At 39.4% G+C, this 288,358-nt stretch overlaps 1 protein-coding gene across 2 annotated transcripts; it reads right to left on the bottom strand.

Moving 5' to 3' along the window:
- Window positions 1-145,699: 145,699 nt before the first annotated feature.
- On the bottom strand, window positions 145,700-236,281 carry Klf7 (KLF transcription factor 7). Of its 2 annotated transcripts, none has more exons than XM_070018514.1 (4): window positions 235,761-236,281; window positions 193,106-193,733; window positions 156,852-156,975; window positions 145,700-149,567 (listed from the first exon to the last, which is right to left on the bottom strand). In XM_070018514.1, the coding sequence occupies exons 1-4, from the start codon at window positions 235,860-235,862 to the stop codon at window positions 149,516-149,518; spliced, it is 906 nt and encodes a 301-aa protein (XP_069874615.1). In that variant the 5' UTR covers window positions 235,863-236,281; the 3' UTR covers window positions 145,700-149,515. The 2 variants fall into 2 exon arrangements, with proteins under 2 accessions (XP_069874615.1, XP_069874624.1); XM_070018523.1 differs by having other exon boundaries at window positions 193,305-193,733.
- Between the last annotated feature and the right edge of the window lie 52,077 nt (window positions 236,282-288,358).

The raw sequence follows: 288,358 nt of genomic DNA, 5'->3' as shown, positions 1-288,358 counted from the left end.
GTAGCCCTAAGTCAAACAGTCCCTAAACACTCTGGCTGCAGAATCTACACGTCCCTGAACTTTGTACTTCCTAAGATTCATTATGACATCTTGTTCAAAGACAAGGAGATTGATAAAATGATTCTTCATTAAGCCATGAATTGAGCTTCTTTGGTTTACAAATATGTAGTTGTGAATTTCACAAAATAATCACTTGTAGATTTTGAGGAAACCAAAGTTTGTATATGGAGAGATTGTATTGGCACTGTTGAAACTTTAGTGATGAGAGCTTTTGAGAGACTTGATAAGCCTTGCCCAAGATAAGAACTATGCTCTAGAAAGAATGTTTATCTTAGGATAAAAATAAAACATAATTATCCATTATTACACATAGTTAAGCACCTAAATTGTCACTTTATAGTAAGTTGTCACCTAATAATAGAGGAGAGAAGAAATGAAAGGCATTTGGATAACATTGGTATTAAAATTTAATTTTCTTCATCAGGAAACTAAGAAATGACAGCCATACAAAGCAGAGAGTAGATTTTTAAAAAATGATGTTAGCTGGGCATGGTGGTGCATGCTTATAATTCTAGCATTCCGATGGTGATCTGGAGTTCAAGCCCATCTTGGAGTCCTTAATAAGACTCTGTCTCTTGAGCAACCAACATAAAAATGTTGTTGCAATAGACATCAGTTAAATTTTAATGCAACTAAAGAAATATTTATTGAGCACATAGTTTGCACTGTTAGATGCTAGAGATAAAGAGATAAAACTCTTGTCTGAAGAGACAGGCTGTAGATAATTTCATGACAATCTGAAAAAGAAATTAATTTTGACAGTGATGATGGTGGTAGGACAGTTTCAAGAGAGAGGGGATGATGGCATGTAGTCTTCTGAGGGATGCATAGACTTTTTTTTTGCACAGATGGATGAAAGAATAGCATACAGAGCAGCATACACGGGCAAGTCCAAGGTGATTGGGAAAACAATGAGTGATTTTAGGAACTGAGGGATGAGGCTGGAAAAAAACTTTAGGCCAGGACATAAAAGGTTTGGAACACCATGATCAGGAGTTAGATTTGTTCTGATATTATCATTTTAGTTTCAATGAGTATAACTCTAAATTACAAGGGACTAAACTTTAGTGTTCTTAATAGTGGTGTCCTAAGAACCAAATTGTGTCCTCTCCTAAATTTAGGTACAGAGGCTTTAACCCCAGTGTATTATTACATTTGGAGAAAGGAAGTAATTAAGTTCAAAGGAGATGATAAGGCAGGAAGGGGAAATCTACTCTGATAGGATTATTACTTTTAAAAGAAGAGACAACAGAGGGGTCCTACCTAGCCTACCATGGGAAGACATAATGAGAAGGCTGCCATCCACAGCCAGGAAGAGAGCTTCACCAGAAACTAAACTCTGCCAGATCCTTGCTCTTAGTCTTCCCAGCCTCCAGAACTGTTAGAAAACAACCATTTGTGGATATTTTGTTATGGCATCCCTAATGGATTAAGGCAGATGATTACTGGCATTTTGGTTGGAACATCCTTTATTAGACAATACACGTAGCAATTCTGATCTCTGGCTATGAAATATTAGTATTTTTAGTATGTCATTATGATAATAAATAAAAGTTCTCGTGTATTTAAGGAATAACAGTACTTATTGCCCCAGGATAAAACACAAAACAAGTTCAAGAGAATATTACCATTAAAATAGGATTTATCATAACTTTTCCTGATCTCTTAGTGATCAGAGGGGAGAATTTACTTATCATGAGTAAGACATGTGCAATGACAATAAATATTAACCTGATACTCTTCCTTAGAATCTACAGGAGTGAGATGGGGTCTTTGCCTTGCTACAAAATGACCAATACCAGTATATAAAACAAACCAAAGCAAAAACACAGACGTATAGTAGTGCACAGTTGTCATTTTGGTACTTCGGAAGGCTGACGCAGGAGCATCATGAAGGTGAAGGCAGCTTGGCTACTAAAGTTCAAAGCAATGTAACTATTAGACTGCTTGCTTAGAATGTACAAGTCCTTGGGTTCAATCATAGTATTGAAAAAAATTAAAAAACAAAACCCAGCACTTTGTATCCTAAGGCAAATAAAAATAAAGGGAAAACAAGAAGAGAACATGGTTTGGTGCTAGTCTTCAAAATAAATGATGCTTTGAGCCTTTTTTGAAATTAATAATGTTGCTATTTAGGCAAAAGGACTCCTTGATTTCTGTAATAATGAAGTGGCGGTGAGGTGGTACACATGGAGGTATAATTATGTCAGGACAGTGTTGTCTGTTTCACCCCCAAAAGACCAACTTTAACCACAGTAACCTTGGGGGTTTTTCCTTAAATACTGGTGGTGTTTTTATTTGAACAGTCCAGTTTTTCTGAACTCCATTTAAAGTCCTACAAGCAAAGATACATTAGGATTTTTCAGCCATACAAAAATGTCATCACACTTCTCTACCATCAACAAGAAGCAAATATTTTCAGATTTATATCACTGTAGGTTATTTTCCCCTCTTCTCAGACTTTATATGCTTCATCAAGCACAAGGATTTTTTTATGTCTGGATTTTCCTGTTCAACATGTTTTGGGGACCCATTCATTGTGATGAGCATGTAGTCGTTCATTTATTTTTATGGCTGAAGAGTATTCCAATAACTAGACATACCTCAAATTGTTTACCTATTCCTCGGCTGAGGGATATATGGGTTATTTTCAGTTTGGGGCTAGCCACAGAATTACGGAGGCACAGGGTAAATCTGTGTTTAACTTTAATTGAAAAACAGTATTTAAAGTTTTTATATGATTTTTATGAACCATTGATGATATATGAGAGTTCTAGGAACTCTAAATCCTTGCCTCTAACTCCTTGCCTCCTACTGTTGGTCTTCTTAAATTTTACCTGTTTCAAGTGTGGTGTGACAATAGTTTGAGTTGGTTATTTCCTTGAGAGCTAATGATATTAAGTATCTTTTCATGTGCCTCGTATCCTTTCATAAAAATTTCAAATCTTTTGTATATTTTTGTTGAGCCACTTGTCTTTATCTTACTTATTTAGAAAAGTTTTTTTATATTTATCGATTTGAATTCTTTTTGTATGTATATATGGTTAGTATTCCTAGTCCCTCAGTCTGTGGGTTGCCATTCATTTTCCTGATGGTATCCTCTGAAGATCAGTTATATCTCATTTTTAATAAAAATTTAACTGATCAATATTTCCTCTTACTGACACTGTCATTTTATGTTCTAAGAAATCTTTTCCTAACCCTAAATCATAAAGGTATTCTTCATGAGTTCTTTTGGAAGTTACATTATTTAGCTTTCACATTGAGATCTATAAATTCAAATGATTTCTTTCAATGTAAAGTAGAGGTCAAGTTTATCCTAGATTGAGTTCCTCATGAAACACATTTGTCTACAGAAAATATGTTAAGGTGCCCTACGAGGAAAAATGTTCGTGAAGGGCAAAGGGAGCAGCATTGAGCAGAGAGAGAAGTTGAGCTATGATGCCACAGGGTCTCAGTTAATCATTTGAGGGGTATGATATTTGAGATGGCCCTTGAACACAGTCACTAATGATACCAGAGAGCTGAGCTTTTTGTGCTTCTTCATTGGCCAGTTTTTAGCAGGGAGAACTTACTGGTTCACCAGGACAATTCTGAGAGAGACTCAGCTGTGAGCGATGAACAGCCACCAACATTCCAGTGTCAGAGAAAATGCATCACAGGGCAAAAGCAGAGGGAGGTAGTGAAAGGGGTAAGGGTAAAGGAGGATAAGAAGAAGAGCATTATAGGACTCATGGTTTCTTATCTTTCTAATTTTCTTCCAAATATTTTTTTCTTATTGAATTGTCTTGGTCAAAAGTCAATTGGGTGAGTCAAGACCACTCCTCTAATGCTGTGTCAGTAATGTATTTGTCTATCTTTATCCTTATCAACCTTTCATGATGATTGTAATTTTATGGTAATTTTGATATTGAGTAGAGTATATCCCCCAAATTACTTAATCTGTTCATTAAAAAATGTTTTAGTTGCTCTCAATCATTAGCATGTCAAGAAAAACCTTTTAGGATACCTTAACATTTCCTTAAAAACAAAACAAAACTGCTGAATTTGTTTGGGATCTTGAATCTGTGGATGAATTCAGAGAAAATTAACATGGTGATAATATTGGATCTTTCATTCAATGAACACCATATATATGTATATATATATATATGTATATATATATATACATATTTATATATATATACATATATATATATATCCTAAATGACTTGTGTTTTCTTTAGTTGTTTTCAGCATTGTTTTGTGACTTCCAGTGTGCAGATCTCATGCATCATGTTTTTAGTGTAATTTCTACCTATTTGCTTTTATTTTTATTTTTTTGCTGTGGCTCAAAGTGGTAAAGTGCTATCCTTGAGCAAAAAAAAAATGCTCAGGGACAGTACACAGGCCCTGAGTTCAAGGCCTACAACCAACAAAAAAAATATTCCAGAGTGCTTGGGAAGGTGGTAAGTTCTGAGTTTCCTCTGTTCCCAGAGGGACCTCGGAAAGGAAATGAAGCTTCCTCACAGACTGCATCATGGGCATGGCCATCTTTAGAATTATAATTCTAATGTCCAGGGAAGGCAAAAGAATTAGAGTTCTCTTCCAGTGATATTTACTATGGCTTCAGAAATAAGAGGAAAACACATCCTGAGAAAAGCTGCCGTCTCTGTATTTCATGGGTCCCTGTGTTGTCTACATTGCTTCCACTTCCAAATTATTTTATAATGCATCCACTTTGTCCACATCCCACCTGCCTGGGTGTCGGAGCCCGGATCCTGCCTCCCAACCTGCACCACTTTCAGTCCTGCCCTTGCTCATAGAGCAGATCCTCAATCCACTGTGTTACTCCTGCTTCAAACCATTCCAAAGATTCCCCCCCTCATTTGCATTTTTTAAAGAGGAAAATACAACTAATTTTAAAAAATTGATTACATTTTTATTTGTTTATTGTTATGATAGGATAATACGGTGGATTTGTAAGTTGATCATGTTTGTTAGCATTACTGGTAGCCTTGATAAGGGTGAAGTGCACAATCATGCATGTGATCACATATTCTGCACCTAGTGACTCTTTCCACTTTCCTCTGTTAGAAAGTGCTAAAAGTATGAATTCTTGCCATTTTTCAGATCACAGAGAAGCAACATACACCATCTTATGATATATAAATCTAACTCTAGATTCCCCCTGCCTGACCTTTCGCATATGGAAGAAGTATTTTTAGTCCTCATTTGCTGCATAGACACTGAATTCTGTCAAATCCTTTTTCTGTGCTTTTTAAGATAATTATATTTTAAAACCCTTTATGATTGAAAACCATTAATTTTTTTAAGTAATCAAATAATGAAATTTCTGGTCTAGAATCTACTCGATCATGCTTTTTATGTATTGCTATATTCCATTTGCTAGTATTTTGTGAAGCATATGTGTATATATATGTATATATGTGTTTACATGGGATTTTTCTATTTCTCTTACAGCATTTTGTAAATTGTACTTTTGAAGGAATTGGTCCAGCTGACTGAATTCATATTGAGAGACAACTCTCCCTGGGTCTACCACATTTTTCATGTGTCTTCTGCGCAGAAATCTCTTCTTTTTGCTCCAGACTATCTTTTCAAGACGTTTGTGTGGCAAGTACTCTTGGAAGACAAAGATAGTGACTCTGACTGGAGCAGAAGGCAAGTTTGTTTGCTGTCCAGGATAATAAAAATGATGTCCCCTCTGAAGCAAAGGTCAGGGAGGTTTGTTTGCAGCTCTTATTGAAGAATGGGATTTCCTAGCCTTGGGATTTTTCAACTCTGACATAAACCAACTGCATGCCCAGAATCCACATGAACTTCTTGTGTTACCTCATGGAACTTGAGAGCTCTAGAAGAACTGACTGACACACCAGGCATGGCTAGTATGCTGTGTCATGACTAATAGAGCGGTTGTCTCTAACCCGGGAGTCTTGTGTTTCATGCGTCCATGAAACTGGCAGGAAAACTTGTAAGCTCACAAACAGGGTGAATCTTTGCAGTTCTTGACAGTTCAAGCCCCTTCAAAGTTCCTGGTAATTGGCAAAAGTTACTGAGAGAGCCCCACCCCCATCATCTTTTATGTGTGTAGATCTGTAGTAAAATTGCTCCCTCTCTTTTTTTCTTCTTTTTGCTGATCCTGGGCCTTGAGCCCCAGCACCTGGGCCTGAACACTGTCCCTGAGCTTCTTTTGCTCAAGGCTAGTGCTCTACCACTTGATCCACAGTGCCACTTTTGGTTTTTGGGTGGATAATTGGAGCTAAGAGTCTCCCGAATTCTCCTGCCCCAGCTGGCTTTGAATTGCAGTCCTCAGATCTCATCCTCCTGAGTAGCTAGGATTACAGGCGTGAACCAGTGGCATCCAGCTTTCTCTTCCTTTTTTGATCAGTTTTTCTAGATAACTATTTTATTTTTTAGTGACAGTATTTGGTCTTACTGACTAAACAAAAATTGCACATATTGTCAATCACCAGTGGCTCACACCTGTAATCCTAGCTACTCAGAGGACTGAGATCTAAGGATTGCAGCTGTAAGTCAGTCCAGAAAGGAAAAATCACAAGACTCTTATCGCCATTAATAAGCTTGAAGTGGAACTGTGCCTCAGATGGTAAAGTGACAGCTTTGAGTGAAAGGCTGAGGGACAAATCTCACTCCCTGAATTTAGCCTAGTACTAGCACACACACACAAATAGCATATATGAACTGTACAAAATAATGAGCATCATTATGACTTCTTCATGAATTTATATAACAATGCTTTGAGTATATGCACCCTTCTGTTTTCCTCTCTTGTTCCCCTTTTTCCTCCTACTGCTCTTCTTCTCCCCAAATAATCCATTTCCCAGAACATATATAGTAACATAATTAATGTTTCTCCTGAGGATATGTGTATATGCGTGTGATATTGCACAGAACTTTGTTTGAGGTATAAGTTTTTTAAAAATAGAATGGCTGGATTCAAGGATATCCACATTTAAAATTTTTATATAATTGTACAAGTTGCCTTCTAAACAGGTTGTATTGTTTATTAATATTGCATAGAAAAAATTTTCAAAGAGTACAAGAAAGAACTTATATTCTCTTTTGAAAATAAGCACTCTCCAAAAATTTCCCTAATGTACAGTAGGTTCAAGGATTTTGAACAAGTCTCAATATGACTCAAGGAATCTTATGGTCTGGTATCTCAGCTGGTTCACACCTAGCTTGAGCGCTTGCTGGCTGTGTGACCTTCACAAAGAAATTTAATCTCCTACACCTTCTATTTCCTTATCTGTGAAAGAGCTTTAGTAGTGTTTATCTTGCAATATCTCTGTGAGAGTAAATAAATTCAACTGCACTACCACTGATTAGACAATAAGTAAATGGCAACTGCTGCTCCTCCCAGCTGCTAGTTGCAGCTCTCAAAACATTCAAGACCTCTGGGTTGGACTTGTTACCATCACAAGTGACGTGTGATGCCCATGTGATAAGCTGCCCCAGTCTGATATAGATAAAGTAGATTTTAAGATCAAGAACAATACCAGTGAAAAAGGGACATTACTTAATGATAAGAGGTTATCACTGATAAGCTGTAATAATCCTCTAATGGACATGCCAAGTCCCATGGACTTTTTTTTTTTCCCAGGCTGGCTTCAAACTGTGATCCTTATATCTCTGCCTCCTGAGTAGTTAAGATTACAGGTGTGAACCACTCTACTGCTGAATTAGCTCTAGAATTGTCCTTGGGAGAAACTCCAAGGACTTTTGGCAAGGTGCCTAGGATACCCTATGCTGAAGACTTGATTGCTATTGGGCTTTTTAGTGAAGAGTAAGGCAGAGGGCCATTACTTACCTTCACTTCTGTGTGCTCATCTCAGTTGTCCAGAAACCAAGAGGAAGATCAGTGGACCTATACAATTAGTAGATGGAGGATATTGGTGTACATAGCCTTAACAGGACTCTACAGTCTAACATGGAACCCTATGCCAGCTGAAGTGGGGCCGATCATGAAGACTACCACTAACTCACCTGGGATCTTCAGGAGCAGCTATGCCAGTAGCTCTCTAGTGGATGATGACATCTCAATGCTGTGCACAGAGAAACTGAGGGTGGCCTGGGGGAAGCAGACCAATAGTGAGGCAGCAGCAGTCAGTAATGAATCAGCTCTTACATAAACATATGGCCCCTTCCACTTTGATAATCCCAGATATATCTGGAGACAGGCGTGGTTGAAGGTTGGTTAGAATAATGTGCAAGATTTTGTGAATGTTTGTAAAGTTGCTAAGTTTGCCTTTTGTTGTTGGTTTTCAGATGGTTCAATTTGGATTTAATCTGGAAGCAGATGAAGCCCGAAAACATTTGAATTGCTTTAATTATTCATATTCTGTTTTTAGTTTAAGGGAATCTTATATATGTTTATTAGTTGGAAGCTGAGTGGGTAAGAAGTACTTGAATATAAGAAATGTAAAGGGACAAAGGAAATAAACAAATTTGTTAAAGTCCTGGTCCCAAAAGAAATGGAGAGAGATGGTAGGAAGATAGGATCTCTTTCTCTTCTAATATAGGAGGAAAGGAACTGGAAGTGAAGTCAAATTTTTTAGTATGGGCAGGACTTCCTCAGGAGGCTGTGTTACCTCCTGAGACCGGGATAAAGTAAGAAAAAAAAAAGAGAGTAGGGTCTTGGAGTAAAGCAAGGAAGGTTTTACCATTTCTTATGGGGAGTGAGTTATAACTACACTATTGCAAAACAATTGCTGAAGAGTGCCAAAGCCCCTTTGAAGTTGAAGACCATAAGTTTGAAGTGGCAAAGTCTTCTCTACACCCGAAAGTGTTAGATTTAGAAACACGGTACTGAATTTTCATGGTATTCAGTGTGCTAATTGTTAGGTATTTAAAAAGAGGTATCCGAGTAAGAACAGCAGCACGCACGTGGTATTCAGGTAAGGGGTAGGTTTATTCAGTAGACCTGCTGGGACCAGGCAAGGTTGGCACTCCACGTGGCTGGGAAAGGCCTGGGAATGAGAGAGAGCTGGGAAAGAGAGGAAAGAGCTAGAAAAGAGCAGAGAGAGAGAGCAGAGAGGAACAGAGAGAGGGCGTCTGGGCCTGGGCTAGGCCTTATCTAGGGTATGGGCAGAGAAAGGTGTGGCCACATCAAATTCAGAGGTGACCTCAGCGGATGCAGATGTGACCTCTTCCAGGTGTCCCAGTTGCCTAGGTAATGCAGGTACTGGGTGGAGACTTTGCTGCAAGGAGAGTGGAGTCTGCTAGCCATGCAGGAGCAGACCTTACACTAATCTTCGCACACTGTGTTCTATATACCCTTTCCTCAACCAATTAAGCTTTATTTTGTAAACAGAGATCGTAGCTCTTTTTAACTATTGCGTTCTTCGGAATCTAACACAGTGTCTTCTATTATGTCTACTGCACAGTGAGTGTTTAATAAATACTGTTTAGACACACATCAGTAATGTGGCAGTTGTCAGATTTCTACCATAGCTCTGAGGATCCAGGGTGGTGTATGAAGGAGGCTAATGCCATAAATGATGTAAGTTGATTATGGGATTTGCAGAGTGGGTCTAACATGGGGTAAAGATATTAAAGATGTTGGCAAAAGCCTTGTTGACAGGAAGCTCTAGGAGGGCTGCGTTGGTTAAGATTCAAAAGGCCTATGTCCAGGTAAGTAGGTTCAGGGTGAGGCCTTGGGAGTGGAGTGCTGAAGTGAAGTACTAAAGTTGAAGCCAGGTTGGAATGTGACCTTGGCAAGTCCAAGTAGTTCCTGGTCTCTAAGTTCTACTTTTCAGTGAATTCCTTGCAATCCAGTGGGACCCTCCCATCACCAAGGGCAAGGAGGGAGAAAAATTTAAATAGAAAGAGATCCTACTTGTAGGATGTTTTTGTAACTGAGAGAAGATAAACAGACTTTAGAACACAGCTCTTAAACTACAATATTGATGCTAAACTTTCTGCAGAAAATCTTGTTTTAAAAAATAGTAGAAATAGCATTTATGTATTGTATGTTAACCTTTGTAATTCCTGTAGCTTTTGGCCACTATTTTTGTATTGGTTTTGCAGTCAGGAATCATACCTAAGTAATCTTTTTGACCTTAGGTCCCGTATATGGGGGTAGAATCTAGCAGGAAACAATCCTAAGTCTTGAGCTCATTAGTTTTGTGGTAATTAGAACCTATTTCCTCTGACATCTCCATCAGTGAAATTTACATGTCTGTTCTAATGGTTTTACCATGGGTTGCTGCAGGTATTTAGACATGCTATTAGCTGAATTAATGTCATTGAAATTCTAGAGATTTCTTACTTGGTTTTCACTTAACCCTTCTATCTATCCTAATGAGACTCTACTGATAGACCACAGTAATACTGAGTGCTACTAAGAAAAATTATGAAAGGCTATGGAATGGACCACAAAATTATAGAGTATCAATGATGATGTGGATATTGTTCTTCCATTAGCTTTGACCTATTTTACAATTCCGTACATGGTAGAAAATGAACAATAGTCCAAATGATTCTTTTTCCATAGAGATACAAATGAATAGTGCTCAGAGGAATGTAGTGAACTAATTTTTTTCTATCTATTTGTAAATTCACTTCCAATTTTCCTGTTGCCTGTTTATCTGTGGTTCTTTGATTTCTCCTTCGAAGTGTTTGTAACATCCTGAGTCTCTCATTAATTGATGCATTAAATAAGATCTTTCATCCATGTCAATTTTATATGAGAGTATTGATTTTACATTTTGAACAAAGATCCTGTCATAGAGTGTAGTTTGAGCTACACCTGACACCAGATTGGAAGCCTGGGAAATATGTTGATTGTTCACACAGGAAACTATGGCAAATGACACACAAAAGAACAGAGTCAGTAAGTAGATTTTATAAAAGACTTCAGGTTGCCATTGGATTTGAGAGAGGAATAAGGTTGGAACAACCAAGAAAGATTCCCAAGAGAAGCTATGCCTTTATTGTTACAATTTCAGAAAACCTGAAGGAGGTGGAGAGGAAATTTGTGTTGGTGTGAGGGGAGAATCCATCAGTAGATAAATTATGCTGGAAATCAGCATGGATCGTTCAGAGATTTACTGTCTGACAAGGCCTGGATAGAATAAAAAAAGAGCAAGAAAGATTACTCATTACTCACTGATTTATTTTGGTGCCAGTACTGGGGCTTGAATTCAGGACCTGGGCACTGTCCCTGAGCTTTTTTGCTCAAGGCTGGCACTCTTCTACCTGAGCAACAGTTCCACTTCCAGCTTCTTGGTAATTAATTGGAAACAAGAGTCACATAGAATTTCCTCCATGAGCTGGCTTCAATCTGTGATCCTTAGGTCTCAGCCTTCTGAGTAGAGAGCATTACAGGCATATGCCACCAGTGCTTAGTTGAGAGATTCAATTTTATTTGATAGCCACAGCATACAACCAATGGGTGCTAGATAGTCTCACACTTGATTACCTACTAGAGTTTAGAGTCCAGAGTCCAGATCTCAGGAAATGGAAACAAACAAACAAAACCTATGATTGGTCTGAGGAAAGGAGCCAGAGAAAATTCCCCAGGTGGTTTTGAAATGTGAACTCCTGAGCTCCAAATTTTACCTGTGCATTGTGGTTTAATCTCCTCCTGATAACCCTGTAAGAAAGAAGTTTTTATCTAATTTATAGATGAGGACACAAAGGGTTAGGAGACTAAAAAAATGATTATAGGGCCTTCAGGGAAGAGTTGGTGAGAAAATACAAAAAACATGAAAGTTGGACTAGGGGTGGCAGTTTGTAGGTCAATTCTTGAACAATTATACATTGTATAATTATAGAAATAGGATTCACTTACATACCAAATGTTTGCCAAGTTACTACTGTGCCAGACTGTTCCAGGAGCTAAGAATTTAGAAGGTTTCTGTTAAAACAAAGTCTCTAGCTTCTTTGTGACAATGAGAGAGTAGACACTTTTACTACCTCAAAGAGCAGATTGAGAGCTGGGGATGAAGTTAAGGGGTAGAACACTTGCCTAGCATACACAAGGTTCTGGGGTTGATCTCCAGTACTGAAAACCAGAAGGAGCTGGAGGGAGCTTTACTGTGAGAGAAGAGTGATAGCAACCTGGTATCCCCTAGGATATTCAGGAAATACTATTCAACAGGACCCACAGAAGAAACAAATGAATCTGAAAGGGAAAAAGTTAAGAATCACCAGGGAAGTCCAAGATCAGAACACTAGTAGACACCATGTCTAACAAATGCTCCACAGATGGCACATTTGTGCTGAGCCCTCACATGGTAAAGAAGTCAACACATTCCTTGAAGCTGTTTTAGAAGGAAACAAATCCCATTCAGGAGGGGTATTCCCATAATGTAATCATCACCCAGACACCTCTACAGTTTGAAAATATTGACTAGGGGAAGGGAAAGACACAGATCATAGCAGATTGATGAAGATCTGTCTGTGACTCAGTTTGCTTTTCTGTAATAGAGTCAGTGAATAGGAAAGTTAAGGGAGAAGATGCGCTCTTCTCACAGGTAATTTTTCCAGGTATAAAAGTAATGTAGGAATCTTGTAAAATCTGTGCAGGCTTCATGTGCTAGGGTGGAATTGAACATTGTGAATGTATTTGCATTGATTAAAATCCATAAGATTTTAGTAGCAGTTACTTTTTTGTGTATAAAATTAATCCTCAATTTATAAAATAAAGTAGGAGTCTCATTTCTCTCCTTTTATAGAAATTATTTTAGAGAGAGTAAATTCACAGGAATAGGAATATATGAATTACATTAGGTTAAGGATTTTTATAGGGAAATTCAGCTACACTGGAAAGTGTTATTACATTATAAACAGAGCGAGCATGAAGTAGATGATATAGAACTGATTTTAGTAGCTAAGATGTAGCTCCTTCCAAACACATGCTGCATCTCAAAAAAATCTGTTTTTCCAACATATAAAAAGCTGAAAGACTCTACGCACTCCTCCCCCTTTTTAGGAAGATACTGTGATGAATTGTACAATAAAGTCTTTCATTGTGAATGCAAAAACAGGTTCACATTTTCTGTTCAGGGAGTTTTGTTTTGCTCTTGTGTGTTATATGGTCTCATGTTGGAATAACCCTGTGTGAAACTATAATCTGCTTAAAGATAATTGTTATTAATGTCAACGATAATTACACCATATATTTTGATGGTTTAAACTCTTCAGATAGCTTTTCCATATAACATGCTCCACAAGTCTCAGTGGGAAGCAAGACAGGTATAATTGTTTTTTTAAACAAAGAAAGACAGGTTAGGTTTGCTCAAAATTGCATGACTAATTAACAAGAACCCATCACTATTGATTTCTAGGATTTTTAAAATATAATCACTTGTATATATTAGTCACATAAAGGAATTTCATTGTGATACTTCAATGCATTCAATGTCCCCCAATCAAATTTCCACCTCTAACACCTCTCTTCATTCTTCTTTCCACCTTTCTTAAAACAATTTCAATATTGTTCTATTTTCGTGTGTATAAAGTACTTTAGCTATATTTCACTCTGCGTCTCTCTCCTCTCACTGATCCTCACCTACAAAAAGGATCTTACGTTCCTGCCACTTATTTTTAAGAACTGGAGTCTGAATATGAGATAAAATATGGCATATTTGAATGTATCAATCTGGCTGCCCTCCTTTAAAAATATTTTATTTCAGAATTAGCATTTATTAATAATATGAGCAGACTTTTTACAACAATTCCATACATGCATATAGTGTATTTGAATAGGTTCTCATATCTATGTCCTATTATTGTTGTTATTATTATGGTTGTCATTTTCACTTTTAATCTAGGTTTCAAAAATAAGTGAGAACATGTGATATTTGCTTTTATGAGCTTAACTTGCTCAACATAATCGTCTTCTAGTTCTATCCATTTTGCTAAAAGTGATGTAATTTCATTTTTCTTTATGGCTGAGTAATATTCCATCACACACACACACACACACACACACACACACACACACACACACACACACACACACACACACACACACACACATGTAGATACCCTTCCTGCATATAGATTTACACTCCTTAGGATATATGTCTAAGTGTGGCATGGTAGGGTTGTAAGGTAGGGCTATTTGGCTTCTTTGGGAACCTCTATACCAATTTTCACAATGGTTGTACTAGTTAATATTCCTCACAACACAATATGTGAGTTCCTATTTTAACTGAATCCTTCCCAGAATTTGTTGTTTGACTATTGTTTGACTATTTGTTCTTTTTTTGACTATTGCTAGTCAAGAAAACAAGCTGGGTTATTCCAACATGAGACCACATAATACAGATTGGGATGAGATGGAATCTTAATGTAGTTATGATTTGCATTTCCTTTATGGCTAAGGATGTTAATCTTTTTTTTCAAGCATTTATTAGTCGTTTGTACAGGTCTGTCTGAGCTTTTATGTTAGTAGTGTTTTATGAAACCAGGTATGTTGGCTTCAGTATATATGTATAAATATATATGTATTTATTTAACTCTCCTGATAGATTGTTTCCTTTATCAATATGAAATAATCTTCTTTGTATCTTCTCACTAATTTTGGTGTGAAGTCTGCTTTATCAGATATGAGCATGGATACTCTGGCTTGCTTTCAAGCTATATGAACTTAGAAAAGACTTTTCTATCCTTTCACTTTAAGCTTCTCTCAGGAAGGTGCATTTCATATGCAACAAATGGATGAGCTTTGTTTTTTGATTTAGTCCACCACTTTGTGTCATTATTGGATAATTGAGACCATTAACATTCAGAGGTATTGTTAAGTGGCACATTGTAATGCCTACCATTTTGTTGTTTTATGGTTTTTGAATCTTCTCTACTCATTTTACAGTCTACTCATTTGATGAGATACATTTTCCTCATTTTTTTCTTGTTAAAGTCTGTTTTCCTTTTGTCTAAAATTCCCTTGAGTATCTTTTATTGTGGCAAATTTGTGATCATTAATGTCTTTACCTTTTGTGTATTATGCAACATCATTGATTTCTTCTTTAATGATCAATGATAGCTTTGTTGGATATAGTAATGTAGGCTGGCAGCCTTTTTTAAAGCTTAACATACATGGTTAGATGCCCTCTTTGATTTTTAAAGTTTCTGTTGAGAAAACTGCTGTTATTTTGATGGGTCTACATTTATAGGTAATTTGGTTCTTCATTCAGTTTTCAATATTCTTTTCTTGTTCTCTATATATATGTTGTAACTATAATATGCCATAGAGAGGTTCTATTCTGGTGTTGTCAGTTTGAAATCCTGATGGCCTCTGAACCTTGATAGATTTCCCATTCTCAAGAATTTTGATGTTTTCTGCTAATTATCTTCGTGAATACCTAAGGTCTTCTAGTTGATTTCTCTGTGTTTTGGTGTAATGGGACAGTGGCAGTGACAATGTGTCATTTCTTACCGCTGGCCTGAAGTATAATTCAGCAATAACAACTTCATCTGCTCACTACCAAACAATAATTTTTTCCAAACAAGATTTTATACATGAAATAAACAACTTTGGCAACATTATTTACACAAACAATCATTTTGTATATGAAAAAGAATGCCATTTCTATATTGTATAGTATGGACTAGGGAAAAATATTTATGTAGGAGTAAAAAGAATTGGATAGTATAAATAATGGAGATTGAGAGAGGAAATGTGGAAAAAGAAAGATGAGAAGGAGGTAAAGTGTATGAGCTGAAGGTATGTAAAATAATGCACAAGACTCCAGTTTAATTATTGTTGAGAAGAATGCTCCACAACAGTCAGGCATTGCCAGGGGATAGAAAATTCAAGAATAGTTTTTTTTTTTTTTAAGGAGGAAGAATAAATTATCAATAAAAACTTTTTAAAAGAGGAGGAAAACCCCCAGCATTTCTTCATGTTCTTCCTTGTCGAGAAGAGTATATACCTCTGAGCTCAGTGGATGTTCTACTCCAGCATCTGCATTTCCCTTATTATGTTTTCTCATGTATCCCCTATGGGCCCCTGTTTGTCCAAGGGAGCCTGCTGTGGCATATCATGACCAGTGAAAGCTCTGGACTGGGGGAAGCAATGGGAGTGAATGGGGTCCTGTGCAATAGCACCGGCTCTTAGGGTCTGGGCTCTGCTGGGTATTTTGTGTGTGGGTGTGTGGCAGTTCCTAGTATGTGAAGTAGCAGTCAGGAGGAAGCTCTGAGCACTGCTAGTGGGTCAGGGAGCACTCTGCTAGATAATATCACTCTTGAATCTGTACAAAATAGCCAGCTTATTTACAATGAGTTCCTCCCCCTTTCTACTTTTTCCTTTATTTTTCTAGTTTTTTTCTCCATCTAGACCTCCTGTTTCATATTTTGTTTACCAGATGAAGGGCAACAACTCTTGTCATTGTTTGTGCACACCTGATTACACGGTGGGTTTGAGAGCTTAAGCAAGACAGCTTACTTATTCTCAAGACCATCCTTTGCCTGTGAATAGTTGGTGACTCAGTGTCATTACCTGAGCACTGAACCAGAGCCAAATAGGAGAGTCTTTGGTCAACTGCTTTGCCAAAGGTCTCTTGTGGCCAGTTGTATTTACCTGTACTTCACAGATTGGGCGGTGTTCTTAGTGCCCAGTGACAGGGAAGTATGCCCAGCAGCTTGCTCACACTGGAGCCAGAGGCCCAGTCAGTAAACGTATTATCTGATGACTAGATTGGATTCAGCTTTGGGGCCTTAGGTCAGGCCACTTTGGGCCATTGTATTTACATCTACATGCTGATCTGGGCAGTCATCTTAGAGATGTAGCTGTTTATAGGCAAATCTGCCTTGCTTACTTGCTCCCACACCTATCTCTTGCCTCAGATGGGAGGGACAGAGTCACTGTTGGCTTTTGTCCAGGCTTACTGACCTGCACTTTGTCCTCCATGCAGTTTTTATTTTATTTGTTGAATAGTACTGATGGCTTTACCCAGAACCAACAAAACAAAAGAAATGACAACAAAATGCTGAAATACAATGGTCAAAGGATGAAGCAGACCAAATTCTGCTTCTCTAGAGTTGTTTTGGACTCCACCTGAACCAAGCTTTTGTTTCTTTTATAGACCAAAGTTCAGAACTTTGGGCTTTTCTCTACTTACAATCTCCCTGCCCTTTTAATGGTACCCTCCATTGGCTTATTAACTTACCTGTTTTTTTCTTAGAGCCATGTACCTGAAATTTCATTTCTGGTTGGTGGACACACAGAAATGTGATACATGACTGCAGTCTGCCATCTTTTAAGGCCTCTGATTTCTAAGACAGTGTTCCACACAGGTCTACCTAATACTGTACTGAGACTCTGACAATAGATGTCAGAACTTCTATTATCTATACTGACTGTGTTGTATATATTCAATAGAAGTGAGAAGCAATAGGGCAACAAACATTGGACAACTATCAAAGAATGGGAGGAAGCCTATTCTAATTGGGATATCTCTCGTTTAAGTACATAAACAATAGACTGAGCCAGAGCTCCAGAAAGATAACCTTTATTGAGTTTTCCAGGTTGAGAATCTTTTTTTTTTTAATTGTGAAAATGCCATATGGAGGGGTTACAATCACATGAGCAAGGTAATGAGTACATTTCTTATCAAGCATTGTTGCCTCCTCCTCCTCCTTTGTTTCCCCTTACCATCCTTTCCCATCTCCACCCTTCCCCTGCCCGCCTCATCCCCCCCCACATCCCCTCCCTCCTGCCAAAGTTGTAAACTTGGTTTTTCAACATAATGTCTTATACATCTCATTGTTGCAATGGGTTCATCTGTATCCCTATTTAAGCAATTTGTTTTTTCTCTTCCCCTCCACCCATTATATCAACATCAAATACAGTGAAAACAGGGGTTACACCACAGGGGAGGGACATACAAAGCAACAAAGAAATATCTTATAAATAGGTTAGAAACAATAGCAAGAAAGAAAAACCATTTGAGTCCTTATCTTGGGGTTCATTTCGCTAACATCAACTTATCTGACCGTTTCTGCTTGTCTCAGACAAATACTAGTTATTGCACATAAGGGAAACCATGGGACCTATGTTTCTTTGTCCTGGCTTACTTCATTTAATATAATTTTTTTCCAAGCCTTTCCATTTCCTAACAAATTGGGCAATGTCATTCTTTCTGATGGAGGCATAGAATTCTATTGTGTATATATACCACATTTTCTTGATCCATTCATCTACTGAAGGGCATCTAGGTTGGTTCCATATCTTAGCTATAGTAAATAATGCTGCAATAAACATAGTCGTGTTGGTAGCTTTAGTATGGTCTTGTTTGTGGTCATTTGGGTAAATGCCCAAAAGTGGGATTGCTGGGTCATAGGGGAGCTCTATGTGGAGTCTTTTGAGGAACCTCCATACTGCTTTCCAAAGTGGTTGAACAAGTTTACACTCCCACCAACAATGCAGTAAGGTTCCCTTCTATCCACATCCCCTCCAGCATCTATTGTTATTAGATTTCTTGATTATAGCCATTTTAACTGGGGTGAGGTGGTATCTCAGTGTTGTCTTGGTTTGCATTTCTTTTATGGCTATGGAGGTTGAACATTTCTTCATGTGTCTATTGGCCATCCTTCTTTCCTCCTCAGAGAAGTTTCTCTGTAAGTCTTTAGCCCACTTATTTATTGAGCAGTTGTTTCTTTGAGGATTTGTTGTTGGAGGATTTAATTTTTTGAATTCCAGGTATATTTTAGATATGAGACCCAGGTTGAGAATCTTGAGTGATGGATTTGAAGAGTTCTCTTTCAAAACTTGTTGGTAGCTGATACTAATATTGTCCAGCTGAGGAAGAGACGGAAATGTGTCCAGTGATTAATGGACCATGTGGCTCCTCAGTTCTATCTCCCTTTCAGGAACAGGTAGGTTTCTAGGGGGCCTATGAGAAACCAAGCTCGTTTCTCAGGAGTATTGGTTCTCTACCTCTCTACTCTTGGCTCTTGAGAGCATGTGCTTATATCCTGCTCATCTTCCTTCCTCCAATGATCTAAGTAGAAGATATTTTAATACCAGGGAAGGAGAAAATGTATCTTTATAAAAATGTTTATCTTTGCTACAAAGTAACTGTGACCTTGGGATGCAATCAGTGAGACAGAAAGCATTTCTGTTCTGTGCCTTACTTTTCTCTTGAAAGCCAACTAGTCTGCTGTCTTACTTGTGTGACTTTCTTGCTTTTTGCCTGTATTCTGAAATGCCTGGCCATGTGGGATTATCCTTGTTGTTTCCAAATCTCAGTTTTGTTTCTGCATCTAATTAGGAAGTCAGGAAGTCCAGAAAGATCCCTTTGACTCAAGATGGATTGTATTCATTCATTTACATTTGTCTTGGAGTTTTGCTGGTCTGTTGGCTAGAATATCTGAGAAGCAGACATCAAAACAGAGTTAGAAATGAAAGAGATTTGGGGAATATAATCCTTGTGAAAAGTACATAGGACAGGAAGCAGATGAAAGCAAGGAAATCCTTCCATCCATGATGTGGATTTGTCAGCTGTAAAAAGAGAAGGGGAAGAAAGGATTGAGTGGTAAGGGCTCAGATGATGGTGCAGTCCAAGAAGATTACTCCAGAATCATCCATCATTGGTTAGTACGACGGTGAGTCCTGTAACCACTTTGTGCTGTCGCCAATTGGGGATGACCAAGTAGTAAATATTCTGGACTAGAATATGAATCAAACTCTGAAGGTAAACCACATAGCCAGAGACTGGCAGCCATTTCTTTCATGAAGGTAGCTCTAAGTTGTGTGTTTACTTAGTTGCCATAGCTTATACAAAGGGAAAAAGATGATCATGGCAAGCTAAGTACCTACCTATATGTGTACATGGCTACAGAAAGCCAGAGGGTCTATGCCATTTATTATGGGCATAGATAAAGAATCATCCATGCATCTATCCATGTATCCATCCATCCATTCATCTAGTCATTAGTCCATTCATCTATTCATTTACTGCTTTAGATGATAGGAACAATCTGTTAAAGCTTCTGCCAGAACAAGACTCTGTTTTTAGTGTTGCCTCAGAAATAAAACCTAGAATTTTTTTCCCTCTTGTACAACTAAGGCCATAATCTCTGAACACCAACAAGACTGTACTCCATTCAATCTTCATACTTAGTTGTGACGATAAATCAATCTATCATCCAAGACCAAGCCCTTAACCACACCTGAATTACTGCTAGTCATCTTGCTTGAATCTTACTAGTACTTTGCTCCACTGGCTGGATTATAATTCATGTTCTAGTCCCTGTGATTCAGTGGTCCAGGCATAAAAGGCACATGGCAAGTGATGAGGTTTATTGCAGTGTCCTTGTGTTCAGGGTCAATGACAGCAACTAAGGAATAGCAAAGGTAGTGAGCTGACTTGGCAGTGTGCCTTTCAATTCTCAAGTCACTGAAGCTGTTTACCTTCAAAATGACCCTGGCCTTTGGTAATAATATTTTATAGCAACCTCATTCCAACTTATGTGGCAACCAGCCATGCAGCTCTGAGTCCAGAGAGATCATGAACGTTGGTTTTAAGCATAGTATGTTGGAGGATAAAGATTGTGGAAATGATAGGGCTTGGAGGTAATTAAAAGAGGTTTGTTTGTTTTGAAACAAACATTTCTCCAATTAGCATTTACTCCTCTTTTTAAATCATCATTCTGTAAGGTCCTTTTGTCTCTTTCATTCTCCTACTTAGTCTACCAAAAAACATGAGTCACCACAATAGGAACAACACAGCTTTTTTTTTTCCCCCCTAGTACAATGTTTATATTTTGGCAAGCTTTCTCGTGTGGCTTTAAGAACCACATGTGTTTTCAGGCATTCTATCAAGTAGTTTAAAGAGCATAAAACTTGCAGTAATATTTTTGGGAGTAAATTTTATTGTTATAGCTTTAAAACACAATCAAATAAAAACAAGAATTCCATTAGTAGTTGAATATCGTAATAATAGAGTTGAGAATAAATTTTACTGTTATAGGAACTATAAAACAGCAACAATAAAAACACTATTATTGTGAGTAGATCGTATTGAGATGACAAACTAGAAAGCTATAAAACACAATGATAAGGAATAATCTAATCACCAGAAAAGATGTGATAATAATTCACCCTTGTTAGTGAGGAGCCCATGGTTCTGGTTCACTGGCCCTAAGTGCTCTGGGTTACTGCCTGTGTGCCATAAGGTTTTAGAAAGATAATCTTTGGCCAGTGGAGTTGGCAGGAGACCACATATTACAGTGCAACTGGACATTGGGATTGATGAAATCCAATTATCAGTGACTCTTATGAGAACCCTGTGCAATAAATGCCAAATGTCTTTATAACACATTAAAAAATTATTTGTGAGTTTCTAACAACAAATTGTATGTATTATTTGACTGTGAGTTTTCATGTTTTTTATTATGTCTTTTTTCATGCTTTTAAGTTTTTATGTTTTTCCATGTTTTTTTTGTTATTTATGTTCTTTTATTTCAGAGTAACTGCATGGAATTACATTTTTTGGTGAAGAAGTGGAATCACATTTATAACCTTGTCTTTTTATTTTGACTGCCTGGGTTATTATTTTGATGCTCCGAGTCCATCTTGTTCCATACCAGTGAATGGGAAATGAGATACCTTCAACTACTAGGTCCCCTTCCCCATCTCTGCAGCTCAGAGCTCCAATGGAACCCTGGCTCCAGAATTAGCACTGCCCAGAACCTCCCTTTCCCCATCCCTCCCTAGTGTGAGGGGAAGAAGGCTCTGGGTGTCGCGTTTTATCCTGTACTCTGAACATCATAATTCAAATTCCAGATTTCTGAGTTAACTCTATCCCCAGGAGATGGTGCACAGTGTAGTGTCCTGCACGGTGCCTTGTTCTCAGATGAGCCTTCCTGACAGTTCCACATTCGCTGTCTCTCACTTCTCTTTCTTTCTGTAACCAACCCCCCCAGTCAGACTTTAATTACTGACCATAGAGCACCAGGAGCCTTCACCTGGCTGGCACTTAGGGATTCGTTTCCATTGGTTTCACTTTTTAATATTTGACCCAATGAGTAACTCCTGCCTTCTTAAAATGCTTTCCTTGTTTTATTCTTGAGGTATAGTTAGGCTCCCTAGAGGCCATGTCTTTGTTTAAATCCTCTACCTGCTCTGCAGTGTTATGTTTGCCTTGGTAAATTAGAACTGTAGCAGTCGGGGCTGGGAAGGTGGCTCAGTGGTAGAGCGCTTGCCTTGCAAGCCTGAGGCCCTGGGTTCGATTCCTCAGCACCATATAAGCAAAAAGAAAAAAGCCGGAAGTGGCGCTGTGGCTCAAGTGGTAGAGCGCTAGCCTTGAGCTGAAGAGCTGAGGGGCAGTACCCAGGCCCAGAGTTCAGGCCCCACAACCGGACCCAAAAAAATAAAAAAATATATAAAAAAAAAAGAACTGTAGCAGTCACTTTGAATTTACTGATCACTGAGATTCAGACATGTCTTTGTTAATTTGTTTTTCCAGTGCTGGTGATTGAACCCAGCTAGGCAAGCACTCTGCCACTGAGCCACATTCCTATCCCTTTGATGGAACCCTTTATGTGAGATCTGGAGGGACATGAGTATGTTTAAGAAGCAGGCGATGTGGTCCATCAGAACAAGAGAGGCATTAACCCCAAATGTTGAGGTGGGAAGGTAGCGTGGAGATTCTGAATGGAAAACAAGAATGGAAGATACCCACTTATGTCCATCAGGCCTGTGTGAAAGGAAGTTTTGGCGGTGTCTATGTACAGATGATAGAGGTTCCTAGAAACACTCCTAAGGGACTTTGTGTCAGGGGAAAATGTTTTTCTGGAGCTGGTAGGGTGGTCAAGAGCTTCCTTTTAGTAGAGAAATGAAAAACCATAATGTTCTCCACTATTTTTTAACGAGGTGTTTGAGGACATGATGAGATTAATGAAGCAATAGCTTCTGTCTATTTCTGCTGAGACATCCCCTGGCTTATCTTATCTTGACTTTGGGAGCCAATATCTTGAAGTAGTCTCAGAGACAACAATTTACCTACCAGCAAGAGAGGCCTAGGGATTCTTAGCATTCTGCAGAAGAAGAAAGCCTTTACTTGGGATCTTTTACTTATTGACTGTGCTGCCCTAGTGTGTGTGTGTGTGTGTGTGTGTGTGTGTGTGTGTGTGTGTGTGTGTGTGTGTGTGTGTGTGTGTGTTGTGTGTGTGTGTGTAATATAATAGGTGAGTGGGAAGTGAGAAGATGGGATGGATTTTTTATGATCTAATGGAAATGCTTTTTTCAAAGTCAGTACATCTGGGTTCTTTCCCCTTCCTATTCATACATGCCACCATGGGCCAAGAATGGTAAAGATCATTGAAGTTTTATTATTGAACACTACCCTTATAATCTTGAAATAAATATGAAAAACATTTCCTAGTCCAAACTAAGACTGGTATTTAATAGATATGTTATATTCTATGATTGGAAAAAGGAAATTATATGAAATTTGCATATCCTTTATTTTCATAGTTTAATTAGTAAATGGCATTACTCTATTAAGAAAAATGTTTAAAATGATCAAATAATTCCACCAAAGATAATTATTGTTAATATTTTTGATAGATAAATAGCTAATTATCTTTTGAGTTCTATTAGAATTTTTCAGTTAATTGCAGCAATTTTCTTATGGCATTCATAATTCATTTAAAACATATTATAATTGCTAATAATATTCTATCATTTAATTAATTTCTACTTTCTTAGTTTTAGAAATAATGCCAGGATGAACAACTACTTAAAAATCCAATTTACGAATCTTTATGTTATTAAAAAAGTAGAATTATTAAATCAGAGGCTAAAATATTTTTAGAATCTTGCTACAAAGTTCACATTTCCCTGTAGAGAGTTTGTGTATCTGTTTATACTTCCAACCACAGTGTATTAAAGCTCTTTCTGTCTGTCAGCTTAACAAGTAAACAATGCCCACTGCTAACTTCCTTTTTTTGTTGATTTATAATAAGGTTAAATATTTTGTCATAGTTATTATTTACTTTATTATTATCTAAATTGCCTTTTGGTGTTATTTACCAAAATTGTTGTTACTCTCTGTTCTTTAGGAATAATAATTTCTCTACATGTCTATGCTCATGTTATGTAAAATATAATAGGAGTGGAATTTACTTGGTTGTATATTTGTGTATAGTTTCCTTATGAAGTATATTTCCCTTGTTCATACTTAACTTATTTTCCCCTCACCCTTCTTTGGTATATTTCATAACGTATGTGTGGTTTCAATTGCTGTTTCCTTTTTTGCTTCATGGTTAAAGTAATTTTACAGGAAACTTGCTCTTGCAGAACCGAGAAAAAACCCACTCTAAGGTTTGTTCCAGTGAATTTATGCCACTTGCGCTGTCCCTTGTCTTTATGAGCAGTATGATTTTAGTTATATAAAGGGAATCCAGGAGCTATGTGATACTGAAAACCTGTTTAGGCATTTCTTTCTTATTTCTCCTATTAGTTTACTTGCTTTCTTGTAGAAGGTGCATTTATCTTCCTTTCTGAGATTCTTCATCCATAAATTACAGACAAAGACTCATATATTTCACAAGAAAAATATGGAAAAAAGATTGCTTTAAAATATCAAGGGCCTTAAATTTTACACATCTTTTTGACTTAGTGTCCTTAATTCTGGAAATCTATACTGAGAAAAGAAAGAAATAAGTCATAGAGATCAAGATGCAAGCTGGGCACTGGTGACTCACACCTGTAATCCTAGCTACTCAGGAGGCTGAGATCTGAGGCTCACAGTTCAAAGTCAGCCAGAGCAAGAAAGTCCATGAGATTCTTATCTACAATTAACCACCAGAAAACCAGAATATGAAGCTGTGGATCATAGTGGTACAGCCCTAGCCTTGAGCAGAAAAGCTCAGGAACAACATCCAGGCCCTAAATTCAAGCCCCAGGACAAAAAAAAAGAAATAAATATCTAGCTTTGCTTATAATATAAATATTATAATATTTTGAAATGACCTAAATGACCCATATTAGTTTATATAGATGTGGTATGTAATATAAGGCAATTGGATATAATTTATCTGTTAGAAAAATACTTAAAAAAATTTAATAGGGTAGGAAAAACTGTAGAATGTGAAATATAATGAAATACTTACAAAAGGAAAAGGAAAAAATCATACCAAAATGGTAATTATATTTTGTTGATGACTGTTTTTCCTTCTGCCAACTATTTCTTCATCTTGGAAAAAAAAGTACATATTCTACAATATGTATGCATAACACTTCTACTTGAAGAACTCCATCACCAGGTTCAATTATGAAGTAACTAGCACAAGGTAGAAGGGCTCAGATGAAGCTATCCATTTGGTGGATTCTCATAACTGCTTTTGAAAGAAATGCTTCAGCTGGGCACCTGTGGCTCACACCTGTAATCCTAGCTACTCAGGAGGCTGAGATCTGGGATCATGGTTCAAAGACAACCGAAGCAGAAAAGTCCATGAGATTCTCATCTCCAATTCATCACCAGAAAACTGGAAGTGGCACTGTGGCTCAAGTGGTAGAACACTTGCTTTGAGCTGAAGAGCTCAGGGACAGCACCCAGGCCCACAGTTCAAGCCCTACAACCATCACCAACAACAACAAAAGAAACTCTTCAAATCTGTACCGGATACTTTTATTTTCACTATGATTTGCTGAAACAAATAACCTTTAAATGATGTAAACCTGTGTAATCCTAGCACTTGGGTGCCTGAGGTATGAGGATCTCAAATTCAAGGCCTGTCTCAACTATATAGTAAAACCTTGTTTCAAAAACTAAAATATCAGTATTTATTTTTATATGACTCTCAACAACTCAAAACATAAGTTAACTCCAAGTTTTGAGACTATTTATTACAAAAACAGAAATTTTGACAATTTAAGAGAGTGGTCTCATACTTCCCTCAGAAGTGTATGTTTATTAAAGTCATTAAGATTTTGCAATATTAAGTTAAATGGCTTGAAAATTTTTGTTCATCTAATCATTCTTCTTAGAATAAAGACCAAGGAAAGAATCAGAAATGAGAATAAAAATTTATGTAAAAAGTTACTTCACACAGAATTATTTACAATGGTTCCCCCTATACACTCCACCCCACCCCCCCAAAAGCAACACTAGCTAACCTAAAAGAAAGTATTTATCCTGGTGCTGGTGGCTCCCACCTGTAAATCCTAGTTACTCAGAAGGCTGAAATCTGAGGATCATGGTTCAAAGCCAGCCAGGGCAGGAAAGTCCGTGAGACTCTTATCTCCAATAAACCACCAGAAAACTGGAAGTGGCACTGTGGCTCAAGTGGTAGAGCACTTGCCTTGAGCTGAAGAGCTGAGGGACAGCACCCAGGCCCAGAGTTCAAGCCCCACAAAGACGTTATGTCAAAAAACGAATTTGGTTGGAGGGTGGGGGGTGGGGTGGGGGGGTGGGGGAGATGGGAAGGGATGGGAAGGGGAAACAAAGGAGGAGGCAACAATGCTTGATAAGAAATGTACTCATTACCTTGCCCATGTACTTGTAACCCCACTGTATGGTATTTTCACAATAAAAAAAGGAAAATATTTAAATAAATGATACTATATGTTAGATTCTTATCTTCAAATATTAATCAGTTATCCAAACTGAGTTTAAAAGAAGTTTTTTGGCTTGACAAAAGGAATAAAATATCAATACCTCTTGTAGAATATAGAATACAAACGAATGAGTATATAATTATATATAAATCAAACTTGCTGTCAATGCATGCATGAATAACAATTCAAAAGATAATATGCCTAAACACAAAGTATCAACACTAGTTAACTCAGGGAGGTGAGATTATTGAGGATTATTCCTTCCTAATCTCTTTTGCCTACTGTTTTCTCCCCTCTCTGTGCTTTCTAAAGTATTCACTTTAATATATGTTAATTTTGGAAGCAACAACATAAAAACTGAAAATATATTATTGCATGGAATTTTCATGGGACTGTTCACTGAGTATTTAAAATACAAATTTGTCTTGATATTCCTTATTTTGCCTCTTTATACATTCCAGTCAAAATTCTATCAGACAGTCTTTGATCTGTAGCATTTATTAATAATGCACCTCAAAGGATCATTTTCTCTGTTAAACATTTTATGAATTTCTGTTCAGAAAGAATACACAAAGTACAATAATCTTTTCATTTACTTGGTGAGATGAGAGCGGTGATAATTTGGGGGATTAACCAGCCTTTTCTTTCCCTGTCTACATGTATTATGCATCACCCAAGAAATGCGTAGAAACTGGGAATAGCCATTCTGAGAATATAATTAAACCCTTCTTCCATTACATTATTGGAATTCGTGAGGTTTAACTACTGTGTTTTAGTTTCATATAAAATCATTAGTACTATTAATATCAATGGCTTTGACTCAAACCCCAGACTGTTCACTTTTTGGAATGTTAGATGGACTCAGTTATTCAATTCAATATCTATCTATCTATCTATCTATCTATCTATCTATCTATCTATCTATCACTTCCTGATATCTATCTTCCTGATACACCGATATGTACATATAAGCACACATGCATATATATATATATATACACACAGAAAAGTATATATATTTATATATCTTCCTAATGTCTATATCTATATTTATCTGTCTATCTGCATATGTATATATTACACACATATGCGCACGCACGCACACACATGCACATATCATAGACCTTAGCTAGGGAAAAGGAAAAGTCAACTGTTAAGATTCTTGAAGGTGTTCAGGTGTCTTTGGTTTATTCACCTCTAGGTAGTGAAATTTCAAGGACATCCCAGCCTGTCTTGAACAAAACTCCATGTTACAAGACCTGATTTTTAGTGTACAATCGGCCCTCTGTAGCTGCAGATGTAGCCAATACAGATTTAGCCAAATTTGGACTTAAAATATCCAGAAATAATTGCCACTGTGTCAAACATGCATTGATTTTTTTCTTGCTGTTATTCCTTAAAAAGTAAAGCATAAAAACTATTTATTTTTCTTTTTGTATCAGTACTGAGGTTTGATCTTGGGGCCTTGCACTCACTTTGTTTCTTTTCCCACAATGCTGGTACTCTACTACTTGAGCCCCACCTCCACTTCTGTTTTTTTTGTTTATTGTTTTTTTTTGCTGGTTAATTGAAGATAGGAATTGCACATACTTCTACCAGGGCTGGCTTCAAGCCCTGATTCTCAGATCTCAACCACCACTGTTTGATAAAAAAAAAAAAAAAAAAATTAGCCGGGCGCTGGTGGCTCACGCCTGTAATCCTAGCTACTCAGGAGGCTGAGATCTGAGGATCGCAGTTCAAAGCCAGCCCGGGCAGGAGAGACCGTGAGACTCCTATCTCCAATAAACCACCAGAAAAACCGGAAGTGGCGCTGTAGCTCAAGTGGTAGAGCGCTCGCCTTGAGCTGAAGAGCTGAGGGACAGCGCCCAAGCCCAGAGTTCAAGCCCCACGACCGACAAAAATAAAATTATGCAGCATTTCTATTCCAACAGATATTATAAGCAATCTAGAAATCATTTAAAACATACAGAAGGATGTCCACAGTTGCATCTAAATATTATATCATTTTCCATGATGGACCTGGACCTCCAAGAGGGTCCAATTACCTTCTAAACTGAGGAGATAATGTGAAGAAAAGCCCAAACCTTTGTTAAACTACATGAAGGAAGAACAGCCACTACTCTTGTTTCTAATGCTAGTGTGAAAACTCTTCAGTAGACTCCTTTCCTGGCAGGGCTCAACCAACAGAAAAATCAATAGAGCAAATAACAGTTATGGAAGGCAGGAATGATATCTTCTTTATTTGTTTCACTCCCTCTCTTCTTCCCATTCTGAAAAGAGTTAAAGTACTTTTCTAATGATCTTAATACTAATTGTTATTTTCTTATTTGTTCAAATCAAAGGTAGGTAATCAATATTTTTAACTTATTTTATTGCCTAATTAAAAATAGCTTCTGGAGGAGTTCCGGGAAGATGGCGGAGGAGAAGCTGGAATCTGAACAAGCTCTCGCATAGAAAGCAGTTTTAGAGTTCCAGTGAACAGTCCTAAGCCAGAGAATCACACCAAGTGTGCCATCACAGGACAGAGAGTTAGGCCAGAGAGGGGAAGCCAAGACAAGGAGACACATCTGAGCGCCTGCCAGCAGCTGCCGCGGCGGCGGCGGCAGGGTCGCGGCGGAGAACGCAGCCATTGCCATAACTGAGCGCTCACACAGAGAGTCCAGGACGAAAGAGCCAGATGCAGCAGATTCTACTCAAAACCAGCAAGAACCGACAAGGAGCGGACATCTTCATCCTGCAGTGTGCAAACCAGAGACGACCCAGGATCCAAGACTCGACGTGAGTAGAAGCCCGACGTCTTCACTCCTTCTCAGGAAGCAGAGGAGGGAAGGCCACCCCTCCCCCCCCCCCAGCACCGGTGATCTCCATCTTGGATACCAACAAAGCTCAGAGGAGCTGCTAGCTCCAACTCAGGCCTTGGAATAAAACGAGTCATTTAGCAGGTCACAAGAACTTAACGGTGAAGTGACCTGCCAGACTCAGCTCCATCCAGGGAAAAGTCACCCAGCTCAGGCACCAGCCATTGGAGTGGCTTTCCTCACTGGGTAACCAGAGCCAGAGGCTGCCCCTCCCTCTAGCAGCCTCCACAATCAATTGAAAAACAGAAACCCTGAGAAGGGCTCCAGGCTGGGCTCTGTGAGCTTTATCACAAAATAGCCCCAGGGAAAAGCTACTGTTTGTTGAAAGGCCTCAACTCTACCAGAACCTAGCCTCATTCACCCCTCTTTTGTGATTCTCAAAGCAGATCACCCTCCCATTAAACTAACCTGGGAGGGGGATCTCAAAATCTTGGGTAAAGCAGAGCATTTTTCTGCCTGTTCGAACAAACTGACTTAAGAAACCAAGCAAGCCACAGGACCTCAAGCTGACCAGAGACTCCAACAAGAGGCTGGTTACAGACAAAAGGGAGATACAGGATTCTTCCCACCCCTCCCAAAAAAATAAAAAAAAAAAATCAAAGAACTTTTTTTTCTTCTTCTTCTTTTCTTTTTTTTTTTTTTTTTTTTGGTACCTTATATATATAAATTTTTTTTTCCTTTTCTAAAACTTTTATTAATCTTTAATTTTTGCCTTTTTTGAAAAAATAATTGTTTTCCAGTAACTTTTTTTCCCTCTTATAATTTTTATTTTAGGAATTTGTGAATGTACGTTTTCCTTTCTTTTCTTGTCTTCTTTCTCTTTTTCTTTCTTAATTATCTTTTTGTTTTTTGTCTAGCTCTACTGAACTTCTGATCTTTTTTTTTTCTCCCTTTCTTATACTTTTCACCTTTTCCTCTCTTTTGTTCTTCTGTATGTGACTTAACTCTTGTCCTGCACATCCTCAGATAAACCCATAGTTAACTAGTAGACCCTATCCCCCATTGTGTACACACTTAATCCACAAATTTAATACTCAATCCAAAACCTCTGAGACTTAAATTCCTTAATAGCAGTACTACCTCTTTATACCTATATAATATTTTAAGCATTTTTTAAAGTTTTTCACATCTCCTCTATCTCCCTCCTGTTTTCTCAATATATTCACATTCCTCTCTAAATAGATGGTCTTTCAATCTCCACAACTATATTAATTTTTACGTTTCTATTTTTTTTCTGGTCTCTTTTCATTTCCCTTTCCCTTTCTTCTTTTTCTCTCTCTCTCTACTTGCATCCTACCCAACCTATTTCCTGCATTGAGATTAGGACATAGTTAACTCTCCCTGTGCCTCCCCACACCAATCTATTCCTATTTTTTACCCACATCTCTCCCTAACCCTAAAAATTTCTGGTTTTCCAAATTCTTCTCTGCGGTTCGAAGCCCATTAACATATAGTTGTTTGATGTTGAATAGATGTATCTGTTGAATTAGATTGTATCTGTAGACTATTGACTGTATAAATGCAAACGTTGGTTGATGGTGGCCTTAAGATAGTGTTCTAGCACAAAACTGGTGCTATTTTCATCTCAAATGGGCAGAGTAAGCTGGAAAAACACAAGAAAAATGGCAAATCCGGGTATCTCAATTCCCAATCTTGATAATCAGGGGTCAGATCAGATAATGAACAATCCAGAGGAGAGTTCCCAAATAGCTCTACAAACACTGGTGGCAAACATGATAAATGAGAAGTTTGACAACTTACAAAGGACTCTGTATGAGCGTGATAGGGAGAGAGAGGAGGCATCCCAAAAGTTTATACAGGAATATCATAAGCGTGAGGAAGCTACTCAAAAACTGATACAGGATTTGCGTGAACAACTTGAGAATACTCAAAGAGAAAAGGAGGAATGGCGCGAGCAGGCTGAGAACACTCAAAGAGAACTGCAGGAATCCCAGGAACGGGAGGAAAGAGAACTGCAGGAATCCCACAAACGGGAGGAAGCTAATCAAAGTGTAATACAGGAATTGAGAGACCAGGTAGAGAATACACAAAGATCACTAAAGGCATTCATGGAATCCATTAACAAAGAGCTGAAGGAAGTCAGGGAGACCACAAAGGGAATGCTGAATGGAACCCAACAGAAGGAATGGGAGTCCAAAGAAACCATAACCAATCAACTAAGTGATTTGAGAACAAACACTGAACACCAAATTAAGGAAGTAAAGAAATTCATACAAGACCTAAAACAGAGCTTCAACAAAGAACTTGAAGCCATCAAAGCTGACCAATTAGAAGGAAAAGAGATAAAAAACAAAGTAGAGAGTCTTGACAGCAGGTTAGACCATGCAGAAGATCGAATTCAGGGATTGAAGACAGCCTAGATATTATAGAGAAAGAACATACAACCATCCAAGACAAGTCCAAGAAATATGATAGATCTATCCAACACCTGGAAGACACCATCAGAAGGCCTAATCTAAGGATAATGGGTGTAGAGGAGCACCTAGAAGCAGAATTTAATGTTCTAGGAAATTTGTTTAACAGGATCCTAGCAGAGAACTTCCCAAACATACAAAAAGATAGGCCTATTCAGATACAAGAAGCTTTTAGAACCCCAAATAGACCAGACCAGAATAGAACATCCCACCATCACATTATAATCCACACAGGATCAACTCAGACCAAGGAAAAGATCCTTAAAGCTGTCAAGGAGAAAAGGTTAATCACCTATAAAGGGAAACCAATTAGAATCACCTCAGATTTCTCAGCAGAGACAATCAAAGCAAGAAGAGCCTGGAATGATGTATGCCATGCCCTAAAAACAAACAACTATCAACCAAGAATACTGTACCCAGCTAAACTCTCCTTCATAACTGAAGGCCAAATAAAAACCTTCCATAGCAAAGAAAAATTGAAACAATACATCTCCACCAAACCAGCCCTACAAAAGATTCTTAAAGATGTCCTACACATAAAAAACCAACAAGACCGCAACAAAGGCCAAGAAACTGCACCCAAACTGAGAATACAAGAACCATAGGAAGAACACAGTTTTCGCAGCCCCCAAGAAGGTGGATAACATGGCAGGAACTCCCAAATACCTCTCAGTCCTATCTCTTAACGTTAACGGACTGAACTCTCCAATTAAGCGACATAGACTGTCTAGTTGGATTAAAAAACAAGACCCTTCTATCTGCTGCCTGCAGGAGTCACATCTTGCCAGTAAAAACAAACACATTTTCAATGTTAAAGGCTGGAACAAAATCTACCAAGCAAACGGCCCCCATAAACAGGCGGGAGTTGCAATCCTAATATCAGATAAAATAGACTTCAAACTAAAATTCGTGAGAAGAGATAAAGAAGGTGGCTACATACTAATTAAAGGATCTCTCCTTCAGGAGGATATTACAATTCTAAATATCTATTCGCCAAACAATGGAGCACCCAAATTTATCAAAGAAACACTACTTTCCCTCAAATCCCATATAGATCCAAAGACATTAATTGTTGGGGATTTTAACACACCACTCTCCCCACTAGATAGATCAACTTGGCAAAAACTCAACAGAGAAACCGCAGATCTAAACAGCTGTATAGATCAACTAGACTTAACAGACATCTACCGAACATTTCACCCAGCAGCATCAGAATACACATTTTTCTCAGCAGCACATGGAACGTTTTCTAAAATAGACCACATTTTAGGCCACAAAGCAAACTTGTCTAAATTCAGAAACATTGACGTTATACCTTGCATTCTCTCTGACCACAAGGGAATAAAATTAGAACTCAACACCAAAAGCCACCAAAGAAAGTCCGGTAACACATGGAGGCTGAACAACACACTGCTGAATCAAGAGTGGGTCATGGAAGAGATTAGAAAGGAAATTCAAATATTCATGCTATTCAACAAAAATGAACACACAAATTACCAGCTCCTCTGGGACACAGCAAAGGCAGTACTCAGAGGCAAGTTTATAGCTCTGAGCTCCTACATCAACAAATTGGAAAGATCTGAAACTAGCAATTTAATGACACATCTAAACCTCCTTGAAAAAGAGCAGCAAGATAAACCCCAATCCAGTAGAAGGAAAGAAATAATCAAAATTAAATCAGAATTAAATGAATTAGAATCCAAAAAAACTATAGAAAGAATCAACAAAACAAAGAGTTGGTTCTTTGAAAAACTTAACAAAATTGACAGACCCTTAGCAAATCTTATCAGAAAAAGAAGAGAACACACCCAAATTAATAAACTCAGAGATGAGAATGGAAACATCACCACGGAAACAACCAAGATTCAGAACATTATAAGGGAATACTTCTCAAAACTTTATGCTAATAAGTTTGAGAACTTGACAGAAATGGACCTTTTCCTAGCAAATATTGACATGCCAAAACTAAACCAAGATGAGTTAAACCAGCTTAACAGGCCCATATCAAGCATTGAAATAGAAACAGCAATAAGAGACGTACCAGCTAAGAAAAGTCCAGGACCAGATGGTTTTACAGCGGAATTTTACAAGGCCTTCAAAGCAGAGCTCACACCAATACTCCTCCAACTCTTCAATGAAATTGAAAGAGAAAGCTCACTACCGAACACATTCTATGAAGCCATCATAACCCTCATCCCAAAACCAGGCAGGGACTCATCAAAGAAAGAGAACTATAGACCCATTTCTTTGATGAACATTGATGCAAAACTTCTCAACAAAATTTTGGCCAATCGACTTCAACAATTCATCCAAAAAATCATACACCATGATCAAACAGGATTCAGTTCAGGGATGCAAAGCTGGTTCAATATACACAAATCAATTAATATTATTCATCACATCAACAGGAGCAAGAATAAGAACCACATGGTTATCTCAATAGATGCAGAAAAAGCATTCGACAAGGTCCAACACCCCTTTATGATGAAGGCTCTGGAAGAATTCGGAATCCATGGAACATTCCTCAATACAACAAAGGCTGTATATGACAAACCTACAGCCAGCATTATACTCAATGGTGAAAAACTAAAGCCATTTCCTCTTAACTCAGGAACAAGACAAGGATGCCCACTCTCTCCACTTCTCTTCAATCTAGTATTAGAATGCCTAGCTACAGCAATAAGACAAGATGCAGACATAAAGGGGATCCAAATAGGGAAAGAAGAAATAAAACTCTCCCTCTTTGCAGATGACATGATCTTGTATTTAAAGAATCCCATAGACTCCACTCCCAAATTACTCAAGCTGATTCAAAACTTTGGCAAAGTAGCAGGTTATAAAATTAACCCCCCAAAATCAATGGCTTTTGTGTATGCCAACAATGAGAAAAGTGTGGCTGAAATTAGGAAAGCAACTGCATTTGTAATAGCCCCACAAAAAATAAAATACCTAGGAATTAACTAAAGAAGTGAAGGACCTCTATGATGAAAACTTTAAAATCTTAAAAAAGGAAATCAACACAGAACTTAAAAAATGGCAAAACCTCCCATGCTCCTGGATTGGAAAGATTAACATCGTGAAAATGGCAATACTTCCCAAGGCTATCTACAAATTCAACGCAATACCTATCAAAATTCCAACCTCATTCTTCAAGGAAATAGAAGAGGCAATCCAAAAATTCATATGGAACAATAAAAGACCCTGAATAGCAAAAACACTCCTCAATGGAAAGAACACTGCTGGAGGAATATCAATACCAAACTTCAAACTCTACTATAAAGCCATAGTAATCAAAACAGCTTGGTATTGGCATAAGAACAGACCTCAGGACCAATGGAATAGAATTGAAAACCCAGAAATGAACCTACAGACCTATAGCCATCTAATCTTCGATAAGGGACCTAAAACAATAGAATGGAAGAAAGACAACCTCTTCAGTAAATGGTGCTGGCAAAATTGGTTAACTACATGTAGAAAACTTAAGCTAGATCCTTATATATCACCCTGCACCAGAATCAACTCCAAATGGATCAAAGACCTTGAACTCAAAGCAGACACTCTGAAAACATTACAGGATGGAATAGGAGAAACCCTAGGTCTCCTTGGCTCAGGCCGAAATTTTCTGAATAGAGACCCGGAAACACAACAAATCAAAGAAAGGTTGGACAAATGGGATTGCATAAAGTTGCAGAGCTTCTGCAGGGCAAATGACATAGCTAGCAAGATCAATAGAAAGCCCACAGATTGGGAGAAGATCTTTACTAGCCATACAACGGACAAGGGTCTCATATCTTGGAACTCAAAAAATTAACCCCCCCCAACAACAAATCCTCAAAGAAACAACTGCCCAATAAATAAGTGGGCGAAAGACTTAAAGAGAAACTTCTCTGAAGAAGAAAGAAGGATGGCCAATAGACACATGAAGAAATGTTCAACATCCCTAGCCATAAAAGAAATGCAAATCAAAACAACATTGAGATATCACCTCACTCCAGTTAGAACGGCAAAAATCAAGAACTCTAACAACAACAGATGCTGGAGGGGATGTGGACAGAAAGGAACATTACTTCATTGTTGGTGGGAATGTAAACTTGTTCAACCACTTTGGAAAGCAGTATGGAGGTTCCTCAAAAGACTTCACATAGAACTCCCCTATGACCCAGCAATCCCACTTTTGGGCATTTACCCAAATGTTTACAAACAAGACCACACTAAAGCTACCATCACAACTATGTTTATTGCAGCATTATTTACCATAGCTAAGATATGGAACCAACCCAGATGCCCCTCAGTAGATGAATGGATCAAGAAAATGTGGTATATATACACAATGGAATTCTATGCCTCCATCAGAAAGAATGACATTGCCCCATTTGTTAGGAAATGGAAAAACTTGGAAAAAATTATATAAAGTGAAGTAAGCCAGGCCCAAAGAAACATAGGTCCCATGTTTTCCCTTATTTGTAATATCTAGTATATGTATGAGTCAAGCGGAAAAGGTCAGATAATGTGATGTCAGGAAAATGAACCCTTAGATGTGTATTTTAATGTTTTTTTCTTTCATGCATGTGTTTCTAATGCATTTATAAGATTATCTCTTTGTTGCTTTGTATGTCCCTCCCCCACAGTATAACCCCTGCTTTCACTATATTTGATGTCAGTATAACTTGTGGAGGAGATGGGGAAAAACCAGTTGTTTAAGGATACAGGTGGACCTGTTGCAACAATGAGAAGTACAAGTTGTCATGTCCAAAACGAGCTTTACAATATCGGTGGGGGGGGGGAAGAGGGGGAAGGAGAAGGATTGGGATTGGGGGGGAGGGGGGAGGCTGGGAAGGGATGTGAAGGGTAAACAAAGGAGGAGGCTGCAATGCTTGGTAAGAAATGTACGCATTATCCTGCCCACGTAATTGTAATTCCTCTGTACAGTATGTTCACAAATTAAATTAAATTAAATTTAAAAAAAAATAGCTTCCATGCAATGAAGTCTTTAGAAAACAAAAGAGAGCAAACTAATATTTAGTGTAAGGATTGTTGTCTATAAATTGACAACAATTTTAGAACAGTTCTGGTATGTGTACTTGCTAGTACAATGTTATTTTGGGGTATGCTTGACTTTGAAATTCTCTCTTTCCTCACATCAATATTTTAGAGCATCATTTTATTGGTAGTTGATGAAGAATTAGTTATTATTTCCCATACATTGTTGTTTAATAGACAAGTTATTTAGTTTTTCATTTGTTTGGGTCATATTATGATGTTCAACTTCAAGAAGTAAATCATTTCGATTACTATTACTACCAATTATTACTATTTTTTATATAGTAACTTGCGTATATGGCTGCTGGGGAGTTTAGTATATAAATAAAAGCAGAGAGTAAGAGCTTTGACTATTACTAGTGTTATTAGAATATGTATTTTCTGATTAGTTAATAAATGTGCTTTTGAAAATTTATATGTAGATTGAATTTTATGAATTTTAAACACTAGAGAATGTGTGTATTTGTCTTTATAAAAAGATAATATCTTCCACAGAGCAATAGTCTCAAAATATTACTTGTACATATATATATATATATATATATACTTAATAATGAAATTGCTAACTCTGAAGCCCTATTGCTTACTAAAAATACAATGACTGGTAAACTCTAGAGATGAATCCATAAATAAAATGAAGAAATCTTCCTCCTCAACTGTTACAATTTAAATAACATTTGTTTCTTTTAATCTCCTTTGAAAATCCATTTCCATTGGTTTAGGTAATTATTTAAACAATTCTATTTTGTGAGTTTTCATTTGAACAAGCCAAATAGAATAAATTTCCTGAAAGAATATAGCAAAATATTTACAATTTTGAGGACAAATAGATTGGATTTAATTCAAATGAGTAAGTTCAAATACAAATTGCCAAGTTACGTGATTCCGCTTGGTCTCATTTTCCTTATTTATGGAATACAGATAAAAATGCTTCACAGGGTTATAGTGAGAATTAAATTAAAAACTGTGAAATGAATATGTTTTCTTAGGTACTAGCAAATATCTAGTACAGAGGAGACACTAAATAGTACTATAAACTCTTCAATAAAAATGTCATAAGTAGACAGTTGGAACAAGCCTGGATGTATTGAAGGAATTAAATGCATAATTAGCAACCTAAAACAGCACTAGGCCCAGCTGGACTCACTGCTGAATTCTATTAACATGTAAGGAAGCAATTATGCTAATTATTTATAGTACCTTCTCGAAGCTAAAAATAGAGATTATACTTTCGAACCCCTTTTATGATGCCAGCATTATCCTAAAACTAAAGTCAGACTGACTTAACAAGGAAAGAAAATGTAGAGGGGAGTAGCTCTTGACATTAGCAAATTCAACCTAGCTATGTACAGAAAAATTATGCACCTTGACTAGATGGGATTTATCTCAGTTATGTAAGACTAGCTCAACATTCAAAAAATCAAATGTTATCTATCCAACATAGCCACATACTAAAAAAAAAAAAAGGAAAATCATATAGGTTTGTCAATAGAGAGAAAAGGCGTTTGACAGAGCTAGCACTGTTTATAGTATAAAAAGGAAAACATCCTCAACTTTATGAAGAAAAATCCCCAGAAAACTTGCAGCTAGGATCAGTGAGGGATTAAAAGCTTTCATATTTCGAGTATCCAAGACAAGGGTTTCTGCTTTCAAGCTTTTTCAACATTTTTCTTGAAGGCCTAGCTAATGCAGTAAGACAAGAAAATTAAGTAAGTGATAAACAATTTAGGAAGGAAAAAATAAAACTATCCTTCTTTGCAGGTGACATGATTATATGTATACATATATAAAATCTTCCTGTAACTAATAAACAACTAGAGAAAAGTGTCAGAATACAAAAATCAATCTAAGAAATGTATTTCCTATGTATTAGCAATGAATTGGAATTTATTATATTTTAGCAAGAAGGGAAATTTGAATTTTAAAAAATTAGCACATAACATAAATACTTAGGTATGTAACAAAATTTGTACAATATCTGCATGGAGACATTCTAATGAAAGATTTCAGAGTACTAAATAAATGAAGATGGCCTCTTTCCTAGCTGTATCTGTGGGTGCAACGAAATCCCGATCAAAACACTAGTAAGTTACTTTTTGGCTACTCACAATTTGATTCTAAAGTTTTTATTAAACTAGTAAAAGACACAGAATAGATAACACAATATTGAAAGAACAAAGTCAGAGGGCTGACCCATGCTTATTTCAAGGCTTAATAAAGATGCAAACAAAACAGTATGGTATTGGTAGAAGAATGAACACATTCATCAATTTAAAAAGGGGGGAAATTTCAGAAATAGACCTCCATAAATACAGTGAACTGATTTTTGACAAAGAAACAAAGAGAATAAAAGAGAATAAAAATGTGCTTTGCAACCAAGAGTGCTAGTAGCAGATATCCATATCCAAAAGTAAACCACAACATTAAATCAGAAATATATTACACACTTGGTGTCAACTACAAAACTACAAAACCCTAGAAGATATCTTAAGGGAAAGCCTAGGTGACTATATGTGGTGATGACTTTTTAGTACATGAAAGAACTGATAAACTTCATTGAAATTAATACTTTCTACTTTGTGAAAGAATATACCAAAAAATGGGAAGACAAGTGATGAACTGAGATAAAATATTTACCAAAAGCACATATGCTAAAAGGTTGTAACCCAACATACATGTATATGTATATGTATATGTATATGTATATGTATATGTATATGTATATGTGTATGTGTATGTATATGTATATGTATATGTATATATAAACTTTTATAACTCATCAGTTTGTGAATGAGAGAACAACTAAGGTATGGGCAAGATACCTTAACAGATACCTCACAAAGAAGATATAGAGATAGTGAAGAAGTACGTGAAAGAAAAAGATATTTCACATTAAATTAAAGCACTGAGATAGCACTACACACCAATTTACATGGCTCAAACATCACTGACAATATCAAATGCTAATGGGAATATGGAGCACCCAGAACTCTCATTCACTGCTGGTGGGAGTTCAAAACTGGGACTACTATTCTAGACGACAGTTTGCCAGTTTCTTTTTTTTTTATTCTATTTATTTTTTTATTGTGGAAATACTGTACAGAGGGGTTGCAATTACATGGGCAAGATAATGAGTACATTTCTTATCAAGCATTGTAGCCTCCTCTTTTGTTTCCCCTTCCCATCCCTTCCCATTCTCCCCCTTGCCCTCCCACCCAATCCTTCTCCCCCCGCCCCCCGCAGTTTGCTAGTTTCTTACCAAACTAAATCTACTTTTACCATATAATTCAGCAATTACACTCTTTAGTATTTATCCAAATAAACTAAAACATGCCTACACAAAACATGCACATGGATGTTTACAAATATTTTATTCATAATTTCTGAAACTTGGAAGCAAATGATATGTTCTTCAATATGTAAGTAGGTAAACTGCAACACATTAAAAAAAAACTATTGCACAGCACTGGGAAAGAAATGTACTATCAATGTGGGAAATGACATAGAAGAAACTTAATTCCCATTTACAAGTGAAAGAAGCCAATTTTAAAAGGCTATATGCTGTGATTCCCGCTCTATGACATTCTGAAAAAGGTGAAACTATGAGAACAAAAAAAATGGTTACCCAGAGATGGTAAAGGGAGGGATGAATTAACAAAGAGCAGGATTTTTAGAGCACTAAAATTATTTTATATAATACTATAACATATATGTGTCATTTGTCAATCTATAGAATACATACCACCAAAAATGAACCTTAATATAAACTAAGGGCTTGGGTGATGGACAGTAAAGGTTCACTGGTTGTAAGCAATGTACCACTGTATGGAATATCCCTGTGATGGAGGTTTTATGTGTGAGAGGATATGGCTGTAGGGAACTGTCTATACTTTCCACTAAATTTTGTCAGGAACCTAAAAATGCTCTAAATATAATGTTTATAGGAGTCAGGCAATGGTGGCTCACACCTGTAATCCTAGCTACTCAGGAGCTGAGATCTGAGGATTAACATCTTCACTAGCCATACAACAGACAAGGGTCTCATATCTAAAATATACGTGGAACTCAAAAAATTAAATCCCCCAACAACAAATCCTCAAAGAAACAACTGTCTGATAAATAAGTGGGCTAAAGATTTAAAGAGCAACTTCTCTGAAGAGGAAATAAGAATGACCAATAGACACATGAAGAAATGCTCAACTTCTCTAGCCATAAAAGAAATGCAACTCAAAACTACATTGAAGCTTGGTAAGAAATGTATGCATTATCCTGCCCATGTAATTGTAGCCCCTCTGTACAGTATGTTCTCAAATAAAATAAAATAATATTAAAAAAAAACTACATTGAAATACCACCTCACCCCAGTTAGAATGGCTATAATCAAGAACTCTAATAACAACAGATGCTGGAGGGGATGTGGATAGAAGGGAACCCTACTGCATTGTTGGTGGGAATGTAAACTTTTTCAACCACTTTGGAAAGTAGTATGGAGGTTCCTCAAAAGACTCCATAGAAAGCTCCCCTATGACCCAGCAATCCCACTTTTGGGCATTTACCCAAATGACCACAAACAAGACCATACTAAAGCTACCAGCACACCTATGTTTATCGCAGCATTATTTACCATAGGTAAGATATGGAACCAACCCAGATGCCCCTCAGTAGATGAACAGATTGAGAAAATGTGGTATATATATACAATGGAATTCTATGCCACCATCAGAAAGAATGCCACTGCCCCATTTGTTAGGAAATGGAAAGGCTTGGAAAAAATTATATTAAGTGAAGTAAGCCAGCCCAAAGAAACATAGAACCCATGGTTTCCTTTATCTGCTTCTCTAGGACAAGCAGAAAAGGTCAAAAGCTTTGTACATATGACCATATAAGATGATAAGCAAAATGAACCCCAAGAGAGGGACACAAGTGGTTCTTTTCTTTCTTGCTATTGTTTTTAATGCACTTATATTGTACTATGTGATTTTTTTGTTTCTTTTGTATGTTCTTCCCCCATGGTATAACCCCCATTTTCAATGTATTTGATTTTGGTGCCCGGCATCTTGTATATACACTTTTCTAATTTTGGGAGGGGAAGGGAAAAAATGCTTAAATAGGGATACAGGTTGACCCATTGTAATAATGAGATGTACAAGACACTATGTTGAAAATGAACTTTACCACCTGTTGGGGGGAGAGGGAGGGAGGAGTTGGGGAGGTAGGGAGGGATGGGATGGTAGGGGAAAAACAAAGGAGGAAGTTAACAATGCTCGATAGGAAATGTACTCATTACCTTACTCTGTAACTGTAACCCCTCTGTACACTATTTTTACAATAAAAAATGTATTTAAAAAAAAGCTAGCCTGGGGCAGGACAGTTTGTGAAACTGTTATCTCAATTGACCACCAAAAGAAGCTGGAAGTGGAGCTCTGGGCCAAGTGGTAGAATGCTAGCCTTGGTCACAAAAGCTCAAGAGCAGTGCCCAAACTCTGAGTTCAAGTCCCAGGTCATGTGCGCATGCATGCACATACATGCATAGAAATAATAATAATAATAATAGTAGTAATTTTTATGTAAGTTAAAGATAACCACTGTTAAAGATTTGTTCTCACTATCATTTCCATCACAGGCACCAACGTTAGATGCTCTTTAGACTTCCAGGATTTAGATCCCAGTAATACTTACCCTATGGTTCAGTTTCTCTGAAATAGAGATACTGTAATAAGAATATCTATTTCAGAGGTTTAGAGAGAAGTAAATGAGATTTAAATTGCTTAGAACAGAGCATGTCTCATAAAAAGTTTTAGTTCAATACATCTTGACTATTGCTCTTTTTATAGATTTAAAAGTGTTTTTTTTTTTTTTTTACATCTACAGCATCTTATTGAATTGTTCAAACCTGACTGCAGGATCAAAATGATGGTCTCCACTGTATAAAGAAATTGCAACACAGAATGGCTACATGCTCAGGAACTCACAGTAATCCATACAGCCCAGTCTCTTAACACTGGCTTATGCACTTGGAGTACTCTGTGTGCTGCTTAGAGTTACCTTTCCATCTGCCCTCTAACTTTCAGGATGTCCTGGTTTCAACAGTTCTTTTTTGTGTGTCTTATTTTCTTCTCATTTCTGTTTCTTAACACATCATAGACAAGAGGTTGTGAGTCTATGAAGGAACCTGGAGACCTATTTATATAACAAAAACCATTCCATTCCATGGAGGAGGTGAGCAAGAACACATGGGCAGACCTGCTATGCATGGGGAGGAGTTGTTGCTAATTACCCGGGATAGGAGAGGTTCAAAATGTGTATTGAACTGAAAGAATTCCCAAGTATCTCCTCTTTCAGCATTACCACCATCTTAATCTCCTTCACCACCACTGAAACTACAAAATTCTGTGATATGAAATAGACACATTAACAACAAACAGGGAGCAGATAGAATAAGGAAAGCATCCAGCAAGCTTACTAATGTGATCATGAACTGGAATTAACACTTTTGCAGGCTCCAAATTTGAGAATACTCTATAATTAATTATTAGCTCAGAAGTAAAATTTATTCAGAGACAGAAATTGGTGATATGTGAAGCATAGGCTTTTTGATAGACCCTCAGACTCTGAGCTGAATCTACCAAGATGATAACTAACCATCTTATGCTTGGCATATTATTTTTTAAAAAGTAAAATGAGCAACATAATAAAGAGTCCAAAATGTAAACATATAGTTAATATATGTGTACAAATAAAAGGAATGATTATAAGAGAAAATTGAGGTAAGCTATGTTTTAGGAATGGTACTGGAAAGCTTTTGAAAACTAGGTGGAGCTAAAAGGAGAAAATTCCTTAAATATGGTTAGTCCAACAACATATTTCTGCTTATAAACAGCTTAAAGAGGCTTCATCAGCCCAGCTCCCAATGGCTTTTAGCAAATAGTGCTGGTCTAGGACATTTACAAATCTGAAACAGATATGACCACTACAAGCATGGACATTTGCAGTCTCCTCTCTACCACAGATATTCCAGAACTGTCAGCTTAATTCCATTTGCCCTTCTTTGAAGAAGGACGGCATATTTCTTACTGGGAAGGATTGGGATGACTCATGATGGAAGTCTCAGAGAGAGGTGGAATTTACTAGGTGTTGCTGGAGATTGTGGATGTTGATCTAGTCAGTTTCAAGTAGTTTAAGTGAACATTGGAATTCTTTTTTTTTAATATCTTTGATTCTGGAACATTACTTGTTGTACTCTTTGCCACTAGGAGTGAACTCAATGTGTAAAGTCTTTATAGTGCTTATATAGATTTAACCTCAGCCTCTGTAGCTTAAGAGTTGATATCCTTATTCATAGTTGGGAAATAATTTAGGGTATAGGGAGATAATTTGGGAGGGGACATGGGAGGAAGTACATTGTCCTGAGAACAGCCATCAAAGTAACTGGCAGGCAATCAAGAGCAGCAGAAGAAAGGGTCATTGGTGAGTGTCTCCACCAGCATCTTACTTAAACTATAATGGAGTAAGGAAAGAAGCTCTAGGATAATGACAGACTTGTAACTCTGTACAATGGCTTAAAATAATAATTTGGTAATAGAGCATGGATGTTGAGCTTCTCCCTGTACTCAGATCAGCCAAACATCAGATAATCCCAAAATGATTATCAGAGAATGAATTGCCCCTACTTTTTTGCCAACGGTTTGTAAAATGAAGTGTTTTTAGCTTCCTCACATTGGTAAACTCTCTCATAGAGATATCTTTCACTTTTTGGTTACTTAGAATATAATCTTCTTTCACCAGGTAGCAACCTTTTTCTTTTTAGGAGATAAAATCCAGTTCTATGCATGCTAGACAAGAACTCCTCAGAACAAAACTCCTTACTGAACAATTCTTTTACCTCAGATGAAATGGTAATAATGAATCATTTTGAAGAAAACTGAGTTAGTATACTGATCCTTCCCTAATGCATCCTAAAGCATTTGTATTTGAAGGTAAACATATCTAAGAAGATTCATCTTGGGAATCAAAGATGGGTCTGCATCCTGGGTTTGCTTATTGCCAACAGCATTAGGCAAAATTTTAAATGCTGGAAACCCTATTTTTTGTTCATCAGTGTAAGGTGTGAGTACTTTATGGGACTTCTGTATAAAATAGAAGAGTTAGTGTATGCAAATACCTAGCACAGTAAATTTTTGTGCATTACTTATATGAAAGTAATATGAGATATTTTGGGGAGGAATTAAGTCTTTTCAAAAACTAAATATAAAAAATAACCCACAAAGAGTAATTCTCAGAATGTGGTCCACAGACCAAAAGCATCAAAATTAACTAGGAACTTACTAGAAATACAAATTCGTCACTCCATTTCAAACCTAGTTAATTAGAAACTCTCAGGGAGGGGGAAGGAGGAGAAGGACAGTATAACTGGACAATCTCTTGTATCAGGTTCTCCAGGTGGTTTGTAAGCATGAGAAAGTTTGAGAGCCTACTATTATAAAAAATAACAATACTAAAGTAAAAGGAAGTGGCACTGTGACTCAAGTGGTAGAGTGCTATCCTTGAGCTGAAAAGCTGAGAGATAGTGCTCAGGCCCAGAGTTCAAGCCCCATGACTGACAATAAATAAATAAATAAGAAAGTGAGGAAGGGCTGGTGGCTGAGGGTAAAGGTGTGGCATGTAGTCAGTTCTTACAATTTAGATGAAATTTATAGAAAATTAAGAGGGAAAAGATATTTTCCTAGAACCATTCCAAATGTTTCTCTCTGAAATTTCCATATTCTATAAAACTAGAAAGGCAGTTGAAGAATAAGCTCTTTAGAAGCCTGGATTTCTACTGCTTCCAGTTATTAACATAGATGTCTATGTCTGCACTTGGACACCTGTGAGAACACTGGTTTTGGTCTTAGGATATGTTTATAGTCTTAAGCTCCACTCAGATTTATTCCATCTTGTACCTAGTGCATCTGTAAAAATATTTTGTAGGGGCTGGGAAGGTGGCTCAATGGTAGAGTGTTTGTCTTGCATTCATGAGGCTCTGGGTTCCATTCCTTAGCACCACATAAGCAGAAGAAAAGCCAGAAGTGGAGCTATGGCTCTAGTGGTAGTGTGCTAGCCTTGAGCTGAAGAGCTGAGGGACAGCGCTCAGGCCAGAGTTTAAGCCCCATGACCAACAACAACAAAAAAATTGTACCCATGTAAAAGAAGCAAAACCCAGTTTGGGTAAAAGTCAGTGTGACCTCTTAAAATCAAACAACAGGGTCGGGTGCAGGTGGCTCAAGCCTGTAATCCTACCTATTCAGGAGGCTGAGATCTGAGGATCAAAGCCAGCCCGGAGCAGGAAAGTCCATGAGACTCTTATCTCCAATAAACCACCAGAAAACTGGAAGTGGTGCTATGGCTCAAGTGGTAGAGCTCTAGTCTTGAGCTGAAGAGCTGAGGAACAGTGCCCAGGCCCAGAGTTCAAGCCCTATGACCGACAAAAAAAAAAAAATCAAACAGTAGAGATCAATTTTAAAGTGAGGAAGCCTAAGGCCTTCTTAGAGTTGAAGCCCAACGTGGGTGTTTTGTTTATGACATTGTCTCAATTTTCCAGTCAGATTTAATTTTTCTCTGCCACCATCTTCTTATATTTGTGCGTTGCCTCTTATTCAACCAGGATTATATTGATGATTATATACCAACCTTTATCCAACTCACATCAGTTTTAGAAGCATGAAGAGAATAAATGATGTATAAATATTACATTTTTCTATGTGATCTTTCACACAGGGCTAGATATCTCATGTAGTCTTCTTATATACTAAATAGTAGATACTTTATAATGTTTCCAAAGAGTATTCAAAAAAGTATTCATTTATCCTTCCTTCCATCACTCCCCCAAATGCCCTTTCTGGGGCCTCTTTCTGGGACAGCCTTTCTTGCCTTAGATGGGAATTATGGACCTCCCTTGGAGCTTGGATACTAAAACTTATCTTTACCCCCATCTCTACTCAGCATTCTTCCACTTCTAGAAATGTGTGGAGGACCATCTTTGAGATACCTGGGGCAGCTTTTTCCCATTGGTCAGTCCCTTTCTCTTTTATATCCTATCAGCTCTAAAAGAATTACTCTGAGGCTTACTTTGAGTAAGCAGATAATGTCCACAGGCATCGCTAGTTTGCTCATGAACAAAAAGCCAAACCGTCTCCTCCAATTTCCTTTACACAGTTGTATACCTTTGGTTGTATTCTTGGGAGTTGCTACAAGACTAAAAATTACATGCACAAGTTTCACAATGGTAAAACAAAGGATCTACCCCAGATATTCCTAGGAAATATTTTTCATATTCAAGGGCCAATTAACATGGCTAACTCTGATTTATAAAGTCTTAGAATGGTACCTCTCTAAGTTCTTCTGTTATAGTATTGTCTTTGCAGGAAATGCCATTCATCCAATGATAATGGCACAAGTTTTGGCTTGGATTGCAGTTGAAATTTCAATGTATCCTGGTGTGGTAAGTACATGTTCAGTAGATAAATCGATGAACAATTTAAAAAAAGAGCTGAGAAGCCAGGGAAGAAGCGAATTGCTAAATATATAAATTTTTGAAATTTTTGTACAGCTCTTTGTACTTTCTGACCAGCTTTATTCCCTCTAAAGAGATTTTTGACATTATCTGTACAGGAAGAGCCCTCAACACTCAAGTATAGGATTTAAAAGGCTGACTAAACATGAACAAAGTCCACATAGACCAGTGTATATTTGAGTATATTTGAAATCTATCAATTTGTTTAAGAATGCACAGGTTATCATTAAAAAGGGAAAATCGTAGCATTATTTTTGGAGTTTATTTTGCAGAAGGGAGGTGAGCAGAAAGCAAAGCAAACATTTTATTCTCCTTATGGCACTTCTATGTTTCCAAATCTCAATATGCCCAAAGAATTGGAAGGAAATAGAGAAGCAGGAATGGTTAGAACATTGCCATTCTCCAGATGGCAAGGGTTAAAATTTAGACTTGGCAGCTGCATGGTCTTGGAAAATATGTTTCATCTTTTCTGCTTAAGTTTTCTCCTACGTAAAATGTGGATCGCAATAATCCCACCTTATCAGCAGGCCTTCATGAACATTAAATAATATGCCACAAGGAGGAGTCTAGGCACAGACCTAGCATATAAAAGCTGCTCAAGTGATGAGTTTTATTTTTGATAATGAGGAGGTCAAATTGCTTCTGTCTTTGCAAAATAGCTCCAATAGGATATAAGCCAGTAAGACACCGAAGGACAGACCAGGCTCAGTAAGGCTAGCAGAGCCCATCTTAGACACTTGAGAACAGATTCCCAATCATTTGTTTTCCAGTTCATCAAAGGTTTAAGTAGAAGATTACAGAAATTCCATTTCATTCTGCATTCGCCTGAGCCATTCTAAATCCTAACTAACATTAGCCTTCTTGCCTTTCTTGGGTTCCTCATTGAATGAATATCTTCCGAGGTTATCTACATTGACTCATTTAGCTAGGACTCAAACAACTAAACCAAGTCCAGATACCACTCATCCATACCCTGAGTGGGAATTACTCTTCACCCCCAGCCTTTCTGAACTGAGAGCCTGAAGCTTTATTTGTGGTTGCCTGTATTGTCTAGGTATCGGTGCATCCAGAAACTACCAAGACTTAATTTTCTGTGTAACAGGATCAGAATCTGAACCAAGGACTAAAGTTGTCTCCAACATTTTAGAGGACAAGAAGGACATTTTATGATTCCTGACCATATACTTTTATGGTCAACCAATTCTCACACCATATGGCTACCCCAAAAATAAATGATAATAAAAAAACATGAATAACTGGTGAATCTACAACACTAAAGAAAACTCTGTAGGAACTAGGCCTTTTATCTTTAGCTTCCATTTCCTAGACTTCGGCTTTAACCTCTTTTTATTTCCTCCTGTTCATCCTTATTTTCTTTTTCTTGCTTTTGGATCTTGCCAGATGCCTGCTGGGAAGGCTTCAGGTTAAAATGCTGCTTTACCTATGTTAATTAACTACCTGTTCCATAAAATGTCAAGTTGGGAGACATCTTAGGCATTCGGCTACAATATAAATGAGATGATTATGTTAATACTCTTCAGGAATGCACTTTCATTTCTGTAAAATTTCTCTAAGCTCCATTCAGCAATTATGGCTTTTGAACTATGCTTTAAAGAACTTGCCAGCTGTTAGTGGAATATGGCATATCTAAAATAACATGGCTAAATAATATCTGCTCTCTTTTCTGCTAAACACAATGCTCTATTTTCTTCTAAACTCTTCCTCTAGCACTTGCCTAGTGATATTTGTAAGGGGAAGTGGCAGCAAAATGCAAGCTGAGGTAGGGAAATTGTGCTTGGTTTTATCTAGCATTTGTTGCATTCACCCACGTACTGCTAGGCAGAATTGCTAGCAGTTGTGGACTGAGAAAGATAATCCCAATCAAAAGGAGAGTAAAGATATCAAGTATACTTGGTATCTTTATTTTTTAACTGATTTGTTTTCATTTTTAATTGTGGTAAAATGTACCCAACATAAAATTACTGTCTTATCATTGTTGATCATATAGAGAGTTCAGAATATTTAGAATATAGTATAACCAATTGCAACAATAATTCATCTTGCATCGCTGAGGCTTGATACCCATTAAATAACAACTCTCCATTTCTTTCTACCTCCAGCTTAGCAGTCTTTATTCTACTCACTCTTTCTATGAGTTTGACCATCGTAGATACTGCATATAAATGGAGACATACAGTAATTATCTTTTTATGGTAGGCTTATTTCACTTAACATAATGTCCTGTTATTGAACATGTCAGATTTTCCTTAAGGTGAAGGAATACTCCATTGTGCATGTGTATATACATATATATATATATATATATATATATATATATATACATATACATACACACACACACACACACACACACACACACACACACACACACACACACACACACACACATATATATATATATACTGTGCTTTGTTTTTCATTAATCTATCAGGGCTCACAGGTTGCTTCCACTTTTCAGGGATTGTAAATAATACTCCTGTGACTATGAGAGTACAAACAGTTCTTTAAGTCCTTGCTTTCAATGCCTTTGGATCTATCTAGAGATGTATTTGGTGAATCTGACAGCATCTCTAAGTGTGCATTTTGAGAACATACCATATTTGTTTTCCGTAGTGGTTGTACAATTTCATATATGTACCAAAGGTGCACAAGAGTTTGCTTTTCTCTATAGTTTTGCTGGTGTTTGTTATTTGTCATATCTTTTAATTTTAGAGGAAGTTCCTCATTATGCACAAATGCTGGGGTTAATGGGGCTTAGGCTTATCTTTATATTGCAGAGGTCAAGTGATGAACTTCTGTTGTGTCTCCCATTCCTTTCCCACAACAGCATGACCCACAAAACATACAGCCTAGATTTCAAAAGAAAACCAACTATAGATCTTTCTTAGAAGAAGCCCTGCCCCTACTGCAGCAGTCAAAACTTCTACAAATACCCAAGGACCTTTCTTGAAATTATTTCTCTTCACTTGATGTAGAAAATGTTGTAATATGTGATCATCTTATGAGATGTGAAAGTAATTAACATTTGCCTAGATCCTTACAACTTACAAAAGGACTTTTATAGCCACTATCTTATTTGATCTTCATGATAACATTGCAGAGACTGAAACCTTGAGTTAACTCCATTCCCAGGATCCTTATAGACACGAAATGGTGGACCATGGATGGGTCTTTGCACTTTGTAGGCACCTGAATCATGTTACTCCAAATGTCTCTCTGTTCACAAAGATTTGCAATTTTAAGGAACAAGTCATTATCAGTTTAGATTCCTAGTCTACTATGAATTGTTTCATCTGCATTTGTAAGCGCTGGGAGTTCTATTTATTAATTTTTTTTTCTGGTCCTGGGGTCTTGAACTCAGGGCCTGGGCTCTGTCCCTGAACCTCTCTGTGCTCAAGGCTATTTATTGCTCTACCACTTGAGCCACAGTGCCACTGACAGCTTTTTCTGAGTATGTGGTATTGAGGAATTGAACCCAGGACTTCATGCACACAAGACAAGCACTCTACCGCTATGCCACGCTTATAGCCCTCTGAAAGTTCTATTTATTAAATAAATACGTAGAAACAGATATTTCCATAAAGAAGCCTAGAAACCTTATCCCCAGTTTCTGTGGCATTAATTCTACTTTCAACATCCAAGGAAGTCTCTGGCAAAGCCAAATGAAATCTAGAAATACATTATAGACCTTTAAAAGCAAGGAGCACTCCACCAACAGAAAGATCTCCAACGGCAGAAGTCTTCTATCAGCACTTGTACACACCAGCATTTTTCTGGGAACTTCATTCTTTTTTTGGTTCCAGAAAACAGATATGACATGACCATTTTGCAAAGTTTGTATTTAAAAGTTAGAGGGTGTTGTGTTGCTGACTTTCTGTCTAGTTAGAGTCTGGAGGCCAGAGGTTAGAACCAACAGTAAACAGGAGGGATTTAGGGCAATGATAGTACTGAAAGTTAACCCTTAAGATAAATACGTTAGCAATTCCTTGGTATTCCATGTACAGAGACTGGTAAGTTTTTCTATGTCTTCTATTGTCACAAGTGCTAAAGAGTTAATATAAGCATTTTTTCCAAGGCTTTTCCATAATAGAATGTTATGACAATTTTGTTACTGTGTGACAGTGATTTCAGAATAGTGGTGATAATTTTTGCCATGGTGCCCCAAAACACAAAACTAAACTCATTGCCCCAGTGAGATTTCCAGTTCTAACACTATTTGCAACCACCAGAGACCAGTAATTCATCTCTCTACATTGATAAAAGCAAAAAATTAGCATAACTAAAGAATTCTTATATTTTATTTTTATGTTTATTATTTCCATTTCAACTTTTTTTTTTTTGTCAGTTGTGGGACTTGAACTCAAAGGTCTGGGTGTAAATAAGAGCCTCATGGGGATTTTCTGCCCAGGCTGGCTTTGAACCATGATTTTCAGATCTCAGCCTTTTGAGTATCTGGGATTACAGGTGTGAACCACCAGCATCAGTCTTCAACTATTTTCATATCAACCTCTATACTTCATCCCAAGCTTCATTTTTCTATACATGCCAGCACCTTACTCAAAGTTTTTACATATTTTATGCTTTTATGAATACATAATTAAGACCAACAGAAAGAGATTTTGAGCAAACTAAAGGTCTTAGCAATGTATGTCATGCTTGATAGGCAAAGGACTTTTTATCACTCTTACCTGGATGTATGTTTGAGTTGAGGAGAGGGGCTGCAAAGATGGTATAATGTCAAGAGAGAGAGATACATGCAGGCGCTCCATGACAGAGAAACAGAGCTAGAAGGCAGAAATCTGAAAGATTTCTAATTTATCTTCTCAGAAAGGTCCAATCTATACGTTGAGGATCATAGCTCTATATTTCTCAAATACATTTTGTATTCTTATCTCAGAAGTAATTTTTAATGGAAAATCCTTAAAAAATAAAGTCCAAAGGTTCTTTTGTTACCAAAGAGGAGGAGAATGGGAGGAATATTTCCCACATCACAGCCAAGAATTAAGAAAAAAACAACTCTAAGGCATAAACTAAAAGCTGATGTTGGAAAGAAGAAATAATTGCATGGGGTGAGCTGAGTAACTCTGATGAATCATTTAGATGGAAAAAATATACCTCATGGCTAAATTTTCAGGAATCCAGCTATCCCAGATAAAAGGTAGGGCCTCTCTACAGACTAGTTATCATGGAGTTGCATTCCAAGAAACAGAAGAACATCAGTGAATTATAAATAATTAAAAACAATTTATATCTCTAGTAGATGGATCTCAAAGAACTTCAAAAGAGAAAACAGTTGGTAAATCACATCGCTTAATTTCATCACCATAACAGCTTTCAATCCACCCTTCACTCTCATTTCCTTACCAGAATTTTCTTGTCCAGGAATCTTCTTTTTAACTCTCCCCTTCCTTCCTATAATGTTTCATTTTTTCCCCCTACAAATAGCTCTTGTGCTTTTGCCAGTATAAATGATTAAACTAGCTTCATTCCTTGTACTTGTTGAGCATTTCTATCCATTATTTCAGTTCAGAGCAAAACAAACCAGGAATTGAGACAGACTTAGAATCTTCTTTCAGGAAGAGGAGAAAGCAGGTGAATGGCCAAAGATAGAATTCTCAGTAGTGAGTGGAGAGAAGCAAAAGTTTGAAAATGTTTAGTTTCATGTATTTTAAACAGTTTTATCTTTGCCACATGCAGAAAGTTGCAAATGTTTAATGCACAGTGCCCATAACTGCTGCTTCCAACCACCTCCACCTTTTCATCCTTCCTGTGGGTTTCTCTGGGCCTGTCTCCACTCTAGCCAGGTACCACTCTATCACATCTTAGCATTCACCTGAGCAATGCAGAAAGGAGAGATGACATCTAAAACTAAACCCATCACAAGTTGCTAATGCAGAGGGCTGATAAGCTGCCATGTGTAGTCAGTCTGTCCTGGGGCCAAAGCAATGGTGGGTGACAGTAAAGGCAGGAGAAAGGACTTTGGTTATGTTTGTGTAGAGTCTAAGCAGAAGTGGTGGATACTTTGCCTGTTGGCTAGTCTATAGCACTGGGTAGTCCAAAGTGCAAAATACTCAGATTCATCAGAGTCTCAATAATCACAGTGAGTAAACTTGTACTTTGGCTAGTTACTCTAATATCCGGGAAGAGTGTGTAGATGAAACCTTAGAAGTTATCTCCTGAGGTTTTTCCAATGGAGTAAGTAGATATGGTGGATGTCTGTGCCCTCCAACTCTGAAATTCTGTAGGTCTAAGATAGAGATTTATCAAATAACTGTAAGAAAAAAAATAAGAGGAAACTCATAGCAGAAGTATGGACAAAGGACTGCGGGAAATTCTAAGTAGAAGTAGTTTCTCCTAACCTTGGAGTGATTAGGTAAGATCTCATGGAAAGGTTGCATTTGAGAAACTCCTTTGTGGTTGGCCAGAATTCCAAACAGGCAGAGATTAGATGTAGGGGTTCAAGGACAAGGGAATATGGCAGGGGGAGGGGGGGCTCAGGGAAGAAGATAAGAGAGATAGAGGCACAACATGGGGCATGTCTGAGGAGCAGCAGGGAACCTTGAGTTTGATTATAATCTAGAAGAGGTGTGCAGAATCTGGTATTGTAAAGGTGGATTGAGGCCAATTGTAGAAGACCTCGATGTCTACAGTGAGAATTCAACACACAATTGGGGTTACGGGGGTCTTTTCAGCAGGATCATGATCAGAGCTCTACTCATCTGGAAGTCGTGGGATTGATTGGGCCAAAGACTGATGAGAAGAACACTTATTACAAGATGCGACAGACCAGATGATGGGTCCGAAGGGTAAAGATACTAGAAATACAAGTTGATCACTTAGAGAAAAGGACAAAGATGCCTGCAGGATGCCGAGCATGCATGAAACAGCAAAGTCAGACCAGCTTTATTGGTGGGAGGGATAATAAAATTGAATGTTGGTGTGTTTTAGCTAAGGTACTAATGGACTACTGGAGGCTGGAAAGGTAGTCTAGAAGTCTGCAGATAGATCCAGACCCTTGCATTGCCAAATTTATATTTAATACCAAAGTTCTCCCTCCCCTCCCCTGCCCTCCCCTCTCTCTTCCCCTCCTCTTACTTTCCCCTCTCATCTCCTCTCTTCCCCTCTCTTCTCCTCCCTTCTCCTCCCCTCTCCTGTCTCACCCTCTCTCCTTCTTCTCCCCCCTCTCTCTTTATCTCTCCTCTCTGCATTTCCCACCTATAGATTCAAGTTGGACAGAAGGCAGCAAAAACATTGAAAGTAAAGTACAGAACCAATTTTAGAGTTGGATAGGATGAAGATATTTTATCATTTTTTTTCTTTCTTCAATAATATCTAAGGCACAAAGGAAGCCAATGGAGTTTGGGCAGGAAAGGAGCAGAAGAGTTGCTGGGATCCTGTGAGCTGTACAAATCAAAATGGCCAAGGATAAAAGGGAGTCTGTGTAAGTCTAGATTTGTATTCTCTAGAGATAAGGTGTGAGCTCAAAGAAAATACTACTACTACACTGGCTCAGACCAGAACTTCCCCTGGCTTCAGTTATAAAGAGCTGGCAAGTTAGAAGGCACAGGAGTTAACAGGAAGGGCATTGTCCACTAACCTTGGTCAGTTAATTCAATTCCCAGAAGACACATCAGGCCAGGAAGGCAGAACAAGGTGGGGCCTGGAGAAAGAATCTAAAAGAAGAATGTTGTTGAAGCCAGTGCCTCTCCCAGGCCCAGCCACTCCCTCCCTCAGCCTCTAGTGCCCACCTGGATAATATTTGCATAATAATCTTCCCATTAGTAATATTCTTTCTGTTCTATGAGTCTGTTCACCCTTGCCTTGCAATTTAAGGTCATTTTGTTTTTTATTCAGCTGAGAAACTAAACAAATCTCTTCTCCCTGTGACCAGCACAGTGCTAGGGACTATGAGTGAGTGAGGGGCTAAATAAGGAACAATCCTACAGTGTCTCCCTATTAAGAAGCGAGAGAAAACAGCCATCGATGGATGCTAATTCTAAACAGTTTCTTGGTGGTATTGAACTCCCTCAAATAGCTATGGAAATATGTTCTTTCAAAGTTATGCTTTCTACTTCTGCCTTTGTGGTTTTATTTATAGATACCCTGTCAGGGCTTTCAAGAGACTGGGCTGGAGACATCAAGCCCATACACATTTGAGCTGAGGAACAATGATAGTTAAGAGCTTGTTTTGCCTGAAGCTCACATTTCAGCCCCTGTGAGGAGACCATGGAAGCCATGCTCTCCCTCCTAGAAGATGTGCATGCAAAATAAAACACTGGCCATCTAACCATGCCAGGAAGATAACAACTGTGGTCCTGAGCCTGCTGAGTAGCTCTTCATTTCTCTCTAAGTGCTTCCTACCTTGACTTTCTCAACCCCAGTGATGTCAATATGGTGGGAAGAAAGGTGTATGCATTTGTAGAGAAATCAAACTAGGGTAATAAAAATACTTTCTACTCTAATAAGAAAGACTCATGTTTACATTTTAAATATTGGTGTTGCTGTAATTGTTATTATTTTATAAAAGTAGAGTATTCATCAGCTATTGCACCAATAACCCTTCAAACTAAACCCTTCTAAAACTTGTACGTCACAGTCTATAGTGGCAGCAAGGAAATCCTTCAGATCTTGACTATGTTCTATACAAGTCTGTGGTCAGCATCAGGCAATTATTCCATCTTTGTCATGCTGAGTTTTTTAAATAGTCTAGGACACTCTCAGCAGAGAAGACAAGCCATTACTGTGTACCTGATATCTTTAGGTTAAGCCTAAAGAGAAGAAAGAGCACACTGTGGGAAAGTCCCTATATGCCGACACTTTTCAAACCTCTTCTTGACATATTTGCTAACATCTCATTGGCCAAAGGAGTTCACATGGCTGAGCTCAGCTTCAGGGGGTAGGACAAAGGACTATGTGAAGAATGAAAGATTAAGATCATCAATGAAATTATTGCACTTGATAGAGCTAATGTCTCACCTTGAGCTTCATTGGTTTATAGCTTTATAGTTGAGATAGGCCAGTTATGTTGTTATTACTCCATCTAGCTTTTAGCCTTGAGAAGACTGTGGTTTCCATTGGAGCTCTACTGTGCTTCACATCTATGAAAATCCATGCAATAAGACACTTTTAGGGGTACCATTTTTCTTCTGATTAGTGGTCTCAACATTCACTAAGAAAAATGATGTAGAAATAGGGTTTCTTATTATAGATTTTTTTGGTTGGTTGCTTTTGGGGGGGTCAATACTGGGGTTTGAACTCAAGGCTTTGTGTTTCTTAGGAAAGGGCTTCAATGGTGCCTCCCATCCTTTTTACTCTGGTTATTTTTGAGACAAGGTCTTGCATTTTTCCCAGGTGAAACTGAACCATGATCCTCCTATTTATATTCCTACCTGCAGCAGGGATGGCAGCCATATACCCCAAGATGAGATCTTATTAATTTTTTTCCCTAGACTGGCCTACTATTGTTATCCTCCCAATCTAAGTCTCCTACATAGCTGATAAATGATGTGAGCTACTAGCAACCAGCCTGGATTTTTTTTCCTTCATCTAAATTCTTTATAAAGTTTGTTTTTACCTTTGACTGAAGTTCTCCCTTAGTTTTGCATTAATGGGTAAGTAACTGCACTAGCTAGATAAATTAGCCAAGCCTAATGGTGGTTACTGGTTTGGGGTATTTGTTTAATTTTTTTTCCGCTTCTTTATTTAAAATTTTTCTTTGTTTTTTTTTTTTCCTTTTTTCCTTTTTTTTTTTTTTTTTGAGAAACTGCTAGGTACATTTCGCCTGGCTAGGAGGTTACAATGGTGAGTAAGACAGACATTGTCCCTGTCTATTTGTAATTTATATTCCAGAGGGCAAGATTCAGAGTAGCAACCATAAATAATTGGAATGGACACACTGTCTCATACCGGGCAAATCCCAGCTTAGGGCAAACCATACTTGGCAAGAAAACAATAAATAAACTAAACATTGCAGGCTGTGACACATGCTATGAAAGAAATAGAGAGTACAGAGAGAGGTGAGCAAAGACCAGATTGTATGTTTATGGCTACATAAGCATTTAATTGTGCTATCTCACCTATGAAAATTTAAGTGCTCTTAAAGTAGCATCTAAGACTGTCATTTCCTATGTATCTGTAGGTGACACCTTGAAATGGTGCTAAGCACTTGACAGGCTTTGAACAAATGTAGCAATGACTGGCTGACAGGGCATCCCTGGTGTTCAGTCACCCATTTCCAAATTTCCTTGTTGGTCACAGTCACAATACACTTCTCAGTTGTAACCCTTTTATTGCCTTTCTTTGTCCTCTTCATTTCTTCATGTTTTGCTTGCATGTAGCTGATAAGGGTCAGAAAGGAAAATGTCAGGGGCAATGGGGTTTAATGAATCAGAGGACAGCTATTTACATAAAAATGCCAACTGCACAATTGTGGCAGAGCCAGGGAAACTGGGTAGGTTTCAGCAATGGTCAGCCTAGAAAAGAGGAAAACTAGTGTTGCCCCCCAGTGGGGAGAGCCCAGGAGCAAGCAGAGGAGCTGTGCCCAGAGTGTCAGGTCATCCTGGTCTGTTTTAGCTTCTGGGACTAGAATAAAAGAATATGGATCTCTGAGGAGCTATTGACTAGTTTATTTGATATCTTAGGCTAGAGCATGTGGACTAATAAAGTTGGAAGGCAAGCTAGAGAAACATGACCCATCAGCTCACCAAAAACATCCCACACGTCTAAATTTGATGATATCATCGTTGCTTCATTAAGGGGGTTTCCTTCAGGGCTGTCATACACTATGAGGGCAGATGGTCCTGGGGCCCACACTTCATTTTTGCTGCTTCTAGAAATCTTCTGCTTCCTGTGAAAGGATCTTAAGAACAAGGATAGAAAGATGATGAACAGCTATTCTGGTCGTCCTTCAGGATCTTTTCAGCTTCCTGGTTTAAAAGGATAAATTGTTTTGGAATTTTTCACAGCTAGTGCAACTAATGTCAACCTGTATGGTGCACTTGTTGGATCTATGATTGGATTTTTTAAAGACCAACTTTAAAGGTAAGAAGTTAGCTTGTTACTGTTTCATGCATATTGGTTAAAGGTATGAAACTCCTCGATCAGAGTCAATGCAAATTATATCTCAATAGTACATTAAGCAGCACAAATATCAGCATGTTGACTTTGGTTCCTTTTGCCATCACGTTTCAAGAGCATGATAGAAAGGGCCCTGGTGTCATGCACACGTGAAGAGAATGTGTTATAGGAGAGAAACATTGGGCTTGGGAATGCACTGCTTCTGTGTTTAAGCAGAAAGCAAGCCTGATCTTCATCCCGAAGAAGACATTTCCTTGTTGTTCATGGCTGCTGGCTTGCAGCAAATACAAAACTCTTGGAAATAACCCAGGGAGGAAGTGATCAATACTTCACATTCTTGGCACAGGCAGCAAGGTGTGGAGGAGAAAGAGGGCCATCAAGGACTATCTTCAAACAGGCTTTATATATCAGGTTGAATTATACAAAGTTGCAGTTTTCCTAGATACAAAATTTTTAAATATAATGATTTTACTTGCTCAACCTAATATTATCTCCATGCTAATGAAAGTGTTTCTATAATGCATAGTTTATTATTTTAGGCAGTTTGACTATACTGTATTTTCTGTTACTACTTCTTTCCTTATAGCAAATTCTATCAATACTTTTCCTTCCATAGCTGTCCCACTGAAGAGTCTGGGTCTTTTTGACTTACAGAATTTGGAGTTTAAAATTATATAAATGATAGATTTAGATGTAAGTCAAGCTTCTAGCTCTTTCACAAGTCCAAAACAAGCTACAGTTTTGTTTTGATTATGTATAAATGTGCCTTTTCTTAGATAATGATAATCCTTCTTACATTTCTAAAAAATATATTTGTATCACCCTAGTGATATTTTTATTTTATGTATACAACTTGAATCTGGCATGGATTTATTATGACACTAAGAGAAACCCATTGCCTAATTTTAAGATGGTGATACTAAATACAAAAGAATTGTAAAACACCTAGAATTAATAAGTATTCATTTGTTGTACAAGGTGCTGTGATTGAAATGCTTTATTCCTCTATATTACACTCATAAATATCCTGAGTTATTTATTTGATGCAAAGACTGAACGAGACAGAGCTATTAGGTGACAGGCTTATTGTCACAGCAGTCTTAATAAGTTGTTGACTGGCCTATGGGCAGAAATTTTTGTTGCTAGGTTATCAGGAATTATCTATTGTAAAGATACTATACAGAGGGGTTACAGTTACATGAATAAGGTAATGAGTACGTTTCCTATCAAGCATTATTACCCCCTCCTTTTTTTTCCCCCTACCATTCGTTCCCTCCCCGCCTCCCCAACTCTTCCCACACCATCCCCAAGTTGTAAAGTTTGTTTTCAACTCAGTGTCTTGTACATCTTATTGTTACAATGAGTCAACCTGTATCCTTGTTGGACATCAGAAATTCTTACAGTGGATGCTTTTTGTGCTTTGCCAAAGACCGTTCCAGATTCTTTCAGTATCCCTCTTTATCCGTGAAGTCAGTTTTTACTCCCACAAATCACAGGTGAGCCTCTTCCCAATGGATATTGCATGTGCTTTGCTTGTAGTACAGGAAGTTAGAAATGTGAGGGAGTTACACCCACCACCAAAAGTCCCAGCCCCCATCTGGATGGTAGTTCCTTCAGCAGAAGCCTAGGTCCCTGGCTATAGGAGATGGAACTTAACATTCCAGAGATAGGGAGGGATAAGGTCAAGGTCTTTCTCCAAAGAACTTTCCCAGAGTTTACATCTTTTCATGGCTTCCTTTCTTCCCTCGGCCTGCTTTCTGGCTCCCTTTACCAGTTTATCTTGACAGCACCCCCTTAGTAAGCTACTTGAACATAAATCATCACTTTAAACCCTGCTTCTGGGAAACATGCAACTTATCCCCCTTTGGATATTACCAAAACATTTTTTAACTTCCTGAATAATGCTTAATACAAACGTTGCTGTTGTAAAACAAGCATATATTTATACAGTAATGCAAGGATATGTCTACAGATTATGAATGTTGAATAGACAGGCATATTTCTATGTTGAAGATGTTATTGTAGATCATGAGGTGTCTTGTTCCAGATAAAATTTCTACTTCTAGAAAACAAATGTATTTCAAGTTGGAGGGCTCTTATGGAAGACACAGATTTTTTTTTAAAGATTATTCTTTATGGTCTGGAATATTTTAAATTATTGGTATTATGATAAGATTTTATGAGAAGTTAATAGCCACTTGTTACAGCTTTCTACTGTGCTGTAATCGAGATTGTATAGTCTTCCTTAGATACTCTGAAAAGGGAATTTTATTGAAAAGATTAACTCATTTAAAATAATAAATACGAGAAAATAAATAAAGCTTGAAAGAGCTTTAACAGAGAGTGTGTTAACTCCCACCCCATTGGACCATTCCTCTTTAACAGAGAGTGTGTTAACTCCCACCCCATTGGACCATTCCTCTTTAACAGAGAGTGTGTTAACTCCCACCCCATTGGACCATTCCTCTTTAACAGAGAGTGTGTTAACTCCCACCCCATTGGACCATTCCTCTTTAACAAAGAGTGTGTTAACTCCCACCCCCATTGGACCATTCCTTTCCCATAGAGTTCTCACCATGACTTCACTCACCCCTTGGCTCTTCTTTTTTAACTTGAGGAAATAAGCTAAACTCAATGCTTCCAATAAGGAAAATGGTTAGTATCCTTTTGCTTTACATAGGTGATATAAGGAGACCTATATTAACGGAAGAGGTGGAGTGTAATGGGCCTGAACCACAGAAATCCAGTTGGATTGAAAGAGAATTCTGAGGAGGTTAAAGCAAGTAGTTTGCAATCAGGTAGCTGAAGGTCTTAAATGCCAGATGGGAGTCTAGCTTTGGAGAGGGGTTGAGGTGGTGCGTGTGTTGTGGAAAGGCAGTACATGTGTTGTGCAAAGATGAACTAGAATGAGACAATTGAAGGGGAGAAGGAAGACAAATGAGCTAATTCTTATGCTTTGCACACATAAACTGAATCAGACTGAAGGAGAGTTGATAACCATAGAAATGAAACAAAGAAAGAAACAGAGAAGTTTTAAAAAGTGATGCGGGATACATTTGAATACGAAGACATAAAGAAGGGTTGAAAATATTGGGAGGGTCTGATTCAAAAAATACCAGTGGTTGCTATTAGAAGATTGTGAGAATTTGTCAGCCACCTTTGTTTCATCTCTACCTTTGTTTCATCCAAATGGACTCATGAATCCATCCAGGGAAGCCACCAGAAAAGAAGATGAAAACAAGGAGCCATCTGGTTTCAGACAAGGAAGTAGGACGTACAGAACTGTCACACTGGAGTGTCAGTTGAAAGTTGGTTTTCCTTCTGTAAACTTATGTGTTGCATCACAAGAAGCTTTCGTTTCAATCTCGTATTCCAAATTTCGTTCCATGTGGAAACTGGGTAGAAGCTTTTCAAAAAGCTAAGAACTCTCACCAGCACTAGTTTCCTTTTGCACATACGCTGATGTACCCTATGACATTTGCTTTATAATTAGGTTTGCAAGTCTATCACTTTAAAGGTTGACTATTTTCTCTAAGGCTGTTGCTTAAAAGGTTTGTTTTGCAGCAGAATTCTTATTTCAAATAAAAATTTCACCTTGAGGCAAGGTATATGAATCAGATAAAAACCCAACTGTGCCTGATTTAGGGAAGAGACGTGGACAGTGGGGCTGGGGATGCTCCTTCCCAGCCAATGGCCCTGCAGTCTTGAAGCACTTACTACTCCATGGACCAGTAGCATTGGTTTTTAGCATGGAGCTTGTTAGAAATTCAAATCCTCAGACATTTAGAGCATTAAAAAATCACTAGGAAATTTGATACTCTTGAAAATTTAGATTACACTATTTCAAGGTATAAAAATCACCTGCACGAGTATGGAGGTTCCTCAAAAGACTCCACATAGAGCTCCCCTATGACCCAGCAATCCCACTTTTGGGCATTTACCCAAATGTTTACAAACAAGACCACACTAAAGCTACCAGCACGACTATGTTTATTGCAGCATTATTTACTATAGCTAAGATATGGAACCAACCCAGATGCCCCTCAGTAGATGAATGGATCAAGAAAATGTGGTATATATACACAATGGAATTCTATGCCTCCATCAGAAAGAATGACATTGCACCATTTGTTAGGAAATGGAAAGCCTTGGAAAAAATTATATTAAGTGAAGTAAGCCAGGCCCAAAGAAACATAGGTGCCATGGTTTCCCTTATTTGCAATAATTAGTATATGTCTGAGTCAAGCAGAAAAGGTCAGATAAGTAGTTGATGTTAGGGAAATGAACCCTAAGATATGTATTCAAATTTTTTTCTTTCATGAGATTGTTTCTAACACATTTATAAGATTATTTCTTTGTTGCTTTGTATGTCCCTCTCCCACAGTATAACCCCTGCTTTCACTGTATTTGATGTCGGTATAATTTGTAGAGGGGAAGGGGGAAAACAAATCGTTTAAACAGGGATACAGGTGGACCCATTGCAACAATGAGATGTACAAGTTGTTATGTGGAGAAGGAACTTTACAACTTTGGTGTGGGGGGGGCGGGGAGGGTTGGGTGGGGGGGGACACGGGGAGGATGGGAAGGAATGGAAAGGGGAAACAAAGGAGGAGGCAACAATGCTTGATAAGAAATGTACTCATTATTTTGCCCGTGTAATTGTAACCCCTCTGTACAGTATTTTCACAATAAAAAAAGAAAAGAAAAAAGATCACCTGCAGGGCTGGGAAGGTCGCTCAGTGGTAGAGCGCTTGCCTTGAATGCATGAGGCCCTGGGTTCGATTCCTCAGCACCACATAAGCAGTAAAAGTCAGAAATGGCGCTATGGCTCAAGTGGTAGAGCACTAGCCTTGAGCTGAAGAGCTGAGGGACGGTGCCCAGGCCCAGAGTTCAGGCCCGATGACTGGCCAAAACAAATAAAAAAAAATCACCTGCAACACTGGTTAGGACACAGATTTGATGCCATATCCATAGATTGGTCGAGGACATGAAGTTTCCCACATTTAACAAACTCCTAAGGGATGTTGATACTGTGGGCGCAGAACTCCTGATATATTGAGTTGCAGTGATTTGGTTTTCCAACAGTAGAGAACATCAGACTCACCTGAAAGGTTTGTTCAGATCTGGACTACTGTGGCCCACTTCAGTTTCAGATTCAGTAGAGAGGGCCTAAGAATTTGGATATCTAACAGGTTCCCAGGTGAGCTGAGGCTGTTCCTCCAGGGAGCATGCTGTGGGAAATACTAAACTAGAATATTTGACTGGTAATTAGGAGAAAGTTGTCACTGGGTATGCAGGAATACCTTGATTTATTTTTAATAAAAGAGGATAAAACTCAAGTTAAGTCTCTTTGAACTACATCCTAGGATGTAGTTCAAAATACATACAAGCAAATAAGAAGTTCACATAATGATAAATACTAAGATAAAGACTGGGTGTGTGGATCTAAGAGGAGCCATTATCTTCATCCTTGCTGAGTAGGCATGGGGGTTTAGGAAGCAGTCATTTCATTGCTTTAAAACTTGAACAGCATGTGGAAGAGGTCTGCTTATGATCAATGAGTTGCCTACCTATAACCTACAATCCATGCAAGACACATTCTTTAATTGGTGGTTCTAATAACACCAATGGATTTTTCTATCAACAATGCTTTTGTAATTATAAATAATCCTCAATGAGTTTTATGAGGCAGAATGGGGTAGAATAGGGTGGGAGAGACGGGTTCAGATTCATAAGCATGGCAGGGGAGCAATAGAGAAGAGGATAACTCTGAACTCACATTCCCCCAAGCTGGAGAAGAACAATCTGGAAATACAGCTCAGTCAAGTAATATACCGTATAGACAGGTGTAGTGACACATGCCTGTAATGCCAGCTACATATATATATATATATATATATATATATATATATATATATACATATATGACAGAGGTAGAGAATAACAAGTTCAAGACCAACCCAAGACAAGTTAGTGAGGACCTTGATCAGAAACAAAATAAAAAATAAGAATGCCGGGTGCCAGTGGCTGGCATCTGTAATCCTAGCTACCTAGGAGGCTGAGCTCTAAGGATCATTGTTTGAAGCCAGCCTGGCAGAAAAGTCTGTTAGACTCTTTTATCTCCAATTAATCACTCATAAAATCAAGAAGTTGAGTTGTGGTTCAAGTGGTGGAGTGCTAGCTTTGAGGGAAAATAAAAAAAGAACTAGAGACAGCCCTCAGTTCAAGACTTAGGACTTACACACACACACACACACACACACACACACACACACACACACACACACACACACACACACACACACACACACCCTACAGGGACTAGGGACATATTCTAAGTGATAGAGTACTTGCCTAGCATGTAAGAGGCCTGGAGTTCAGTTCTCCTACGCCTCAAAAACAAACCTGCTGTTGCTGGCTCTTCTCTGGAGACAAACAACTGCCATTCCCAACTACAGGAAGAAATTTTTATTCTTGAAGGAAAGACTTCTTTAGTCCCAGGATTGAGGTATATGCCATCTTCCAAGGACCCACAGGAATAATTGGGTACATGGTTATTGGCTACAAGGGACTGGAACCCCAGACAACCTAGTTTGAGCAGAAGCAGAGGTATGGATGGATTGCTACTTGTTGGTTCATTTAGTGAAAACTTTTAGACAAAGTTCCAGAACAGAAGGACCCATGCATCCCCAAAATGTTTTTAAAGTTTGTGAGTTTCTATATTTAATTTAGCATCTAAATTTTCTCTCTTGGCTTTTATCAAAGCAGGGTCTTACTTTATGGAAACAGGGTGATATGCCCTTGAGCCGCTCTGGGCCTTAATCCCATCCTTGTCACTATTCTGGAGAAAAAGTGCTGCTTTTTTCCAATGAGCTCTTCACAAATCTCAAACTCCATGCTATCAGAATCAACATATTACATTTTCAAAAAGAAAGTGAAATTAATGTATGTCTCAACTATATGCTGGGCGTAATCTAAAATTAGATTCCAAGTCCTCTGAAGAAAAGTCATAGTCTTCTACTCAGATAATACCCTTACACAAATTCTTCAGGTCCATTACTAAGTTTCATGTGAGGGAGAGACACTTTCAAGATATGTCCAAGAGTAAACATTTTAAAGCAAAGTTGCCCAAGTTCAAAGCTCTCCACCAACACTTCAAGGAGAAATCACTGAACCTTTTGGGTCACAACTGCTTCACTAATGCCATAGAAATAACAAAAGGGTTTGCCTTGAACAATTCTAAGTGAGTTAATGTGCTTTGCCTTTCTAGGGTAGTGTCTCTTATGCACCCTGGATTACCTTCCCTAGTCACAGAGTAAGTGCTCAGTATATATTGAGAGCCTAAAACTAACTGGGATTCTTGTTACCACAGCCTCAGCCTCCCATGGGAAATGCTGTGATACAGGCAGAAAAGTCTCATCTCGGAGAAACAGTGAAAAGGACAGTGCTGGACTATTAGCACTGGGCTGCTTACCATCCACCCCTGTGTTGTGTTGCCTTACCTACAGGATTCTGAGGTGGTTGTTAAGAGCCACGTGTTCCCAAGGTTCCCTCTTTTAGTTCCCGATTCCCTAGAGCTCTGGAATTCTGGAATCCATTTAGTTGTCTCCTGGTGGTAACACCGAAGATCATTCGGCCTCTCAATATCGATACTTGCCAGGAAAGGCTGGGTTAGGCCAGGTGGTCGAGTACAGAGAAAGGGATATTCTCAAATAGGCCAGGGGGCCTCTGCATTGTCTGTCTGCTGAATCTCCACACTCCTCTTGAGAACATATTCATTTGTGTCACCAGGAAGAGATGACTTGTCTCCTTCCTCTTGTAAGAACCTTCTATTGTCTTTTTTTCTTGGCTCGCTCACATACACTCTTCTCTTCCATAAGCTGTCTTAAGACTTCTTTCAATGAGATAGGTTTCTGGATCACAGCCATAAAGCACACAGGAATCCATTTAGGAGTAATGAGCAGATCATCAGTAGATCTTTAAATATTAATTAAAGTTAGGGGGGAAAAGAGGCAGAGAAAGTAGGATCATTGTTAGAGATTATCCAAATAAATTGTTTCCGAAAGGAGGAGAAAGGGAGAATGCCATAACCCAGTGGGAAAGTTCTGGATGGCGGGAGAGTTAGTTACCTCTCTTGCAATGACCTCTTCTTCATGTCTTTACTGACTTCTTGCTAAAAGAAGACACTTGAATGACTAATCTTGACAAAGGTCACTATCAACAAAATTATCTCTGGCTGAAACCTGGAATCTTGCTCCAGGTTGAGGGCCAGCATTACAGAAAGTCGATTTTTCGTCCACTGGTGGGAAGGTTCTTGTGTGTTCACTTATATGCTTTTTATCCATTGCCATGGTTATTTTGCTTCAATTCCATTTGTCCTCAGAGGCCCTTTTACAACATTACTCCATTCCCTTCAGCTTGCCTTCCTCTGCGTTGTGAGGCTGCCTTGTCTCTTGTGGCCCCTGAGGGGTTTGGAAGCTGGTGTTTCTGACTCTGCCTTTTCTAAGAGAGTAGTGTCCCAGGTATCTGAAGTTAGGCATGATAATACAAGAGGACGTAACTTCCCAAATTGCTACTTAAAAGTGAATCTGTGTCTGAATACTTTTCAGACATGCAACATAGACTTTCCAGAAGATGAAATGGGCTTTCCTGTGCATTCTCTGTGGCTCTGCTCTCTCTCGTGTCCCATTCTTATTCCCTCATTTCTTACTCACTGATTTCTTTACCCACTCATCTTTATTTGTCTGCACTAATCAAAGTAAAATTTGTTACGTCAGTTTGATATAATACAGTGGATAAAATTTTGAGTTTGAAGCCAGGTAGCATTAGTTCAAAGTACACCTCCACCCTTAAGTTAGCTTGGGTTCTTCTTCTTCACCCTTTCCTAGATCTACTTTATCCTAGGTATACTTCCCCATTCTTTAACTTCAGGCTCATCATGTGAATTTTGTTCTGGCTATGTTTCGATAGGCATGAATGTCTATGTAACTAGTTCTGGGCCTAATGGCCTCTTGTGTTCCATTTTGCATCTTTCATCTCTATAATCAACAGGGAAAGAACATACCCTCAGTGTGCCCACTGGTCCAAGCAGGAGGAAAAGGGCATGGAATAGACACACTGCAGCTCAGTCCAGCATAGGGTAGCCAACCTTCAAGAAACCCATACACTTAAGGCCTTGATAAATGTGTCTGTTGTATGCCTCTGAACGTTTGGATAATTTGTTACACAGCATTATTGCAACAGTACTTGATTGAACTACCTTTTACAATTCCCACTTTGTAAAGGATCATGATAGGTGTGCTTTTCAAAGGGTTTTGGGGAAATGTGAGACCATGCATTTGAAACGCTAAGTACAACACCTAATATACAAGAACCAGGAGTTTATGTTCATTATTCATCTGTCTGTGCTTCACTTTTCCCATCTGCTACATGACAAGAGAAGAGGTTTAAATAGGAGAAACTCCTATTGTATGAATATAGACTTCTATCCATTTCAAGTGAGGCAGCAAGTGACTTCAAAGTTCTGCTGATGTGACTTAGGGAGTAGAGAAGTTACAGAAGACTGCTAATTCTCCTGTAACCATATGGCTTCTGCCAACAGATTAGCCCAGCTTCCCTTTAGGACTTGATGATAAAGATGCAAACCATGAGCCAAAGATAAGAACACTTGGTTAGAAGCCTGGATCCAAAAAGAAAAGATCTTCACACCTGGACTTAATTCTGTTTGTCAGTATTTAGCTGTTATTTAAATGCAGTTCTTGGAATTCATCTCTCACTTTTTTGGTTGCTAGAGGTCTCTTGGAGGCTGTGGTCTCACCATGACATTGTTAGAAAAGGTAGTGTCTGCTCGTGCCACAACGAGAAAGGCTGTATTCCCATATCTTTTTCATGAGGTGTCTCTCTAGGGGTGAAGACAAAGGATATGTCCAAACAGGTGCCAGGGCAGAACCCTGATTTAGCTTTGTTTTCCTGGAACCAGACTGAAGCCAGTTGTTATCAGAGCTCTTCAGATGTGTGCCTCTGAAAACCTGGGACTTTTAAAGGATGAACATTTAACTCTCGTTTCAATATGAGGCTAAGGGAATAAAAGAGAAGTGGAAATTCCCCCTGGCTATTCTTTGTGGGTGCCAAAACCAGAGTTCTGTTCATTTGAAAGATTCCAGTGACCTCTCTCTTTCCTCTCAAGTAACTAGAATGCCCACACTTGCAAAGAAAGTCTAACTGCAAAGGGCATATTTAATTAGATGCTGTTAAGATCAGATTGGTTTTGGGAAGATGGTGCTGGGATTCCATGGATATTTTTAGTTAACAAAAAAAGTGTGTATGCATTTTTCTAAGGAAAGAATATATACATATTCAGGTTTTTGTAATTTTTAAAATGGCCCATAACCACCCTTCCAAAAGACAAAAACAATTCAGAGACACAGTTTCAGCTAAATTAGTGAATTGAAGTAATCAACTCATTAATGGCAATTAGTTCCATTAATAAGAATATTTTATTTGTCTTAATGCAAATAATGATTTTTTTTCAGGGAAAGCTGTTGATAGAGAAATCTGTTCTCCAAATTATCTTTCAGGATGAGGACTCTGATATCTTCTCAAGTGATTTGCTCTTATGGTCTATACCCCACAAGTAACCTGCTCTAATCTATATAGCCGTACCTGACATGCAGTCGCGGTTCTTCAGGTGTTGAGTTGAAACGAAATCTCTTAGGACTTCATTACTTTCTTAAAATAGCTATTTTGATAATCTGCCTGTAAGGTGTAACACGATTCGACAATTGCTATGGGGCAGAGGGCCAATGAACTCGGGGCTGTCTTCACTCCTGAGTCTGCCTCTGCATGTGACTCCTGCTTGATGTCCTCCATCCTTTCCCAGAGATTCCCAAGGACAGGGCTTTCCTGATGTCAAGCACGTATTTCCAGTAAGCAGCATCTGTTACCAGCCTTGGGAGAAAAAGAGAGGAGTCATGATGGCAGGTTTCCACATCAGTGGCCTCCCTGCCCTAGTTACGTGGCTTAAATTAAGATGTCAATGCAACACCTTCTCATTCCTGTTGGGGATTTGGTATTTAAATCTGAAGGGGCCAGAGATTCTGACTCTGTGCATCTAGATCTTTGGCTCTGAAGATAAAAGACCATGCCCAAGTCCTCATGTTCAGATTGGTAGCAATGGACACCTGAGAGCCAGTGTCTTAAGGCACAGAGGGTTTTCCAGGAGGTGGCAGTGCACTCTAAGGCTGGATTTGGGCTGTGCCTGCTTTCTGTATCAACCAAAGAATATTGTAATTGAGACATAACATTATAATGCATTCCAGACCATGCAGCTGCCAGTGTCACCTCAGAATGCTTCTTACCAGTTTCAAAGTCACTGTCACCACGGTAGGGAGATGGAAGTGAGGGGCAGGAGGGGAGAGATGGGAGGGAGCTGCAGGAGACAAATCAGACAGCGACACTTGGCTTGGCTGTGAGTGGAGTTTCAATACCAGAAGCCCAGGAGCTAGCTACCTAATACATATTTACGACGGTTCCTGGGTTCACCTCTGAAGACCAATAAAAGGAAACTGAAGGACTCATGTATTGTCTGCATTTTAATTCCTAGGTTTACAAGAAATCTTTCATTATTGTAATTCAGAGAGAAATAAAGCATCTTTCCCTTTTCAATGAAAGATCTCCTTGTCCAGGGTGAAGAAGGCATCAAATGAATCTCTCCCCTGAAGGGCAGGGCCAGCCCTAGATTCTAGGCAGGGAAGAAAATGGCTGATGAGAGGAGTAGGAGATTCCTGGCAGTGTGAGACATGGCAGAAGCTACATCTTCATGCTGAGTGTATTAGAGGTGGGGCAGCCTGACATTGTAATTCCAGTACCCACCAATGACATCTCAAGACTGCCAAGGGAAAGAAGAATTTGAGGAGGAGGGTAGGCAGTGATGTTTCCCCTGAAAGGTGCTATTCTGGTTTCTCAAGGCGTATTTGCAGGGCTGGATCAGCCTGGTAAGATGGGGACAAGGGTCTCTCTCTGCAATCATGTGTCAGTAGAGCCACAGAATACAAGATGTGTTCATAGCTAGGGAAGTAGGTCTTACTCTATCAGATATAGCCATTTGGGCTTTCCCAGAGATCCTCATGTAGATGAAAGAATGGTGGGATCATCCAGATAAGCTAGGTGTGCAAGGAAAAGAAGCAAGCCTTTAAACATCTTTGAATGTATCCAGAGACAGAGTGTGGTTTCTCTTTATTTCATGTAGAGAATGAGTTGCTGTTTGTCTCCCTGAGCCTTCTCCCCCTGAAACTGAAGCCTCCCATGAACCTCCTCTCATTCCACACTCACACCTCTCAGTCTGCACCTAGAATGCACAGAGTCGTGCTTGTGTGCTTTGCTGATTGCCCTTGAAATACGCTTGTCTTTGCCAGGGCCAAGAAGTACTTTGAAAGGTGGAAATCAAAGCAAAGTAATAATTAATAGAAAAAAGTTAAGCTTGAATGATAGGTAATGTTCTTTACCCAGTCCTTCCTCGCAGTAACTATGCTGCTTTCTGGGCAAATAGGAAGGAATGTGCTTTTTCAGACAGAGATAATACAATTCTCGGAGTGTAAAATTGGACTGTTGAATGGGGGTAGAGGCAGAGGCAGAACATTGGTAATTCAGTGAGGGAAGCAAGAATTGCTGAAACAGGTGGTCATGCTGAGTGGAGATGCAGCAGAAAGCAGGAGCAAAATGAGTACTCTTTGGGGGTAGTGTGAGACATATAATGTTTAGATATCAGAAAAGAATAATGTATAAGAGAAGCGCAGTAAAGACAACAGAGATAATGAAAATGATCTGACTAATCCTCAAAACAGTTATGGAGACGCATCCAGATCCTAGAACCCGGGTAGATCACAGAGGAAATGCACACTATCTGCAACCTACATATTATTAGGAGTCCCAAAAAGAGCAAACAAGGAGGGAGAGAGCTCTTAGACACAAGCCAGCCCTACCAGGATACCAATTAGTAAGAAGAAGGTATGGTCCACCTTCAGGTTTCTCATTTCATTCATCTGTGTTGTCCACTTACGTTTACTTCTTTTGATGTTTATGAATCACTAGTATTAAATTAGCTTCTAAAAATGCCTTTATATGAGCCCTAATTCAAGGAAATTCAACATTTGCCTGATGCTCAAATATTTCCCAGGTAGTTCCCACTGGCCATCTGGCAGGCATGTTATATCATTAGCCACATTTAAACTCATAAATACCAGCCAGAAAGATTGAGGAGGTGGTGCCAGAATGACACAAATTATTCATAGAAAATGGTGACACCATTGTCCAGAAAGGAAACGAAAAAGCACTTCATTCCCCACCAGTGAGTACATGAGACAATGGTATTTCTCTCCATCTCAGAGAAACAGAGAGAAACAGAGAATGAGGCTCAAGAGCCCCAGGTTACCTGGCTTCAGCATAGAGAGCAATCGGGCAGCTTTTGAATGCTTGGAATATCAAGAAAGAGTTAAATTTCATAGGCTAGTGCAGGAAGACTGGTGATGGAAATTGAGATATCTTTAAGCAAGCTATATTACTGACCCAGGTTGCTTTGTGCTTCCTGTTAGTGGTGACATTTGCATTGAGTCAGCTGCCAGTTCTACAAAACAAAACAAAACAAAAAACCCACTTTCTTGCTGAGTTTTAAGCTTAAAAGCAAAGGACTAGGAGAAACATCTGAAATTATCTGGTACAAATTTTAATGATTTTTAGGAGTAGAACTCTTTGCTTAAAAACAATAGTACAAAACAAACATAGATCTTAGTGAAATTTTTAACAGTTAAGAGTTATTTGATTGTAGGCAAGAGAAACCGAACACTAAACTAAAACACAAGGGAAATACCTGGCAAGACATTAGTGTTTCTGTGTGATGGAAGGAAGAAGGTATCATAGGGTTTGGAATATACAGGTAGCAACAATTCAAGTGACAATGAATGAACTCATGCTATTTCTTTTGTCCTTGTAGTGAGGGTTCTAAGTGTAAAAACAGAAGGAGAGGGAGAGGGACAGGAAGAGAGAGATCTGGTAGCAGAAAGCAGGAGCTTGTGTAGGTGGTAGTTAGGACAGCTGAGGTTGCATTCAATATGGAGGAAGTAATTCTCTAAATGGAAACTAGAATGCAATTAGAAAGGAGGAGTGGTTGCTGAGAAGTCAGACACCAAACACACACACACACACACACACACACACACACACACACACACACACACACACACACACACACACACACACACACACACACACACACACACTCCACACACCCCATACACCATATAAAACAGATGAAAGAAATTGAGGAAGGAAAAGGAGGGCGGCCCATAGCCACAATCCTTATTCCTTATATAGGTGTCTGAGACATCTCATGACATCGAATGAAAACCACTCATCTGACTCATCTTTTGGCAATTTGTGTGATGAGATCAACGGGAATTTATTATACCCCTGATTTGTGGGAATGAATCTTATAGTGTTTTTTCACAACTTCCTTCAGGAATTCTTAATGATTGCAGTTATAAATGTAATTATAAGCTGTGAATTGTTACTGTTATCAAAATCCTATTGTGAAAGACATTAGTCTAGGCCCAAATCAATGTGACTTTTCACCCCGGGGCTTGTGATATGATTGTTTTCATCTTTGTAAAGTTAGGTAGGTGTGTGAAGTTAGCAATTGTATGGAAGGGATATGTATCTCCTTCAGGGAGAAGGTGTAACACATAGTAAACATTTGTTCATGCTTTCTATTTGGGTACTTACTAGGATCATGCGCCTTGGTAGCACAATAAAGCTTCCATCTACTTTAGTCAGTGTCTAAGTATGGTAGGACCACTCCTTGGCTGGCTCTGCTGGAGTTACTGAGTTAGGCCACTGTGATTTGGAGACTGCTCATATCTACAGCCTAACCTGGCCTATCCTGATATATCTATTTTTTTTTATTCCAGTCTTGTAGAGAAGGAATATCTGCTCTATTTCCCTTACCCAAAGTCCATAGAATCATGATATGCTATGTTTGGCACAGATCTCAGAAATCATGGACCATATGCTAGGAAGACATTGAGACTCAGTAAATTAAAAAAAATAGTAAAATTAGTATATTAATCCTTAATAGTAACTTCCTACAGTCTCCTAAAGCAGGAATCTACTTGAGTACATCTTTACTCTGGAATTAAACAGATAACCATTCAAATTGAGACACTTCCACTTACACGTAATGAGATCCTAAGTAAGGTCTTCAGGCCTCAGGGCATCCATGTGTAATACAGAAGTAGTTTGTATTATACAAGTAATATTTTTCATGTCTTACCAGATTACTGTGATGGCTTGAGATCTTGCATCTGATATGGAACTTGTCTAAAACACAGAACTTGATGTGTAGGGAGTGTTCAATCAATGGTAGCTATTATTGTCACTAACCTCTTGTCACTTCTTGGACACTCCCAGAGACTATAGGCTTATTACTTAGAGAGCGAACCTATTGTATCACAAAGAACATATTGAATCATTGGCAAATCTTTCTTAGCACAAATCTGTCCCATTTTCTCTCCTAGGCACCTGGTATGCTGTGTTTACTGTCTTATATAACAGCGATCGACCTTATTTCTTCTTCTACATGACAATTTATGGAATATCAAAACATAGTTACTCTGTTCCTCCCCAGCCTTCCCTCTTATTATAGTTTCCCAGTTCATTTCCTCATAAGATTGCATTTCCATACAACCCACACAACCTGTGAGCTATACTCTCAAATCTCTGTTTGTCTTTAGTGTCTGGCAATGAGCAGGTCTACATTCTTTTACTTCCTAAAGTTAGGTTTCTATGGTTTTTAAAGTACAGTGCCTGGAATGGAATATAACAATAGTCTAGAATATGAATAATGCAAAAGGATTGATCCTGACTACACAGCCTGCTTCCTGCTTGGATTTGGACCCCTTATTCTTTTTTTTTTCTCTCTCTCTCTTTTTTTTTTATTGTAAAAATACTGTACAGAGGGGTTACAATTACATGGGCAAGATAACGAGTATATTTCTTATCAAGCATTGTAGCCTCCTCCTTTGTTTCCCCTTCCCATCCCTTCCCAGCCTCCCCCTGCCTCACCCAATCCTCCCCGCTCCTCCCCTCCCCCCACCAAAGTTGTAAAGTTGGTTTTTGACATAACGACTTGTACATCTCATTGTTGCAACGGGTCCACCTGTATCCCTATTTAAACAATTTGTTTTTCCCCTTCCCCTCCACAAATTATACCGACATCAAATACAGTGAAAGCAGGGGTTATACCGTGGGGGAGGGACATACAAAGCAACAAAGAAATAATCTTATAAATGTGTTAGAAACAATCGCATGAAACAAAAAAAAATATTTGAATACATATCTTAGGGTTCATTTTCCTAACATCACATTATCTGACCTTTCCTGCTTGACTCATACATATACTAGATCTTGCAAATAAGGGAAACCATGGGACCTATGTTTCTTTGGGCCTGGCTTACTTCACTTAATATAATTTTTTTCCAAGCCTTTCCATTTCCTAACAAATGGGGCAATGTCATTCTTTCTGATGGAGGCATAGAATTCCATTGTGTATATATACCACATTTTCTTGATCCATTCATCTACTGAGGGGCATCTGGGTTGGTTCCATATCTTACCTATGGTAAATAATACTGCAATAAACATAGTCGTGCTGGTAGCTTTAGTGTGGTCTTGTTTGTAAACATTTGGGTAAGTGCCCAAAAGTGTGATTGCTGGGTCATAGAGGAGCTCTATGTGGAATCTTCTGAGGAACCTCCATACTGCTTTCCAAAGTGGTTGAACAAATTTACACTTCCACCAACAATGCAGTAAAGTTCCCTTCTGTCCACATCCCTTCCAGCATCTGTTGTTATTGGAGTTCTTGATTTTAGCCATTCTAACTGGGGTGAGGTGGTATCTCAATGTTGTTTTGATTTGCATTTCTTTTATGGCTAGGGAGGTTGAGCATTTTATGTGTCTATTGGCCATCCTTCTTTCCTCTTCAGAGAAGTTTCTCTTTAAGTCTTTAGCCCACTTATTTATTGGGCAGTTGTTTCTTTGAAGATTTGTTGTTGGGGAATTTAATTTTTTGAGTTCCAGGTATATTTTAGATATGAGACCCTTGTCCGATGTATGGCTAGTGAAAATCTTCTCCCAATCCATAGGCTTTCTATTGATATTGCTAGCTATGTCCTTTGCCATGCAGAGCTCTGTAATTTCATGCAATCCCATTTGTCCAACCTTTCTTTGATTTGTTGTGTTTCTGGGTCTCTATTAAGACAATTTTGGCCTGTGCCAAGGAGACTTAGGGTTTCTCCTATTCCATACTGTAATGTTTTCAGAATGTCAGCTTTGACTCCGAGGTCTTTGATCCATTTGGAGTTGATTCTGGTGCAGGATGATAGATAAGGATCTAGCTGTAGTTTTCTACAAGTAGTTAACCAATTTTGCCAGCACCATTTATTGAAGAAGCTGTCTTTCTTCCATTCTATTTTTTAGCTCCCTTATAGAAGATTAGATGACTATAGGTCTATAGGTTCATTTCTGGGTTTTCAATTCTATTCCATTGGTCCTGAGGTCTGTTCTTGTGCCAGTACCAAGCTGTTTTGCTTACTATGGCTTTATAGTAGAGTTTGACATTTGGTATTGATATTCCTCCAGCAGTGTTCTTTCTGTTGAGAATCGTTTTTGCTATTTGGGGTTTGGACCCCTTATTCTTGAGTGTAGCCTGCAATGGGAAAACCTTCCTTAGAAGCCAAGTCTTGTCACAACCAGCTCATGAACTTTTTAGTTAACCAACTGATAAAATTCTTAGATATAACTAGACATTATCATGTCAAATTTCTTTTACCCTATTATTACCAAATATTTACCAAATTATTAACCTAATTAAAGAGTCTTCATTAGGGGGCTGGGAAGGTGGCTCAGTGGTAGAGCACTTGCCTTGCATGCCTGAGGCCCTGGGTTCGATTCCTCAGCACCACATAAGCAAAAAGAAAAAAGCTGGAAGTGGCACTGTGGCTCAAATGGTAGAGCGCTAACCTTGAGCTGAAGAGCTGAGGAACAGCGCCCAGGCCCAGAGTTCAGGCCCCACGACCGGACCCCCCCTAAAGAGTCTTCATTAATCTTATTCAATGTAATTTAATTGTTTGGGGCACTGAATCTACCAAAATATTTCAGTATCCCTGTTCTGTCATCTAGCATATTAACTTACAGTCAAAATGATAACGCCCATCATTAATAACTGGGTTGATGGTCACAATAAAACCCTTTGTGCAAGTATGAGAAAAAGCAACTGGTTTGATGAGGGGAAAGATGGAGATCACCCTCAGGGAAATAGTCATGACACTCTCATTAGTGTGATGGGTGATTATAATGTATCAGGCAATGACCTTTCTTGGAGAACTATGTCTTGACCTTCAAATGGCCTCAGGGACAGGCTTCTGGTATGTGGTTGTACAATCCTACCTGAACCCTTCCCTTATTTTTTGAAACATAACTTCCTTTTTATATTAAGTAACTTTAGCGAGAAATGACTGTGACCCACAAACAATGAGGCCCTACCTAATTCATTTAAGTACTCTGTAATTTTCATAACCCCTTCCTTCATCAAACCCACCTTGAACCCACCTTGATTCACCAAGGTGAATTCCATTCCATCTGTTTGTTCGCTTGTGCTTTGTTTGTTTGTTTCTCCTCTATATCAAGTAGATTCTGATTTAAGTCAGATGCTTCTACAGGCAGAGCCCATGTACAGATTCAGTGACATACTTTATTGAGGAGGTATTTTTTCAAGAAGAAACTATTAGGGAGTGAGCAAATGAAAAGGAAAGGGAAAGAGTCTAACAAGAATGTAAATCCAGATCTAAAGTTGGTCTGAGGCACAGAAAGCTTTAGAGACAAACTATTATCACAGATTGGTCCCAACGTGTGGAAAGGATCTGTACCCCATCCATCAGTGGTTGGCTGAGACAGAGGATACCAGGCAAGGCAGGTCATGGCAGCCAATAGTAAATCCTTGGAGAAGAACAGGGACTTGAATCCACTAGCAGCAAATAGTCCTGGCAGATGGGGAAGGACTAGAACCATGTTCATTACTGTAATTACAAATCCATCTTTCTTGTTGTAACACCCTATTTCAAGGACAGTTCCTATGAAACTTTGTAGGACACAAAGGACCTGAAGAACACTGGTTTCCCTCCTTGCCTTTTGTTGTTAAGTCTATCCTTTTCATATTCTGCAAAATAGCCTAAAATTGGCATAGAGAGTAGGAGCTGCAGATGGAAGGGGCCCGCTGAGTGCCTGGGTGGGTGGTGGTAACCTGTGGTGGTTCTGCACATTGAAGCAGGTGCCTGTGACTTCGCTGCTTGTGTCACTTCCCTCTCTTTCCTGATGACAACTGCCCAGATCGCTCTTGGGAAAACTCCTACTCCCCAAGGAGAGGTACTTTTCAGCTGCAGGAATGAACTCTGATCAACTCAAAATGGACTTCCTTGCTTTGGGGAGGAGCACATGATCCATGATCTATAAAATGACAGAAGGATTTTCTTCACAGGTTTCAGGGGAAAATGTTTCCTTGATCTTATTAAAGACTAAAACTCCCTTTCTCTTCTATCATTTCTTCCTCCTCCTCCCTCTCCTGTTCCTCCTCCTCTTCTTCCTCTTTGTCCTCCTTGCCCTCCTCCTCCTTTTCTTCCCTCTCTTCTTTCTCCTTCTACTTCTCTCTCTCTCTCTCTCCTCTCTCTCTCTCTCTGTGTCTCTGTCTCTGTCTCTCCTCTCCTCTTTTCTCTTCTCCTTCTTCCCCTTCTTCTCTCTCCTGACATTCAGAGATGTGAAATTATTTCTGGAATCTGAGCCTAGGACCAGCCTGAAGAAAACACCTGACACCCCAAGTAGACAAAAGGCTCTCATCTCTATGGAGTCCTTGAGAATACTGTGAGTCTCTGCCTCAGACCACACCTGAAGCCACACACCCAGCAATCCCTTCGTGTGTAACGCAACAAATGCCATTATTTGCTTCAGTCATTTCAAATGGGTTTTTGTGGTGTTTTTTTTTTTTTTTGAAACATAAAATATCCTAAGTGATAGACTGCAAGGAGTGGGAGGGGAAATAGATTACAGCCGGGAATGTCACCACCCACTTGTTTTTGGCAAACTTTCATGTGCAAACCCTCCCTTTGAGTTCCAGAGTTTGTTCACATTTAAAAGCAGGAACAGACGACTCAGCATCCCTGACAACCCCTCATGCAGCATCCTGACCTGGCAGCGAGGCGCCCGCCTACGACTACAGGCATCTGAGTCGAGAATGTGCTTTCAGCTACACTAAACTGTTGCTTTCACAACAGCTTCATTTGGAAAACCTCCAATTGTCGGCAGAGCTTTGTAGAAACATCCCCCTAAAACGAGCAGAAAACGACCTCTTCTGTGGGGGGGGTCTTTCAAAGTTTAGTAATAAAACAATTGATTGAAATCATGTACTCATGTCCTTCTGAAACTCTTTTGGAAATATTCACAGCCCTCGGGATAGCTTGGGAGTCTCACGTGCCGCTTACTACTGTGCCTCATGATGTCCTGGGGCTGATTGGAGAAATGGGCTGGGAGCAAGGGTACACTCTGAGCCATGCAGGAGACACAAGGAATCCTGATTCAGTCCATTTATCTTCATCTTTCTTCCTCTCCACAATCTCTCTAGAGTTATCTCCTGAGAGCTGTGGAATTTGTCTCCGTGTGGAGGTTACAATGCCCCTAGATGATTTTTAAAAAAAAATAATAATCTCAGTTATTATCATGGCTAGATAGCTCTTTGTTTCTTTCCTTCATTTACTGTGCCTAATGCCATCTTTGACCAGATGGAGAATGCAATTAAAATAAATATAATGTAATATAAAAATAAAACAGAACATATTGCTTTTGCAGGGCAATCTGGGCCTAAGATTTTTGTGCAGTGGAAATTACTGGCTAAATAAACCCATCTCCTCATTGACACAAAGCTGAGAAGAGAGATTGGTTACAACAAAAAAGAAAAAGAAATGTGATTATTTTCTAAATCAAGGCCAAGAGAAGTTTTGCCCAAATGGAAAATTATTGAAGTAGAACGGCTTCTTTTTTTTTTCCTTTCTTCTTTTTACATATACATCTAAAAATTCAATAATACCACAATACAGGTATGACAGTGGGTGAAAAGATGGATAAAGAGAACCACCTTTTTGAAGAAGCCTCTGGTTTAGTTGGGAAGAATTCCTGTGCATGAAGGGAAAATGAAATTTCATGGCAGGTGAACTTGAATAAAAAAGTCATTGTAACTATATTCTGACCAAAGCTCTGCTCCCTTGTATTGATGGGGAAGTTATCCTTCCCAAAGATGCCTCCAACACCCAGTGACTGGATAGTAACCACAAACACATCAACCACACTGCCTCAGTAAAAAGACTTTTTTTTTAAATACAAGGAGCACACAGATTCAGATGTGTGAAAATGAGAATTTGTTGGAAGGATCTATCTGTCTCTCACAGAACTCCACAACCCTTGGGCTCTAAAAAAGTAGGAAATAGCAACTGGAAAATCAGTAAAATCCAAGGGAGCTACAGACACTCTTCTATGGCTGTGGGTCATTGATTTCTATTCCTCTCCAATTACCAACTGTGTTTTTCTCTTATTCATAATACCACTTGCCACATGGTGGTTCATTACTGGCCCAGTCCAAAGATCAGGTCATCTTTCAACAACGAGACTCTTACATTAACTAATTACCATCTTAGTTCCAAACTCTCAAAAGAAAGTCTCATTAGCTCAGATTAGGGAGGTCTCCATTTCTGTTCCAATCAGCTATGGGCAGTAAAGGAGCCATTCGTTACAAGAGCTCATCCATGTGTGTGAATGGATAGTGCTCAGAGTAGGGGCTGGGCTGGCACACAAAAATTCCTCCCTGGCAAAAGTGGTTCCAATTCATTACATTCAGCCTTGGCAATTTACTAAATTCTTTCATTTAGGATCATTTCTTTCTTTATGCAAGCCATAAAAGATATCTTTATCCTTATCTTTATGCAATATCTGTTTCCCATTTCTAAAACTCAAGAGCATGATTGATAAAGGTGATCCTCAAATCTACATATTCAGAAAAAAGGCCTACTGATAAGCTTTTCAACTCTTCTCTCTTTAAAACCCACATACCCACATATATGTACACATTGACCCCCCCCCCACACACACACCACAGCATTTCAAAATTAGTAGAGGCAAAGCTATACCTGAAGAATTTTCAATTCCGGATAAGCAGGGAGACTTGGGGAAAGTAAAGAGCCATATTGTGCCTTATTATTTGCCAAAATGAGTATATGAAAGTCATAAAAGGGGAACAAATGATAATGCCATGGAGAAGTTTGATCAAAGAACAGAGTATAGTCATGTTTAGGGATTTTTGTTGATATCACAATTAGTCCTCATCAATTATAGATCCTTTTGTTAATATTTTGAGTGTCCACACAGGGAATTAGAGGAAACAAGTCCTAACATTTTCCAAACAACGATTACATGCAAACCATTTTTTATCATGGAAGGATAATCATTTAATCCATCTATTAGTACCACCAGACAAATATCACTATTTTATTGATGAGGAAATTAAACCCTTGGGAAGATACATGGACAGACACAGTACACTGCCAGTAAACCTATATTTGTCTGTGGATAAAATAACCCATCTTCCCTTCAGTGCTCAGAACTTACCTCCCCATACTGACAGATCTATTAAACTGAGATATGAGGTATTTGAATTGTGGTTGAAGCTCCACAGACAGAATGACAAACTACACAGAAGCCTTAGGTCCTACCTCTGAAATGAGAAAATCTGCCATCTTAGGAAAAATCAGAACCATTTTTTCCATTTATGATAATGAAGAGCTATACATAAAAGTGATTCTGGCTATGGGTGCTATGTCACAGTCCTGAAACAGTGAGGTGTCAAATAGACCTGGAAGTGAGGCTTCCTCAGGACCCTCCTATTTAATTACCTTCTGTTATTAGTCATTAAAGAAGGTATCAATAGAGTAAACTATCTTCTGTTTCCCTTGATGTCCAATCCCTGAAGACAGCTTGGAAATGTCTGTGAAAGTTTGGGTGGCATTGAAGGAAAAAGTTAGCTCTATTTTTAATAACTTGGTATTTTGGCTCATGATTGAGTCATCACTGTTCTCCCACTGCCAGCTCCTACTTCCTGTAGGCATTGCTACTCCCAGCTTCTGCAGCCAAAGCGAGAGTGGGGTCACCTTCTAAGCAGACCCTGATGTCCTGCCCGCTTAAGACACCTGGTGCTGTACAAAGCGCACGATTGCGGAATTTTGAGTCTTGGACTCTGGTCTTGACTCTGCTATCACCAACTTAGTAGCTGGAGATTAGACGCCACCTCTGGTCATCAGCTGGTTTGTCTGTAAATATGAGAGGGATGGAGAAGTATACAGGGTCCTTTTCAATTTGAATGTTCATCACCCTAGGTGAGAAGAGAGAACACTCTTCAAGGTTTACCTGGTGTCTTCAGTCGGGTTTTTCCAAAGCTCTTTGGCACTGAGAACACTAAAAATGTTTCCTTACAGCTTCAATCCCCTCCTCGTTCTGAAGCTAACAGATGTGAGGTCAATGCGGAGAGCTGCAAAGGCAGTGTCGAAAACAGCTGCTGATATTCACTTCCCACATGCTTCACACATTTTATTGTGACATTTTGTGGTTTATTCTTCATGACTTGTGCTCTAAAATGACATGTGCTTTAAGAGGGCTTTTTTTTTTTAATAGAAAAAGATGTGAGCAGAGTCCCTAGGCTACTGAGTCTTGAGAAGACAGGATGGGGCATTTTACAAAAGACTCTGATACTGTTGCTGTCCAGATTATGCCTAAGGAACCAGAGAACACAACCTGGCCAGCACATGGGTCAGAAAATTTCACTTCAGATATTTGAAATTCCAAGTTCACAACTTACTTGCCATTTGATCTTATGCAATGTGTATAATCTCTCTGGCATTCTCATCTTTAAAAATGGAAGATACCATGTATTTCTATGCCATAGGATTGTTAAAGATAAAAATGATACTTATATCAAATGCATCACAGTGTATTTAGTACAGAGCACACATCTGAAATATGGTAGTTTTTTTTATCATTCCTCCAAACACAATCACGCACACACAGAGCCATACACATGGACACATGTACATACACACACAAAACTGAAAAACAACTTTTTTGATTGTAAAATACAAGAGCCAATTTCTCTAAAACATAATGAAGACAACTATGATTTTTTATTTCTTTGAGTATAAAATATGATTTTTTTATTTCTTTGGGTATAAAATTCAAAGCAAGGCCAAACTGAATTTCCAAGGAAGCAATATTGTAGAAACTTTTAAGCAAGAGTGAGGTTTGTTGGCTGAAAGGCATAAACACTTCTTAACCTTGGAATCAAAATGGGAGTGGACAGCATGGCTGGCCTCTGACCACTCATTAATGAACTTCCACCTGCATGAAGACCAGGGTATATTGGTCAAATTTAACTTCATTCCATACCTCTGTCACTTGTGTTATTATTTCTTTTTCTTTTTTGTCAGTCATGGAGCTTTGAACTCTGGGCCTGGCGCTGTCCCTAAGCTCTTCAGCTCAAGGCGAGCGCTCTACCACTTGAGCTACAGTGCCACTTCTGGTTTTCTAGTGGTTTATTTTGGAGATAGGAGTCTCACAGTCTTTCCTGCCGGGTCTGGCTTTGAACCCCGATCCTCAGATCTCAGCCTCCTGAGTAGCTAGGATTATAGGCGTGAGCCACCGGTGTCCGGCCCTACTATTTCTTTTTCTTTGTGAGATATTTGCATCCTCATAAAGAGCTTAGGAAAATTGGGTGCTTTCATATAATCATGATATCACAGGAAATGTGGCTGGGTCATTTTGGATATTGTGGACATGCTTGGCTATGTGTGAGATTTCTGTTTATGTGCTGGAGTTTCACAATACAAGGTGTAATAGAGCTCTGACCAGCAACACAACTGAGCAAAATGAAGTAGCTTGGGTCTGTAGCAGACCAGAAAACACATCTTCATCTAAAGAAAACACTGCTACTCTGCTTTCTGACCACCATTTTATGAAAGAAGTACAAACTCTGGATTTTTACAATAAATTCTTAACTTTTTAATTAATGGATATTCATTTTAAAAAAGAATTACAACACCAAGAAAATCCAAGTCTCATCCACAGTCTTAGCCATATGAAAACACTTAGGAATACTCAGAGCTCAGAATTTATGGATGATTGGTTGGGAGGCAGGGACCACAGTGGTGGCTGTGGCAGACTTCAGCTAATGCATTGTTTTCACCAAACACACTGTGGTTAATGGGAACATTTAGACAGTACAAACAACTTTCAAACTTCTGCTTTCAGACCTAAGGGAATAACTGATACTGGACTTTCCTTCTCACCATCAACAAGCCTACTGATGATTAAATATATAAGAGGTATCTGCTTTCAAATTTTGGTAGTGAAGACTGATCCCAAAGGAAAGGGAAATATGGGGCTGGGAAGGTGGCTCAGTGGTAGAGTGCTTGCCTTGCATGCATGAGACCCTGGGTTCGATTCCTCAACACCACATAAACAAAAAAGAAAAAAGCTAGAAGTGGCGCTGTGGCTCAAGTGGTAGAGCACTAGTCTTGAGCTGAAGAGCTGAGGGACAGAACCAAGGCCCAGAGTTCAGGCCCCACGACCGGACCACCTCCTCCCCCCCCCCAAAAAAAAAATCCCTTAAGCAAAAAAAGAAAATCCCAAAGGAAAGGAAAATATGGTAGGCTTTTTTGCTTAGGGCTTTACACAGTGTAGAAAATTGGATAGGCACTTTTAAATTATTTTTATTTTTATTTTGCTAGCCCTAGGCTTGGACTGAGAGTTTGGGCACTGTCCCTGAGCCTTTCTGTGCTCAAGTCTAAAACTGTACCACTTGAGCCACAGAGACACTTCTGGTTTTTACTGTTTATGTGGTACTGAGGAATTGAACCCAGGGCTTCATGCATGCTAAGCAAGCACTCTACCGCTAAACCACATTCTCAGCCCCAATGTAGGAAATTGGAATGCAGTGGCAGACTTGCTGGGTTGAAGAGGCAGAGAACTGAATTCCAGGATGGGGAAGTATCTAGAATTTACAGGGCAAGATGTCAGAAGAAAAAAAAAAGAGGCTGCCAAAAGAGGTGCTTCAGAAATCTGTGAAGGATTCGTGAAAAGATTCTTGGCTGAAAGTTGGGCTGGACTTTTTCAAGGCAGAATTCAAGGGGACTGGTGGAGGCACAGCTTCTGTGAGACTGAGAGTTGAAAGAGAAATAGGTTGTTATTTGCTACTAAGAGGTGTCTAGCACATCCAGACAGACAGACAGACAGACAGACAGACAGACAGACAGACAGACAGACAGACAGACAGACGGAGAACTTTGTGGGTATTTGGGACATTCAGTTAAGAACCCTAAAAAGCATGCGTCAGAATAAGTATCAGAAACTAGAGAAAGAACGACATCACAAGATTGAGGTCATAACCAAAATAGAAAAACAGACCTGACATAAATAAATAAGTAAATAAGTAAGTAAATAAATACATAAGCCTAATGGTACTTAAAGTCTTCTTTAGTTATTTAACTATTTTAGGGGACAAAACTTAATACTCATTCAAAGAAGATTCATAATTCTAGCCTATGCATTATTTCACTCACCATGTCCATCATACAAAACAAAATTAATAGATATTGGAAGAGGCAAGAAAATGTGACTCATATTCAAGAGCAAAAGCAATAGTAAGCCTAGACAAGACAGAAAACAGAAAAACAACTACTATGAACAAGTTAAGAAGCTTAAAAGAAACTGTGGTCATAATGATTAAATTGATGGAAAATGTCAGCAGGAAACTGAAAACTACATAAAGAATTAATAAAATTTTGCAACTTAAAAATACAATTATCTAAAGTAAAGAAAACGTTTGGACAAGCTTAACAACACGTTGAAGGCTACAAAAGAAGGCAGAAGGAACAAAAAGACATATTCAGATAAATTATCCAATCTGAAAAAAAACAGCAGCTAAAGATAAGCAAGAGTTCAGGACTTACAGGGCAATGTTTGTTAGTATTATCCTCACCTCTGGTCCTCAGCTCCACCCAGACCCCAGCTCCTCCCGGCCCTAGAGTTCCGCCACACAGCTGGCCCCTGGCCCCCCCCTCTCTCTGCCCAAGCAGGCGCTTACCTCCCTTCTGCCCTCACTTCTTCCCACCCAGACCTACCGCCACTTGGATAGGGGCAGATGCCATGTGCTCCCTCTCCCAGGGAGATATGGCACCTCTAATAAACCTTATAATAATCTTTCTCCTGTGCCTGCCTGTCTCCCTGCTATGGTTGTAAAGGAATTCTACAATATTATGTAGTCTAATGTCTTATAATATGTATGTTAAGTGGAAAGTGAAAAGAGAAGGAAAGAATAGGGAATATATATATATATATATATATTATATGTGTGTGTATATACATATATCCATATGTGTATATATATATATATACATATATATGTATATATATGTGTGTTTATATATATATATATAAAACTAATACTGAGAGGCACTCCAATTTGGAGAAATAAACCAATAGATAAATATAATAAATTTGACAAGCTCAAGAAAGACAAATGCCATAGGATCTTGCTTTTTGAAGTGAAATATTAAAAGTAGTTGATGACACAGTAGTTGGGAGCAGAATGGTATTTACCAGAGACTACAGACACTGGGGAAACATAGAGAGCAGAGGGGAGGGATCAACCAATGATTAAAATAGCATTTTTGAGAAAAATAAATTCTGCTGTACAATAGTGTGAAAATAATTAACTATAATGCATTACAAACTCAGAATCATGAAAGGAATTTGAAAATACTCTCCACAAGGAAATGATAAAATTTTACGGTGACAGATATGCTAATTACTGAGTTGATCACTATCCAATATACACATGAATCAAAACATCACATTGTACCTCATAAATATGTACAATTATTGTATGTCAATCAAAATTAATAATTACACCTAAGCACAGCATAGCAAAATACTGAAACCATAGATAAAGAGAAAATCTTAAAAGCAGTGAGAGGAAAAATGAATACATCTTACTTTTAAGAGAACAATAAAGTGAGAAAAAAGGCTATTGCTCACCTGAAACAATTGAGATGAAAAGACAATGGAATGCCATCTTTACTGTGCTCAAAGCATCAGAACAACTCTTAACCCAAGGGCTGTATGCTGAAAGTTTATATGTAAAAAATCTATATGTGATTTATTCTGTATGTGATTTAATTTGTATTCTTTGAAATACAAATGAACTAAAGACTATCAGATCAATGAAAGTGGAGAAGAATTCAGCATATACATGCATTATAGGAAATGATAAAGAGAATTTTTTTCTGAGGCCAGGCAAGTTGGTGAACTGAAAATATTTGCTTCATAAATGAGAAGTATCCACTGACCCAAATCCCAGCAGACTTCTCAGAAAAGGAGAAAGGAAGACAGGAGAAAACTCCAAGGCCTTCGTGGGGACCCAGGAAATGGTGGAGAACCAATCAGAGGGGAACAGTAGCCAATAGTTTGGAACTGGTGCTCTCCCTTCTCTCTGAGAGGTAAGCAGGTAAAACCAGGGATTGCCAAACTCCCACGCAAAACGAAGAACCCAGTCCAGGGACTTGGGAGGCAGGGCTGATTGACTGGACTGAGGCTGGACTACGGGAACTGAGATGGGAGCTGGGACGTCCTGTGTTCCCTCTGTCCTGGGAAGTCGCAGAGAGTCCACCCTCTTGAAAGGGACTCCAGGGCCCTGAAGCAGTCCCGATATGGCAGCACACAGGCCACTTTGCCATAGAACTTAGGTTTAAACCAGTTCTGAGAGGCTTGGGAAAGAAGGGTGAGCTCTAGGTAGCAGGGCAACAAAAGTTTAAGCTTCAGGGAGCCAGAGGTTGAAAACGCCTGCCAGGCTATTCAGAAGGCTCTTGAGGATGCTATTCAGTATGTGATTGGGAACACGGCCATGGAAGGGGCTGGGGTGCTCTAGAAGCCTTGGAGAGGCCTGGAGTATGAGTGGGATGAGCAGCCATACTTGGCATTAGTCAGCACCCAAACCTGGCAACCTTGCCCCTAAGCAGCCTCGAGACTCCCTACTGAGCCAAACAACCCAGGCATCAGCTCTCAGCCCTCAGCCAGTAGCCTGAACTGACATTGCTTCCCCCATGTAAACTCTTCGGTGGGAAACAAAGATTCCACACTGGGTCTAAAACGGCTGCAGCCTGCAGATGTCTCTATATAAATACATAGCGACATATAAGAACACCCCGAAACTTGTAACTGCGGTGTATAAATCTGTTTGTGCCTTTTTTGTTTTGAAAAACAGTTCAATTGTTCTGAGAGTTGTATTTATCTAAGTCTCTGGTTTCTCTCAGCTAGAAATCAGAAAATGGCCATTTACTTTTCAATTCCAACATTCTCACACCCCCATTTAATTTTGGAATTTGCTTCATTTCCGGCCTTTTATCCCAAACTACTGTTACTTGTCTTTTAGTCTTCTCTTTTGAATCATTGTTTCAGTCCCTTCCCATAGCACCTGCCTGCCTAACCCTACCCACCTATATGAGTGAAACTTTCTCTCTTGCCTATCCGTCTCCTTATCCCTTACCCTCCTTCAGTGTCTAATATAAGCTAATACAGCTAACTAATATAAGCTAATACAGCATAAACAAATAAAGATCAGACATAAATCATTAAGTCTGAATAAAGTGATACTGGTTCAAAATTGACATCCGTGAGGGAGAGGAGAATCTAAAATGTTAAATATGGGATCAAACAATTTACTTTTTTTCTTAAAGTCAGTTCCTCCTTTAATAATAAAATGATATTTAATCCTTACTACTTAAGTATATATACTAGACACTGCAGCAAGAGCACAAAAGAGCGGTTAAAATGTGTGACGTTCATACATCTTATGTGAAGAGACAAAATATGAATACTAAGTAGTTTACCAATTAAAGATAAATGCTTTAATCACTGGCAAAGTAGCACTAAAGGTTTGGTTCACAGATAGAAAGTATCAGTATGACCCAATATCCTGCTAAAAATGCAAATTGATTGTGTCTGCTCAGATTTATTTAATCAGAGACTCAAGAAAGAGGCTTGGCCCCACAAAAAATAAAATACCTAGGAGTTAATTAACTAAGTGAAGGATCTCTGTGATGAAAACTTTAAAAACCTGTAAAAGGAAATTAAAACAGAACTGAGGAAGTGGAAAAACCTCCCATGCTTCTGGATTGGGAGGATTAACATTGAGAAAATGGCAGTACTGCCTCTATGTACAAATTCAATGTGACACCCATCAATATCCCAACCTCATTCTTCAAGGAAATAGAAGAAGCAATCCAAAAATTCATATGGAACAATAAAAGACCCCAAATAGCAAAAACAACCCTTAGCAGAAAGAACAGTGCTGGAGGAATATCAATACCAAATTTCAAACTCTACTACAAAGCCATAGTCATCAAAACAGCTTGGTACTGGCACAAGAACAGACCTGAGGTCCAATGGAATAGAACTGAACCCACAGACCTACAGCCACCTAATCTTCAATAAGGGAGCCAAAAAAAAATGGAAGGACAGCTTCTTCAGTAAATGGTGCTGGCAAAATTGATTAATCACCAGTAGAAAACTAAAGCTAGATCCATATATATATATATATATATATATACATATATATATGTTTATATATATACATCCTTATATATCACCCTGCACCAGAATCAACTCCAAAGACCTCAAAGTCAAAGCAGACACAGTGAAAACTTATAGGAAGGAATAGGAGAAACTCTAGGGCTCCTTGGCACAGGCTGAAATTTTCTTAATAAAGACCAGAAACACAACAAATCAAAGAAAGGTTGGACAAATGGGACTGTATGAAACTGCAGAGTTTCTACATGGCAAAAGACATAGCTAGCAAGATCAATAGGAAACCGACAGATTGGAAGAAGATCTTCACTAGTCATACAACGGACAAGGGTCTCATACCTAAAATATACTTATAACTCAAAAGACTAAATACCCCAACAACAAATCCTCAAAGAAACAACTGCCTGATAAATAAGTGGGGTAAAGACTTAAAGAGAAACTTCTCTGAAGAGGAAATAAGAATGGCCAATAGACACATGAAGAAATGCTCAACTACTCTAGCCATGAAAGAAATGCTCATCAAAACAACATTGAGATTCCACCTCATCCCAGTTAGAATGGCTACAATCAAGAAATCTAATAACAACAGATTCTGGATGGGATGTGGACAGAAGGGAACCCTACTGCATTGTTGGTGGGAGTGTAAACTTGTTCAGCCACTTTGGAAAGCAGTATGGAGGTTCCTCAAAAGACTCCACATAGAGCTCCCTATGACCCAGCAATCTCACTTTTGGGCATTTACTCAAAGGATAACAAAGCTATACTAAAGCTACCAGCACAACTCTGTTTATCACAGCATTATTCACCATAGCTAAGACAGGGAAGCAACCCAGATGCCCCTCAGTAGATGAATGGATCAAGAAAATTTGGTGTGTGTGTGTGTGTGTGTGTGTGTGTGCGTGCGTGTGTGTGTGTGTGCGTGTGTGTGTATAATGGAATTCAATGCCTCCATCAGAAAGAATGCCACTTCCCCATTTGTTAGAAAATGGAAAGACTTGGAAAAAATTACATTAAGTGAAGTAAGCCAGGACCAAAGAAACATAGGTCCCATAGTTTCCCTTATTTGCAATAACTAGTATAGGTCTAGGATAATCTTACCAGACAAGCAGAAAAGGTCAAAAGCTGTATATATATGACCATATAAGATGATACTAAGCAAAATCAACCCCAAGATAGGGATACCAGAGGTTTTATATTTGTTGCTGTTATTTTTAATGCACTTATAATGTACTATGTGATTTTTTTGGTTTCTTTTATATGTTCTTCCCCCTGATATAACCCCTGTTTTCACTGGATTTGATTCCGCTGCCCTACATCATTTTTCTAATTTGGGGAGGGGAAGGGAAATAACAAAATGCTGAAACAAGGATACAGGTTGACACACTGTAACAATGAGATGTACAAGACACTATGTTGAAAATGAACTTTATAATTTGGCGGGTCAGGAGGGAGGAGCTGAGGAGGGAAAGGATGGTAGGGGACAAACAAAGGAGGAAGTAACAATGCTGGATAGGAAATGTACTGATTACCTTACTCATGAAACTGTAACCCCTCTGTACAGTATCTTTACAATAAAATATATATATATATATATTGCTGGGTGCTGGTGGCTCACACCTGTAATCCCAGTTACACAGGAGGCTGAGATCTGAGGATCACAATTCAAAGCCAGCCCAGGCAGGAAAGTCCTTGAGACTTTTATCTTCAACAAACCACTCAGAAAACCTGAAGTGGTAATGTGGCTCAAGTGGTAGAGCACTAGCCTTGAGCTGAAGTGCTGAGGGACAGCGCCAGGCCCAGAGTTCAAGCCCCATCACTGACAAAAAATAAATAAAAATAAAAAATATATATGTGTGTATATGTATATGTATATATATGTTTTTTAAATAAAAGAAGAAGCATGCTGACATTTGTTTTAATAAGGATTCAGGTGGTTTGAAAATCACTACCTTAGACTACCAAACAACAAACTAAAAATATTTATAAAAACCTGGTTTTTATAGTTTGTTTTTGTGTCAGTGCCATGTTTTAAAGACAATAGAAAAAGCAATAAAGAATGAGACAAATACTCAACTCATTTTGTGACATCAACATATCCTTGATATGAAAACCTATCAAAGGACATTATTTATATCAAGACAATTATAGATCAATATTGCTAATTACCATGGATGCAAAAAACCTTAATAAAATATTATCAAATTAAATTTAGTGAAATATGAAAAAATGAATTACAAGGGTAAGTGAGGTTGAGCTTAGAAATATAGGGCTTGATTAATATTGAAAAAAGCAATCAAGATAATTCACTATGACAAAAGGAAAAAAAGAATAATTGTATGATAATCTTAATAGAAGTAGCAAAAAATTTGGCATAGTTTATTTGTGATAAAAAAATGTTTTCAGTAGACTAAAACTTAAAGGGAATTTTCTCATCCCAAAGCAGAAGCTATAAAAGCTGAAATGTACCATGATTCTCAAAGGTGAATCACTGGATTTTTTCTCCCCAAAATTAGGCATAATAGAAATTATCACCATTTAAGTTGTACTAGAAGTCTTGGGTATGAAAAATAAAGAGCACAAAAAGTTGAAGGGAAGAAAAGTGAAACTGAGTCTATCTGATAGTGAAGTATAAAATTCTAATTCTATTTCTACATACTATAGCAACAAACAAAACAATGAAAAAGTTAAAGCTAACATTTAAAATGGCATAAAATATTCAAATATTTAAGAATAAGTCTAATGAAAGGTATGTAAGACTTCCATCTACAGGAAAATTAATGAATTCTAAATAAATGGAGACATATACCATGCTCATGGGTTAGAAATACCACTAATGTTAATTGTCAAAATTTCAGTTGGTTTTACTTTGTGAAAATTGACAGAATAAATGATAAAATTATAGGAAACTCAAAGGATATGGAATAGATAAAACAGTTTTGAGAAGTTGGGGTACTTATTATTACCTGCTTTCAAAACTTATTATAAACCTTTAATAATCAACAGTTGGTATCAGGATAGAGTAAAAGGAAAGTAGCACAGAATAGGTTCCCAAAGTGTATACATAAAAAAAAAAAAATCATTTTCAACAAAAGTACAAGGCCATTCAGTAGAGAAGAAGAAATCTCTTCAACAAATGGTGCTGAAAAAAAAAACTAACAGTGTTCTCTCACCATGCACAAAATTAATTTAAAAATATGCCTAGCTGGGTGCCGGTGTTTCATACCTGTAATCCTAGCTACTCAGGGAGCTGAGATCTGAGGATCGTGGTTCAAAGCCAGCCCGGGTAGGAAAAGTCCTTAAGATTCTTACTTCCAATAAACCACCAGAAAACCGGAAATGGTACAGTAACTCAAGTTGTAGAGCGCTAGCCTTGAGCTGAAGGGCGGAGGGTCAGCGCCCAGGCCCACAGTTCAAACCCCACAACTGACATAAAAATATGCCTATCTCTATACTAACAGTCTTTTACATATTTTCTCAAAGAAAATCAAAGAAAATTACTAAATCTTGGGTTTGATAAAGACTTCTTAGATGAGACTCAAAAATTCTATTCATAAACAAGAAAATCTACACAATGAAAACCATTAAATTTAAATTTCTTTCCTTCTCAGAAAATATAATATAGGGCTTATACTTAACCATATTCTTTATTTGTACTCAAGAGTTTATTTGTCCTTCAATTGATTATCCTTTGGTCATTTATTTTGCCATTTATTGATTTATTAACTTATTCAGGACTTAACTGTGTACTAGGTTTTGGCTTTTAGAAAAACTAACTTGCCATCAATTTAATTATGACTAAAGGGAGCATGGAAGGATGAGAAACAGTGTGGTTAATTCAGTTTAGGAGATCAGTGCAGTAATACAGTGGAAAAGTGACTGGGTTACCAACTAAGAGGGCTGATCAGATATTAGGAGCCCAGAGTAAGACACAGTAGAGAGAGGAAATACATAACAGCATTTCTGAGCTCCTGTTGTGACTATAGAAAGGTGCATTGCCTTCCCTTACTCATCTTAAGGTTTACACTGACACTATTAAAACAGAAGAGAGGGTAGCAAGAAGAAGCATAGAAGACTTATTTAACCAAAGTTTTATAGCATAGAATTCTTCAGATTTAAAGACCCCATGATGCAAGAAAAATGAACTACTTTTATGCTGAGGTTCAATGAAGGATGGAGAGCCATGTAGAAAAATGAGTATACAGCAAGAATATGATTAAATGATAATAGACTGAGGGAGGAAATTCAGCAAGGCCTACCTGTTTAGATGCTTTTTGAGCATTTTTCCTTCTGGATACAGAACACCACCTTAGGAATGAGAGCCTTCTGGAAGAAGAAGGAGAAGGAGGAGGAGGAGGAGGAGGAGGAGGAGGAGGAGGAGGAGGAGGAGGAGGAGGAGGAGGAGGAGGAGGAGGAGGAGGAGGAGGAGGAGGAGGAGGAGGAGGAGGAAGAGGAAGAAGAGGAGGAAGAGGAAGAAGAGGAAGAAGAAGAAGGAGAAGAGGAAGGAGAAGAGGAAGGAGAAGAGGAAGGAGAAGAAGAAGGAGAAGAAGAAGGAGAAGAAGAAGGAGAAGAAGAAGGAGAAGAAGAAGGAGAAGAAGGAGAAGAAGAAGAAGAGGAGGAGGAGGAGGAGGAGGAGGAAGAGGAGGAAGAGGAGGAAGAGGAGGGGTGAGATGTCTGGGTCTTATGGCTTGCTTTGAAAAAGGGGAATTCTGGCTTCTAGCATTTTCCTTAGGAAGAGTAATTCCAATTTTATATGACTCTCAGGAGTAAAAGGGTAGGAGACAGGAAATTAGGAGGTAGCCAGAGATTTGACTTCCTCCTACTCCATTCCAGTATCCTTCATTTTTAAAACTTCAGCACGGCAGAGTGCCACACTCTGGAGTGTCCTGTAACAGTATCTCAACACTGTCTTGAAGGAGGAAGCTAAGAGACAGGGTCCATTAATTAGGACAAGATGCACAAGAGGGAATAGATTAAGGCAGGAAAGGGGTACAGGTAATGGGCTGGCACAGATAGTGTTTTGCATAGATTGACTTGGAATGCCTGAAGAAAACCCAGAAGAGGTCAACTAGAGTACAACATCCCAATCACCAAATCCTAATTCTTTTCTCTTGTAAAAACATGTTTGATCCCTGCATATACTTTCTCTTTTTCTAAACTCTCTTCCATCAAATATATTTAGTTCTTCTTTATTACACAGAAATATTTCAAGCTAAGTGTCAACATTTTGACTCGGTTCATAATTGAAAACTAACCTTCCCCAAACTGTAGATGAGGCTCTATTATGAGCCATCACAGGGGGATTTGAAAAGCAGCTGGGATTTGGGGTCAAGCTGAATTTGATTCTAATCCTTGCTCTGCCATTTGAGAACCACATGAATTTGGCTAAATTATTTTACCCATTCCAGCCTCAATATCATCTCCAGCAAAAAAAGGGGTTAAGAGTGCTACGGGGCCCTCCACTAGAGGACCTGAATCTTGGATCCCAACTGGGTTTGATTGTTCACTGTTATCAAGCTTAAGAGGAAATGATATGAAGTATATTAATTGGGGAAATGAATTAATTTACAGTGTGGCTAAAACTGAGGAAATATCTGCCTTCCCTAGAGTAGTGTAGAGCAAAAGCCAAAAGTCTATGGCCAGTGTGTTTCAGGATATCTTCAACTTTAATTTTCAGCATGGGATGGAGAAATAGATTAAAGAGAGGCTAGTGGGGGAGAGGAGAGAAGGGATTTTTAGGAGTGGTGGCATAGCTCTGGTGATAGAGAACTAGTCAGTGAGTGAAAGTGTCAAGTATGGCGTTCAAGTCTGAATCTCAGACTTGAGAAGAGAAGAAAAGAATGGATTTTAAAACTCCTGGTTTCAAGGAGCGTTGTACAAGTCTTAGCTTGCAGAGAGATACCCAGCTCTCAGAAAGATCCTGGGCTATGGTAAACAGTACATAGCCTTCTATTGGTAGCTTGCTTTCCAATGAGGAAATGTCATATTGCAGAGTAAAATCAAGACACATAACAAACTCTGGGCTCTCTTTCCCTCCACATCTCTCTTCAAAGCTCAAGCCTTTCTCTCCAATTTTCATCATCAAAATTAGCTCTCAGGAGAGTATATGACATCAGTCCTTTACCTCTTTGTTAATAAACTTACATCATCTCCAACGTTACCTACCTGCAGGGACTTCACATTCCCAACCTGCTGGGTAGCACCAGAAAGAATGGCTTTATTTCTATTTAAAGGCGCAAGGTGCTGTTTCCTAGGCTGTTGTTTGGCAGGGGTCCATCTTAAAATTCTACCTGTCTATTTCTGAGTTTGTAGTTTCAAGAGAAAGAGAACAATATCTCACCATACCTAGCATCCACAGTTCCAAGTCAGCTCTCCCAAGTTCCCCTCTCTGCCTTTCCCTCATCTAATCACCACCTTGGCTGTGGGGTTTTATTTCAGATTCCAATTATTTTGTTATCAGTAATAGTAATTCTCCATAAGACACAAATAGGGGGAAGGGGAGTATTTGTCTTTTATTTATTACTCTTTAGGCTAAATGACTGCAGGTTAATTAAATTGAAAAGTGTGCCCCCAGGGATAGAGTAGGTCCCTGGTGGTCCAATAAGGTAATAAAACTACGGTGAAACTGGAAGCATTATTGCATGCTGTTTTATTCTCATCAGCAACAGCCTCCAAATACAAATTTAGTTAATTATGGAGTGATTCAGAACAGATTTTCTGGGAATTTAATTATGGAAATGGTCTGTATGGGTACCAAAGTGGCTGTGGGGCAGATGACTTGGAGTTGTCCAAGGGCCAGTGGCCTCATGTCCTGACAGAGCACATTCCCCCAGAAAGTGATGGTCGAACAAAGAATTCTGCTGTGGTTTTAGCAAAGAAAATGTCTATCATGACATCAACTTCTTTTTTAGGGGCGTGAGTATGCATCACCTCATTTTCTTCACCCCTTCAGCCTCCTTTCCATTAATTCCGTAAGTCTTTATAAGCATCTTAGATTTGCCCAAACAATAGGACAGGCATCCTCAGCATTGGAGCAACAAGGAAATCAATAGAAAACTTTAGAGGAGAACAAGAAGAATGGTACGTGGTAATAGCAATTATTCACTGCAAGCAATCTAACCCATTTTTTAATTTAATTTGGAGTGCCATTATTTCAGGATTCTTAATGCTAAGGTCATTTTAATCATGCAAGATCCCATGTCTTATTGAGTTGTGGCAGAGAATTACTTTTTTTTTTCTTTGTGACCCTGAGTTAGCAAGGACACGCTGGGCAAACAGCCAAGGTGCTATGCGTTCAATAATAATAATAATCTATACTTAAAGTTAGTGTGATAGTTATTAGCCATTGGCTAGCCTGTTAGGAAGAGCACCATGCTTCAGACACTAGGGTTTGATTTAGCACTTTCTTTAGTGAATGAGAAACATCATCAAATAAACTGTCTTTCTTGGATGGGAGGAAAGAAGATTTAAAACACAGACTATAGAGCAAAAGCTATGAAGTAACTGAACATACAAAGGAGAGGCAGGTGAGGGGGGCGGCTACCGGGGTTGGGGGGAAAGGGAACGAAAGGAGTCTCATCTTGCCAAGAAGAACAAAAGCTTCTTTCCTGAAGGAAAGGGTTAGGGTGCGTGGTGAAGCAAAGATTTATTTTGCTCATTACCAAAAGGAAAAGAGCTTGGAGCTTCTCTTCCTGGAAAAGAGCAGACAGATACTTTAGACTGCATTCTGTACTCTATTTTCTAATAGTTGTAATTTCTTGAATTCATGTGGTATGCAGGAAAGATCACAAGCCCTTTGAATACATTAACATTATTTATTAAATTATTTATTTATTACCATAAGCAGGAATCATATATTTTCCTCATTGATGAGAAAACAGAAACTTTATGAAGAAATACATAATTTGTCCACAACAAGAGGCAGAGTAGAAAAAAATGTAAATGATTTTACCCAGCCCTTCGCTCTTTATTCTGTATCACCAGGTTCTTTTCAACAGCTCCTAGAAATGTTTTGTTGTTGCTACTATTGGTTTATTTTAATAAAGAATTCAAGCATGGGACTGGGAATGTGGCTTAGTGGTAGAGTGTTTGCCTAGCACGCATGAAGCCCTGGGTTCGATTCCTCAGTACCACATATACAGAAAAAGCCAGATGTGGTGCTATGGCTCAAGTGGTAGAGTGCTAGACTCAAGCAAAAGAAGCTCAGGGACCATACCCAGGCCCTGAGTTCAAGCCCTAGGACTGGCAAAAAAGGGAAAAAAATTAGAGCATGGCTTTCCAAAATACATTTTTTTTTAGGTTCTCAGAAAAATACCCATATATCAACTCATTTACACTCTCCTTTTCAGAATGTTTCAGATGTTGAAGTTCCATTTGAAAGGCACATCTAGTTAAAATGGGTCTTAGAAAGTTTGCTCAGTTGGAAAACAAGATCTCCTGGCTAGTTCTAGCACTGAGTTGTATGGGAATGTAGATGGTTGGCTAACAGACACTGTGTCCATGCTGGGCCAGTTTGTGCTAGAAGTTTCTATCAATACACTGAAATCAGTTTATACTATGACATTAAAAGCCACTTATGTGTTTTCTGACTCTTAAGAAAATACAATTAGTAATTATGACAATTTCACTCAGTAAAACAGCTAAGAATAATTAAAATAGTACTAGCAAAATACTAATTGGTAGAAGGATATAAGCAAGCTGACTTTAAAATAAAACCCTTCTGAAACATGAATTCCTTGAATTTGCCTTATAGGGAAGGAAGACACAAGACAGTAAATAATTCTAGTATCTCAGTAAAATGAGAACATAGTATTGACCTGCAAAAATCATCCCCTGCCACCTGCGATGAGTGGAAGAAAAAAATATTTAAATTCTCATGGGAAAACTATCACCCCTTTCTCCCCACACCGACCTTTCTGTTTGAATATGTGTGCAAGGAAGCCATGTTGGAGAGATGTTTGAGTTATGTTTACTGCATATCCCAAAGCTTGTATATTCTTAGTTTATCCTTAAGCTTTGGAGTTTAAGAGGAGTATTGTCACGCATAGATGAGTACAAGCACATTAGATCAGACAGAATTTCTATAGACCTATTTATTTATTTATTTATTCTTAATGATTTGCAGTGTTGGGCTAACAATGTTGATTATATAATAGGTTAGAAGGGAAGCCCAGAAGGTCAACTTCTTACCATTACAATTGCTATTCTTTATCTCCCCTCTTCAGGGAAATTACTCACATCTTTTCATTCAACCTATAATGACTAAGTCATTTCCTCAAATTATTCTAATAAATCAAATATGCAACAGTTCCAAAGAGTATGCTAAATTTGAGTCATTGGCTTGTTGACATTTGATTTGAGCTTCAATCATGGGCTTGTTAAAAAGCACTTTTGATGTGAAATGTTCCTTAATCTCGATATGCATTTTGGAATGATACACAGTATAGTGGGCAATTATTTATTCTTTTATTGATTACTCAAGTCCATTCTCTGTCTTTTGGTAACAGAATCAAAATTCCCTGTAAGTGAAATGTATCTTCATCCTAGGAATGGATTCTAAAGCCATTTTCCCTTCTCCTAGGTAAATGGCTGAAGCATTATCAGGTCAGTGGGAATCTTCTTCCTTTGTATTTTGAGAGTGGTTCTCACACCCACTTGGCAACAAAGTCTGGTGACATGTATGATTTGTACATTTTTCAACTGAGAATTCTAGGGCAATTGGCTTTCTTTATTTTCCTCCATCAATTCACATTCTCAATGTTTCCTTTTATTCTGTGACCCAGCCATATTTCCCTCCATGCTTTGGAAATTCTTGGTTTGTATATGGTAACCCAAATCCATTTCCTGTTGTTTGCCACTGAGTTCTCTGAAGGGCTGTTTTTCTAATGACACTAAGCTGAGAAGGAAGCAATAATAGCAAAATTAAAATTTAACTGGGCCAGGAATGGAGATGAGTATTTAAAGAGCTCAGGCCTTACTCTAACTGCTTTTTGTGTTAGTTTAAATGTATCTGGCAAAACGTGACAATCGATTCTCTATTAGCTACCAAGTCTTATAAAGAAGAAGCCAATGTCTAACTTTCTCTAGTATTTGGTTTTTAGCATTCTGTACCCTGGATGACAATCTCAGTATCCAAGTCAATTCTAATATTTTAAAAAACACATTAATCATTTAACAAAAAAGTAGGATCAGATTTCCAACTGACATTTCCTATCAGTATCCCTTCAAAGATGACATTGGGAAATTATGAATGAAATATAATTTGAATTCTGCATCAGACCATACCAATACTTTAGCTCTGTGAATTCCAAAACTGTTTCAAAATTAGATATTTCATTAGCTTTAATGTATTTTCTAACCTGATTCAGACTCTAGACTGCATTTCATAATTTGGATTCATACATAATTTAGTCTTCAGGAAATTATTGCATGAATAACAGCTGGGGAAGACCATCCTCTCAGCTCTGCTTAAGAAGAGAGGTTAAAAAAAAACCAGCAGGTGTGTGCAGGCTTTCTTGGAATGTTGCTCAGAAAATTAGATGCTTGAGCCACAGAGTAGATAAAAACGCAGAGGGGTAGGTCCAAAAGGGAACTAATATTCATTGAACATGTACTCTTCACCAAACATTATGCTAGGAATTTATTCTCTCCATTTCTTAAGAGAAAGCAATTCAAGTTAGTTTTGAGATGCTACATCCTTCTGTTCCATACTCATTTATTTGAAATTTACCATATGCCAAAAATTGTGCTAGATATAATAAAGATATAACAAAGGTGACTAAGCTGTCGTAATAAATGGCATTGCCATGAATTAAAACCAAGCTCACGTGTCCCTGAAGCTTAGGTCATAGCTAATATGTCTCTCATGACACATCCCAAGGCCAGGCTTCACCCCTTCCGCCTTGAAAATGAGATCAGGAAATAGAATCCAACAATTCTATAGTGTTTTAGTATTAGAAAATGGATTCAGTGTGTGTGTGTGTGTGTGTGTGTGTGTGTGTGTGTGTATTTGTGTGTGATTATTTTTCAATAATTAAATCTGTCAATCTACCAATAATCAAAAAGAAAATAAAGTAGCAAAGAATTTGATTTACCCATACTTGGTTTAAAAAAAAAATTGGGGCTGGGAAGGTGGCTCAGTAGTAGAGTGCTAGCCTTGTATGCATGAGGCCCTGGGTTCAATTCCTCAGCACCACGTAAGCAAAAAATAGTCAGAAGTGGTGCTGTGGCTCAAGCAGTAGAGTGCTAGTCTTGAGCTGAAGAGCAGAGGGACAGTGCCTTGGCCTAGAGTTCAGGCCTCATGACTGAAAAAATAAAAAATAAAAAATAAAAAGCACAGAAGATATGTAATACAATACCATTGTGTTATCCAGCTTTTAATTACTGTGACAGAGTACCTACGCTAATAGTCTAAAAGAGGAAAAGTTTATTTGGGTTCAAAGTTTTGACCCCATCACTGTGGCCCTGTGGTGCTGTAGAATATTGCAGTGGGAAGATCTTGGCAAACCAAAGCTGGCTGGGAAGGAGGAAGGGAGAGAGCCAAAGAGAGAACACAGAGAAAGAAGAGAAAGACACCGTCCAGAGACAAAACAGACCCTTCAAAGACCCCATGACCTACTTTAATATTTCAAACTCCAACAATTTTCACCGCCTCCTCTACTCAGAGCCACTGATGTTCCAATCACCTTTTAACACTATAGCTTTAGGGACCAACCCATCAACATAAGAATCTTTGGAAGTTAGCCCAAATCTGAATGATGACAATCATCTATAAAAGTGGAAAACAACAAGACACTATGTTAAAAACGAACTTTACAATTTGGGGGGAGGGGGGGAGGGAGGAGTTGGGGAGGTGGGGGTGAAGGGATAGTAGGAGAAAAACAAAGGAGGCAACAACGCTCGATAGGAACTGTACTCATTACCTTAATCATGTAACAATAACCCCTCTGTACAGTATTTTTACAATAAAAATATATATACAAAAATTGAAAATATATGAATATTCCAAAATACATATATCTCAAGAACATTTAGAAGTAGAGAGATACACATAAGAAAGAAACACATCAACATGGCTGGAGGGAAATGGTACAAAAATAAAAATGAATACATAGATAATAGAAAGAAGGAAGGAATGTCCATTGGCTATTATTATAATAGGATTGTGTACTAGTCATTAGAATTTCAGTGCTTTACAAAAGCAAATTTTTATCTCTAACACATCTGTAGGTCACCTGGGAGTTGGCTCATGTAGGCTGAGAACTTGGCTACAAGCCACAAGTGAGGACGAGACTTTCGTATGTTTCTCTCCCCAATTAGACTAGAAGGTTACCTAAGGTATATTCTTGAGAATGGCAGGAACTCAAGTGAATGAACTATTATATACTAATAAAATGACACTAAAACCCTATTGGACAACACAAGTCATATAGTCAAAGCCCAAAGCCAGTCACAGGACAGAAGTACTCCTTTCCACTAAGAGGTTATGACATAGGTATGGAGATATAATATCACTACCGGAGGACCAAGCATGGTGGTGGTACACATCTATAATCCTCGCTACTTGAGAGGTTGATATCAGGAGGACTGAATTTCAAGTCCAGCCTGAGCAAAACAGTTTGTGATACTCCTTCTCAACAAGTAAGCCAAGCATTGTGGTTCACATATGTAATTCCAGCTATGTAGGAGGAAGATCACATTCTGAGGTTAGCCCCTGGCAAAAGCAAACGGTGAGATGATCTCTAAAAATAACAAAAATAAAAGGTTCTGGGGGTGTGGGTCAAGTTGCAGAGTACTTTCCTAGCAATCCCTGAGTTCAAATTTCAGTATGACAGCATCAACAACAAACCTACAGGAAAGTTAACTATTTGGAATCAATAATCTCATCTACAATAATGTTAGGTAAGTAGTTAGGTATGTATATTTTTGTTATATATACACACATATATATATATATTTAGACATGTATTCATTTATAATAAATAAGGAGCCTTGCCCGCACAAATTAGACTACTATAAATCTTAAACTGAGTTAAATTAAGTTTAGAAAATCAAAACAAGAGCTGGGTGCCGGTGGCTCACGGCTGTAATCCTCAGGAGGCTGAGACCTGAAGATCGTGGTTCAAAGCCAGCCTGGGCAGGAAAGTCCGTAAGACTCTTATCTCCAACAAACCACTAGAAAACCAGAAGTGGCACTGTGGCTCAAGTGGTAGAGTACTCGCCTTGAGCTGAAGAGCACAGGGACAGTGCCCAGGCCCAGAGTTCAAGCCCCATGACAGACAAAAAAAAAAAAAAAATCGAAACAAACATCAAACAACACTAGGAAAAGAATGAAGCTGTAGGTAAGTAGTAAATTCAGAGGCAACACTCCTTAATTAGTCATCTCCATGTTTATGAGCAAGAGTACAAATGAATGTATTGCCTTCTTTCTCTATTTGAAACTTGTCAGTATGATGGCCTTTTCTTTTCTTTTGTGCCGGTCCTGGGGCTTGAACTTGGGGCCTGGGCTGCTGTCACTGAACTTTGCATCTCAAAGCTAGTGTTCTACCATTTGCACCACAGTTCCACTTTCAGCATTTTTGTGGTTAATTGGAGACAAAAGTCTCATCGACTTTGCTGCCAGGCTGGCTTCAAACTGTGATTCAGCTCTCAGCCTCCCAAGGAGATAGGATTACAGGCTTGACCACCAGCTTCTTTCACGTTGTCCTTTAAAAAACAAAAAAATGTGTGTGTGTGTGTGTGTGTGTGTGTGTGTGTGTGTGTGTGTGTGTGTGTGTGTGTGTGTGTGTGTGTGTGTGTGTGTGTGTGTGTGTATGTATATCTCAGGCTGGGAAGGTGGCTCAGTGGTAGAGTGCTTGCCTTGCATGCATGAGGCCCTGGGTTCAATTCTTCAGCACCACCTAAGCAGAAAAAGCAGGAAGTAGTGCTGTGGCTCAAGTGGTAGAACATTAACCTTGAAGAGCTGAAGGATAGCTCCCAGGCCCAGAGTTCAGGCCCCACAACCAATATATATATATATATATATATCAAGTGAAACCCACACTAGAGGTATGATGTGCTTCTTTTCTAAGCGTAACCGCAATTTGAAGAAATGTCTAAAGTTTTTAGCTCTAATATAAAGTGACATGAAGTCTATTCTGGCTCTGCTTTATTCTAAAGTCAGTCCTTTGCAACTAGGAGCATAATTAACATACCAGAAGGAAAGTCACACGAGAAATTTACCTGGGAGCTGTTAATGAAAATGTATTAATTTTAAATATTGGTGAATGACAGGACATCTAAATTAACGACTTTCATTTATCCAAAGACAGATTCACAAAGCAGTGGGGAAAGATCTTTGGAAAGCAATGTGGAATTGATACCAAACATATAAGAAACTTTGTAAATAAGCCAAAAAGAAGGTAAGAGAAAAGATGACAGGAAAAAGCCAAAAATGGGCAAAGGACATAAACAGGAAATTGACAAATGAGGAAACTGAAACAGTTATGACAGACATGAATGATAAGCATCTTCATTAGTAATCAGAGAAATGTAAACTTTTTCTTTAAAATGTACTCACCAAATTGGTAAAAACAGGAAACTGCTGGCAGGGATGTTGGAAGTTTCAGCCTCACTTGTGATGAATTCTAAGTTGGTACAAACTTTTTGCCTATCAATCTGGAGAGCACTTAGTGAAATAAAGTATGAGTGTTATAGTGATTTCAGATATACCAGGAAACATGGTCACAGAGGGTAATGGTAGCATTACATATGGTACCAGAAAGTTAGAAGCAATAGGTAGGTATCCACTAAAATATTTAAGTACCATTGTGAGGAAAATGTTCTAGATAGGAGAGTAGAAGATTCTAGATGCTGGTACTAGAATGGTGTGTGGGACTCAGAAAGAGTGTACTGAATTTACATAGACAAAATGCATAGATCTGAAAAGCATGTTAGATTAAAAGGTAAGAAAGAATGAGCTGAGTAGCATATTATCACCTCTAAGATACATAACTGTCACTATACTTTCTTCTAAATAACCATAAACAAACCAAATAAACATATGGAAGGTACACTAGGAAGATCTGAAAAAACACCATGGAGAAGGTTTGTTTCCCTCTTGGGAAACAAAACCCAAAATAAAACCAAAGGGAAACAAAACCCAAAATAAAACCAAAGAGGGCCTTGCAGGAATAATCATGCTCCATGAATTGTCTCAACTCTGTACTGGAGCTGATAATTGAACAGCAGTTGTGTCCTCTTACAGTTCACTGCATTACTTTAAAGAAGTACTGTGATTAGAAAGTTTTCAAATTTTTAAAGAGTCCAGCAACAGTAAGCAGTCAAGAACTGGAGAAAACAAGGTCATTTATAGATTCCCCACCCACCCTCCCGTGCTCCCCCGACCCCCAAACCTTGGCTAATCTTTCATTGATATGCAGAGTGGGACAGTGCTGATCTAGAAGGATATTCTGTTGCACATGAGTGATTGAACAACAGCATTTGTCTAAGTTAAATTGTTTCCTCTTTGTTCTCATTAACTGACCATCATTTGAGGACTAAACACTCTATCAAATAATCCTACATTTCTTACCAAATAGCTGACTGCCAGGAAATGAGCAGGCAGAAAACCTTCCTACATGAGCCAAAGCAAATCTCCCTCAGTCTTCTCTTCAAACAAACGGAGACATTAAGAAGGACATGAACCACATAAGCAAGTAGGAAGTTCAGACTGAGCATCAAAGGTGGCACCTCAAATGATTTTAACGAGTCATCTTCCTGCTCATTACAGGGAACATTAGTGTAATGGGATTACACTTCCCTCTTTATTTGGAACCTGTAAATAGGCTGCTTATTAATAAAGATAAATGGGACTCATTCTTGCAAAATAGTGCTGTGATATGGTTGTCTTCCAAACAGAGCTCAAACACAGGCAAGAGTATCTCATACTCTAGGGTTCTTATTGCATTGAACCCAGGGCCTTGTACATGCCAAGCAAGTGCTCTACTGCTGAGTTAGAAGCCAGTCCTGGGCCCTGGAGGTGAGATGGGGCCCCTTTCCATCTGGCTAGACTGTATTCTTGACTGCTTAATGCACTAGTGCCAGCTCTTTGCCACTAAATATATATTTAGCATATTGGAAGGAAAACAAAAAACAAGGATTTTGCATAGGAGCTAATCTGATAATTATATGGATATCTTGAAAGCCAGACAGTAAGGGATAGCACAAACAGCATAATTAAATAACTTGAATTAGGCAGGAAAACTAGAGGAGAAGAATCTGCCTTTAAGCCTGGATGGTGCACACATTTTATCAAAGAAGAAAGTATGAAAAGTAATTTGACACCAAAGCACATTCACTCTCAGAAGGCTGATTGGAGTTAATGATCTGAAACCTCCCACATTGACCTGTGTTGAATTTCAGAGCACTCAAATTGTGATCCTAACTGCAAATACACAGCAAGGAGTTAACTTCTGACAGACCTCCTTGTCAATTCTTTCAATTCCTGAGGTATAGAAATAAATATGGAATCCCTAAGAATTCTGCAAATACCAATAGAACATTTCATGGTGTCAATGTAGCATTTCCATTTACCAAAGTCTTCTAGGATATTTCTGAAGTCACTCAAATGATGGATCCCAGGAATGGGCCATCATTCCTTCCAGGTCCCAGATGGTGAGGTTGAAGGGTTAAGTGAGGAGGTATCAGATGCTAATCTGGGGTTATCATTCTGTGTCTCTGACTACTCTATACAACAAATAGTTCATTGTAAAACTCATCATATAGCATCTGCTCCTTTTACAACAGGAGAAACTCTCCAGGGCATTGTAGACCTCTTGGGACAAAACGCTTGCCCAGAGAGGTAGCCAGCATATCTTGGACTTCCCATTAAAACATGGGTGTTAGGGGTGTGTGTGTGTGTGTGTGTGTGTGTGTGTGTGTGTGTGTGTGTGTGTGTGTGTGTGTGTGTGTGTGTGTGTGTGTGTGTGTGTGTGTGTGTGTGTGTGTGTGTGTGTTAAACATCATGTTTATTTGGAGCATCTTCTGGAAACCAAGAAGACACCTGGAGAGGAGACCTTGAAATTGGACTTGATTTGATTCTTGTACTTCTCCACTTACTAGCTGAGTGACCTGGCCCTGTTTACCTTATCTGTGAAAGAGAAGAAGTACTAATTGGATAGTGTTCTTCTGTGTGTGGATTCAATTGAGTTTCCTTGCAACCCCACAACACTGCTTCAAGGTCCTCAATGTTCCAGAATTTGATTTGATTTGAAATAACATCTTTGCATATATAATTACATTAAGAAGAAATAAGTAAGATGCTTCTACTCCATTATGACTGATGTCTAATAGAAAGTGAAACTGAGCAAAGGATATAGCTCAGTGAGAAAGGACGTGGGTTTGATCAATAGCACCAATAGTAATGATGACAATGATGATGATGATGATGATGATGACAATGATGATGGTGATGGAGGAAATCAGATACACAAATGATGAGATATAAAGACACGGAGAGAATATCATGTGATGATAGGGACTAAAGGGGCCGAAGAATGCTGAAGACTGCTGGCAGGACACCAAAGGCTAGCAAAGATCCTATCCCTGAAGTTCCAGAGGGAGCAGGGCCCTGCCATAGTCTGGCATTCAAACTTCTAGGGCAGAGCTGATACAATGCATTTCTGTTGTTTTCAGCCACCCAACCACCCAACTAGTGATGCCTTGTTACAGTAGCCCTAAGAAATCAAGGCATTATAAGCACTAAAAGCAATTACCTATATAAACCATATAGCAGCCCTTTAGCCAAGGCAAGTTCTTGTTCTTTAAGAATAGGATTTAGACATCCGCACGCAGACACATCCTGCTAATTTTCTCTCTTGAACTTCACTGTGATCTGCCCATTTGACAGAGGGATCATTGATTGCTGGAGCAGCTTAAATTCTGCAGCTCAGTGAAAGAAATGGTTAAGGCCTCTGGGAATCTCTAGTTAAGACTGAAGACTGAGCCTAAGTTCCAAGGTCTGAACTAAAACAGAGAAAATGCCTGCCTGCAACATAAACTGCTTTTTATTGGCAAGAGAGGTACTTTTTTCCATCCAAAGGGGCACTGAGAGATAGTGTCAGGCCTGGCCTAATCCCTGATCCTAGGTCTCTCCTACGCAGAGCTGGAACCTGCCCATCTCACCTACAGACTCAGCTATGCCCAAGGTTCTGGAAAACAATAGCCATTATATAGAAGGATCTGCTCTGAGAGGTCATCTGACACAAAGGTTGAGAGTAACTCTGGAGCCACATGGGCAAGTTACTCTGTAAGCCTCAGCTTCTCCCTCTGAAAAGTGGACCTGATTACACTGATACTCCACTCACAGGCTTGTTTATAGATTTGTTGAGCTGACTGAGATAAAGCCAAAGTTCATAACTAAAACTATGGGCACCTTACAAATACTTTACATCCCTATTATTCCTCTGCCTGTGATCTCTGGTCCCATCTTTCTAGCAGGGGCAGCTGGCTTCCTAACCAAAGGCATAAAGTTCTTGTCTTGATAGCTTGTCTAATAGTTTCTCTAGAACTTGGGCCAGGATCAAACTTCCTTTGCACTCTTCTCTTTTGTCAGGAGGAAGCCTAGTGTTTGGGGCACCATGACCTTCTCAAAGACACCCTTGATGCTACACTTGTTGGCAGATTCCAATGTTTTGAGCTTTCTACTTAGGATCCTCTGAATAACCACTGTAAGGTCCGCCCTGGGAAGGCCGGGCAGACTCCTGCCTCCTCTTGGTTAAGACTCCGCCCAGTACCTGTGTCACCTAGGCAACTGGCACACCTGGAGGCAGTCTCCTCCCTCTCCTTTGAGGTCACATCCAGGGCCACCCCATATCCGGTGATACCACACCTTCCCTTATCTGGCCTCACCTTCTCCCCACCCCTTTCCCTAGTGAAGGCCACACAAAGCAGCCCTGTGGCCCCTTTCAGCCATGTGCTGTCCACCATGCACAGCGGGGAGCAGCAGTTAGGTAAAACAATAGACTTCTCTTCCTGCTTGTATACTGAGTGGCGTTCTCTTTATCAGCTACCTAATTGAACCCACCTCCAATGATGACATGGTAGGGCTATCACCTATATCAGCCACCCAGAGTGCATCTGCCTCACATTTGACCAGTTGGACTGTCCCTGAAAGATCTGGGATGCATGTAAGCACATAATGGCGCACCCTCCTTACTCCAGCTTCTTGCAGTTCAAGTAGCCACATCTTACTGGGACAGGGGATGGTTCCACACCCCACCGAAATGGACTTTGCTCAATTTGACCAGAAAGTCATGAAAACATTACAACTGTATGGGGACTATATGGGTGCTTGACATTACCTGCTTCATGACAAGTCCAACACCCAGAAGGTGTGACCTTCAATTCTAGTGTAAGATTAAGCAGGATAGGACATTAACATCTGGAAGCAAATTTTCCCATTTTGAATTAGTCATCCTTCCTAACTTCAACGGGCAGTATTTTTAAAAAACAACAACAACTTAATGCCTACTTAAGGAGGCAGAGATTGGGGGATCATAGTTCCAGGGCTGCCCAGACAAAAACCTTGTGAGACTTCCGTCCTCATCATCCTAGGCAGAAAGAGGACAAACCTGATTTGAAAACTAGCAAAAGCAAAAATAATGATTGGAGGCATAACACAAGTGATAGAATACCTGCCTAACAAGGATGAAGTCCTGAATTCAAACCTCAGCATCATCTAAGAGGAAAAAAATCATACAGTTTCTGTTCCTGATTTCTCCACAATACAGTATCTATACAGCATAAATCAAACTCCACAAACTACATAACTGATAGGATAGCTGACACAGGGGATATGTTGGGTAGAAGGCTCTGAGACCACGCTTGAAGTCCTAGTCGTGTTTCAAATTCTCCAAATGTACCACACAAATAACAATCAAATCCTCTCAAGAAACTTGAAAAATAAGCTATTAACCCCATGTTATTTATCCATTTTTACAGATAAAGAAATTGAGGCACACAAAAAGTTAAATAACTTGACCAGGATTCAAAAATCTACAATGCTGAGATTTAAACCTAGATAGATTTGGCTCCCTAAGAAATAAAACTTCTCTACTCATTCTTTCTTTCCAGTTCATTTTGGTACTACAGCATGACAGTGTCCAACTAAGCATGCCCCTTCCGAGTGTATTCAGTGACATTTGCTTCAGAGCCACAGCCAGCACACACTACCCTCATTGTCCTCTGTGTCATGAAAAGTCACCAGGGCTCTGGGCTGCAGAGGCCACCAGTTCCTTTCTTATTTCATTAACTAACCTAAAGATGCTGGAATGAGGAAAACACTAGGCCAGAACCGGTTCTGCCAGCCTGCAGCCAGCCTGGTGAGTGGACAGAGAGAGGTACAATGTGGTAGTTCACCTTGGAAGGAGAGAGGCCCTGAAAGGTGAGCTTGGGGAATTCTTTAATGAAAATGACAGTGTTGGAGGAAATTTGGTGCAAAATTTTAAGGAATGTAGTCAGAAAGTTAGTAACCGAACATGTCTCTGTGCCCACCTCAAAAAAAAAAATCAAAGAAAATGGCTTTAGGAAACTGAGCTTCAAATTCTGTTCCTGTTTCCTCCTCATAAATCTACCCCTAAGTAATCTTCAGGGGATTAGAGCAGTTGCTGTCTCCCTGGCAATAACGGGAATTCCAACTACAGGCCAATTAGAACACACCTCGAACTGCCAGTAAAATGTTTCACTGACTTGACTTTATTGGTTTCATAAAACAAGTGAAGGAAATCAGCGAGCCCAAGATCCTGGCCAGCAAGCAAGTCGCTTCATGAAGGGGAGAGGAAGAAGGTGCTGGGGGCTCCTGACTTCTGATCCTTCTTCCAATGTGCTGTTTCTCTAATGCTATCTGCTCAGGAACACCACCAGCTCACAACTCGCACCCGAGCTACAGTTTCTGGGTCCTTGTCTATTTGATCTGTGTCTGGAGAATTCCTTGAATTCTCCCCAGTCAGTTCTGGGGGTGATGTCCTTTTTATACCTAGCTCAGGAATATATCATTTAAGAACTGACAGGATGGACAAACACTTACATATGCAAAGGATTTCCTTCATTCTTTCCCTCCTCCCTATCCTACATTATTCTTCTGGATCAGTGTTTAAGCTGAAGCATAAATTATCCTTGCTCTGACTAACTCCCTACTGCAAGTGTATGTGTGTGTGTGTGTGTGTGTGTGTGTGTGTGTGTGTGTGTGTGTGTGTGTGTGTGTGTGTGTGTGTGTGTGTGTGTGTGTAAATGTATAAATATGCATACCCAGAATGCTTTTTCAGTCTTTCTTTGTTCCTTCTCAAGGCTTCTGTGAGAGAGGAGTTAATAAAATGAACTGTCCCCACCTGGCCTCTCTCCCCCAGGACAAGGATGGACCACTTACTGCATCCCCTCTTCTTGCCAGCCCTTCCTCCCCCAATCAGTGCCATCAATGAAATGAAAGCTGAAGAAGAATGAATGATTTGATTATTTGCTTGACCTTTCCTGGAGCCAGGGAAAGTCTAGATCCACGTGTTTTTCTTGTGGCTCCATTTGTTTTTTTTTTTCAACCTGTCCTGTTTGAGTCTTCCTGTGGCTTGGTTGAATCAGCCTCAGCAAGGCTGGATGTGGTTCAAAGCCAGAGGACCTGGTCCCCTACCATCCACCTGTCCAAATAAGCCTTTATTCTGCATTGTGCTGGTTACAAAAACTATTACTGACAATAAGTAGCTATGCAGAATAACAGAGCATTGTATTTTGCTCAGCTGTTCTGCAAGCACATACATTTGAAAATCCACTTTAGCACTCTGGAAAATATGGCCCTTGACAGTTAAAAGGATTTAACTTGTATAGCCATTTCCCCTTTATTAAGCTGAATTTTCCTTCTTCCAGTTCAAAAGAGTGAAGAGACAGAAAGCTGGTGTTTAAAAAAAACTACTGTTTTCCCCATATTTTTTGACAGTCCTGTTGCTTGATTCAAAATATTTTTACCACACATTTGCTATCTTATATGCATTTCTTGCCTATAAGAATGTTTCATGTATTGTCAATATTGGATCAAAAGCATTAATAAAATGTTGGTAGCTTGGCACTGATGGCTTATGCCTATAATCCTGGCTATTCCAGAGGTTGAGATCTAAGGATCCCAGTTTGAAGCCAGCTGGGCTAGAAAAGCCCATGAGACTGTCATCTCCAATTAACCAATAAAAGCCAGAAGTGGAGGTGTGGCTCAAATGATAGAGCACCCGCCTTCAATGACAAAGCCAAGTGAGAGCTCTGAATTTAAGCCCTAGTACAGACCCCCCAAACAAACAAACAAACAGGCAAATAAATGCATAAATATAAGACACTTAAAAAAAGGGAAAGGTGGCAAGTTATGACTAAAGCACTAGAGAGGTTAGAAAGCCAACTTACCAAAATAGTAGTATCAAAAAAAAATCTGAAAAACAAATTCACCACCGAACAGTTTCTACTGCTCCATTTATTTCAACTAGTGTGGTATTAATAGAACACTTAACAGCAGGGAGTAGGAAAATAAATGTATTCTCACTCACAAGGGAATGACTAAATGACTCACAAATGCAAAAATAAATAAATGGCTCCCTATAAAAATCTGAAACTATATTACCCCAATTGAAACAACTAAGCTTCTTAACTGTAACCTAACATGTTAAATTCAATCAGTTTTATTTGAGGCCATAGATAGATCAAGCGATCAATCTCTATTACCCTAGGCTTTTTTTTTTTCCTATCGTCATAGTGTGATTTTTTTTTCTTCCTATGAGGCATTTCAGTTCATTTCCTTGAGCCTTCTTCAGTTTAATGGCTGATTTTCAGACAAGAAAAAAATTTTCCCTTCCTCTAGAGGAAACAAAAAAAATAGAGCAGTGAAAAAAAAGGAAGCTTAAGAAAGACCTGTCCCAAGATTTAAATCTATGTAATACAGAAAGGGAAGACACCATGAGAGAAAAAGATAACACATAGATAAACACTTTGTATTTCAACTTGTTTCCAGTGTTATGTAAATGTTAACAGGTGCTGCCTCCTGACACTATAAAAAGATCAATTTTTTTGTCTCCTTTATAATTTGTGAACAGGTAGGCCCTGGAGACCTGAATGAGGTCATGCCAATTAACTCACCAGTTCCTGCAATCAGAGTGATAATGACATCCTTAGCAACCATCCTATCTCTATGGCACCAGCCCACTGCTATAAAAACCCTATTCATTTACACTGGTTGTAGGTTGCCCTGGCCAAGGCTGTGATCAAGAAATCCAGACTGAGAACTGACATTAGTGCTCTTCTATCTCACCCAGGGACATGACATCTTCCGTTCTCAAATGAAAAGAAAAAACAAAAAAAACACCACCACCAAAATTTCCACTAACCCCAAAAGCTGAGGGTTGGGCCTTTCCCCAAATCATTACATATCATACAAATCATTAATTGTGTCTTTAGAATCTTCACCCAATTGAGAAAAGTTTGAGAACTTTATCTTTCAACTTTAGTCAGCATGATTTCGCTGTAATACGCGGTGATAAAACTCCTTGTTTTGGACCAATTTATTTGATAGATGTTAACAGTAACTTTGCAGGATAGGAATTTGGTAATTCAAAGGCTGAACAGAGTGTATCAGTTACATGTAAGGCCAAAAGAACTTGAAAAAAGTGTAATCTCCTGGAGACAAACTGAAATATATATATATATATATATATATATATATATATATATATATATACATGTATACATATATACATAGAGAAAGATCAATAATAGTCAATAATACCCAAAAATTATCTTTGGTTTGCAGTTTTACTTGGGACAACATTGATAATATCAAACCTCTTCTATCTGCCCTTCATTCTATTGGATAATTTGGGACAGCCATAAAAATCTAAGACATTTGAGTGCGTCCTTACTGTCAAAAATGTTAAAATATATTTGGAGAGAGAGAACAGACAGACTGAAAAAGAGAAAAAGAGACAGAGGGAGGGAGACACACACAGCTAGTGTGTGTGTGTGTGTGTGTGTGTGTGTGTACGTATGTGAGAGAGAGAGAAAGAGAGAGAGACAGACAGACAGACTGACAGAAAGACAGCCAAAGACAGAGATAGAGACAGAAAAAAACATCCAAACAAAAAAGCTGAGATATAAATAAATCTATGGCGTAGGGTCTTCATGGTCATACACTTGATTAAAAGAAAGAACAGTATAATTAATAAATAATAAAAGAAAAGAAAGAGGGCTAAGCACCAGTGGATCACACCTGTAATCATAGCTACTCAGGAGGGTGAGATCTGAGTATCATGGTTCAAAGCCATCAGGAAAGTCCGTGAAACTCTTATCTCCAATTAACCACAAGAAATCCAGAAGTGGTGCTGTAGTTCAAGTGGCAGAGCACTCGCCTTCAGCTGAAGAGCTGAATAGCTGAGGGACAGTGCCAAGGCTCAGAGTTCAAGCCCCACGACCGACCAAACAAAACAAACACAAACAACAGAAAAGAAAGAGCAAGGAAGTGGTAGGCAGAAAAGAAAGGAGGAACAATCAGTCGTGGGAGCCAGACAGGAGGAGAAAAGTAAAGAGAGTGTGGTTGATATGCAACAGTTCCCTTTCATCACATGTCACACTGACTTGCCTCATCCCACAGGAATCATGCCCTTGTCTAGCATATTTAATGTTGAATATGCTACTCTTCCCTTAGTTTCTTAGTGGCTGTCAGGTTGTAAGATTGATTGTCCTGTGGATCAGCACTTGTGTTTGACTGACCTAGTACAATGGTAGCAATTTTATTACAGTATATTATTTATTGTATTATTTGTTACTGTTGTTGATCTGTTATGGTGTCTAGTTTATGAATTAACCCTACTTGTGGGTTTGTACATGTAGGAGAGATTTGGATATATGGGACCTGGTACTATCTGTGATTTTGGAAAGTATCCTCAGGTAAGGGAGGACACTTTTGCATTTGTTGATTCCCCTGGGTGCAGTTCCCTTTATCCAAATCTTCACATTCCTCAAGCATTTTTATAGCATTTGTAACCTCCTTTGCTCTAAATCAGGGACTCTGTCTACTCTAAAGTAGTGCCAGCACAAGATAGGTTCTCTACAATGTAGAGGCAGGCAGGCAGGCAGGCAGGCAGGCAGGAAGGAAGGCAGGAAGGAAGGCAGGAAGGAAGGAAGGAAAGAAGGAAGGAAGGAAGGAAGGCACAGGCAGGCAGGCAGGAAGGAAGGAAGGAAAGAAGGAAGGAAGGAAGGCAGGAAGGCAGGAAAGAAGGAAGGAAGGAAGGAAGGAAGGAAGGAATGAAGGAAGGAAGGAAGGAAGGAAGGAAGGAAGGAAAAAAGGAAGGAAGGAAGGCAGGAAGGAAGGAAGGAAGGAAGGAAGGAAGGAAGGAAGGAAGGAAGGAAGGAAGGAAGGAAGGCAGGAAGGCAGGGAGGCAGGGAGGAAGGGAGGAAGGGAGGGAGGGAGGGAGGAAGGGAGGGAGGAAGGGAGGGAGGAAGGAGAGAAAGAAAGAGAGAAAGAGAGAAAGAGAGAAGAACAAAGAGTGGAAGACAGGAGGAGCCAAATGGGAAGAGGAAGGAGGAAGGGAAGAGTAAACAGGAGGCGTGAGCTGCAGAGGACAGACCCACACTGGAGGGCCACAGAGCAGCAGAAAGCAGGCAGCACTGAAGTGGAAGCTGTTTTCTCAGACAGATCCTCTAAGCACCTGCGACATGTTGGCAGGACTGACTTCAGAAATGACTTGCAGAGCCAATGTGATCTGTAATGTCAGCATTTATCGTATATTTCTCATTGGATGATATCAATTCTGTTTTCCTAATTGATTCCAGTAACATAGATACCTGAGTGCTATATACAGCTCACTGATTGCTAGGCAAACATTATTGAAGTGTCAATATTTGCTCTTTTTCCTAGCACATCATTGTCAAAAAGATTGCAATTCATTTGAGGATACGTCTCTTATATGTAATGCGTGCAGAGTGGTGATACAAACTAAATGTTCATTTTGACTATTCCTTATCCTTGCTCCGGTAACTGGGATGGCATCATCTACCAGCCAGCATGAATGTTGGTAGGCAACTGCAGAATGCCCTTGCTAGATGCTATTATTGCCAACTGCTACACAGTGCTAGGTTCACCTGTGTTGATGAGCCCTGAGAAGGAGAATCTAGAGTGACAATGTTCTTGATTCTCTTCTTTTACCGCTGTAAATATGGCAGCTTACTTACTTTCATGTCTGACCATTTAGTTTTCAGCATGTGAGATCAACTTGAACCAAACCTGAACCAAAAGTTGTACCATCACTTGGCTCCCTTATTGCAAAGTTTAATCCATACAATCTATGCTGGGACATTTTCTTCATTCGCAGCAAGCAAATGTGTGGTCAATTTGTGTGGTGTGTGTGTGTGTGTGTGTGTGTGTGTGTGTGTGTGTGTGTGTGTGTGTGTGTGTGTGTGTGTGTGTGTGTGTGTGTGTGTGTGTGTGTGTGTGTGTGTGTGTGTTGCTCTAAAGAGAAGGGACTTTAACTTTGTAGAGAGTCAGTGACCACAAGGCTAGGTCTCATTACTCATCTGGAAGGAATTTTTGATATACTTGTCTCCAGGTACAGAGTCATACTCCAGTACTTACTGTCTATGGGGAAAATTCCTTGCTAGTTCATAAATTACTGTGTTCTAGTCTAGCCCTGAGCAATTCCATTTCTCAGATTACTTTCCTCTTCTTCCCACTAGGTAAGAATTTCAGACTTGGAGACAGAACAAATCCTTGTTATTTACACAGGTCTTAGAAAGCATTTTGTGCTGATGACATAAGACCTCATCTTCTTCAATTCCTTGATTGCTAAGATGAAGATAGTAATAGCTGACTTATTCCTTGCAGCCATATAGATGGTAATCTGGGTGCTCCTGAAAATAAAAACAGCCCTACAATGATCTGGAGATATACTATGATGTGATATGCCAGGCAGTAATATTTCTGATTATTCATGCCTAGGCCACCTAGACCTTCAGTTTACTTCTGATTGTGCTTCAGTTAATGGTATTCCCAGTTAGGCAGATGATCATTGTAATTTCTCATAATGAAATGGCTAGGGAGTCCGTACTGTGCTGGGAAGAAAGCCAGAGTCCGGGACTCTGTAAGAAACCAATGTTATGATTTAGAACAAACAGATGAGGCCAAGGTGCTAGTTGCATACTTACCACATGCATCAAATGAGTCTTGACTAGCTGCCTTTGCTTAGACTTAAGACTGAGATGTATATATATATATATATATATATATATATATATATATATATATATGTACATACATACATATACATATATTCAAAGGGACTTCAATCAGCTTGAAAGCAACTTTAAGAAAGCAAAGGCACCTGCATTTTCTCTCCCCTTTTTTACCTTTGATCATACCAAAGAATCACTATTCATGTTTCATGATGGCCAATAGTAGTTTGTTTGGTCAATAACTTACACAACCAGCATGGATAAATAATATTTATTTTGCTGAGTTATATCAATGATGGTGGGTAATAGAGGAGGAAGAGGAGGAGGGGAGGCTGTCTCCCCAATGTATGGAATTGTCAGCTGTTCCCAGTCTTGCATATATTCTTACATATTACACCTCAGATGAAACAAAAATACAATCATCTAACTTCAAAGTTCCATTTCTTTAGACAGTTCAGCAAAAGCCCATGTCTAAATAGCTTCTTCCCTCTATATGAAGCAGTATATTCATTATATCATTCAACATCATCGTTATGAAGTGCTCAGGCTCCTTCAAGGCAGAAACCCACCTCTGTGGAGTCTGGTGACTCTCCATCTGCTTCCTGGACTTCACCGATACCCAGGCTGCTGGCTCCGTTCCGTGAATGAGGGGCACCTAAGGGGCAGAGGAAAAGGGCCTGTGTTTGGTGTTGGTTTACAAAGGTGGTGGGTGTGTGCTCTGTGGTTCAGGCTGCCTCTGATTGTCGCTCCCTGGCTTTTGCCCTCTGGGCTACTACCTTTCCCTCATATTGCTTCAGATCTCCCGGTGGAAGCAGCTTCCTGCGTAGTTAATCTCTGAGCTGTTTTGCCACTTCCGGTGTGGTTTTTCTTCTCCTATCCCACCGGCCCCAGCAGTTCTTGTATGAAATCCCCCCTCCTTCTCATGGAAGTACTTAGACTGAAAACAGGCTCTGATTTCCTGATTTGACCCTACCAGAACCTATCCTGTTCATTTTTGTTGGCTTCAATTGATGCAAACACAGATTATAATCTTTAATCACATTTCAAGGCCTACCATCAGTCATTAAAATTAATAGTAAGAAGCTGAGCACTGGTAACTCATGCCTGTAATCCTCACTAGTCAAGAGGTTGAGATCTGAGGGTCGTGGTTCAAAGCCAGTCTGGGCAGGAAAGACTGTGAGACTCTTCTTCTTTTTTTGGCTTTAAAATTGTTTTTAATGTATATTTTTATTGTCAAGGTTCTGTACAGAGGGGTTACAGTTACATGAGTAAGGTAATGAGTACATTTCCTATCAAGTATTGTTACCCCTCCAATGTTTTTCTCCTACCATCCCTTCCCTCCCCACCTCCCCAACTCCTCCACAGTGAAAACAGGAGTTAAACCATGGGGGAAGAACATACAAAAGAAACAAAAAACATCACATAGCACATTATAGGTACATTAAAACAACAGCAACAAAGACAAAACCTCTTGTGTCTCTATCTTGGGGTTCATTTTGCTTAGCATCATCTTAGATGGTCATATGTACATAGCTTTTGACCTCTTCTGCTTGTCCTAGACATATACTAGTTATTGCAGATAAGGGAAACCATGGGACCTATGTTTCTTTGGGCCTGGCTTACTTCACTTACCTTCAATTAGCCATCAGAAAACCAGAAGTAGTGCTGTCACTCAAAGTGGCAGAGTGCTAGCTTTGAGCACAAAAGCTCTGGGACAGCACTTAGGCCCTCAGTTCAAGCCCTACAACTGACAACAACAACAAAAACAATTAATAGTAAGGGCAAAATACTAATAGTAATACAAGCACTATGCTAAGCAATTTGCTTGCAATGGCTCATCAAATTCTCTCAAAACCTTCTTGTGAAGTCTTACTATTATCAGTCCCATTTTCTAGATGAGGATACTGAGCCAGAGAAATTTGAAGTAAGCAGATCATAGTCCTAGGAATATGAGAATCAACACAGTGCTTTGAAAGGCCATCATTTTAAGCCCTTTGTGTTTAGCCCTGAATCATACTGGCTTTAAAGATTGTGGTGGCATCCCACAAACCATGCTGGGAAACAAGCAGCTCCAGAGAGGAATCATTAAGGATTCTGAGCAGCTCATTTGCAAATAACACTGCCCACTCTTTTACACTAAACTTTTGAGGTTATTCCCACAGTTGAGAGACATTAAAATGGTTATTTTCTATGTCTCAAGGACACAAGAGAAAGAACAAATGCTGAAAGCTGAGGATGACTGTTTATCTCCCTCGGGATACTTGTGAGGGATGAGCAAACCACCTTCTGCTCAGGGAGGCAGGGACTTGGGTACCTGTGATGCCTGCTGGTCTCTGGGTTGCTGAGCTCCCTGCAGGCTGGGGCTGCCAAGCAGCATCAGCAGCCTGGAGAGAAGGTGGAGACTCTGATCTTTCTTACCTAAGGCTGAGAAATTTGCTCTGGGAAAATTAGTAAAATGGAAGGACTAATCCTGAAAGGAGATGGAGAGGTTTCTGCAATCCAAGAGAGATCAAGAGATCATCTAGACCCAAGTTACACCATTTCTGCTGCCTCCCCCATTTCTCTCTGCCCTTTCCATTTTCCCCTAAGCTTTGTTTCTGGACTATTTTGCCTAAGCATTCCTTTCTTGGCCTTTCTCCTTCCATGTCTAAATATGGGAGGTTGGGAACAAGGACCAAATGAGCTAAAAGATTTACCTTTGGGTCCAAATAATAAAAATAAAAACCCAGTTTCAGTTTTCTGAATAATTTTGATAGTATTGGAAGCATGCAGTATAGCTTACAAGAGGGAAAGCTGGGAAGAGAGGGGTTCAGATTCTAACTCTGTGTTAGAACTCTATTTATGGCATGGATCAAGTTCTTGTTCCTCTCAGAGTCTGGTTTTGAGCAAAAGAAATAATAAGCTACCAAGTATGAAGTCCAAAATGGTTACATAGTGTATTAACATGCTACCTTGGTCTATGAGAAACAGACAGAACTCTGAACCTGCAAACTCCCAGATTGCTTAGAAGTGTACAAAACATCTTCAGACCTAGAGTCAAGCATGTGTCCAGAGAGAAAGAAGAATAGTCAATTTCTATTATCTAAGGGTAGCTGGTAAAATTCTCTGCATATGACAAGTGTATGTCTAGGACAAGCAGAAAAGGTCAAAAGCTATGTACATATAACCATATAAGATGATGTTAAATGAAATGAACCCCAAGGTAGGGGCATAAAAGGTTTTATCTTTCTTGCTGTTGTTTTAAATGTACTTATAATGTACTATGTTATTTTTTTGTTTCTTTTTTTTATAGTGAAAATACCTTACAGAGGGGTTACAATTACATGGGCAAGATAATGAGTACATTTCTTATCAAGTATTTTTGCCTCCTCCTTTGTTTCCCCTTCCCATCTCACCCTCCTGCTCCTCCCCTCCAGCCCCCCCCCCCACATTTGTAAAGTTCGTTTTTTGCCATAATGTCTTGTACATCTCATTGTTGCAATGGGTCCACCTGTATTTCTATTTAAATAATTTGTTTTTTCTCTTCCCCTCCACAAAGTATACCAACATCAAATACAGTGAAAACAGGGGTTATACAGTGGAGGAGGGACATGCAAAGCACAAAGAAATATCTTATAAATATGTTAGAAACAATAGCAAGACAGAAAAAACATTTGAGCCCTTATCTTGGGGTTCATTTTGCCTGACATCAACTTATCTGACCATTTCTGCTTGTCTCAGACATATACTGGCTATTGCAAATAAGGGAAACCATGGGACCTATGTTTCTTTGGGCCTGGCTTACTTCACTTAATATAATTTTTTCCAAGTCTTTCCATTTCCTAACAAACGGGGCAATGTCATTTCTTCTGATGGAGGCATAGAATTCCATTCTTTTGTGTGTTCTTACCCCATGGTTTAACTCCTGTTTTCACTGTATTTGATTCCTGTGCCCTGCAGATTGTATATATATTTTCTGATTTGGGGAGAGGAAGGAAAATAACAAAATGCTGAAATAAGGATACAGAATGGCCCATTGTAGCAATGAGATGTACAAGACACTATGTTAAAAATGAACTTTACCACTTTGGGGGAGGGAGGGGTTAAGGAGGTGGGGAGGGAAGGGATGGTAGGGGAATTACTTACTCATGTATTTGTAACCCCTCTGTACAGTATCTTTACAATGAAAATATATATTTAAAAAATTCTCTGCATTTCCTGTTTCCTTAAATTTGTTGCTATTAGCCTTCAATCCCTTCCAAAGATGTAGACAATGAAAATAAATTCAGAATATTAACAGACTGATCAGTTACTGTTTCACGCTAAGCAACATAGATGTTGCTTTCTCAGCTGCCATTTTATTTCATTATTTTATTTTACTTTATTTTTAATTTATTTTTATACTTTTTTGTTGTTGTTGTTGGTCATGAGGCTGGAACTCTGGGCCTGGGCGCTGTCCCTCAGCTCTTCAGCTCAAGGCTAGTGTTCTATCACATGAGCCACAGCACCAGTTCCGGTTTTCTGACTGGTTTATTGGAGATAAGAATCTCACAGACTTTTGGCTTTGAACCATGATCTTCAGATCTCAGCCTCCTGAGTAGCTAGGACTACAGGCATAAGCCACCAGCACCCGGCTCATTTTATAGTTATATTAATTCATTTTGAGTGTGCACAAAATAAGTTTTGAAGAATCAAAAATTACTATTAACTAGGATTAGAGGCATACATGGGCATTGATGGCTCATGCCTGTAATCCTATCTACTCAGAAGGCTGAGATCTGAGGATAGCTGTTTCAAGCCACTCAGGGCAGAAAAGCTCATGAGACTCTTAACTCCAATTACCTACCAAAAGCCAGAAGTAGAGCTGTGGCTCAAGTGGTAGAATGCTAGTCTTGAGCAAAAAGATTCAGAGACAGCATTCAGGCACTGAGTTCAAACCTCAGGACTGGCACCAACAAAATAAAATAAAATCAAAAGATTTGGTAACCATTTGAGCTAAATTTCAGTTTAGATCTACAGCAGATATTACATCTCAGTTTGACAGTATAATGGGGAAAAGAAGAGAAAGATCTTGTTTACTTCCGTCATAAACTGGTGACAGTCCATGTGTGCTAGTACCAAGAAACCACATGTCTGCAACATCTTTTTGCACCCCTAGCCTAGCCATCAAATGCTGCAGTGTTTTAATACTGCAATCATAAGAACAATTGAAAATGCAGGATTTTTGTGAAGAGGGGCATGTGCATGTAAAGAAAACAATGGAGTGAAAAACAAAAAACAGCAAAGCATCCAAAGATCAGTCCTATGAAAGATAAGTGCCTGCAATTTTAATTGTTATTAAAAAAGAAAAATAGCAGATGGAGAAGACAGAAGGCATGTAGCGTGGTTTGAAAGACAAAGGAAAGAGAAAAATGATGTCTTAACACAGAGCGCTTCACCTGAACAGTAATTATCACTGGCATAGTCGGCCCTGATGAGAGGAGGCATGGGCAGATATAAAAGGGATTTTTTTTCATTTTTGCTTGCTAGAGTTTGTGACAATTACTCTGCTCCCTCCAAACACAATCTTTTTCCTTCCTCCAACCCTCACAGCATGAGCACTTAAGAAATAAAAATCCCACTGGGTCCTCAGCAGCCCTCTCTCTCTCTCTCTCTCTCTCTCTCTCTCTCTCTCTCTCTCTCTCTCTCTCTCTCTCTCTCTGACCTTGGTGGTCTGGAATTTAGAGTTTGGAAATAGGAAAAGAAAGGCTTCAGATAAGAAGGAATAGCCTTTCCAGAGTTGAGTGGCCCTCCAACTTCACCTGGAATTAAAACACAATCCCTTGTCACCTAGCTCTATGAGCCTGTCGATCAAAGGCCCAGACAAAAGACCATGTACTCCTTTAAGCCACTTCCAAGCTGCCAGAGTAAATGACTGTTAGCAGGAGTCCAAGGTGAGAGGAAACTCCTGACCCTCAGAAAGGTGGTGCTGACTTTAGGACTGTCTGTAGGGAGCCTGTGTCTTCCTTTACTTAAAACTCTCTTCTCCAGGGAGCAAGAAATCCTATCAGGACTGATTTGTCACACAAGAAAAGCAACAGGCCATAGTTCTACTTTGGAACAGCCCATGGAGATTTAATTTTATAAAACCTGAGCTAGACCTTTCTTTCTCCTTCCCGAAGAACACTTTTCCTCTTTTAAGTTCCAGTATCATAGGGGAAAATGTCACCATCAATGACAAACACTGCGTTCAAATTATGTTTCTAAGGCATATTGTCAGGACATCCACAGGTTGCTTTTTAGAGATGTTAGAATCATGGAGCAATTGGGGATGAGTGTAAAAGTTACAGAAAATACAGGACACTGTGTCTATGCCAAATGGTTTCTGTAAAGATGGTAGTCGATAATGATTCAGAGCCAGAACGGATCATGGAAAGCCTGTAGTAAGAGGTGGTAGCATTTGAAAAAATCAGAACTGGAAAAAATGTAGTAACCATTCAACTTCTTTAAACCATCACCATTTGGAGACTTTTCTTTGAGTGGGTAATATCCTCTGAGCTACTGCCTTTGAACATGTAATCTGGAATGTACTGGACAAACCACCAGATCTCTCCCTTGTTTCCACGGCTATCTAGTGTCCAGCCCTGCTCTCTTGTCATCCAGTCTAGACAGAGAAGCAGAGATATCTACAACTCCAAATGGCTTCTCATGTGGCTCTTCATTAGTTATTAGGGAAAACCCACTCATACAATTTACAAGATCCAACTCCAACTTTCTTTGTGCTGTCTCTCCCCCTTCCTCTCTACACATACTTTCCCCAACCACAAGCCTGGTTATGTCCTCTGCATTTTTCTAGCCTCAACCTAAAGATCATTTCTTCCAGAAACCTAATCTGACCCCTAGACTAGATTCTTCCTGCTCTGTGTCAGTACTGTTCTGCCCCCCCCCCCGGGGGGAGGGGGAGCAGGGGGACATTGGTGTTACTGCAGGCAAGTGAGTCATTATCCCTGCTCTTGTGTAACAACCAGTTTTGATGAGACCAGACATCAAACCAGCAAACAAGTCTATACCTGTCAGATGGATGTATCAGGGATGGTGATGAAAATAAAACAGGAAAAACATGAGGGCAATGAGAGGGTCAGTAAAAAGGGCAGACATGTATACTATTTAAGCAAACTGGTCAGGGAATTGGGGGCCCTTACCATATGTCTTGTCCTGTACCAGGACTCGGGGCCCATCAGCCACTGGTTCTCACTTAATTTCGAAGCTCTTGTGCACTTTTACCCAGAATCTTGCTTCTCTAGCTCTACATACTTCTGAACTCCAAATCCTATGCCGAATGTCCTCAACTTAGGATGTAAATGGTGCTGAGTCCTCTAAAAAGACATCATTATGAGATGCATAATGCAGAGAAGAAACATATCTCACAGTTGTAATGTGATTCATATGGAGCCTGCTCTGGAAAACACACAATTTCTCTTAATTGCAAATTCTCAACGGCCTGGACCTCCACACTGTCATGGAAATACAAATCTATTTTCTGTCCTTAGCGTAGACCCTTAAAGCACATAGCATATGTTAGAGGCTCTTATTAATATTACTGTTAACAACTTTCCCCTGGGGGAATAAACTAGTCACCTCAGAAACAGTTATTACTAATATTAGGGGGGAAATGGGTCATTGATTAACACAGCTGAAACCCAGGACTTTCGCAGTGAGGCTACTTGGAAATAGAAGGTGGGAAAAAGAGGCAAGACAACCTCTGGGCCTGAACTTCCTGTTAATGATGAGCAACAAATCTGTACTTTAATTATTTTGTCAAAGGAAGTAGTATCTTTGACCTTAGCTATCACCTAACAAGACTGGAAAACTCACTTATAGTATAACCTTAAACTTCGGTTCCATTTTTGGATTCTAAGAATTACTACTTTTCATAAATCTTTTCATTGTCTTGTGAGATTTAATTGCATTGCAATCTTACACTAAGGGTTATCAAGTTCAATATAGACAGCAGTATATACACAAATGGTGTGTACCAAGTTGAGGGATTTTGAAACCTTATTTGAACTTTTGGATTTTTTTTTGTTATATTTTTAGATGAATTTCTCTCTTTTTTTGATTTTTAAAAATAGTATAGAAGTCCCTATACATCATGTACCTCTCATGATGGATGAGCATTCTAGGCTGGAGATTCATTAGCTTAAGTGATTCTTAGCTATAGAAGCACATCTGAGACACCGTAAAGGGTAGAATGTCTTGGGAAACAATACCTGTCCCAGCCCAAGATTGTGATTCAGGGTGCCTGTGTAGCTAGGACCTGTGTCTATTCTGAAATGCCCTGGGGTATTCTGGTGCCAAGTTCTGATTAAGATCCACTGATGTGGCCCAGCTCTCTCTTCTGCCTCACCATCTGGGGCTCTTCCCCTGAGTTCACAGCATGCACGTCATTTGCAAACATATGCCCTGACGTGGAGGGCCTGAGGCAGGTGCATTTGTACTCTTTCAATATCAGCATGTGAGACGTTTGTTTCTTGCCATTCTTATTAAATCAGAGCCCTGAAGCAGGACCACGATGTGGTGCCTCCTAAAAGCCATGTGCATTTGGCTTCAGAAACAATCTTTTCTTTAAAAGAGCCATTTCTTGCTCTCCCTCTCTCATGTGGTATCTGGGGTGAGAGGCACAGAAGATCTCTAAACGTGAATCACTGATTCACAGAGAAGCTTGCTCTATGGATGGGACTTTAGTTCCTCCACCAGCGGGCATAGAAAGGTGGTGTCCACGTAGCACAGCAGCCCCTGGCTTGTACACTCAAGGGCCTCTAGGACCTGTGTGCTCCATCCTCAGGTCACTCCTTCTGAAAAGGAGCTGCAGAAAATCAAATAGTCTGCTCTCCCCTCCAGGACACAGAGGACGGCGGTACAGCTGTGCCTCTGATGGATGCTCCAGGAAAAGTGAGCATTTGTTGATGTGCCATGCACTCCTGTGGGAAGATCCAGGCCACAGATGCTCCCCATAAAGGCCCTGTGTCATCTTTGTGCTTCCAGCGGGTCACGGCATATTACCGTTAGTCTTGGTGTCTCCCTCTCAGTGCAGCGGGACAGCCTGTCTCCAGATTACATTCAAATTCTGGACTTACTGTCTACGCATTTGAAACTAAATCATATGCTGACTTCTAAAATCAATGATCTTGCCTTTCTGTTGTTTCATAACTTTATATGTCAGTATATCTTGTTCTCTCTCGCTGGATTGTAGTTTCTTTGAGCAGAGATGTCCACTGAGCATATATGTGTCCCCTTAGCTTAGTACCCAGGGGTCAGGGCAGTGACTTCAGATCAAATGAACAAAACGATTCAGGGTAGTAGTCTAACTCTATTTTCTAATTACTGGTGCATTAATATTGTCACATCCAAATGTTCACAATGCTTAGGCTTGTTTTCAATTGGTAAAAAGAGAAAGAGTAATAAAGTTCATAACATTGAATGTATTTCTATTGTTAAGTTGGTCTTCTGCCAATTAGTGGATCTGGGCATTATTCATGATCAAGGAGTCGTTTGTAGATTAACATTTCTGAAACTTCCCGTATTGTGGAAATGCCAAGGGAAAAGACAGTAATGATAATGGATTGTACATGAGGTGTATGTTTTTGAGATTGTCTTGAGGTCCAAGTTAGGCTTATGTAGATGGTCTATTCGTTGCTAAGGGCCCGAAGACCTAGGCAATCTCAAACCACTGATGTATGTGTAAATCAGCATGATCTGGTATAAACAGAATTACTTGATTTAATCCAGCAATCCTTTAAACAAATAATTTACCTTTAAAATTGATAAAATCGCATTCTTGCCACATTTAGTACATTATTTTGAAATACATATACAATAATAGAATGGCACATTTAAGTTAATATGACAAGAATGCAAACATATATAAATTTCCTGGAAATCTGAAGCATCCTCTAATGGGGGAATTGCATATTATTCTTTATAAGATGCTTTATTTATTTATTCTGTACAATTAATTTTAGAAAAACAAAACATTGAACAACACTAGGAAAAGGATGAAGCCGTAGGCAAGTAGTAAATTCAAAGGCACCATTGCACTTTTTAATTAGTCATCTCCAAGTTTATGAACAAGAGTACAAAAAGAATGTATTACCTTCTTTATTTGAAACTTGTTGTTATAGTGGCCCTCTTTTTGTGTGTGTGCCAATCCTACGGCTTGACCTCAGGACATGGGTGCTGTCCCTGAGCTTTTCTTCTCAAAGCTCTAAGACTCTATCACTTGAGCCACGATTCTACTTTCGACTTTTGTGTGGTTAAGTGGAGATAAGTCTCATGGACTCCTGCCTGGGATGGCTTCAAACTGTGATTCTTAGATTTCAGCCCTTGAGAAGCTAGGATTATAGGAGTGAGCCTCTGGTGCCCTGCACAAGATGCTTTTTCATTTGTGTAACATTTCTATAAACTAACTACTACTATCTTATAGTCAAAGGAGTCTGCCAGTAATAATCTGCAACAATTTTTCCTTCATCTAAGCAAGTAATCTTAAAATTATAGGCATCAAACAAGTATGGCATATTAATGTTACCATACTTTTAAGTTTAAAAAGCATCCTGCAGTCAGGTACCAGTGACTCATGCCTGTAATCCGAGCTACTCAGGAGGCTGAGATCTGAGGATGGAGGTTCAAAGCCAGACAGGCAGTAAAATCTGTGAGACTTATCTCCAATTAACCATCAAAAGACTGGAGATGGAGCTATTGCTCAGGCAATAGGGCACTAGGCCTGAGCAAACAAACTGAGGGGCAGCACTCCGACCCTGAGTTCAAGCCCACATCCATAGGCAAGATCCCAGTTATGTTCACATACATCTCAATTTCTAGAGACAGATACCATCTAGATTGTCTCTAGACAGGGCTCTAAGAGTTAATTTTCTGTGCAGTCATGTAGTATCAGAAGAAAAAAAAACTTTCAGAAAAATCAGGCATTTCGTTTCTTTTCTTGCCCCCCACTAGGAAGCTGTTATTCAGAGTGAGAATTTCCAGACTTACTACCCATTAAGCAGACCGATGAGCAAAATGTTGCCAAACTCAGGAGCAACATGACCCCAGCCACAAGTCTGTGGTTCTTGACTCTCAGTTTCCCAGCGCAGAAAGCTTTCTGTGATGGGCCCTTGTATGGCTGAGCTACTGCATGCCCTGTTTTAAGATTGTCTATGAGGATTAGGATGAGGAAGAGGAGGACTTGCTGAAGAAGCTGTTTGGTAGGAGGACCTAGGAAAGGATCTGAGGAGAAAAACTGGTTTTCTGATCATGGTAGATTAAGGGATGGGAAAAAAATAACAAAATACTTGGAAGCTAAGTTTGCCCCTTATCTTTTTCTGATCCACCAACTACGTCCATTTGGTAAAAGCATGATCATCAGGAAAATTTTACCTGCACTCAGGGCTACAAGATTGAACTTCAATGCTTACAAAGAGAATGTAGGCCCTGAGAGGGATTGCTTGAAAGTATTGGGCACTTTTCTTTTTTTGGCATTTACTTATATTACATTATTTAAATAACCTTAATTGGATGATAACTGGAGTCATTTAAATTTATTTAATGTGTGATTCTTAAAATTCCTAAGTATTGTGCTGAGTATAATCTTATCCCAATTAAATTAACATTCTTACCATTTTTGCTCTCACTAACTTTTCCATAGTTTTCTATTACTAGTATCTGGGATTTTTGGTAGTAGCTCATCGGTAAAGGCCCGTTGTGGTTGCCGGTCTGTTCCATTAATAATTTCTTAGTTAAATGAAGTGGCATCTGTCCCTCCTTATTCGAACTACTTTGTCACTATGGCTCTTTCTAAAGTAATTTTGTTCTGGTCTTCTTTATTTTTGTTCCTGGGTTTATTTTCCTCCCCACAGACAGGCTTAGCTCTTGGTGTCTTTCACAAATGGAGCTGGAATTTCTTCTCTTAGGCTCACCCCACCCACCCCAATCTGTTCTCGCTCCATCTTCTTGGTTTCAGCTCTGTATTCATTTTCCCCTTGTAAAGGTTCCCCTCCCCACTACACCAACACACACATCTCACCCTTTCGGTGGCTCATCCTTTCAACTATCTTGGGTTGAGAACTCTGCTGAGTTCTCATCCCTTACCCTCATCCCCACACACAATCCAGTCATGTTGTTTTCGTTTTGCTATTCCTCTATAAATTTCTCCTTGCTTAAAAACAAAATTGGTGATACTAAGTATTAAACGTGGGGTTTGAGCTTGCTTAGACAAACACTCTACCAATTAAGCCATGCCTCTAGCCCCTTCTACTCTGGTTACTTTCAAGGTAGGGTCTTGCTTTATAGCAGGACCCTCCTGGATGGGAGCCTCCAGTTTGTGCTTCCTCAATGGTTGGGAATGCTAAGCATGAATTATTGTGCCCAACCATTGGTTGAGATGGAGCCTCACAAACTGATGCCTCAGATGGCTTCAAACAGAGATTCCTCAATCTCTGTACTTCCCCTCCCCCAAGTAACAAGGATTACAGTCTTGAACTATAGTTCTCAACATACATTTTTGTTGCTGTTGTTTTGGGTGTCAATCCAAGGGCTTGAACTCAGGGCCTGTGTGCTCTCCCTGAATTTTTTTTTTTCTTTTCTCAAGGCTAGCTTGAGCCACAGCGCCAGTTCTGGCTTTTTGGTGGTTAATTGGAGGTAAGAGAATTACTGACTTTCCTGCCCAGGTTAGCTTTGAACCATGATCCTCAGATTCCCCCTCCTGAGTAGCTAGGATTATAGGCATTAGCCACTATTGTCAGGATTGGCATACATTCTTAATACTATTTATAGGAACATATAGAAACAAAATTAGTGCCTGTGATATCATGGAAGCCATTTGTGATCACAATACTATTGGCATTATGGAGTAACTTCTACTTGCAGGTACCTCTCAGCTATTCATCTCCAAATATCTCTTCCCTAGCTATTTTTCTTGGTAACAATTACTACTCCATACCATATATCACTCCCAGTATGTGTTTCTTAAGTAGTTCATCTTCCAAGTCTACATTCCAGGCTTGAGAATGTTGTTGATTTGAGGTCTTTCCTCTTACTGATACATAAACCAACTGTGAACTTTTTAAAAAAGTTGTTATTGTAAAGGTGATGTACAGAGGGGTTACAGTTACATAAGTCAGGTAATGAGTACGTTTCTTTTTGAATGGTGTCACTTCTTCTGTCATTTTCTCCCAATTTTTCCCTCCCAACTCCTCTCCCCCACAAGTTGTATAGTTCATTTTCAACATAGTATCTAGCAAGTATCACTGCTGCATTTGTTCAACTGTGAACTTTTTAATAAGATCAAGATGGGTCATTTTCTCCCTAGAGATGACCTGCTTTCAGTCTATTGAAAGCATACTCCTTTGCTAATAAACTGCTTTATCACTTTTATTTTAAAAAAGTCTAAAAATTATAATGTTTGACTCAAGAATTTAAGAAGACGGGCTCAGGAGTCAACACTTACTGTATCTGAACTGGCTTATCTATTCCTTAATTGTGTATATAGAAACATAGTTAGAGCTAGAGAAGATCTTAATGAATCTTGTTTTATTAAAGATGGACCAGAAAAGTAGAGGTTTTGGTCTTGGATTAGTCATTCAGTAACAACTAGCCATGTATGGTAATGTAAATTTAAATTGATTAAAAGTAAAAAGCAACATGTCGTGTTTCTTAGTCACACTGGCCACATTTTAAGTGCACAACTCAATGCCTAGTGACTGCCATATTGGACAGCCCAGATGTACACATTTTCATTGCAGTAGAAAGGTCTATTGTACTGTCATAGTTTGGACCCAATAAGTCTGAGGCTCTAGAATCTTGGACTTCGGCAAGCTAAAGATCACAATAATAAAATGATGTTTATCGAGCTGGGAAGTTGGCTCAGTGGTAGAGTGCATGAGGCCCTGCGTTCAATGTTTTTTATGTTTCTTCACGCTTTTATTTATTTACTCATTTTATTGTAAAGGTGCTGTATAGAGGTGTTACAGTTACATGCGGTAATATTTCTTGTCAAACATTGTTACCCACTCCTTCATTTTTCTCCCACTATCCCCCCCCCATTTTTCCCTCTGTGGATTGTGGAGCTTGAATTCAGGGCCTGAGCACTGTCCCTGAGCCTCCTTGTGTTCAAGGCTAGCGCTCTACCACTTGAGCCACAGTACCATTTCATATAGTCAATCTCTAATGAAAGATGTTTCTCAGCTTACAAAGCATTTTTACTTCTTGTCCAGATATGATGGTATAATAGGAGGACATTTAGCCCCTTCAATCACAGAAAAGGAATTCAGCTCAGAAAAATTACGGTATGTCCAAAAACCCAAGTTTTTTAAACTGGGTAATAAACATAAGTCTCCTGCTCTAAATCCTTTAAAACACACCAGGGAGATGGGAGGCTTATTAAAAAACATGCATTAAGAACATTCTAGAAGCCAGGTGTTGTGGCAAGTATTTATAGGTACTAGTTTATGTAACCCTCAACCTGAGAATCAGTCTTAAATGTTTAAATGCCTACTGACCTATTCTTGAAAATCTAATAAAATCTCCAATTTACAACATTTAAAGCAGTATTTCAACAGTCCAGACAAGAAATGGTAGTCTTTTTTCCTTGTCTTTTCTTTTTTTAGTACTGGGGATGAAACCTAGATGTTGCACTTGCTAGGCAAGTGCTTTGCCTCTGAGATACATTCCAACCCTCTGAGCTACATCTCAGCCCTAAGAAATGGTAACTTAGATGATGGTAGAAGGAAATCGTGGTGCTTGGGATAATGTCTTAGAGAACAAGTTCTCTGGTTTTCACATAAGAAATTGGATAGACGATGATTCTTTTAACAATGGGAGTGTTGTTTCACAAGGAAAATCAGAGAAGTGCACCACTCTGCTTAAATCTCTCAGTGGCTTCCCTTTGTTCTTACAGCAACCTCCTCCCTTGCCCTGTAAGAGACTTGTGACCTGGTCACTGATGCCTTTCTTCTACCAAGTATCCTTCTACTCCCTGTTTGAACTTATTCTCTTAATTGTTTTCCTCCCATATTGTCTGGAGACATTCCAACATCAAGAATTCACATAGGAGATTCTCTATATAATGTGCTTCCTTCATTTCTGGTTCTCATTTGAACCTCGAAGGAGGGAGACAGTTGAAAGTCACTCATTCAGACTGTCTCCTCTTCTCGGCCTCATCCTATTCTTTCTCTATGCTGTGGTTCTAAGCCTCAGAGCCGCTGGACATATTGTTCCATGTGCCTGGAATGTCTTTTCTCACTGATGGTTTTATATTCATATTTCAAGACTTCAGCCGAACTTCACTTTATCTATACAACCTTTCTAGGCTGTGTTTTTGGAGCAATGTAATAGACTTCTTGTGTTAAAATTATAATGTTGTGATCAGTTTAGAGATCACTAGATTGGGAGCTTCACAACTGTAGCAACTGTCCAGCATTTTTGGAGCTGTTTTCCTTTTTTTGTGGTTGTGTGTGTGTGTGTGTGTGTGTGTGTGTGTGTGTGTGTGTGTGTGTGTGTGTGTGTCTGTGTGTGTGGGGGGGGTTTGGTTGTGGGGCTTGAACTCTTGAGCTTTTCAGCTCAAGGCTTGGGCTCTACCACTTAAGCCACAGTGCTACTTCCGATTTTCTGTGGTTTATTGGAGATAAGAGTTTCATGGACTTTTCCTGCCTAGGCTGGCTTTGAACCACAATCCCCAGATCTCAGCCTCCTGAGTAGCTAGTACTATAGGCGTGAGCCACCAGTGCTTGGCAACTGTCTTCATCTTGTCTCACTTCAGTAACACTTCCTTTCTGCCAGAACCCATTGGCTATCACAGGATCCACCACAGTACATACATGCTCCTCAGACTGAAGGTGGGCATCTGACTGAAGCTGATGATCGTGTAGAACAGGCAAGAGGCAATTAAGTGAGCCTCTGCTCCATCCTGAACCAATCAGTGACCTTCCTTGGAAATCTCAGAACTGGACACAGACACTCAGTCTCACTGGTTTGGAAGCAATACATTTTTGAGCTGCTGGTAGCCATGTTTTCTGATGCAAGGGCAAAAGACATGGAACTCTGTAGAAATAGAACAATCAAATAAACAAACTGAAGCTAGGTGTTGGTGGCTCATACCTGGAATCCTAACTACTCAGGAGACAGAGAACTGACGATGGTGGTTCAAAGCCAACCTGGTCAGACAAATCTGTGAGACTTTTAACTCCAATAAACTACTCAGAAAAAAATCCAGAAGGAGCCCTGTGGCTCAAGTAGTAGGGTGCTAGCCTTGAGCAAAAAGCAGCTTGGAACAGAGCCCAGGCCCAGAGTTCAAGCCCCAGGACCATCAGGAAAACAACAACAACAACAACAACAAAATAATGAATGGAGAGGGACCAGGTTGAAATGGAAGCTCCTAGGCATTCACACTCCCAGTTCTAATGGTTCTAGAAATTACATTTCACTCCTGAGGCTTCTACAAAGATACTCTAGCATGCCTAGATGAATTATGTATATGCTAAGATCCTTATAATAAATTCCCCTTTGTGCATAGGACACTTCAAGTTGAGTTTCTGTCACCACCAAAAATAAATGAGTAAATATAAATATACAGCTCTAACTAATATAAATTGCCTTGTGCATCTTTGAGTCCCCAATGTTTAACAGTCTTCAGCTCGTTGTATACTCATTAGCTAAATTAGCAAATTAATTATTTCTGTCCCAATTCCTGTGGCATACAATACCAAACAAAAAAAGCCTGATCTTGTAAAAGAAAAAATTACAACAGTGTAGTTATGTTTTAATTTTTAACACTGGGCTATTGGCTTTAATATGAATACAGAGCAAACTTCCAGAATATTGTTAAGTCAACTATAGGCATACACATAAATTAAGTGAAGCATATATTTGGATACACCATCACAGGAGGGTAAAATGTGCTTAATGATGTGCTGGTTAGCACACAGATGAGAAAGAGTAGCAGAAGAGGGATATTTTCTCCTTGGGTCTCCTACTTATGCTTTTCCTGTACTCCAGAGTCCTCATTCAAAAACTAAAAGGGCTAAGGAGCTAGGCTCAGATTGTATGTTTTTCTACCTCAAAGGTTTGTTGTGAATCCTAAATGTGATAAAATAAGGACTTTGGCTAGCTATTAAAACAGTAACTAATGGGGTATAATTTCTGTTACTATCCTGTTACGTCATTAACTGAGTAACTTGGATAATTTTCTCTGCTTTTTATGAGACCAATTGTTTAAATAGATATATCAAATCAAATTAATATAACCAACTTTACTACCCCCCTTTGATTGATGAGAAAAACCAATACAAAGTTCCTTTCAGAAAGGGGAGGGAGGGAATAGGGAGCGACTCTCAATGTTCTTCTGACACTTTCCTGATGCCTTTCCCCTTCCTCAGCGTCTTTTCTTCACCTCACGGTGAGTGCTACTTTTCACGGCAGAAAACATTTGGAATAATTACAGTATGTTAAACTCACCTGACATTTTAGTTCGAAGGGAAATCCAAATCATTGAACAAGCAGGTGCTTGTTCCCAGAATGCCACACTGTAGGCATGCTAGAGAAGGTGAAGGAAAAGACTGAATATTCCACTCAGGTAATCTAAAAAGCACCAGCAAAGACCATCTCTTCATAAAAGGATCTTTGCACAGGAACTGGCAGTCCTCAGTGGGGAAGGGGAAGGGCAGAGGGGAGCAGAGTCCCCCGCCCTTGCATCGAAGGCCAGTTTCCTCAACCTCTACCTCCCCATGATCTCCAAGAATTCTAGGAAATCAGACCTCCAATACGGAAAACAAAACAAAATCTAGCAAAGAAAATGGCAAACATTCCCAGTTGGGCTTTGTTTTCAGAGAACACACGGATTCATTTTCAGAGATGGAGTCGCTGGGGAAAAGGCAGGAAGGAACCTGAGAAATGCATTCTTCAAGTGTGAATGATCGCACCACTGAAGGCTATCTTGGCTCAGCCCAGAGTGAGGGCCACAGCATTGAGGGGTCTCAGGAGAGCAAGCAAAAGAGAGAGGCCCTGTTCCAAGACTCCATTGTCTTTCCTGCTCTGAGTCCTGAAAAGAAACCAACACGCCAAAGATTGGACGTGGGCTTGTGTACAATGGGACACAGTGAGTATAATTTCTCATAAAGTATGATTAGCGTCACATCTAAGAAATCCTTCCCCAAATGATAAAAAGTTCTGATTAAGAACAACACTTACCAAGCATATGACATGGGCCAGGACACACTCATTGTTTCCCTGTATGAATGCTTATATTCTGACGTCTTCATTTAGTTAATAGAGGCTGGCTCTGTAAATATGGTCGATAATTCATCATTAATGTTTGTTTGAGTTTCCTCATTGTTTTTACAATTTCTCCTGGAATATTTTTGGAAGTTATTCCAAATTGAAAGAGGAAGTCCTGTTTAAAAGGCCTGATACAGAAGAGATGGAGACACTGGCCAGCGCCTCTCTCTAGCCATGTCCACATGTCTCTGTAGCTATAGAATCAGAACAGAAAGAACAAGGCCCCCAAAGCAACTAGAATTACAAGGATCGGACTGGATGTTACCTACACTATGCCAGCTCTCACATAAAGAAATGTATATTTGTCTTTACTGCAAGGGAATTGTGAGAATTTTATACCTCTTGTGCATTTTCCAGAAGCTTTCTTAAAAAGTGCTCTTCTATTTTTTTTCCTTCTAAACCATCTGAAGAAGATGTAGCAGAAGTATGGATGAGGAGGAATGGGTTTCTGCTTAAGTTAATGGTTAATAATGTAAGTGCTTGAGTAAGTCATCAACCATCAACATAATGCAACTGGTTTTAGCAAGGGTATGTGGAATATTCTGAACTAGGTAACTCCAAGATGAAAAAGAAGGCTCATGCCCCTTGCTCTGAGGAAGGTCCCCATTGAGCTAACCATCCTATGTGCCCGGCTTATGGCTTATACTAGCTCTGTAAAGATGAACACATGTGCCTTACTTCTACTCCCTCACAAGAGCTGACTCAGTCAATGATGAGCCAATCAAATTCTTTTTCATGAGAAATTGAATTGGAGACCCAGAGACTATGTCAACTTCGGTGGAGAGTCAGGTGATGGAGCCTATCAAAAATGGAACTGAGGGAGATATTTGAGGGTAATGGTGGTAGGAGCTATAATGTGCCATGGAAGGTAAGACAGAGCAAATATACAAAGAATAGCAGAGAGAGAGAGAGAGAGAGAGAGAGAGAGAGACAGAGAGAGGCCTTGATTAGTCTCACGTTCTCACAGAGACTATTTTTTCCCTGGTAGGGTTTCATAAAAATCTCTCAACATCTTTCTTTTAATGCTTTTATCATGGTAAAATTGCAGTACACTTTTGTTCTTTGCAAAGGGATGTTGACTTCTGATTTATAAGAAGGCAATAGAACATAGGATACTTTCTGCTGGTGTTACAAAGAGAATGAGAGTAAGGGAACAAGACAGGTTGCAGAAGCAGGAAAGGGCAGCAGAGATGAGAAGGCATGAGGAAGCCCCACCGGAGTTAGCCTGGGGAGACTGACTGATTGGGGGAAGATGGCTGCCTTCCAGACACCCATTGACTCCCTGCCCAGCCCAGTTGCATTTTCCATTCCTCAGAGCCAATCAGCTGCTCATCACTGCTGCACAGGGAGAGCATCAAAGAGATTTAATAATGGTTGGCAAATGTCAAATTACATTGAATCGAAACCAAATTCCAGACATTTAGAGCTGCATAGTCATTAGCAATCAATTAGCACACTCACTTTTCAGTCAAAGTGTTTTTATACCCTCTTCTTTCCATTACAAGGAAACACAGGCTTTGCCTCTCGTCCTCCCCCCACCCCCAAGCAGAGCAAGGCAGAGCATCGCTCTAGCTTAGTCAGTGGAGGAACAATCGAGTCCCTGTTCTCATGGTGGTTTCGTTTCCCTGTTTTCTCCCCCCCAGCAACACTTTCAGGAGTAGAAGGAAACACTAGACGATATTTGGACATTCCATCTTGCAAACGTGGCTAAAGAAAGAGAAATCAGTTGTTTTCTTCCTTCTCGGAGTAATTAATGTAATGATGTCCCTAACTGTCCACAGCCTTTTCTGTAGCTGGAAAGTAGTGAATCATGTGGTGCATTGAGGAGTAGTGTATATGAACCACACAGGAGAACAATCTATGAACTCACATCACCTCTAATGGCATGTGATTAGGGCTCGCATTCCAGCAGCAGGGCCAGTAAACATTTACCACAAAACAAGACGTTGCTCTATTGATTGCTGCATATTTACATCATCCTTCTTTTTCCAAATCAGCTCAGCTGTATGGTGATTCCTTTCCCTATCCTGGAGTCATCTCTGGGGCCCTTCTGGTCAGAGGGAGGAGATAAGGGAATGTGTATCTGAATGTTTTCAGGAAGAGCTCTCACAATCATTTTGAACATTCCTCTTTGCTCATGCTTTTCCCCTGTGAGGGCTTCCAGAGATGTTATTTTTAGAATAACTTTCTCAGAATACAGAAATGTCCATGTTCTCCAACTGTGACATGTATTCCTTCCTGAAGAGTAGTTGATGAAATCTGGGCATAAAAGTAGGCTTAGTTCCAAATGTTTTGTCAATCAACACACGTGGGTCCTCCAAACTCTCAGTCCTAGGATACTCCTGCTGGGGAGATAAGTTTCAATGGCATAAAAGTGGCAATTAGGAGAGAGGCAAGTTTTAGAAAGAATAAATAGGACTTGACATTGAGAGGGTATCACTGGCTGATTGGAGGTCAGCCTGTGCTTTTTTTTCCACCTTTCAAGAAGGAGAATCCTTTAGTCTTGGTTCCAGAGTGGCTTCTATCCCTAGGTTAGGACTCTGCCAGAGACTATCTCAGTATAGTACATGAGCTGCGACCAAATTTGAATAAAAGGAGGGAATCAAAATCAACAAAAGGAAATTTGTATCCTCAAAGACTTGTTACCATAGACCTCTATGCTCAAAAAAGCTCCAAGGAAGGCTTATTGCAGCCCACCCCTGAGAGTAGGGGCCTGTAAATTTACCTCTGCATGTCTCTTACTTATCTCCATGCCAATCTGTGCTGAAAAGTGGTGGGTGGTACAGAGGAGGAAGAGAAGAGGAAGAAAGAGAGCCTGGGGCGGATGGGCCCAATGGTACCATTGGACCATACTGTAGAAGGAAGCCCAGTTTCTTTAGGAGGAACCAGTTCCTCATAGTGACTTTTTCAATATGAGGAGGTAGAGAGAAGGGAGAAAGGAAAGTCAGAAAAAGAGGATAAACAGAGAAATTAAGAAACATACACAAATATGAAACAAAACAAGACAAAAAAAAAACCCCACAACAACCCTGCAAGACTGGGAAGAGAAGAAGGTTGAAAATTTCCAGAACCAAAGACCAGTTCTACATTTTGGCTAGCCTTTAATACTGTCATCAGGGACTATGTACTTGAGAGTGAAATGAGATCTTTCTAAGAAAAGATGGAAAATGATTTTTTTAAGTTTGATTTAAAAAAAAATTAACTTAAAAGTTCTGAGTAGCAAATCTTGTGGCGTATGCTTCCTTCTGTGATTCGCCAGAGCATATAAATAATATCAAGCCTTTTTACTTTTTGTAGCTGGGTTTAAAAAAGAAAAAAGAACTTCCATAATCCTAGCTCATGCACTTTTCTGAGCAGTTTGCAGACTTAATCCCAAGAACAAGTACATGGTTGAGCTACAGAAAAGATATCATTGCTTGGGCTCTGATGTTGAGTCCATAAATGATGATCCTTTAAATATACCACTAGTGACTCATCTTTATAAGGGTATTGTTGACATTCTGCTCACAACAAATAGGATGCTGGAAATTGTTGGTTCAAAGAACAGAATCAAGTCCAGCAACTAGTCATATGTAATTGCCATTATTATCTAACAAGAGTGACCAATTTGTGGGAGCAGTTTCCTGTGATAAGTACTGCAGATCCAGGCTCCTGTAGATTCTTCATTGTGATCATGTAGGAGATTTCACAGGCTTCAGCCTCTTTATCAAGTCACTAGGTTGTCCTATGACCACAGTGATGGGCAAAGGATCACCCACTTTCCTGTTTATTGCTCCAAGGCTTCTGTCTTGTTTCTATGTATTTTTCCTTATCCATAATCTCCAGAGCTCATTCTTTTTGCACTTGGAGACCATGAGAAAATATGCAATACAGCCATTCACATTCAGGTACATAGAATAAATAAGGCTTAACTAGTTACCTCTTCTTGGTCAACTGTAGTTCAAAAAGAGGAAAGACTTTAAGCAAATTATACATCTTTACTGGAATATCAAGTATGTCGAAGTTGTTTAGAAAAATACTTGGAAGATTAGTTGTGTTGTATGAATATGAAGGTCTGTTTGCCTAAAGATCCCAGAAACCATGCCATGAAGGTGAATGCATTTTGAAACTGGACATAATATATAGTACAGCATACATTAATTTCCAGGCACTCAGTGATGATTTCAGGGTGTAAATAAAGGAGATGACTTCTTGGTGTGGTCAAAACCTCATGGTCAGAGCATTACCCCAGAATAACATCATGACATAGGCAGAGAATACGCATTTATTTCACTCACAAGCCACAGAGACTACAGATCTCTATGTCCTGAAGTAACTTCCCAGTCATCAAATCAGTCTTTATTAAATTTTCACATGCACTTACTTTTAGATTCAATTTGAAATGTGCTCTAAGGAGCATCATATGGACAAAATAATTAGCTAAAGAGAAATAGTATGGCATAGATTTTTAGACAATGGCACAGAATACTGTTTCTCGAGTACCACCAGGAGTACTTGAGTATCATAATGTAATGTAAAGATGAGTAGTTTATTGAGTTATTCATTTTCATTTATATTTAAAGGGAGAATAGCTGATCAAGTCTGTAGTTCGGGGAATCATTTTGCTTCGGCCAAAGCTAAAACCTGTCTTCATGAGTTTAAAAGTGTATCAATTTAAAGAAAAAAATCTTAAGAAAATAATTAATAATACAAAGATAGCTTAAGACTCTTGGAGGTCACATTCAAGTGGCTCAAGTTTAATGAACACTGCCAGCCAAGAGCAGTAGAGCATTTCTGCATACCAATACCCCTGGGCTGACCCTTGTCCTGTAAAGCACATGCTGTATGACCTTGGGCAAGTTGGAATTCTCTGACCTTAGTTGACTCAAATAATAAGAGACATTGGACAACAACTCCAAGAACCCTTTCAATTCTAGCCTGTGACAATTCTATGTATTTTATGTTACTTTCTGTGATGGAGGTGGGGGAGAACAAAGAGGTAACGTCAGTATTGCCTGCTGTGATGTGAGGTTGGAGGCATGCATGAGCATCAGGCTGCCTCATGGTGTCCCTAAAGGGACAAGGTAGGACACAGATGGCTTGGGAGATAGAGGACATGCAAGGCAGAGCTGCTGCTTGCCATTAGGCCTCAATTGAGTTATCTATCCTCTCAGTCCTTTAAAATTGCTTTAACTGAAATATGATCTATATTCTGTATAACATGATGTTGTTGAAATATTTATGAATGGGGGAATGGCTCAATTATTAATTAGTATACCACTTTTGTGGAGAGACCACTTAAATCTATTCTTTTAGTGATTTTCAAGAATTATAATACAGTGTTATTAACTATGGACAATGTATCATATAATGGGTCTCCTGAACCAATTCCTCCTGCCTAACTGAAATTTGTATCCTTTGGCCACTATTACCCCAAACCATCCCCACCCAGGCCCTGGCAATCACCTTTCTGCTCTCTGCTTCTGTGAGTTCAATATTTAAATGACTTCTCTATATAAACGACATTGTACAGTATTTGTCTTTCTATGCCCCTAGTTTCTCTATTTAAGAGGGTAAATGGTCACAGTCATGAATAATACATATCCAGTGCATGTGGTCTTTATGGACAGCTCAACAGCAGTGCATGGAAATGAAAAAAAAAAGTCTGTGTAATCATAAATCTTGAAATTGCATCCTCTGCTAGCTTTCTTGGTCACCATTATTTCTTGTTTTTTTTTTTTTTTTGTTTTGTTTTGTTTTTTGTTTTTTGTTTTTGGTTCCGGTCGTGGGGCCTGAACTCTGGGCCTGGGCGCTGTCCCTCAGCTCTTCAGCTCAAGGCTAGTGCTCTACCACTTGAGCCACAGCGCCACTTTCCGGCTTTTTTCTTTTTGCTTATGTGGTGCTGAGGAATCGAACCTAGGGCCTCAGGCGTACAAGGCAAGCGCTCTACCACTGAGCCACCTTCCCAGCCCTATTATTTCTTGTTTTAAGGTATACTGTGTAGATACAGCTATATTATGATCAAGTGGAATTTTTAAAAATGGGTTAAATTCAAGCCAGTATTGCTAGATTTAAAAAAAAAAACAGAAAAAATATTTAATACTAAAGAAGAAAGTGTAAATTGGTTCAACATGGATTCAACTAGAACATCATCATACCTATTGGTAACCTCAAAATCTTGTTTCAGTTAAAAGTTTTAACTCTCACTTCTTCTAAACTTACAAGCAGAAGATGGGATAGAAATACTAAATTATTTATCAGCTCAACTGAATTCTGCTTTTTCTGATGCTCCTTTCCAATAGCCTAGCATTCCCAAGTAGACACAGAACCTCAGATGATCTGTCAAAAGTTCACATGCTTTATGCCCCAGGGACACCCAGGTTACACTCTCAGGCTACTGTCTGTTGAATTCCAACTGCAATTACTTTTTTTTTCACTTTGGAATTTCCCAGATTTTGCTTATTTGATCTGTTATTTGACATGGAGATAAATACTGTTAAGTGACTCATAAAACAAAACAACTTCAAAATAAGGTGAACTCCAGAAAGAAAACAGAACTACCCACAAAAAACTGTAGAGTCGTTTAGTGCTGGGTAAGCAATACTCCAGGCCAGAATCATCTCTGAATTGCTATCATATTGCAAAAAGAGGAAAAGGAAGAAGAAGAGGAAGGAGGAGCAGAAAAAGGAAAAGGAGAAAGGAGAGGGAGGAGGAGAGGGAGAAGGAGGAGGGGGAGAAAGAAGAGGGGAAGGAGGAGGAGAAGATGCTCAAAAGGTTATAAAGTGGGTAATGTATCTTTCAATCTATTTTTAGCCAAAATTATGACTCTAAATGAGGAAGCTTCAATCTTGTAGCTTATTTGCTTATGTAAATCATCCCAAGTCTTTTATGCCACATAGATTGTATTTACGACCCTTTCCTTTTGGTTTTTCATCACAGTGCAGGCTGTCAGCTTCTAAAATGTTCTTTCTGATATCCTTTTACCAGTCAGGGAAGTAGAATAACAAGCCTTGTTCTAGGTAATATTACAGAGCTATCTTATTCCTCCTTGCTCTATGTAAATGATTTTGGCTAATTAAATGACTCCCCTGGTAGTGGAGTTACTAAGAGTCAGGGACTCTCAGGCAGATCAGCAGTACCTCTATCTGAGGTGCTGTTTTTCCTCACTAGGTTATGTGGATTCTTGGTCAGCTTCAGCTGCTGTGTCCAGCTCACTTGCAGCGGAGGAGATGTGGCAGCTGATTTTATTTACAGTTTTCAGAAGCATTTCCCTAGGCCCCTGTAGCATCTACCATTTACCAAGCTGAGAACAGCTTTCCCACAAACCCCTCCACTCCTACCTCCACTCCCACTCCCAGTTCAGGAAGCCATGTCAGTGCTTCTACAGCAAAGACACTCCCTGTACCCACCTTTTCTAAGGTGAACAATTGTTGAAAAGTTCCCTGATGGATTCTTGTGATCAAGGTTAGAGCCTTTTCACCATCAGATCTGTTTTGGTAAGTCCAAAGAATGAAAAGAGAGCTTGAATAGTACCATGTCCCTGGGAAAAATGGCCCAGCAAGGGATGCTGGGAGCACACCATGGGTGGGTTCTCCACCTTCCCCTCTGCTCTGCTTTGCTGCTCCTTCCTGGAAGCCATGGGTGGAAGAGGAGATTTTAATAGTAAGCAGTCTTTTCAGTTCTGAGAATTTCCTCTGGCCCTTTAGTCCTTTCTTTTCGTGGTCTTGCAGGCCGCATGTATTTGCATCTAGCTTTTTGTGCTCTGTGGAGTTTCCTGAATTTCTCTGCCACTGGTTACTCATCTCCCCTCTACTCTGTTACCAGCTATCTCCTAATGAAACCCCATCCCATTAACACTTCCCTCCACCCTTTCTCCTTTTCCCTCCTTTACAAACTACTACACATCTTTTCCATCATTTTACATTGGGCTATTTGACATTGACCATCCTAAAGCAAACTACCCCTTCTCTCACCAAATAAACTGCTTTCAATAAGCCTTTCCCAGCCCCCTAAACAAATAACACCCCACCAATCTACCTCATTCTAAAATATTGCTTTTCATAACCTTCAACCATTTGCTCCCTCTCTCTTCTCACAGAGATAAATTGACTTCAGTGTCTGTTATATGGGCACTGAGCTATCTCACTGAAACCATAAAGTGCAAGTACACACACACACACACACACACACACACACAGACACACAAAACCTCCCAAAGAAAAATGACCTAATATCATTTGCTTTTCCTTTTTCCAAGAAAGAAAACTTGTGAAGTATATAAAGACCCGTTTGTTTCTCTTGTACAATTTTCATTCCCCCATGAAATAAGCTAAGGAGAAATACAGTAAGGCTTTCCAAGGCCAAACACATTCTACTGTTTATTACACATATTACATTCTTAAATAAAAATGCGTCACATAACATTTTTTGCATAGATATCTTACAATATACCAATTTAAAAAAGAATTATGAAACAGACCAGTAACAAAAATAAATTTTATCTTCATTAATAATTTTGTAACATTAACATACCACCATCATATAATACAAATAATAGTTTTAAATCTTAAGACTTTTGTACAGCAAAAAAACTTGACAAAGTAATATATTTATATTTATATATATATATAAAAAGCTTAAAAAAAATAAAATGTCAAAAAAAGGCATAACCGAGGGCTATAAGACTGGGTACTTCTGTGATATATTATAAATACCAGAGAAGGCCTGAGAGAATGTGACCGGGGGAGAGGCAGGGGAGGGCGGGAGGGAGCTGAGAGAAGGTCTTTCCAAACACACTTGTTAGACACATCTGGCAAAAAAAAAAAAAAAAAAGGAAAATGTATAGTGCAAAAATAAAATTCTTCAAGCAACTATTAAGAGGAGAATAGAGATTGGAAAGCAAAGTTATGGTGAGTAGGAAATCATGTGATGAGAGCAGGGATGGGGAGAGGGCATCTGGAACGGGGAGAGATAGTGATAAGTGGGAAGGGGAGGCTTCAAAAACAAACATTTATTTTTGCCTCTGTGTTAGCAAGGAAATCTTGGCCGTAATAGGTGTGTTTTGTTTTTCCTCCCTGGAATGAAGCAGAAGTGAAAAATAAGGAAATAAAACTAAGTCTGGGATTGGATAGGAAATGCATGCTGGGAAGCTAAAATATAAAGGTTGAGAACCAGCCAATGAGCCCCAAAGCCTCCAGACAGGACCAGGATTTGCAGAAATTATCCTGCCTCCAGTCTAAAGGCTTAGGATTAAAATGTCCCCTTTCCCCACCCATAGCCCCTCCCCTCAACGTGGAACTAACTCCCCGTGTGTGGTTTTGATATACTGGCAATTGTAAGCATCCATCCCCCCCGCAAAAGATATTAGGCACTGGTGGCTACTCCTCTTAAATGTCAGTAGCCTGTTTTCCTTCTGCGAAGGTACCCTAGGAATATATGCACAGTCCGGTGTGCGCATACATACCACCCTCATTATTCTGATGTGGGTCCTTTTTATGGCAGTAGACAGAAGCTGGAGTCAAAACAATTTACGATTCCAAAGCTCACAGTTGAAAAAAAATTATATAAACAGTCCCCAACCAAGAACGTTATCCACCTTCCCTCGTGACCAGGGAGAGGGAGCCCTGTTTGAGAAGTGTATCTTGTTTGGGATATTTGTGAACTGATGGCCTAGGAGTTCTCTCTCGTTTTTGGAATACCTGTTTCCCGAGGACTTAGACACAAATCCAGAACACCTGAAGAATACAGTACTATATTGGAAGGATGCGCATAAGAAAGTTCATTGTAGCTTTTTTTCCCCTTTGTAGGCTCTATTAGAGGAACCAACAGAGGAGACTGAAGAGTGTTAGAAGGAAGAGAAAACCCTGAAGCCTCAGGCATTCATCATGAGATATCACAGTATTTACAAGCAGTTTGCTTCCTCTGACACATTTCTGTTGTCCTATCTCAACTCTGTCCTAAAATCCTTAAAGAGGAAAAATATGCCATCAAAAGGCATTGATGGGCACAAAGACCAGGCCTCCAGTTCCAAACTGAGATATCACCATGTTTACCGAAACTGAATCCAAACTTCCCCTTCACTCCTGCCACTTGCAAACAAAAACAAAAACAAAACAAAAAACAAAAAAAAAACAAAACAAGGGAAAGCTTCCACAAATAAATTTCAACCAGGTTCTACTTAATAAATTTTGATTTTGTCCATGGTCTGGGTGCAAAATTGTAGCCCCCAAATGCTGGCCCTTCTAAGATTTTTGTTGTTAAGGAAGAAATGAAGAGTCAGATTTTTGTAGCCAAATGGGTTACATCTCTGACTTTCCCTCCTTCTAAAAACAATTCATGCAGAAGAGAAGACAAAAGCACCTCCCATTCTTATTTTAAATTTTATGAAGTGGCTTTCATAGAGGAAATGATCTGGAGTGATCAAAAACAATCACTAGACTTTGTTCTCACAATGTCTCTTTCATTTGACTTTCTCATCAGATGCAGGATGGAAGCTACAGGCAGAAGGCTCTGAACACACTGGATGAGCCACCTGAAAACCCCATATATTTTTTGATACAAATAGACATGGATAATCTGGAAGCTTATCCCAAACTAAAGTTCTTCTAAAAATCTTCTCTGGCTTTATAGAACTTTTAAAAAAAAAAAAAACAACCAAAAACCAAAAAACAAAACCACCTAAGAATCCATTCTGCTCATCATGCAAGAGGTTGACTGTCTTTTACCCTGTTATAATCAGGCAATCAAAGATGTAAAAGGGCACAAGAGGTGCAGGCAAGGAAGAGATGGCATTGAGAGAAAGCGGGTATTTGATGGGCTTCTTGAGGGAACGCACACAGAGAAGGAAATGGTCAGCATGAAGGTCATTGGGGGGAGGTCTCCGATTTTTCACAAAACGCAGCTTTGTCATGTCTCTTTTTCTGGACATAATACTCATCACCACCAGGCATTAAGCTGGACCAGCAAACCAAAAGTGGGGCAGAAGGCCAGTAGCTAGGAGCAGCATTGCAATTTCAGGCTTCCACATCTCTGACTTACAGCCATGTGGTAGGAGAAAGAAGCACACCTTGAAATAAAGAAAACTGTCAGTGGCTTAGAAACACTTCTTCTATATCTCCAACTGTGAACCCTGGAAAAAGTATGCTGGAGAGGACAACTACAAGAAACACCATGCCATGTTTTTCCTGTCAAATTTGGGATCCCCTGGAATGTTAGGAGGTAATGATTTAAATGAGAAAGGAATATATTGTGTTTCCAGTGTCCACTACAGCATTCCTTGAATAACCAGTCCTCTTGGGCACAAAATACACGCTGGGGTCACTTCTTGGAAAATTTGTTCATTCCATAAACTCTTCAGAGTCACCTCTGCCATTTCAGAGATGATGGTGAATTTATCCCAAACTCATTTCCAAATGATTAGGACTGACCCTGCCCCATGCTTAGGACTGGTTACCATTCACAGGTGCCAACCTGGGCTAGAGAAGAATAGTTTCAAAGCCATACACTTAGCACCCACCGAATTCTCAGGCCAATTCTCACAGTCAACAAATGACTCTGAAGCAAGCAAGCACCATCATGGTATCTGCTCTGAGATACATGCACCCTGCTCTGAGAAAGGTCAGGAGCAGATTACAAAGGACCTCACTGATACAAAAGAGAGAGAAATTACCAAACATTTCAGACACTGATGAGGACCATAGGGCCTTTGTTCTGCCACATTCAAATGAGACCACAGATGACAAACGGGAGCAAACAGCAATGATTACTCTTTTTCATTGTGTTTTTTGTTTTGCTTTTTGTTTTTTTTTTTGCTTTTTTAAAATTTTTTTTATCTTTTTTTGTTGCTGTTTTTTTTTTTTTAAACTTTCTTTATAATAGAGCCTTGCATTGGTCAGTTCAAAAATTAAGCATTATAAACCCTTAAGAATAGCATTTTCGAGAGGCAAGAGCAGCTCCAGCCGGGGAGAGAACATTTATAAATCGTGGCAGTCATGGCTCAATGCCATCACTGGTGTGTGCGTGCATTCATGCTGGAGGCTGCTACCAAAAGGAAAAAGAAAAGAATCAACAGAATCTGGGGTGTCTAAAGTTTCATCTAGTGCACTGACTGGAGGTGCTACAGTTTAATACAGCTGAGGTTCAAGGTCCCTCACACATCCTTCATCCAGAAAGGATGCCCCACACATTCAAATTCAAATATAACCCCATGGTACGCCAAGATGGAATGGCCATAAGATGCACTCAAATGCAGAAGAGAACAACAAGATTGTCAGCAAGCAGTGCTCCAGAAATTATTTCTAAGTCATGACTAGTTTTAAATCTTTGGAATAAAACTGATTTTTTCCCTTAATACCCTCCAACTAACATATATATATATATATATATATATATATATATATATAAAATTGCCTCCGGCAAATGGACAGATTTGTTGTGTCTGTGTGTTTGTTTTTTATTTTTTTGTTTTTGTTTTTTTTCATTGTTTTTTTTTTTAATTTTTGGTCTGAATTGAAAAAAGGAAAAAGAAAAATTTCTAAGGGCCAGACCTCAAAATGCCCCAAGTATTCAACTGGCAACTCTAAGTCTGTGATCAGGAGGTTCCTTTACCCTCAGACAAGTAGTTTCAACATTTCAGCGAAAACAAAGGCTGTAGAAAGCTGAGAACCCATATGCCAAGGATCTTGAAGGTTGCTGTCATATAAGTGTTTGTGTTTCTTATGTTATGATTTCCTCTTAAAGACTTCAGTTTTGCATCCCAAATATAGATGGGGTGGCATTTTAACAGTCAATGAGTCAAACAGTCAAAGGAGAGCAGGAGGGGCGCCAGCTGGTATGAAGGAGCAGCAACCATGTGTGGACCAAATGCCATTTTTATTTATTTATTTTTAGACGTGTCTTGAAGGGATGGTCCCAGAATATACAAAATATACAATCTGTCCTAATAACCACCCCGCTTGCTTGCATAGGCCATTTAATGGTCCTAAAGGCAGTCTTTGGAGTTTGAGGCCAGTGCCAGCTAGCTAAGAATGTGGGCAGAGCAAGATCAATATTGGATATGTGTGTCTGGGGGAAGGGGGTGGCAAGTAAGGACCGTAACCCCCTTGGAGACAGCTTGTGGAGTAAATGTGAGGCCTCTGTTGATCCTGGGTACTCTAGATCACAAGTCATGGTGGGCCTAGCCAACACACCCTAGAAATATCACACGAGCAACACCTCTGCCCTTTTCTTAATGGTCAACCCTACATTCATTCCCACAATGGCATTTTGAACTGTGTATTTGAACAAGTGGGTAACATGAGCTCAGTGGGCATGAGAGAGGAGGATAGGGTGATGTTTTGTGAAGCCACTTGACTTGGGAAGCATCCTCAGTTTTCCCTACTCCTGGAAAGAGTGATTATTTTTGGCTTTTTATGACAGGTCCTAACCCAGAGTTAGATTAAATACGCAGCTGCCCTTGGAGACTAGCGACATCTATGGTGTGACTAGGGTAGCAATGACACACAGCGCAGTGGCTGACCACTAGGCGCTGAGGTCACCAGGCCTCAAGGAGGGTGAGAGAACTGTGATGTCCCATCTGATTGGCTGCTTCGAGAGCCAGGTGCTGACAGAGTCCTGGAGAGGTTTAGTCCACGGAGGAAAGATAAAACATTGAAGCTTCCAAATAAGCTTTTCAAGTTTTCATTAGCAAAGAAACCCAACAAACAAAAAAGAGATTAAAAAAGAAAAAAAAATCTAGCACTGGCAATAAGGTGAGGCTCAAGGGATATACTGTGACTTATCATCAAAGACTTTTATTCTCTTGGCCACTTTGCAGTCATGCTAGAAGTTTCCAGAATCCCTAGTGCATATGGTGTGCAAGAGTCAAAAAAAAAGAAAAGAAAAGAAAAGAAAAGAAAACTCCTCCCTTGAGAGTGAAGTCTAGAGAAATGCAGGCCAGAAAGGTGTTTAGGTGGGATTCCAGAGTCTGCCGCCTGTAAGGCCATAAGGCCGTTGGTACTGACTCGAAAGATCTCAATGGTTCCAAGAAGAACCCAAACCAAGCAACAGTTCTGTGAGAAAGTCTGACGCACGAAATAGTAGGACTTTTCACACACAAAGGACAAATAAACCAAGAGTTAATTTTGGCTACCAAACTGCAATTTGGTTTTCTAGGTCATTTTTCCCCCAACTATTTAAAAAGAAACATTAGTGCTACACATATGCAATTGTAAGACGTTGGATTCTCCTATTAAGTTGCACCGAGAAGCAAAATAAGCCCCTCAGATTGCCGTCCACCTGCGGAGACGTCACATCCATTTGCTTTGATTTCCATTGGCAACAGCAGGAAGTAATTCCAAGAGAGCTGAAGTAAGCAGCCGGTCTGCCTTGCTGAGTTCACCAGGCCTCCTTCCTCTTCGCCTTCTACCATCTGGCTAGGGCAAGGCATAAGGAATAGATGTATATAGTTTAAATAGAGTTGAGTGCACGACAGTAGGTGCGTGTGTGCATCTGTGTGTGACAGGGTGTGTGGGTCTGTGTGTGTGCGCGCGTGTGTGTACACAGAGGTTTTAAGTGAGAACTTTCTTCTGCAAGGCAATGGATCCCCCGCCTGAAGTCCAGCCCTCTGCCTCACGGCATTTCCTTCGGACGTTGGCCGACGCCATGACAACTCTGGCCTTTAGGGTTTGTTTTGTTGTTGTTGTTTTTAGATATGTCGCTTCATATGGAGGGCAAGATGGTCAGACCTGGAAAAACACCTAGAACATATAAACAACAACAATAGAATATCAGAGCAGTCCAGGGAAAGAATACTACTAGTTCTATTAACCTCATGGAGAGACAAATGATCAACCTTAACAGAGAGACAGTCTGTGTGAATTGAGAAATGAGCTGCTAGGGAAGTCGGCTAAGGGGTCAGACTGCTTGAATTCAGATCCCAGCACTTTCAAGAGTTGTGTGGCTCATTCACCACTTTGTCCCTTAATTCCTCATCAGTCAAACAGAGATAGTTGTAGTACTGTTCATAGGTTGGCTGTGAGGATTAAATAAGGTGATCTCTGCAAAGCACTCAGAATACTGCCTCATAAATGGGAAGAGGCTAGCCGTTACGGTTGCAATTGTATGAAACGAAGAAGAAACAAATGTGAAAATGCTTTAAACACAAGTGTCATGTTCACATACTGCAAATACAAAAAGGAGAAAAATAATCAGCCTATTTCATCAGCTCGTGGAACAGTGATGTTGCACCACCCAAATTTCAGACCTGAGCTTTACAATGAGAGAGCTTCTTGTGAAGTCTGCAGGCCCATGCATGTGCTCCATATTCAAGTCAAGAAAAAGAAGGCACTGTGCTGGGAGAAGGGTGTTCTGTCTAATATTACCCTCCACAGTGTGTATTTTCATCGTATGTGTGTGTGTGTGTGTGTGTGTGTGTGTGTGTGTGTGTGTGTGTGTGTGTGTGTGTGTGTGTGTGTGTGTGTAAGGAGCTGAGCTATGGCTACATAGCTCAGGGAGGCGCTAGAAGCTAGCTAGAGCAAATCTCTGAGTCTATTCTTTTGGACTAAACAATGACTTGGTACCTAATGTTGTTAACTGAATGATTTACTCAGCAGGAGAACAGTGGTTGTCTTCCTGCCTTTTTCATCTGTGACCAGACACTATTGGGTGGCAATCGTTCTATGTTCTCAGTAGTATCAAAGATGGCCTTCTATGGCCATAGTGACATGCTAAGACACAGTCAAATGACCTATAAAGGGCAATGGAGGAGGCCCAACTGATGGAATTGCTGAAAGAGAAATGTTCTTTGTTTTCCACTGAGACTGCTCAACTACCAAGGTATAAGCCTAGAGCAAATGGTATCCATATTGCCACTATGGGAAGGAGCCTCCTGGAGAGAAAGCCAACAGGCAAAAGGGAATCAGAGCACAGAAAGAGCAAGAAAGAGTCCTGATGACAACATCTGGGAACCTGAAGCCAGCTGAGCCTAGAGGTAAATCAAATTTTCTCTTCTTGCTAGTTACCTGAGCTAATAAACTCTCTGTGATGTTAACACCAGCCTGAGTCAGGATTCTGCACCTTACAACTAATAGTGTGGGTGTTTCCATGTCCCAACAGCTGACGAGCTAAGGTTCTGGCTGGAATCCCAGGAAATGAGCACGTACAACAGTCACGCTTGGCTCTGGCTATGTGTTGTCTCTCTCCATCCCTCTCCTGAAAACTGGCCACTTCCTGACCTATGAGAATGTTCCCAGGCTCCCCTGGACCTGAGACATCCCACCATCTAATACTCTGGCTAGCATGTTCACAGGCTGCTCTGCTTAGGTTAGTGGAGTTTCCTGTTCAGGGCAGGATTTTCCTGTGTGTATTCATTCTTAAAACAAACAAATCCACCTTGCCCTCTGACCCCAACACTCTCCACACCCTCTGTTTGTGTCCATTCCTTAAATAGGTACATGTGCAGGATAGAATCCCAAGGAAATGAAGCTAAACAGGATAGAAGTACAATGAAAAAAAAAAACCCAAAACATATAAAGATGGGGAAATTACAGCAAAAAACAACCCAACCCAATCGCACATTCAATAACAGTAACAATCTCAATTATACCCACTTTAACAGTAACAATCTCAATTATACCCACTTATTTTAGGCCCAAATATGTTATGAGCAAGCTATATGGATTAAATCTTAAGAGTCAGTTCTAAAGGAATTTGATTTAGTATAAAACAGTGCCAAGTTTCTTTGGTACACAGAAAAGGTTATAAAGCCGGCAGGAAATTTAGCATTTAACTTGTATGGCTGAGTGTTGTCTACTGTCTGTTCTCGAATCCTCCTCCTTCTTCCATCCTTTCTTCTCTCTCTTTCCCATTTATTTATTTATTTGTATAATTTATTTATTTTTGCTGGTCCTGGGGCCTGAACTCAGGGTCTGGGTATAGTCCCTGAGCCACTTTATGCTCAAAGCTATCAGTCCATCATTTGAACCACAGCACCACTTCCGGCTTTTTCTTAGTAGTTTATTGAAGATAAGAGTCTCACAGACTTTTCTGCCTGGGCTGGCTTCAAATCGTGATCCTCAGGTCTCAGTGTCCTGAGTAGCTAGGATTACAGGCATGAGCACCAGCACCTAGCTTTCCTTCCCTTTTAATCCCAACTATCTAGAGAAGAAAATTCAGATCCAGATTGGGAAGTTATCATTGTAGGTATTTCTTTGTTTTGTTTTGTTTTGTGTGTGTATATGGGGGGGGTTTGTTTATGGTTCTAGGGCTTGAACTCAAGGCTTACTCAAGGCTGGTGCCCTGCCAAATGAGCCATAGCTCCACTTCCAGGTTTTTGTTAGTTAATTGGAGATAAGGGTTGAACTGCAATATCTTAGCCTCCTGAGAAGCTAGTATTACTGGCACCTGGCTCTTATTTCTTTTTTAAAATAGTCTCACTCACAAAACAACAACAACAAAAAAGATAACATTCTTATCTCCCAGTACTAGATAAGATGTTCATCAGAACATAGCTAAACCATTTCAACCTAGGTAGCCTGACTGTAGAACTACTGTTCTCAGCCATAGTTGTCTGTTAATCTGTGGCGTACAGAGCTGAGTTTATACATTAAAGGAGGTTGTTTTAGGTAGAATAAGGTGCTCTCTACACCAAATATCCACCCATAATCCCCCAACCCTGTGCCTATATTTAGCTGTGCAAAGGAGAGGTTGTGGATGGAACTGATTTACTAATCAGCTGAAGGGAGGTTATCTTGGATTATCTGGGTAGGCCCACCATCATCAGAAGGTCCTTAAAAATGGACGTGGGAATTGAAAGAACACCATACAGATGGGGGCTGGAAAAGTACTGAGCAGCTGTGATGATGGAGGAGTGGGTGATGAGCAGTGAATGTGGGCAGCTGCTCCAAGTTGGACAAGCCAAGGAAAAGACTCTTCCTTTATACCCTCCAGAAAAGAAGCCAGCCTATTGAGACCTTGACTTTAGCCTGGGGAGAACACTGGAGGCATGTTGGACTTTGAAGCCTACGAAATGGCAAGACGACACATTTGTGAAGTACATGAATATGATGCTAATTTGGGGGCACTGGTTACAGTGGTAACTGGAATATTAGAGGGTCAGTGGTCAGGCAGGATTGGGGAGAGAACAAGGCAGAAACCTTGCCTGTCCAAAGGAAAAAGGAATTTGAGCTAGTGAGAAGAAAGCCCTGGCATTGAATGGAATTCCTTTGCTTTCTTTTCTACACCGTTAGAACTTTCAAGAAATAAAGTAACACTCTTGATAGGGAATTTTATGTAAAAGATCCATTCAGTCATTTATGTGTTCAACTTTTACTCTGCCTTTACCAACTGTTGAGTATCTAGCAATATACATTCAAGCTTCTGTTTCCCTTCAATAAATTTTTCAGGAAAAAAATCTCAAATCTTTAAAACAGTGCGAAATATAATTGTACCTCTACTGAATCAAATTAGAATCATCATTTGTTCAAATTTTAGAAAATATATGATGTTCAGGATTAGACAAGGTTCCTCAGTGTTGAGATTTTAATTTCACTTCACACCAGTGATATCCTTAGTCATGATTAATTTCTATTTATTAATTTATACTTAGTGAGTTCCACATAGGAACCATAAAAGGTAGTAGATAAACTCTACATCTAGAAATGCAGAATCGAATTATTTTTAAGGGTAATACAACCCCAGGGGGTGTTTATAATTGTGTAGCAGCCAGATGACCTTAAGCAAGAAGGTCCTTAGAAGGTCCTTAATGACTGAAATGTGTGCATTCCAGAGGACCAGTCAAAGCTCACAGTCATTTCTCTTGCTCATGAATAAGGCACACTGAAAGTCACATGGAGAGTAAGCTAGCAGCAATCCTCTAGGGCTAAAGGGCTAAGATTCTGGCAGGTAGTTTTTAATACATGTAAATGCACTGTCATGAAAATCCAACTGGCCTCCCTCCTCCCAAACTCTTGAGATTTTGGACGCATTACCCGAGTGGCAGTCCCTTTACACTGAACTGTGCTGAGTTAGAAGAATGTATTCTGCACATTGTGTCTAATGGAAGCAGAGCTCTATTCACCACCATCAGCCACCTCACAGTCTATGAGTTTGAAATGACTCAACCCTCTGATAAGTGGTCACTCAGTAAGCTGCATAGTTCAATCTGATGGTAAAGAAATGATACAGTCCTCTCACTATACCCCAAACCTGAAGGGACATAGCCCAGTTTTTTCAGGGGCAGATAAAGCTTCTAAGTGTAATAAGTCAAGTTACAACAAACATATAACACTATCAGGTTATCTCTTTCCAATTCTGATGGAACATGTATACAAAGAAATACTGTTCTTTCTGGTAGGACAAACAACAAAGAAATTAGGTTAATACCTGGCAATGTATGTTTACCACCAGGTTGAAGAGGCAATAGGGAATGGTGGAGAAAGTAGAAAAATAGTCATCTCATGACCATCACAAATGAACAGTGATGGCTATGCAGTTCCAATCAGTGACAGCCATGGGGAATGTGAGCCCACTGTGGCTAGGACTGTTTTTCAGACAAAACCAGAAGTGCATTAAAAAATGTGTGTATGTAATGTTTAACAAGGTGAAATACTAGCTATATAAATAAATAAATACCAAACTACCGTATGGACAAATAAAAGCCTAAATTAGACCTGGCATATACTTAAGGAGAGGGAGATATATCTCATTTAGCTTCTAAATAAGGTAGACTAGTTGCTCAAACTCTAAGAGGCAAGCAGTAGTGCATCTACGTGCAGGGTACTGCTGTGATGCCCTCTGTTTGCAAAGGTGAAAGTCTCCTAAGGAATGCCAGCACCTCGTTCAATCCAGGTCTTCCTTTCTTCTGCTTTGGGGACACTCCAATTCCCCAAAACAGCTCTCAGACCAGTCTATTCTTAGCACATTCACTGCAGTTGAAATGCAAAATTCTGCCTGTTATGAGACACTGATGACACTCTAACTCTCATTTCTGACATCACCAAAAAGGTACTACTGGAATATGCCACAGGACTCTGGTTGACCCCTTCTCCCCCTTTTTCCCACCATGTCCCAGAATTGGCAACGTTCGAACAGCAAATTCTAGCCCCAGAAATCATAGTGTATTTTGATAAAGAACACAAAACAAAACACTAACCAAATTACCCATCACTGGTATCTCCTTCACTGTATTATCTAGTGGGCTTGGATATTTCTCCACGTAAGTCACATCTGTGGGAAGACTGAAGGCTCATAGATGAAAAGCTGGGTAGTTGTACATTCCTCAACCAGTGGATCTGAAGAGAGGAATACCAAGTCTGGCAATTTCCTCCTAAATACATGCTGTCCACTTCCAAGGAAAAATGCTCACATTTTCCCCCCAGTGTAGCCACACCATCCTTCAGAGATGGACAGCTTGTGTGCATGTCTATTGCTGCGACATCATGTCATGACATCATCGTGCCTCATGTCACGACAGCTCACAAACAATGTACCTTCATCTCATGGAGGCAACTGAATGCCCTTGCTCACAGTGAGAAGAGTCATGACCCATAGGTTTCTTAATTAGCCAGAGCAAGTGAAGAGTGTACCAGGGACACTTGAGATGGGAGTCAAAGAAGGATGTCAAATAAGGCGGCACTTTCTACAAAAGACAAGCTGCCGAGTCCTGAATAATCAGGAGGCTTTCTAGGGATCCGGATAGAAACTAAAACAACAGTTGTTCTGCTGGGTAGCAGAACTGAGTTTCAAGGCAGTGGGGAGACAATAGCAGCATGGAGTGTACTTCCCCAGCCCTGGGTGGGAGGTTATCTTTGGGCTCCAGGAGGCATGGAGTCCTTATTTAGTTCTTAGAGGATGAAGATAAGAGGAAAATAGCTTCTTCAGGAAGAAGAAAAAAAGGAGGAAAAACATAATTGCTTCTTTATAAGCATCTTAAAGCAGCGTGGAGCCAACTTGGCCAACCATGAGATTGGGCCATCCCTGGCCTGCTTTCCAAACAAGGGAACTACAGAGGAAGGGCTGGCCAGCGGGAGGCCACGGGCATGGGGACTGGGGGGTGGGCAGGATGCACAAGTGATCACATTTCCTTGCAAGGACAGCCAGGCCCCTGTGGACATCCTGCTCACTCCCTCCTGCCATCCTGAAAGCTGCTGCCCATACCGGGGGAACCCTGAGGCTGTCAGAGGCTTTTATCGTATTAGAAGCATTTTTCTCATCATAACGGAGACCTTTAGTATTGCATTAAAAAGATGGTTAATTTTCTTAAGCTTCCTTTTAAACACAGAAATAGGATTAGAAGGATAACACGCTCAGATGCAAGCCCATTATTTGATTATGTCTAAACCTAATCCTGCCTTCACCTTGGCCTGCAGAGTCTCCATTTTGGGGTTTATTGGTTGATAATGCCAGGGCTGTCAGATTCAATTACTTGGGTAGTATCTGTTGCTACCTGATCCTCCTTCCATATCAAATGCTGAAAGTTTGAAATTGAATCACAACATAGGTTTGTTCTCCAAGTGTTGGCATCTTTTGGACCCCTTTGTCTACCTGCATGGAGGAAAAAATGTTCTAAGGCCTCCAAAGAAAGTTTCATTAGCAAATTCATTTATGATAATGCTTCAGAGCAAAGCTTGCTAGACTAACCTTGCTTCCTTTAAGTAAACTTTATACTTTTCATATCATGAAGGTTCAGAGAAAGCAGTATTGAGAGCAGGTACAGGTGAACATTATCTACTCGATTACTTTTCCTATTAAACTACAATTATTTACTGTATCATCTCTCCAAGGGTAGGAACAACGTCTTGTTGATACCTAGTGACAAATTCAAGGAAACTTCTCAGTAAATGCTTGTAAAACTGAATTTATACCTCAACTACATGGCAAGAAGGCACGCTTTGTCACTGGTCTCCCTAATGGAAAGAGAAAAAGGCATTCCCAGGACCAAGTATCTGTGAGACGGGCTTGTGACAAATCCATGAGCACATGCGCAGAGCAGGCCATCTTCCAACCCGACTTTCCCATCTCTCCCCTTCGGTAAGTCCCCTTACCTGTCGCAGTGGTTGCATTTAAAGGGCTTTGCACCTGTGTGTTTCCTGTAGTGCCTCGTGAGCTCATCACTCCGTGCAAAACGCCACTCACAGCCTTCCCAGGAGCACTTGTAAGGCTTCTCACCTGCAGGAGAGATGGAAGAGCCAAGGTCAGCAACAAACAAACAGCTCACTCCGAATTAGGTTTCTGCTGCCTGGTGGTCAGCCTTGAATAAAAAGGGGCTGCTTCAAGAATTCTGGAAAGACTAGATTTCCTAACAGGGTATGACACTTCTTTGTTTGTAGTATGTCTATGTTGTTTTGTTTTAACCTTCAAATGTTGTTTCACAAGATCTTCAAATGTGGAGCTGTCATTTCAGTTCCCAGAGTCAGAGCATTTCCTTCGACTGGCGAGGGATCAATTTTTATTTATTTTCTATTCCCCTGAGTGATTTGACCCCCCACAGCCCAAGCAGAAAGGAAATGTGCTATTTTCATCTGAACCACAAATGCTTCTAATTCTATTTTTCTCCAGAACCTACAGTAATTTACCATTTCAGGCTTTTTAGTCTCTACTCTCCCCTCCCCTTCTACCACAGACTTTAGCCAGGTAGCTGACTGATAAGAGAAATAGCTTAGAATCACTATTCCTTCCAGTAAATCAGAGTGGATGGGCAGGCAAGACTACAGTTTGAGAGTAAAATAAAAATCGCTTGCAGATTCCTGGAATTTATGGAAAAAGAAAAACTTCACAAAAGTCCTAGTTAGGAAGCCTATAACTTATTGACTACAGCACTTCCTATTAGGGAACACTACCATTTATAACAAAATATTTTAGAAGTCAATTTGTAGAGCGGCTTTCAGCCACAGGGAAGCTGCTGAGAAACATGAAATTTGAGTACTGTATTAAAGTGACCTTTTCATAAGGTAAATACAAATGGAGGAATATGAGGTCTATGTAAGAGAATGTGCAGAACATTCATGGCATTGCCTTAGACTCTGTGTGTGTGTGTGTGTGTGTGTGTGTGTGTGTGTGTGTGTGTGTGTGTATGTGTGTGTGTGTGTGTGTGTGTGTGTGTGTGTGTGTGTGTGTACTGGGTGCTGTGCTGTCGCTTAGCTTTTTTTTTACTCAACGCTGGTGCTCTACCAGTTGAGCTCACCTACTCTTCCAGCTTTTTGGTAGTTAATTGAAGAGTGTCACAGACTTTACTGTCAGAGCTGGTTTTGAATCACAATCCTTAGATCTAGCCTCCTGAGTAGCTGGGATTACAAGTGTAAACTATCATTGCCCAGCTTAGATTTTCTTTTTAAACAAAACAGAACAAAGACTTCAACTCTAACACCAAACATGATAAATATTTACCCTTCCAGCTGTATTGTGAGCTGGTTCTAATTAAGAAAAAGAATCTGTAAAACTCCAGGAAGTCATGAAATTAAGACCCTGCAACTTAAAAGTAGGCCAGAACAGTGGTCAAGAGGTCTACAACTAATCTTCCTAGGCCCAGCTTCTACTTTTAGGCAATAATGTCTAACTCTGGGGAAGGCTGGCTAACCGTGGTCAAGTCAATGAACTTCTCTGCTTGTTTTCTCAGAGAGAGCAACTGTATGTACCTCAAAATGTTTGGGAGGGACAAATCAATATGCATGTAAATTATATTATTGAGTACAACAGTGGATTCATGCCACAGTTGATTCATACCACTGGCAACTATTATAAAGGGGAGAACTCAAAATTTCAGAATACAGAGGTGCCAAAGTACTATGGCTATGCCATTATTTTTCCATTTTTCAATAGCTAAATCTTCACTATGCAGCCCTTAAGAAGACATCACTGTTACTGAACTTGACCTACTTTTTCTTTCCACCTTTCCCTTCCCTTTAAACTTGACTACAAAGCACTCACAATCCTCTATTTGTATCGCCTAGAATCAAACCAAACATGCTTGAAATTTTTATTTCATTAAATCGGTGCCCCAGTGAGCCTCAGCTCTATAAGGCCGATAAAGAAGAGGAATGAGACACACAGGAATTTCTTTTAAAGGGAACCAAGAGGACACGAGGGAGGGCTAGAAGCCCAGGAGGAAATCCATTCATTTTTGGAAGGCAGGGGAAAAAATGTAACACTGAGAAATGTTAAAAGTTCACCTTTTGGTTCCTTCAAACCAAAACCTGTTAAAGAAAAGTTGCTAAGTGCAGGTGTTCCACAAACTTGGGAATCACAGTTGGGACCTTGCTGAAAATTCATTACAGATCCAAGAACTCAGTGTCTTCATCTGTTAAACGGGAACAGGCTTATTAATAAAATCATATTCAAAATCATATGATTTTGAAATAAGTTGTCATGTATAAGACATGTTTCTTGCGCCTGGCACCCAATAGATATTCAAAGAATCCCAATCTGCTTCTCACATCCTCATTGTCTGCAGGGGCTGCTCAAGAGACCTGTGTCATTAGCTGTCAATGGAAACTTCCATAGATCTGAGACTCCAAGGCCGGAGTTACTGTGGTCAGCTTAAATATTTAGAAACACGGAAGCTTTTAAAACTTCAAATGTTTCCTTGATAAACTGATAGAAAATAAAATCTGAAAATCTGATTTCACGTCTATTCAGAATGAATAGGATACTTGAAGGAAGTAAAAGACCCTAGAGACATTGCTGCCATCCTTATTTAATGCCGCTGATCACCTTCCAGGGCTCCTCTGTTCTTCCAAATGGAAATCTGAAACAATAAGTAGGTAAATAAATAGAGAGAGGTACATTTTCAGAAATCTGAAAGTCCTCCACTCCTAAACACACCTTCAGAGCATGTAAGACTGGACTTCTCTGGCCCCATACACTAAATGCAACAAAGCATTCAGGAACTCCCATGATGTTCTGTAGCAATTAGCCCAGGCATCCTTCCATCAAGGGCAGCCCCATTGGGAAGGGCGCAGGAAGGAGATCAAAGTGGCGGTCTCTAAGCGTTTTCTTTTTTTCTTCATTTCAAACTATTTGCTTTTCTTTTGTTGTATTTTTTTAGCTAGGTGCTTTTGACACATAATATCACTTCCCAGAATGTGGGGATACATAATTAACCCCTGACCCACCCCAACTATCCTACCCAGAAATGATTTTCATGCCCTTCTAGTGACTGTCCCCATTGTCAATGGCTAGAGAGAAACCATAGGTAGCTGGATGTGGCCCAGAATCTTATCCTTCAGGCACATAATCATGTGACACCCAGAGGTCAGGTCCCTTTTTGCCCTGGTATTTTAGCCAAGTTATAGTGACTCATCAAACTATCTTTCCCTCTAATCAGTTTATCTTCATGTTACCATTTCAACAAATGCACACTAATAAGAAATTTACAATAAGCAAGCAAGCAAAAAGGAGTCCGGGAGGGGGTTGGGAACCACAGAATCGGGCACATGCCCTCAGACTGAAAGCCTAGGAAGAGGGCCTAATACTATGCTGTCAAATGTCCAGGTCTGCACTCAATTCCCAAGCCAATTTCTACCCAGCAGGCAGGGATTCTTCTTGTTAGTATTTTCAACATGTCCAAGATGGCTTAATGCTAGACCCCAGTACCAAGGGGAAGATTCACTTCTACCAACAGGTGACTAGATTTTCATCCTAACAGCCTCCCTGAATGTGGTTCTACTCACTTCCTAAGAAGTTTGGGTAACTCTCTTTATAAAAGAATTATTTTATGGATAAAAAAATGAAGTATTTTTTTTTTTTTTGGTCATGATGTTCAACAAGAAATGTACTCATTACCTTACTCATGTAACTGTAGCCCCTCTGTACAGCATCTTTACAATAAAATAAAATTTAAAAATAGAGAAAAGAAAGGAACATCTTCCTCCTGTTTCTGTGTGTGTATGAGTATACATGTATGTGCATATTTTGTGAATGTGAAAAAGAGAGAGAGGGGTGAGAGAGAGGCGGGGGAGGGGGAGAGCTAGAGAGGGAGCTGGGCAGTACTAACTTTAGAAAACTTGTTTCCCTGGGGAAACATGCTACCTTAGAGGTGACACTAAGTCTAATTGGGTGTAAATAGATTGACAGCCAGATGAGGGGTCTTAAGGAGAGGTAGGGATGCTTGAGAAACAGCTGACATTTAGCGAGGTTGACTCATGGCAGTAATTCAGCGCTCCCACAAAATGGATCTAAAATGGAGTGTGATCTAAACCAGGGTGGCTTTTTCTTCAGATTCTTACAGTATCAATCTCCTGAAATTATGATCCTCAGATTCCATTGATCAAATAACCATGGCATAAATACATTCTGAGCAGGTGCCTCCAATGTATGTACATATTCATGAGTTATAGAATTTGATTAAAGTCCTAGCATATGATATATTGTGAAACCTACATTCAATAGAGCAGTTAGAAAGAATGAGGGCAAATTAAATATAAATATAAATGGGAATGATACTTTTTCTTTTTTCATTCAAAAGGAGTCTAAATAGAAATAGAAGGGGTATTCACTTTTCTTCTCACTAAAAACAATTAGACAATTGTGCTTCTGAGGCCAGTGCCCTAGAAGATAAATAGAAACAACTTTGCTCATAACACCACCTTGGCTGTCCTGGCATCTCCATTCTTTGCCCACAGTCTATTCACCCCACAGCAGGCAGAGAATCCTTTGAGAATGGAAATCATAACATGTGTCTCCCTTTCAGGGAACTTTGCTACATTATGTATCAATATAGCAGGTTTCTTTGACATTCCCTTGGGTTTTGTGCATTTAAAAACATTACTGTGTAAAAGATACCTGAAGGTGCTATACTAGACTACCAAAAACATTCCCAGCACCCCCAAGGAAGATTAAGATGGAATAAAAATGGAAGTGCTACAATGATTTCCTATTACTCTCAGGATACAAGTCACAAACCGACAGGGTACTACACAATGCAGCAATCTGCGGGCCTGGATCCTGATTACTCAGCTCCTATCCTCCCTCCTTTCCTGGAGCCACCATACTGCCTATCTCCTTCACATTCCCCCACCTTTGGGCCTTAGCACTTGCCAATTCCTCTGCCTGGAAGGCTTTTGCTATCTTGTATCATTCTTAGGTCTCTGCCTAAATGCCTCCTTTCTTGGAAAGCCCTACCCTCATCACCTCTATAAACAGCTGGTGGTAGCAGTACATATCTGTAATCTCAGTACTTGGGAAGCTGAGACTGGAGGATCTGGAGTTCATGACTAGCCTGGAGACCCAATCTCCTGAGACCCAATCTCAAATGAAGAAACCAAACCAAACAACCCCCTCCCCCACCCCCAATTTATTACTGAAGATGCAACTGTGTTGTCTGTATGCTTTTTGTCAGGTTCCCATTATACTCTCAGCTTCAGGCAGACATCCATTTGGTTCATGGTGATGCCAATAGGCCTAACATGGTGCCTGCTTCTGCCCTGTCTATCATATCCTGATGTACAAGAAAGGCCAGAGGACACACAGAGGGGCAGGAAAGCCAGCATGATTGCCAATATCTTTACGTCAGTGAATTGAACTGGCACAGTATAGTAATGACGGCTTGGTTGTATAAATGGGACACTCTTCTAAAATGTGGTTCTCTGCAGGGAATGAAGTTCTCCATCCCATCAAAAGTCACTTCCACTTTTCCTCCATCTCTCAGAGTCTCAGGATGATCCTGAAAACTTGCTGATAGGCCCTCAGTCTCCCAATCCACTCTCCTTTGGGATGCGAAGGGCTTTGTTTTATGAAACTCATCCGCAAAGCTTGTGCCTGAAGTTGTGTTGGAGAGCATATCGATGACATGTGAAATGTACTGGGCTGCAACTTGGCCTTTAAGACACAGCATGAAATCCATCTCTTTTAGACTGATGAAGATGTAGCATAGAACAGGAATGTATGGCAGCCTGGCACGCAAGGTTCAAGGGTCCCCTGGAAACAAATATTGTTAATACATATTTTCTACATTTTTTTTTCCTGAGCTGCACAGCTTCGAGTTTCTAATCTAAGTCCTAAAAATACTAGGACTTTGACATGCATAGATATCCATTCAAACTGAGTTTCCTATTTCTTTTTCTTTTCTAAATGTGGTTACAAGACATCTGGGCATGTCAGGTGCTACTCTAGTCAGCCCTTGAATTAAGAATTTGGAAATGATAGGCTACAGCTTAGAAAGAGTGGACATGGAAATACTGACTGAAAAGGAGGAAGAATACTTTGTGATGGTTTCATATTATCCTTAGGTATATCCAGAGAGACTCAGCGAAGACCCATCCGTTGCTCTTATATTACACTCCGCAGCTCTAGAGAATTTAAGCCATCTGGGGAAAGAAGCCATGGTAGAGGGAAAATGTCACTAAGCTTCCTTAACACTGGATATAGTAACCAGTAAACATCGCTCCATTGCTCAGCAATGCCTGCTCAAGCTGTAGGTGCTACAACTTACAAAAAAATCCCAATATCAAGTTATTGACTAGCTCTGCTTGGGAAAATTGCCTGAGTTTCTCTTTGATTCAAGCTGAATCTTAAATATTTTATTTTTTGTTCTCAAGGTTCTTGCCTTAGTTGACTGATGGAAAATTAGAATAAAGCTGCTTTTTTACTTTTCAAAATTTCAAAACCATTCGCAACAGCTCATATAGAAAATAGAACACGTATTCATTAATTTATGCTCATGTTGATTTTTTTCATTCATCTACTACTTGCTCACCTAAGACCTTCTAGAAGGACCTGATCTACTGCAGCCACAGAGCACCAATCACTTTTCAAGACAGACAGACATTTACCCAATTTTCACAATTCATTCGTAAAACAAGTATAATGACTGGCCCTGGGTTAGGATATCTTCCCATTTCCTGGATCATGATCTGTACAATTTGAGAGGGGACTGGGAGGGAAAAACTGGGAGAGGGTGAGTAAAGGCATAACATTGTCCAAAAGGAAATGTATTCTTTGCCTGACTTATGTAACTTTTACCCATATGTTCTTAGCATTTTCAAATAAAAGTTTAAAAAAAATCTATAATCCAAAAGTCAAGCCATATCCTCAGTGAAGTATAGTTCTATTGTAGAATAAGAAGAGATGCAAAAGAGAATTGGACTTAATCCTCCAATTGTCAATGACTACACTGTCCAACACAGTAGACATTAGCTACCTATCTCTGTTAGCACTTGAAATGTGGCCAAAGAACTGAACTTTTAGTTTACTTTTAACTAAAAATTTTAAAATGGAGTCAATGTAACCATAGTTTGTATTCTTGATAGGATTATATTGAATTTGCACCACCGAAATTTTAGCATACGAACTGACATGTCTTTAAGTGTATTGCACTTAATATAAAAAAAAGAACATAAAATGTATCTCAGTAATAATTTTCTCATATTGATTTTATGTTGAAATGATCATATTTTGCATGATTGGTTTAGGTAAAACATAATTAAAATTAATTTAACTCATTTGTTTTTATTTTTATTTACTTAGTTATTTTTTGTATTGCTGGAGAGTGAACGCAGGGCTGCACACATGATAACGAGTGCTCTCCCCGGCCTTTTTGAAGTTTTTAAAGCAGGTTGTTAGAAAACTTTTAAAATTGTGTATGTGGCTTGCATGTATTTTTCTGCTTAGGAAAACACCAGGTTAAAATATATTCTCTCTGTAGAAGCCAAATACATTTTTTCCTCTCCCATCATCACACGAACTTAAGGGTTCACTCTCCCCATAGTTTTCCAGGCATGAAACATTCCCATTTTCTTGAAGTCGTTCTTAGCCATGAGAGGCTAAGGGAGGAAAGATGGGCAGCCCACCCTGTTCCTCACCCCTGTGGACTCACTTCTGTTCCCCCCTTCCTTCTTACTCTCTTCACTCTCACCTTTCTGTCTGCAAGGCAGATAGGAAGTCTCACTGAAAGCAACAGCATCAGTTAAGGTGTAGACTGATAGCTCCCATATCCAACCTTGTATGCCAGAATCATCTGTAGAGTCTGTGCATGGGATCAGAAACCAAAGAAAGTGCAATTTAAGCAAAGACAGAAAGAAGTTAGTGACTGGATGCAGAAAGAAGAAAACTTTGTAAGTAGAGAGAACGACATGTACAAAGGCCCTGGGAGCAGAAGCAGCTTGAAGCATTTAAGAAATGATCATTAAACCAAGGGTTCCAAAAAGTCCTCTGTGATGGCCGCATCCCTCTTCCAAACTTAATGGATGCTTTGCAAACTCTCTGACCAGGGGGCTCATTTCATGAGTTCATGAGCTATGTATGAGTTGTTCTCCCTTTAACTGAAAAGCTCAAGCTCTCTACATAGTAGATGAGGTCAGGCAGTACACACACACACACACACACACACACACACACACACACACACACACACACACACTCACACACTCACACTCACACACACACACACACACACACACACACACACACACGGACCTTAAAAACCTAGAGTAATTTCTCTCTTAAATAGTCCATATCCTAATAGCTACTTTTCTTGGCACAAGTGGTCCCTTGGGATGGACATTCTCATATTCAGCTTGCATCAGAAGCCCCTGAAGGGCTAAGGAAAAGCTGGACTCACCCTGGGAGTGAAGATCCAGTAGGTTGACTCACTAGGGGAGGACCCAAGAATCTGCATTTACAGCAAATTCCTAAAGGATGCCCAGGCAGTCGGAGCAGAGACCACATTTCAACAATTTTCTCTAGTGGAGAAAAATAGACTAGTCATCAAAACACAGGTTACTCTAGATCTGGTTTTATAGCAGTATGGCCTGCAGAGACAGTTACTGTAAAACTTATAGTTCTTAACTGTGTGGGAAAGAAATAAAAATATCTATCTGTATCTATATCTGTCTGTCTATCTATCTATCTATCCATCCATCCATATCTATCCTACTTCTTTTGTAGTTAACAAAGGTTCACTAGAACTTATATATGAAAGGATGGGTCAGTTATAAAGATGCAAATGAACGACAGGTCCTATCATGATGGTAGAGATATCAAAGAGGAATTTCCAAACACCCAAGAATGTGCAGAGTCCTCTGCCACCTGTATGTGTGCAAGGCCTCTACCATGTGACTTAACACCGGAGTCCAGCACACTGAGCCATTTCTGAAGCCAATTCTGCCTTGAACAGGGTAGCTGGGGCAATGTGCAGAACTAAACCCAAAGAACCATGTTTCCATTTTTAACAACTAAACAGTGCGTGCGGGTGTGTGTGTGTGTGTGTGTGTGTGTGTGTGTGTGTGTGTGTGTGTGTGTGTGTGTGTGTGTGTGTGTGTGTGTGTGTGTGTGTTAATCACAGGGCCTGGATACTCTTATTTAGCTTTTTTGCTCAAGGTTAGCGCTCTGTCATGTGTGACACAGCTCCACTTTTGGGATTTTGCTGATTTTAACTGGAGACAAGAATTTACAGACTTGCCTGACCTGGCTGGCCTCAAACTAGGATCATCAGATCTTAACCTTCCAATTAGCTAAGATTATAGGTGTGAACCATCAGCACCCAGCTGAATTGTTTTAAATGTTCATCTGGAGGCAAAACTAGATTCTTGGTAAATTTGCTTCAAATGTTGAAGGAAGATTGGGTTGGTTGTACAATTAGTAAGCAGCCCAGATGTTGCAATAAATTTAGTTGTTGAAAATTCAAAAGCTTTTGCAATGAGGGACCTACAATTCCAAGCATGAGTTTTTAGATACTGGACTATGTTTCCTCTAAGTCAAAGAAGCCATAGAATCCCCCAAGTCAAATTCCTTCTTCATGTAAAAATGTGTGTAGTACTGTATCATTTTCTAGGTGGCTGAACAAAGAAGAATCCATTAGCTCCATAACCCCAACCAAACAAGACAACAAAACAAACCCTACAACTCTTAAAGTGTACTGTATTGTTATTCCCGCCAAATTGTCAATTTATGAATTTGGGTATCAATAGCACTCAAACCCGAAGCTGTACATTTCAAATTAAGCATGATTTTCATATTTATATTTTTCCCTCTGTTCTGGGGCTTCAACTCAGGGCCTCTTGCTTTCACTTTAGCTTTTTCTTTTTTTGGGGGGGGGTCTGACTGTGGAGCCTGAACTCTGGGCCTGGGCGCTGTCCCTCAGCTCTTTAGCTCAAGGCTAGCGCTCTACCACTTGAGCCACAGCACCACTTCCAGATTTTTTCTTTTTGCTTATGTGGTGCTGAGGAATCGAACCCAGGGCCTCATGCATGCAAGGCAAGCGCTCTACCACTGAGCCACCTTCCCAGCCCTCACTTTAGCTTTTTCACTCAGGCTGGTACTCTACAACTTGAGCCAAACTCCATTTCCAGAATTTTTCTGGTTATTCAGAGGTAAATATTTGTTTTCCTAGGCTGGCTCTGAACCTTAATTCTCAGATGTCAGACACCTGAGTAGCTAGGATAAAAGTGTGAATTACCAGTTCCTAGCTACTCTGATTATTTTTGCCTAGGCCAACTAAGACCATGATACTCCCCAAGTTATACTTCTTACTGAAGTTGGGACACTAGGCATGTGCCACCACACTTAACTACTTGGTTGAGATGGGAGTCTCAGAAACTTTTTCCTTGGTTCTGTCTATGATTGTGGTCTCCACCTTCTGAGTAGCTGGGCTTGTAAGTGTGGGCCACTAATGTCTGTCCAGGATAACTATAAAAATATTTTCTTTTGATTTCTATTTTTGACTGCTGTTCAAGTTTATTTTTTAAATTAGATTTTTTCCCTTTTTGTATATTTTTTATTAACTTTAACTAGTTGCACTAAAGGGTTGCCATTCAACAAAATTGGTTTTTTATCCATTTTTTTTGGAGATTAACTCCATCTAAATTCAAAGTTTGATATTACTTGGAAATTCAAATTTATTTTGGTGATTATCAGTTACAGTAAGGTTAAAAGCCAGTTATCCAAACACTTATCTTTTTCCTTTGAAGATGACAACTGCATTGTTTGAACTTATTTGAAAGTAATTTGTAGGTTGTTTTTGCCACTCAGTCCTAAAAGCGTTATTAGGTTCCTACTATTCAATTTAGCATATTTAAGTAGGAATGTGATAATTATAAACTATGAATTTAAAACTTGCTTGGTCAATCTCTTGTTTTGCTCTTAAATGTAAAGATAGTCATAAGGCAACAAACTACAGGTACATGATAATAACCAAACAATTCATTTTTATATCACTTAAAACTTTAAGAATAAAGAAGCTTAGATGCCCCTCAGCGGAAAAATGGATCAAGAAAAAATGTGTTTTATATACACAATGGAATTTTATTCCTCCATTAGCAAGAATGGTATTTTATCATTTGTAAAGAAATGGGAGACTTGGGGAAACAATATGTTATGTGAAGTAAATCATACCCAGAGAGACAAACGATGCTTGTTTCCCCTCATTTGTGAAAGGAGATTTAGATTCCAAACTCATAAATCAATATGGCAGATTCAAGGGATATCTCAAAGCCAAAATCAAAGTTCAGCAAAATAAAACACCAGGAAGCAGGTACTTGAAAGAGGTGGGGTAAAGGGGAAAGTAGTAGTTGAATGAAAAATGATAAGATGGGGGAAATGCAAGTCTGTGAGACTCTTATCTCCAGTTAACCACCAGAAAACCGGAAGTGGTGCTGTGGCTCAACTGGTAGAGCTCTAGCCTTGAGCTGAAGAGCTGAGGGACCACACCAGGCCCAGAGTTCAAGACCCACAACCACCACCACCAACAACAAGAATAATGAGGATAATGAGGGAAGGAATGGGTAGTAGAGGGATGGGTGAGAATGTTGAAAGGGGTAACATTGATCAAGATATATTGTGTTCATAAATGGCTTTGTTAAATGACAACTCCTCTGTACAACTACCTAAAGATAATAATAATAATTAAAAGAATGAAGAAGAAAAAGATTTTACTTTAGCACCAAACGACATGTGGTAAGCATGGTTAATAGGGCAGGCATCATCAAGCTGCTCTGAATACAACCATATTGCTAAAGCAGACATGTATGCCTTGGAGATAAACCAACACAGAAAAGATCCAATGGATTTCTGAGACTGGCGACTCAGTTGTGTAAATCCAATAGGTATAGGGTGGTGTAAGAGCACTGGGCACTTGGGAATCAGGGAAATGTACAGAGGGGGAGACTAAAACAAGGAGTACTGGCTCAGGATCCATAGTAGCCACTAACTGACTATATATCTAATTTATTGCCTTAGGAATGCTGAGGATTTCTTGTTGGCCAACTAAAAGTTGAATGCCATAAGCCTGGATCATTGACAAGATAAAAATTTCCCTGTATGTTATACATAATCTACATGAAAAGAGAAAGGAAAAAAGGTATAAAAACCCCAAATGAGAAGATAATCTAAACATCATCTAAGATCTGCCCTTGGAAGATATAAAATAACTGGCTCTAACTGAGTTTGTTCTGATTATAAGTGCATAAGAACATTAAGTATTATGCCTTGATTTCACAAAGGTAGATGAAGAAGTAGCCTGAATATTTCAATAGTTTATAAGATAAATTTGTCCCAAAATGAGAAAGAGAGGGAAAGTCAGAGAGGGGGTGAGAGGGAGAGAAGGAGAGGAAGAGATAAGTTTTATGAATCTTGAAGAAGCTCTAGTTGGATAATTTACATGCAGATAATGGAAAACAGCTTCCTTTTCCAGATGAGTTGAATAGGTATGGCAACAGTTCCCTAGAAGTTCTTAGAGGCAAAAATCAAATCATGAAAGGTTTAAAACACCATCTACAAAACTCTCTTCCAAGAACATTAAACATTTTTTTTTCAGAGACGAAATTTCCCCATTGGCTAAAGCAACCCAAATATCTACCTTAACCAGGAACAATGTCTAAGGAAACAGTAATTCAAGAAGAAAGAGAATCTTAGTCCATTTAATTTTATTTTATTTATTTATTTATTTTTTGGTCGGTCGTGGGGCTTGAACTCTGGGCCTGGGCGCTGTCCCTTAGCTCTTCAGCTCAAGGCGAGCGCTCTACCACTTGAGCTACAGCGCCACTTCCAGTTTTCTGGTGGTTTATTGGAGATAGGAGTCTCTCCTGCCTGGGCTGGCTTTGAACCGCGATCCTCAGATCTCAGTCTCCTGAGTAGTTAGGATTACAGGCATGAGCCACCAGCGCCCTGCCCATTTTATTAATTTTAAAGCAAAGTCTCAATACCCAAGGTGATCTCTAACTCATGATTCTCCTATCTCAGACTCCCAAGAGCTAAGATTACCAGGCATGTGCCACCGTGCCTGGCAAGAATCTTACTTTCTCGTTTTAGTAATGGTAACATAGGATAAATACTGTTTATATATCACTGCCTATATAGCAAAAGACATTCACAAAACTATGTCAACTAATTGTCTACACATTGTACCTTATGTAAGCCCTCTACTTTCCATCATCTGTAAACATCTCTTCTATTGTCTATTCACCAGGTGTTATCTTCTACATGTCAGCCTCTCCTAAAGTATTTCACCTTTTTTAGAAAATAATAGCTTTCTCTAAGCTTATGCTCTCTGGCTCCTTATCTACTAATTCCCATAGATATTTATCTTTTCATGCCTTGATCTCCTGCACTGCTTTGCTCCCATCCACATTAGATGAAAAGTGCTTTTAAATTGGGACATCTAATACCTGCAATGCAATAAATACTAAGTAAATTTTGAATGGGTGTGCAGGCACTGGGCTAGATGTTTTCTAATTTGCTGCTGAAATCAATAAGAGTCTAGTACAGGCTTGGGCACACTATATGGATATAGGTGTACACACACACACACACACAAACACACACACACCCCTATGACTAACATGCTAATTAATAGATAAATGATCCATCACAAATCGAAAAAGGATGAACAAATACAGCAGTGATACTCACTAGACACTGCTGAAAATGAACTATATACCTTGTAGGGGAGGGGAGATCAGGAGGGGAAAAAAACGGGAAAAAATGAAGGAAGAGGTGACTGTTCAAAATAAGAAATGTACTTATCACCTGACTCATGTAACAGTGGGCCCTCTGCACATCACTTTTACAGTAACAATTAAAAAGATACAAAATGCTTCCAGATTCATAATCTCTAGCATGTATGATCTCCAGAATAGTTCATTCTGTCCATAGTGAGCTGGTCAAGTCCAACACATAAATTTGGGTCTCAGTGAATGACAGGCAAAATCCAGTCTCTCTATTTGACACATTCCATTCCAACATTCTACTAGCCTTCATGGCTGGTTCTAATATGCACGGGCCAATGACTGTGAAGGATGAAAGTGAGAAGGCCAGCCACAACATCACAGAACTTCCAGGTTGGCGAGTGCCAGGCATGCACAGAAACAACACGGGATAAACATGTGTGTACACATCAAGAGAAAGAATCCCCCACAACCTAGCAGAACCATGAGGTAGATGTCTTAGAGGAAATCAGACTCCCTGAATTGAAGGATGTCCAGAACAAGGGTAAGGGGCCTTTCAGGAGAAGGACTGGCACCTAAGGAGGTCCAATGATAAGTCATCATCATGGAGGTAAATGGTAAGTACATGAAGAGCAGCTGCAAGAACGGACAAGGAGGTGGTAACAGTCAAAGGACCAATTCTATCCTCCACTGACAGTCCTGGGAACAGAGTTCTGATATTTCACATCTGTATATTTGGAGCCTGGCACAATGCAGGGCCCTAGTACTTCCAAAAGCCTATCCTCTAGGCAGTGGTTCTGGCAGAGGTGGGCGCTCCTGCCCTCTGCTTATGTAACTTGGTCTGAAAAAGACTTTCCATATTAAACAATCTGTTTGCATACTGTTCACCGGACAATTAAAGTGCAAAGGCCAGACTTCGTCTAAGAATTTCCAGAATTTAGAATGCCAGAGCACTTCTAAACAGCCTCCACTAACCTGGTTGAAAGACCAAACGCATATACTACTGGTCCATTTCCCAATCCTCCTTCAAGTACCTTATACCATCCTCATCACCTTTCCATCTTCTGGGCTGTCTGGCAGTCATCAGGCAGAAAGCAGGATGACCTGAGCCACCCATGGGATCTACATTAACACACACACGCAATCTTCCCAAGCCTGCAAACAATTCAGCATTAACACAGTGACACCCACATTTGGAGAACCCCGTACCTGAGCCTGCCAGATCATCTAACTTCAATAGCCTGCAGTTTTTGGTGCTATTTCCACAACTATGAAACCCTTTTTTCTTTATTCTTTGACTGAAGAATGAAGGCATCCCGGGAAGAAAATGTCAATGAAATGGAACTTTACAATTTAGAGAGAAAGGTCCAAGAAATATTTAATGTGTGGCTAATTTGTGCCCATTATTATCCTAATAATGTAATATTTTTATGAATTGCAAAAAGTATATAACTTTCCACTCAAAACTTATGCTACTCCATGGGAACCTAGTTGTCATGCACTTGTTTTGATTTCTCAATGCACCGAAACTGGAATGTAACAGAAACTTCCCCCTCATCATGTCATACACTTAATTTCCCAGTGCAAGCATTTTATGTTAAGATGTCTGCATGTCTGGCTAAAAAGAAATATTCTTTTTGTGTTGTGTGCCAGTCCTTGGGCTTGAAATCAGGACAGAAGCATTGACCCTGAGCATTTTTGTTCAAGGCTAGATATCTACCACTTGAGCCACAGCTCTCCTTCTAGATTTTTGGTGGCTAATCGGAGGAGACAAGTGTCACAAGGACTTTTCTGTCCAGACTTACATCCTCACTTCTCAACCTCTTGAGTAGCTAGGATTATAGATGTGAGGTACCAGCTAAGAAGCCATTCTTAAGACTAAAAGCATAGAAGCAACTGCCAGTGTAGCCTCAATTCTTTTCTATGGGAAGAGCATAGCTACCTCTTGTTGAGCTCGTGGTGACCCAGAATAAAACTATTTTTCTCAGCTCCTTTGCAGTTGCTTGCTGACATATGACTAAGTTCTGGCTGATGAGATATGAGTAGAAGTGACAAGTGCAATTTCAAGCTGTACTTTTAAAGGCTGGGGCATCCCCTCCCCTTCCCACTTTCAAAATAGCTGCATGTAAACTAGATTCCTGGAAAGCCAGCTTAGCAGCAGCCATCTTGAAATGAAAAGATACAACAAGCACCTATTTCTTAGGAATGGAAATAGGGGAGGGGAACAAAGGGAGAGAGAGAAGGCAGAGCTTCTGACACAGCCATTTAAGAGTCTGCATGTCATATAAGATCTCACGTCTGTAAGCTTCTGTTAGTTTGGGATTCTGACACAAAAGTTTCACTTATGATCTAATGGATTCTAAGGCCAGTCCAGGGTCCAAATGGCTAGTACCTAAAGTATAAAAATCGACTTCATATCTCAGTCTCATTATTGTTCTTTAGGAAGAATGTCAGGGCATCCAGAAGTGGTTTCTTACATGCCAGTAAGGTTTACTGGAACACATACACACACACACACACACACACACACACACACACACACACACACACACACACACACACACACACACACACACATACACACTCCTCCATCAGGAGGCTCAGGTCCTACCCCAGCGCTTACAATTAACTAAGCATACTAGAAATAGTCTCAGCTTCTTCCATAGCAAAAATGGTGAGCTAATCCCCTTTTTGGCACCAGCCTCACAAGCCTATTGAGAAGTGTGAAGAGAGATGATTTGTGTACAAGTGCTTTATCTATTGTAAAGCACTACATAAGAGATGTGCTAATTAAAAGACTCCACACAAATATCCTTCATGCATCATGGCTCATATCAACACTCAGTATCCAATATGCTATCCTGGTGAATGAAGTGTCTACAATCACATGGTTTTAGGCAACATGCTAGCGACCAGTGAGAAACTATAAAGAGATGACAATCACATCATTTAATGATCAGAGATAGTGCCCCCAACTTTAAATCTTGTATTGTGTCATTGTTCAAAAAGCCAAAGGGTTTGGACCAAGAACTACAAACAACATTGCAGGTAATAAAACACCTTCCTTCCTTCCTTCCTTCCTTCCTTCCTTCCTTCCTTCCTTCCTTTTCTTCTTTCTACCTTCCTTCCTTCTCTTTTCTTTCATCCTTTCTTCTCTTTTGTCTCTCTCTCTATCCTCCCCTGTCTTTTCCTTCTTCACTTCCTTTTTGGTGTTTTTCTGACCTATTGGACTTACAGGGTTTTGCTATGTAGCCCAGGGTAGACTAGAACTTGTGGTCCTTCTGACTCTACTTCACAAATGTTGGGATTGGACATGTATACCACCATACTTTGCTTCAATTGGCTTTTTCTATAGAGTGTATGAATGGCCAAGCTGAACTTTCTCTTTATTCTCCTCAAATAGATACTTGTGGATCATGGGAGAAAGGCATAAAATATTATACATAAACCAATTTGACAATAAATGTTTCTCTTAAATAATCATCTGGAGTTATGACTTGTGGCCCAATTTCACCCCTTAGAAGATAAGATTTCTTTACAAATCCTGAGGAACTGGCTGCAAGCTAATATTTATTAAGCATTTACTACATGCTAGATTCTACAGGACACAAAGGTTTTATATATATTCTGTCCTCTAATCCTCTCCAAACTCCCACTAGACACATGGTATTTCCACCCTGTTTCATAGATGAGGAAACTGAGGTCTGGGAATGAAACCATTTATCAATTCAGTGTGTAAGAGGCATCATTCTTTTTTTTTTTTTTTGGGTCCGATCATGGGGCCTGAACTCTGGGCCTGGGCGCTGTCCTTCAGCTCTTCAGCTCAAGGTTAGCGCTCTACCACTTGAGCCACAGAGCCACTTCCGGCTTTTTTTTTCTGCTTATGTGGTGCTGAGGAATCGAACCCAGGGCCTCATGCATGCAAGGCAAGCGCTCTACCACTGAGCCACCTTCCCAGCCCCAGAGGCATCATTCTTTAAGATGGAAAGCTAGGAACTCTCACCTTCACAGTCCTGGGGCTGAACTATTTCAGTGCACCCCAGTAACAGTAGTTGTAACTTTTAAAGTATAAATAAGTGAAGGAATATAACCTCCACAGTCTTGAGACTCAACCTTAGATACCTGTGCTACCTGACACAGCTCTATATAGAAACTCGTCAAGGAAGGCCACTCAACAAGGAAGGCCTCAGACTCCAATGCCAGGAATCCCTGCTGAAGGTAGAGTGAAGATAGAGCTATATGGGGCTACTTCCTCCAACTCCTTAGCAGGGATGAGATTCTCTCTTCCTTTGCCCACAACCTCTCCCATACCTAGCCTAGAAACTAGGCAAAGAGGAGGGTCAGAACAAGTGCCACCGGAAGTGACACAATGCGGTAGAGAACAGGAAGGGGCCAGACGGTGCCAGACTTACACAGCCCATACCATCTACTCTGGAGTTATTAGCATAAATCGCTTCAGAGCACTTAAAATATGAGCAATCTGAATGGAGGTATGTTACAAGTGAACAGTATACACAGGACATCAAAGTCTGCAAAGATGAAGGAAAAACCACAAAGGAAAGAACACAAAAATAGCACATTACTAATGGTCAGTACTGATCACATAATTCAATAATATTTGGTTAAACAAAATATAGTACTAGAATAAATTAATTAATTTAATTGCTTTTTAAATTGTGACGAGCACAAAATTTAAAACTTTATACATAGCTCATTTCATCTTGCTATCAAAAAACACTTGTACAGGCCTTGCTTTAAAATGTGAACTTTATGGGCTAGGTGTGGTGGTACATGCCTATAAACGCAGCTACGGGAAAGGAGGAGGTAGCAGGATTGCAGTCCCAGATCAGCCAGATTAAAAAGTGTGACACTTTTATCTGAAAAACAAAATAAAAAAAGCTAACAGCAAAAGGGCTGGGAGTGGAGGATGGAGGTCATGGCTCAAATGGTAGGTAGAGTATTTGTCTAGCAAGTATAAGACCTTGAGTTCAAGTACCAGAATCATCCTAAGAACAATGGTAAGCACAGGGAGCTTTAAAGAAGAGGCATAACATGATTAGATTTGTGCTTTGAAAACATGGCTCTATATACAATGAATGAGCGAATGAGACGAGATTCTCTAGGAGGTTCTACAACCATCCAGGAGAAAGAGGACAGCAGCTAGAGGGAAGTAAACAAACATAAAGCATGTAGAAAGAAATGCCCAGGCCTCTATGTGGTGGGGATGGATCAAGGCTGTCTGCAGAATCAGGATCTGGATGCCAAGAGCGGATGGGCTGTTCAGCATCTGACCTCCAGTATTTATGGTTCATCAAGCATCCTGGAGTCACAGTAGCCTGTTTGCATGAGATTTCCCTGCACAGGGTTGGAGCAAGATTATATAGATACCCTAGGGATGTTGGAATTAGTGCATGCTGTTCCAAAGTGCTTTCCTTCTCAACAGCTCCCAGAACAAGTACCTCCAATTCTGCCAAGCCAAGAAACACTTTGGAATGTTGCCGGAAATGATGATAGTAATTGACGCTAAGACTAGGAAATAGGTTGAAAGCACAGTAAATGGGACCCCTGGGTGAAAGGGGGTGGGGTCATTGCTCTGGTGGTGGTGCATCTTTCTTGGTTTCCTCCCTAAAGAATTCTAATACGAAATTGCCAGTAAACAGGCCATGGGGTCAGACTAGTGTTAGTGACTGCAGCATACCACTTATTAGGTGGTTACCCCCAGATCCTTCTAGGCTCCTGTTTTCCCATCCCTAAGAGAAGATAGCCCTGCTTGCCTTATATGGAGCCAATAAAAGAATACAGGTAAGAACTACTAGGCTATTCCATGTGCAGAGAACATTCCAGAAATGGGGGCTGTGATTGCTAGGCATTTTTCTTCTCTACCAGCTTTGTCAATCAATACCAGTTCTTCAGAGAGGGCAGTGGGTGTAAATGAACCTCTCTGGCTCTTCTCACCTCTCCCAGGTGAAACATGACAAATCTCACCAAGAGTGAGGCTGGATCTTATAGTGTCCACCACACAGAACCAAACACCCACCCTAGGCTGCCATACCATCAGGGGCCTGTTCCTTCCAAGACAAGCATTACCATGAATAATTAAAGCATAACTCTGCTTATCAAAATAAATGAACAAAGGATGCCTCTGACACAGCAGTACCTGCCCCCTCCTTTGGGGGGAGGGGTGATTCAGGAGACCATTTTCCCCTCTCACTTCAGCTCCTTTCAGTCTGAGCATCTTCAGAGGCCTCCCTATCAATTGGGGTAAATTAGCAAGCTTCTCTTCCACATGGACCAGAGACCATAAATCATAAATATGAGTGTGTGTAAAATTATATAGCATAGGCACAGTGTAATAATAAACACATTTATATTTTATATCGGCTATTTTCTCCACATCCAAGCTGCCTCTTTGCCTGGGCTCCAGAGATCCCCAAGTGCTCCCCGCTGGCTCATGGGCACTGTAGAGTCTCGCATTGTGTGCAGTTTCCCTCTTGCTTGTCACAGACTGCTATCTGAAAATGCCAGCCAGCAATCCTTTGTCCTGTGGCGGTAAGCAGGGAACCACATTGGCTCTAGGCCTTCTGCAGTAGAACACAGACACAAATAAGCAGGTGACCTTTCAAACTGTGTCAAAATAGGCCCTTGACCCAGAGACCTCAAATTTCAGTGGTTTTGCTAAGTTAAATCACCCTTCTGAAAAGACCTATGTTTGTACAATGTCATTGTGTTTACACAAAGATTTAATGCCTCAGTAGAGCAAAAGCTGTTCAGTTCGTTTTAATTATTGCTTTATTCTTCTCACAACAGGTTTTAAAAAATGTGTAGTGGTGAGTTAGTGATCATTGACCCCACGAGCTTTGTGCCGTTCGTCCTTCTAACTTGTGCAAGAACACAGTAGGAAGGTTGCACAAAATGTTCTCCCCGGCTTTGCTCATTCAACTTTCTTTCTTTCTTTCTTTCTTTCTTTCTTTCTTTCTTTTCTTTCTTTCTTTCTTTCTTTCTTTCTTTCTTTCTTTCTTTCTTTCTTTCTTTCTTTCTTTCTTTCTTTCTTTCCTTCTTTCTTTTCTTTCTCTCTCCTCTCTCTTTCTCTCTGTTCTCTTTCTCTCTTTCTTTTTGTAGAAGGAAACCACTGAAAGTCACAGAAAAACTTCAGCTTCTGACAGTGGGAAGGAAGAAATGATATGCAGATGGGTATGCATTCTAAATGCTTAGCAGCGAATGTCAGGCAAGCAAAGGGCTAACATCAAATTGTAATGACTTACTAGGGCTATTTCCTTGGCAGGCAGAATGGGACAGGGAGTAAGTTTGAAAGTACAGAGATGCACAGGATCACCGAATCATACAAAGAAAAAATCCACAGGCCAACCATCTCCCAATACTGTGAGCCCTCAGGGTCACGTATGCTATATACCTCCTAGGAATTTCCCCTTCGATGAGAAAAATGCCTGCTTTTTCTTTGAATCTCTCAAAGACAGAGAAAATACTCACTATTATTTTCTACTGTATGCTTTTCTGACTGAGGATTGTCCATAGCATATGTTGGCAAAACTGTAATCTGAATTTGAGGTCTTTGCTCTTCAGTGGACTTATGAGCTCCTAAATTCACCAGGGGCTCTTTAAAAACTCAGCTCATCTATAACTATCTTCAAAAAGGGGAGCAAAAAGGATCAGCTGGCACAAAACAGAATTATCCTTTATTCCATTTTTATTTACAAAAACAAAGGCACCGAGATAACTTGTTGAAACCCACCTAGAAAAACTCTGACATGAACCCAACAGGAATATACAACTCAGATGCCAAGCTCTAGCCATTTATTGCATCCTTTGTTTCTTTAAGGCTCCTTCATTTGTATTTTTCAGTTTTATAATAGAAGGAGATTGCTAAAATACTCTTTTAAAGGGTCAGAGAAATTTTTCTACTATTTTTTGGCAGAAAACTCTTACAATATACAAACAGTATATTCATAATCATTTCAAAATATTAATACCTTGTTTTTTTTTTACATCTTTCCAAGTTGCTTGCTTTCTTAAATGGGCGGTGGGGCGGGGGGGTGGGGGAGAACAACTAAACTATTCCAAAGTTTGATCAAAATGGCACATACCAATCATCCAATTTTCTTAGCTACTCTGAAGTAATAGTTATTTTAGATAAGTAAGTAATACCTCATACTTAGCAGATGCCTGAGCTAAGAAAGGGTGGAAATTATTAAGACACTTATTTTCCTAAACCCTAAACACAACCAAACTCATTCAGTATCTGTACTGTCAGGCCCTCTAAATAACTCATCTTTACAGGAAAAAACAAAACAAAACAAGTCCATAGTAGCACAAACTCAACTACAGTTCATCAGTGATGACTTTGAGCCTCAGTTCCCTCATCTATAAAGTGGGTATAATGAAAATATTTATCCCATAGGTAAGTGAGGGTTAAGTGATAGCATATGTATGAAATCACTAAGTATGCCCTATAACAAGTGATATTACTGTGTACTTGGCTAATGCAATAAAGTGCAGCCAGCAATTTTTAGTCTTGGTACCCAATCGCTTTCTTACCTTAAAAGCCAGTCTGAATTAGTGATAGCTTACCCCATCTTTGGCAAATGTGCTCTGAGGAAGTGGCTAAATAATAATTGTACCTTTAGGACATCAAGATAAGTATTTTTAATTCCCCATAGGTACTAAGACTAAGGTTCAATAACAATTGTGATCCAAAACATGGCACTCACCATGACCCTACAAGACCCATTCACTAATAACCACCTCTCCAAGTAGCAAGGGATAAGCTGATCTGTGTGAAAGCCACAGATGTCACGTCCTCCCCTCAGCCACATTCACATGGACGAGAGGAATAATGTCAGCAGTATTATCTCCAAACAGCACGGACAATGCCATACAATTATAACAGCATATTGTCCATTGTTGCTGGGGATGGCATGTCTGACAGTGTTATTTTCTATGCATGTGGATGTAGCTAAAAGGGCCAATGCATAATTCACATCTCCTGACAAAATGCAGGCATAAGAGAATGTGTCCATTAGATAACACCACTTAAATCCCTTCACCAGAAATAGCACCTTTCTCCCTAAGAACTCAAAATGCTTCCCGCATTTTCCTCATGGTGTATTACAAACCAGAACAGTAAAGAACAGGAAATGCAATGCAATCCACTAGCAAATAGCAGTGCAATAGACAGTTTTCCCAATAGAAGTTCTATTTTCTGACAGAAACACATCCCTCTTATTTCTGCCCTGAGAGCTAATCTTCTTTTCGATAACAAGGAAACAAGTGTTATAAATTGGGGTGGCTGCTACACAAGAGGACAGGTAGAGAAAGATGATATCACATGGTGAAGTAGATTGTTAGGGCCTGGTCAGCTAGGCCCATTTCCTGGCAAAACGCCTCACTCCTATATACCAGCCTGTCAGCTCATCAGATTCAAGCCCCTGCCTCAGCAAAATCTCAAATTATTACAGGTTGAGGAGCTTTCCACAAAAGGGAAGGAATGGCACTTGTGAATGTTAAATATAGAAAGCTAAGCATTCGGCAGAGTTGGGGTCATTGTCTTCACACTATAAGAGGAAAGACAGCAGATAGCCATATCTTCTAAAGTTTCAACAGAAGTCAATCAGTTAAAATTTCTATTTGGCCAATATTGTGAAAGATCATGAAAATGGAAAGCAAGACCTTGAGGATAGTCTTAAACAATTAAGGGAATATGTTACACGTTGTCCAAAGCAACTCGGAGGGTTGCTCCACCTCAGCAGCATCAACACTTAAGACTGATGATTCTTTGTTACAGGGCTGCTCTGTGCATTGTGGGATATTTGCAGCATCTTGTCCCCATTCACCAGCTGTCAGTAGCACCCCCACTCCCAGATGTGACAATGAAATAAATACAACTCCAGACTGTGCCAACTGTCCCTAGGGGGAAAAAAACCTCCCCAGGTTGAGACCCACTGCATTAAGCAACTAATGACCAGACATTTGAGAAAATGGTTGGACTAAAAGGTTTGCACTCCTATGCAATGGACTCTTCCATTGGGCAGAGGTCCTAGTACCCACCTTGAACCATCAGGTGTTATTCATACTCCTGCTATACCCTCTTTAGTCTCAAAAGGTTTTTAAAGACCAGGGAAGGTATGTGGGAGTGTTCTGGGGAGCAGGTGCCATGGGGTGTGCAGCTGAAGGGCTGTTGGTTAGATATTGGTTATCTAGGTCTGTCCCTATGCACGGCGTGGTACTGGCCCCTTACCAGGAGTACCTCCTGATTCCCACTAAGTGATATTACAAGTTTGCAGCAGCTCTTCTGGGGAGCAAGCTGCCATCAGATTCTTCTTTCCAGATTTGTCAGCTGATTCACCTGATAAAATAGGGAGTAGCTCTGAGTAGCATGAGTATTAGTAAGCCTATTTTCAGAACTTAGGGAAGTCTACAGGTTGACAGAGCCATATTGAATATCTCTTGGGCTTGAACCCCTGTGCTATCATTACTCTAAAATGAGGACAATCCAAATAATATGTAAAGGAAAGGGAGGGCTGGGCAAGACAAACACCCAGTTCTAACTTGGATTTTTAGGCAAATAAGGATAATTATGTTTTAGAAAAATTGTGAGTGAAGGGGTGGCATTGTTCAAAAAGAAATGTACTCTTGAGTCATGTGACCATAACTGCTCTCTGTACCTCACCTTTACAACAACAATAAATAAACAAAAAAGCCAAAAATAAATAAAAACAAGAAAAAGTGTTATTCTGGTAATCTACCATCAACAAAGACTAAACTATCCTAACAATCCAAACTACCTCCCTAAGTCAGAATGTAAAACTTGTCCAGTGGTAAAGGAATATTCTATTCAAACTTGATAGTTTCTTACAAGAAAATGAATAAGGCTGTTATTAGACAAATATTTATGAGTGATTAACAACTGGCCCTCTTACACGGAGCAGAAATATTACCACAGCTGCTCTGTAATTACCCTCTCATAATAAGGTTTTTCTCTTACTCTTTGAATGCTACCAATGGCTGGTCAATTTCCTTAAAAATCTATGGAACACTTCAACATTCTCTTCTCAGACTAGTTTGAGGTCTTCTATAAATATATATTTAAATATATATTAAGCAGTAATGATTCAACAGAGCCTAATCCTATCTTATAATGGTAGGGCTTGTAGCCCAGAATCAAGTTCTTCCTGCTCCACTTTTGAAAGGAGAGAATGGTAAATCTCATTAGTGTGGGTAACTAGCACTAGCCATTAGTGTCAAATAAGAGTTGCCTTTACTAACTATTTCTGGGCATAGTCACACAACATGCTCTGAGTTTCCTAAATAAAACAGCTCCTTCCCAGGGGGGATAAAGTTTTATTTACATAGACTTTCTCAGCCATTTAAAGTAAAATCTCCTTGGAGCATGACTTCACTTCTGAAGAATCTTCCTTCTCACACTTCTAGTGAGAATTTCAATAATGATGAAATGGAAATTTATACTTAAGCAAGAAGATGACAACTATTTGAAAAGTAATTGCACTTTTAAATGTTTTTAAATCACGAAATTGATTTCAGATACACACACACACACACACACACACACACACACACACACACACACACATATGTTTCCCCCACATTTATTCACTTGTGATAAAAGACTAAATTGTATACAACTTGAATTAATTCCACATCAATCTAATGGTATCATCTTCAAGATTGGTCCCAATCTTGTGCTGTGCATATAACAGAAAGTCTGAAGGGGCTAGAAGCTTCCCATTACAACTTCACAGAGAATAAAACAGTAGGGAGAAATCCTGTAATGCTTTTAGTCCATTTTACTTTGTACTTTGTATTGTGTATATCATGAAGAAGTATTACAAAAGAATTTGATCTATTTAAGAGATAAAGAAGTACTGTCCTTAAGACATTAAAGCTGCTGTGTTGTTATTAAGTTAGTCATTTTAACATCTACTAGGTGACCATATTAAATAAGACTGCATAATATTTTGTCAGCTTTTCTCTTAAGAAGATCAAATCTATTATTTATATGGTAAATCTTCAGTGGCTTATTTCTTTTAAACTACATTCATAAGGTAGGTGAAAAAAAGAAAGACTTCAAGAGTCTAATGTGTTTTCATAGCTAAATGATTTAGTTGAGAAAGCAGGACAAGGAGACGCAGGTGCCAGACATTGTGTAGAATTTGCACTTATGCTCCATTAATTGCCAGCATATCTTCCTTCTCTTTTCCTCCCATCCCCCCATTAAATCCCCCCGGAAAACAGCAGAGCAGCAGGCCCAGACTGGTACCCAGCAGCAACACCAGGAGCAGAAGTAGCCAATTACCCTCCAGAATACAAAGGGGGAGGGGGGTGGAAATGATGCAGTTACCTAGCAACCAGAAAGAGCAGAAACAGCTGTGTAGCAGGCCCAGGCTGGTACCCAGGCAGAAACAGGATAGCCAATTAGCACACTGTATTTAATGCTGATGTGGTTTCCTAGTAACAAGCTGTACAAGTCTGTCTGTTGCATTTTTCTCCCCCATCCTCACATTTTCCTCAATCATGCACAGTATTACTATTTGCCCTAATTACTGTTTCTCCACTGCTTCAAGCAACCATTATTTTGTCCCTAGAGAAACTAGAAGAACTTGGGGGGGGGGGGAGGGTGAAACTTCTGTAATGACAGTATTTAGTTTCAAATTCAGTTTAGTATAAGCCTTGAGACACTAAACAACAACAACAACAATAAAGAATGTAAAAACAAAAAAGCCAATGAAACACTGTCTGCCTAAATAACTTTTGATACCTTTTCTACATATGAAAATACACACATGTGAGTGAAACAAAGGATATTTAACAATATATCTATCATTTTGCTAGACACTACATTTACAAATAGGTTAAATCCACTGTGTGCTTGAATTTATCCATATTGATTTTCTGATGCTCTCTCCTGAACACTAGGCACATAAAACATCTTATTACCTATATCAGAGAAGGGAGATATATCTTTTGTTGCTCTTTCTAAGATACTAGTACTAGTTTCAATAGGCTCATGATCAATTGGGAATTCAATATGAGAAGTCAATATTTCAGGTGAAGGATGCTGTGATATTCTATAATGAGATGAGTTCATAATCAAGCAATGAATTCCACTGAGGTGACATTAAACTACATGCGTACAGAAAATGAAGATGGAAAATTTTAACCACGATGATTATACAGGTATACTGAAATATATTCCCTACATCTTCTGTTTCTATATAGTAGATTTTGTACCAGAGCCAATCTTTTTCTTGTGTTCTCTTCATTAGTAAACAGAGTGTATAATTATACATTTGTTAGGACATCAGTAGACTTCGAGGGTCTCCCACCACTAACTTCAACATCAGAACAATCTATATCCTTCCTTTGGACAGACTTTTATGAAAACAGTAAGGGTTCCAAAGGAAATGTCACATACATAACACCTAATTGGGCAATTCTGTACATAGAAGAAAAGGACTTTTTCACCTCAGGATGGCTTCAGCCCCTGTGCTTGCAAACAAAAGGATTGATAGCTTTCATTATCTTTAGCTTATCTAGATGAACAGAAAATACTATCCCATTCCAATGTGTTGGGAAGTTAAATTTTTTTGTATATTTATCTGAGAAGAGTATATAATACTCTGCTGAATTCCATAGATGAAATAGAAATCGTGGGGGTTGGAGATTTTAGCTCAGTGGAAGAGCACTTAGAAGACCCTAAGTTTAGATCTCAGATACACACACACACACACACACACACACACACACACACACACACACACACACACACACACACACACTACATTGTGAATTGAGGCAATGAAAAAGATAGATTCTGAGAGCAGAAACAATAGAAGAAGCCTAAGTATATGTTTTATGTTCTAGTTGAGTCACTTATATTATAAAGTGTTTGAAATTAGAATTACATCTTATTTTGCAAACAAAAATCAAAGCAAACTTAGGAGAATGCAAATAACATTTTTAAGGGAAGAAAAGACAACACAGAAGGATAGCAAAAAAAGGGGGTCTGCCAGAGAGGACAGGTTCAGTGTAAAGCTGGACTTTTGCTTTGTAAGGAAGTGGCAATGGAGTGCACTCAGATCTTTTATTCCATGAAAGCACATGTGGTCCAATTCTAGATCAGTTCCCAACCCACCTACCTCCACAGGTATAAATGGTAAAGGAGAACATAAGGTAAACAGAAATATGGGACAGATTGTGTCTGTAACTGTAGACATTCTTAAATAATATTGCTGTTTTGAGCTCTATTACATAAGCCAATCAGGTGCCTGACTATTGGACCACTGCTGGAGAGGGGAATAATAATTCCAGCCTCAGCTGACTAAATAGTGATAGCACTAAAATTCGACTGTGTTTTGGTTATCTTGAATGGTCTTGCCTTACCTTGGACACATAGTTGGAAAGAAGTCACTCAGAAAATGCAGAAAAGCCAGTGGCGTACAGCCTGGAGTGGGGGATGGTTTCAGCTATTTCCCTAGTGTGTCTCTTACTTGAAAATTCTTGAAATTCTGTAGTCTCCCATAAGTGAGAATTAAGAAAATTACAAGAAATGCATATGCCATATTCTGACTAACAGACGTATAATACAACAATGTGTTGCTACCTGAGCTTTCTGTGAAAGAGGATGAGGAAGGTCACAAAGGCCAGAAGAGAGGAATAAGGAAGGGTATCAAGAGGAGAATATAGAAGGAAGGATTTGAGATTCTGCAAACTGGCTTGCCCAGAACCACCCAGTTTTCTACCATTAGGGTTGAGACAAGTAGAACTTCCCTAGCTGGTAGGGATCAGGCTTTCTTCATTTAGTATCTGCAGGGCATAGCAGAGCCCAGACAGTTCCATTGCCTCATCAGAACTAACTTCCTTACATGAGAAGCTTGTGTCCTGATCCATTACCAAGTTTTCAACTGTAACTTTTACTGTATTCAAACTGAATAAATTTCAAAGACAGACATCAATTTACAAGTATTATCATTATTATTATTATTATTATTATTATTATTATTATTATTATTATTATTATTATTATTATTATTATTATTGTCGGTAGTGGGGCCTGAACTCTGGGCCTGGATGCTGTCCCTCAGCTCTTCAGCTCAAGGCTAGCGCTCTACCACTTGAGCCACAGTGCCACTTCCAGCTTTTTCTGTGTATGTGGTGCCGAGGAATCAAACCCAAGGCCTCATGCATGCAAGGCAAGCACTCTACCACTGAGCCACCTTCCCAGCCCCTACAAGTATTTTTAAAAAATAGTTTAACTTTTTTAAAAAAAGCAAGGATCATTTCCAAGTTACTTTTTAAAAGGATTTTTATAAATGACACACTACTTTCTTCAACTCTAATTGAAACAGAACCATTCTATTATTGTTTTGACTTTAGGTAATATGTAACAATGATTGCCTAGTACCAATAAGTTCTTACAACATCATCTTAGCCTTCCTTCAATCCTTACAAAGCTCTCTTGAACTTTGCTCGAACCTTCCCATCTGTATACACAGGATACCCATGATTGCTATGATTATTAACACTTATTGGAGCAGATACAGCTTCTCACCCTAATCAATGCTATAGTCTCTTTGGAGAACAAGTTCCAAATCTAATGGTGTTATGAAACTACATTTGAGGCTTCTGTATCGAAAAGCTGAGTTCTCATAGATGGTAGAAGGAAGAGTGTCTTGTCTAGTGCTCAAAAACTAACATTTATGATGAAACACTCATTAATTTCATGCTATTTCTTCCTTCTTGGTTCTTATTTTTAACGTACTTATTTACTGTGACTACCAATTATCCATTAAAAGGACATCTGGAATTGCATCCCATGAAACCTGTATTTATTACCATATTACAATGATAAAATTAATGTGCTTATTGTGTATATGCAGAGTTTAAACCACTGTACCAAATGCGTGTTTACATAAATTTATCTTCATAAATGTTAAGAGTGAATTTCTAAGACTTTTCCTGAATCATAAAATTCTCCTAGCAATTATTCTCCACCACCTCACTTTGACATTCCTTTCCAAACTCCTGTCAAGCTCCTGAATATGTTAAACCCCAAGTATCAAACTTGCCCATTACACTCTCCCCACCTTGGAACTATTTAACCCTTCTTTTAGTTTGTGTCCCATAATCGGGCTCTAATGAGTTTCTGCTTTAACACATGGATAAACTTCATTAGCAGCTATGTATGTGAACATCTGAAAGGCCCTTTAATGTCTTAAAATTGCCCCCAATTTCAGTTGCTATTGTATAAACCCACAGAATTCTCATCTATGGTACTGAGGAAGTTGAAAGTGGGTGATAGGCCCCCTACAGTGTGAGTCTGAAGTATTTAATTTTATCCTGCTGTTACACCTGGCTTCTACTTATATAAATTACTGTATTATCTCATTGGCATCACATAAAGGATGAACAGTATCTATAATCACCCTGTGCAGAAAGAGACAAGTGACTTTTAAATTTCTGAATGTTCCAAGTTGCCTCCTACTAGTGGAAACCTTTACTCTCATTTGATGTGCTCCTCCCCTTAGATTTCCTTTTTTTTTTGGTGGTGGGGGTGGGGAGGTTGGTCTTGGGGCTTGAACTCTGGGCCTGGGCACTGTTCCTCAGCTCTTCAGCTCACGGCTAGAGCTCTACCACTTGAGCCACCATGCCACTTCCAGGTTTCTAGTGGTTTATTGGAGGTAAGAGTCTCATGGACTTTCCTGCTTGGTTTGGCTTTGAACCACAGTCCTCAGATCTAGCCTTCTAAGTAGCTAGGATTATAGGTATGAGCCACTGGTGCCAGCCTCCCCTTAGATTTCTTAGAGTAAGTTGCTTTCTTCTCCCTTGATGGTTGCTCATGACACTGATGGACATTTCAAAACCATTGTGTAATGACTGAAGAACAAATACAGAAAATAAGAAGCAAGGTGACCCATTAAATTAGATGCCAACCTAAAGGACAAAAGACATGGGTCAGAATTTAATTTTGCCAATGGGAATTTGCACATCCTAAGGCTATGGCTTTTTTACATTGCTGGTCCACAGTTTCCCTTATATGTGATAATGCTTGTTTGTCTTATTTCATAGAAATGGAGATTAACATCTATCATTTCAGTGTGTAAACTGAGACTATATATTAGCTCTCTCTTTGACCTCACAGTTAAAAAAGGGTAATAGTAATGGCTATAATAACCATAGCTACAGAAACCAGAACAGTGGATAAGCCTGAAAATGGAAGAATTTTGTTTTGTAATTCCTTATTCCTGTCCTTAGTTATCTGGTGAGGCAATATGTTTAAAGACTCTGCTACTTCTTATCTATTTATTCAGTTTTCATTATCTATTCATGAATTATGAGCTGGGAGCATAGTTTAAATGGTCAAACCTCTGCCTAGGAAGCATAAGGCCTTGTGTTCAAACACCACTATCTCAAAAAAAAAGCTTACAAAAAAATATCACCTGACTTTCTGACTTTCTCTTTATTATTAGTTAGCATGAAAGTTAAGAGCAATATTGTTTAGTCCAGGTCCTTCTCAATCACCTATGAACAAGCTGGGAAAATTACTTGGATCTCTCTTTCTCTCTGGGTTGTCTCTTAAATAAGATAGTACTCATACCATTTAAAAGGCTAATATTTGGAAAAGACGTGAAACAATGCCTAGCACATAGTGCGTGATTTAGTAATAGTGGTTGAACAAGTAAAATTAATTGTGTCTCAAATTTTAAAGGAATTTTCATTATGCATATAACATAACCACTTTTGTTTACTTCCTAAATATAACATTTTTGTTTGGCTTTTTTTTTTTTTTAGCAATCTTTTCCTTTCAAAATAAATGATAAATCCTTATTGAACTTAGAGATAGTGTTCTCTCTTGATTCAACCAGCCCTTCCCAAAAGCAGATACAGAATGCTAAGCAAATGGCACACTTGTGTTTACCATTACGTGAAAAGCATCCCATCAGGGCAAAAAGCTACCAGCCCCTGCCTGTCAGATTCCAGCCATTCACCTATAGAAGGAGTGCCTCAAAGAGACCCAGGAGAATATGGCTTCTTCACATTTCTGAGATTTTACTGCTAGCCTTTGTTCTGACTTTACCAAGATGACTCACTCTTAATAATATAAATGTAGCCACATTTTCATATGAATTTCCAAATTAGCAAAGTCTTAGCACAAAGTACCATTTCAATGTCAAGATATTCTTTCTTCTGAGACGTGACCAAGAAGACAGTTGGAAAATAATTCTTTCTCTTCTTTGCATAGAAACTATTTAACATTTTAACAAATTGTGTTTGGCAGGAAATAGGCATAATAAAAAAGAGATTTTTCAAATATTGGAAATGAAGTTTCTCTGCACATCAAAACAGGACTATTTAGCCTGTCTTCCCCCTCTAAAAAAATAGACATATCTATGATCACAGTGGTTGAATTATGGAGAAAGAAAAATATATTACACAAAAGCCACAGAGCAGAATGGGTGTCCTGGCTACCACTGCTGCTTGCATCCAGTGCTATTCCCAATGAAGAGATCACATGTCTACTTTCATATGCCTCCTTTCACTCAGAATCTGCTGCCTCCGAGCATCCTCACTGTCCCCTTTGCAGTCTATACCTTCTACTTCCAGTCTGGTTACCCATCCTTACTCTTTGGTACCCCAACTACCAACTTGAACATCTGCTATTTTTTTTAAAACACCTTATTGCTTAATACAAAACGTTTGACAGATCCAGCAACTTCAAGAAACAAAAGGAAAAAGAGTGCATATCTTTTCTAGCTCAGTAACTTCTGTCTAAAGATTAAATGAATAACATTTTAAAGAAAATTCTCAATGCAAATAAATCATGTCACCCACAATGTATTTGTCTTTATGCAGAGAAGACTCGCACATTTCATTTTTTTATTTCATTTCATTTTTCCAATGGTGTCTCCTTTAGAACATATTTCCATATAAAAGAGATATGGCACATTGCTATATATATACATATATATGTATATATATATATAAAAACTCTAGAGAACAAAATGCCAATATTTTCCCTCTATCTCTGTCTCTCTCTGGGATAGTTTTCTTATTTCCTTTTTTATTTTCTGTCTCCAAATACCTCTCCAACTGAAAGATAAGAAATATTCCATTGAAATAAAGTAAGTCCTATGCTCACACACCTTGCCAGAATCCATCCCAGGCCATTTTTGAAAACTTCAATGCAACATTTGGTCAGCAGCATTCCTCACCCCAGTCCTGCTCTTTGGTACCCCAATTGCCATCACCATATACCTTTGCCCTCCGGCTCTTACAGCCCACTTCCTTTATATGTTTGCATTTAACTTGACTCCATCCTTCATGCTTTTTTCATTATTCTTAGTTCATTCACACCACATAAATTATCACCTTTGTTTTCAGTTCCCCATGTGCCCCATTCACACCAATTCCAAATAAATACTTCTGATTCTCATCCATTTAATCCAAATTAATTCATAGTCTTGCTCCCATCCTCCACTACCACCCCTATATTTACCTCCCCTCTCCTCCATCTCTCTCTCTTCTATGCTTTTGTGTGAGGAAAGGTTTGCAGGGCAAGTGCTTCTGTAGGATGCACTGCAACTGCTTCCTGTACTGTGGAACTCAATATTACTGCCAGCCTCCATGAATTAGCGCCCCCAGGATCCACTTCAGCCTCCACAACTGATGTGCATGAGCACCATCACTACACACCTCGACGGTCAGCCCTTGGGAGTAAGGAAAGAAACTATGCTGATGTTTTGGAGATAAAGGTTGAGTATCCTTAATCTGAAATGCTTAGGACCATTTTGGAATATTTGAAATATCTTGGGGGTGCAACCTAACTCTAAACACAAAATTCCCTTGTATTTCATATATACTTTATAACATACTTCCCTTGAAAGTTGCTTTATACATTTTTGGTGTACTTGTATTTGAACTGTAACTCATCTCATGAGGTCAGCTGTGGAAGTTTCTATAATTTCTCTCAAAAAGTTTCAGATTTAGAAACGTTTTGGATTTGGAGTTTCCATATTAGAGATACTCAGCTTGCACAGAGATACTCAACTCTGGCCAGCTGGCTTATTTCTAGTTGATATAAAACGTTTTCATTCAGCCATCACTATGCAATGTCAACAACAACAGTAATAATGGAAACAACCCCACTACTATTGCTAATTAGTTCTTACTATTTGTTGAATAATTTGCAAACTCAATCTTCAAAACAATCTATGAAGTAGATATAATTGTCCCCATTTTACAGATGAGGATTCTGAGAATCAGAGAAAATAATTTATACAAATCATAAATGTAGGGAGAAATAGAGCCAGACACAAACCCAAGTTGACCTGAGTTAGCCATTCTACAATACAGACTTTTCAGTCATGTGTGGAGCCCCCTTAAGTATATTCTCTATGGGGAGGAGCATTCCCACTTCAAACCACCATAACAAGTGGTTATAGACACTGAGTACCTTAGTAAACAGCACCTTGGTAATCACTCTGAATAGATACTGTTCAAAAATCAAAGCAGCAAATAATGCAGCAATCATACTGTTTACCCTTCTGACATCTCTGTTGGAGAAAAGGGAGGGAGAAAAGAAAATGTTCTGATCACCGCCCCCTCCCCTCAGCCCCCCAAAGAACTTCTGCTTCCCCACAGCTCTCCAGCTTCCATAGGACGCTTCATGTCCATAATCATGAATTCTAAAGCCCTCGACATTGTTGCCTCACCCTGCTTTCCCTGGCTTCCTGTGGGGACAGGAGATGAGTCATGCACTGAGACCTGGGAGCATGGCAGTGTCTTGTCATTACTCAATGACTTTAGGGAGGAATAGAAATAAAAATTACTTTCAGAACAATACCATAGAGGGAAAAGACTTACAATAGTAGGAAGCATTAGTATGGGTGTATGCGGAGTGGAGAAGGTAAGCAAAGATTCTCATAGGAAGCCACAAATGGAACACAGGATTCAAACATTCTATTGGAGACTAGCCCACGAGCAAAACAGAGCCACTGTAGAAACTAAGTTCAGTCAAAGGAGTACACACAGAGGTTGGTATGTAAGGAATCAATGTCAGTGCTCATCATCCCCTAGAAGTAACACTGAGGTTCAAAACAGTGATTTCTTCTAGTTACACATTATGTATTCTTACTTCAGCAGAGTTCTTCAGTGTTGTACAAAAACCTTATATAAACCGTTAGAACATCAGCTCAAAGGGGCCACACTGTCAGAGAGATATAAAAGACAAGGTCTAGGGAAATAAAGGAACACACAGTCACTAAGTCAGTCAGTGGCAGAGTCAGAAGTAGAATCTGGGTTGCTCTGATTTTCTCGCCAATGGTCTTTCTAGTGCACAATTCCTTGGAGACACAGTCCACAGATTCCCCACAAAGCACCAGACACTTCTTCCACCTCATATGCTTATCCGCTTCTCACTGAGAGCGCTCATACTCTGCCACTTATACCTTTGGGGATTTGCAGTATGCAAAAGCCATACAAGTAAGACGCCATTAGTGACCCACTTAAAAACCACCAATCACAGTAATTGCTCTTAGTGGCACTCTTGCAGACCAAAGGAGAGATACCACCCAAAGCTTCAAGCTCAACACAGAGAACAAAGATAGTCTTAATGAAAATACCAATCTCCCTCCTTTCTGCATAAACCCCACTCTTTGAGATGATCCACTGGCCTCCAAAGACCAACATGATTCCTTGGGATCACCTCAGAAGCCGATAGTCACATACACAGACCCTCTCTCCCTGCCAAACATCCTTACCACACACATAGCAATGTAATCACTTTAGCAACTTCTCAGTAACAAGCTCATTAAAAAGCAATTCTGCCATCTCTCTATAAAGCACGCGCCAGAGAACAATGCAAAAGAGGAGATGCCAATTAATTATTGCATGATCACATCTAATGAACTCTGAAACCCTCCTGCTGTTGGGGACTTTGATGGGAAATCAGGGCTGGGTGGGGGGGAGGGTGAGGAGGGACACTCTGGTTACCTGGTTTAGCTGTGGATGCTAACACCAATGTTCCTCACACCTGCAGGGCAATACTCATCAAACAATGGCGTGCGTCTGGGCAGAGAATGGAAGACTATCACCTACCCACATCCGCGAGTCACAGGGCCAGAGACCCCCTTCTGCCATTTCGATTCTCCACTGGGGTTGGCACTGCCAGCCAGGGGCAAACCCAGGACCTGTGGGGGGGGGGTCCCCACCCTGAGGTCCTAGGGGGAGGCCTGATGCGTGCCCTGCCTCCCCACCCAGGTCCTCCTGCCTCTCTACCCACCCTCGGATGGGCCTCGAAGGTGGCTTCTTAGAACCAACAGGAACCCATCCCACCGCGTGAAGAGCAAAAGGAAAGGACAAAGAAACCACGTGCGGTCAACTTGTACCACTACCTGTGTGAGTCCTCTGGTGGGCCTTTAAGTGGGAACTTTTTGTATAAACTTTCCGGCACCCGTTAAACTGACAGCGGTGCACCCTCTTCTTGTTCTCGGGGCACGCCTCGGCCCCGACCCCGCCTTGCTCGCTGTCGCTCTGGGCACTCTTGACTGTCCCCGCTGCTGTCACTGCGGCCGCCGCGGCCACCCCTCCCACCTTGACCGAGCCCAGCGCAGCCTTCTTGGCCACCAGTTTCAACGTCACCGTGCCATCCACGGCCGACAGAGTCTGCGAGGTTTTGACCAGATGGCGGCTGAGCTCCGGGGACGACGGGGGCGTTAATGAGGTCACTGCGTTGAGCTGGGCCTGGTTGACGGCTGTGTAGCTGTCTAAAGAAGAGCTGGTTGGCTGGAGGCTGAGGCAGGTCTCGGAGAGCAACTTGTCCCGAGAGAGCAAGATGTCCACGGCGGAGCTCTTCTCGCAGATGGTGGCCTCCACGGGCAGCAGCAGGGGGTCTAGGCGGCGGAAGCTCTCCTCGATGCACGGAGGAGGAGAGGCACGGAGGAAGCAGTCCAAGTCCTCGCCAAAGGTCTCCGAGATCCGCCTGGGCTCTGTCTGTAGGTAGCGTTCCAATTCAAGGCATGTCTGCAGAGAGGAAGGAAGGAGGGAGAGAAATAACCATCAGAGGCACAGGACACCAGGAAGGGGGCAGGGGAGGGGGATTGGGGGGGGGGGGACAGGCAGAAGGGGAAGGAACAGAGAAGGCTTCCGTGCCTGGTATCTCAAATTCTTGGGCTGAATGGTCTGGCCTTTATTATGGAGGCTCTGAATATGATGGACGCACTCAGCAAGGTGACTTCCACCTACCGCGATCAACGAAGGAAAACTAGAAACGTGGATATAATTATCTCACACCTTCAAGATCCCAGAGAACACCAGATTGGCAAAATCATGATCTCTTATTCTTCAATCCCAATTATCTCTTATTCTTCAATCCTAATTCAGCAGGGAGAATGCTTTGGGCATCAAGTCCTGCCTCAAACAGAGATTCCATGTCAGGAGGGAGTTATTATTCAAAAGAATGCCCATTACTGTACCTGTTAGGCATAAAACAAAACTCCTGTTGCTCACAGTAAAGAATTACAAATATCCCTGTCACATACTATGTGGTAAGGGGCATGGGTCCCATTACTTGATAAAAAAAAAAAATGAGTTCAAAGACAGTTTCTGAGCCCTGCTAAAGATAGGACTTTATATATCCCCATATAAAATTTTCACCTGATAAGGAAATAAAGAAGAACCCAAAAGTTGAATTTCATAGTGCTCATAAATCTTTGTAAGAAGAGAGAAGCACTTTTTATGGTAAAAGTAGATACTTAACTGAGTTTGAATGCTAACGCTCTTCTCACTCAAAAATTCTACCATTCTTGATTCTTGTATAAAACTATGTTGCTAACTTGCACCATCAGCTCAATTTTCTCTGTCTTCTGGGCTTCAACAAAGAAACACTAGTGGCAAATTTTAAACCCTACTAGCTCCAAATTTACTGCCTCAGTAAAGTGTGTATGTTTCCAACCAATGTTCTGATTCTACGCTTTTATTCTGTTAAGAATGTATCTTAATGATATACCTAGCTATGTTCAAGGATTTTATGTTGGTGACATCTCAAAAGACTGGTTTTTCAATCAGAATACTTCTGGTTAAACTCTGTATTACTGAATACGAAAACCAGATTCTTAACTAGGAATCTGCCTTGGGTCTCACAGCTGATTTTTAATGATCGGAACTAATAACTAGTGAATGATTCCAGTCTTCATTCAACACTGACATCACAAATATTCATTGAACTACCGTGCTTAAGGCAAGTAGGCAAGGTGCAGGGTTTCATTGTATGCGTTAGAAGAAGACAGGATAATAGATCCACATAGCTCATGTGCAAAATAAATGACCAGAAGGTAAAAGTGGCATGGATTTACAGAGGAATATGATACCAAATGATCAGCACATTATAAAGTGTGCTGGAAAGTCATTACCGGGGAGTGGGGAATGAACTACCTCCTTCTAATATGGAGGTATTCATCAAGAAAATCTTATTGGAAAAGTAAGCTTGGATTTTGTTTTACTTATTGATTAAATTATAGCTCTGGCTCAGTAAACCAATAGTACTCCAATACTATCTTCTTGGGTCCAGAAATTTGCATTATCCTCATACCTCCCTTTTCTGAATTTCAGTCCCCAAATTTCCCCCTTTATTTTTTTGCATCTTATTACAAGAAATGACCATTTACTCCTCTCCAGTACTGGAGCCCTGGGTCTTAGCTCCAGCCAATTCAACTATAGACTATAAAATCCTATTTATGAAACCTCTCATAAGCTTCTCCTGTTCTTTACCTACCAAGCACATTGCCAGGCACTCAACACATATATAATGTCTGTCAAAAATACAATCAACAGCATACTATTGTGTTGGTCATTTTGGTTCCTCAAAATTCATCTTTTGACATTTATCCTGGTACCCACCCCAGCCTCTGTAACTAGGCAAGCCAAGTTTCCAAATACTGAGAAGATACTTGTCAAGTCTCCCAACTTTCATCTTCTGACTGTCTTCAAATCTGTGATTCTCCAGTGCTTTAAGAATTCACTTTTCTAGGGCTGGGAAGGTGGCTCAGTGGTAGAGCGCTTGCCTTGCATGCCTGAGGCCCTGGGTTCGATTCCTCAGCACCACATAAGCAAAAAGAAAAAAGCCGGAAGTGGCGCTATGGCTCAAATGGTAGAGCGCTAGCCTTGAGCTGAAGAGCTGAGGGACAGCGCCCCAGGCCCAGAGTACAGGCCTCATGACCGGACCCAAAAAAAAAGAATTCACTTTTCTGTGTGTGTGCACCAGTACCTTGCACTTAAATCAAGGACTCATGCTCTCATTCCATTTTCCTCCTCATAGCTGGGGCTCTAACATTTGAATCATATCTCCATCTGGGCTTTATGAAGGTTAATAGGAGACTGAGTCTCACAGACTTTTCTGCAAGGGCTGGCTTTGAAGAATTCTTCATGTTTTAGCTTCTTGAGTAGCTAGGATTATATACATGAGCCACCAGCTTCCAGGAAGAATTTGCTTTTCTATTAGGCTCATTATTTAATAGTTGTTTTCAGTAGAAGAATCCATCGTTACAGGGATAAAGTAAAAAGTGCTGTTTAATTTCTAGGTATCTGGGGGATTTTCTAAATATCTTTCTATTATTCATTTCTAGTTTGATTTCTCTAGGATCAATTAACATACTCTATAAGATATCAATCTTTTTAAAGGTATTGAGGTTTGCAGGCTATCTTGCTGAGGCTGGCAATCTTAGAAAGGACCACTAATAAATGTCTTTGGGAACAGAATCTTAATGCTTCTTCAGCTTTGCCCAAAGAGAAGAACCAGAGATTTGACGTGCGGATATGTTCCAGGGAAAATCAGCTGAATCATGACTTACAGGATGTCCTTGCCTCCCACTAAGAACTAATTCCCACACCCAGTCACCACTGTCTATAGATAGAGTGTTAGTATGTCCTGACCCCTTACATACTTTCCAGCTCAGTGATTTGAAAGCCACTAAGAAATTGATTCTTAGAGGCTCAGATCACTTGATATTCAGAGTTCTGAAGAACAGAAATATTCTAAACACATTCATACACTCTCAGGGGAGGATTACAAAACCATAATCGTCCCAGTATACCCTTGGTTTGCACCCCAGGAGCACATGAGTCATACTTATGATCTAAACATGGAGAAACCTCTGGCATCAAATCTGGACCACTTCATAGAGGCTATAACCTGTAATCCTGACACAGGGCCTTCTTGCATTTGTACTCCACCTGAGACTTAGAGACACATGGGTAGCTATTAGGAAATCACTATGGAATTATTTTTGTCTTGAGAAATCCATTTCTTACAATGGCTAATGGTGAAGCTTAAAGAAGATCTTGTCAACTGGAACCTGGGGTGAGATTTTTCTTTTCCAAGTATCGAGATTGAAATGTTAAGGATGGATACTATTCCCAAGCCAAAGAGAATATATGTCGTCTATGTCGTCTATGTCTTCGCCTTCTCCTTCTCCTTCTCCTTCTTCTCCAACCTGGAGCTTGAACTCTGAGCCTGGGCATTGCCCCTGAACTGTATTGCTCAAGACCAGTGCTCTACCACTTGAGCCACAGCTCTACTTTCAGCTGTTTCTGTCATTAATTGGAGATAAGAGTCTCACAGACTCTCCTGCCTGGGCTGGCTTTGACAGACAATCCTCAGATCTCAGCCTGCTGAGTAGCTAGGATTACAGGCGTGAGCCTCCAGCACCCAGCCATATATGCCATTTTTAAGTAATCATGAGAACTTTCTTAGCTGATGTCTGCAATGTTTAATTTGAAGTTGAGAAAACAGTATTTACTCATAGACTTTAATACATGCATACACTTATTTCATAACTCCATCCACTGAAAGAGGCCACAAGCAAAACTGCCTTGTAACAATGGGCACAAACACAAAGATCTTGGTTTCTAATTGCCATTATCCAGTAAGGGGAGGCAGAAGTCCTTGAAAAACAAAACAAAACAAAATGCCTTTTCAAGAATTGGGGACAGACAGCAATGAGGGCAGATGCCTGTGATCCCAGCTACTGAGGAGGTAGATATAGGAGGCTCATAGTTTAAGGAAAAACATGAAACTTTATACTTAAAAACAAGGCAGGCATAGTGGTCACTTCTATAATCTAAGCTATGTTGTAGAGACAGGTCGGAAAATCATGGTCCAAGGCTAGCCCAAGGAAAAAAGCACAAGACCGTATCTGAAAAATAATCTAAAGCAAAAAAGGCTGGAGGTGTGGCTTGCCTCAAGTGGTAGAACACTTAGCCCAAGGTTATATGTTTGAAGCCCTAGAATGACCCCCCCACACACACCACATACACATACAATGGCAAAAAAAACAAACAAACCCTATAGATAATCCTAGAAGTGTTTATATAAAGAGAGGGCTATGGAAAAAAGACCCGGGTGCCAACTTAAAGAAGCTTTCAATCACAAAATCTGAACAACAAAAATGAATCATGGTATTAATGGACCAGAACCTACAGAATAAAAGAAAATCCAGACTGATATAAATAAATAATTGAATAAAGAAGTGGAAAGGATCAGTTCAGTAAAATTACAATTAATAAACAAATAAGAATCATCAAGGGACACCAAAATCACTGTCAGAACACATAAGAAACAAGATACATGCCTATTCTCAAAGTAACCTATCATCAAGATATTAATTGCAAAGACAAAAATAGTAACTTCTGCAGTGGAGCAGCTCCTATAACAATCCACCTGATCAAAATGAACAGTAGCAGCAATAAGTCATATTGATAACATGGACCTCTACTATGATAGTGCCCAAAGGCAATGAGGATATTGCAACGTTCTTCTATGATTATTCCTGCCAAGGACCACAGACACAATCTAATTGGGGGAAAACATCTGACGAATCCCCTGAATATATGAAATAATCAGTCACTTTTCTTTCCCAGTATTGAGATCATAAAGAGTAAAGCAAATCTGAGAAGCCATCATGGGTTAGAAGAGACAATGTGCTATGACAAATAAAGAAAATGGACCTTGGTCTGGATCCTGGACCAGTAAAAGCACACAGGTTGGAAAAGAATGTATACTTCAAATAGCAGGTATAGATTTATTTAATGAGTCTGTATCAGCAGTATTGGTAGTAACTTCCGGTTGATAGCAATTATACTATGGGTAAGTGGTCAGGGGGCACTAACTGATCATCATCATACGAAGAATAACTCCAGATTCAAAATCTGGATATACAGTTCAAATATTTATTTGTCCACTCACCGGAACTCATTGGAGCAGAGTGACTGCAAATGTGAGTCAGCAGAGATCAGTGTAATGACATAAATCATGCGCATCTGGTGTTTCACCTTAGGGATAGGAAGCGTCCTTCTGCCTAACCTAACAATACAAGTTTAAAGCTTGAGCTACTGGACCAACATTCACCTCTTTAAAACCTTTGACAATGGAAAAGAAAAGTTCTCAGGTGCAAAGTAACTATTTTGTGGGGGTGGAGTAGTACTGGAGTTTGAACTCAGAACCTTATACTTTGCTAGGCAAACACTCTACTATTTGAGCAATGTCCTGAGGACTTTTTGCTTTATTGGTGGTTTTTGGTGGTACTAATGTGTGAACTCAAGACATCACATTTGCTCAGCTGGTCCATACTAGTTGAATCATATCTCTAGTCCTTTTATCTCTGATTCTTTCTTTTTCTTTCTCTTTTTTTTTTTTTCTGGTCATGGGGCTTGAACTCTGGGCCTGGGTGCTGTCCTTCAGCTTTTCAGCTCAAGCTAGTGCTTTACCACTTGAGCCACAGCACCACTTCCAGTTTTCTGGTGGTTTATTAGAGATAAGAGTCTCATGGGAACTTTCCTGCCAGGGCTGGCTTTGAACCTCAATCCTCAGATCTCAGCCTCATGAGTAGCTAGGATTATAGGCATGAGCTCACCTCTGATTATTTCTAAGATAAAGGTATCTAAATTTTTGTCTGAGTTTTTTCAGACTTCTGTCCTCCTATTTATGTTTCCAGCATAGCTGTTCTAGGCTGTTCTGTCAAGGTGAAAGTTTTTTTTACCACTGTTGTTTTGTTTTGTTTGCCAGTTCTGGGGCTTGAAGTCTGAGTGTGGGTGCTATCTCTGAGCTTTTGTGCTTGAGTCTAGTGCACTACCACTTCAGCCATAGCTCCACTTCTGGCTTTTTGGTGGCTAATTGGAGATGAGTCTCACCTACATTTCTGCTCAATCTGGCTTGGAACCTTGATCCTCAGATCTTAGCCTCCTGAGTAGCCAGGTTCAAAGGTGTGAGCCACCAGCATCCAGATTAGCAAAGGTTCTTTGTCTAGGGTGGGTTTGGAACTGCCAACCTCCTAATTTCAGCCTGCCCTGTAGCTGAGATGAAAAGTATGTCCTACAGTGCAGAGCTATTGGTTGAGATGAGTTCTTTCAAACATTTTGTCCCAGTTGGCCTCAAAGTACAATCTTCTCTACTCCCATCTCCCAAGTAACTGGAATTTTACAGTTGGGTACTACTACAGTGCCCATATGCAAAGTGGTTACCTTATCTAGGTATGAGTCCCCAATGAACTTGATGAAAACTGTGATATGTCAACTGTGAAATGTATGGTTTCCCCTTGTCTCCTAATAAATATCATCTGAAATTGATTTTGAAATGATCACCCTGAAAGCTCTTTTAATAGACTCTTCACACTTTTCATAGCCTTTTTACTTGCTGAAACATGCTTATTAAAAGTAATAATCTAAGACCTGGTTAAAAAAAGAAAGATTTCAAACCTATTACTGCCATAGCTACTTCTGATGGGTTTCTGATACAGAACTTGAAAGAGAATGTGGTAATTCAAGCCTTGCAGTACCTAAGTTTATACAAATCTCCTTGAGATGGGAAAGGGCTCAGAAAAATGTTAAGACATTTGGTCATAGAGGGGCATGATGCCAAAGTTACCAAAAGGCTTTCATCCAAACCCCATCCTAGTCTCACCATAAATGACTTAAAATTTGCCATCACGATGCCAACCTCTCCTGCCACTTTTACCATCTCATTTAGGACCCTTCCCTATAGGGTTTCTGCCATGCTACCTATCTCTTCCTCTTTACTGTCTCTCAAGCCCATGTGCTTAAAATGATCTTTGGCCTTCCATCCCCATATCATTCTTTAAAAAATCTATCTCTTATAGGAAGCCTGGTCGACAAAAAACAGAGTAGAGAAAGTGTGCTGATTGCCAAATGTTGAAAGACATTTTACCCCAGACCTGGACAATTAAATATATCTCCAAAATCAATCTAAGAACTGACAGATGTTTAGTTTATTAAGAGATATTAAAAGCAATAAGTGCAGACTCTAGGCTCTCTCTCTCCCTCTTTCCTTTCTTCCCTCCCTCTCTCCCTTCTTCTCTCTTTCCCTTTCTTTATCTCTCCCCCACTCTCTCTCTAATGTAGCGCAAGCTGGCACTCTGTAGGTCCAAGTTGGTCTTGAACTCTTAACCCTCTTGCCTCTACCTCTCAAGTGCTATAACTGCAGGTATGTTACCCTATACCTGATTCTAACATCATCCTTTTGCTGTCATAGTGTTCAGGACATTCTATGTCTTTTAATTTGAATATAAGATAAAAACTTAGGTACAATATTTTTGCCACAACTCAATAACGATGCCACAATGAGTTCTCTGGAGTCTTTGGATCCTGCTAGACTCAAATTGGAGTTAAAAGTAACAGAAATTGAATTTTTCTAATGATTTTTTTTAGAATTGTGGAAATAAGGGCCCTCCTCCTACTGACCTATGTTGTTGGCAATCAATTAATTATTGTGGTCCCTTTTGCTAGTTTCTCCTAGCCTGAGTCATTCTCATCTAAAAGGGCCAAGGAATTAAACCAATCTAAGAAGAGAGAAGTAAAAATATAGAGAAGTACAGCATCCTACTTCTTGAAACTTGTAAAGTCATGTTTCCCCTAACAAAAACCTTGACCTTCCTCTTAACTGAGATGGGACTTTGACCTGATGATGACAATGCTGCTGATAAAGATGATGATGATGATGATGATGATGATGATGTTGATGTTCCTGGTGAGGAAGGGTTGCACTCTGATTCCAAGAAAGAACATTCACCCACGTAATAAAGCAAGCAGGTGAATCGCACTTGGCAGCCCAGGGAAGCCTCTTTCTGCCAATTATTGTGGGTAGTTTGGTCACATGCTGTTAACCAGGTGCCTTGGTCCTCTCCAAGGGCTCTGAAGTACAGAAAGAGGAAGCAGGACCTTTGCTTTCTCCTAGGAAGGTTACAAAGTGCAGCAGCTACTTTATTGGGCTTTGAAATCTCCATACCGATCCCAGAATGGAAATCTAGAGAGACCCAAAACAAGCCACTTATGACTTATGGGAGGAAAATTCAAGTTTCTTTTTTCAAGCCATTTTCTAAAAGATTCATTATTTTTTTCCTTTAACTTTACAGATGTGTGTATGCCACACACTTTTTAGCAAAAAAAAAAAAAAAAGGGGGGGGGGATTCCTCAAACTCTTGAAATCAACTTCAGGATTGCAAAGATTGATACGGATGAGAACTTTATGGCTCTTCTTCTTCAAAGAAAGATATGATGTAATAATTCTGACATCTTTCTGCTTTTAAAAAGTTAGATCAGAGTTGAAAGATAGGAAAGGAAGAACAAAGAATGGCCAGAGTTATTTGGCACCATTTTACTCAGGAAGGAGAAGAGGAGAAAGAAGAGCCATGATTGACTCAATAAGCCAGTGGAAGAATCTCACCACCAGGTGCTTGAATTTCTTATCTTCGTTCTTGGGCTTTGCCATTTTAAAGTAGATTTGAGGAAAAGTATGATCGTATGAAGCACTGGCAAGTTTCAACCTCCTAAGCCTTAGAAAGTGAGTCCTCAGATGATTTTAAGTGAATGTTCGCTTTTTCTTGATTTTCATCACTGACAATGTCAAAGGCAGAAGGTTAGGAAAGAGTGAATTTTGCCTAGAAAGCAGGTAAGGAAGTACTGTATAAGTGAAAAATCTCTTGCTGCATTTTTTAGCTATTAAGTTAAAAAAAACCCACATCAATAGCACACCCCAGAGGTACAATAGCATTACACATTACTGTCAGAATTGCTGAACTCCACAAAATAACCACAGTATTACATCCAATGTAAGATCACATTCCTTTCGACTGTTTCTCACATCAACTGGTTGCTGAAGCTGAAACCAAATAAAACATTTCCCTCTAGTAATTTGTAAATTCTGGGAGACAATGCTGTGCAAATTAATTTAATTCTAAACAAACATGAAAGTTGGGAAATTTCTATCAAAAACCTCTTCAGTGTTTCTCCTCCCTGAATTATTTCTAACATACAAAGAAAAATATTTGTTTGTATATTTTTCCTTGGGGAGACCAAGAGGAAGGAGACAAGATTAAAGGCCTGGGGAGAGGATGGTGTCTTTGAAATTACTTTCCCTGGGTACATGATGCAAAGCAGCCTCAAATACCCCTTTCATCTTCCAAGGATTCCTTAGTTGCAACACATAAAAGAAATCACCAAAACAACCCAAATCCAAATTAAACCTTAAAGTAAGCCTTTTAAAGTCACACAATATGGGCGTATCTAAGAGCTGTAGCCCAAATCTTAGCTTCTTAAAAGTAGCCACTGGGGTCCCCTAAATTTCTACCGACTTGAAAAATGCCATTTCCTTCCTCATAATGTCTGTGTTCCTCAAATTAACACTGTCCACTAAAGACAAGATGGAGACAGACAGAGCTTATGAACATTACCTTTGCAGAGGTTACTTTGCAAACATAATTGATTTGAAGTCTAATTTGTCTGGTTTCTATCCATAATTGCAACTAGCTTTTAGAAGAGCCCCTTGGCCACTAGACTATAACTAAACTCCATCTTTGGAAAGGAAGGGAGATTCCATTGCTCCTATGTAGCAGGATCAAAGAAGATGCTCAGGCCTGCTAATCCCTTATTTTCCTAACAAGACCCCAGTTAGGTGATACGCGCTAGCAAAAAAGCCCACCCCCTGCTTTGTAGCTTGCAAGACCGTTTCTGTAGATGTCTCTACTTCCATCAGTCTATTTCCCTGGACAAAAGAAGTCAATACTCCTACCAAGAGCCAAGTGGCTAGCTCTGAATTGAAAAGAAAACTTAAATAAGAAAAAAACATGGATGAGAAACTGCCATATGAAAACCACCATGGCCATGACAATACCCACCAGTCCTAGCCCAGGAATGAAGGCACTCAGGCCCATCTCTCAAGAGCTGGTTGACTGATGTGGAGAAAGGCTTCCCTTCTGAGAAGCGGTCGCTTCTCAAGAACAAGCTGGGTTTTCAGCTTTGCCATTAATTTTTCCATAAAGAGCCATTTTCTTGACGAGCGCTTGTGTCAGGCAGGGCCTGATGCTTCAGAAACCTGTAATTATTCTTGCCTCCCCACCCCCCACAGCCTCTGCACCTGTGTCAGTTCAAGGCACCAGCTGGCCATGTCTTGCCTCCTGCCTCTTAAGGGAAAGGGGGGAAGGGAGGAGGAGGAGGAATGGCACCATCATTGAAAACCCAAACTCAACAGTACTCGCCTCTTTTTCCAAAATGCAGCAACCAAACAACAAATTTCAACTTGCCAATCTTCTCCCTTCCCCCAACCGGTCTTGCCAAAAGAAACAAATAAACATTAATTGACTAGAGAGCCCTCATTCAAACCAAAATTACTGCAAAACACAGTAACAGGGAAAGGTCTGACAAGGGGTTATTAATCCTGTTTTACAGCCCACTTGTACAACCCCCACACTCACACACACTCGTTTCTATTAACACACACACACACACACACACACACACACACACACACACACACACACACACACACACACACACACACACACACACTCCTCAAATTCCCTGGGCCCCATTACTCTCAGTGGCCAAGATGGGAACATACCGAACCCATGACATCATCTCCCCTTCCTCTCCAGAGTCACTTGCACAGACTGACTCAGGCTACTGGGATTTTTTTTTTAAACAAACTCATTTCATTGACTCCCTCCTAGAACATTGTTATATCCTTTTCAGTTGGGTTAATTAAATACACCCTTCCTGTGCACCCCTATAAAAATATGTATATAAATACAATTATTACTGTGCCTCAAAACACATTTGCACATGTCAACAGTGTTCTCTGTCTCTGTCTCTCTGTCTCTCTCTCTCTCCCTCTTTTTTCCCCACAGCTTAAATTTCCCAAGAACAACATGGTCAAAGCCCAGTGGGGCCCTCCGTGACAGGCACAGTTTAGTGGCTGGTGATCACACAAGACATTTTCAAACCTGAGAGCTTTTAGTGAAGAATGTTAAGGACAAGTAAGGGAACAAGGAAGAGAAATGTTTGTTCTCCTCAGAGAGTTAAAAATCGTAAGAGTAAACTCTAAGCTGCTTTTCTTATGTGGATGGTTTTATTTTCATTTCAGCTTCTTGAAACGGATTTCCCTAAGTACTTAAAAATCTAAATGATCTGCTCATCTGAAGTTCTCTGATGCCCTGTTCAGAGGGACAGATGTGTGGCCTGACTGTCAAACAGGTGGTAAAGGGAAGGGCTTTTGAATAACTTGAAGAAGGCAGGTCTTAGATATTCCTCTGAACAGGAACCTCAGAGCATCTGTTACCTGGCCTAACATGCACATAATCTGAGTTTACAGAGATAGGAAATTCATTTCTAGACTCCCTATGGATACTAGCCTAGCAAAATCTACAGTGTAAACTTCAGTAGGATGCAGGCTCTTTAAAGATATCGATTTCTGGCCTGCCTCAATGAATGAATGAATGAATGAATGAATGAAGCAACTCAATCCAACTGAAAAGTCAACACTGATCACAATCCTGGATAGGCAGGGATCCAAGAGTATGATGAATACCCAAACTGTGTACATATGGTTCCTTACCATTTCTTATATGAAACCTCAGCATCTTAAGTTTTCACTCTAAGTGCTTCAGTTTTTTCAGTGTTTTTCACTTGAGAAAAGTTACAAATGTTTAGTGTGAGGCAGACCAGTCCCTCTCCTCTGCCACTTCCTCTTTCTTCTTCTGGACTCTAGAAAGCACCAATGGACATGTGCTGTTGTTCATTTTTACTGGCGAAAAGAACTCTGACACTCCCATGTAAACTACTGATCCGAAGCAGGGATTTACTTGCTCCCCTGAAAAAATTCTCAAAGATCCCTGATAATCTCTCCATCCCCTGCCACAGTCTCACTTTCTTACCAGGATCAACCAGCCTTTGCATGGTCTACCTTCCTTCCTTCCCCTATCCACACTCATTCCTCACACAGAGACACCAGACTCAAGACTCTCCAAGCCCCAGTATCTGCCTTTCTGCACCCCAGAATGTGGGTACACAGTTCACTGTACACCTGTAGCCTTATAATCTGCTTTCTCAGCTTCACTGTCTTCTACAGAAAACACTGCTATGCTGGTGCTAACATCCCCTACATCCACCATCAACTACCTTGTTTTATTTACTTGCTAGTCCTAGAAAGATCTTAGTTACTTGGTTGCATGTTTATTGTTAATCTTTTCCTACTAGAACAGAAGTTGCAAGAGAATAGAAACTTACTCTTATGTATTAGTGAACTTGCAAGCACCCAGCCCAGTGCTTGGAAAAAGCATCCAAAATACACTAGTTGAATGAATAAATGAACCAATGAAGCCATTACTTAATGCAAGAATTCCAGGGAACACTTGAGCTGTTCTTTCCAGACAGGAAATCTGTCCGAAAACACTGCCTTATTAGGTCAAAGGCTGGATCCTCATTTCTGCTCAGTTCAAGTTTTCACTCACTGATTCACACACATCAAAACAGCAGTGAAACACAGCCTCTCTTCAAAACAAAGAGGTCGGCCCTGACTGCTCACACCTGTACGTTTCTGACAGAGGCAAACACCTGCCTGTTTCTTCTCCACAGTCTATATTGCATCATGTGCTCCAAGTGCCACTAAGATGAACAAAACCCTCCCTCCTCTGCACTTCTCTGACAGGTGCTTATTAACTAGTGTCCTGAGGGAATGCAATAGGCTCAACCCCCTTTCTATCATTTAGCCCCATTTTTATCACATAAAAATGATCTCCCTGAGAAAAAGCAACCCTGACTATTGGTCTCCAAAACACTTACAGCTCACAATTTTGTCCCCAACATTAGCAACCACATGTCCATTAGTCCTTAAATAAAAGGTCATTTAAGGGGATCTACTCAAATCCAGACTTTTCAATAACTCCTATTTTCTGCCATTCTAAATGGCCCCCATTATAGAGAGGAGGTTCTTCAAACTTCTTGTTGTGGATCATGCTGATGTTTTTCTATAAATTCTCAAACATTGAAGCATTTCCTTCCTCACTAGGCCCTTTAAAAATTTTTTACATAAAAAGCCATCTCTACTGAGAGGTGCTATTTATTTCAGGATAATGATCCTGAAATTTCACAGATACAGAACTCTCAAACACTGGAAGTAAGCCAAAATCCAATTAAGAGGGTATGGCATTTGAACCAGGCAAAAGTTGAGGTGAAAATATTGAATAGAAGCTATATAGGATTCCCATGGGGGGGGGAAGGAGGGAGGGAGGGAGAGAATACACTTACATACATGCCACTGACAATAATTGTGTATTCTTACTTCAATGAATTTCCATTGCCTTTCTCAAAATCTGTCATTGTTTCCAGAGTCACAGAGCTGTTCCCTCTCTAACTCATGATGGTAGGCACCAGGAATTCCCCTTGGAAAGATGAAGGTGAATAGAAGAGATGGTTTTCCATCATGTATAGAAAAGTTAAATTGTGTTTGGCCCATTTCTGGACCACATGACAATGTTGCAGATTTCAAATTAACAATTCAATCCAACTTGACAGGGACGACTCAAGTGTTGAGACCCTGAAGTTTAGATTCCAGTCACTCAGGCACCTCACTTAACCTTAGTGGCTTGACTGATCTCAGATGACATGCACTTTCAAGCACACCAGACTCTCATTGAAGAAGAGACACTAATTTGAATCATCACTGCCATCCCCTAACCCCTTTGTTCCTGTCTGAACCAATTTCCATACAGTTTCAAAGAAATCATCGGTCCATGCAAAGGGGAAATCCCTGTGGACCAGAACTACATTAGCAGCATAAGGGAGAAAATCTAATTTCCAATCCAGTTGCTTTGTTGTTTCAACCTCCAAGGAAGGTTGCTACATATGCACAACACAAATTAAGTTTTAAAACATCACCAGGATAAAAATTAATAATAAAAAATACTCTCATGGGGAAAAGGTGGTTCTTGCTACAAATCTCCCTATACAATGAAAGTCAAAACCATCAGATCTCCTGGGTGGTCTAAGTCTTTGAGATCTCAATCATTTCTACATATATTCACGAAAAACATTGCATGGGCCACTGATAGTTTATGGTGAGTTAATTCTTAATTCTTAGTCTAAGGTTGTATCTACATTTTAAAAAAATTGTCAAATTACCTCACTGATAGATCTCTTGGAAATGTATTTTAATGGCCCAAATTAAGGCTACCTTTTCTTTTTTGGCATGATAAGATATACCTATATGATTTCCTAGTATCCCTACTTACTGGAATAAAACTCAGAGCAAAAAAGATAGATATCAGTGTGACTACATCATTAATTAACCTGAACCACATACCGGAACATTACTGCTAATAAAACTCCCCTATAAAAGAAAACATGTTTTCTCTACTGAGAATCCTGGAATGCAAGCCCAGCAGAGCCATCACCTTAATTAAGAAGATAGTTGGATGTTTGTGTCTCTGTCTGCAATTGCTTGAAGTTTGTTCATATTGGACTTATTTTTTTCAATAACTTAAGTTCTTTCTTGCATGTGCTTTCTTTGGGCAAAGAAAATGCAATCCACACTATCAGGATTTGCTAATGAGTGTGTGAATGAAAGGATCACTTGCTGAGGCAGGGGATGCCTTATCTACAGACTTCTTAAAAGCACACTGTGAGCTTTCAACCCACAGTTTACTGAATCAGAGATCTATAAAACCTTCCATTTTCTCAAGAAAAACAGGCTGACAGCAACAGAACAAAACCTTAACTATAGCACAGGTGAAACTAGGACTTTTCCAATGTATCCTTACGAAATGACATAGGCTTTTGTGAAAACAGAATTCTTTTGTGAAAGGCATGAGAAAACACATCAATATTTGTCCTCTAACCTCCAATCTAGGAGTCTACTGCAAGACCATACAGGCAGCCAGGATTAAAACTCCTATTCATAAGAACCCAAGAAAGTGAAGAAAATTGGGGGTTCTATAGTTATGCACCCATGTTAGCAATAAGACAAGAAACAGAACCAAAACTTCTTGGTAACTAACAATTATTTTTTCTAGTTCAACCATGGAACTTCCACTATGGCTCTCAAAGCATCTCAACAAATCATCATCACTCAGTAATTTTGGAGGAATATAGATTCCCGAGTGAGGTTTGAGATCTTCTAAATTAGAAACACCACCAGATCTTGAACTTCATTTTATAAAGTTTTTGGCTATATTTCTCTATGTCATTTCTTCTGGTGAGACTGGGATTAAGTGGCTTTGGTTTTTGGCAACACCCTTTAGTACAAGATTCTTGCGTTGTCTATGTTTATTTAATACTTTGATGAAGCTGTTATTTGTGAAGAGCAAGGGGGAAATCCTAGCACTGGGGAGACAGAGACAGGATTGTTGAGTTCAAGGCCAGCCTGGGCTACACACCTTGAGATTCTGTCTTAACAGACAAGTGGGAATGCAGTTATTTCAACCTGTCACCATAAAGTACATTCACTGAGATGCAAAGAAATACATCTAGCATCATTTTTTTGGGTGTGAACTGAGAAACTGAATATAGGGCACTAAAGTCCTTATTTATTTGAGCAATGGTCTTAGATTTGAAAACTAAAAATTTCTGTACTCTTTACTTTTTAAAGGAGGGATTGGAGCCTGATATCCAACATTACAAAATTTGTCCTAAATTTTAGTATAAATAAAAACACAGAGTTAACTAATCATGCTTCAACATTTTTCCCCTAAAGTGCCCTTCAAAACAGTGGCTCTTGGCTCATTTTCAATCTGAGTATTATCAATCATCCATCTCTTTTGTTTAACAATGAAATAGAAAGCACAGCTAGCAAAATGACACACAAGAAGTAGAAGCATCGGGAAGAGGAGAAATGGGAGCAATGGAAACAGATGAACAACAAACATTTCACTCCACTGGCAAACTCCATCTGCACACAGCTGTCTTTCTCAGTAACATCCCTCAGACCAAGAAGATCCATCCAACCTTGGGAAGAAAATCAACTCAAGAGCAAAATTTAAACATGATCACTTCCTACCTTGAATTTAAACAGTAAGGTTTTTGTTGGGGTTGTTTTTGTTTTGTTTAATTTTGTTTTTAGTGTTGAGAATTGAACCCAGGGCCTTGAACGTACGAGGCCTACCACTTGAGCTACATCTCTAGTCCTTTTGATTTTGTTTTTTAAGACAAAGTCTCATCATTCCCTTTGCTTAGGCACCTCAAATTCACAATCCTTCTGTTTCCCTCTCCTTCATAGCTGGGACTACAGGAATATACCACCACTTTAAACATTAATTTGAAATTGGTTTGCCTATAGTCATCTGGTAGTGACAAAGCAAAAGAAGGAAGACTGCAGATAAAGAAGTTTATCTTGATGGAAGATCATCTGTTAAAGAACTAGGTAATATGGCATGTTTTAAGAAGGAAGCCTGTGCAGTCATGAATACCAAAATCTTTCAACCTTGGGACTTTTTATAAGCATATAAAATCAAAGGCAATGTGAGATCATGGAGAGACAGCAGATCAAAATCAAGAAGACTTTTACCAGCTCCTTTTATGCAATTATGTGTCCTTCCCTAAGTCACCTTCTCTTGGTTCTCTTCACCAACAAATGAAAGATGTTAGTAAAATGGACACAACCTTTTCCTGAGTGTGAATAGAATACATTTCTCATGATGAAATCTTGCTTGTCTAAGGGAAGTAAGGCATGAAGATGATGGTACTTATTTCTCTGAACCCTCTTCCTACAGTGCCATGAATTCAGGTATCTCTACTTCAGCCTCCAGACTGGGATTTCTGCCCAGTCTTCCAGACAAAACCCAATAGAACAAGGGCACTTGATTGTCCTTGAAGTACTGGGCAGACAAATGATATTTCTAGGGATGGTTTCCTTTAGAAGTTAAAACCTTTCCTAATAAATCAACAACCTCAAATATACAGAAAAGTCGGGAGACCAATATATGTTAGTGAACGAAGCAAAATGGAAGTGCAGAGAGTTAGGGACTGTGATAAACTGGATAGCATATACTATCCAAAAGAGAAAGTTGCTTCACAATTTCAGCTCATTGGTACCATATGTGAAATAGAGCCTATTTTGTTAATGGAGCCCCAAACCCAGCGCTTATATGGAATTCCTTGAAATCTTAAAATGCTAATAAATATTTATTAACAGAGTATATCAAATCAGGCATGGTGGTATGCATTTACAATCCCGGCACTAAAGCAGGAGCATCTGTAGGTAGAAATCAGCCTGACTGGTAAGACTCTGTCTCAAAAAATCAAAAGAAAAAAACACAGCAAACAAGGGCCTGCAGATACCAAATTGAGGCTTCTGTTCCAAAAAAGGAAAGGGAAAAGAAAATCCAGAGACATATTTGGTCCCATTTTTTCTTCTCTTTGGACCCAAGTTACTGCAGGAGACAGCTGTAGAACTTTCACTTCCCACTAAGTTTTCCTGTGAAATCCCTTCTGAGGGAAGACCTGTCTGGAGAAATAACTAATGAGCAGGATTTCTTTAATCCTCTGCTCAGTGTCCCTTACCCAGCACTACTGGGCTTAATCCCCCCCCCAAATAAAATCTTGTCCCAAACTAAGAGATCAACAGAGATGGCACTCTGAAATGACAAGGTATATGCTATCTTTAAAAAAAAAAAAAAAAAAAGGAAGAAAAGAAAAAAGAAAAGCACAAATCCACAAGCCTTGAAGTTTTAAACTTCTTTTGGTGAACTTGATGAATAAAATGTAATGACAACACAGAGAAGGAATCAATTCATTCTTTATAGAGATGACAGTGAAGGACATACCTCATAGTTAAACTAAGCACAGTATTTGGCATCGCCAGTAGCTACTCAATTTTAAAATCTATGTAAAATCTATTAAAATCTTTTTTAAAAGAAATCTATCATATTTTATCACATGCTCTACTCGAAGGTGACCAAGGTCAGGTCCAGATGGATATTTTTTTTCCTCCAACAGAATAAGGACTGGGGAGGAAGAATGCCCTGCTAGAATAAACAGGCTGCACCTGTGTGAACCCTGTCCACTTTTCAGGGGCAAGGGACTGTCTCTTTTACTGTTTTGAAATTTGTTCAGCAGGGCTTTCTGAGCTTCCACTTTCTAAGAGACACTTTGCTCTAAGGTGTTATAGTTGTAGGAAGAATAAAGGGATTGAAATAGAAACAATTTACGATAACATGACATCTGTATGCCTAATAACCATGGTGAGTGAAATTGGTGGCAACAAAGAGAAAGAACCAATTTACTCTTTCTGGTGAGTGTACAGTGAAAGACCCATGTAAAGATGTCACACTTGAGCTGACCTTGATAAAGGAAGGAGCTTTTACAAAGTGGATAAAGGACATTCTTGAAAGACAGACCATATGAGCAAGAATATAGAGTCATAGATGACCTACTCTGTTGGGGAGCAGTGAACAGTCAGGGTTTCTGATATATGGGCACAGGTTTTGGAACATCAAGAAATGTACCCTCAGAATTACAAAATTTAATTATGGTGGCTTTTATAATTACATTGCTGTTGCTCTGGGCTTAGCCCCACCAGGGCGCTTACTGAAAGTTAGGGGCTGATTCAAAGTGATAATTCAAAGAAAGATTAAAATGGCCCAGGAGTCATGTCTATATTGCCAAGTAATATTCCTGAGGCTCAACACTAAAAAGTCATTTTGGAAAGCATTTTCTACTCCCAGTGTGAAACACACATATAACAAACAGACCATGAGAGGAGAACAAAAACAACAAAAAGGTAAGAAGTAAATATCAATATTACCCACATAAAGTTTGGGCTACAAACAGACAACAATAATAATAACTTGATCAAGCACATGACTGAATTCAGCCCTGAGTTGGTAGTCAATTCAAGAAGATCATCAATAGATAAGGAATTCTCATTATCAAAAAGCTAGTTCCTCAGAAATCAATAACTTGACCGTGCACATAAGGTTTAAAATAACCAAGAAGGATAAGAAAACATAGAAAGGAAGAACAAGAAGGGAATTAGATGACCTCTCTCCCTACCCAGAAAAAAAAATGTTTTTCTGCTGAAATCCTCATTAGAAATTCTCAAAGGTTTTGCTGGAGAGGGGAGGAAAGGTTGGGGCCAGAGTATGTTTTTCTCCTTCATAACCTCGCTCTGAATGTTTTTCTGGCTTTCTAAGCAAAGAGGAAACCTCACCCATTCCTGTAGACAGGCATTTAAGACCCTATTGTGCAGGCCACTGTTGCTGGGGGCCTACTGCAGCTGCAGGTTGGTGTCCAGCAGGGATCTGGCTATGAATCTGGTCCTACTTGCTCAGATTCAATGCCAGCCAACTAACTAGTGGAGGCTCCCGGGAAGGGCTCACTTATGGATGAAATGTGCAGGCATATTTGACCTTTGCAAACCCAGCCCCAGTCTGAAGCTTCCAGATTGAAAACAAAAGCTTCAGGGCTGGAGAGTGAGTTGGACGAGGCGCACAGCCCTCTGGACCCATCCCCCCACTCACTCCCCTGTGACTGAGAGGCTTGCAAAATCAATAGAGCAGCATTATGAACTCCACAATATCATAAGAGAAGGCTTTGCTCTGGGCCTTGGTGGAGAGAAGGCAGGGGGAGGGGACGGGAGGGTGGCTCGGAGGGAGAGGATGCTTGATTAAAGTCCTCACTCCAGGAGGCAGAGGCTTCACATGTGCAACGGAGGACTCAGTGTTGATAGGCCTTTTAAAAATTAAACTCTTGCTCCTAATCTAAGAGTTGTTACAATAAGAAAACATACAGCAAGACCAACCAAAGCACTGGTAGAAAAAGGCTGTTGTCTGGTAGGTGTCCTACATGTCAATGAAGAAAAACTCATGCTAGGAGCTGACTTTGGCACAAGTTTTAAATGAATTTCACCAACATACTCCTCCATGTGCAGTCATAAACTTTTAAAATACCCCACTGTCTCTAACTTCTCACTCTGCCTTCTTGGGTCATCTGAAAAATACCAAAATGAGCACTTTCAAGTATTTTCACCAGAACAAATCCAGAATCATTGCCAAAGCTGCATGAAGTCAGGACCTCATTTCTGTCCTATGTCTTTTATTTTGCCTAGGACTGCCACCCAGCCATTCTGGTCACTGTCCCCTCCCTTAGGTCATATGACTCAGTTCAAATGCTTTTACTAGCAGGTCAGTATCACCAGCTAATCTCATAAACACTCAATAAACAGGGACTCATTTCATTTTTGCCCTCACATGAAAGTATGTGGTAGTCTCCAGGCACCACCCCTCAGTAGTTCTAGTAACTGTCACCACAAATTTGCTGTCATTATAAATAAACAAAGATACATCTTAATCCTCAAATCTCTCCTCCAATGGTGCAGGTCAAGCAAATGCCTTGTCTCTGTGCAGTGGTGTCCTTCTTCAAATGGCTCTTGGGTTCTGGCTTTTAATTCCAGAGTGAAAGTTCACATGCCCCCTTGCCAGTCATATTCAATTCAACCTGTTGATTGCTGAATAAACATCACTTCTCTCACAATAGTTTTGTTTTGTTTTGTTTTTTTCTTTTCTTTTCTTAGCAGGTACCAAGCCAAGTCAGAATCAAACAAATGCTGCCTACTGTATTCATTGATATTATTCACATCTGTCAACAGGAAACAATGGTAACTTGCTAGTCAGTCCTAGAACAGCATTTAAATGTTGAAATGCTTATCAAATCTATATTCAAAAAATAATTTGCCACTAATATGTCCATAAATCAACTACTGCTTTTATATTGATGGACTTTACTAGAAAGTTCTGTTCAGTAACTTATCATTAGGCCTATCTTTGTGTTACCTGATATAATTTAATATGTACATGGAAAAAAATCATCAATTTTCCTTGTTTATACTGCCCTTATTTTTTCCAGTGGAACATAATATGAATGCATTAAGAAAGAAGTAAAGTTTATGTAAAAATGAACTTTAAACAATAACAATCATCTCTAGCTACCTATAGGAGATTGGTTTTTGGACACACCTGATACACCTTATAGACAACAGTTCTATTGTTGCATATAATTTATTCACATTCTCTTATATACTTTAAACCATCACTAGCCTGTTTATTACACCTGTCACAATGTAGGTGCTATGCAAATATATGTTATGCTGTATTGTTTAGGGAATAATGACAAGGAAAACAGTCTGTGTAGGTTGAATATAAACATTATTTTCTGAATATTTCTGATCTACTGTTGGTAGAATTTGAAGATACAAAAAAAAAATGTGGGAAGTGACCACTTCCTTGATTAGCAAAACACAAACTCTGTCTAGAGCATAAAAGGAAGCTATAAACTTGGAGAGAAACTCATAATTAATAAAATACAAGTATTTGAAGATTACAAGTCTTTCTTGAATGTCCGTTGCTTTGCAGATTCTTTTTGAGTAGTAAAGGTATGGGAGAAAGTTTTAGAAGAACATTTTGGAAGAAGAAATCCCTTGAGAATGTCAGGTGAGACTGTAAGAGTCATTCTTTCCAGCACCCTATTCTGTTCCTTCTAGACCAATGATAACTCACCCTTCCATATTTATTTATTTAGCCCTTTGGTCTACCTCTAGATTTTATGGTCTGTGAACACAGAGAATGTCTGTCTGGCTTACAATGGCATCCTCAGCACCCAGTATAGTGCTTTACACACCGACAGTCTTCAATAAAGAGAGGATGAATAGGAGAAGGGAAGGAGGGGAATTTGGTGAAAGAATTATAGAATGAAAACAAAGAAGTACAGAAGGAAAATGAGTTACAGCTACAATATTAAGTGCTCACTATTCTCTACCCAAGCCCCCCTTGGATTTATTATGAGTGACTGTGAACATTTCCATGTCTTCATCCCTGATGTACATTGGGCTCTCATCTAGCAAGACCAGTCCTTCAAGACCAGGAATAACTGCCCTGATTTAAAGTAACAAAGAACAGCCAGATGGCAAGTGAACAAATAAAAGGCAGGACATAAAGCCTATGCTTTAGAGGCATAGGATTCTTCTGTTCTCATCTCCACTCATGCTACCTTTCCATTAGAGCTACTGGTCTAGCTTCCTAACATTCTCTCCATATTTACTACCAAGTAAGGTTGGGAGAATTCAGGACACACTTCCTAAATCATCCTCTCCCTGTCTTGCTCAGCCACTCTCTGGTTCCTCAAATACCAAAGGACACTATTCTTTGATCTCTTCTGAGCCAAACCAATGTGAGCTGTTACTGCTGCTTCCTTTCTGCTCCCTCCCCTCCCCGAGCTTCACTGGGTATTTTCCTCTACCACCTCTGGGAAACTCTCTTTTCTCTCAGACTTCATTCTCCTTGCAGGACACATTTCCCTTGTCCTATACATTCCCTCAGGAGCCCTCCATTCCCACAAGTAAAATATCTTCCAGGGAGTTCTGGAAGTATAGGTTTCAGACTTCTTCTTATTCCTTTTACTCACTCCAGCCCAAGAAAGGAAAAGGAGGAAAAGGAGGAAAAGGAGGAGGAGGAGGAGGAGGAGCAGGAGGAGGAGGAGGAGCAGGAGGAGGAGGAGGAGGAGGAGGAGGAGGAGGAGGAGGAGGAGGAGGAGGAGGAGGAAGAAAACAAAATGAAGTGCATGGCTCACTCATCTCCCACTCCCTCTGTCCCCCTGAGAGGCTTTACTCTGTCCCCTCCATGAAGGAAACATAATGGGGCCAGGACACAGTAACCTCACTATGCAGCACACACTTGGCCACTTGTGATCAGTCCACAGGCAAGAACGGATTGGGAATGAGTATGTTGGATGAAATTGCACTTGCCTAAATCATTCAACCTGGGATTTGATCTTGCCCTACCTGGTTCCATATCTGTCTTCTCAGTTAGGTCATGGGGAGAGAGAGGACAAGTTCATTTATTGGCCCAACTGAAAGAGCAGCAATTATAATCATAGATAATCATTACTGGTCCAAATTACTGATCTACTTAAGTTAACACAGGACTTTCAGAAAATATAAGCATAAGAAAACATACCTGGTTCCTTATTGTATTTCCTGGATTTTTCTTTACAAATTAAAAGTAATGATCCCACAGGAAGGTCAAAGGCATTTAAGCATGACAAAAAAAGTGATAATCAGCTGGGAAGGTGGCTCAGTGGTACAGTGCTTGCTTTGCAGGCATGAGGCCCTGGGTTTGATTCCCCAGCACCATATAAACAGAAAAGGCAGGAAGTGGCACTGTGGCTCAGGGACAGTGCTCAGGCCTAGAGTTCAAGCCCCATGACCGTCAAAAAAAAAAAAAAGTTATAATCTTTTCTTTTTCACCCAGTACCCTCCTCTAAACTGTCAATAAATGCTTATGTATACATATATTAACATATATACATAATATAATATGTACATCTAATATATATCAGCACATATAATTGGCATTTAATTCTTCTTTTTCCATTTCCCGTTTACATAGAATGTAGTATTTTTTTTAATTTACCAGCTAAAAATCTCAGGTATATGGAAGCCTGGTCAGGGAAGGCCAGGATGCTTCTCTCCTCTCCCTCCTCTTCTTCCATAAAGATTCCACCCCTTTTTCTGTGTATTTCTCCTACTACGTGCATTCCAGTCCCTTACATGAAGTTCCCCGCAAAGGAAGTAAGACTTAGGAAGACTGCTTAAGATGTCATCCTTGCTGGGTGAAGGCTACAGGGCTCTGTATTATTTTTACACTTTCCTGTGAGTCTACATTTCAAAATATAAAGTTCTTTTAAATAAATGAAGTCAATGCTCCGTGAGAAAAGGCACAGTGGAGAAACCCTAACATGAGAGAAGGGGGAATAATTAATTAATGATGGCAAAAGTCTTCCATAATACAGTGTGTTGAATACAAGCAGCACAAGCTCCTGGCTTGTCTGCTTCCACGGTCTCCTGAGGCCAGGCTGGTAACATCAGCCAGTTTTTGAAATGTTCTAGGACACGTTTGATTTTCTTTAAAGACCAAAGCAATGTTTTCCAATAAAGCCAACTATTGTGAACTTGGAATGTTACCATTTCATCTGAAGCATTTTATGTTCTTTTTAATAGTTGAGTGAGGTTTTTTTTTTTTTAATTTTACCCTCTTTTAAAAAATCAAAACTAAACCTTAAAAGTACATAAATATTTAATTTTGCAGAGAAAGGTATGGCTTACTAGATGGAAAGTCTATCCAACTCATGATCTCAAAGCATTTTATGGCCACACTTGCCTGCAAATCACATTGATGGCAAAAACCCAGCCACATACTCAAGTGCTTGTCACATTCCTAACCCCAGAATCAAATTGCTCCTGTGGGAAAGTGAAACAAAGATATGTCTGAAGAAATCCCTATACAAGTGGGTCAAGAGGCCAACATGGGTCCCTCTTCACTTCCATGGTTCCTCCATAAACTGACCTCATGGAAGTCTAGAGCCAAGGCCAGAGACAACTGTGAACTTCAGAGCCCCCACATGATTCAACCTAGAGCCTAGGTGGGCAGACAGAGCAAGAAAACCCTTGGCCACAGCCCTGGATTTTCACTCTGGATGGATTTATGAAGACAGAGCTATTCAACCCCAAAAGTTAGATGAAATAGGTGTCGAGAACCAACCCATGATGGTTTTTTGACATATCCAATATTTTTATTGTGATATTTTTTGAGGACTTGAGATTTTGAAACATCAGATTTTTAGCTTCTCTTGAAAAACCAAACGATCTGTCAACAGCTTTTTACATTCCTTTAGAACAGCATTTCTAAGAGTCAAATGACAGCTACTCCTTTAAATGGTGTCTATACTTACGAGTCCACACTGCTCTCTACTGCCTTACATCCTTCCTGTTCCACTCCTTGACACTGCCAGACTGGCCCCCAGTCGCCATCGTTATGACTCTTCTTCTGACTTTTCCTTTGCTAATATCTAATTGGAAGGCTGGAATGCAGGTGATATGGGGAAATCTTTTATCACCCCACTGTCCTCATCCTATTTTCCATTCTTGAAATTCTGGGTGCCTTTAAAATATTATACATCCAGTCTTTACACATGTTCGCTAATGTCCTTCTTCTTGTTCAAGGCCATAAGAACTAAGGAATGTCTCTTACCACGCAATTCATTGCTGCATTCGTAGCTTCCGTCCTCCCAAGGACTGAAAAAATCTGTCTTTTGTCCAACTGTTACCCATTCTTGTTGATTTCTGAGTCAAAAATAAGAAACTGATGGGTTTCCTTTCCTACCTTGGGTGTCGTTAATAATTTTCTGGAGAGAAAAATTAAAAACACTTTCAAAGCGACACCCTCCCTCAAGCTGTCAGTCTCCCTCTAGGAGGCTCTGCCTTTGTCTTCTAACCTAGCTATCCATTTTTCTAGCTCTATCATGCTGAGGTTCTGCAGGGGTGCCAGACTCCCATCAAGAAGGGGACATTCCCAGGGGTGCCTATATCTGCTCTACTGGAAATGCTGACAATCCTTCAAGAGATTGGCAACAATCCATCCTGGCTTTCTTTTGTGCTCAGGCTTGGCTCAGGCCCGCTGTGGGGTGGTCTATTGTGGACAGAGAACTCACCCTCTTGCCACGTCATTGATGACAGGAAGACATCCAGAGAGCCTCTAGGGACAGAGATCAGATGAATGCTGTGTTCTCCAGTGCTACGGGTAACATCACTGCATAAGAGTGTACTTCGTACTTGACACCTGAGTTGTAAAGTTCTTTTCAGTCGGGCACTTGTCTTACCCAGCAGCAGCATCAATGAAGAGTTCCTGAGGTTTGGGCAACTCAGCAAATATAACCCTCTAAGAGTCCAACCTCCCTTCCTACCATTACTCCAAGGCTGTCTCTAGCTGAGATAGAGTTTACACCCCAGAGAGCCACATGCTTCTCTGTCACTCTATCCCCAGTGTGGAATAACCTGGGGAAGTGGCTCCCGATAAACCCAGGACTTCCTATCCAGGTAAGTCCCCATCTTTTTCTCAGTATGTGACAGAGCACTGTGAATGAGTCAGCCACACACACTTCCACTTTCAGATGCAAAGTGTCCCCAACGCTCTCACTTCCACCCCCAATCCTATACTTTCTTCATCCCTGGGTACCACTGCCACCACAGACACGCGCATTCACGCACACATACGCTATCATCCTTATCTAGAAGTTCTGACATACTATCTTCCACAAACTCATCTTAGTTGCCTCAAAATGTAGTTGAAAGCTAGCATATATATGAGAAATTAGCAAGTTTTATGTCCATTTAGGCAACCAGTAGGACATTTCCAAAGCCCCCTGCTTAAAGCACCAGTCACAGCCCTAAATGAACAGGAAACTCCTAAGTTTCTGCAAAGAAAATAACAGAAATCATAAAAAAGAAGAAAGCCAACAAAAGGTATTAGTTTAAAGCTTAAAGCCAAAGCATCTCCAACCACAGAACAGAGAAGCAGTAACTCTGTATAGCACATGACAGTTTACAAAGCACTTTCACATATCCATGTATTATTTGATTATAACAATCCTATTATTATAATCCCTGCATTCCAGATGGAAAAAGACAGTTTAGTATTTCGCCCTGGTTTATATTTACAAAGTCAAGACTAAACTCCACATTTTCTGAAGCCAAATCCCTTCAATTTCCCACAACACTAGTGACTTCGGTTACATTCCCCCTTCACACATTTTTACCAACGCAGTCTTCCATCTGCACAATCATTTCCCTGCTTTCAGTTTTCACTTACCTTTACAGAATCGCATGTGTTTTATTTTCTTTTATTGTATTTGCTACAAATGTCTATTAAAAGGAGATAACAAAAAAATTAAAGACAATAAAACCTTATTTGAACTTCTAAAGCCTGTCAGAAGCTCAGGGTCTGAAACCAATTCTCGTGAATGAAAAGAATCATAATAATCAGAGGAAAGGGAGGGAGGTAGTAGGAAGGGAAGAATGAGACTTCCTTGAGTTTAGAAGTATGGAAGGAACTAAAAATGAAACGAGACTGTCTTCCAAAGTGATTCTGTGTCATTTAATATGATGCTCACTAAGCCTGAGACCTGCAGCCCACCGTACAGGAAGCCTGGCTGTGAGCCATGCTGCACCATGCATTGTGCTAACATGAAAATGCATGTAAAATACTGAAAGAGGGTCTCACAATTCTTGAGAGTACAATATTGGCTTGGATTGAATGATCCCTAAAGCTCAGGCAGGTTATTTACAAATTGATAAGGACGAGGAATGATTACAATGAAAGGTGGGATGCTCCTAACATTCTAATTCTTGTAAAATCCTGCAGATGTAAAAGCTGGTGAAAAACAAGTAAGCGGGCCCATCCTAGGTCAAAGGACAACTGGTTTGTATTCTGCTTCTGTTTTGCAGGAAAAATTGTCTACCAACATTCTATATCCACTTAATGTTTGTCTTTATTCCCTTTTCTTTCTTCTTTCTTTTTCTCTTCCTTCCTTTCAAGAAACATTTTTCAGGAACATTTTTAATAGATAATTCACACACAAGATAAATGTTTTTACAAACACAGAAAGAGAGAGAAAGAGAAGGTAGAGGGGAGGATAATAACCTTGGGTCTTCATTAGAAATCAGAATTTTTTCAAAAGAAAAATTAATCAGTGATTGGAAAAAAGGAAGAATACCTTACATTCAGCAAGTCAAAGAATGGCTTTTTTTTTGAAGGCAGGAAAATAATGACCCTGAAAAATTCCCATCTGGTCAAGCTAAGTGATATAACCTTAGTCATATAAGGAAGCCAATATAAAAGAATAATTCTCTTAAGCACCCCTAATGTAGACTAGCATCCTGAAAGCATTAGAAAGTGAAGGCCAAGTACCTTACTGGCAGTTCTTGAAAGCCAAAGGTATGAAAACAGCAAAGTACTTGAGTCTCAGAAAAGTACTACACTATAATACCCAACATCACTTCCTCAGTGAAACAAGTCATATAAAACCCATTTCCACAAAAATAAAAATAATAAGCAGTTAAAGTAGTTGTGGAACTCTATGCAATATTCTTCAATGTCAGATTGAGAAAATCCCCCAACTGCTTATGCGTTTTTCACACACACACACACACACACACACACACACACACACACACACACACATACACACACACACACACACACACACACACACACACACACACACACACACAGGTTTTCCCCACCACTGATTGCTGGTGGCAAAAGAAACCATGACAGTGGTGGTCTTTTTTGTTAATGAAGGCTAGCTGATGAAAAAAACCATTTTGGGGGATTTGGTATTGTTCCCTTTTATAATCACTTAGACCAAGAAGAGGCTACATACTCAGGAAACTCAGCTAGTTTCCAAGTTGGAAAATGTTGCAAATACCAATAAAGAATGAGCATGCTCAAGTGCAACTGCTCAGCCCAGGCAGGGGGAGGGATGAGCCAGATGGTCTTTTCCATCCCAGATTTCCATGATCTACAACAGAACCTGGATGACTAGGAAAAAGTGAGATGCAATTTGGAACTTGCTTTATAAAATAGCATGCCAAACAAAGACATTCAACAAGATGGAGAAAGCAAGAAAGAAATGCAAACGGACTGTGGATGAGAGCACTGAGCAAGCAAGCTTCAAATAGTGATGGAGGAGTTAAAAGTTGTCCCGGGGGCAAGTTGTTTTGAAGGGAAAGGTAGCTAGTTGCTAGTCTGGAGGGGTCACAAACACAAATGCATGCGCCATGAGCCAGAAATGCGAAAACAAAGGAAGATAAAAACAGTGGAGATGAGGTTAATTGAGGAGTACATGATAGTGTCTAAAAGCATTTAAGAAGAAAATTGAAATATGCATGCCAGCCAAGTAATACACATCTTCAAGCCTAAAAGCTTCCTGCTTATATCTCTGATAATCTCACTGCTTCTATGTCCCCACAGTATACATTAGGAAATTAAGGAGCAGAGAAATCACTTCAGTGGACAGAAGCACAGAAGGGCTGTCATATGTGGTGGAGGCAAAGTGCTAGGATTGTGTTACATGTTGACATGAAGTTAAATAGGAAAAAAATGCAATAACATGAAAGAGAAAGTCCTCTCTGCATGCTTTCTGATGCAACTATTCTAAGTTCATGCAGTTTGTTTTTTTCAAGAACAAATTAAATTCCTTTCTAGTTAAATATAAAGACATTATATTTAGTATATAATATTTTATATTATAAGAGAAGATACAAGAGGAATATTGTGCCTTTACTAAGAAAATAAAAATGGAAGGAAAAATAAAGAACTAAGTGGTCAGACTAAAACAACAGCAAGAAGCCTTAGAAGTCAGTTAAACTTGCAACAATAGATCTGAGTTAAGACATGGAAAAATTTTAAGCCCATGATTTCCATTTTACAGATAGGAAAAAGGAGACACTTATAGGAGTTGCTTTTGAAAATTCAGTTTGAATTTCATAAAATTCTTTTGTTATGTTGTAGGGCTCATAGTCCCTTCTGGGTACTTGTCAAATAAGAGAAAATCTTTCCCATTCCTGATATTAGTTCATGTACATTAAGAAAATAAACAGTCATAAGAATATTTTAAAAGTGTAATTCCAATGTAATGAGCTATATGAAGCAGTATGAAACCTTCCTAGGGAACCTTTTCCTGGTGTCTATATCTTTAAGAAAATAACAATGTGCAGAAGGAGGGCATGCAGTTTTTATACCAAGCCAGCACCTCTGAAATAAATCTCTCCATAGGTACTGGGATAAACCTTATAAAGGAAGTAATAATCTTTGAGTTTTATAGCAGCATATGCATGGTTCTGGCCCTCCCCCGCAAAAAAACCCTCCCAACATAAGCCTATCAAATGATTGCCTTTCAGAAGCCAATTCACAAACACCCTACTTTTATCACAGAAAGAATGTTCCTCGTGTATGTGAGTGCTTCCATTATGTCTTATTTGAAGGAGGAAAATGAAATAAAATTCCTATCTGAGATATTTATAGATCTCATAAAACCTGATTCACTCTCATAAGCTGCTGTAAGCCCAGTCATCGGGTAAGGCAGAAATGGCAGGTACAGTAACCAGTACTGTATTGTGTTATGTGTACCTAATTTTGACTCATAAAATAAAATAAGATAAAATACAATAAAATAGAATAACTGCATGCTAGAAAGCTTAGTCATCAGCAATAGGTTGGACAAGCAACTGTTAATGATGTTACCCCTAGACCCAATTTATGAGGAAAATATATATCCTTCTAACTACTAGTTACTTAGTGAGAACTTCACCCATATGCAGAGAAAGGAATTCCACGTGCATATACCATGTCTAGCACTCTACCTTCCCATCTCTCATCCATCTTCTCTTAGATGCTCCAGGATCACTAAGACCTCCAAGAGACCATCCACAGTTTTTGAGAAAGAGACTTTTGTACTATTACTAAAAAGGCCCAGGGGTGAGGAAGGAACATTCAAGTGGTTGCTATATTCCAAGACACTGAGTTAGAAAGCCACTTTTACAGGATATAATAACTCTTTCCATGGATGACAAATAGGACTCAAAGACTTTCAGTGACTTTCTCAAGGTTCCAGCTCTGCCTCCACGTAACTCTTGCACTGTAAAACACTGTGACCTTCAGCAGCATCTAGCACAGTCTAGTACATTTACAGATGAGAAAAGCAAAACCCAGAAAGCAGACAGACCAGTGAGCTGCTGAAATCTATATAAGTCCACTGACTGCCAGGCCACAACTTGGCTTCTGCCCTGATGTCTCCTCTCTAACCAGAAGCCATTATAAATATGAACCTTAAAGAGTGTCGGGTAGCTTGCCTAATTTTGGATTCTAGCTCAACCTCTTGCATGTCATATAATTTTAGAAAAGCTAGTGAATAGCAGAAACCTCAATATTTCCATCTATAAAATAGGAATTAGCAAGATAGGTATTTCACAAGGTCACCATGAAGATGAAAGATAAGGATGCATATAAGGAACTCAAGGAGATAACCTTTAGGAAGCATATAGATTAGACATTATTGTGATGCTACATAATGAATGGAAGAACAGCTAAGTGGAAAGAGGAAAGATAAAAGTAGATTCTGCCACACGTTTTACACTAGTTCGTTTTGTAGCCACAGTTAGACAACTTGCTTAATCACCCACTACCCCAATTTTCTCACCTCTGAGTGGGAAATTCTGTAATATCTGCCTGCTCCCTAGTTAACAGGAAGGATGTGTCAGTGTCAGGAGACCACAAGCAAAACACTCGTAGCCCATTATCAAACAATTATCAAAGTGCACCATGGGTGTTTGTCAGAAAAACATGAAAATTCCCATCATAGAACAAATAAGCTCTGAATCCATATTCAAGGAAGGAAGAACCTATTTTCAACATAGGATAAAGCCAAACAATCTTGGTACTTAGAAGCAAAATCAATGACTTGAGTCTGACATTAAGCAAGATCTTCAGTAGAATTCCCCCAGGAGAATCAACTCTGCCCATGAGCTTCCTCTCAGAAGCCCTCCTTCACAGGGCTCCAGGACAAGGCCTATAGTGACAATGTGAACAACCACTAAAACCTCAAAAGGTAGGGTCACACATAGGAAAGGTCTATTTCCACTTCTTTGTATGCTGAGCAAATTTGCTGCTTCTCCAAAAATAGACACCAACACTATGACCATTCCATTAAATTCCTGCTCACTGGGCTCTGGAAGGTGAATGTGAGACGGGTCAAGAGCAGTCAGACACTCCCTTGCAGGAGAATTGCTTCACACTAATTGCCATTTTCACAGCTGGGTTGAGCTTTCCAAAAAGCATCCTTCAACCCTGAGCTCTGAGCTCCTCTCCTGATGGTCTCTCTTGCCAACCATACATACCCCCATCAAAGACAGCTTATAGATGAAAGGATGCCACTACAGGACCTAGAATTTTGCAAACAGCACAGTTTGAAAAAAAGGGGCATTTCTAAGGTTTCTTTGTAAAGATCACCACACGCCCACTGTCATTACCATAGGAGCCAAGCCTTCCATGGATTTGGAGGCTGTCTCCTTGCCTGAATGTGCTCAGCAGTGATTGTTCCACAGTTTATTTTTGTTCCTCTTACTAGAAAGATGATTCCTTTGAAATTCTTTATAAACAGAGCCTACTTCCTTAACAGTGTGGTCAGTAAAAAAAAATTTTTTTAATGGAGAGCTGGTACCTAAAACCTACCTGGCATCATCCAACAGATGTGCATGCACACATACATCTCTTTAAAACTATGGAGCAGTCTGAGTCCATGGAAAATTATGGCTGAGGACCTACTAAGAATTATTGAAAACACCACATGACTGAAGCTTAATGCCTAACACCACAAAGTTTCCAGAAATGTAATTTGACCAGGTTAAGCAAACCTGGAGTGGGTCAGAGGAAATATAAGCCAAAATGGACTGAGTTAGATGTTTTAAGATGAGAGAAAGCAAAATACAGAGCATTTAGGCTGCTGCTGTTGACCAGTGAGCTGTGTGAACACCCGCCATCTCTGCTCTGCTTTGTTAGAAACCTCTGGCATAACTTAGCAAGTTACACAAGAAATTAAATATTCCAATATGAGGAAAAGAAGCCTGCTATAAGCTGTTGTACCATTGACCCTTTACTGGCCAATAGCTCAATGCTTCCATCTACATGTTGGAAGCACCAGGAAGCTATACAAATGCCGATGACTGCCAAAGGGATAATGATCTGCTTGTTCTGCAGTGCAACCACAACTGAGAACCACTACTTACAGTTGTAACATACTGTCCAAATAACTAATAAATCCCTATTGTACACAAGACTCTCCAAAAAGCAAATTATATATTAAAAAGTGATCACCAGCCAGGCACCAGTAGCTCATATCTGTAATCCTAGCTACTCAGTAGCTTGAGATCTGAGGATGAGGGTTTGAAGCCAACCCAGGCAGAAAAATCTCTGAGATTCTTAGATGAACCACCAAAAAGCCCTAAGTGGAACTGTGGTTCAAATGGTAGAGTGCCAGCCTCGAGAAAAAAAAAAAAAAGCTCAGGGTCAACACTCAGGCCCTGAGTTCAAGCTCCAGGACTAGTACCAAAAAAAAAAAAAATAGTGATTAACAAAATCATAGCGAAAGCATCAACTTTTCTTTAACTCCCATAACCTATCTAAAAAGAGAAGAAAAAAAAAGATGGTAGAGGGGAAAAGAGAGAGACAGAGACGGAGACAGAGGGACAGAGAGAAACAACAGTCACTTAGGCTATTCTACAACACTAAAAATATAAGGAAGTAAAAACTTCTGCCAAGAGTGTAGAAATAGTAGCGATTACTGTTAGCTGAGGGTAAGGGAGAGCTTCTTGGAAGATGTGGCAACTATCTGAAGATTAAAGGATGAATAGAAGTTGGGCAAAGAGCAATGAATGAGAGGGAAAGGGGGACAGGACAGAGAAAATGGAGAAGGTCACAGGAAAAACATACATAAAAACCCCTGCAAATAAACCCTCCATTCATTTGGATGGCATTTACTACCCATAAAAGTGGACAGCACTTAACAAACATTATGTAGGCTAAGTTTTTGGACACCTTGCCTCTTAGAATGACTGGCCTCATCCTATGTGTAGAAGGGAGCCTTGAACACCAGAGGCCTAGAGTGGCAGAAAGACAATTTCAGGGAAGTGACAGGATCTACCCAGGGCAACAGCAGAGGGAACAGAAAGTTGAAAGGAGAATGCTGACATTCTACAGAAGCCAAGTCCATGGGACCTTGGACACTGATTTTACATTTTAATTCACAGGATTTTTGAAACTAGAACCTTTTATTTATTTATTTTTTAAATTAGATTCAGGGAAAACAAGAAGCCAAAGATAGCTGGTACACCCAACCTAGATTAAGAGAAGGATGGTCCTGTTATCAAATGAAATAAGGAAGCCAAGAAAAAGAAGAGATCACAGCAGAAATTGAAAAATGTAGACATTGAAACATACTCAGCTGTGGCAATGGTGAAGCAGTCCAAAATGCTTTTACCAACAGTAGCATATCTCAAATTAAACAAAGAAACAAACAAACAAAAAAACCATGAACCTGAAAGGCAAGAAAATACCTACAGTTGAAGATGCAGATGATAGCTTTGAGGAAATAAAGAATCCATAACTATTTGGGAAAGAAATTTCAATTTCTAAGATCTTAGAGGTAAAAGAGGACTGTAAGATGAATTGTAGAGGAGGATTTCCACCATCAGAACTAGCAGAGGTGATGAGGAGTTAGGAAGGACACAGGAGTGATTAGTAGGAAGTGTTGTGCAATTCAGGCCTGCTCCATCTTCCAGGACCCTCTACTAGGCTGGGTTCTTCATCCTGCTCTACTAGAGCATGCAGCATTTTGTTTTGTTCAAATTTATAAACTACTCTACTGCCCAGCCAACCCTCTGAAGAATTTTAACACATGTCAGAAAAGATTTTCATGAACTGGCACATAGATTGCTATTTCAAACAGTTTGGTCAGGGTATCAAAAATAAAGTCATTTCACATTTGCTGCTTTCTACATGAAACCCTAGCTCTACCTTCCATCCAACCCACACTACATACTCCTCCAGGTAACCTCCCTAGTCCCATTCCATTTGTTACTATTCAAATGGTCGTCCTTTAACCAGCTTTTCCTTTAACCAGTATAGTGTTTTCCAATTTAATATACATTATTAAAAGTGGGAAAGGGTCTACTGGCTTACATCTGTAATCCTAGCTACTCAGGAGACTGAGATCTAGGGATCAAGCTTCAAAATCAGCCCAGGCAGGAAAGTCCTTGAGACTCTAATTTCCAATTAACTGCCCAAAAAGTTGGAAGTGGAGCTGTGGCTCAAGTGGTAGAGCCCTAGCCTTGAGCAAAACAAAAGCTCAGGACAGCACCCAGTCCCTGAGTTCAAAATTCAGGATTGGCCCACACACGTACGCTCACACGCATACACACACACACACACACACACACACACACACACACACACACACACATACACACACACAAGTGGGAAAGGGGTTAAATTAAAGAAGTAAGGCATCTCTAAACTATTCATTAGCTTGGTCTAGAATCCAGGCAATTCCAAACTTGCATGTGCCAGTGTTCTTTTTTTAAAATGGGGGTAGGGTTTTCTCTTTGGGGGATAGAGGATAGCAGAGTATGAGGAATGAGTCTAAGCATATTCAAAAGCAGTAATGGGGAGCAAGAGAATTGATTTGGGCATCTGAAAAAAGCCCAGACCTCTATAGGGATCAGTGTTAACATTAAACTGTGTGTCCTTGAAGAATTCAGTGCCTCCTCTGGCTTCAGCAGTCACTTGGTCGAACCCTAGTATTTTAGTGTTCAAAAAAACAAGACCTTTTCAAGAGTTGAAATTCTAAGATGCTCTGTCCCTATTTTTGGTTCAAAGCTGAAGGCCTGACTTTCAATATGACCCTCAGGAAATGTCAATGAATCCATATTCAGAAATAGATATCATTGCATATGGTCCTACATTAATTATTTTAATTACCTCAAATCATTTCCGAATGACACAGACATAGATGCCATTTCCTGGCCATTATGGACATTTGAAGTCACACTTGCTCATCTGCCCTAAAAGTATCCAGCCCCCAATACATCCTTAGCTAAAAGCATGTCCACTATGGAACTCAGTAAATCTCTAATATGTCTTAATTTTTTAAAGTCATAACAATGTGAGCAAATACAGATAAGTAAGGGTTCAGAGCCCATAGAACTTGATCCTTTTTTTCAGTTATGTCCTATTTTTTACTTCATTTTAAACATGCTTTCTCTCCCCACTGCTGGTCAAGTTCCTAGCAGGAATATTCTGCCTCCAATTCACCTTTGCATCACTCAAACACAGTCCTTTGCATGAACAAGAGCATAAGAATGAGACTACTTTCTATATTTTTAATATAAATAAAGAAGATCCCACAAGGTGTCTATCTAGTATCTCAACCAGGAATGGTATTCCTATGAAATCAGAGCCATATATCTCAAGCACACCAACATTAGACTCACACCAAAGGCTACTGGTGACACTCCATTGTAGCATGTGTATATCAAGGATATGAGTCCTCTGACAGATAACAGAAGAGACATACTACATTTAAAAAGACCACTTTCTTAGAATCAGACCAAATATCAAGAGAGGAAATTACAAAGGTTTCAAGGAAATAGAAACAGTTCTGCCAATTAGCAGGAGGAAATATGGACAAAGTAGGGAGGAGCAAGATGATGATAAAAGCTTGTGCGAATGGTAGCAGACTTTGTTTATTTTGGAAAGATTTAAGAAGTAGTGTTTCTCCTGTGGATGTCCTAAAATGGGCATACAGTGAAAGGAGGGAAACTATTTAAGGTGTCAATGTTATATGTCACAATAATGACTATACCATTTAGTAGCTGTAGGGTTTTCTAGTCATTATTAGACTAGGCAGGAGCCAGCAATTTGGGTTTCAATTACCTGTTTATGCTACGTAAACATTTGGTTGATTTGGGAGAACAAAAGGATTTACAGAAGACTAAATCTCTACTCTTCATCCACCTGGCACTGCTCAAGTTGGGAGCTGTCCTAAACTTTCAGCAAATTCCAATTCCAACACAACGTGCTAACTGATGGAGAAAGTGAACCAGAGTCACACAGATGCAGTCTCTGCATTTGCCAGTCATGGTTCCAGCAAGGGTGATTATAAATCCATTACACACTGTTATAAACTGCAAAGATTGGGGCATCTACTAACTGGACAAGTATCAGAACAACTATGCTACTATTATGAGCCAGCCAGCTACTATTATGCTCCTCTGGACTGGCCAGAGTAAACTATTCTTTCCTTAATAGGCACAAAGTGATGAAGAGGACTGCAATGCTTCTACTCAAAAAGCTAAAATATTGGGTTTCTCTGAAGAGAGAAAAATTAGGAGATTCATAAGAGAATGGCTATTAAAAGCTCCATTAAGACCCTCTCTAAACTATTCTCATTTAAGTGGAGAGGGAAATTAGCCCCTATAGGCATTTATATTTAGAATGGGCTGGGAAAGAGGAAGAGCTCACATTTGAACACTTAAGGACTCTAACATGCCCATCCATAAATCATTTCAAGGCAAGGCTGTCATCCTGCATCTTCTGCAATGCCTCTGAAATAGATGGGACCCCCAAAATCTCATTCTCCCCAGGACAGGGAGTAGGGTGTGAAGTCCATGAAGAACAAAGAATCATAGTCATCATTTACCCCTACTAAGAACAGATGTAGTAAATACATATATCTCTTCATTGAAATCTTCACCTACTTTAAATACCCAACTGTAGACAGGTAAAGGGAATGATAATGTTTGAGGGCCCCCCAGATCTGTACAAAGATGTGCCTATTAAAAGAACATAGAAACAAATCTATTGAAAAAGGATGAAGTACGTGACTTCATATGCTTTCATTTTTAAAGCTGCATTTATTTATCTAGTGGTGCATCTTTATACAGAAAAGGCTGGATAACAGGGGCAGGGGAAGTTCTAATTGTTTTAATCTACCTTTTTTCATTTACCAAGACACTATTTCAAATTTATAAAAAAAGAGGTTTACAGAAACTGGAAAACACAAACACACACACACACACACACACACACACACACACACACACACACACACACACACACACACACGAGAAACCAGCTATTTTATCCTTTCAGCATGGTAACCAAGGCTCCTTTGTGTCTACAAAATTCTCAGGGTGGTGCTATTGCCAAGAAATTCTGATTCATGACAAGGTTTTCTACAAATTGGGGATAGTGGCAAACCTGCGGATGGGCAGATCTCACGGTTTGCTTTGTCTTTCTGGCTGAGACAGCACCTGGGTGCTCAGGCCTTAGAGGCAATGCAAAGGCAAGATCATATAGAAGGAAAAGCAACGTGGTTCACTGAGCAAATCCCATCCTAAGTACCACGAGCCTGTTCTTGGAAGGCAACCACTTCTGCAGGTTTCCCCCTAGAGATGCTTCACACCAAAAGCCCTTAAATATAAAACGTCTCAGGGTGCCTGCAACCAAGATGAAATAGCAATGTTATGGGGACACTTTAGTCCTTAGAGTAGCCAACTATGCCATTAGTTTAAAACAATGGGGGAATGGAGGAGGAGGGAAGAAGGTTCTATGATTTATTTATTTGTTTCCAGTAGCAGTGGAAAATTTTCTCCAAGCCAAAGAGAGGCCTGAAACTGACCCTATTTGCCAATTATGAATCAGCATTAACTATGAGCATAATTCCATAAGATTATTTAAGTAAACATGATATGCTCCTCTATGACATGAAGCAAAGTTAAGTCCCAAAGAGACTCAGAGCATCGTGACTCGACCTGAACTCATGAGATAGCAGGCTAGGAAAAATAAATATATAAAAATTCTAAGAGTCTTTGTATAGTCTAGAAAGAAACAGCTAAGAGGATTGTATCAAATCTGCATTTTTTTTGTCTGGTTTTTTTTTCAAGTCAGCATTGAGAGCAAAGAGTCATAACTTCTCTTAATAACAAAAGTCATGAATGGATCTCCCTTTAGCTAGCATCAAATGGTACAATATAATCTATTCCAGCTTGGGTTGTATTCTTGACATTTTCCTTTTTTTTTTTTTTTTGCTCAGATAGCTTTTGGAAAATTTCCTGCAAGTTTCCAAAGAGCTTAAAGCTGGTAGCCTTAAGAGTTGTGTCAGCTGAATTCCATAAAATAATAGACCACATAAGCAGAGTGTAATTTACAGTTATATGACAGGCAGAGATGATATTACTTGGGCCAAGTGCTTAAGTATGCAGTCAGAGTCCAAGGATGAAGAGCTGTTAATGTGGGATGTCCATTTGGGTTTTAAAATTACACCAGCACTGATTTCCGGAGTTGGAGCTATATGTAGCTAAGGCATCGCTGCCTGAAAATCCAATGTCAAAATGATGATCTCCACCACAGGAGGTGGCCCTGTCACAACCAATGACTTTGTCACAAGCTCAGTGACACAGGAAATTATCTCATAGACTAAGTTTGAAATAAAATCCACAAACAATTCATCCTCAATTTTTCGAATACACATGTTTAAGGTTTATCATCCAAGCCACTCTTCTCTAGACACCAAATCAGATTATTGAGATCTTGGTTTTTCACTCATTTCCCGGAGGCCAGGTACATTGTTCATTTTAAGAAGAACATTTAATAATTACTCCTTGTTTGACCTCTAAAATCTGATTATCCCACAGCAGCAGAAGACTTTCTCCAGCCTGGGTTTTCTTGTAGCAACCCTCTTGAGCTATTTTGAGTAAAGAAGTCTCAAAATTTCACCATCTGATGGTTGATTGTGAACCAACAGTTGCGTATAGCCATCATCACTCAGAAGAGGCAAGGGGATGGGGGTGGGGAGAGGAAGGAAGAGATGAAGGCTAAAGGTTTTGAAATCAGTGTGAACTTGGGAGTTTGGGCTACCTTTATATAGAGCAGTTGGAAGGAGAGATTCCGGAGCAAAATCAGAGTGGAATCTTATTTACAAGTGTTTGCTTACAAGTTGTGCTTCAGTCTGAACTATGAGTGTGCCTCTGAAATAATTTGAAAGATCTTAAGGTGAGAGTGATTGGCAATTGGAGAAGATTAAGACAATACATAAGAATGGAGTTCAGAAAGAACATACCTTTGCCTGCAAATAGAAACTAAGCTTGAGATTCCTTGCAGGAAGGGGAGGGGGAAGAGCTTGTGAGGAAACAGCAAAGCTGGCTTGTGAGGAAACAATAGATCTAACACATCCACTAATTGTCAAGCCAATGATGTCTCTGCAGATGTAGAGTTTCTCCAGGATGGTCTAGCTAGATCTAGAAAAGCAGGTTTCCTCTGGAGAAACTGTTCTCCTAAGCAGGCTTTACTACTCTGAAAACTTGAACCAAAACAAAGTTGTGTGATTCATCAGGAGGGAACGTTGTAACAAATAAAGCCAACTTTCTTCCCTCCAACACTGCTTAACAGTCACAAACAAGAGCTGCCTGGGGCAGGCTGACTACATCAACAGATTCCCTTCCCTAACCTGTCTAGACAGTTGTTAATATGCAATGATTGGACACCAGTGCACTGGTGGGCTGATGGTGTGAAATGAAGGCTGTTTAGAAAATGAAATTCTGACAACATTTTGGTTTAATTAGCATGCAAAATAAAAGGAGTCAAAGAGATCCAGTGAGACCCTTCATGAGATACAGTCTTGTGAAGTATGAGGGGAAAGATGCATTGAAGAAATGTTCTGTGCTAAAAATATATGAACTGTGCATGTGTTTAGAAACCTAAGAGTTGAGAGTATTTGCCAGCATCTTGGGACAGGAATGCATGCGTGGACACACAGAGACACCAGAGGCCAATACCTGGAGGAAAACTCGCAGCTTCTAGTCAAAAGAGAACAACAACTAGTAACAATGGCACAGTCAATTGGCTTTGTCACAGGCTCCTTCTACAAAAAAAAAAAAAAAAACAAAAACCCAAAAACAAACAAACAAGAAAACCCCACAAACCCTAAAATCCTCTTCTTACAGCAGCAACTGTTTATATCCCAGCTTCAAGCTGACAAATCCTGCTTTGGATCCTGGCAGAGAAAATTCAGTCTTTCATTAGCCTTAACAAGCTGCTGACACTGAGCAGAGAAGTTACAGGATCAGCCACACACATCCTAGCACAGCCCTCCCCCCGGGCAAGCAGGTTTCTCTAGGACTGACAGAGCAAGTTCACCTTTCTGATGCACAAATCCCAACTGTCTTCCTGGACTTTCCATGGGGAACATCTTAGAGTTTTTAAATATGGAGCCCTTCCTCCCCCGCCCTCCCCCCCCCAACCCATCTTTCCTGCAGAATGTCCCCTTCAGCAGCTCCTAAGCCATACTGGGGAAAACAAAAAACAAAAAAACACTGTTCTCCACAGAAGACCTACTGCTTTCCACTGACCAGCACTTTCTTTATTCCACTTCACAAAGCCCTGTGAACTTGTCCCCAAGCCCCACTTCATCCTAGCTGGGACTCCTAGCCAACTTGGCACCAGTGCCCTTCAGCATCCTTAGGAGTTTCTTAACTAGTCCACCAAGACAAAGTCAGAGGCACAGAAACACACACCACCTTTTGTCCAAAGGTTGGGCTCACAGCAAAGAGATCTCAAAGAAAGAAAAAAAAGGAGGGGAAGGAAAGAAAAAAGAAAAGAAAAGAAACAAGGACAGAAGTAGAGGGTATTTTCTCTCTGGAGGCATTACCCTGGGGAAACCTACAATGCTTTGTCAGCCTGAGATAGATCAGTCCTTGTAGATATCCTCAGAGCATCTTTTGTCACTGGGCTTCTCTCCCTTCTGCCCACCTTGTAATCTCAAAAATCAAGCTCCTATTCTTTATTGATACTCGCTAATTACTCCGCTTTCCCCTTCCCCCAACTGACAGTTCTCAGCACCAGTTGAAATAGATAAACCTGATTTAGGTATCAAGTAGGTAGAACTCGTGCATGTAGGGACGTGGTATCCTGTTAACCATCGCTCTTAAAGCCCCAAACCACCTCTCCACCCGGTTCCTCCGAACCCCAGAAGTTCTCCGGGTCTCTGATAGGGGACAGTGTGTGCGCAAGGATGTGTGTTGGTGACTGAAACGCAGGCAGTTCGGACCGGCTGCTGGGCTCGGCGCACCAAGGGGTTTAGGGGTGGGTGGAAAGGTAAGCGCATAGGACTGTTTCCAAAAACATTTTAAACAACGTACAGCCAGAAAGGGGGAAAAATAGTACTAATAAATAATAATCAAACAAAAAAAATGCAACCCAAAGCCCACACCAACGCAGCCCCTGCGTCTCCGCAGCCACCACACGATTTACACAAGTAATTTAAATCATTCACCTGCTGCCAGGTCTCCTCCAGGGATGGCAAAGCTGAGAAGTAGCCGGTGTCGTGGACAAGTTGTAGCTCCTGGAATATACTATAACTAGCCAACACGTCCATGCTGCTGCAGCCGGGCAAAACGGGAGGACAAACCCTCCCCCGAGCACAGTTGGGTCTGTTTGTTTGTCAGTCTGTCTGGCTCACCCCCCAAGAAGGCAGACATCCAGTGGCCCTTTTGTTTTGTTTTGTTTCAGTCAACTAAAAAGGAAAAAAAAATCAATGCAGGAGAGAGGGAGAAAGATGAGAGAGGAGAGAGCGAGTGGGGAGGATGGAGAGAGACGTCCAGCGTGTACAGTGCAGATGACTGCCAGGAAAAGGGGACTTCACGGGAGTAACAATTCCCTTCCAGGGTAATCACTCCAGCTCGTGGACCAGGAAGGGGGATGCAAACTCACTGACACGAAGCTGCCATCTATTTCTGCAGCGCTGTTCGCTCCTAATGCAATCTTTGCTCTTTATTTTGGGAGGTTGCATTTTTTTTCCCCTCTCCCTCTCGCGATCGCTCCTCTCCCCCACACCCCTTCCCTTCCCTCCCCACCCCCCACCCCATCCTTGCTAGTTTGTAGTCTCCCCACCCCCTCCCTCTTTTCTCCTCCTCCTGCTCTTCCCCCCCCTCCCCTCCCTCCCCAAACTCCCTCCCTCCGCCCGGCTCTGCGCGCAGCCGTGGGATTTCGGAGGAGGGCGTCCATTAGGCCGCGTGTGACCATGTAAGGTAAACAGGGGGCTCATGAAGTCACTGAGGACCAATAGGGAGCTCAGACCGGGCCCAGGGGCGGGGCCTGGCCCCAGCGGCAGGCTCGGATTGGCGCGCCGCGGATCTCCCTGCTGCCTTACAAGGCGGTGCGAGGCGAGCTATTTTTAGAGGGCTATATAAGGGGGCCGAGCCGGCGGCCTGGCGGCCGGGGAGCGCCAGCGCCGGGGAGGGCCGCGGCCGCACTCGCGCCCGGCTCCCGGGACGCCCGGACGGCAGATCTCGGGCCGAGCGCCGGCCTCCGACCCCGGCTTTGGTGCCTGGTGGGAGCCCGCGTCCTTCGGAGGGGAGGGGGCCGCGCGTCGCCGTCGTGGCGCGGACGCGGCCGGTCAGGAGGTGAAAGGTCCCAAATGCTGGGTGAGGATGCCTCCTAGAGGAGGGATCCCGAGGACCGCGGTGCGCAGCAGCCATCCGAGAGGAAGTGGCTCTGTGCAGCTCCCTGCCTTCCTAGGCACGGGGGTGGGGGTGCGGGGGGGCAGTGCAAGAGGACCCCACGTGTCACCAAGCGAACCCCAAAGGGTAGCAAAAGCCCTCTCACGAAACCACCACCACTTCCCCTTCCCCGACTGCCGTGGTCTCGAAAAGCAGCGCCAGAGGAAGAAGCGCCTGACAATGGCAGAGAACAAAGGGGAGCGGCGTGGAGAGACCGTGTGCGCCCGCCCCCGGCGCTGCGCGCAGCCCACGCCCCGCCCCCGGCGCGCGTGCGCGTGCGCACACGGACCATCCCCGCCCCCCGCCCTGCGAGGTCCTCTGACACCCCCACCCCCACCTCACCAACCAGAGACCCCAGGGGAGTTGGACTCCTGCGAGAGTTCAATAACAGCAGATCTGCCCTGAGCATGCGCTAAAGAAATAGGGGGGACTCTGCCCCTTGCTGGGGGGGGGGTCCCTCTAATGTGAGGCTTCACCATGTGGCTCCCTGCGAGGGTGTGCAGAGCTGCTGTTGTGGGAAGAAGAACTCGCTTGTTTTCAGGAGCTGTGGAGAGATGTCTTCCTATACAGTGCACACGAGTTGTCCAATGGTTTGCTTGACCCTAAGTAGTTAGTGTGGTTGAAGCTTGTCCAAAAGGCTTTGAAAGCTGAACTTCTACTTTGGGGATGATTGCTGAATTCAGTAGTTAAAACTTCCTCCTGCCTTTAATGGAAGAAACATCCACCCGAGTCCCCCTCGGCACCTGGCACCTCTCTCCCCTCTCTCGAATTTATGTGGCTCTCCTTACCACAGTGTTTGCAAGATTATTTGATAGAGCAAGTCCCAATTGGAATTACATTTTTCTCGTGGATTGAGGAAGGGCTGGCCTATTTGTCAGTTAGTGACTGGAATTCTGTTGGGTTAATTTACAGCATTCATTGTATAATGGGTAAATTTGCTCTAAATGTAGAGGCCTAGGGTGTGCAGGGGTGGTGCCACTTAACCGGATGCATAACTTTAAGCCAAATTGTTGGGTCAGACAGAGCCTCTGCCTACCCATCTCCGAAACACAAATGTTGGGAGAAGAAAAAAAAAAGTGTCAGCTCACTTAGCCTAGTGTCTGTCATGACTGAGTACTCAATGTTAGCATGCATTGTCTCCTGACTAACAAAGCAAACTAAATGATATATAACTAATGGGTCCCAAGGCAACAGGCTGAAATCTTGAAGATGGAGGGAAGGTAGAATCCCCTTGCTAATTTGTTAAAAGATCTCATCTTCTCCATCCTTCTTTCTCCCTGTGCTAGCTGGTTGCTTGGGTAGAATGCCATTGAAGATGTGTTCATGAGAACGTGCATACAGAAAGCAGGAAGTAAGGAAGACCACAGCACATCATTTAGTATTTGAACTCAGGGATTTAAAGTTTTGTATGTGTGTCATACTATTTTTTTTAACAAACTATAATGATATCCTAACTATACCTAAACTTAACATACCTACTAACACATGAATTTGAAATTTTCATAGATAGCATTTACACAGAGCACTTATTGCATTACATGAAATATCTCATTTAATCTTCAGGACCACCCCAAGACAGATATTTCATTGATGAAAATATACAAGCTTAGAAATATTTAGTCGGTCCAGGTCACAGAACTAGAAAGTGGGCAGACAGGGGTTCAAATCTAGGAACATTTGACGTCTAAGACTGTGCCCTAGGCTTGGCTGTTTGCATAGAAAAAGGTGATTTTTTTTTTTAAAGTCAAGAGTGTTTATAAAAAATTACTTGGATAGGTTTGGAGCTTACTATTGAGGTTTTCTTCATGTAACTATCAGGCATCCAAACTGCAAAAGAACTCAACCAAAATTGTGCAATGTAAATCCAACAAATCACATTCTGAGCTTTTTTTATAAAGCATTATAAAATGCTTAAGAATTCATTCTAAGAGATTTATGCACCAAGTGTTCCAAGAGGCACATTCTTATTATTGGTTATATTTAGCTATTATTTAATATCCTAGAGACCCAATATTCAAATTGTAAAACCCATGCAAAGTATCCATATATATCAAATAATCAACAATAAGATCACATAAAATACATGCACACACATTTGTCGGTGTGTATGCCAGTCCTGGGGCTTGAAATCAGGGTCTGAGTGCAATCCCTGAGCTGCTTTTGTTCAAGGCTAGTGCTCTACCACTCCAGCCTCAGTGCCACTTCGTGCCTTTTCTGAGTATTTATTGGAGATCAGAGTATATAGGACTTTACTGTGCTGACTGGCTTCAATCCTCAGATCTCATCCTCCTGAGTAGCTAGGATTATAGGCATGTGAGCCACCAGTGCTCAGCAAATGAGCATATTTTAATAAAATAGTGAACATTCAAATGTAAATAGATACAATCAAAATATCAGATTTTAAATAAGCTTTTTATTGTAAAAATATTGTACAGAGGGATTACAATTACATGAGCAAGGTAATGAGTACATTTCCTATCAAGCATTGTTGCCTCCTCCTTTGTTTTTCCCCTACCATCCCTCCCACCACAACAACTATAATCCACAACCCCACCTCCACCCCCCCACCCTCCCCGCCCAGCCTAAATACTGTCTTGTGCGTCTCATTGCTACAATGGGTCAACCTGCATTCCTATTTAAACATTTTGTTTTTTCCCTTCCCCTCCCCAAATTATACCAACATCAATATAGTGAAAACAGGGGTTATACCATGGGGAAGAACATACAAAGCAACAGCAACAAAAAATCACATGGTGCATTATAAATACATTAGAAACAATAGCAAGAAAGAAAAAACCACTTGTGTCCCTATCATGGGTTTCATTTGCTTAACATCATCTTATCTGGTCATATGTACATAGCTTTTGACCTTTTCTGCTTGTCCCGACATATACTAGTTATTGCAAATAAGGGATACCATGGGTCCTATGTTTCTTTGGGCCTGCATTACTTCACTTAATATAATTTTTTCCAAGTCTTTCCATTTCCTAATAAATGGGGTGGTGTCATTCTTACTAGTGGAGGCATAGAATTAATATATACTGCCCATTTTCTTGATCCATTCATCTACTGAGGGGCATCTGGGTTGGTTCCATATCCTAGCTATGGTAAATAATGCTGCAATAAACATAGTTGTGCTGGTGGTAGCTTTAGTATGGTCTTGTTTGTGATCATTCAGGTAAATGCCTAAAAGTGGAATTACTGGGTCATAGGGGAGCTGTGGTTGAACAAGTTTACATTTCTATCAACAATTATGTAGGGTTCCCTTTTGGCCACATCCCCTCCAGCATCTGTTATTATTAGAGTTCTTGATTATAGCCATTTAATCTGGGTGAGGTAGTATCTCAATGTTGTTTTGATTTGCATTTCTTTTATGGCTAGAGAAGTTGAGCATTTCTTCATATGTCTATTGGCGTTCTTATTTCCTCTTCAGAGAAGTTTCTCTTTAAGTCTTTAGCCCACTTATTTATTGCATAGTTGTTTCTTTGAGGATTTGTTGTTGGAGGATTTAATTTTTTGAGTTCCAAGTATATTTTAGAGCTGAGACCCTTGTCCTTTGTATGGCTAGTGAAGATCTTCTCCCAATCCGTGGGCTTTCTATTGATCTTGCTAGCTATGTCCTTTGCCATGCAGAAGCTCTGTAGCTTCATGCAGTCTCATTTGTCCAACCTTTCTTTGATTTGTTGTGTTTCTGGTTCTCTATTAAGAAAATTTCGGCCTGTGCCAAGGAGACCTAGTGTTTTTCCTATTCTGTCCTATAATGTTTTCAGGGTGTCTGCTTTGACTCCGAGGTTTTTGATCCATTTTGAGTTGAAAATATCAGATTTTTACCAGAAGAAAAGTCTGATTTCATTTTTATAGGAAGGCCTTACTTTCCTAGTATGATTAGTCCTAGTAAAGACCCCTCAAAAAAATCTACTAGAAACAAGAACCAAATTTGAGCAATTGATGAGAAAAACATTTTTATGGAACTTTATTTGAAAACAAAACTCATTGTTATTTAAAAAAACATTTACCCTATACTAAACAAAATGTGTACATTTGTTTGTTTTAATGGTTCTGGACTTGAACTCAAGCCTAAGGTGTTTTTCCTGAGCTTTTTCAGCTCAAGGATAGTGCTCTGCCACTTGAGCCATTGCTCCACTTTTGGCTTTCTCGTAGTTAATTAAAGATAAGAGACTCATGGACTTTCCTGCCTGGGCTGACTTTGAACCTTGATCCTCAGATCAAATAAGATTACAGGTGTCAGTCACCACTACTGGGCCTCTACATTTATGATCTAATTACAACTACATGTTAATTGCAAAACAAATAATAAGAATTATTATTAGCTTAATTTTGACTACAAAATGCAAAGCACTTATCAAGAGCTCTATAGGTGATAGCTATTTTGAACTGAAACGTATTGGGTGAGCTACAGAAGCAAGAACACCTCTTTGACCATTCCTTGGCACTGGCCCCTCCATAATCTTCTGAGGTGTGTCTTAGAAACTAGAATTCTCATCCAAAATGAGCTTTTAAAAAAAAAGAACTTTAGGAAGTGGCGCTGTGGCTCAAGTGGTAGAGCGCTCCCTTGAGCTGAAGATCTGGGGGACAGCGCCCAGACCCAGAGTTCAAGTCCCATGACTGACAAAACAACAACAACAGCAAATTCAAAACAAAACAAAACAAAAACAAAAAAAACAAAACTTTTCTGCCTCCCACCTTCATCACTGAAAATCCTCAGGTAATAGGTTTTCTGTCCCCTACCTACAGGCCAAGAAAAATCTGAAATACTAGGCCTCATTTCCCCCCAGTTTCCTACCATTAGATTACATTTCCTTCCTCCATTCCAGTCATACTTTTATACAACTGTCCATTCTTCACCAAACCCAACCATTAAATTATTTTTCCCCACATCTATGGATCTGCATTGCAGAGGGTTGTCAAGACACATAATATTTGGATTAAATAAGTTGTTTGTGATTTTTCTCTTTTCTGTTTCTGTTTCTTTTATTTTTTTGTTGGCCGTGAGGCGTGGGCACTGTCCCTCAGCTCTTTAGCTCAAGGCTAGTGCTCTACCACTTGAGCCACAGCACCACTTTCTGATTTTTCTCTTATAAAACCGCTTTTTTATTATTAGAATACATCAAGAAACTTGCAACTTCTCTACATACCTTATAACACACTTTATTTCACATTTGACTTTTATGTCATTATCAAAAAGAGGGTCATTTTCTAAAAATGTTAGAAGTCTTTGGCAATTTTCCCCAGATTCTCAGTTATTTCATATCTGAGTATTCTTTCCTGAAGTGATCATCTTATCACCTTCCTGTTGATTTCCCCTTCATTTAGTAGAGCCAGTGGTTTTACTAACCTTACTTACATTGACCTTAGAAATTGACCAAGATTTGCAGTTTCACTTTGCTGAGGAACTATAAGGGCATCCTGTTGTGTTTGTGCCACTGGGGGAGGGGAGAAGCATGTTATTTGAAGGGATGTCTGAATGGAAGACTAACTTATAAGTGAATCCTAGTATTTGTAAATACTCTCCATGCATAGAAAGGCCAGGGTGCGACCCATTAATAGATACAATTTATATGCATTAATAACTATAATACATATTTTTAGAAAGCAAAACAAGTACTTACATATATTTGAATCGTTTGCTCTTTTTACAATCTTCCTATAATAGAGAAAAGATGTAGGAAGAACACTTTAGTTGTTTCATGGAAAACGAGTGTCAGAAAGGTAGAAGAATGAACAAAGTCACAGGGTTTGAACTTGAAAGAATGTGTGTGTGTGGTGCTTGAGAGTTGTTTCAAGATTGAGAAAACACATATTGGCAGCTTCATCAGGTCACTGATGTCCACCCTAAAATATTTCTAACGAATTAACATCTCCATTTTAATTCTATGCTCACTTTCTGCTCATTAATTTCAGTACTTTTTATGCCTGTAAGGAAAGAATGTGTTGATTATACCCACAGGAACCTGGTCACTATAACAATACAAATTGTTATTGTCACTACAAAGACATTTTAGTTATCTGTATATCCTTGTGAGTTTAGTCAGTGTGGTTCTGACTTGCAAGTGGGTTCGATTTTGAGATACTGACATGGTGAGGATTCTGGACATGATAGACTTAACAAAAATCTGGTCTTGGTTTAATTAAGCAAGAGTTCAGAGAAAGTAACCTGCTGATCTTTTCCAGGAAACATCCTGAAGAACCATGTCATTAACTTTTCAGAATTCTGTGAGTTACAGTTTAACAACTTTACTTTTGAATAAAATGTCAAAGCAAACCCCAGATGTTGAATCTTGCATTGTAGTGAATGATATGAAATAGGTAAAAGGGAGAATGGTACATTGCTGGTGATGGGTATGTGGCTAGGAAGACAATTTGCTTTTTCCCATTAACTCAAATTATTATTGCATAAAAAAATACACTTACTGTAACGATAAAGGTAAGAAATGCAAGAATTCCACAAAATTCCACTGTCAAGAATGTTCTGCCCAGACCTGATGATACTGGACATTTAATGCTACTGTGACTTGTGTTACATGACCCCTGTGAAAACTGATATTTGTAATCACTTTGTTAGCTTAAGGTGTCAGCTCTTAGAAAAGCTAATGAATAAAATCGTCATTGAAAGTCAATCAGACATCCAGCAAATATTACATGAAACAGTCAAATTGAACATACATTATGCAAAGCACATAGGCTGAAAATAACACAGACACAGACAACACCAATGTTAGAAACTACTACTACTACGTCTTAGAAATTAGAAAAAGCATTAGAAGCATATAGTCGGCTTTTATCATTGTTTTCTTTTACCTTTTTTTTTTTTTTTTTTGGTCCAAGACCAGGGCTCAAACTCAATCTGACACTTCAACTCATTAGCTGATACTCTACAACCTGAGCTACCCCTTCCACCTCAGACCTACTGTTTTCATTTGTGACATTATTTCCAGGAGATATACAGTTCCTCCAGTAATGGGGACACTGCAGTAGGCACAGAGCTAAGTCTCCATAATTGAGCCTAGTTGACCAATTTTCCCCATCAAAGGACAAAAGTGCCATAGCTATTAATGGAATTTCTAGACAAGGATTTTAAGGGGAAAAAGAACAGTAGGAAATTAAAAAATATTTCTTTTAATTAATAGGGTGAGTTTTATCATATAATGGTAGAAATGCCAAAACAGTTGTAAAACTAATAAGAACATAAGTTGCTAATATCTTAAGGGTTAGCACAGTTTGATATATATGTATTATGTTTCATTCTGAGTATTGTGACATGTTGAATGAAACAGTGTTCCTATTAATATATTAAATATCAGTGTGACTGTTTCATCAGAATATAATCATTTTTCTTTTAAATGTGCCATTTCCAAAGGGTTTGGTAGGCAGTTAATGGGAGTCAACAGCAGAATGCATGTAAGATTTTGTAATGGAAATCAATGGGAGGATAACATTGATTTGATAGAAAGTCTCTGTACTGCAAACGTTGCTGACAGTAGTCATTTCTTTAAGTGAGGGATACCTATTCCACAAGTGCCCAATGATGAGTTTTTATGTATATGATAGATCTGGGTAATTTGGAAGATTAATAACATCAGCAGCAGTTTTTTGCTGACTCGTCACTCATTTGAATTCCAATGAATTTTCTTTATCAGGAGGATGCTTATTTGAGTGGTTAAAAAAGTCCGCTGAGTCACAATTTTTAGTACTGGTTACTGTTCACTTTAGGAAGAAGCTACTACTCTAACCCTCTACTTGGGCAGTCCAAATGGGGAAATAGTGGTTCACTGCTTGAAGAATGTTCACAATCCTCTCCTGACTCATCTCTTCCTACTGCTTTCTAACACTGAGATTGCTCTATGTAAATGGGGTCGTGTTTTATACAGGGGGGTCTCATTCTGGCTTCTCTCAAAATGAACATCCTGGATGACATACTGTTTGCTTGCTCTGCTTCCATGTTGATCATTTGGGAAGCCAGGGAAATCCCATCTGATAAAGACCAAAAGGCAGTATAACTCTAGCGTATGGTCCCAATATGGAAAATTCTACTAAACTGTCCTTATGCTACAAATTACTATATTCTTTGCTTTTCTGTAATACTGATTCTCAATCTTTGAAGAGTGTGCTTGTGTTTATCTGCCATTTGAATTCTGAAAACATAGTTGTATTCTGAAAACATAGAATCTTTCATAGATGTTTTCTGTTTAAAAAACAATTATCATCATGTCAATTGTGGGGCATGAGCTTTTCTGCTCAAGGCTAGTGTTCTACCACTTTGAGCCACAGCTTCATTTCTGGTTTTAAGGTGGTTAATTGGAGATAACATGCCCTGGTTGGCTTCAAACTGTGATCCTCAGATCTAAGCCTCCTGAGTAGCTAGGATTACTGGCATGAACTACCAGCACCTGGCTTCATTATTTTTACAATTTTTTAATGAAATTTAAAAATAATATTATTCTTGTTCTAGTTTGGACATTGAAGTGCTTATGCCTGCTGCTGTCAAGTTGGTCCAGATAGGAAGAAATGCTCTCATGTCTAACAATGTCAAATGTGCTTAAAAGAGAGTAAAAGTTCTAAACCTTCTAGCAGTATCTTTATACAATGACTCAGTTACCCATAGTTCAATAACTGTAGATTTAACCAACTATGAAAAAGATATATACTGTCCCTTCAAAGGGAAAAAAATCCTACATGTCCTAGTTTGCCATTATTTTTTAAATTATACAATATAATGATCACTGATACTACGTATTATAAGTAACCTTGAGATGATTTCAAGTACATTAGGAGTAGGTGCCTAGATTTGATACCAATACTATGCCATGTTATATAGAAGGACTTGGTTATGTGAGAATATCCGTATTCACAAGGGTCCTAGGACCAATTCACCAAGGATCCTGAGGGATGACTGTGATTAAAGACATACATTGTCAAGTATATCACTTTACAAAGTGCTATTTTTTCAGAGAGGGTCTGATATTGTAGTTCAGGCTAGTCTCAGATTGCTATATAGACCCAGGCTAGTCTAAAACTCATGGTCTCCTGTCTTCTACCTCTGAGGCCACTGGGATTACAGGTATACACCACTACCATACCTGAGTTGTTTCAAAATAGGGTTATGTCAGCTTTCGGTTACTGTCACAAAACAACGGAGAAAAGTCAAATTTATTGGCTTGTAATTGCCAAAGTTTCGGTCCATATTCACTTAGCCCCATCCCTTTGGGCCTGTGGTAGCACAGTACAACATAGAAGGAGCATAAGGAAGAAGAAGACTGTTTACCTCATGGCAGCTAGAAAAGTAAAGAGAAAGAAACCAACAGGAGAGCCCTGGATACCAATACTCCTTTCAGGGGCATGTCTACAATGATCTAACTTCCTTCCACTAGGTCTGACCTCCTAAAAGTTCCACTGCTTCCCAGTAGCTCCACAGACAGAGCATGAAGCCTTGAGCCATGGACTTTTGGAAGAAATTTAGGACGCAAACAATAGTGCCAGCCTGTCATCAAACAATCATTCATGCCTTTTTACAACAGATTATATAATTTTTAATATTGTCACATTTCACAAAGGAATGTAATAGCAAATCTTACTGGGAACTAATATAGCATCAGCAAAAGGAAAAGAGGAGAGGAAGAATTTGTCAACTGCAAGTTTCTTCCAGATTGTCTGGAGGTAAACTATGTCATGATACTAAATGACCTTTAAAGATCACTTAGAATAGAAAAAGATTTATTTTAGTAGCTTTAACGTGAGTATTTAGTATCATTGAATTTCCCCTCTCTGTCTTGTCTTTACCATAGCAACCTTCTAATCTGTGACTTCATCTTCCAAGTGGACTGATTTACATGAGATTGCCCTTGGTAAACAGATGATATCAATTCCTTTTATTTATTTTCATATTTATTGTCTTCTATCACCAGAGAGGAAGTATGAATAAGTACAATAAAAACACAGGAACTATAATACAAAAATAACTATAACTTATTCATATTAAATAAAAGACATAAGTCAAGCATGAAAGGATAATGGAAGAAGAAATAAAAGAAGACATCCATTATCATTCTAGATGTATCTTCCATCAAATACTGATTAAGCCACGTTGTCATTTGTAAATTAGAACCCTGTACATTTGCTTTGTGAATCAATGTCCCTAGAGCATAAGATCCTACCGCTATGAATTCTATGAATTCAATTTTTTAAACTGGGAAAAATGTACATTTTCAGTTCTAATAGGCCCACCACCCAGATATTCTCATTTAAAGCCATATAATTTCATTTGTTCAGTAACTATGGACAGCCCACGCTGTCAGGCTTTAGGCTAGGGACTATATCTACAAGGATAAAATGATATATGATGCTTGCCCTTCCAGAACTGATGTCCTAATGAAAGAGAGATTTACATGAAAAGTAATGAGAGTAACACAGCAGAGTACATTATTGGGGCACTCTTATCTTTGTAAACCCAACCAAAATGCTCTTATCTTTGTAAAAGCAACCAAAATGCAGGGGAAAACATATACGAACATAAGCATTCATGAGCTGACAAGGTAATAATGAATTACTGGACCAAAGTAAGATTCAACATGGCTTCTGACAGAAGGCACCCTTAAGTTTCATATTCCCAGAAATAGCTAAGAGAAAGCTTTAACAATACACTTAAGTGTGTTTCTGAGCACTTTCTCTGAGAACCAATAGAAAATTTGGACAAAATACAAAAAATGCATGGTGAGGATATGTAAAAGTAACAATGTAGCATGAAATCACCAAACTCAAGTCCTGAAAAGAAAGCAATCACAGAGAAGCTCAGGAATCAACATGAGTAACTAAAGGCATGCTAATGATGGAAGCTGAGCAGAAAACAGTATAGGATCAATCAGCAAATGTGAAGAGGTGTCAGCAACTTGCAAAGGCTAGGGCATTGGGCATAGTGTTACATATGTGTAATACCAGCACTGGGGAGGTGGAAACAAGATTTGTGTGGTCCATCACAGCCTGCATTACATAAGTAGGCTCTTTCTCAATAAAAGGCTGAAGATATAACTTAGTGGTAGAGTGCTTGCCTAGCGTATGCAAGGCCATAGGTTTCATCTCCAACACTGAAAATTAAAAGAGGTTGTGAGAATGCTGGGGCCATAAATATTAGATTTCAGAAACTGCTACACATTCAGGGTAGAAGAGCAGAGAGAAGAAATAGGCAATCTGTTATAAGGAAGGACTTTGAGATACCACAGTCCTTGATTGGAGGAAGATTCTTATTCATGTCTGAGATGACAGCTACTTGGTTTTTAACTTCATCGCATGGGGCATGGTCTTTCTTCTGTAGTGTCCCCCTCAACCCAAATATATCTCTTTTCCTTTCATGTATAAACCCTTAAAACCTATAAAGGCCAGTATTAAATCTTTCCTAAGTCTTCTCTTCTTTGGACTAAACAATCCTGATCATTCAAATAATCCCCTTTAAAACATGTACTTAATCTCTTTTAATGTTTTGGGTTGACTGGATATGCTTATTTTCAATGGCCTGCTGTGCAGAATATTTACTGGAATTCTAAGTGTGGTTGAACTAGTTTAGTGGCAGAACTGGACTGCACTTTCTAACACTGTATTTCCATAAAGGCAACCTAAATCTAATTTCGTCATAGTTGCACTCATATTAACTTATATTAAACTTACAATCAGCTAAAAACCTGTAAGTCATTTTTCACATGTGCTGCTATAAAAACTTCTTTCAACTTTACCTGTTATTTTGCCCAGAACAAGATTTTTATGAGTCCTTTTTAAACTTCATCTTTTTACATTTGATTTAAGTTTCCTTTCTGTCAGAAGTCCTTTTAGACTCTTGGTTTTATAGGCTAATACATTAGTACCCATCTCAATTCCATATGACCTAGGCCTGCAGAAAGAATATTAGTACTTTGTAGCTAATGTGTGTGAAATTTGCCTTGTATCAGGCCCTGTTCTAAGTGCATTACATGTAGCAGTTTGTGTCCATAATGATACTCTATATTACCTGTCAATCCTACATGCATTGTACATATGTTTAAAAAACAAAGGCACTGAGAGATTAGCTAACTCTCTTCTGCACAGCTCCTAAGGGATAAAACTAGGTGAGCTAAATCCAAAGTTCACATTCTTAGATGCTTCCCTGCACTTTGCCATATTGGATTTCTTAGAATATTGCACATAGACAACACTAGCAGGTAACCCTTTCCCTAATCTTATTAACCTGTCCATAAAGATACTATGGAAAATCTATTAACTATGTCCCTTAGATGGACTGTGTTCACAGTCCCTCTTTATCTTTGAAGTTGGGATCATGTGCTGTTTGGCCTGACTCAAACTTCAGGCATAGATGCTGACTTCTGGAGATTGTAACTTCCCTTTCTGAACCATACTTGCCATCTAGCTTAGTAATTAATTCTAGAATTGGTTTAAGAAATGACATAAAAATATAATATTGACCCTGGAAGGAATTTTTTGGTGGGACTCCAAGTATGCGGTTTTATAAGAATACAAATGGAACTGAGAAAAGCAGGATATTGGCCATAAGTATATTTCCCAGGCACTCCTTACATTTAACTTTAACCATTTTTAAAGCATTGCTTACTCTGTTCTGAGGTCTTCCAGACAAGTCTACCCCATTTGTTTATAATTGTCCACAGTTGTGCATTGCCTCACCTGATTTTCCCCCCCTATGTTTCTTAGAAGCCGAATTTGTTGAGATTAGATTTCTCACATTTTTTGTGCTCAGGAGGGTTGTTCCCTAAGTCAGTCATCAGAAGTTCCGTTTTGAAAACTTCCTGTCCCACTTAGGTTAGCTTCCTGTCAGAAGTGTATACCTGTCAGCTCCACGTGTGGTCCTCACACTCCCGACAAACACTGACTACACCTCAGAGCTTGTGGGAGACACAGAATGGCAGCCCCCTCCCCCCAGACCTGCTGAGATAAAATATGCTCAGGACCCACTTTTTCCTGATCTTTCCATAAATGGCTTCTTAAAGCCCAGAATTCATCCTTTCTGTCCACACCCACTTGCTCTGCTCCTGTTTACTCTGAGGAAAGGGAGTTGTTTCCTATGATATGACTTCCACTTTATCAAATCTTACCCAGTCATACTGGGATTAGGAGTGAAAGATCAAGAGGACCAAGGATTTAAACCAACAACAAGAACCACTGACTATGTATAGCTTATGTGAAAAAGAAAAAAAATTAAACCCATATGGTTGGGTTTTCTATCACACATTCTGAATATATTACCATTCTCAATCAAACAAACCCTGATTTTATCAAATAATACCGATCAACTCAGAGTGAAGGTTCTAGTTATTATTAGGTTATCATTACAAATGATTTGGACTGAGGTTGGGAGGGGTTGAGTCAATTGAATACTGAAAGTACACACATCTTAGAAATAATGTCTAAGAGAAATATCTATGTGGGGACCATCTACCAACTGCCATCCAACTCCCTTTGGGGGCGTCTTCTTAGAGGTACTGGTGTCTTCCAGGACCCAATGTGGTCCCTGAGAAACCAGGTAAAACAAAAACAAAGGCCCTGCTTGCTCTTCCTAACATCTTTACTAATCCTGGTGTGAAAGAGAATGAGGCTATAACTTGTAGACATTTTAGCAAGTCTTTACTTGAACTTTGATGGCCAAAAATGAGATCATCTCTGCAGTTAAACCTTATAGTCTGCCATGTACCTCTGCTCCCTTTCACATGTTAGGTCCTGTAGTGATCTCCTGGAGTTCTTTGGGAAGTTGAAGCAATCTGACAACTGTAATTGTTATAACTCCAGATGCTGAGTTTGAAAGAAAGTGTTGGACTGGGGGCAAGGTCCTCTTCCCCCATACTTCACCCCCCTCCCCACCATGAGCTAGACACATGTTCTCCCAGCAGGTCCAGTATAGGGTAGAGCAGGAGAGTCACCTAGAACATCAATTTGATGGAAGTGCTAACTCTCAGCATTGTGTAAGCACAGACTTGTAGGACCTGAGGTTCAGGGCCCCCTAAGTGTCTTTCCAGTGTTCTTTTGTTCCTTCACTTCTGCCTCCCAGTGAAAATCATCTCTCATGAGCACTAACCCTCCCCCTTCCCCCCCTCCCCCGCATTCATCTCAGGGCCTACTTCTTGGCCCTAACCTGGGTGATTGTGTGTGTGTGTGTGTGTGTGTGTGTGTGTGTGTGTGTGTGTGTGTGTGTGTTTAGTAATTTCAGTTGAATGTCCATACTTTTCACTAGAATTCTAATAATGATACAGTCACAGAATGTGACTTCAAATAAAAATATTGCTTGCTCTTTATATAACACACACACACACACACACACACACTCAACAAGATAGAAATTCTCCTTTGTTCTCTGATGTAAAAAAATGCAAAATCAAATGTGAAGTATTTCCTTTATACCTGGGCATTTAAGCGTTTACAATGATAGTGCTAAATAAATGAGTATATAGGCTTGAATTACTGTACTCAAACTGGATAATTACATCACATATACAATGTGTAAAACTCACCAAGAAATCCTATAACCAAGATATTCATTACCTACTTCTTATATGAGACCAGGAGAGATGAAATGCCCGGCCCCAGGCCCCTCAGGAAAGAGGCTCTTACTAACTAATGAGATTCTACAGACCCACCTACACTCCAACATGAAAAAGTCTGTCTTATTCTAGGTCTGCTTACTCTTAAAGCCTCAGAGTTACTACTTTCTCTTTGCTATGCTTTTGTGTCTGTTAACTTCCTCAATCACCACGAATTCTACCTCTCTATCTTCCAGTCAGATTTTTCTCATTTGTCAAAGATATTATTGTTTGCTTTTGTGGTTACTCTTTTCCACTCAGGAAAAAAAAAATCATTGAGTTTGAGAGTAGATCAGTGTGTCAAGTTTTCTCAAAATATTCTTGAAAGCCATTTTCTGACAGAAATGTCTAGAGGGCAGAGCTAAACGGGGCCACCAGGTAAGAAAGCAGGACGGCGACGCACACTTAGGAGGCATGGGGAGGGAGAAAATGGAAAGAAAAAAATCTTATTAGGTTTTGTAGGTCAGGGAAATCCTTCCTAGCCTGGATTTCTAAACCTTCTGAATTTTAATTGAAAGTATTTCCCCGGGGTATTTACTTTAACATGACTATGCACTCTCAAAAAACCTTCACTATCCATATTAGAAAAATATTGCAAATTCCAGGAAGATGATTTTGCATTAGAAGGAAGAATTTGGTGATGTGCCCTTTCTTTGTTGGACAATCTTAATGAATTTTCTGGCAACCAAAATGCTACCAGATTTTGATTCTGCACCTCTACCAGGACAAATAGAGTTCTACAGGGTATGATACATGACAAAATCACCATTAATTCCTAAAGAAATAAGCAATATTTATTTAAAGATGATGACCAGCATCACTAGAAAATGTCCTCAAATTAGATAGCAATAGATTGGTTTTTAACATATCTGGGGGCTATTGTTAGAAATGTATGAAAGATAATGAACAAAATTTGAAGTAATTCTTATTTCCAATTTGACTGCCAATGCAAAATAAAAGTGTTAACTTTATATAGTACACACACACACACACACACACACACACACACACACGCACACACACACTCAAAAAGATAGATGCTTAGCAGGTCACTGGTGGTTCACACATAACAATCCTAGTATTCAGGAGGCTGAAATCTGAGGATCAAAGCCACTCTAGACAAACAAATCCAAGAGATTCTTACCTCCCAATAACCAGCAAAAAAAAAAAATAAATAAAGCCAGAAGTGGATGTGTGGATCAAGTAGTAGAACTCTAGCCATGAGCAAAAAAGTTGAGCAAGAGCATAAGGCCCAGACTTCAAAGCCCAGTATCAAGATAGAAATTTTCAATTATTTTGTGGTAAAAAAAAAGAATACAGCCAACCATAAGGGGCTCTTGCGTTCAATCCAGCTACTCAGGCAACTGAGAGCTGTAGGATCATCATTCAAAGACATGTAAATTTTTCCCCAATCTAGAAATTACTCCATTTTCTTCTTTCTGCACATAGATGTATTACTACTTTTGTTACAACTATAGCAATCATTGTTGGAAATAATGATTATAATGATTACTAACCCAATATATATATTGAATCTCTTCATCTTTATTGTGTTCCTATAAAATGTCTTTTACTTGTCATTTTAATATACAGCTATAAAAATCAGGGCATTATAAAGCAAGATGAAGTGAGGTCAAATAGTCATGAACATTGGTCCTGTAACCCACTCCCAATACTGGGATAATTAGCTCTCTTAGAGAGAAAATGGAATTGGCAATAGATAAGGAGGAATTTTTGATTGGAAGAGTGATTCAGCATTAGAATGTGTTTCCAAATTAGTGTTCTAGTTCTCCAATTGCTTTTAAACATTGTACAGAGGTCTGGATACATCAGATGGTTTCAAGGCTGACTAACCTGAGCCCAGCCATTTATTGGACAATCTTTTAAGGACTCTTGTGATGCTCTAAGTGGTCGTTCTATGACTGCTTCCTCCACTTACATTTCCACAGCTCTTTTCTTAAAGAGAATAATTTCAGCCCCACCTGGGAAACATACTTTCCTCCAGTATTTCAGAGGCTGCCTAGGCTCGCTGCAGTGTCCCCACTTGGCACCCTGTTCCTGTTGTAGAGTTAGAGGGAACGTTTTCCTAGGCCTCTGGGACTCCAAGCTAGAAGCAGGACTTATTCAGCACACAGGAAGGATCCACCACCCAGGACAGCAGTGTTCCTTCTTTCAGTTTCCACTTCCTGTTTACATTCTATGCCACAAGGTCCCAAGGATCTCTGCGGGCACAGGAGGCTCAGAGACAACAGTAGATGGACATGGCCATGTCCTCAACTGTCAACATTTACAAGACAACAGGATTTGACCCAGCATAAAATAAGAAAGTAGCTAGAGGTAGAGAGGGAAACAAAACCATCCACTTAAAGCACTCTACAAAAACATTCACCTCCCATCTCAGCCATAGACCATATAAGTAACACGAATCAAACTACTGTGTAGGGAACCTGGGTTCTAATTCTAGCCTAAGCACTCTTTTGCCATAATGTTTGCAATTCAACCTATCTTTTTCTTGGTAATGGCTGTATCTCGGGTGCAAGTTTCCAGCTTTGTTTATTTGTTTATCAGAGTGAGTGATTGGTTTTGGGTCGTCTAGCAGGTGATGCAATTCCTTGGTAATGTCTCAATTTTCCTCTACTCACAGCCAATAGACTTCAGGATGGAGATGACTCCTCAGCTTCAGATGTGATGCATGCAAATTCCTCCTGATCCATCAGAAGTTCCTATTTCCCTGAATGAGTGGAATTCTGGAGTGAGAAATCAATCAGAATGAATCTCAGGACTTTGCTGGAAGCTACCTGAAGAGACTTGCATGAGCTCCATTAATTTGAGGTTGAGCATTGTCAGGCTGGTAGCCTAAAGTTACTGAGCAATACCACACAGAGCCTAAGAATGAGGTAGCCCAGAGGAAGCAAAGAAGCAGGAATGGATCTAGCAGGCTTGTTGAGTGTAGCATATTCTCCTTCTAGTTCTTGTGTCAGTAACCATTGCATTAGGTTTTCTGTGATGCTGTTTAGAGGGCTCCAGGATCAATCATCTTTGGGATTTATAATGTCATGGGATGTCATAGTTTGTAACAATTCTGTTAGGCTCAGGGATTTGGGCTGATTGGTTGATGTTTTGGCTACCCATAGTTGTGAGTATAAAGCTTTAGGAAACAGATCTTTAATAGGAATATGAACTAATTGTGGATACATTGATTTTTAAAATTTCTTTGATTTTTCCTTTTGAACATCTTTAGGTTGAATCTGTGTAGCTGATAGATTTGTTTTGTTTGTTTAGGACTATTTTAGTTAATCTATGATCTATTTATCCTGCATCTGACCAAATATATATATCCTCTGAACCATTTCATAAACAGCTGTTTTCTGTTTACTTTCTAGGGAGAAAAGTGCTTGATCAGCCGAGGAAAATACTGCAAATGTTAGCAAGAGAATCTTGTGTGGCTGCTTAGCTAACCAATTGTATTTTGACCTTCTTTATATTCTAAAGAGCTCAACTCCATTTCCCATCAGGTGGGATTGAGTCAAAAGGAAAATAAATGAAATTATGTCAATATAGAAATCAAACTTTTTCTATGTAAAGGAAACCTTCGAGTGCAATTAACACTTGTACTGATTATCTTATAACGGTAACTGAAAAACTAATATACCCAATTTTCTTCTTTCTCCTTCCTTCATTGCTGAATAGTCTCAGGAAACACTCCATTCCTGATTTTGGAATATAGCCAACTCTGGCATGGAAAGCAACAAATTTTCTTCAATAGCTACACAATAAAGCATTTCACAATAGAGTATAAAGACAGTTTAGGTCAAAGAAAGCTACTATCCAGTGTAAATTTAGCTATGACTTAGCTAGAATACTGGTGAGATGATATGGCACTCATCACCTTGGGAATGCCCCTGTTTATGGGTTGAATTCTATTTCACTCCCATTCAGAATCTTTTTTTTCCCCCAGAATCTTTAAAGAGGTAACCAGGCTGCAGTAAGGTCATGAACAAGGCCTTCATCCAATATAACCATGACCAGATCAAAAGAGGAGACCAGGACATAAACACAGAGGAAAGACAAGATAAAGACCCAAGAGAAGATCGGCATCTGCCAGTCAAAAGAGGTTGTGAAGAAGCCAACTCTGCTGATGCCTTAAATTTGGACTTTAGCCTCTTGAACAGTGAGAAATGGTTTTTGTGTCAAATCATACAACCTGTGGTACTTGGTGTGGCACCCCTAGAAAAGTACTACAACCATAGATGTGAGCACATACAGCTCTTCTGTCTGGATTTTTTATCTTGCTGGGTCTTCGAATCTGGAAACTCAAGATATATCCGGCAGCTCTGTCTACATCTGCCCCTGTCAGCTAATCAGCTTCCCATTCCTGAGTTTATCTCAAGCCATTGTTGGATTTAGTTAGCTTTAAGTCTATGCACAACATATTACAATCTAAATTAGTCCCAACAGTAAATAGCTACAGAGCTATGTTTCTTTCAATGCATGCAAATACACTTTCTGAGTTAATAACTAATAAATATTCTAATAAGTGTCCTAATGGCCAACAAGAGGCAAATTCTTAGAAAGCCAAGATATTTTTGTAAACAAGCTTCATGGGAGAAATTTAGAGATCATTTATGTTATTCCCCTTCAGAGAAGAATAAGACACAAGAATTTAATATAAATTTGTCAGATAGAGGCCTGCCTCTCCTAGATATTATTTTTTAACCTTTTATCTACGTTCAGAACAACTGCTTGGGAGAATTCACACAAACATGAGTTAAACATGAGAAATGGAGACAATTAACATAGGAACTAAAGTAAGTACAGTAAAATGCCTTTATCTAAATCCCATTCTCCCACCTTAAAGCATAATGCTTGTGGGGTTTTTGCCCTTTGGGACAATGGTAAAAAGAGAGGAAAGAGGAGTCTTAGTTTACAATTAGAGAGCAAGTCCCTGACTATGCTGCACTGTTTATGTGGTCTAAGGCTTTAAGTCTTGACTAGGCATTCCTCCCTCTAAGGGAATTTTAAGTATGCATCCTCAAAGTATATCTTTCTTTCATTTTTTTGCAAACGATATCTTTAGAGTATAGCACAAATGCAATATGTCCCTTATAAAGCATTAACCAAAAAAGAGATTTTGTAAGGACATTAAAATTCCGTTTTTCTCATAGATTATCTGTGTTCTCCACATGCATAATCTTTGTGCATAATCTGCTAAGTACCGAGCAGGTCTAAAGAGTGAGAGGAAGAACCCTGAGCTCCTCTGAATACAGCTAATTGATCATCCTGCATTTCTCTGATTTTAAAAAGGAGGTAATTGGGGCTGGGAAGGTGGCTCAGTGGTAGAGCGCTTGCCTTGCATGCATGAGGCCCTGGGTTCGATTCCTCAGCACCACAAAAGCAAAAAGAAAAAAGCCAGAAGTGGCGCTGTGGCTCAAGTGGTAGAGCGCTAGCCTTGAGCTGAAGAGCTAAGGGACACCGCCCAGGCCCAGAATTCAGGCCCCATGACCAGACTCCCCCCCCACCAATAAAATAAAATAAAATAAATAAAAAGAAGGTAATTTTGTGTGTGCAAAGAATCATGTGCTCCGCACTGCTTTTACTCAGGGCCACACATTACCTGCATCTCACACAAAAGCACAAACACATGGACTTTTTATCTTTTCTTTTGACTTGGCAGACTCTTAAGTCCATAGTACCATTGGCCCAAAGACTCAAGTTTGACTGGAATTATACTCCCAGGTACAGTCTTACAGGACACTTAACATAATGGTAGAGAAATAAACAGTGGTACCAATGAGTTCAGCATTAAGCTTTTTGGTCTCTGTTCCTCTTTATTAGTGACAATAAAAAACAGAAGAAACTATGACAAGGATCTTCTCCCTTGTGACACATATTTAGGACCAAATACTTATTTTAAGCTCAGTTTAGGCTATTTTTCTTCACTTCGATTCATTTTCCTTTGTATTAAATTTGTGTTAACTAAAATTAATTCTTATTATTTAAAATAGTAAATGGAAGTGCTAAGGAGACAGGTCAAATGGTAGAGCATTTATCTAGCAAGCATAGCTCCTGAGCTCAAATACCAGAACTACCTAAAAACTTCCCTATAGGAGTAAGTTTAATATTATCCAGTATAAGAATAGTTTTATTTGAGCAATCAATATTCATGATTTCAGGATTGGAGTATTTAGTGCACTTCCTGTTTGCTTACTTTGTTGTTTTTTCTTTTTTCACTTCTGAACTGCTTGTTATATATACATACACTATAAACTTATATACCTATAATATATGTAATTATATATACATATAATATATACACATATAATATATATGTATAGACATATAATATATATTTTGTATAGAAAGCTAGTGATGCTAAAAAAAACTAGAAGGTGTTTGACCAACTATAGAATCAACAATTAAAATATATTTTAAAAATTTATCTATGTAACACTTGAATTTTGGAAGGGACAAAGAAAGAATGTATTGAATCTTTCTGATCACCATAACACAACTAATTAGCAATAACACCAAAAGGATCAATAAATTGAGCTTCAAAGTGTAAAAGACATTAAACTAACAATGACTTCAAAGAATTCACCAGGTGCAGTGGCTCACATCTGTAATACTAACTACTTAGGAAGCTGAGTTATGAGGGTCACAGTTCAAAGCCAGCTGGGGTAGGAAAATCTGTGAGGTTCTTATCTCCAATTAATCGCCAAAAAGGTGGAAATGGAGCTGTTGTTCAAATAGTAGAGGATTAGCCTTGAGCATAAAAGATCAGGGACAGCATCCAGACTCTGAGTTCAAGCCCCAGGACTAGCACACACACACAAAATTCATTAAGTTATAATTCACTAAATTACCTCATGCTAGATGAGTTGTTATGACTTTTGTCAATAATCTTTCAACCAAGTAAAGTTGTAAGGAAAAGAGGAGCAATTACACTTTCAAACATTTATGATCTATGGCCAGTTCATTTTTACATCATGTGTAAAAGCAATACTAAAATTGTGGAATTTGTAACTTCTAAACGACAATCACATACTGAAAGGAAATGGTGACCATTTCTAAAAATATCTACCTTTAACTTGTTAGTCTTTTATCAAAACTGTAAATTATTGATGGAATATGACAGAGTGAGTTTTAGGCAGTAAGCTCACATCTATCAAATCTAAGTTCAGGCCTATGGTAAGGTTTAAACTTCATGCAAACTCTTCCATGGTCAAATATAGTATCAAGGCTCTTAATTATTTACTCCATGGAGATGGGGTGGAATGATTATAAATCATCAGAATCAGATGTGAGGAAATGTGGAAATTCAAAGCAGGACTTTTTAGGCATAAGAATTATACATCAGAGTGTTTTAGAACCAAGTGTATCTTCTACGCTAATGTAGAGAAATATTCATCTTATTTGAAAAATGAGAACCAGATATGTAAATGTACATTTGTTTAATCTCAATAACAGTATCAACATTAAATTACCAATTAGACAGTTGTGACACAAAAATTAAAGGGTTTAAGTAATAATAACAACAATAACAATAATAGAAGTGTAGGGTGTATCAATCAATGATGAATTAGCTTGTTTTAAAGCCATTATATGGAGGGGAGCTAATAAAATTACATTGACATTATATACTTGTATTTGCACAAGAACCACAACAATCCAATCAAATTAAGTGTGGAAGAATGCACTAAAATACTGGGTACCTGAAGATGATCAACAGAGCTTCCTTAAACATCTAACTGTAATAATTAGGAGAACACTGTTTGATTTGCTCATAAAACTCATTATTTCTTATTCTATTTCTGGGATTCATTTATCTCACTTACCTGTGACCTGTTTAGTATGGATCTGGGTCACTTTTAAATTAAAGAGCATGTATTTTGGGTTAATGAGAAGTATACATGCATACACACACACACACACACACACACACACACACACACACGGCTATAACTAAAAAGCAGTCATTCCTTAAGTCAAACACACATACATGTGAGCAGAGCCCTACAGGATGGAAGGTTTAGCCAGGCTTGCTAATGCCTATGGGATCACACAGGCAACATAAGTGAATAGTCACCATTTCTATGGGAAGCAATTACTACCAGTCACTGATTTCTTGCCATGAGTTAATAAAACACAGAAAATCCAGATTTTTAAAATATGGATATTTTGAATATGTGACTTTGGGATATATCAATTCAAAATTTTAAAAATGTTATACATAAACTACCAAAAATATGTCTATGATTTATCATTTGCTTAACTCAATATAAGATCCATGATTTTCAATTCAAGATGTTTAGGGGGGTGGGGGAAGGCGGTGATTCTGTTTATAGTCTTTATTCAGAATTTGCAAATCCAGTCTGCTGTGCTCCCAAACATGTGTTCAGGGTATGAAGTAGACTGTCTATGATTTGTAAGTAAGGAGTTTAGAGTAGTAGAACATAAATGGCATGTGATTCTCACAGCCATTTCAGCCAGCCCATGAGTGTTTTGTGTCATACACTGATGGCCACCCGATGCAAAATACATTAGCTCAGCTCAGGGCAGCAAACCACAGAGGAATGCAGGGCTGGCCTGTTCATGATGTTCTGTTTTAGAAGCGATCATTTGTACAGTTTTCTTCCATCTTTGTGCATTTTGGCTTTGTCTCCACAATCTGTAGTCATAATCTGTTAAGGCCTTCAATACAATATCCTTTTTTAAATCAAGCAAGGTAGCTTGTTTAGCATATTCAGTAGGAAATTCAAATAATTTCAGTTTCTAAACTACCAGGATTTAATTGAAATTGCTGTTTTTATCGATGCTCTAGTTCTGTTGTGTCAGTGCTAGTCTCCTTTCCACACCGCCCCAACCCTTCGATCCCCGCCCACCCCAAACACTGTGATTTTTTTTGGTGTGGGCCTTTTTCAGACATGGGTTTTTTTATATTTAGATTTCATTGGTTTTTCTTTCTGAAACACATATAACATACTATGCACAAAATGTTGTCATAGGTGTAGTATTTCGATGTATCTGTTCACTAATTATTCATTACTTTCCTTAAGGCAACATTTAAGTATATGTGATTCAGTTTTGGCTAAGCCCAGAAAGGGAGGTGAAGATGTTAAAGTAATGACAAGGATCAAGATGCATTGTACATATAAACTGCATGGTTAAATGACAACACAAAATTCTGAAATTAAGGTAAGTAAAGGAAGGAGTGTGTTGAGAGGCGTGGGGAGCATGTTAAAAAGGGTGGCCTGGATCAAGTGTTCATAAACTGCTTTGGTGATTGGCAAGTCCTTATACAACTACTTAACAATACTAAAAAATATTTTTAAAATGTCCCCATAACCTAATCCATTCAGCAGCCACACACAGATTGGAAACCATGTTAGGCAGCCTGCCAGAAACAGAAGATGAAGAAGACAGCCGTGACCCTTTCGTGGCTAAGCAACCAAATCATGTACATTTAACAATCAATACCATGAAGTATTACCTGCTCTGGACTTCCTTATCTAGGTCCAGGGCACATTCTAGTCCATCACGGCCAAAGCCAAAGGAGTGAGAAGGATCATCCTGTCACTGGGCTCCCTGCTTGTGGTTTGGCGAGGGAAGAGACGAGTTCTACCAAACTACATGCCTGCCACCACCAAAGGCAAACATAAGTTATCAGGTGGTCTTTGTTGCCGACTTACTCTAACCTTACTCTTAATTCTCGCCTGTGTGACCTTTGCCCTATGAACTCAAGACTTGGTGGAAATGTAGTCTTTCTGGGACTTGAACCTCAGTTTTCCCTGCAAGTGTTTAGCTTACATTGTTCCTCTGCTCATGGCTCCCGATTTTTGACCTCAGCCCAAGCAGGTATCTTCCCTTCTTGGCCTTGCAGAGCCAATATCTGACTACGTATCTGACTCTCCACAAGGGGTGGTGAGAATGAGTGGATATTGAGCTCCCTTCTGGTCATGTCTCTTCCCTTCCATAATTCCTTCTGGACACTCTGTAGAGACAACTGTTCCATAGAAATGTAGCATCTTCCTATGTAACTACTTCCTTGGCTTTCTCTCTTCATGTCTGAGTGTTCTTCTACTCACTCTGCAAGAATGGTTCATACCCATATATTCAGATAAATACAGATGTCACCTCATTAGGGATTCCTCCATGAACACTCTGTTATTTCCTCTCCTAGCTTGCTGTAATTTATCTCCATCCTGAAGATCCACATTATTTCGCCACCACACACCTGTACTGGCTCACAATATATATAATTTGAATGGACAGCTACTTATAGCAGCATTGTTAGGAATGACATAATAGTAGTATTAAGTTAATGTACTAACACTATAATATACAAAGACAGGTGAAGTCTTGACAAGAGGTTTAAGAACCATTATAAATTTAGTTCTTAAGAACAGCCCTAAATCCAAACTGTCCATTTAAAGTATTTTGGAGAAGAATCCAGCCATTATTTGCTAGCTGCCTTGTAGGCTTCAGAACACTATTGTACTCTGGGTGCTCTCAGAGGGTTGAAACAGGGCAGGAACGGGGCTGAACAAATAGAAAAATCTCTCCAGTCCCTAAGAATGTGTAATCTCATTGAGGAACATAATCTGAACATAGACTATCTACAGTATGATTAGATGAACAGGATCCATATAGACAGAAATGTGAACGGTGGAGGGCAGTTTAAAAATGGGGGGAAAGAGGATTGAACCATTACAGAAAGATGGATTTGCACCAGTGTTTTTCATGGCACGGCTCAGACGAGAGAAGTGACTGGGGCTTTTAAATATTGAAATATTTTACAAAAAGCACAGAAGTAGAGAATGGATTTGCTTAAGGAGGTAGAAAAAAGAATAGAACAATTGAGAGAGGGTTTCAAGTGTGGTAAGGGACATTGGTCTTAGAGTAAAGAATTTTGACTTAAATGCAAGCAATAGGTGAGAGTTTTGTTTGATTTTTGGCAGTATTAGGGATTGAACTCGTCCTTACACTTGACAGACAAGTGTTCCACAATTTAAGCGATGTCTCCATTCCTTTTCCCTTTATTTTTCATACAGGATCTTGTGCTTTTTGCTGGGGCTGGCCTGGGACTGCATTTTTCCTCCCTCCAAACTTCCACCTAGATAGGATTACAGGCATGCATCATCATTCCCAGACAAAACAGGAATTGCTGATGATGTTTTTGTGCTTGAGGACAAATGAATCATTAGCTGTTTTTAGAATTAATTGAACAAAAAAGAGATTGGACTTGGAAGAACCAGGTAGCAAGCTTTTGCTGACTATCTACCATCTATCTATATCCATCATTGATCTATTTATCATGATTTCTCTACCTATCTATGTTCCTGTGTATCAACTGACAAAAAGAACCCAAATGACCAGGGAATTATTGGAAAAGTGAAGTATGTATTAAAGGGATAGTGTTAGGGATTTCAGAATGAAGAGAAACTTTGTTCATCCATATCATCACTCCATCTTCAGCATGGAGACTTAAGCTAATCAGCCTCCCAGCATGAGCTGCCATGCAGATCAACCTTCAGAGATATGTCACCAGGATAAAAAAATTCCATAAAGAATGTAGCCAGGTGCTGGTGGCTCATACCTATAATCCTAACTACTCAGGAGACTGAGATTTGAGGATTGCTGTTCAAAGCCAGCTTGGGCAGGAAAATCTGTGAGACTCAAGAGAGGTAGAGCATTAGCCTTGAACAAAAGAGCTCAGGGGCAGTCCTAGACCCTGAATTCAAGCCCCATGACCAACAACAACAACAAAAAGAAATTCCATAATGAATTATCATATAAAGAAATTTCATAAAGAATGTATCATTGACCACAGGAGCCCGGGTGATCTGAGGTCACTAGCTTCTCCTCCAGGAAGCCAGACAAAGATGGTTCAGAGGACAAGTGTTTATATGTTCACTAAAGATCTCAGGCTGGGGCTGGTAATATGGATTAGTGGTAGAGTGCTTGTGTAGCATGCATGAAACCCTGGGTTCGATTCCTCAGTTCCATATAAACAGAAAAAAGCCTGAAGTGATGCTGTGGCTCAAGTGGTGGAGTGCTAGCCTTGAGCCAAAGAAGCTCAGAGACAGTATCCAGGTTTATTACAGGCAAAAAAAAAATCTCAGGCTGTCAACTAATCTGAAATAAGTCAGAACTCAGTTCAGAAGGGTATAACACAAAACTAAGCACATACCAATTTATATCCATGTGCAAATCATACAAATGACTTAGCACAAGTGAAATGAACCCTAAGATATGGACACAAGAGGTTGGTCTTTTGTTGTTATTGTTTTAAATGCACTATGTGATTCTTTTTTTGTTGTTTCCTTTGTATATTCTTCCCCCTATGGTATATCCCCTGTCACTGTGCTGGATTTTGGTTCCCTGCATCTTGTATATACCCATAGGACAGTATATTGGAAACAAACTTTACAACTTCAGGTAGAGGGGTGGGGTAGGGTAGAGAGGAGTGGGTGGGGAGGAGTGAGGTGAGGGAGGGATAGTGGGACAACAACAAGGGAAGAGATTGAGAAGTAATGTACTCATTGCTTTATTCATGTAACTGTAATCCCTCTGTACAGCATCTTTACAATAAAATAAAACAAAGAATTAAAAAACAACAACAAATGACCTAGCAAGTGGAGATCTGATGCTGTATTTTTCTGCTTTGGACTTGTGCAAAGTTTATAACTCAGTAAAACATTACCAATGCTCATTTTTTATTCGACCTCTAATCCAAACTCCAATTCATCCAGAAAACCTTCTACAGTTACCCCTAAACTTGATCTTTTTCTAGGCCCAATAATCCAAATGCTATACAATAGTCCTGATGATCTGTAGGTTCACTTTTCAGAGTTTCTGTTATCCATGAAAACCATGATCTAAAAATAGTATTTATCTTGACTCTTTCAAGAGAGAGACTCACAAACATGTTATTATATATTGTAAGTTGTTTTCTTTTTTTAATGTTCAAAATATCATACTGTAATTTATTTATAAATTAAACTTTAGAATAGGTATGTATATATGTGTAGAAAAAAACACAGCATTTAAAGCGTTTGGTCCTCAGTATGGTTTCTAGCATCTGTTTGGGATTTAATTCCTTGTAGATAAGAGGCAGTTACAGCTACTTCAAGACAAAAAATGACTCACAAAGTTTAGAACTTTATAATATCAATATACTAGACTATAAAAGGAATTGCTATTTATTCTATTTAAGGCTCATTTTTATAGTGCATAACAACATCCAGCAGTCACTCATCTCTTAAAGAACATAGCATTTGCACTAAGGGGCATGGCTACATACAAATTTGCACTCCTTGTTATTTATTTTATAACTATATTCTTCAGTCATTCTGTAAGTGTCTCCATCTATTATATCATAAATTCCCTGAAGGTAAAATCTAATGTGTCAACTTTTTTGTTTCTTCCTGTATCTCCCCCTGCTACTTCTAGGTACACAGTGGTCATTCAATAAATGCCCTTTCCATCAGATCAAGTTGTTAAGTTAGAAGATAAGTCAGGTTTATAGTCAGGTCTAAATCTTTCATGACTGGAGAAGAAAAGAAATGGGCAGACATTTCAGCCTGAAAATGGCATGGGAAATTTGTTTTTTCTCTGTAACAATTCGAGTAGATGATATTGGATTTACCATGTAGCAGGGATCATGGAAGCACAATATAAAACCCAGATGACAGTATGAAATGTATATTGTGTGTATTCACAAAATTCCACAGAATCAATCACCATCCCTTTGACCGAGTTAATATGAACTCCAGTGGCAGTAACCCACAGACCTCTAATAGAATTCACCGATGGGAAATAGTAACAGTTCCCATGGAGGCATTACCTTCACTGCCAAATGTGATCTATGGATGACAGCCTTCCAGAAAACACATTGACACAATAGGCTGTAATGGCTCAGATGGGGCCTTTATGTGATCTCGAGCTAGTGATCCGCAGACAATGTCTCACTGGGAGGTTTCTCAATTGCCTTCTTCAAAGCTTTCCTTCATGCTCTCAGGGTCTGTCCAGGTACTTTCCCAACTTCAGGTTGTCTGCCTCTGCTCTAAGACTATGGAAACTTGCCTTAAGGCTTTTCCATTACCCTAATGAGCCACTGTAAAACCAACAAGAAGATGAAGAATAGTACATAGGAAGATTTCATCTGATCTGCAGTGATAGAGGTAGTATGTTTGTGTTTGCTGAGGAGGTGTAGTTAAATGCCAGCAGCTACATTTAGCCTTTTTTCCCCCTTATCAAGTCCCATGAAACGTTTGAAGGCTAAGATTTCGCATGCCTAAAGAAGCCTGGAGACACCTGGGCTGGTGTTGGTCAATCAGTACTTGACAAACATACTAATTGTGCAAGGCATGGAAGGTGCAGGAGAGTAATATTTTCTGCTCTCAAAGCATTTCTGATTGGGTTCAAAAAAGGTAAAACTGACCCATTTAGCCATTGTGGACTAAATTTGTAAGTTGATATATTCTCTGCTCTGAACTATTTGATGATTACACATTCAAAACTGCCTATAGACGTTATTTGTTTTCCTTTAACGACACAAATGGACATGTGATATGGCACCAGTCAGTTACAAAGACAAGCAGCACCTACTATTAGAAAAAAACTAGATTTGCCAGTGGATGCTGAGAAGACTGGACTCTTACATTCTTATGGCAAGTGCAGGACACATGGGAAGGAGAATTAAGGAAAGGGGAGAGATAGATTAATAATATCTACTAACAACTACCATACCCCAGATGCTTGGTTGGTTGCCTCATTTGACCTTATTGACATCCCTAGGAGATAGGTAGAGATTATCATCATCATTTTATATAGGAAGAAGTAACAGAGGGAGCATATGTCTTTTTCCAGGTCACAAAACCAGAAAATGAAAGAGTCAGGTCACAAGTAGAGATCTATCAACATGTGACAGTCAACACTTTCTCCTCCAACATCTTAACTCCCTGTCACCTTCTACCATCCTGTTCCAAGTGTGTGGATGACAACTATCCCTTCTACCCTTCCATGTGAGCAGTCTTCTTCAATATGGCACATGACCTAGGGTTAGATGGGAAAAGAAAGAAATCAACAAGACTTAGGTTGTAGAATTGAGTCAAGAAATATGTCCTTGGAAGTGGCGCTGTGGCTCAAGTGGTACAGCACTCACCTTGAGCTGAAGAGTGCAAGGACAGCGCCCAAGACCAGAGTTCAAGCCCCACGACTGACAAAAAAAAAAAAAGAAAGAAAAGAAAAAGAAATATGTCCTGCCAATTCACAAAGCTAAGGCCAGGACTGGTGTTGGGCCAGGATACCTTAGCCAACAGCCAGCATGCATCCTTAATCAGTGAGAAAGCCACTTAAATGTGGTATATTTTTAAATGCCACCCCCATAATATTCTTCCTGAGCCTCTAGAATTGGAGACAGTGATTATTTGGATTTTGAGAGGAATAATATAAATCTGAATGAAACTCTAAGGCCAAAGGAAAACATGAATAACAATCCCTGAGAGAAGTTTTATACTGAGAAAAAAAAAACTGTTAATCATTCATGCTCTCTCTCTCTCCATATATATATATATATATATATATATATATATATATATATACATATATATATAAAATCTAAGTTTATAACAAAAGCAAACTGTCCAGTTTATAAGATACATAATTGTAAAGATTTGGTTAAAACTTATAATGTAGTTGAATTAGACTTTATTTGTTGTATATTTATTTAAAACATAAAACTATCCTATATATTCCTTCATCTCCAATATCTAGCTCCTAAAGATAACCATCTCAACAAATAGTGCATATGTAGTTTTCTCTATCCATGAAGAAACATGAAATATACTTAAAATGTGTTTGCCTTACAAAAATTAAGTCAGTTAAACTATGGTGAAGCTTATGTTTTACTCCCAATGTGTCAAGAAAATCTTTTCTTGTCAATATATAGAGATATACTTTGTTCATTTTAATGGTTCTCTTTAATGATATTGTATGTACTGCAACTTCAAGTCTTATTGACATCAATTTATATTGGTTTTGATATTTTGATACATTACTGTTACAATGAACATCCATGTGCATTTTACATACTTTCACGAATATTTTAGTTAAATGCCTAATCTTCTAAATACTGTGGTCTCTGTCTAGCACATTAATGTCTGGTATTCTGTGCTTGCCTTATAGAAACACACACATGTATTTATCATTGCTCTATATAATCTTCTGACGTCTCATTTGCCAAGGTGGTATGTTCGTATTAAAATACTATCTTTGGCACAGTTCTTGAGTAGCCATAACCTCCAAATATAACATCACACTGAAAGTTATGTAATTCACTCTCAGTCACAGTGGATGGGCCCCCACCGCGGTGAAAATCAAGCACTATCCCAGCAGGTTTCAAAACACTGTCAAAACTCAGAATAGTAACTCAGTGAGGACTGGAATAAACAGAGAAATGTTCCTGAAAGAGCAGGAAATTTTAGCTGTGCCTTGAAACATAAAGATTTGGATAGGCTGAAAGAAAAAGGAGCCAACAATGTGAACCCAAGGAGTCAGGGCCATGGACAGGGAAGATATGGTCTGAGCTGGATGGGAAGCGCACTGTGAGAAAGAAGTGTTTGTTTGTTTGTTTGTTTTGTTTTTTAATTATGAAAATACCATACAGAAAGGTTACAATTACATGGGCAAGGTAATGAGTACATTTCTTATCAAGCATTGTTGCCTCCTCCTTTGTTTCCCCTTCCCATCCCTTCCCATCTCCCATCCCCACAACACCCCCCCCCCCCCGGCCAAAGTTGGAAAGTTCATTTTTTGACATAACTACTTGTACATCTCATTGTTGCAATGGGTCCGCCTGTATCCCTAGTTAAATGATTTGTTTTTTCCCTTTGCCTCCACAAATTGTACCAACATCAAATACAATGAAAGCAGGGGTTATACCGTGGAGGAGGGACATACAAAGCAACGAAGAAATCATCTTATAAATATGTTAGAAACAATCGCAAGAAAGAAAAAACATTTGACTGGGAAGGGGAAACAAAGTAGGAGGTTACAATGCTTAATGGGAAATGTACTCATTATCTTGCCCATCTAATTGTAACCCCTCTGTACAATATTTTCACAATAAAAAAGAAAAAAAAGAAAAAAACATTTGAATACTTATCTTGGGGTTCATTTCACCTAACATCAACTTATCTGACCTTTTCTGCTTGTCTCAGACATATCAACTCCAAATGGATCAAAGACCTCGGAGTCAAAGCAGACACTCTGAACATTACAGGATGGAATAGGAGAAACCCTAGGTCTCCTTGGCACAGGCTGAAATTTTCTTAATAGAGGTCCCAGAAACACAACAAATCAAAGAAAGGCTGGACAAATGGGATTGCATGAAATTGCAGAGCTTCTGCATGGCAAAGGACATAGCTAGCAAGATCAATAGAAAGCCCACGGATTGGGAGAAGATCTTCACTAGCCATACAACGGACAAGGGTCTCATATCTAAAATATACTTGGAACTCGAAAAATTAAATCCCCCAACAACAAATACTCAAAGAAACACCTGCCCAATAAATAAGTGGGCTAAAGACTTAAAGAGAAACTTTTCTGAAGAGGAAATAAGAATGGCCAATAGACACATGAAGAAATGCTCAACCTTTCTAGCCATAAAAGAAATGCAAATCAAAACAACATTGAGATACCACCACACCCCAGTTAGAATGGCTATAATCAATAACCCTAATAACAACAGATGCTGGAGGGGATGTGGCCAGAAGGGAACCTTACTGCCTTGTTGGTGGGAGTGTAAACTTGTTCAAACACTTTGGAAAATAGTATGGAGGTTCCTCAAAAGACTCCACAAAGAGCTCCCCTATGACCCAGCAATCCCACTTTTGGGTATTTACCCAAATGATCACAAACAAGACCATATTAAAGCTACCAGCACAACTATGTTTATTGCAGCATTATTTACCATAGCTGAGAAATGAAGCCAACCCAAATGCCCCTCAGTAGATGAATGGATCAAGAAAATGTGGTATATATACACAATGGAATTCTATGCCTCCATCAGAAAGAATGACATTGCCCCATTTGTTAGGAAATGGAAAGACTTGGAAAAAATTATATTAAGTGAAGTAAGCCAGGCCCAAAGAACATAGGTCCCCTGGTTTCCCTTATTTGAAAGAAGTGTTCTGAAGAAAGGGATAGGAGAGACAAAATGAGACTTTATGATAAAAGTTTTGAAACAGTCCAGGAAGTCTAAATACAATGCGTAGGAACTATAGACCAATGGACAATTAGGGAGAGGAGTTAGCAAAGCTGGCAGCTATACAAAGTAGTGTACACCTACAAATAAAGTGGTATTATCAATTGAGACATTCCATAGAGTGTGGTCCACAGCTGTTTACTGAGAATCTATTCTGCATCAAGCTTTGTGTTGCATACTTGATTACATCTTATTCAGTCCTCCACAGAACAATCTTTTGAGTCTACCTGATAACTAATTGGTGAGTTATGTAGACTGAGATTATCTAGTTTATATATTTCAGAGACAGAACCTTGTGCAACACTGAGAACCAGAGCTGAAGTGCAGATCTGCATTACAAACATTACAGAGAGAACATTCTATATGAACTCAGAGCTTCAAATTGAAGATGTGCCCTCTTCCTCCCACTGTGTCTATCCTTCTGTGGAAACTTATAGAAAAGCCAATCCCTAAACATCTAACAAGTTCAAGCCACCAAGACCTTGGGAAGTAAAATGAACTAAATTTGAATCATGGCTTTGCCAACTCAATTACTTTGCATGATGTCAACTAACTTCTAGAGACCTCACCTCATTCCCAATAAGGTAAAGTATATGATACCACAGAGCCCTTCTTGCTTCTAAGTTGCACAGTGCTCTGATTGTTTATAATTCCTACTTGGTCCCAAGAATTGGATCATAACTTCTTATGATTCATATATATTTATTAATTCAATCACTTATATAGAAATTATTTCTTGGCTGAGCTTATTTTTTAGTGTATCCTTTGTTCTGGAGTATGATTTATGTCTTAGCCCATTTATCTTTACCCCAGCCCTTAAGTATTTTTCATAAGAATTAGGCACAATGAGATAAGTCATTTGCTTACGATTACCTAGCTATGTAGCAGAATTGGGATTTAAGCCTAGATCATATTCAGAGGGCTAATTCAATTCTAATGCTGAGCTTGAGGATCATCACTCTTCCTCTCAGGAAGTCTCCCATTGCCTGTGAGCCTTTAGGACTTGGCCACCACTGAAATGAAAGCCTTTATGAGAGGTTATATAAGTCTGCAGTTTGTACTTTGGAATTCTATTTGAATCTCAGTTTTATCACAGGTGAGTGACCTTAATTTCTCTGAAATCTTTCTCATTTATAATGTAGGGATAAAATAATGTGTGTCACAAGGGCTGTCCTGGACCATGAAGACAACGTGGAGTTACTAATGTTTAAAACCTGGACGCTGATGGCTCACACCTGTAATCCTAGCTACTCAGGAACCTGATATCCGAGGCTTGTGATTCAAAGCCAGTCTAGGCAGAAAAGTCCATGAGTTCATCTCTAGTTAACTACTCCCAAAAGCCACAAATGAGTATGTTGCTTATGTGGTAGAATGCCAGCCTTGAATGAAAAAAAAAAAAGCTCAAGCAAGAGCATGAGACACTGAATTCAAGTCCCAGTACTAGTACAAAAAAATTTTTGAGTAGTTGGGATTTTGTGAAGTATTTATTGGAAACAAACATACTTTGACTACAACCATCTGATCATCTACTTTGAAGAAGTCTCTAGAGTGTATGGCATGCTAATTCAGAATGGTAGGCATTTAAACATTAGAGTGCATTTTCACAGAAGAGTGAGTTCTTGGTTACCTATGTTCTCTATAAACAATTGCTAGGAAAAGGAATAGACAATTACCAAGCAAACCCCATGGAGTTTTAGAACTATTTAAACTGAGGGAAAGAGAAGTTTCCTCTCGAATGGTAGCATGCTGAATATTAAAATGTCTTCTGTTCCATTTACCATTCATCGGGTGTGTAATGAACTCCAACACCTCAGGATCATTGTGCTGGCACCAGAACAGCCCCATAAGGGAGATAAACAGGACTATTTTGTACTTCAATTGATTCCTGGAACACTTGCTAGATAAGACCATTATTTATGTTTTCCTGATGGCTAACCCAAATGGAGAGCCTCTAATAGTATGGATAAACTACACAATAAGTTTGCAGTAGTGAACAGAGTAGTAAATAGTTTGTTTTAAAAAAAAATGGGGTGGCTGGGAATGCAGCTTAGTAGTAGAGTTCTGCCTAGCATACATGAAGCCCTGGGTTCAATTCCTCAGTACCACATACACAGAAAAAGCCAGAAGTGGCCTTATGACTCAAGTGGTAGAGTGCTAGCCTTGAACAAAAGAAGCTCAGGGTCAGTGCCAGGCCCTGAGTTGAAGCCTGACAACTGGTGAGAAAAAAGAAGAAGAAGAAAAACGAAAGGAAGGAAGGAAAGAAGAAAGGCATGCACCCATATCTGTCAATACTAAAATTCTTTCTGTTCCATTTAACTGTGCCTATATAAGTAACAAATATTGAGGCTCATAGACTTGTAATCTCAGAACATGACAAAGATGCATCTAAACTGACAGGACAAAAGGCACACTCAGAATTCTTAATACTATAATAATACAGTACAAGGCAGAATCTAAATTGGTAGCATGGCTAACTTATTTGTTTTGCTGGCTTTTAGTGTGTGTGTGTGTGTGTGTGTGTGTGTGTGTGTGTGTGTGTGTGTGCGTGTGTGTGTATGTCTGTGTGTCTGCGTGTGTGTATGTGTACGCGTGTGCGCATGCGCATGCGCAATGCGCATGTGCTTGTCCTGGGGCTTGAACTCAGGGCCTCAGCTATGTCCTTGAGCATTTTATGTTCAAGGCTAGCTCTCTGCTACTTGAGCTCCACTTCTGGCTTTCTTCTAGTAGTTAATTGGAGATAAGAGCCTCACAGACCTTTCTGCCCAGGCTGGCTTCTAACCATGATCCTTAGATCTCAGCCTTCTGAGTAGCTAGGATTACAGACATGAGCCACCAGCACCTGGCTTGTATTGCTGACTTTTTAGTAGGGAGGAGACCCTTGTCTTCTATAAGACACTGAGGTGTATTAGGGGAAAATTCTGATTTATAGCTATTGCTGACAAAACACCAAGCCCCAGTGAATCAAAGCAATTGGTAGCCTTGCTTCAGATCCCATCTCTCATCAAGTTGCTCCAACAACTGCTGAAAATCATTTGGTCTATCTGATCATTCCTGTGCCACCCTGAGGATCAGTGCTGGCCAGCAGGCCATGTCCTGAGGTTTCCAGTCTTTTCATTGACTTTGTCTACTCCTCAGGTCACCAGGAGGAAAGAAGGTCAGCAGGCCTCGTTTTTTTGTTTGCTCTCTTTCTTAGAGTGTGTCTTTTAGAGAACTTACTGCTCAGGGTCTTCTACATTCCTCGCAGCATCTTCACTCCACACGTTACATACTTTTCTAGTCCTGTAGCCCCAGGAGAGGAAATCCATCTATCATGCTATTGCTCAGGAGCCTGCCCTTCCCCAGATGCACAGGGCAATACAAATACTAGGCTCCAGCTCTCAGCTAAGCGAGTATCTTTAGGGCAAGAAAAAGCATTCAGAGAGGGCAGTTCAGGTAGGGGCACAGGAGACTCTGGGGATCATTTTCAATAAGGAATGAATATCCCCAAGAGGACTTTCCTCCCTTCAGAAACAGTGGTAAGGCACCAGAGAATATTGCCCATAATACACCACTCAGGACTCAGGACTGCTGAAACGCCAGCCTCCAGAGGATCCTGTTGGTAGAACAGGACTTGAATATGAGCAGATTCTCTCATAGCCTCCAAAGCCCATGCCTCACCATTGCAACTGTTTACTAAAGCGGACTCCCAAGCCCACAGATTAGGGTTTAAGTCCTTATTTCCTCACCCACTCACTAGGGGAAGTTATTTCAGAAAACGGCTCAATTTTTGTATCTGTAAAATTGGGAATAAAAATACTACATGTAGCCAGTGCCAGTAGTTCTAGCTACTCAGGAGGGTGAGATCTGAGGATCTCGGTTCAAAGCCAGCCAGGCAGGAAAGTCCATGAGACTCTTATCTCCAATAAACTACTCAGAAAAAGCCATAAGTGGTGCTGTAACACAAGTGGTACAGTGTTAACCTTGAGCGAAAGAAGTTCAGGGACAGCCCCAGGACTGGCAACACAGCCCCAGGACTGGCAACACACACACACACACACACACACAGACACACACAGACACACACAGACACAGACACACAGACACAGACACACACACACACACACACACACACACACACACACACACACAAGCAAACAAAAGCCTGTATGTACGTACCCTTGGGTAAATATGAAACTCCAATTACAGGGGCTGGGAAGGTGGCTCAGTGGTAGACGCTTGCCTTGCAGGCATGAGGCCCTGGGTTCAATTCCTTAGCACCACATAAGCAAAAAGAAAAAAAAAGCCGGAAGTGGTGCTGTGGCTCAAGTGGTAGAGCGCTCGCCTTGAGCTGAAGAGCTGAGGGACAGCGCCCAGGCCCAGCCCAGGCCCAGAATTCAGGCCCCACGACCAGACCCCCCCCTTAAAAAAAAAGAAACTCAAATTATATAATGTATAACATGGAATCTGGTAGATATTAAGAGCTCAATAAATTTGTTCAAGGCACCATATATATCCATTATTTCTGATCTTTAAGTCACCCTTTAAAATAAATAGTGTTAGCTCCTTGCACAGAGAATACAGTGCAGGCTCAAGACAAATTAAATAATTAAAGTATGGCTACGTGACAGAAGCAGACCTTTTGTACCCAGAGCTTGGGCACTTTGTTCTAGTCCATTCTGCCTCAGAGCCACTTTGGCTTCATACAAGCTACTACCCTGCCCCAAATGTTAAAGCAATTCTGTATCAGTTCCCCCTACAGTGTTGAGCTCAAAGGAAAGAAAATAGCAGGGTCCATGGAATAGAAAAGGATACGTATGTGTACAAAATGCCCCTCACCATAGAAATCATTCACCCTGTCAGGCAGGGTTTTAACAGGAAACAAGGTAGTTTTACGTTCCAAAGTGCTCACTCTTGCATCTCATAACCAAAGCAGAAGAGCCACAGATTTTTTTTTATTGGCCCATAACCTTTTAGTTGTATGAGTTTGGCATGAAGTGACAGCTGTTAACACAGCGGGGCACCGCTTGGCATTCCGGTGATGGCTATATTAGTGCCACCACAGCGCCCAGGCCTGCCATAAGCCTTTTGCGAATCAAAGTGCCACTAATTTTCCCCTTATAAAAACCAGGCTGCGCTTTTCAATTTATATTGTTCTGCCACGCAGCAGCAAGATCATGAATTTTAAGTGCCTACTGAGATTTGATCCTATAACCACATGATGGGCCCAATGCCACCATGAAGTAAGTGGACAGTATTTGTACAGGAAAATCTGATTTCAGCCAACTCCGCGCACTGGAGATACATTCCGTTAAGAATTCTCATTACACATGAATTCTCCCTCTCCCCCTGCACTTTCTTCGACTTCTCTATACATTATATAAATCTTATCTTACACCACTCAGAATACGACTAAAATATGAATCTTACTGCCTTCCATAGATGTAGGTAACACAAGGCAAAGAGAGTAGGGATAAGATCGAAGAGAAAAAGAGGCTGGTGTAGATTGTGACTTCATTAATAATTCATTATTCCACCATCTTCTTCTTACTTGCTTTTTGAACAGGTATTCCTACAGTTCTCCTAAGTATTCCACTTTGAAACATGAAGGCTGAATTCTTGGACTTGCCCTCACATTGCTGCTCATACTTAGTCAGTAGTTCTATAGACATTTCTTCCATACCATCTCTCACTCCAACTTTCATCTCTACCCTTACTAGCATCCTCTGCAGAGAGGTCTTTATATTCTCACAACTGTGTTATTGCCATCATCAGTATGTTTGGGCAAGGTGTTACAAATTCAGCTCTAGATATAAGCAAACCTGGGTTCAGATTCTGAACTATACCCTGGCTAGCTGCAGGACCTTAGCTAAGTGATTTAATATCTACAAACAGAATAGAGATAACAATAAATCATCCCTCCCTGGGATGGTACACAATCAAGATAGTACACACCAAGAGTCCACATTATTTTTCAGCTATGTTGTAACATCAGTTTCTTCCCTCTTTGCTCTATATACCTCTTTCAATTTTCTCCTACTAAAAGAAAGTAATAATGAAGACATCTTCTGTTTCAAAACCCAAACAAGCTATCAGATAAACACCAAAAACTTTTGCTTCTTGTTCAAGGTATTTTATTATCAGACCTCAAGATACTTTCTACCACAGCTCCTTGTTTCTCACTGCACTACCACAAAACACATTTTCATCATATCATTACTCTCTCAATGGTCATACATTTTCCTCTTCACCTCCATCCTGTCTCCATCACCCAAAAACACACAGATTTTAAGGTCTATTTCAAGCATCCTTTAAAAATAGCTTCTTGCTACTTCAACCTAAAACTACTTTCCCTTCTCCACTAAACCTCATAGTCTGTATCTATTTCCTGTGTTATTTATGGTACAAATCAACATTCCTCCAAGCTTGAGCTTTTTTCATGGATTTGTGTCCTATTTTTGTAATTAAATGTAGATATCTTTTGATTCTAAGCCAAGGGACTACTTTACAGATAAAACTGTAGGAACAGGAAGCGGGAAGTAGGGAGGACAAAAGAAGGGAGGACATTGGCCAAGAAGCATCATTTATGAAACTGTGACTCCTTTGTATAACTACTTAGTAACAACAATAGTTTAAAAGCTGCCGTAGAACAAAGTCTTTTGACTCTTCATTAACTTGTTCCTTTTGGATGCAGTCCTTTATGTTTACACCTTACATGACATCTATATTGATAAATTTGGGGTTGAAGGTGCTTTGAAATAATGTGAGTTTGGACCCAGAAAGATGTGAGAAAACCAGTGTCCCAAACTCTGGCTTTACAATTGCTGACATGAAGCCAATAGGGCTTTGTTTTCAGGAAGAAGCTCTTATTCAATGTGATTTTCCCCAGATATTTAAGACAGGAAATAGGAAAAGGATTAAGGTCATATGTCAAAAGATACATGGGGGAGACAAAAAGGAGCTACATCCACCCCACCGCTAACGGATCCAGAAGTGGGAGCCCCATCTCAGAACATATCCATGGGCTCCCATAGTATTACTGCTTCTGATCATAAAAGTCAGGACAGAATTAGATTGTTCATGTTGAGCCATTTTGGATACAATGAATTGTGATGAAGGAGAAATAAAGAAGGGACAGTGTATGAATGGATTCTATTTCATAGGAGATGAGTCATCTCCACAATCTATGTCCTTTCATTCTTACCCAACAAATCATGGTTTTGCCAGCCAAACTGAACAAAAATATTTATCAGGATTCATATGACAAGTAGAAAGTCAAGTGCCTCATACTAAGAGACCACTAATGTTTGAGTTCAGAATACCAGATGTGAGCAAACTTAAAAGAAGAATCCCAGCAGGTCAGTGCAGGAAACTGGAGGAGGTGAGAGGCCTTTCAGAAAATGTGACATACAAAGGGACAATACGAGAGTGTCCCTGAGTTATATAGATGCAACAAATCAAGAGCCAATATCACAACCAAGAACAAGAAGCAAAATGAAAGGCACAGGGTTGGTATCATCCTCATCAACATCATCATCATCATCATCATCATCCTCATCATCCTCATCAACATCATCATCATCATCATCATCATCATCATCATCATCATCATCATCATCATTCCCCCCTCTCTGAACCCCTTACCCTACTATGTTTTGAAATTCAGAATTTTAATATTTTGAATATATTAATTATTTCTCTGAAGAGGAAATAAAAATGGCCAATAGACACATGAAGAAATGCTCGACTTTTCTGGCAATAAAAGAAATGTAAATCAAAACAACATTGATATTCTACCTCACCCCAGTTAGAATGGCTATAATCAAGAACTAACGACAGATGCTGGAGGGGATGTGGCCAAAAGGGAACCCTACTGCATTGTTGGTGGTGTAAACTTGTTCAACCACTTTGGAAAGAAGTATGGAGGTTCCTCAAAAGACTCCACATAGAGCTCCCCTATGACCCAGCAATCTCACTTTTGGAAGGGAAATAACAAAATGCTTAAATAAGGATACAAGTTGACCCATTGTAACAATGAGATGTACAAGGCACTATATTGAAAATGAACTTTGCAACTTGGGATGGAGGGGAGGAGTCGGGGAGGTATGGAGGGAAGGGATGGTAAGGGAAAAAACAAACAAGGGGTAACAATGTTTCATAGGAAATGTACTCATTAGCTTACTCATGTAACTGTAACCCTTCCGTACAGTATCTTTACAATAAAAAATATATCCAAAAAAACAAGGCCATACTAAAACTACCAGCACAACTATGTTTATCACAGCATTATTCACCATAACTAAGATATGGAACCAACCCAGATGCCCCTCAGTAGATGAATGGATCAAGAAAATGTGGTATATATATATATATGATATATATATATATATATCACATATATATATAGACTTCATATATATATATATATATATATATATATATATATATATATATATATATATATGAAGTCTATGCCTCCGCCAGTAAGAATGGTACCACCCCATTTGTTAGGAACTGGAAAGACTTGGAAAAAATTACATTAAATGAAATAAACCAGGCCCAAAGAAATATAGATCCCATGCTTTCCCTTATTTGCAATAACTAGTATATGTTTAGGACAAGCAGAAAAGGTCAAAAGCTATGTACATATGACCATATAAGATGATACTAAGTGAAATGAGCCCAAGAAAGGGACATAAGAGGTTTGTTGCTGTTGTTTTTAATGTACTGTGTGATTTTTTTTGTTTCTTTTGTATGTGCTTCCCCCATGGTATAACCCCTATTTCCACTGTATTTGATTCCAGTGCCCTGCAGCTTGTATATATATTTTTCTAATTTGGGGAGAGGAAAGGCAATAACAAAAAGCTGAAACAAGAATACAGGTTGACCCATTGTAACAATGAGATGTACAAGACACTATGTTGAAAATGAACTTTACAACTTTGGGGGTGGGGAGGGAGGAGTTGGGGAGGGAAAGGATGGTAGGGGAAAGACAAAGGAGGAGGTAACAATGCTCAATAGAAAATGTACTCATTACCTCACTCATGTAACTGTAACCCCTCTGTACAGTATCTTTATAATAAAATATATATTAATATTAATTATATTGACTTTATTGACCTAATATTCCTAGAGTAAATTGCACAAGGTGAAATTAGTGTTAGTAAAGAGCCTCATGTCAGCCCAGGTCAAGCTTTGCCACCCAATGAGTTTTCATACCAATTTCTCAACAAAATAACTGATTTTTACAGTTCTGGGCACTCAGAATTACCAGTGAGACATCATAAAATGTCAGGTGCTATGTGAGGACCTCCACACATCTGCTGGATTGAGGTTTAAGTATTGGTCAGCATCTCTATAAATGAAGAACCTGAGACCCCAAAAGGTTACCAACCTTTTCCCAGTCACCTGATAACTCAAATATAACTCTTAAATCACAGCTGGAGGAGGTGTAGGATTTGGATCCAGGAATCCTGTTCTTGGACATGTTGAGAACCACACTTCAAGGCCATGTGATAATTTCTCAGATTTCCAAGAAAACTTTATCTTGACACAGATCTAACTGAACTGGTGTCTATATTCATCTCCTATTGCTGAATTAGTGGTGCTGCCATTGGCTTTTGGCTGACTTTTGGCATTCGAAAATTCTTCCTCAGTGACTTTGAGTTGCATTGGTGTAAACAGAGTCTATTATCCTAATACTGATCACACTAGAGACTCAATTTTCTTCTGGTGACCAACTTAGGGAGTATTTCTAAGGTTATTTTAAACATTAGTTTGATTCCATAGCATCACCAGTGACTGTTTGGTCCTGTGAGAGCTGCAAGAAAGAATACTGTTTAAAAATTTTTTTTAAATGGCACAAACAAAAAGAAAAAGAGATCATGTAGTCCTTTCTTTGGTCCACAGTTTATATTTATATATACCTATTATGGAAATCCAGTCAGACAACGCACGCTTTCTAACCATGTTAAGGACCATCTTTAACATGTGTCATCATTCCAGATGTTGGTGCTTTCATCTTTCATCTGATCCTCACGTCCTACTGAAGCCACTGCTATGGTAAGGAGTTCCAAATTAGAAGCTCTGTGGGACAGTCAGATCGGTGGCCTCAAGCACCTTCAGTGGTGTCTCTCATTTGATCACTCCATTGTGATGATCAAATCCGCTTGAGAACATATGAGGAGGAGTAGGAGAGGAGTTAGAGAGGAAATGAAATCCACCCACCTTCTCTCTTGTGCCTACTTTCCTGAGGCTCAAAATTATTTTATTGATAAAGTCACTTCTGCAACCAAGCATCATTGAGAACAATTTAAAAAGCCGCGATCCCCTGATGTTTATCATCCAGAAGCATCTCTAAGCTCCATAGTACCCAATTTCCCTTTACCTCTCTCAAGTAAATGATTCATTCAAGGATATATATATATATATATATATATATATATATATATATATATATATATATATATATTCTTTTGGTTTGTTTTTCCCAAGTGTTGGTTTTTTAGGGCTTGTATAGTTAAGCCATTTTCTACATAGTTTTCCCTTTGGACTTGACTGTTCAGAAAAATAAGTTGATTTGTCATAGTTGAGCCTGCTAAAATGCAGTTTGTAGATAGTATGTTTAGGCTGGAGGAAGTAGGGACAGTCCTGTAGCTCATGTGTGTGAGCATTTCAGTTGACTCCTATTGATACTAATGAGGTTGATCTGGAAATAGATGTTTTTATATAGAGAATTTCCTGCCTGCTGTATTGTAGATCATCCATTGTGTAATGTGATCAACTTATACTATAATAATGACACTTATACATCACACTTTGAAGATGCTTTTTATTGACTTAATGTGAATATTATTGCTATCGTTTATTACAGAGAAGTATCTGGTAGTAATTGAAATACAATATGGTATCATTAATCATCCTGAATACAAAATGTTAACTTTAAACTGGTCACACTGAATTAAATGCTCCTCTAACCATAACACAATTTGATTTTCAAGTCTGTAAAAAGCCGGCTGTTTAGGATTGAGTGTGACTAGCACTTAGAACACATTTCTGAATTGGATTTCACAAGAGTTTGCTTTAACTATTGTAAACTATATTGTTTCATTGGCTAGATGTTCCCCTTCCATTTTGTACTTACTAGATGAAATGATTGAAGTCATTCTCATACAAAGTGCCTCTCCTCTCTGTACTGACCTTAAGAATTATTTAAGTCATTGATATTTTCAGCGTTTAACTTACTAGAATTTTAAGTTAAAAAATGGTACTTTCAGACAAAAAAAAATACTGAAAATTAGATGTGGAGGGATGATTACAGATCTCTGCCCACATGTAATTCTGTTGCTCACTGTCCTCAAAACCCCATTTTGTTGCTAAGTAGTAACTTAGATTTAGGGTTTTTAAAAAATGTGTGTGGGGCCTGAATTCAGGGCCTAGATAAACACTGTCCCTTAGCTTTTACACTCAAAACTACTGCTCTACCACAGCTCCACTTCTAGATTTTTTTGGTGGTTAATGGGAAATAAATTTCAAGTTTTTTCTTGCTGGGGCTGACTTCATACCAGGATCCTCAGATCTCAGCCTCCTGAGTAGCAAAGATTACAGGTGCTGATGTCATTGGGTGCCTATCATGAGATTTGGTTTTATAGGCTAAAATATTAGGTGAGGGAGGTATCTCATATTTCTTTTTTACACAACAGAATGTGATTAATAACAGAAATTGTTTAAAATTTGCACACTACAGGCATACATAGGAAAATTTTCCTTCTTCTATTTGAGCTGAGCAATACATAAAGCAAGAGTTGTATGGCTTTGGATAACATACTAACTGTAATGGAAAATTTAAGTCCATCTTTACCCTGCCTTTTATATCAGAAACTATTTCTTCAGCATATGCCCGTTTATCTACATTATTAAATAGTTAAACTTTAAGAAGCTGCTTTCTTTATCCTAGTCATTTATAAAAATAACTCACTGGGTGGTATTTTCATCTATGAAAAATTTATACCATAATTCCATTTTTAGAAGTCATTTTTAATTATAAAAGTAATGTATGCTCATAATAGATTGTCCACAAAATACAAAGAGGAAATTAAGTCACTTGCGTTGCCTGGAGGCGATACTTTCGGAAGCCTTTGTAGCCATTTCAAATGATTCAGAGAAGCGTTAGAACACATATGGAAGACCCTCTCCTTTTCTATTCATTGGACATCAACTGACCAGCAATGTAGGACCCTCATGGTGTTAGGTAACACCATGATTGTGTGCCATCTCAAATTGGGCTTTTGTCAGTGGTGTATTTCTCTTCTTAGGCACATTTATTTTTGACCATTTTCAAGGAGATTAAAATGAAAATGTATGTGGGGTCCCAGAAGGTAGTCTGCTTTGAAAAGCTGTTTACTTGCCTTAGGCCTGGTTTGGGAGGCTAGAGGTTAAGCATGAGTCATGAGAAAGCCCCATGGGCTGTCCATTCAGACACGCTCAATACTCTTTCATCTCTCTCTGTTTTTGTTGACACCAGCTGTGTCTACCGTAATCCTCCCTGTGAGTTTACATCCTTTTCCTTAATAATCTATAAGCATATCCTAGAAAAGGGGCCATGTGCTAACTACAAAGTGATGGTGGGGGAGCAGGTGATGCAAAGAAAAGACAAAGAAAAAAGAATCACAATGGGTAATAAATCCTTATTAATACAATGTCAGAGACCCCAACAACATATTTGACAGAACTTGATTTGACTGACTCAGAGTCACAGTGGAAGGTATGGTTCTTAAGCATTATCCAATACCTAAAGCGAAGAGATGCTATATTTCGTACAAAACTCTCAACAACACTTCCCACATCTTTTTTTATAAGTGTACTAGATGACAAATATATTTCATGATTTGGAAGCTTTTAAGAATCAGAAGTTTTAACTATAGTATAATGGATTATACAGAGTGCTGTGCTTAGTACATATGTTTCCAACAAATAGCACCGTGTAAGATGTTCTGTTTTAATGATCTATTTTCCAAAACATAAATGTGGAGGTGAAATGGGGCCTTAAGGGGTTTAAAGATGCTTTGGTGTGTGAAGAGAGGAATTCAGGTAACAGAAGGAAAATAAGTGCATCATGGTCCAATTTCTTGGTCTAAAGGAATATGGCAATGCATTGACAAGATAAGAAGAGGGTTTAAAAGGAAAAATAAAACAAAAAACACAGACAACAAGGGTACTGGAAATACACCAGGATGGGCCATTATTTGAAAAAAGTCCAATTAGGAATACACTACTTGTTTAACATCTGTGTGGGTACATTCATGGATGGATAATGCCTAATTGTGACTCCACCTGGGGAAGACAGCAGGTTGGAACCTTGTGTTGAGGTTTGAAGAGAAAGCACTGCTGACCCCGAGAAGAGAAAACCTGAGGGCAACAAAAGCATCAAAGCCAGACACTACCCTAGCAACATCTAGGGAATTTTCAGCATATTGTTACTTCATTTCTCCTGTAATGGAGAAAAAATGCTTTAAGAGAAACCACAAAGTTGAGATGGGGTGGGAAAAAAAGAAGGCCAGGATGCCTCCCAGTAATACAGGAGCCCAGGTCGGGTGTGGGGTGTGATGGGTAAGGCGGAGGAGCTGAGGGCACGGCAGTTACCCCTGGCAACAGCCATTCCCACAACAGCTGTCAAACAGTGACTTAAATGGATGACCTAAGTGCTGGGATTGTTTTTATTTGCTTGGTTTTTTTTTAACCCTGATGTATGGCTTTGAACACTTTGGGACTCACTTTTTTTGTTGTTTGGAAGAAACAAGCTGACATACATTTTAGGTTCAGAAGGAACCTTTTCTTAAATACCCAAGAGAAACAACTCCACGAACAGCAAAGGGCTGCTAAATGTATCATTCTTAAAAGCCCAAGTCTCAAAATTTAGTACATGCCTTGTATAACAACTCTTATTCTAATTAATGCTTTGGGCTAGGTTTAAGAAACTGTGCTAGAAACACTATTGCTCCCTTCCTAATAAAAACCTAAAGTTAGACAACCTAGTTTTGAACCTTAATTCATCCACCATTTATAAAATTTAAAGCAACCATAGATCCATCCCTATGCCTCTGCTCACACTTCTACAAAACGAAGAGTAATAATAGGACCTACCTAAGTAGCTGTGCAGTGAGAAAGGAAGGTGTTAGTGCAAGTGAAGAACTTAGTGCAAGTGAAGAACTTAGTGCCTGCACGGCTCATGGTTAGTGTCCAGGACAAGTCAGCTGGCCATTCTTACCCTGTCTTAGTAAATGCAAAATGCTATTAATCGTATGATAATCATTTTATGCTTCACTAAAAAGAAAAATGCCAACATACTATCACACAATGTTTTCCCATATTTTTCTCATGTTATACTTTTGCAAAAGTATAACATGCACCAAACAGCTATGTGTTTTTTTAGATCAAAGACCACTTGAGCATATTTAGGGGAATACAAGTTAAATAATGCAATGTATGTCTAGAACTATTTAGCAACAGGGCTCCACTCTCTTGAGTTCCTTTTTGAGTTAGCAAAGCAAACTCTGCACCAAGACCACCAGAGAACACTGCTGAGGACTCACAACTGGATTATTAAACTTGCTGAGCAGAAGAAAGCAGCACCTTGACAGAGGTGTGTGTGTGTGTGTGTGTGTGTGTGTGTGTGTGTGTGTGTGTGTGTGTGTGTGTGTGTGTGTTGGGGGACGGGGTGCTTGTCACAGAGTGGTCTAGAGCAGACTTAGTAAGTGAAGGCTGGGCAGGGACAGGTCAGAATCTGTAATGAGAAGAGACTTTGCAAGTCAGTGGTCTTGTCTTGAAACATATGAAGCTGATGTCAAAACTCTTTAAATTGAATTTGCTATGCATGTCATGGTTCACACAGTTTATCTGCTTTGCAAGTCTACTCTATCCTGGCAGCTTGTGGTTTCTGCTTTTGTGCTGGCCCATTGTCATCAACATCACATTTTCCCACCCAACCCCAAGATCTGTGCTAGCAGAAGTGTTGGTGACACAGTGTATCTATTACTTCCAGATTTCTTTTGCACTAATTGACTTCCATTCTGGAAGTTTCTATGCCCATGTGTAGTTCTGTCAGTTACATTATAAGTGCAGTCTGGATGATCATGGTTTCAATATTGTTTCCTGATATCAGAATTGATAAAATGTGAAGAAAAAAACTGGTGCAACCTGGAATCAAGGAAATACAGCAACAGTCTCAAGAAAATAAAATCTAATTCTCATCTAAAGAATAGGACAAATTGTGTGTTTAAACTCTGATAAGAGAACCAGAGAATTAGTCAACTCTTAGAAGTGAGTGGAGAGGTGTATCATACCAATACTGAGCAACACACAAATATTTATTTACTTGTAAACAGGCTATTATAAACCCTAAATTGAAAATGGGAAAGACTTTGTTGGTTCGACCCTTACAATTTTTTCATTTATTTTACTTTCTTAACTTAATAATTCACTGCTTTTTCAAGTCTTTGCCTACAAGACAGGTATCTGGTCTCTGACAGAATAATCTGAACCACATAAACAGTAATCATCTGAGGGTATAACCTTTGGATTGCTATACTATGGGATAAAACCAGAAAAGACAAAGAAACTCAAAGGTACTCTTTTTGAAATATACCTTTATTTATCATTGATGTGTAGTAATAATACATATTTATTCAAAGAGACATTTAAACTTTTATTTTCAATTGACAGCTCCCAAGAAAGTAAGTCTAGGAACAAGCAATCCATCAGCACCCTGACCTTTGTACTCACTGATTTACAAGATACGCTGAGTGTGTATGAGTGTGTGTGCACATTCATGTCTTGGGTGAAGGTGCAGAAGAGAAAACTGGAAATCCATTTATATTGTCAATATTATTCTTTCTCCTGAATTATTACCCCAAATGTCAGGCTTGCAGATCAGAGCTATAGCACCTTTTGACTGGAAAGGGTCAAAGAAGAAACTGTGTATTACCAGGCAGGACAGCCCTACCAGCCCATACAGTGCGCAGATGCTGGAGTTCCAGCCCCTCCTTGGCTTGATTGTAATTCAAACTAAAATACACTAAGTCAAAAAATAAGTTTTGATTTCTCCATTGTTGTGACTCCTCCATGATTATTTTTGATTCTGTTTTTGTGAAATTAAAATATCTTCCCCCTCCCCTGTTTTGTTTTGTTTTTAAACAAAAGAAATGTGAGTACCCTTGAAACACTAATGTCCTAGCATATGCTTTATTGGACCACTGGGTGATCCTCACTGGGTGTATCTCAATTTGCTTCTGGATCAGGAAATGCTTTTGGCTTTGGGCTGTGAAGAATGGAGACACTGGAATAACATTGAGTTTTTTGGTGTGTGTGTGTGCGTGTGTTGGCTTATGAAGAAAATCCCTCCCTTACCCCTTTCCTAACCCAGTGTTAAATGGGTTGTTTCTCAAAGCACAATTCAGATTTTCTTTACTGCAGATTATTCACACTGTTGGGGTTCTTTATGTGAAATTATCCTGGGGAAACCTTTGTGTTTGAAGCACAAAATGATATGAAAATTCAAGTTAGAAAAAAAATTTTTTAAGGCTAACCTAAAAGCTGAAGGCGGATGTTGGAAACAAAAATCATTCCTTGAACTCTCCAGGAGTTGATCAAAGAGACAGCCATGAATTGCAACAAAGGCAGAGATCTACCCTGCCCTGAAAGCCAGCCAGAAACACTGGAAATGTTTCATTATTTATTTCATTAATTCGGTGATAGCAATCTCTACTGACAAGATTTGCAAATCTAATCATTTATTAATGAAACATGTCTGGTGGATTGTGCCCAAGATCTTTCTTAGGTCCCAGACTCTGTATGACCCCAGCCCTTTGCTAACAATTGCATTATTTTCTTGCCACATGGGAAACTGGATTTTCTGGGATCTTTACCAGATCTCTGTCTGTCTGTCTGTCTGTCTGTCTGTATCTCTCATCCCTTCTCTTCCTCTCTTTTCTTTCTTTTGTTCTCCTCTCCTTTCTTTCTTCTCTTGCCTTGCTTTCTTCTCTTAGTCTCCTTCCTCTTCTCATTTCTCTCTCTCTCTCTCTCTCTCTCTCTCTCTCTCTCTCTCTCTCTCTCTCTCCCCCCCCCCTTCTTCTTTCCTGCCCCCTCCCCATATTCCAAGATGGCTTTCAGTCACAGCCCTGTTCCAAGGACAAGCAATGATGGCCATTTTCCACAACACATATAACAAACATGGCTTCTTCAGTCCATAGAGAACATTCTCAGAGAATCCCAACACGGTACAAGACAGGAAGGAATCATTTAAGCTATATTTACGTTGCCATTACTCACCCTCATGCAGATAAGGTTAACCTGACTCTTGACTAAGACATTGATTTTTCCTGGAAATTTCTCTGTGGTTACAGATATTTCCAAAATCTCCGCCTGTTTCCTTGGCGACCGTCTAAGCTTTATTCCCTATGAACCAAAGTGGCCTGATTCATTCAGTAAACAGCGATGCAGCAGCCACCCAACCTACAGGCTTCCTAAAGATTTCCTGGAAAGGGTTCCCTGCCCTCAGCTGTTACACAGCCTCTGTTGTTGATAGAATTACACAGTGCATGGCTAAATAATATAATAATAAAAATCTCATAACTATGTGTGTGGAGAACTGAGGCATTTATGGAGATAATGAAATGCAGAAATGAAAACCCCTCAGCAAAGCCCCTTTAGATGTGCCTAAGCTCTGTTCATTAATCTGTGATAATTAGACTTATCTACAGAGGTTAACAGCAGTGGCACATGGTAATTAAGCATTCCATCTTTACCAGAGGGATCAAAAATGCTTCTTGGGTCCCACTTGTCCAGTCTTCAGGACATGTTATGTTTATTTTACAGCTCAGGTTCCCTGTAGGACAAAGAAGTTATATTTGATATTCCTATGACCCAATAATACTTTCTACAATGAGAAGCAACAATATATTTCCGTGGTAAACAACATTGTGACCTAGGGCTACAATAATCACATCTATCGCCGACTGACTCTGTGACCTTGGCCAAGTTACTGAAGCCTTTTACTTCATTTTGCCCATCTGTAAAGGAGATGATACATTCTTTTGAGCAAGTGCCTCAATAACTTATCAATAGTGATGATCAAAATAGCAGCTCCATTCAACAGTTACAATATGCCATGGTCTAGTCTAAGTCCCTTATGTGTACCTATTAGCTCTCATCCTACAGGTGAGGAAATCAGAGCATGAAAGATTTACCACCTTGGCCAAAACCACACTCTCGAAGCAAGGATCTAATTCGCATGGAGACAGCCAACTCTCTTGAAGAGCAAACTTCCAAAAAAGTGGACATACTTTCATTGTTTCTCTTCTTTCCTCCAGGATGATAGCGATATTTATGCCTTGGAACAACTTTATCCTTGGCAATAGTCACCTGGGTTTAGGGTAAGTACAGTGGTATAATCCTATGGATGAGTGAATTAATAAAGTACTAGAAAATACAGAATGAGATGATCCATTTCTCTACATTGGTAACTATACTAAATGAAGTAATATAT

Source organism: Dipodomys merriami, unplaced genomic scaffold, assembly GCF_024711535.1.
Source record: "Dipodomys merriami isolate MVZ:Mamm:240054 unplaced genomic scaffold, mDipMer1.0.p SCAF_1, whole genome shotgun sequence".
Taxonomy (NCBI): Eukaryota; Metazoa; Chordata; class Mammalia; order Rodentia; family Heteromyidae; genus Dipodomys; species Dipodomys merriami.
Note: the sequence above shows the minus strand (reverse complement) of the source record. Positions and strands in the feature narration are given on the sequence as shown.

Excerpts from the sequence above, each read along its gene's own strand:
- Klf7 (XM_070018514.1), bottom strand. The coding sequence starts at position 235,862 with ATGGACGTGTTGGCTAGTTATAGTATATTCCAGGAGCTACAACTTGTC. Across the intron at positions 193,734-235,760 it reads TGGAGGAGACCTGGCAGCAG|ACATGCCTTGAATTGGAACG; the intron begins GTGAATGATTTA and ends TCCTCTCTGCAG. Across the intron at positions 156,976-193,105 it reads CCACCAGAGGACTCACACAG|GTGAGAAGCCTTACAAGTGC; the intron begins GTAGTGGTACAA and ends TCTCTCCTGCAG.